At 42.1% G+C, this 288,358-nt stretch overlaps 3 protein-coding genes across 6 annotated transcripts; 1 reads left to right on the forward strand and 2 right to left on the reverse strand.

Annotated features, from left to right (window-relative positions):
* Positions 1-5,103: 5,103 nt before the first annotated feature.
* On the reverse strand, positions 5,104-47,048 carry EBAG9 (estrogen receptor binding site associated antigen 9). Of its 3 annotated transcripts, none has more exons than XM_048841502.2 (7): positions 46,878-47,048; positions 30,191-30,288; positions 20,937-21,015; positions 20,646-20,804; positions 15,630-15,737; positions 13,848-13,939; positions 5,104-5,659 (listed from the first exon to the last, which is right to left on the reverse strand). In XM_048841502.2, the coding sequence occupies exons 2-7, from the start codon at positions 30,271-30,273 to the stop codon at positions 5,539-5,541; spliced, it is 642 nt and encodes a 213-aa protein (XP_048697459.1). In that variant the 5' UTR covers positions 30,274-30,288; positions 46,878-47,048; the 3' UTR covers positions 5,104-5,538. The 3 variants fall into 3 exon arrangements, with proteins under 3 accessions (XP_048697459.1, XP_048697458.1, XP_048697461.1); XM_048841501.2 differs by lacking the exon at positions 46,878-47,048 and adding an exon at positions 46,549-46,757; XM_048841504.2 differs by lacking the exon at positions 46,878-47,048 and having other exon boundaries at positions 20,937-21,061.
* A 15,286-nt stretch (positions 47,049-62,334) lies between these two features.
* Positions 62,335-70,665, reverse strand: ENY2 (ENY2 transcription and export complex 2 subunit). Of its 2 annotated transcripts, none has more exons than XM_048841498.2 (5): positions 70,525-70,665; positions 67,894-67,989; positions 66,278-66,348; positions 63,659-63,733; positions 62,335-62,603 (listed from the first exon to the last, which is right to left on the reverse strand). In XM_048841498.2, the coding sequence occupies exons 2-5, from the start codon at positions 67,959-67,961 to the stop codon at positions 62,527-62,529; spliced, it is 291 nt and encodes a 96-aa protein (XP_048697455.1). In that variant the 5' UTR covers positions 67,962-67,989; positions 70,525-70,665; the 3' UTR covers positions 62,335-62,526. The 2 variants fall into 2 exon arrangements, with proteins under 2 accessions (XP_048697455.1, XP_048697456.1); XM_048841499.2 differs by lacking the exon at positions 70,525-70,665 and adding an exon at positions 69,477-69,767.
* Positions 70,666-70,856: 191 nt separating this feature from the next.
* NUDCD1 (NudC domain containing 1) lies at positions 70,857-220,198 on the forward strand. The gene is made up of 10 exons (XM_048841496.2): positions 70,857-71,094; positions 84,412-84,566; positions 124,706-124,891; positions 133,073-133,256; positions 150,752-150,937; positions 154,001-154,205; positions 181,633-181,777; positions 190,417-190,542; positions 212,811-212,970; positions 218,407-220,198. The coding sequence occupies exons 1-10, from the start codon at positions 70,977-70,979 to the stop codon at positions 218,697-218,699; spliced, it is 1,758 nt and encodes a 585-aa protein (XP_048697453.1). The 5' UTR covers positions 70,857-70,976; the 3' UTR covers positions 218,700-220,198.
* Positions 220,199-288,358: the final 68,160 nt, after the last annotated feature.

Raw genomic sequence — 288,358 nt, forward strand, 5'->3', positions numbered from 1 at the left:
TTCCCCATGCCACCTACTTCAGAGGGGTATTGTAAGGTGTGACTACTGATATTCATGAAGTGCTTTGACTGGAAGGGACTATCATTTGATAAATATTAAATACCCATGGGCAGTGGGCTAACTGGCCAACGTGTAGGAAACAGTCCACAGGCAGGTAGCTCATTTACAGATACTGATGAGAGTTTACCTGGACCCTAGCACTTCCCTGCATTAATAAGACATTCCCTGACTGCACCTTATGTTTTCCTAGTAATACTTTATTCTTAAACAAACCCTCCTCCTCCATCATTCCTGATGCATTAGTGCTCAGTGTGGTCTAAGGACTACAGGATAGGTGGTGTAAGTGAATGCAAGGGAGTCAAGTTGGTGTAATTTAAGCATCAAGAGGCTGTAAGAAGACAGACATTAAAGCTTTTCCTGTTTACTCACACCCCATCTTAAATGCTTTCTGTGCTACTCCCAGCTTGTGACACCTCTCCACCCCCAGCAGCCACCTAACTGGACTGCCTTATGTTTGTCACTTACACACCTCTACAAAGCCCACAGTTTTAGTTACACCTGTGCCAACTCCTGCATACCTACTGAAATCGAAACAGTAAGATTTGTGCTCAGCCAGGCAGAGAGGTAAAGCAGCATTTTATCAACCCAAAAATTTCACCTCAGGGCTGAGAAACAGCCTGGGAAATTTCACAGGCAATTAGTTAAAAGGCAGGCCAAAACTCCTAGACAGGTGTGCAAACAAAGTGATTTCTTAACCCTAAGATTCTAAACAAGCAGAACGATAACTTCTTAATCTTTAGCTGTAAGAATGTACTAAAATGAAAATCATGCTGTGTTCACAGGGTGATGTAAGGGTACTGTAAGCCCAACTTCCTGTTCCAAAGAATGTGGCATAACAGGCAAGAAAACCAGACCCAAGGCAACAGTTCTGATACAGGAGTTTGCGGTGAAGTCAGGACTTCCCAGGTAAAATCAAGGAGCTCAAATATCATGTGCAGAAATCCCAGGGAGGGATTCAGAGGAGGAAGAGCGTGGTTGGTTTGGCCGTAGGGGAGTGTGGCTTTAGCAGAGGCATTTTGACTAGACTGGTTGAGAGCAGCAGCAACATGTGGGGAAGTCAATATAGAAAAGTAGAACAGAAAGTAATCACATTGTAGACTGTAGTAAGATTGATGTATGGAGAAGGCCTTGGCCAAGACTAACAAAGAGAAGAGAGCGCAAAAAGGCCAGGACATAAGGAAAGGGTGCAGTGGAAGATGAGAAAAAGTAGAGTTGTCAGTGGGTATGCCTACACTGCAAAAAATACAGCAGAGCATCTCAGAGCCTGGGTCAACTGACTTGGGCTCATGAGGCTTGTGCTACAGGGCTAAATATAGCAGTGCAGATGTCCCTGCTCCAGGTGGAGCCTCAGCCCCACCCTCATGGGTCCCAGTGTTCAGGCAGGAACATCTACATGGCTATTTTTAGCTCTGGTCAGGTGACGGGGGCTCTGAAGCTCACTGCTACATGATTTTTTTTGCAGTGTAGATATACCCATTGGTGATAGAGAAGGTAGGTGGAGAAGCAAGATGAGAAGTTCAGTTTTAGAGACAGGATGGATTGGAATGGGTGGCTGGACAGAGATATGAAGGTTGGGGGTAGTGAGGTAGGTACGGTCTTTGGAAGGGTCAGCTGATGAGAACTACAGAAACCTGAGGAATACCAACAGTTCTGGGACTGCCCAGCTGACGTAATGAAGAATTACAGTAAGTTAGTGTTTTAGAATTCATAAACATTCCCACAAATATTCCTTCCATTTTCAGTTACCTGAATTTATCTTGTGTTCAGCATAGCCAGCCCCAGCAAGTGCTGGCTGCATAGCTGACATGAATATGATAGATGCAGCTGTAGGGTTTTGCACAGCTGCGGGAACGGGACTCTATTGGTTAGGATTAAAAGCAAAGATGAACCACTAGAAGAGGAGGGTTGTGCACCAATTTACCATGCAAGCTCACACCAGTGTACAGTACGGGACAGCATCTCTTGTCAGACTTATCCCTTTTATAGCAGCATACTAATACCAATTCCATCTCCAAGGTAAGAACACACATAGCTTTGTTTTATCTTCTGCACTATTAACAAAGCGTGTGCAGTCTGAGTATAACACCGTGCCCTTGGACACAGAAAAAACCCCAAGTAATTTAAGGGCTTAGCCATCTTCAGCTAAATGAGTGGTGACAGTTGGCTCAAAGATACTCGCACAACCCCGAGGAAGAGAGAGTCAGACATGGGGAGTCTTGGTAAAAATACGGAGAATGCACAAGGTCACAGCTGGTTAAGGACTATACAGGACTCTCCAGACTTAAAAATAAATAAATGCATTGTTAGGTCCATTGAACTGTAAGTCCCCATCTCAAAATGACCCTTTGTTAAGATGTACCCCACATCTTGGTTCCTTTATTTATATTTTATAAATTGTGGATATTTCAAGTGGATGCCAGGTATATTTGATCTTTGAATGATGAGAAAAACAGTAGTTAACTATTTTATAAAAAGCCAATACCTTAAGAATTAGGAGGTATTTAATATTTCGTAATCTTCACTGTAAATAGGATGTGCATGAATTTCTCTCTATTTTCAACATTTCCTCACACTAGTCAATTAGAAATTACAGCAATTTAAGGGATACCATGATTCAGAATACACAGAATATTTATTCTCTTTGTATAATCTCATTCGCAAAGCAAGACTTCCTATCATCCCCTCTTATTCTGTCAAACGCATAAATCAATTCATAGTAAACATTTTTGTTTCCCAGAAGGCATGTTCAGAGCCTGGAAATACTCCATTCTTTCTACCAGACATTTTTGGAGGGCACGCTGCTACATACACAGTTAAATAATTTTTAAAGATGTCAAGTGATTCTAACAAGTTTTCCTTTTGTTAAGCATGAATAGTGAAAAGTGTTCAACAGAGTTGTAATGACACTAAATACCAGACAAACATTTGTTTTCATCTTGAAAGTCAAAATGCATTTACAGCTTGAACCAGCCAAATTGAGTCCAAGCCAAAGCTATGTATGCTCTGCGTTAGTGAGCGCAAAAGCCAGACAATTGTCTTGGGAATAATTTTCATGAGGCCACAGCCTTATTATGCCATTCCTTAGTATCTCCATCACTGGGGCTACTAAGGAAGATGAAGCACTGATAAGGACCGATATTCCCTCCTGAGCTAAAATCAGTTCAGCACAAAGTTACACCAGATGGCTACTACTTCCCCATTCTCATGGCACACCTGCCCTGTCCCAGGAGGGGGTTAGAGTCACCTTTAAAGTTGCTCTAAACTTATGCTAGTTGACAACAGTCCTGATGAAACTGAAGACCCCCTAGAGTTGAGGCAATGCAGTGACACTCCTGTCCTACCGTCTTCCTGCCACTCCAACCTTATCGTCAGAAGGCAATTGTCATGGGTACAGAGTATGCGGATTTGACATCAGTTGAGAGCTTCCCTGCAGTGGCGGCGTTCTTAACCTGTCTTGGCATCTGAGACTTGTCTTCCTATTGTGTCTACAAGACACCTATCAGTTTTGGGCATTATATATAGAATAGAACCATTGTACACACACAGGGAGAGGGGAGGTTTACTCCAGTTTCAGGCTGGAAGATAATCCAGTGGGTTATCTGACCCTCAGATGAGAGGTGGCAGAGAGAATGGGTCCAAGAATTAGAAGTGATGTTCATTTGGAAGCTGATCATTTTTAAGAGCCTCCTGCCATCAGCAAAAATTGCTGTTGTCCAGTGGGGGTTTGCCTTTTTGTGTATATAGGAAAGGGTTGCAGCCAGCCATGCGCTGCTTTCTGTGGCTCAGGGGACCATCAGTAGGTTGTATAGGACTGGGCCTTAGCTTTGGCTGTATATATCACATTTTTTGTTTTATAATATGTTTGCCCTGTATACAAATCCTTTTCAGAAGAATCCTAGTATACAGTACAGAATGTATGCAACGTTTCAGAATAGCAGCAGTGTTAGTCTGTATCTGCAAAAAGAACAGGAGTACTTGTGGCACCTTAGAGACTAACAAATGTATTTGAGCATAAGCTTTTGTGGGCTACAGTTCACTTCATCAGATGCATGCAGTGGAAAATACAGTAGGATGATTTTATATACACAGAGAACATGAAACAATGGGTGTTACCATACACACTATAATGAGAGTGTAGTGGTAACACCCATTGTTTCATGTTCTCCGTGTATATAAAATCAACCTACTGTATTTTCCACTGCATGCATCCGATGAACTGGGCTGTAGCCCACAAAAGCTTATGCTCAAATACATTTGTTAGTATCCAAGGTGCCACAAGTACTCCTGTTCTTAATGTATGCAACGTTCACCTCCACCTACCACTGAAATGTAGCCACCTTTGGACTGGAAGACGGCAGCCATTTTGGTTGCAAAAATTAAAGTTTTCAGGAGGGGAAAACTTCTCCCATCCAACAGATTTATTGGGGGAATGTTTAGGAAGACTGAATACAATTGGAATCTGCTTAGGACAGCGTGGTTAATAGCCCATTGATCATATAAATAACCAGATATAGATATATTGTCTGAACAGCTCACCAATACAGAAAGGTCATTAAAGAACCAATCACGCTTTTTACCAATGACATTACATAAATAAATGTGCTCCCATAATAGCATGCAGGATCAACTCTAAAATGAAAAAAGTATGCAAGTCAGACTGATATTAAAATGTTATCGTGCCAATCTCTTCCACTTGAGACATCTCTGCCTACAATTACAGTGCATTCCTTTCTTGGATTGCAAGTATAACAGTACTGAAAACGGTGTCAGCAAAAAATAAAATCCACTTCATTTCCACCCCTGCTGGTCCTCAACCACAGCAAGCCTGTTTGCTGTTGTTATAAAAAAGGAAAAAAATGTATGGATGATAATCATCTCAACAGAAACAGAAGCATTATTTTCCTTTCGGTATAGGTCAATATCATCTTACATAGGAGAATGCAAGCATATTTTTATAGCATCTTTCCCAACATTTATAAATAAGACAATTAAGAGTGGAACAGCAAAGGTGCATTTTCTGAAATTAAGCACAGAAGCAAAGAATTCTTTAAAATTATTTAATTACACTTTTCAGGTAAGCATAATAGATAATACAGTAGATTTCCCACCACTGAATTATTTACACCCTTTTTTCTTTAAGCTTCCACCATCTGTTAGAGTTTATGTCCCCACCATCAGACTGTCACTGAAGCAATCACTGTTCTTGTATAAGGGGGTGGTGCTGGAATAGCGCTATTGCAGGAAACATTGTTCCATCAAGGTATGATTTGCAGGTTGGTGTTTTATTTTTAAGATCCATCTACTAATAGTTCAAGATACTTTATGGGAGAATTCGGGCTCCAAGATGGCCTGAAGAATGCATTAAAATCAAGCAGTGAGTGGAGTTCTAAAAATACTTAAATCAATACAAATGATGCTTTATGTTGTGAAACTGGGATTCTTCTTCCTGCTGGTACAGTCATCCTAGAAGTGCTTGTGTTAGGATAGTTTTACACCAATTTTGTTCTGCTCTTTCTTCATTAGCCTTTGTGCCTCTTTCTCCATTTTTTTCCTTTGTTGTTCTGCTGCTCTCCTTTCCCTTTCTGCTATCTTCTGCTGCCTGCAATTGGAAGAGAGAACATAAGATTCACACCTTTAGAAAACAGTGCAAGATCCCTTTTACACTGGCTGAAGCTATACAACTCTTATTTACATGTTTTCAATAAATACTGAACTTCTTACTTCAGGAAAAAAAGACTCTTGTAACTGTGAGCATTAAAGTATACTGAGCCTGCAAGCCCCTTTAGGAATGATGCCTGAAATTCTGCGTTATTCCTGTGCTCCTAATTACGCAGTTATCAGTTAACCTGCCTTTTCCTCATGCTCAGATTGTTTAAGCTTTAGTTGAAAGAGGGCATATTCTGCACTTTAAGTAAATTGCTGATGTCAAACTTCGCTTCTGTTAAATCTCTTACACTGCATTTTCCCCAGTGAAGACAAGGGCTATAGATCTTATCTGTTGGGATCTCTGTATCAGAATCCAGTAACTGTACTTTATTCTTGAGCTGTATGAGATTTTAATCAATCATTCTGGCTAAGCCCTTGTGTCTCACTTTTAAAAGACAGATACTTTTTTCACTGCAGAAATTGCTTCATGGATTTGATCCAAAAAGCCTACTGAACTCAATGAAAGGATTCCCATCGATTTCAAGGGCTTTGGATCAGGCCTAGTAGGAACCTCTGAACAAGCCGAAGAATTTCATGAGATATAAGAAGAATGTAACTGATATACAGATGTGCAAATGAAAGACCCATGAGATCACTAGGGAGATATATTTGGAATGAGTTGGGGAGGGGGGAGAATAAGTAAAATAATGTATCAATCCAAGACTTTTGTTAAAAGGTTGGTTGGTTGGTTTTTTGTTGTTACTTTTCCATTTTTTGTGTACAGTTTTGTATCATGCTTTTAAAGATAATCAAGACTTTGTATACAGATCTAGTGAAATTTCTTAGATCTCATGCAGTGACCTTTCTTCTAAATGCATTTCTGCATTTATCAGTCCTCCAAACATCCATAATACATAGGTACAACTGGAATTAACTAGGGTAAATACAAAAAGAAAATGAGTACTTGTGGCACCTTAGAGACTAACCAATTTATTTGAGCATGAGCTTTCGTGAGTAAATACAGTTATACAAACAAGCTACTTAAAAAAAAAAATCAGTCAGCCTTAGTCTAGAATCAGAATACTCAAAATAAGGGCCTGAGTTTTCTAGATTTTAGAGTTTGCTTGCTTTGAGTTTCTCTTCTCTTTTGTGCCCCAACAGGAGTTTCATTTGCCTGCCCACTCCCTCAATACAAATGCTGGAAAACCTTTTCCTCTCAACACCCTCCCTGAGACCCAGACAGACTGTCACTCCTGCCTCGCTTCCCACATCTTCTCTATTGTCAGTCAAGTTCTCATACGTTGTCTAGGCTGCTTTCAAACTCCAGCTGCTGATGCAACACCACTTGTTCCTCAATAGTGTCCAAATTTGCCCCAACTCCCAGTTGGGTTTATTCTCCACCTTAAACCTGGGCATTAACCATTTTGACCAACGAGCCAGAGTACTAAGGGCTAATCTACTTTTTGAGATTTGTTTTCAGAGTTAAAGAATTAGTTAGAAAGTTAACTGAACTCCAAACTCCACACAGTAGAGTAACTGAGGGTGTAATTTCCACACTACAATGCACAACTGGATGCTATCACATCTCCCTCACTCTGTATGGGGACAGTCTAAGGACAAGTACAGACTGACTGGGAAATACACATGGCAAATCCATAATGGTAGAAAACTATTTTTGCTCTGATGTCTCAAAGCTCCGTATCAGTGTGTAATTTTATTTTTATAGAAACTGTAAATTAAGAACACAGTTGGTAGTCTACTTTTTCTCAATTGTAACTGGCTAGATTAAACACTGGGATTAAGATGTTTACCATTACCTACATTTTTTTTTTTGAAAGTTAGCTATTAGGTCACATAGGAGAATATAATTCAATAGCCCAGATTTCTAAAATATTTTGGGCTTGATTATGCCAAATGCTGAATGCTTAGCTTCCACTGATATTAATGAGCAAGTCCTTATTCACTTAAAAATATTATCATGTCAAATTAAAACACAAGACATTGATCGAAACCACAAACACCAGACCTGAGAACCCTCAAACTCTGGATTAGAACATCACTGCTCAGCCCTTCTTTAATTTAAAGCAGTATGGCCTCTGAATCAGGTTGCCACTGGGATAGAAATTAAAAAGCAAAAGAAACATCAGCCTGTTCCACAGTGTCTATCCCTGAGGCAGCATCTTTCTGCTATTGCTCTCAGAGCTCAGGCCATCACTGTCTGAAGGATTTGTGCAAAGGGTCAGCTCTCTGGTTGCCATGAGCACACAAAAATTATGTTGCTAGAGAAACAAGATAGAATTTGTTCATTTTATTTCCCCCCCCCCCCCCGTTAAATTTTCCCAGGCGTGGGAGGTGAGTGGCACAATAACAGTGACTGAATCTATACTCCAGCAACTGAGGGATGAACGCCATCTTCTGTATTTGATAAGCAATAACAGATAGAGAGGTAAGGAGGATCCAGGATTCAGTATTATTCCATACTTTTGTTAATGATGGTGGCATGGAATATGCTATTTAAATATGTGCACAATAAATCTCCCAGCTCTCTTGCAGGTTTTCTGAAGGGTAGGATTAAAACATGAGCGTTTCGATGAACTGAAAGATCGGGTAATATCAAAAATGAGATTCAGTGATAGCAAAGCAGTTCATGTTGGAAAGAATAATTGAATGGGGGAAATAAGGGCAAGGCAGTGGGGAGGATGTAAGGTTTTTAGTGAATAGTAAATTAATCCATCTAAATAAAGAATGCATACCTCACAGAAGTCCAGTGTTATATTAGTTGTATAGGCAGAATCAGAGAGAAAGTTGAAAGAAGAAAAGGAGGACTTGTGGCACCTTACAGACTAACAAATTTATTTGAGCATAAGCTTTCATGAGCTACAGCTCACTACATCGGAAAGCTTATACTCAAATAAATGTGTTAGTCTCTAAGGTGCCACAAGTCCTCCTTTTCTTTTTGCGGATACAGACTAACACAGCTGCTACTCTGAGAGAAAGTTGAGAGAAGACTAGATCATCTAATCTGACTTCCTGTCTAACACAGACCATTACATTTTATCCAGTTACCCCTTTAGGGTCCAATAATGTGTGTTTGACTAAAGCATAACTTCCAGAAAGGCAGTCAGTCTTGATCTGAAAACATCAGGAGATGGAGAACGTACCCCTTCCCTTGGTTTGTTCTAATAGTTAAATCACTCTCACTGTTAAAAATCTGTACCTCATTTCTAATTTGAATTGGTCTGGCTCCAGCTTCCAGTCATTGGTTCTTGTGCCTTTCTCTGCCAGACTAAAGAGCCAGTTAGCACCTGGTATTTCTCCCTGGGAATGTTCTTGTCCCCGTGAAGTGTTCCTAACCTTTGTTTGCCAGAAGCTGGAAATGGGCGACAGGGGATGGATCACTTGATGATTACCTGTTCTGTTCATTCGCTCTGAAGCACCTGGCACTGACCATTGTCAGAAGACAGGATACTGGGCTACATGGACCATTGGTCTGACACAGTATGGCCGTTGAAGTTCTTATGTTCTTGTATACAGCAATAAAGTCACCTCTCAATCTTCTTTTCAATAAACTAAACAAATCAAGCTCTTTATGTCTCTCACTGCAAGGCATTTTCTCCAATCTTCAAATTATTTTTTGTCTCTCTGTTCTGCATCCTCTCCAATTTTTCAGCATCCTTTTTAAAATGGACACCAGACCTGTTTGCAGTATTCCAGCATCAGTCTCACCAATGTCTCATACGGAGGTAAAATCACCTCCTTACTCTTACTCCCATTTACACACCCAAGGAGCACATTAATCCTTTTAGGCACAGCATCACACTTATGTGCTGACTTGCTTGTCCATTATAACCCCTAAATCCTTTTCAGAGTCTCTGCTTTCCTTGCAGCAGTCCCCCATACTGTAGGTACGGCCTGCATTCCTTGTGCCTAGATGTAGGAATATCACAAACATGAAGGCAGCTATTCTGTCCTACATGGGCCAGCTTAGGAATCAAGAGAAGAGAGATGAAATGTGCTTCTTTGAGAAACGACTGAAGGAGGCATGAAAATTGTCTGCATATGTGTAAAAGATGGCTATAAAGGAGACAGGAATCCATTACTTCTAGTCACGGAGGCAGAACAACTAATGAGTTTAACAACTATTAGGAAAACTAACTTAGATCAGCTGAACAGATGTGATGTCAAGGGAACTGTGGAGCTATTCACCATCAGTCTTGTACACTAGTACTCTAAATCCCAAGGGAGTGCCATCAGCCTGCATCAAGGATGTTTATTTTGCAATCTGCACCTTTCCCTCATCCTAGCATCCTGAATAGCAGACATGCTGCTCTGTGTTTCACAGCAACAGCCTACTAACAACCCACCAAAAGGAAATTCTGGAGCAGTGATTTGGGTGGGAAAGAGAAGGAAAACAAAAGGCTGCATGTGAAGATACCAACTATGCAAATAGTTCATATATGTAAAAATAATGGTATTTCATCAAAGTCTCATGTGGAACTAAATATTTAGCACTAACAAGAGTTAATGGCAGCACTCAGAGGCTTAGTAATCACAACTACTGCCAACAGTTCATATGCTCTCTCTTCAAACTGCAAGCTACACAGAGAATTCCTGCCTGCACTAAGATTCCTAAGTGGTTTACTGCACCCTCTGCTGGCTAACCAAGCCATTTTTGTTTTGTAGACACCATACATGCAATAACATGCATGACGAAAAGGAGCTCTCGCAAAGATGCACACACCAATGGTGGATTAATGTCACCATTACATCTCCTGTGATATTATAGGTATATCAACTGGCTTTGCTGTAGTAAGATACAACTTTTTGCTGCTGTTTCAAGTTTGCAGGTCACTGTCTAGAATTTTAAATATTCTCTACCAAAAGAGCTTAAATGGTGGTGAAAGATCAAACTAGTATAAAACTATATATGGTACATAGGAAACAAATATTTAATAACGGGGTCTTCAATTTCCAGAGAAAAGTATAATACAATCCAATAGCTGGAAGTTGAAGCTAGACAAATTCAGATGGGAAATAAGAATTTGAATATAAGAATAATACATTTTTAATACTGAGAATAATTAATGGGCAAATTTAATGGGCAGGAGGTTTAAAACAAATAAAAGGAAGTTCTTCTTCACTCAGCAACCTGTGGAACTCCTTGCCTGAGGAGGTTGTGAAGGTTAGGACTATAACAGGGTTTGAAAGAGAACTGGAAAAATTCATGGAGGTTAAGCCCATTAATGGCTATTAGCCAGGATGGGTAAGGAACGGTGTCCCTAGCCTCTGTTTGTCAGAGGGTGGAGATGGATGGCAGGAGAGAGATCACTTGAATATTACCTGTTAGGTTCACTCCCTCTGGGGCACCTGGCATTGGCCACTGTCGGTAGATGGGATACTGGGCTGGATGGACCTTTGGTCTGACCCAGTATGGCGATTCTTATGTTCTAACCACTGGAGCAACTTACAAAGAGTCGTGGGGGATTCTCCTTCATTGACAATTTTTGAATCAAGATTGGATGTTTTTCTAAACGATATGTCTAGGAATTATTTTGGGGAAGTTCTATAGCCTGCGTTATATAGGAGGTCAGACTAGATGATCACAGTGGTCCCTTATAGTCTTGAAATCTCTGAAAAGGTTAAAGAAGAAACAGAATCTGTTCCAGGCTAAGTTTGTTCCTGTTCTCATTAATATAGTGCCCACAACCTGCCAGAACCAAATCTGGATGCCTATAGTTAGGCAGCTAAATCAAAATATAGGTAATAAAAGCAACCCAAGTGTCTGAGTACCCACTGCCACTGACTGCGATGGGAACTGGAGGGAGGACAGTAGAGAGGACTCATTTATTTAGTAGTAAGATTTGGAGCTAAGTGCCTAAGAACAGGCACCCACATTGGCCTAGGCACTTTACAAATAGAGATGAAGAAAAGGCCTCTGCCACAAAGAGCTTACAACCTAGATGGACAACACACAGATGAAGCCAGGCAAAAGCGACTCCACAAAAGCACAAAGAACGACCAGACAGCAAACCTCTGGTGAGTTCCAGCATTCCCTTTTTTTAATCCCTTGCAAATTAACCCAGTCCAGAGGGGAGGATTATAGTGTGCAGGATTTTGGAGAAAAGTGCGTATTCAGAAGTGACTTGACCGAGGTAGAGGACAGGTATGGGAGACAGGAAAGATTTCAACGTGCACGTTGAGACAAAGGGTGAAAATAAAATGTTAAAAATCTCTAATACAAGTCAACATTCAGCAGTATAATTGTTCTGTGCGTACTGTATATACATACAACACAAAGAAATCCACTTATTAGTGCATGAAAGTACTTTCAATCAAAAAGATTTTGGAAGGACATTTTGACCTTTTTGCCTGACTCAGGGAAGATGATTTTCTCCTTCCAGAAACAGCACCACAATGTAAATGAGACATTAGGACAAACATATGAAATGTATGCAAGAATTAAGGAGCTGCAGCTGGTTTCTTTGCAGCTCCCCCTCTCTACTGCACTCAGTGGAAACAGCACAGTGAATGACAATACGTTTGTTACAATGTAAACAGATGTGCTGCTGCCCTGTTATGACAGCATAGCAAAAACTGTCTCAATAGCTGCAGCAGCCAGAGAGGTGAATTCTCTGCCCTCCACCAGCAGAAAGCCTGACATTCGGCCTAACTGGGACAGTTAGCTTTTGCCTTCCTCCATTTTTCTTTTTTAAAACAAAGGCAAACACAACGTCAGTGCACTGAGAAGTTTTCCCAATTAAAAATTAAGTCAGGAAACATAAAAAAGTACCAACAGCAATGTTAACTCAGCCATTCCACATGTACAGACAATGTTCCCGTCAATCTTTTCCAGTTAAAATGTGTAGCTTAGTATTCTTGCTTATGGTATAAAATGCAGGAGGATAAAACAGAAAGAGACAGAAAATGGATCCAAGTTAACACTGCCAATGGAAACCTTTACATTCCTGACAATGATCTGAACTGTGCAGCCATAATAATGTATTCAAGCTGTATTTTTACATTTATTTATATTATACTGCACAACACTTAAATTGCCAGACTAGGGGAGTGCTGAAATTATTTTATCATAATCAATACGGACAAAATGTAATTTCCAAAATCTGAAATTGGTATTGAAATTGGTATTGTTCAAAAATAATGTGCTTAACCCATTCTCACAGTTGTTAAACAAATGAAAAAGGTTCCAAAAACAGATACTGTGGCGATGAACACAGTATAACAATCTAAACAGAAAAAAGTCTTCAAGCATGATTGTGCATGGACATCCTTCATCATGAGGCTGCAAAAGGACATAAATACCCTAAAATTTTGTAAAATTGTACTTCATGCCTTGACATTCTAGACCTATCAGTGTCCCTTCTCCCTTCTGATTTTAATAAGTGCGCAGAAATTTTAATAAAATATGCACACTGACACTATCTAATAAACTACTGATGTTTACAGAAAGTCCTATTTGTTATTTTAACTAAGTTAGTAAGAATACGGTTGAGTTTGTGTGGATTCAAGAATTTACTTACTTAGTATTTCTGCTCAATTTTCAACTGGAAAAAAAAACAAAACACCCCACCTCTGATTCCTCACATTCTGTCCTAAACTGTTGTACAACACTTTCCATCTTTGAATTTAACAGCACACTGCTATGTATGTATTCTATAAGTACTTCAGAAATCACCAAATTGAAAGATGCTATTGGTTCATCAAGGTTTTTTATTGTGATTTTACTATTTGTACATGCTAGTGACTCAATTTTTTCCTCTTATGTACATTGCTATTAAATTTAGTTTTAATGTAGCACTGTACAGAGTACACTTTATCTTTATTATTTCTAGAATGTAAAGTAATTAACACTGCTCCTTGCTACATAAAATCCCAGTATTCTTCTTATATAAAGAAGTGTTTAACATGCCAAATTCTTGGCACGTGTGAATAAGGTCTTAATGGAAAGAGAGCGTATGGTATAAAATTTGTATATATTGAAGATCTGGGAGGGAAGGAGAGTGAAATCCTAGGTAATGCATGTTGCACAAATTAAGTAGGGTTGTTAAATTGTAAAATTGGCTAAAATATGATTGTGCTAAAAATTACTCAAGCCTGGTCAGATACAGAATTGTTTAAATTACCTAAGTACTTCTTCTGCCTGCCAGGCAGCATCTTCCTCTTCTTCCCAGGCATTAGTATTTTCCTGCCAAGTATCCAAGTCTCCTAGTTCAGGCTGAAAACAAAAGACCAAGAATATAATAAACATATGCAAACTATCTCCTCACCTCATTTCCAGATAAAACTATGTGGAAACTCCGAAAGCAAGGCTATTTAGTGTTAAGGATTTTATATATCTGCTTCATGACAATATGGAAAGAGACTCTCCAAGTACCAGACAGGATTGTTTTGAGTTTCCCAACCATCCCCCCACTCAAAAAAAAAACCCCAAATAAACAAACAAAAAACCCCACCCCAAAATCAAAACCCACAACAAACCACAGTGAAGATGTTAAAAACAACTACTGATCGGAACGCAGTGAAGCCAAATACTGATGGAGCTAGCCTGCTTTCTTTAGAACCAGGTACTAAAACATCTGCCTAGCTTCCAGAATTTTCTAGATTCTAGCAAAGTCCCTACCCACTGCTACTCATCCACATGCTTTCCCCACTTTCCAATGTATAATATCAATCATTATCTATCTTAGATACTTATATGGCCTCAATTATGGTAATGTAAAGTGATGTGACCCCTGAAGAAACCCCTAGTGTAGATGCAGTTATATCAGCAAAACTGCACTTTTACTATTATAGCTTGTTTTACCCTTTTGGGGGAGGGGGTGGTTTTCCTCTACTGGTGCAAAGTGCAGCTTTGCTGGTACAGCTGTGTCCACACTAGGAGTACTTTAACATTATAGTAGTATTCCTCTACTGATAAAATTCTCCTAATGTTGATGTAGCCTAAGTGACCTGTTGAAGGTCAAACAGGAAGTCTATGGCAATGCAGGGAATTGAACTCAAGTCTCCCGAGTTCCAGGCTAGTGCCCTTCCACCAGACTCTCATTCCTTATTACTGATGACATCTTTTCCCCTTCCTAAGCTGAGAAAATTTCTATAACTTTCTTATTGTTCCTCAACAGACACAACAAGAACGTTGATGCTTTCGCCAGTTCTCTTTTATCTTTCCAAGTTAATAACAGTTTTCACACAGACTGAAATTAGAACTCAATGTTTCTAGGGTCAGAAACCCTACCAAGTGTATGTTATCCATATGTACTTTTACAATTCAGTGACAGGTTATTAGAAGCAGAAGTTATGCAAGAAATAAATTTAAATATTTATAAAAAAAACTATTCTACCATTCTAAAAAGGTATCACTCATTTACAGAGCACCTTATATCTTCAGAGTACTTTGCAAAAAAATTAATCCTACCTATACTCTGAGTAAGGCAAGTATCGCCTCATTTTACATATGGTGTCATACCCCACATTTCTTGTCCGAGTACATCACCTTTGTTGTCAAGGCAAACATGGTCAGCATAAGTGCACGAAGATCAATGCAAATTGTTCCTCTGCCCTTTCACTGTGGAATTAACATGTAATCTCCAAAAAGCCTAGAACTCTCTGGTTTAGGAGATATGGTAACACTCAGGATGTATCTCAGACTAATTTCCAGCAGGCTGACTTGTATTCCCTTCTGCGCATCTCCTCTTTTCAAGAGCAAGGCAGACACCATGTAGGGACAGTACTAATTCAACTAATTCACCAATTCAAATTCGGCATTGCCTGCTCAAATAGCTCTTATTCTTTATCAACAATTCAGGTACTTTATAGCTACTTAATATCCCTCCTCCCCGCCAGACCTTTCTACTGAGGAGCAGACACATTGCCATATAAATAAGAATCAAAACATATAGCATACTTACAGACTGGTGAATAAAAGGAATATCTTGTGTAGCTGCTAATCTACTAGAAAATCCTGCATTTCCATCTGGGATCCCAAAATGTAAAGGTTCTCTTTTTTTAATAACAATCTGAAAGACAACATTGAAAAAGGGGAAAGGAGAAGAAGAGGGGAGGAAGTCCGAGTTTTATACCTCCATTGAGAGCTAATAAGAGCATGATACTATTTCCTCAGTGCTATAATACACTACACCTACAAATGCCAAACCACATCCCTTTAAAAGAAGGACACTAAGTTAGATTTTTTTTTAAACACCTGGCAATTTCTTTATGTGCTCCCCTTCTATCAGTACAGACAGACACACAGTTTCTTGTATCAAAGGGGTAGCCGTATTAGGCTGTATCCACAAAAACAATGAGGAGTCCGGTGACACCTTAAAGACTAACAGCTTTGTCTGTGCATAAGCTTTTGTGCATCTGAAAAAGTGGAAAGAAGTTTCTTCTCTTATTGAAAGGCAGGTCAGTAAATGTAACATGGTGACTAAGAGCATCATGTTCCTTTTTAGTGGCTTACCCTCAAACAAGATAAGAGCCTACACACACATTCTGTCTCTAGCATCTGAAATCCACAGAAATGCAAATCCAAATACAGGCCACCACTTTGTAATAATCCACCATCATTCATCAGCAGGGCCTGAACCTGGGAAATTCAGTACCAAATTACAAGCCTCCACCAGCCAAGTGACTCCTTTAGCACAAGTGATGGAGGCCTGTGCTTTTGGGCTGAAGGTTCAAGGTTCATACCTGCTGATGATCCATGGTGGTTGTCATTCCACGAACAATGAGAATCTCAACTTTTGAGTATGCACTTCTGCCTCTCCAGCTGGAGGATTTCCACACTGAAACCAAAGTATGCATTTAACAACACTATGCAGCATGTGTAACTACAAATGTGGACCAACCAACCAATCACAAACTAATTTTCTGGTACTGGTAGACCCAGGGACAGAGAAGAGGCAGAATTACCAAATTATAAACTTGCTGTGCCCCAGCTGTCACCAGCACAAAGCAATGGGACCCAAATACCCCAGAGATGTTAAGGAAAAGGGAAAAAAAGGCAAGTTAAACAGATTTCAGCCAAGCTATTGATTACAGAAATAAACAGAGTGAGGCACAAAAAGCAAGTATTCCTCTTTTCACATTTCTCAAGGATGTGTCAGGAAAGGCCTACCAAGATATGGGGAGATCTCCAAGTACTGCCCAGAAGACACATCACCATTTGCAGAAGAAAGCAAACTGAAATAATAGTACTTTGGGTATGTCTACATTCAAACTGGTGTAATTTCCAGCTGGAGGAGACATACCTATGCTAACTCTGATCAAGCTAGCGTGCTAAAAATGGAAGAGTAGAAGCAGCACCATGAGTAGCGTGAGGGAACAGCAGCCATGAGTAGGTACTTAGTGTCTTGGAGGGATCATCCTTGGGGGAAACTAGCTCCTTACTTTGCTTGTGCTGCCACAGCTACACTTCTATTTTTATGCATGCTAGCTGGATCGGAGCTAGCACAGGTGTGTCTCTTCAAGATGGAAATTAGACCTTCCAGCTCGAATGTAGATATACCCTTAGAGAACGTATTGACAGTATTGTCAAGTGCAGTTCTTCAGCTGAAACACCTCAGTTTTTATCCCAGGAGACTGATGTGGATCTAGTCAAATGTTTTATGTTAAGGTAAGAAAGGCCCAGCCAGCTTGTATGCTTTTGATATGCAGTTTTATCATATTAGCTAACAAACCTAAACACTGGGGCAGAACAGAGTATTTACGAAGACGACTCATTACTCAAAATAGCAGCACAGCCTCTTTATAGTTTATAGTTAGGGCTGTCAAGTGATTAAAAAAATTAATCATGATTAATGGTGCTGTTAAACAGCAGAATACCATTTATATAAATATTTCTGGATGTTTTCCACAATTTCAAATATATTGATTTCAATTACCACACAGAATAGAAAGTGTACAGTGCTCACTTTACATTTATTTTTTATTATAAATATTTGCACTGTAAAAATAAGTCATATTTTTCAATTCACTTTTCACTACAGTACTGGTACTAGCTCTGTGTCATGAAATTGGAACTTAAAATGTAGAATTATGTACAAAAAATAACTGCATTCAAAAATAAAACAACGTAAAACTTTAGAGCCTAAGGGGATGTCTACACTACAGCCCGGATCCACACTCTGAGATCGATCCACCGGCGGTTGATTTAGTGGGTCTAGTGAAGACCTGCCAAATCGACAGCAGATCGCTCTCCAGTCGACCCCTGTACTCTACCCCCGAGGAGAGGAGTAAGGCAAGTTGAAGGGAGAGTTTCTCCCATTGACACCCCGCGGTGAGGACCCCACAGTAACTCGACCTAAGGCACGTCGACTCCAGCTATGTAATTCACGTAGCTGGAGTTGCGTAGTGCAGGTCAACTTACCACAGTAGTGTAGACCCAGCCTACAAGTCCTCTCTGTCCTACCTCTTGTTCAGCCAATTGCTCAGACAAACAAGTTTGTTTACATTTCCAGGAGATAATGCTGCCCCATTCTTGTTTAAAATGTCACCTGAAAGTTAGAACAGACATTCGCATGGCACTGTTGTAGCCAGTGTTGCAAGATATTTACGTGCCATATACATTAAAGATTCATATGCCCCTTCATGCTTTGGCCACCATTCCAGAGGTCATGCGTCCATGTTGATGATGGGTTCTGCTTGATAACAATCCAAAGCTGTGCAGACCAACGCATGTTCATTTTCATCATCATGAGTCAAAGGTCACCAGCAGAATTTCTTTTTTGGTGGTTCAGGTTCTGTAGTTTGCACATCAGAGCGTTGCTCTTTTAAGACTTCTGAAAGCATGCTCCACACCCCATCCCTCTCAGATTTTGGAAGGCACTTCATATTCTTAAACCTTGGGTCGAGTGTTGTAGCGATCTTTAGAAATCTCACATTTGACAAAACGCAAAGAAGGTACCAATCGGCTGTGAAAGTGTTCTTAAAACGAGCAACATGCTGGGTCATCATGAGAGACTGCTATAACATGAAATATATGGCAGAATTTGTGTAAAACACAGAGCAGGAGACATACAATTCTCCCCCAAGGATTTCAGTCACATTTAATAAACACATTTTTTTAACGAGCGTCATCAGCGTGAAAGCATGTCCTCTGGAATGGTGGCTGTAGCATGAAGGGGCATACAAATGTTTAGCATTTCTGGCACTTACATACCTTGCAATGCCAGCTACAAAAGTGCCATGCGAACACCTGTTCTCACTTTCAGGTGACACTACAAATAAGAAGAGGGCAGCAGTATTTCCTGTAAATGTAAACAAACTTTTTTCTCTTAGTGATTGGCTGCACAGGAAGTAGGATTGAGTAGACTTGTAGGCTGTAAAGTTTTACATTGCTTTGTTTTTGAGTAACAACAAAAAAATCTACATTTGTAAGTTGTGCTTTCACAATAAAAAAGTTGCACTACGGTACTTGTATGAGGTGAGTTGAAAAATACTATTTCTTTTATTGTTTTTATAGAGTGAATAATTGTAATAAAAAATAATATAAAGTGAGCACTGTGCACTTTGTATTCTGTGTTGTGACTGAAATCAATATTTGAAAATGTAGAATAAATTTCAATTTGCTATTCTATTGTTTAACAGTGCAATTAAAGCTGCGATTAATTTTTGAGTTAATCACAATCAACAACCCTATTTATAATACAACTTTTGTATTAGACAGGCACGTCTAAAACTGTATATTTTCATCACAGACACAAATCTCTCATTAACTAAAATATTTGTGCACAAGTCTCTCGATTCCCAGGACTGAAAAACGTATTTCAAAATTTGATTGCAGTATCACCCCACGCCACGCACGCTTCCCAGAATATACTCTGATTAAGGGACTTTCAAGTCATTGCTTGAATTTAAAAAACAGTAGAACATATTCCATCAAGGAAATCCAGCTGGTAAATTCTCCCTCCCACCCTACCTTCTTTGACAAAAGAAAGTTTAGCCTACATCTTTCTATCTCTTCTCTTTTCAGTTCCACATCAGAAAGCAGAATAAAACGGATGTAGAGAAGCACAATGCAAATAGATATCTAATACTCCTGGGGTAATTCTGTGCCACTGCACAATTCAGAATTTTACAGAAATTAACGTTGCAGAAATGGGCTGCAGAGAGGGCCCGCTGTACCTGGCAGAGCCCAGCCTGCAAATAGAAGACAAGGGTGCGGGGAGGGAACTGGAGGGTTCCTGGCAGCTGAAGTTCTCAGCACACCCTGAAGAAAGGAGGGCGGCGGTATGCAGGAAATGCCATATAGGCCCAGGACCCAGCATCAGACTGTTTCTGGATCACTGAGCTCTAGGAGTCTGAGTGGAGGCTGGAGGTGGAGGGAGGCCCTGCAGCTGATCTCTGGGGTCGGTATAGGGTGAGAGTGTCTGGGCTTTGGGGGGGTTGGGGCAGGAGGGTTGCATCTGGGCTCTAGGAGAAGAGGGGGTGAGAGTGTCTGGGATGGTGGGTGTAGCTGGCTCTTGGGGGAGGGGATGTGAGTGTCTGGGTTGGGGGGGGCCATGGCTGGGCTCTGGGAGGGAGGGGGTATGAGTGTCTGACCCCCAGTCTGGGCTCTGGGTGTCAGACAGTGAAACAGGAACTGGGTTTCTTAAACTCTCTACTCCCAGGGGAACTTTTGTGTATGTCTGTATTGTTACAGACATACTTGCTGACAGGTATTTTAAAATAAATTACTAAAATAACTGAAACTGGCATAATTATTTTGACAAATAAAATTTGCAGAATTTTAAAATATTGTGTACAGAATTCCCCCTGGAGTAATACAAGTCCCCAAAACACATCAGTTAGGGCATCCAAATTAGATACCAGAAATCGGGCTATTGAATTTTTGCCTGAAAGCCCTGCTATTTATAGTTTACCTACAAATTATTTCAAATTTCATAAATAGATTTAATAAACATATTTGCATGAATGAAACCTACTTTCTGTGTTTTCCTTATAGTTGGCGTCATGTCCTTAAAATAATCAGGCTCCAGTTGTTCTGAAGCATTCTGTTGTGTGGCCACATTCCCGTTACCTCCTTCAATCTTCACACTGGTTGGTGCTTCTTCATCCCATGAAGTCCAATCTTCTACTTCAGACTGAATACAATTGAACAACATCACCTTAGCATTTGACTTGTAAATGCAAGATAATAACACATTTCACTGGTTCAACAAGGTTAGCAGAATTGCTGTTTTACTCCACATCACCCAGCCCTTTAGAGACATTACCTGTTTAGGAACAGATGAATAATCCACTGTAGTTGGCAAAGTTATTTGGTCTCCACTTAACTTTCGTCCTCTTCCAGACCTGAAAGAGAAATGTAGGATTCCTCCAAGGTCTGAGAACATGAGCACTACATTAAAAAGAAAAGAGCTGCTGAAGGCTAAATGAGCTAGTGGAAGAAAGGAACTTGATGAAAATCATGGCTAAATCAATAACTAACAGAAATAACCCAAGAAGCGGTTCTAATACCATGTTGATAATAGGATTAAAAAGGGACTCACTAAACAAAGTTAATATGGAAAACAATTTTTTTTTCAGTTTAATAATTTTAAAAGGTGATGTTAGTAAGAAAGTAAAAGAAGTTCAGTTTACTTTCCACTATTTATATACTTGCTTTACACACTTTGCATTTCTCTCAGCTTGGACAATGGAATTTATAATCAATTTCACTTTCAAATTCTCAGTGCTTCAATGTTTGGGTTGTGAACACTGCAGGCTATGTTAGTTCAAAGACAACTTTTCCCTTAGAATTTTTTTTTAAATTCCTTGGAAACACTTTTGTAGCTTTTAGGTTTTATAAAAAGGTTTGAATTTTACAAATTTATATTTTGAGCTAACAGTTTCCCTGTAATGTGATAACTTAATAAAACAGAGAATACTACTAGATTTCTAATGTGAGGGACAGGTAGGACAAGATTATATAAGATTCACAGCTGCTATTCAACATGTAGGACCATTTTGAGTGTTCCAGTTTTATCCATCATACCAGGAAATTTCCTTAGAAGACAGAATGAAAAACTGTGACCATTTATGGTTCACACCAAACCACTGAGAGGTTGTGTCAGCACCTGCCCTGTAACCCTGGATGCCTTATGTGCTTCTGTTGCTGTGGCTCACTGCCCGGATACCAACAGCTAGCAGACAAGCATGCAGTTCCTTGAGGTCTGTGTGTTGTGCAGTCCTAGATCAGCAAACTGCCCCCAGCAGCCCACCTATAACACAAGAACCCTACCATGGTCTGCATCAGCCTGGGTTACTACTTGCAGGATGACCCCAACACGCCCCCAGTCCTGATTTTCCCCAAAACCATCAGCCCTGAAGTGTCCAGTCCTCTCCTGGAACACACAGAAGTAAAAAAGGTTTGTTGTCCCTTTATAGAGACAAAGCGCAGCTTATTTTAACTGGCATTAACAATCACAGCACTGGAATGGTTTAGATTAAAAGTAAAACAAGTTTATTTACGCAAAAGATATATGTGAGTTCAAGTACAAGTAAATAGAAGTAAAACACACTTTCTAGTGGCTAAGATCTAACTCAACAAGCTACAGCCTTCGTTCAAGGTAGATTTCTTACGAATGTTTCCTCCTTCCAGCCAGGGCTCTCTCTTAATCAGGAACTTCCACAAAAGTACAAGGTGCTGGTTTCCCTGGTCTTCCTAGGTGAAACATGCCAAAACGGCTTTCTGTCTCTGCTTATCTCTCTCAAAATTCATTGACCCTGTTCCACGAAGCATGAAGATCTCATCCTGTTCTTCCCATCCCCCTGCTGATTTCTATTTAAATGGTGTGCCCATTGTTTTCATTCCACCCTTCTTAATTTACATAGAAGACAGATAGCTGCCTTCTCTCCCATCTGGGGAAAAACAGTTTCTCTCCCTTTGTTTGGTCAGACTTTAAAGCATAATATTAGTGAGTATCCATAATTCCTCATATAGTGTTCACAATGATCTTTGTCACCAGTTCACATATGATACTTTACATGACCCATTTTAGATACAGATTATAACAGTGAGTTGGGGTACACTGGGCTGGTCAAGTCAGCTGAAACTCACTGCTGCATACCAGGAAATCCCTTGCCATCTGGATCTGAGGTTCTCATAGGGTCACACCTCCCCCCTTACAAAACTGCAGGAGGGTTAGCCACAGGCTGACCCACAGGAAGCAGGTCAGAACCCTCTTTCCTGGGCAGGGCATCTGCCACATTTTCTCTCCCGACCCCATATAGAAAAAAAACCTATTTTGTCTCCTTTGTCTGTTCACAGTCTCCAGGATGTAATATCAGAGAGTATCCATAATTTCACTTATAGTGCTGTTAGAAACATTTCACAGTGATATTAATGACCAGTGTGTTATTAGATTTCAAATGACATATTACATGTCACCTTAAATAAATATCACAACACCAAGTGTGAGACATAGTGAGTACGTCAGGTCTGACCAGAGTTGCTGACACAGAGTAGTGAACCACCAATGGGCCTCTATTTCACAGGAACTAGTGCCGTACAAGAACCAAGCAGGAAACTAACATTCCAAATGCATGCCTTGCGTAACTCTCTCTTTAAGAACGCCAATAAATCAAGTTAGAACAAATATATTGTGGCTGATACAATATTATTGGGAGGGTTTGTTGGTTTTGGGTTTTTTGTTTTTTTTTTTAAATAAAATGACGGAACTTGTCAGACGTGTATGAACCTCATATCTTCCAACAGCACAATCCTTCACAGTATAATCTAACGATAGGTCTTGCCTACACTAGGATATTACCACAGCTGTAGGTAGTTTCACCAGTGGAAGTTACAGTTTAGACAGAGTTCCAGTTTTTTCAACACTGTCATCTAACTCTGCTTAGATTGTCTATATGGCGATTTAGCACACAGCCAACTGGGATGTAAATCTACAGCACAGCAGCTGATGTGCACTAACTGGCCAGGTGGACCCTGCTGCCACACACTAGAAGTTCCATAGTGTGCTCTGATCTACTGCTGTTTGAAACTTCTAATGCAGTGGCTCTCAACCTTTCCAGACTACTGCACCCCTTTCAAGAATCTGATTTGTCTTGTGTACCCCCAAGTTTCACTCACTTAAATACTTACAAAATCAGACATAAAAATACAAAAAAGTGTCACAGCACACTGTTGCTGAAAAACTGCTTACTGTCTCATTTTACCATAATTATAAAATAAATCAATTGGAATATAAATATTGTACTTACAGTGTACAGTATACAGAGCAATATAAACAAATAATTGTCTATGAAATTTTAGTTTGTACTGACTTTGTTAGTGCTTTTCATGTAGCCTGTTGTAGAACTAGGCAAATATCTAGATGAGTTGATGTACCCCTTGGAAGACCCCTGAGTACCCCAGGGGTACACAGTCCCCTGGTTGAGAACCACTGTTCTAGTGCATGGCAGGAGCATCCAGATGGCCCCTTAGTGTGAAGCAGATTGGCATGCTGTAGATTCACATCCTAACTTATCATGCACTACATTGAAATACAAACAAGCCCTCATATTGGCACACCCGTGAAGAATTATAGGTCTGAATTTTCCTTACATTGACAGTACAACATGGGATGGCATGGAGAATATCTTTGAGCTATACAGTCTTTTCTTCCCTTTTCTGGTTGAGAGATCAGTTTCTGAAGTCACCCATATAGATAGCCTGAGCGCTTGAGGCCATTGCTCCTTTAGAAATTCTTTTCTAGTGCCGGATGGATAAATAGTTGGGGAAAGAGACCAAAGGACTAAATGAGCATTGCTCAGTGAATCCACATATCAGTTTAAGACCCTCATTAGAATACATGACAGGCGAACTGGACACAGACTGAGAATCCAATGTTTGTAGCAATGACCATAAACTGATTAAATTTAGCATTCTGCAGCCAATACAGAGGACATATTAGCGAACAGTCAGACAGACAACTAAAAGGCCAAGGAAACTATTTGTTGCTAGATTGAGTGCAACACGCTCAAAGTTTCTGTTTCTATCATTTATATGCAGAGAGTACACAGGCAAAATTTCAGAAGAAATGTGTGCTGTCAGTTCCCATTGTAGTGCATTAAAATGGGACACCACCAGCTTGAAAAGTTACATTTCAATACAAAAACATTGTGTCTATTATTGGTACACATGCTCCTGAAATTACTATAATAGGAAGACTACAAAATATATTTCTTATTTTTCTGCAAGGTGTTTACTTTATGAATGTGACAGCATTATGATTGTAATCAGTTCCACTATTTTGTTGATAGTCATTTGCATTACTGATGTCCTGATCTGAAGAGTTCACATGTGTACCTTTTTCTAGGCTCTGCAGGAGAGTATTTACTAATAACAGGAGCAGGCTTGAAACTGAAGAGACAGCATCTGATGTACGAACAGCGAGAAGAGAAAAGGGTGTCGGGGTGGGCCCAAATATGGTTAATACTGTTGTTCTTCGGTCTGCCCAAAAGACCCTTGTGGACACAGCAAGAAAGCAGAAAGATCCCTTATAATTTCCTCTTAAGCACTCTACTTGAAAAACCCTCTATGAGAAAAGTGAATTTGTTTAAGTTAGTCCAGTTCAAAAAAAAAAAAAAATTCAAGTTGGTAGTACCCTTTTAAATATAAGTATTAACACAGCATTGGAAGAAGTTTTGAGCTCTCAGACTTTACAGTTAAGGTCAAAGAGCAACTCCATAAGACATACAAGCTCCCCACATATTTGCAAAAGATCAATTTTTTTCTCCAGTTCCACAAGCTTTTTATTTTGGGGGAATAAGTCTGCATTTGAAAGAAAAATCTGAAGCCTTGCCTGGAGCTTCCCTGTTTAGTAGGCACCAAACATCACTACAATCTAATTTAAACGCCCTTCTAGACATACTTGTAAGTGATGGAAGTGCATCCCCATTTTCCTGCTTGTGTGCATTGAATTTCCACAAGGCCCGCAGGCTCAGCACAAATCCTGAGGGTTTTTCCTATTGAAATGTCACTCTTGGATTACAACACTCACTCCTGCTGAGAAAATAGGATGCAGCGAAGGAAGAGAACATTTAAAACGTGCTTCCACCTACACCTAATCTCAAGTAGCAACACAGTACTAAAGGGACTGACAAAAACCAGAGCACTGGACTCTTGACTTATCAGTATTACCAATCCATCCTTAATTGTGTTAGTACCTCTTCAACCATTCAAACTTTAAAGAAGCAGAGAGTTTCTTTAAATGCTTTGGCCCTCTCTATGATCATCAGTGTATGGAATAATAGTTTGGATGAATGGTGAGTGGTGAATCTAGCACTGTACATCAGGGGGAGTCAACAGGCAGACCAAATCTTTTATTTACTTATTATCATCATCATTTTTGTATTATTTTCTCTGGAGTCTGGACCTTGACAAAAATAATTGACTTCTCCTGATGTATATAATTAAGTTTGGCTTATAGAACACAAACAAAAATCCCACAAAATACACTGATTCTCAGTAAAACTAACTATGTTAGGCCTCAATACTGCAAAGACAACTGAATGGGATGGACTCCTGTCCCCATGCAGAGCCCCACCAACTTCAAAGGGACTCTGCATAGATGCAGGGGTCCAGGCACATGTTTCTCTTTGCGGAATCAAGGCCTTAGCATTTAAAATGTGTTTACTAGAACTTGTACATGTAGTTGCTCCCTACCATTCACAGCAGTTAGGTGTCTATGATCTGGGAAAACCCAGATTTATGGCTGTGGTAGCTTTCACAGTCTATTGGAAAAAATAATCCAACCCAATGGTGAAGAGCAATGCACAAGAACTGATGAAGAAAGCAACAGGGATTTCACCCACCATAATGATTAACAAACAAAAATAAAACAAAACCCCAACAACCCAATAGAGATAAGATTGTGAATAGATATTGATCAATTTCAATGTCACAGTTACAAACAATTTTTTTTTTTTTTTAAATCAAGCTTTTGAAAGTCAGGAAACTAGAATAAAGGCTGGAACTTGACTGAGCACTTCCAGACTTTCTGATATTTAGTTGTTTTTATTTAAAGAGTATCATCAGGCAGTGTTCCAACTCTATTTAAAAAAAATAAAAAAACTAATGCACATTATACTGTTTTAAAATAACTACATATCTATTTACATCCTTAAGTATCTTAAAAGGACACTGTCAATTTAGGCCTCAATCCTACAAACAAACAAACGCTTAACTTTAAACATATGAGTAGTCCAATCAATTTTACTACAACACGAGTGAAGTTAAGCATATGTTTTTAGGATCAGGGCCTTGAAAAAATCAAACTTCTCTCGAAAGTACTGCACCTACTATTGCTACAAGTAGCTCCTAATCTTACTATAAATAAAGAAATTAAAAGACGTTTTTCTCTATTTTTTCCTCTATGCTGACATGTGCATGTGAAAGCATTTTTGTTTAGTTAATTTCCCTTTTTATGTGACTCACACAGCAAAAGGAGTGAGAAAAATACTTAACATTAAACAAGCTCTTTTTTAAACTGACTAGATTTTGAGTTGAGGATTTCCCAAAAAGCTTTGGCCTGGACATTTTCGTACTAGAACTTGTATAGAGTTATTTGTTTTGTTTTAGGATTTTTTTTCCCCCAAACACCATTTTAAATTGACCTTGTACTGATTTTTTTTTAAAATCATATATATCATATCTTCACATACAAATTAAGGAATATATATATCAACCTCCTAATCTGGGTTAAATAATGTTTATTCCCCCCTGCCCCCCCCCCCCACTGTTCCTCAGATGATCTTGTCAACTGCTGGAAATGGTCCACTTTGATTATCACTACAAAAGGTGTCCCGCCTCCACCCCCGCCCCCACTCTCCTGCTGGTAATAGCTCACCTTACCTGATCACTCTCCTTACAGTGTGTATGGTAACACCCATTGTTTCATGTTCTCTATGTATATAAATCTCCCCACTGCATTTTCCACTGAATGCATCCGATGAAGTGAGCTGTAGCTCATGAAAGCTTATGCTCAAATAAATTTGTTAGTCTCCAAGGTGCCACAAGTACTCCTTTTCTTTTTGCGGATACTAACACGGCTGCTACTCTGAAACCTATGTATAGAGGAGTAAGCTTACATGAATTCATGCATAGCAGAAGCGAGTGGAGGGATTACAGAAGTCTTTCCCCAGAAGGTAACCACTTCGATCAGGGAGAAAATGGAAATTTCATCAGAAGCTCTATTCCTGCAGAATCCACAAAACATTTCTAGGCAAGTATTTAGCCATTTCAGGAGTTTTATAAACTTTGCAGGAACCCCAATCCTAGTGGCTCTCTGGTCTTGCTATAAACCCAGCATGTTGAGAGAAAGACACCAGAGATTATAAACTATAGAACCAGAGACTTTTGGCTTCATTGCCTCACTCTGCTCCTGCACAGCTAAAGGTCTGCATGAAACCTAGCCAGGAACCCTATGAGGTTTCTGAACATAGCGTGCTTGTAAAACATCATAAGTTTATTTCTTTAAAAAAAAAAAAAATAAAAGACTGATTTCTTTACTTTCCTTGAAGTTTAAATTTGCAAACTGCTCTAAACCTTTTCCAAACTCTAAAAGACTCTGCTCCAAAAGATATAGGAAAATAATCATTGCTCTAGCTGGACTACTATCCTGTCTCCAACAGTGACAAGCATCACCTATTTCAGAAATAGGTGCAAGAAACCCTTAGACAATGCTCAGAGACAGTTTCTTCCTTATCCTGTTGTCAGATGTTGGCTCATGCCTTGAAGCATGAGGGTTTCTCGCTTTTCTCCTGGTTTTCTTTATTTTTTATTTCCTTCCCAAAATAACTCTGGATGTTCTCATTAGTCATACACATGTCCAATCCTTTTTTGAACCCTGCTTAACCATTGGTCTCAATGAAGTAGGGTAGGAATGACTTCCAAAGGCTAATTTTGTGTGGTGTGAAAAAGTATTTCCTTTTATCAATTTTAAATTTGATCTCTATCAATTCAACTGAATGACTCTCATTCTTGTATTAGGAGAAAAGGTAAAAAGAAATGTCTGATCTACCTTCTCTATACCATTTGTTCTTTTGTATATGTTTATCCTGTCCCCTCTTATTTACTTCCTCTCTAAAGCACAGCCCCTGTCTTTTCAATCTCTTTTATATTAAAATTTTTTCCATACTTTGTCATTTTTGTCATCTATCTTTGATACCCCGCCCCACACACTTTTCACTATATTTCTTTTTAGCTGCAGTGACCAAATATGAAAACTATTCCAAGAGGGGACATACCTAGTGTCTTTAGAAAAGAGTAAGGGGGATTTGATAGCAGCCTTCAACTACCTAAAGGGGCATTCCAAAGAGGATGGAGCTCAGCTGTTCTCAATGGTGGCAGATGACAGAACAAGGAGCAATGGTCTCAAGTTGCAGTAGGGGAGGTCTAGGTTAGATATTAGGAAACACTATTTCACTAGGAGGGTGGTGAAGCACTGGACTGGGCTACCTAGGGAGGCGGTGGAATCTCCATCCTTTGAGGTTTTTAAGGTCAGGCTGGCTGGGATGATTTAGTTGGGGTTGGTCCTGCTTTGAGCAGGGGGTTGGACGAGATGACCTCCTGAGGTCTCTATCAACCCTAATATTCTATGATTCTACTGAGTTTTTCTCCCCCACACTTTCCATCCCAGTGCTGAGGCATCCTAACGTTTTCTTTACTTTCTTGACTGCAAATTCATATTAAGCAGAGGTTTTCCCTGAACTGTTAACAATGAGACAGCCAGAAAACCTAGGTGTCATGAGGACAGCAGAAGCCAAATTTTAAGTATCTAAACCAGTACTTTTTCAGATACGACATTTCACAAAGAAACAACATTTTACAATTTTCTTCAACTAAATTCTAACTGGTTTTTAGGCTCATCTCTTACAGACCTGTACAATTTACCGCCAAGTTTTAAAAAAGCCCTTAATGGGCAGAAGGCCATTTGAGGAGCTTCAGATAGACTGGTTTGGTTTTGGCAAACAAAAGTGGAAGGGTCACAATTAAGTCTATAATGGAAAGCTAGTGACAAACAATTGTGGACTTGATATTGCAATTTTAAAAAACCCTGAGAGCTGGTAAGTGTATGCTTTGCTCTAAGGAGGTTTTCAGCTAAAAAAAGTGGGATTTTTCTTCCAGAAATTCAGAACACAGATTTTTCAGATATGCTTTTAGGAAACAACTTTCAAAACATGCTTTAAAAAAAAAGTTAAAAATAGGCATAAGACACAGCCAGGATTGTTGTTTTATAAACCATATGGTATACACACAGCTGTAGAACTTAGTCCAATTACTCACATTACAGCACTACATAATTTTGAATGTCAAATGAACATCAAGATGAACGGTTTGAATACAGTTTAACTATCATTCAACTAGGCTTCGTTCTGCAGTTAAGAACTATGCAAATGAGTAAAGCAAGGAGGAAAGATTAGAAACAACTTGTAATTTAAACAAAAGAAGACTAGGCAGTTTAATACATGAAACCATGTTATTTACCTGCATATTAGCCTCTTAATGAAGGACAACACTGCTGCCAGGCAAGTACAAATTTTAAAAAGCCGGAACTGTGTGATGGCCATGGCAAGAAACTTTGCCTGTAAAATAAATAAATTAAATTAAAATAAAAATACCCCAAATGCATAATATCTTTACATAGCTTTTAGGCCTGATTAGCTTCTCAGTCACCCATGAGTAAATCAAGAGTAACTCCACTGAAGTGAACGGAGTTACACCAGTGAGGAGAGAGTCAATGCACAATACACATTATGTACATACTATTTGTCATCCATTATGACATTTTATTGACATTGTAGTAGTCATATAACAAGTTCTTCAAATATATTATCGGGGGAAAAAGGTGGGGCCCGGGGTACTCAAGCAAACAAAAAAAAAATATAAGAATACCATCACATAAATATGAGAGAACGTGTCTGTCAGTTTCCTGTCAGTATAAAAATAACTGTAATATAATTCTATATAACCAGTCTATTTTAGATATGATTATTATTCAAACAGGTAGCTGCAGCCAAAACATGTAATTGGTTGCTCACACAGTTCCTGTGAACTTCAATAGGAACTTTAATCACAGAAGTTGGCCCTTGGGGAGCATGATGCCACTTGGAGCAATTGACTCTACCATCATAAGAAAGAACGATCCTAACAGACCACCTATTTAAACTACAGACATGGATGTCCCTCTGGTAATTACACTGTCAAGTTATGTATTGTGGACAGGATTGTGCTGTAACAAGTCACTTAACTGGGCTAGAACCCTGGCATTGGCTAAACCAGTTTAAAACATCTCCGAAACCATCACATCTCAGAGAGGTGGATGAGGCTTTTTTTAAATAACTAAAAAAACATCAAAAGCACAGGACTTGGTAGTGATGGGGGACTTCAACTACCCAGACATCTGCTGGGAAAAACAACACAGCAGGGCACAGATTATCCAAAAAGTACTTGGAATGTATTGGAGACAATTTTTTATTTCAGAAGGTGGAGAAAGCTACTGGGGGCGGGGAGAAGGCTGTTCTAGATTTGATTTTAACGAATACGGAAGAACTGGTTGAGAATTTTAAAGTGGAAGGCAACTTGGGTGAAAGTGATCATGAAATGGTAGAGTTCATGATCCTAAGGAATGGTAGGAGGGAGAACAGCACAATAAAGATAATGGATTTCAAGAAGGCAGACTTTAGCCAACTCAGGGAATTGGCAGGTAAAATCCCATGGGAAGCAAATCTAAGGGTAAAAACAATTGAAGACAGTTGGCAGTTTTTCAAAGAGACATTATTAAGGGCACAAGAGAAAACCATCCCACCGCGTAGGAAAGACAGGAAGTATGACAAGAGACCACCCTAGCTTAAACAGGACATCTTCAATGATCCAAAACTCAAAAAAAGAGTCCTACAAAAAAGTGGAAACTCGGTCAAATTACAAAGGATGAACAACAAAAATATGTAGACACAAAATTAGAAAAGCCAAGGTACAAAATGAGATCAAACTAGCTAGGGACATAAAAGGAAACAAGAAAACATTCTACAAATACATTAGAAGCAAGAAGAGGAAGACCAAGGACAGAGTAGGCCCGTTACTCAATGAGGTGGGAAATGGCAGAGGTGCTTAATGACTTCTTTATTTCGGTTTTCACCAAGAAGGCTCGTGGCGATTGGACATCTAACATAGTGAATACCAGTGAAAGTGAGACAGGATCAAAGTCAAAAATTACTTAGACAAGTTAGATGTCTTCAAATCACCAGGGCTTGATGAAATGCATCCTAGAATACTCAAGGAGCTGACTGAGATATCTGAGCCTTTAGCAATTATCTTTGAAAAGTCATGGAAGATGGGAGACATTCCAGAAGACTGGAAAAAGGAAAATATAGTGCCCACCTATAAAAAGGGAAATAAAGACAACCCAGAGAATTACAGACCAGTCAGCTTAACTTCTGTACCCGGAAAGATAATGGAGTAAATAATTAAACAATCAATTTGCAAACACCTATAAGATAATAAGGTGATAAATAACAATCAGCATGGATTTGTCAAGAACAAATCCTGACAAACCAACCTGATAGCTTTCTTTGACAGGATAACAAGCCTTGTGGATGGGGGGGAAGTGGTAGATGTGATGTCTCTTGACTTTAGTAAGGCTTTTGATACTGTCTCGCATGATCTTCTCATAAACAAACTAGCGAAATACAACCTAGATGGAGCTATTATAAGGTGGATGCATAAGTGGTTGGAAAATCGTTCCCAGAGAGTAGTTATTAGTGGTTCACAGTCATGCTAGAAGGGCATAACGAGTGGGGTCCCGCAGAGATCGGTTCTAGGTCCGGTTCTGTTCAATATCTTCATCAATGATTTAGATAATGGCATAGAGAGTACACTTACAAAGTTTGCAGACTATACCAAGGTGGGAGGGGTTGCAAGTGCTTTGGGGGATAGGATTAAAATTCAAAATGATCTGGACAAAACAGGAGACATGGTCTGAAGTAAATAGGATGAAATTCAATAAGGACAAATGCAAAGTACTCCACTTAGGAAGGAACAATCAGTTGCACGCATTAAAAATGGGAAATGACTGCCTAGGAAGGAGTACTGCGGAAAGGGATCTGGGAGTCATAGTAGATCATAAACTAAATATGAGTCAATAGTGTAATGCTGTTGCCAAAAAAGCAAATATCATTCTGGGATGTATTAGCAGGACTACTGTAAGCAAGACACGGGAAGTAATTATTCCGCTCTACTCCATGCTTGATTAGGCCTCAACTGGAGTAGTGAGTCCAGTTCTGGATGCCACATTTCAGGAAAGATGTGGACAAATTGGAGAAAGTCCAGAGAAGAGCAACAAAAATGATTAAAAGTCTAGAAACCATGACCTAGGAGGGAAGACTGAAAAAAATGGGTTTGTTTAGTCTGGAGAAGAGAAGACTGAGATGGGATATGATAACAGTTTTCAAGTACATAAAAGGTTGTTACAGGGCGGAGGGAGAAAAACTGTTCTTCTTAACCTGTGAGGACAGGACAAAAAACAATGGGCTTAAATTGAAGTAACGGCGGTTTAGGTTGGATATTAGGAAAACTTCCTAACTGTCAGAGTGGTTAAGCATTGGAATAAATTGCCTAGGTAGGTGGTGGAATCTCCATTATTGGGGATTTTTAAGAGCAGGTTGGACAAACACCTGTTAGGGATGGTCTAGATAATACTTAGTCCTGCCTTAAGTGCAGGGGATTGGACTAGAGGACCTCTCGAAGTCCCTTCCAGTTTTATGATTCTATGATAGTACTAATGTAAGTCTCTCCAAAACCTCTAGACGGAGTACACCAAATTGATCCTGACAAATCTCTTTTCATGAGTTGCAGAATTTGGATTGGAAGGAGCCACTATAACCCTGGGTATATGAGTATTCCCCTCGATCCCCCCAAAATATATTTTTCTGAAGAAAAAGAAACAACTCAGATCACACTGAAAAATGCCATAAAGATCGTGTGAAATAAAGCACAAACACATACGATATCATTTGCTTTGGAAGCATAACAACTCCTCAAAACAGAAAACAGTACGCACATGGTCCACAATTAAACGCTTGCAATTCGTCTACTAACTAGTTATGTCCACCATTCTACTGTATTTGCCCTACTTACCAATACACCATTATAGAAAAACGGCCATACTGGGTAAGACCAAGGGTCCACCCAGCCAAGTATCCCGTCTTCCGACAGTGGCCAATGCCAGGTGCTTCAGAGAGAATGAACAGAACAGGTAATCATCAAGTGATCATCTCCTGTCACCCATTACCAGCTTCCGGCAAACAGAGCTTTCTTAGCATACAGCCTATTACGATTTTCTGGCCTACCCAATCCAATGTGTGTTAAAAATCACACGACTGAAGCTGAGCTGGGTGGGCAGATCTTTTAAAAATTAACACCACCCTCAATGCAAGTGTCCTGTCTTTTGTGATTTTCCCTGAACAATTTTCCATTTTTTTATGCAATCAACTGTGATCTCTTCCAAACACACACATTTGGGGTTGAAATTTAGATCTTCAACTGTAATAGCTAGTAAACAAGGAAGAAAAACTCAGGATTATAGTTCAGTTTCTTCTTCTGTTCAAGTTTCACTTTAATGGGCCTTTTATAATTAGGATCAGTCAACTTGCAGGTACTCAACATGGAAGAACCCTCAACAGAAGGAAAATGGCACATCATCTTCCTCTGCCTGTACAGGTGAGGGCCTGCCAGACAGAGGTATCCTGACTCAGGAAGCTTCTATCCAGGCCCTGGTCCTGACTTGCTGGGAAAGTCGCCTGCATGTCCCTGCCAAAGAAAGCCAGGTAGGGGAACCACTTGGCATAAGAGGTGTCCATTTGTGGAATTCCTCTTAATGTATATAAGAGATGGCTTGTCTGCATAGGTTAAAGGAGCATGAGGACTTCTCTGGCAGATGCACATGGAGATGTCTGGGATGGAGGATGCTAGCCAACTACATGTGAATACAGCAGAGCCAGAGGAGGAGAAACCCTGATCTGTGGGGAGGAGACTGTCTGCTTGCCACCTTGGGTCCCCTGTCCATCGAGATCAAGAACCAGTATGCCATACTGGTAACAGGAGTTGAGGAGCAGACCCCAATAGTTGAAGAAGAACCACCTGCCCCCCAAGGCAGGATGACTCACGAACAGTAGACATAGGGTGGTGGTGGTTGAGGAAAAGTTATGATTGAGAAAGAATAAAAGGCAAAGTAACAGGGATGACAGAAATAGCTTTATTGAGTGAGGTAAGGCAGAAAATAGAATATAGCGATAAACTTCATAATAAATCAGTGTTGAAAAAAACTGTAAAATGTAAGAAGTTGTTAGTTTCATGACAGAATAAGAAACCACCCTCTACCTGAAATCCCAACAGTGAAGAATTAATGCCCACTAATGCCCAAACAGAGACACTTTGTCTTCCATCTTACTGACAGGCTTCAACTGACATTTACCGTCTATTGGCCAGTTGGTAGGAAGTACTCAGCATCAGAAACATACTGAAGCAGCTCTGGTGGTCCAGCCTCCCCAAATTGTCATAACAGAGAATTTCAGGTATTTCCACCAATCCTTAGGACACATGATGCAGAAAGCAGAACCACTGAGTGCAGCCATTGCTTAAAAGGCTTAGCTTTAGTTAATGTCATCGGATTTTTATTACTAAAAATCAGATATTTCTGCAGATTAGAATTTTTTTTTGCTTTTAACTCCTCCTCAATATTACCACCATGTGTGGAGGGTAGAATTGGCATGCACATACAACACCGCACCATCACGACCTAAGGTACATTATAGTGCTCTATTTAGGTCCCCTCCAGCCTCCACAAAAAAAAAAAAAAAAGCACAGTTTAGAAGGGATTGGGAAATCTGACTAGTAAAACAACCTCTCTTCTTTTACTGAGCTGTTTTGGAGTCATAGAGTGTCATAAATATAAAGGGAAGGGTAAACCCCTTTGAAATCCCTCCTGGCCAGGGGAAAGCTCCTCTCACCTGTAAAGGGTTAAGAAGCTAAAGGTACCTCGCTGGCACCTGACCAAAATGACCAATGAGGAGACAAGATACTTTCAAAAGCTGGGAGGAGGGAGAGAAACAGGGTCTGTGTCTGTCTGTATGCTGGTTTCTGCCAGGGATAGACCAGGAATGGAGTCTTAGAACTTTTAGTAAGTAATCTAGCTAGGCATGTGTTAGATTATGATTTCTTTAAATGGCTGAGAAAAGAATTGTGCTGAATAGAATAACTATTTCTGTCTGTGTATCTTTTTTGTAACTTAAGGGTTTGCCTAGAGGGGTTCTCTATGTTTTTGAATCTAATTACCCTGTAAGATATCTACCATCCTGATTTTACAGGGGGGATTTCTTTATTTCTATTTACTTCTATTTTTTATTAAAAGTCTTCTTGTAAAAAACTGAATGCTTTTTCATTGTTCTCAGATCCAAGGGTTTGGGTCTGTGGTCACCTATGCAAATTGGTGAGGCTTTTTATCCAACATTTCCCAGGAAAGGGGGGGTGCAAGTGTTGGGAGGATTGTTCATTGTTCTTAAGATCCAAGGGTCTGGGTCTGTAGTCACCTAGGCAAATTGGTGAGGCTTTTTACCAAACCTTGTCCAGGAAGTGGGGTGCAAGGTTTTGGGAAGTATTTTGGGGGGAAAGACGCGTCCAAACAGCTCTTCCCCAGTAACCAGTATTAGTTTGGTGGTGGTAGCGGCCAGTCCAAGGATAACGGGTGTAATATTTTGTACCTTGGGGAAGTTTTGACCTAAGCTGGTAAAGATAAGCTTAGGAGGTTTTTCATGCAGGTCCCCACATCTGTACCCTAGAGTTCAGAGTGGGGGAGGAACCTTGACATAGAGATATTAAATCTGGGCTTTAAGGCCCCTTTAATATCCTTGCTCAACGATAGCCACTGAAAAGGCCACCCTGTGTAGTACATCCTCTAGTCATGTCATTGCCATGTTGAAATACCTCATTATAATTTTAACTGTTTGGAGGACATTACTAGCTATTCTCTCCCTTGACAACCCCCAATTTGTTTGTTCTACTTCCTTCCCAAAAAGTGTAATGTTCACATTCTAAAATTGTAGTGGGGGCTTTTTTATATACCATACGCAACCTTTACATAACTTCCTGCTTGAAAGGAGAGGCTGAGAGCACTGCCATGACACAAAGACAACAGTTATGTCAGAACTGATCATATTCAAAATGAGCCACTGAAAACAGAAGACCTTAATATTCTTCTGTTTTCCTCTTTTACCCATTCATTCCAATCACCATTCCTAGTTACAGTAACCCCCATTCCCTCAGCAGCTGTATGAGCCAAACCAGTGCAGAGTTCTCTAGCAACAGAAACTACTGATAGTTAACTATTATTACTGCAGGAAAGTGAGGGCTAACACGATAAGAAACATTAAAATGTTATTTCTGACAGTGACTTTACACTGCCAATTAGATTATTTCAAAAAAGTCCCTCAATATCACCATGGACTGGAACACATTTTTGTATAACAAAGCTGACTCCTGGGTTGTATTTGATTAGTAAGGGCTAGTACTTGAGTCAGGCATCCCATTCAGGTACAGTCAGTCTACAGGAGCACATAACAGGGAAATGCTTGCTCACTTGCTCTTCGTGGGGAGGCTACTTGCCAATCAGTTTGTGTAGATGGAAAAACAGCAGGTATTAAAAGCCATGGGTTATTTATAGAATTTCCTTTCAACGACTTGTTTGATGCATTCGCTTGCAGCGTAACAATGGAAATTCTTCCCTTCTGAAACTGTTCTATGGATTCATATGCACAAGCAACATTAACTTTGATAAAAAGAACGAGGAGTACTTGATACAGACTAACGCAGCTACCGCTCTGAAACCTATTAACTTTGATTTTTCCTGCCTTGAATGCAAACTTAGTTTTTATATAATATCAGGCATATTAGGGGAGTTAGAAAATGCTCATTCTCCTTTCCAGCAAGAGGGGGAGAGATTTTGAGTTTATCAGACACCTTCTAGACAGGCAATGGTACAGAAATAGAGCAATATGATGGGACAGCACCATGGTAGGAGGAATCCTCATATCTTAACATCGCCTAGTAGCAGTTGGAAGAGTGAAGAAAATTGATCTTGTGGTTAGAGAACTGGACTGGGACACAAGAGGTCTGGGTTTAGTTCCCATATTTGTCAATTTTCTTGTGTAACCTTGGGCAAGCCACTTAATCTGTGTGCCTTGGTTCCTCATCTGTAAAACCGGGATACTATTTCCCCACTCTTTTCTTGTCTATTTAGATTAGAAATTTTTTGGGAAAGTGACTGGTTTTTTACTATGTGTATGTTCGGCACTTAGCACCTTAAAGCCCCAATTTCAATTGGGGCCTTTAAGTATTGTTGTAATACAAATAATAGCTCTTATCTGGACATTGGCTCCCATATATTCTGGGCATTTTCACGGTGTGGTCCACATCTCAACAGATTATCTTATATATCACCTTTCTACCTTTATGATCACTAGGGATACCTCTCCACCATTGGTGATCAAATAGCAGACTGATGTAACTACATCAATTGCTTACATAGCAAAGTAGTATTAGGAAATATTTGATGTATTAGGCTTCTTTTACTGCAAGTTATTAGCTGGAAACAAGAGTCAGCAGTACATGATCAGCCAGCTCTCTACAGACAGACACTTTGGAAGCTGCTGGGCTAGTAGGTTTAGTCCTCTGGATGTTAAGTGGGTGTTTGGGGAGGAGTGTCCCTAGTATTTAAGTCCACAAAAAGGACTAATATAGTATTGAATGAATAAGTTGAAGGAAGAATGGAGAACACACTGTAGGTATATTACATAAATATAAGAGCAAAAGGCAAAATTAAAAAAAAGACAAAGACAGAACAGGAAAAGATACATTCTTATCTGTACAGGAAAGGAGAGAAATGGAGCCAGGAACAGAAAGATGGTATGATAGCAGTGGAAGAGCACATCTAATAAACAACCATTAAGTAGAAAGTTCACTGACAGAAGTAAATACAGTACAAAAATTGGTCAAATACAGTACAAAACAGTTTACTTGGCTTGGGAGTCATGACATTGCACTTACTTTTCATCCTGGCTAATAGATGCAAGTAAATTTTCCAAGCCGAATTTCTCTCAGTTTACTATATTTGTCAGCCCTATTGTAGGCATTTAGCGGCTGTAATACATAGCTAGTTAATTAAAGGAAGTCACCTGATCGGACAGGAATTACCACATATTGAATATGTGACTGCCCAAAACAAGCATTTATCACTCAGAGCTCTGTATTAATATGCCTAGTAAGGAATCTATTTGTCAAAAAACTTTTCCTGAATCCTTTTATTGTCTGTATTGTTACCGACATACTTTCTGACAGGGTATTTTAAAACAAATGACCAAAAATAATTTAAACTGGTGTGATTATATGTGTTATTTTGACAAATAAAATATGCAGAATTTTAAAACATTGTGCACATAAGTTTTATTTTTTTGGTGCAGAATTCCCCCAGGAATAATTATATGTAACTTACTTTGCAATACTCACAGGAAACTCTTTGGGCAGGGGTGGCCAACCTGAGCCTGAGAAGGAGCCAGAATTTACCAATGTACATTGCGAAAGAGCCACAGTAATACGTCAGCAGCTCCTCCATCAGCCTCCCTCCTTCCCCTCCCAGTGCTTCCCACCCACCAGCAGCCCCGCTGTTCAGTGCCTCCTGCTCCCTCCCCCTCCTCCCGATCAGCTGTTTTGGGGCGTGCAGCAGACTCTGCGGGGGAGGAGGGAGGAGCAAGGGCACTGCAGGCTCAGGGGAGGGGGCAGGAAGAGGTGGAGTGGGGGCAGGGCCTGTGGCACAGCCAGGGGTTGAGCAGTGAGCAGCCCCCCGCACATTAGAAAGTTGGCGCCTGTAGCTCCAGCCCCAGAGTTGGGGCCTATACAAGGAGTCGCTTATTAACTTCTGAAAAGCCGCAAGTTAGCAACCCCTGTCTTTGGGCATAGGACTTGGACTCAAGCAGGTATAGTCAATTATTTTTTTGTCAACGTCCAAATTTCTTGGTCAAGGTATAGTCAAGGTCCAGATTCAGACAAATTCAGACAGATTCAGAGAAAATAATTAAAAAAAAAAAAAAAAAGCAAATAAGATTTCAGGATCTGTTCAAAAGCATCTGTTGGCCCAGATTTGGCCCGCAATCCACTTTACTACCCTTGGACTCCACAGACCAAATTCTGTCAGAATCACCTTGGACTACTCACTCAAATTCTCAGTCTCAATTTCCCCATCTGGAAAATAAAGAAAAATACTTCTGCTACCCAGGAAGCCCCTCAATGCCAACTGGCAGAGGGCTCACTTTACCAGAATTCTCATAAGGTCTCACTCTCGTTTCCTCAACTTGCTGTTGCCATAATCTGTATCTAAGGCAACAGCAAGTTGAGGAAACCCGCCGCATTGGCGGGCAGCGATTGATCCAGTAGGGTCGATCTTTCGCATCTAGTTAGACACGATAAATCAATCCCTGAGCATTCTCCCATCAACTCCTGTATTCCAGCACCGTGAGAGGCGCAGGCAGAGTCGATGGGGGAGCGGCAGCAGTCGACTCATCACAGTGCAGACACTACGATAAGTCGATCTAAGTACATTGACTTCCGCTACGTTATTCATGTAGCTGAAGTTGCATAATTTAGATTGGTTACACTGGGGGGGGGGGGGGAATCAGAGCTAAAAGGTGTAGTATAAGGTGTCTTATGCAAACTGGTAACACACTAGTCATTATTACTGTGTGATGTATGTACAGGTGGTGTATAAAGAATCATAGATGTGTGCTGGAAATATGTTCCTAAAATGTGTTTGGCAGCCAGTGCCTATGCACAGCCTGTCCTAGACAAAGGAATGTTGTTTCACAGGCCTGACTGTGTCTCCAATGTAAGTTAAGGAAACTGTCACCAAAGACAATGAAAAGCATGTTTAAAGGCAATGTAATCAAAACCATCAGGTGAGCAAATGGGGAAAGATGACCCCTTAAACTCAGATAGGTGATGGAGACAGCACCCACAGGATGCCTTGTGAAACAGGGACAATGTACTTGGGGAGATATAACCCAAGGCAAAAGGCCATTTTGGTATCTATCACTGAGGGGACAGCAAGCACCCTTCAAGCCTATGAAAGTTGGGCCCCCTGGTCTGGAGGACTAAGGATGCTGATAACTTGATGTAAGTAAGGAAACTGCTTAGGCAAAGATCGTAACTTGCTAGAATTAAGTTTTAGTCACTAGAAAAAATGTGGTTTGTTTTATTTGTAACTTTTCCTATCTCACACTCTTACTTGAAATCACTTAAACCAGTGTTTTGTTATTTTTTTATTATTATTATTATTACAAAGCCATCTCACTGTGGTGTATTAAGCTGAAGTGTGGATCTCCAGCCAAACTAACAGGGTGGCGTATATTCTGTCTCTTTGGAGAATGAACTTGATAACTTCTGTGAGAGTACAGTGAGAAGGACTGGACACTGTAGGGAAGACTTGGGATTGGAACAGCTGCTGGTTTCACTCGGCAAGGAATAATCAGGCTGATGGAAAGCATGGTGAGCCCATTGTGCTGTGACCATGCTGCTGGCGCTAGGACTTTGAGCCAAAGCTACCCAGGACAGAACCACCCAGGATTACAGAGGAGGTAGTAACACAACCCCTTTCTGATCTGGATGAAAGTGTCTCAAAGTGTCACAACATCACTTCTGCCTGCTGTTTTTGATTGTTGAACATTGTAAACACTCTAGGACAGGAACTGCTATCTTGTACATTGCTACTTCTATTGACTATCTAGAAGACAAAAATCTTTTTAAAAATAAATAAGTGATAAGTCACTGAAACATCTAAAAATAGTAGTAGTTACCTTAGATCAGTGGTCTCCAACCTTTTTATGCCCAAGATAACTTTTTGAATTTAAGGGCAACCCAGGATCTACCCTGCCCCTTTCCCAAAGCCCCCCCCCACTCAATTCCCTCCTCCCCCCCGTTGCTCGCTGTCCCCCAACCTCACTCACTTTCACTGGGCTGGGGCAGAAGGTTGGGGTTCGGGAGGGGGTGCGGGCTCTGGGAAGAAGTTTGGTGTAGGAGGAGGTTCCAGGCTGGGGCAAAATTTTGGGGTGCAGGAGAGAGTGTGGGGTGTGGGCTCTGGAGGGGGCTCTGAGCTGGGACAGGGGATTGGGGTACAGGACAAGGTATGGGGTGCTGGCTCTGGAAGGAGGTTCAGGGCTGGGGTGCGGGCTCCCGCCAGGGGGCACTTACCTCTGCTAGTTCCTAGTCAGTGGCGCAGCAGGGCTAAGGCAGGCTCCCCCCGGCCTGCCACTCAGGCACCTCCTCCCCATCACGAGCTGAGCCACCCTCCCACCCTGCCAGCTAGTAGTGCAGCACATGGCCACGCCGCTCTCAGAAGGGGCCAACGTGCCCCTGCAGCCCTCTGGGGGGGTGGGGGGGGGCACGTGACTCCACATGCTGTCTCTCTCTGCAGGCACCACCTCCGCAGTGCCCATTGGCCTCAGCTCCCTGTTCCTGGCCAATGGAAGCTGCAGGGGTGGTGCTTGCAGGTGGGAGCAGCATGTGCAGACCCCGCCCTCCCTTTCTCCCTCCCATAGGAGCATGTTGGCTGCTTCCAGGAGCGATGTGGGGCTGGGGCAGGCAGCCCTGCTGCAGCCGGAGATTGTAATCGACTTGGAGAGTCTCCGGGATTGACCAATCAATCGTGATCGATGGTGACTAATACCTTAGATTCTTTTTTTAAGAGTCTGGCAGTATCAATGTATTACTATTTTTAAGCACATGGACATTTTTGGATAGAAAATAATAATAATACTTAGAAATTATATGGTAACAACATATCAGAGCCACATTAAATACCAGTCTACAACTGCAACAGCATCCTATATAGAAGTCTATCATTCTTCAGAACAATGGCACAGCTTCATGATGGGAATATTGATTTAGAGGGGTATAGCTTGTCAGGAAGGACAGACAGGGAAAAAACATGGAGGAGCTGCTGCATTATACATCAATAATCCATTCACTTATTCTGAGGCCCACAAGAAGGTGAAAAGCAGACCAGTCGAAAGTCTCTGGGTGAAGCCAGAAGGGGGAAAACCATCATGGTGGGAGTCCACTATAGAACTCCAAATCAGGAGGAGGAGGTGGATGAGGAATTTCTAAAACAAATATCAGAAATATCCACAACACAAGACCTGGTAGTAATGGGGGACTTCGGCTACCCAGACATCTGTTGGAAAAATAATATGGTAAAACAAAATCTTCAATAAATTCTTGGAATAGATTGGGGACAACTTTTTGTTTCAGACGGTGGAGGAAGTAACGAGACACTATTTTAGACTTAATTCTAACGAGAAGGAATTGATTGAAGATCTGAGGAGTGAAGGAAACTTGGGTGAAAATGATCATGAAATGAAAGACTTCATGATTCTAAGGAAAGAAAGGACTGAGAGCACCAGTGGACTTTAAAAAAAAATCTAAGTTTAACAACTTGTATGTAAGATCCCATTGGAAAAAGAAGTTCAGGAGAGCTAGCAGTTTCTCAGAGAGACAATATAAAAAGGCACAACAGCGCACTATCCCAATGCAAAGGAAAAATAGAATGAGACCAATATGGCTGCACCGAGGGCTCTTTAATGACCTGAAAATCAAAAAGGAGCCCTACAAAAATTGGAAACATGGACAAATTGCTAGGAGTGACTACAAATGAACAGCACAAAAATGTAAGCACAAAATCAGAAAGGCTAAGGCATAAAATGAATTACTTCTATCCAGGGACATGAAAGGCAACAAGAAGAGGTGATATGAATGCATTAGGATTAAGAGAAAAATGAAAGAAAGTGAAAGTCCATTACTTAGCAGGAAAGGAGATCTTATCACGGATGACACTAAAAAGGCAGGTGTTTAATTCCTATTTTGCTTCCTTCTTCACCAAAAAGATTAACGATGACCTGATACTGAACACAATTTTAACATTAATATTAACAACAAGGGTAAAGGAACACAAGTCATAATTGGGAAGAACATATTAAAGATTATTTAGATTAACAGATTCCATGGCAGGAAGGGACCATTGTGATCATCTAATCTGACCTCCTGTATAATGCAGGCCATAGAACTTCCCCAAAATAATTGCTAGAGCATATATTTTAGAAAAGCCTCCAATCTTGGTTTAAAAATTATCAGTGATGAATACTCCACCACAACCCTTGGTAAACTGTTCCAAGACAAGTTAGATGTATTCAGGATGACAGGGGCTGACAAAATTAAGCTTAGGGTACTTAAAGAACTAGCTGAGGCAATTGAGAACTCATGGATAACAGGTGAAGTCCCGGAGGACTGGAGAATGGCACCTATCAAAGGGGGAAACAAAGAGGACCTGCGGAATTATTGATCAGTCAGTGAAACTTTGATACCTGCATAATACTGGAACAAGTTATTAAATAGACATTTTGCAAGCACCTAGAGGATAATAGGGGAAGCAGTAGACATGATTTATCTTGATTTTCACACTATCCTACATGACATTGGCTAAACAAAACACAAGAACCTGGGGTCACCCAATGAAATTAATAGACAACAGGTTTAAAACAAAAAAGGAAGTACTTCTTCACACAACACACAGTCAACCTGTTGAACTTATTGCTAGGTGATGCTATGAAGGACAAAAATATAACTTGGTTCAAAAAAGAATTAGATATGTTGACTTATCTACGTCCATCAACAGTCAAGATGGTCACAGACAGAACCCCATGCTCTGGGTGTCCCTAAGCCAGATGTTGGGACTGGATGACCGTGGATAGATCACTCAATAATTGCCCTGTTCTGTTCATTCCCTCTGAAGTATCTGCCATTGTCCATTGTTGCAAGACAGGACACTGGGCTAGATGGACCATTCTTATGTTAGATGAAATTACTAAGGTAGGTGCACAACTAGTCAGAAGACCATACTCAAAAAGTAGTTATCAATATTTGCTGTCAAACTGGGAGGATGTATCTAGTGCGATATCGAAGGGGTTAGTCCTGGGTCTGGTACTATTCAATATTTTCAATGACTTGAATATGGAGTGGAGAGAATGCTTATAAAATTTGCAGATGACAGAAAACTGAGTTTCAAGCACTTTGGATCAGAATTCAAAATGGTCTGATTAAACTGGATAATTGGGCTGTAATCAACAAGATGAAATTCAACAAAGAAAAGTGCAAAGTACTATAATTAGGGATTTAAAAATCAGCTGCTGAAATACAAGAGGGGAAATAACTGACCAGGCAGAAAAGGTTCTGGTGGTTATAGTGGATCACAAGTCTAACACAAGTCAACAACATGATGCAGTTGCAAAAAAGGTTAATATTCTGGAGGTGTATTAACAGGAGTGCAGTATGTAAGACATGGGAGGTAATTATTCAACTCTGTTCAGTGTTGGTAAGGCCTCAGCTGGAGTACTGTGTCCAGCATTGGGCACCACACTTTAAGAAAGTTGTGGACAAACTGGAGAGAGTCCAGAGGAGAGCAGCACAAACAATAAGACAAGCTTAAAAAAACAGGTCATGTTTAGCGTTGAGGGGAAAAAAAGACTGAGGGGTGAAACAGATAGCCCTTAACATATTTGAAGACTCTTACAAAGAGGATGGTGATCAATTGTTTTCCATGTCCACTGAAGGTAGGACAAAAAGTAATTAGCTTAATCTGGAACAAGGGAGATTTGGGTTATATATTAGGAAAATCTTTCTAACTGTAAGCATAGTTAAGCACTGGAATAGGCTTCCAAGGGAAGTTCTGGAATTCAAAGCACTGAAGGTTTCTGTGCATTGTTTGGACAAACACCCATCAGGGATGGTCTACCTTTGGTCATGCCTCAGCATAGGGGATTTGGACTAAATGACCTCTCGAGATCCCTTCCAGCCCTACATTTCTGTTGTTCTACAGAAATATAGTATCAAACACCTGACCCAGAAGCCAGATTGTACCTCTTGGCCAGTATCCAGACCCTCCAGAATCAAAGCCTTCTTTAAACCAATACATGTATTAAGTTCTCCCATTGACATGGTTGTGAAGGAAACCTGTGAAACAGGAAATGATTGTGCACGAAAGAATGGCTGTCTTCCTAAATCAGCAAAGAGACAGCCTGAAACAAAAGCTGCAACAGGGGTGGTCCCTCCGATTCCCCTTTATTTAACTGGGGTGTAGTCTGCACCCTCGTCATCACTGCAGTTTACAAGTCAACATTCACTATACAACAACTGATGCCAGAGTTTGCGGGTGGCACAGGGAAGGAGACCGGAACAAAGCACAACAGGCAGAAATAAGGACACTCAATAATAACAAACGGTGGTGGCAACTAAACACCTCGAGATCAGATGCTCCCTTGTCCCTCAGAACAAGACCCCTAGCCACGCCAGCTGGAGCCCTGCAATGGGCCACGGACCGAAGCACACCCACTAGTCCACGGGCTGTGCTTGGCACAGGGGTCCAGCCTGCTCCCCAGGCTGTGCCAGGCTGGCACCAGCGATGCTGAGCAGGTGTTTCTGGGGGGAGGAGGGGAGCTCCAGCCCTGCTGCCCCCAGACCAACAGATGGCACGTTCACCGCTACATCGAGCTGCCTAAGGGCAGCAGCCGTTAAGGGGAGGGGCTAGTAAGGGACCAGCAACCCCCCTCCCCCCCAGAAGAGACAGGCCTAGGGGCTGAACGGGGCACGCGAACCTTGCGCCCCGGCCACCGGACCCGGAAGAAGAGCCCGAGACAGCGGGTGAGCGACGGCCACGGAACCGGGGGGCTGCGCGCGCAGCGCGCTCTCTAACTCACCTGCCCAGAAGGGGAGGGGTCTCCGGAGGGCGCCAGGCAGCTCGAGCCGAGAGCGTCGCGCGCCGCCGCACCCAGAGCCGCTTCCCTCGCCAAGCGCGAGAGCCCCTCATTCAAAGCTAGGCGCGCGATCTTCCGCCGCTGCCATGGCCCCCCGTGCCCGCCACCTCGGCCTCCTGTCACCTCAGCGACTGTCCCGCCCCTTCCGACCACGCCCCTTTCCCAGTCTCCCCTCCATCCCCCAGCGCCAGCGGAAGGCGGGGACACGGCGCGGCGAAGGGGCGGGGCAGGAGGAGGAATTGGAGGACCCCTGGCCTGAGGCCCTAACTCACCCTGGGAAGCTCGCGAGCTGCCTGCCGCGCACCGCCAGGGGACGGCAGGCGCGTGCCACCGCCATGGGCGCGTCACGTGGGGAGGCAGAGGGGCGGGTCGAGCTTGGACCCGCCCCTGCTGCGCCTCAGAGGCAGGCTGGGAGCGGAGCCAGCCGCCGCGGGCTGCAGGCGCGCCACGGAGCAGCCGCTTGATCGCGCGCTGGCCGCTCCATTGACGGGGCTGCTGGGGGCGTCGCGCGCGCGCGCGCGCTTGGCTGCTCTCCCAGGGCGTGTCCAGGGGAGGGACCCAGCGGCCTTAGCGTCGCGCAGGCCGGCGCCGTGACTGCGACAGGCCGCTCGGGCTCGGCCAGCCCAGTGCGCTCTTGTGCCCCTGGGCGGGGCCCCCCGGCTTCCCGCCGCCGCCCGCGCCGGGCTTGGCCGCCACCGGCCGCGCGGAGCCGAGTTGTCCCCTGTGAACTGTGCCAGTGCGGGCCGCGCAGCTCCCGCCTGTGAGCGCATCCGGAGCGTGCTGGGCCCGGAGCAGCTCGGTGCCCTCTGGTTGGAGGAAACTGCCCGGACCCGTATCAGGCAGTTATAGCGGGGTAGCGGCCCCCGCTCTGGGAATTGTACAGCTTGGGGTTGGGGTGTAATTCTGACTCTTCTTTACGTTTGGAAGCCAGAGAGAGCGCGAGGTGTGTAAACGTACATGAAAATCGAGGCATGTTCCCATGCTGTCCGCTAGCCCTTTCCTGTCAATAGTTAGGAATAAATATGAGGTCACTAAAAACTATGCTAATCAGAAAGCTACATTTCTGCGGTACATGCCTTTTAATAGGAGTTCACCTCATTCAGCATTAGAGCTTGCTGCTGTCACACTTACGGATCTCAGATCCATCCCGTATACTTGTGCAAGTCACATAAATATGTTTTCCCTGATCTAGGGTATTAAAACACAGTTCAACAAAACACATGTTCAGCAAACTGATTCTGTCTTGTGTTCAAAGACACTGTCATAGGGCACAATAGTCTAGTGCAGTGGTTCTCAAACTTTTTTTTCCGCGGACCACTTGAAATTGCTGAGGGTCTCGGTGAACCACTTAATGATCTTTCCAAAATGTTTGTACTGTTAGCTAACTATTGTAAAGCACTCTGGTCTATTGCACCCCACCAGACTTAGCAGTCTAGTAGAAGGGATGGACTATCTCCCAGTGCTCACCTTCACTGGAAGTCCCATCCTAGCACCCTAAATAAGCACAAGTGTCAACTTTCAACACTGTCAAGATCCCCTCAGCTTATTCTTGCTAATTTAGGTTAAAAACTTCCTCAAGGTATAAGCTTTGCCTTGTCCTTGAATCCTATGCTGCCACCACCAAGCATGTTTAAACAAAGAACAGGGAAAGAGCCCCCTTGGAGATGTCTTCCCCCAAAATATCCCCTCCAAGCCCTGGGGAAGGCTTGATAAAAATCCTCACCAATTCGCAGAGGTGAATGCAGACCCAAACCCTTGGATCTTAAGAACAATGAAAAAGCAATCAGAATCTTAAAAGAAGGGTTTCAGAGTAACAGCCGTGTTAGTCTGTATTCGCAAAAAGAAAAGGAGGACTTGTGGCACCTTAGAGACTAACCAATTTATTTGAGCATAAGCTTTCGTGAGCTACAGCTCGTTAGTCTCTAAGGTGCCACAAGTACTCCTTTTTAATCTTAAAAGAAGAAAATTAAAGAAAAAGTAAAAGAATCACCTCTGTAAAATCAGGATGGTAAATACCTTACAGGGTAATCAGATTTAAAACATAGAGAATCCCTCTAGGCAAAACCTTAAGTTACAAAAAGACACAAAAACAGGAGTATACATTGCATTCAGCACAGCTATTTTACCAGCCATTAAACAAAAGAAAATCTAATGCATTTCTAGCTAGATTGCTTACTAACTTTTTATAGGAGTTCTGAAGAGCATTCCTGATCTGTTCCCGGCAAAAGCATCACACAGACAGACAGACCCTTTGTCCCCCCCCCAGCTTTGAAAGTAACTTGTCTCCTTATTGGTCATTTTGGTCAGGTGCCAGCGAGGTTATCTTAGCTTCTTAACTCTTTACAGGTGAAAGGGTTTTGCCTCTGGCCAGGAGGGATTTTATAGTTCTGTATAGAGAAAGGTGGTTACCCTTCCATTTATATTTATGATAAACACCCATTTGCACTACCTATACAGGCTACTTCCATCTACAAATATCATGGCTCAAGGCTATTTCATTTGCTGTAAAGGGATTTTGTTCCTGGTGGCCTACTGTGGGTAGCTCCAGTCCAGCTGTATGGGGCTCCTTACCAATTCCATCACAGACACCTTTCATTTCCTTACAACTCCATCTCTCACCACAGCTAAATGGAATAGACTACTTTTTATAGAAAGCATTACTTCCCCCACCCACCTCAACCCTACCATCACGTGATGCCTGGTCACCTAACACTACCACTATCTCAAACCCTGAAGGTGAAAAACTAAGCACAAGAAGTGTCAGCAATTTTTCTTAAAGGGTTACCTCACCTTGTGACAGATAAATTTGATACCACAAATATCTGTAGAACCTAAAGTGAAATTTTGTTGAACTTTTTATTGTTCTGTGCTTTTCATTTCTCACCTGTATTTCCTTTCTTAAACACAGCTATCAGGTGTCTTTAACAGATGTTTCCACTAGCTATAATTAGTTATATATATTTATTATAAAATTGCTTTTTTGAGTAAGTTTTTCAGTAAGCAAGCTCCACATTTGGCTAATCCACTTGCTTGTAGGCATCCAAACTTACATTTATTATGCTGAAATTCTTAAATTTTAGTAAAAAGAAAAGGAGTACTTGTAGCACCTTAGAGACTAACCAATTTATTTGAGCATGAGCTTTCGTGAGCTACAGCTCATACAGTCCAGGAATGGAACTGTGTTCATTTTCCATTATTGCAGTCCTTTGAATTCCATGACATGCTTAAATGTTTTGATGAATAGGATGGACATACTTCAAATTAAGAAAATATTTACATGCTTGGGTAGGAATTTAGACACAACATTTTAGAAACAAAAGGTAACAGATACAAGGACAGAAACTGACTAAGAAACACAAAGTGGTTGTTGGCTTTTTGCTAATTCCTATGCCTTCAGTAAGAGTAGTCTCACTTAATTTATTTTATGTATTAATACTGTGCATGTCTACTCATTTCTCTCTTGAAAGGAAGTAACATAGCTCCTTCAAATTTTCCTCATTGCTCTTATAAGTTAGAGCAAGAGCTTTGAATGAGAGCATTACAAAAGCTCTGCAGAGTGCTTCTCTTCAGGCCTGATCTAACACCTATTGAAGTAAATGGAAAAAAATCCAGCTTCTCTGACTCTACAGCAACTGTGAAGTATAACTAGAGCAAAACTACATCAAGTGACATTTAGGGCTTTTCTAGTTGGAGAGTTAGTGCGCGGCAAGCTGTCATAAATCTACAGTGCACTGATCTATTCCTTTTTCAAATGGGAGGAGATTAAAGCACACTAGGGAACCTGAATGCACAGCAGCAGGGTCCACAAGGGCAGTTAGCCAGTGGCATGCTACTTACACTCCTGCTTTTAGCATACTAACTCTCTGTCTAGATAAGCCCTTAGAATAATCACCAACATCCATTGTTCCTGAGACAAGCTACCATGGCAAGTTTGTGAGAAATCTAAAGATCTCCTACTAGAACTTGAACTCGAACAAGGGTAGAGGCATACATGTAGAAGGTTGCTTTAAAAACTGTTAATATAGAAAAACTACATGACCTACAATCTAGCTTTCTGTCTTGGGAAACAGAAATAAGGGGTGGGGGGGATCATTTATATATACACATATGCTTTTATATTGATCTGTAAACTCTGAGAAATAAAGTGAGCATGCTAACTGAGTGGCAAAACGACAGGCATGGCACATTGGGAATTATTGGCGTTGTGGGCATAGCCAGTGACACTTGTTAGGAGTGTACAACCACTTTATGAACATTACAATCTGTGTATACACATATGGGAAATAGTTCACTTCAAGGATAAATCAACACTTTAAACATATGCAAACACATACATATTTTATAATTACATAGGCTCCCCTTCACACTTTAAAACACAGACCGCTCTGTGATTGTCATATTAATGATGAAAAATCCAGGAAGTTTTGACAAGTCTGTAATACTGAATAACTACCATCATGAATTTAAAAAAAAAATCATGCAACTTCAAATGTAACATCTATATTTCTAGAAGGAAAAAAATAGGTAAAAATGAGGAAAATCTATTAGGATCTACAAAGAAGCATCTGTTCAAAAACACAATTAACATGCTGTTTTTAAAAAGGAGAGTTCCTTTGGATCATTTGGTGAATAATAGTGGTGGAAGTCGTCCAAAAGAGAAGTCTTCTGATGTTGCCAAAGCCTTATGTCTTCCATTGCTATAGCAACTGTACTACAATTGCAATAAGCAACTCAAGTTCATCAGGGAATTAACTGGAAAATGCCAGTTAAAACATCTACACTGTCCCTTTGCAGGATTTCTAATGCGTTGTGCAGTGCCACTTTTACATGGTTAAAGCAAAATGACTTTATCACTTAATTCAGAAGATTGTCCCTCAGCCACTGGCAGAAAGTTATTGGGTATTTGTTTGTTTGTTTTGATGACATTCAGATTCAAATTTACTTTCAGTAACTTCATCCCATTTCTCATAGCTGTAAAGCCTATATCTCCCAGATCAGGATCCCCCTGATATCAGTGCCCATATCCCTCCTGGAGGAGGACCCTGAGGAGCTGCCAGGACTGCCATTGGATGAGTATCCTGAGGAGCTGCTAAGGTTGCTGAATACCCAAGTGAGATGGAGGACCCTTGGACTACAGAGCCTATCTGCAAACTGTGATAGGAAATAGCCCAGGAACACAAGACTTTAGTCTGGCTTTGCTGTCGGAGCGAGTCATCGTGTTTCGGTGAGATCCCTGCTGACCCAGTGGCAGAGCCCTCCGCCACTGTCAGGGCCCTGGGCTGGGACCCCTGGAGCAGGGTGGACCCAGGTCCCACTACTGCCTGCTGCCAGCCCTGCCCCTGAAGGTGGCAGCCTCCCCATCTTAGGCCACATGGCCTGCATTTGCTTATCGCTGTACCTGAGGGCCAGAGCCCGCTTAGACTGCTTATCACTCTGCTCTGCATGAGGACCAGAGCCCCCTAAACTGCTTACTGCGCTGCCCTACCTAGAGAGCCAGAGCCCCAGACTGCTTATTGCCCTGCCCTGCCCAGAGGATTAAGCCTGACTGTTGATTGCTGCTTACTCTGCCAGAAGGTTGGGCTAAAGGCAGCTCCTTGTTCTGCCCTCCCCAGAGGGCCAGAGCTCCAGACTGCACTTGCTGTCTGTTCTAGCCAGGAGGCTAGGATAAAGACTGATAGTAGCAAGGCCACCCAAAGGGCCAGGCTATAGACTGTTAACCTGCTAATTCCCCTGCTAATTAACTTTGTCCTCTGGTATGTAGCGAGGCAGAGGGGCCTCCCTCTGAGTCTGAGGAGGAGGGATGACCACCAACACACTACACTCCGTGAGTACGGAGGAGGTGAGAAAACACAGTTCTCAGGCTAAACAGGCATCTGTGAAGATCCTGGTATCTGATGGTGAAGCGGGAGCTGAGCTCTTGGATGAAGCTCTCAGTTTACAGGTCACTCTATGTCCCCGTCCTCTCCTATGCTCATGAACTTTGGGTAATGACCGAAAAGACGAGATTACGGGTACAAGTAATGGAAAAGAGGTTTCGGCACAAGGTGGCTGGGCTTACTCTCTGAGAGAGGGTGAGGAGCTTGGCTATTCAGAAAGGCCTCGGAGTAGAGTCACTACTCCTCTAGATCAAGAGGAGCCAGGTGAGGTGGTTTGGGCACCTGATAAGGATGGCCCCCGGGAGGCTTCTTTGGAACTTTACCTGGCACGTCCCACAGGGCGGAGGCCCTGAGGCCGACTCAGGACACGCTGGAGGGATTATATTTCCTGGCTGGCCTGGGAACACGGGAATCCCCCAGGAGGAGCTGAAACCTGTTGCAGAGGAAAAGGAGGTCTAGTCCTTCCTACTCTCCATGCTGCCATTGCAACCCTCTCCAGGAAAAGCGGCATAAAGGAAAAAAGAAAATGATGACTAATCCTCGTTCCTGAAGGTGCAGGAAAGATGCTTTTGGATCTCATCACTCCTAGTGGGAGCAACCCTGTATGCCACCCCCCAACCCTGTATGGGTCTTAATGGCCATATTAGGATTCCTAGGCAGCCTATCATCAGCAGTTTTCTAGTACCCCAACCCTATCCCATTGGGATGATAAGGAAACCAAAGTTCCCCGCACCCCTGGCAACAGGAGGAAACATTTGAGGAGAAAAAGACCCAGGCAGACAAAGAAGCTATGCCTCAAACCACCATCTTGTCCTCTTCACCAGATGAGGCCCTGTTACCTCCCCCTCCATCAATGGCCAATGATTTTTGGCAGTTCCAGGACCTCGTTAAGCAGGTGGCAGACTCTCTGCAGATATCCCTTGAGGAGGTTGGAGAACCCCAACAAAGCTGTTGGACATTCTACACTCTATGATACCATCTAGAGTTACCCTCCCCATTAATGAGGCTCTATTGGAATCCACTAGATTGGAATCCACTAGATTGGAATCCACTGGAATCCATCTGGGAAACCCCAACAACAGTGACACCCACTTGAAAGAGGGCCAATGAGAAATATTATGTCCCCACCAAGAACTCTGAATTCCTCTTATCCCACCAACCTCCAAATTCTCTGGTCGTAGACATGGGGAACAAGCAAACAATATTGTTATAGATCAACCCCATACTACAGAGACCAAAAATGCCTGGACCTCTTGGCAAGGACCTACTCATCGGCTACACTGCAATTCCACATTGCAAATTACCAAGCATTGCTGGCCAAGTACAACTTTATCAACTAACAAAATTTGGATCATTTATTGAACACCTTCCTCCAGATCAAAGGGAACAATTCCAGGCTACTATTGTTGAGGGACAGTTATTGGCAAGAACATTGTTGCAGGTAGCACTTGATGCTGCAGAGACCACAGCCTCTTCTGTTTCTAGAGCGGGGGTGATGTGTATGGCTTCGTGGCTAAAATTGTCTGGCTACTCCAGAGAAATCCAGAATACAGTCAAGGATCTCTCATTTGACGGATAGAAGTTGGTTGCAGAGAACACTGACGAGTCGTTAACATACCCTTAAAGATTCCAGGGCCATTTTATGCTAGTTAGGCATCTAAACTCCTGCAAACAAATGGAAGTTCAGCAGATTGCAGATGGCTCAAAGATTCCACCCCACACAATTCTCTAGATTCCAGAGACTCCCAGGAAGAGACACAGATTCCAGAGGAAGAAAGCCTCTAAGTAATCTGATGTGGCTTCACAACAGGTGTCATCATCAAAGCGCCAGTTTTGACGGAACAGTCAAGGATTCAGATTTCCCCCTCTCCGCCTGCCAGCTTTATCATTTTGCTCACCTTCCCCCATTTGGAAACCAGCTTTCCAACATGCAAGGGAATGTGTCACCTCAGACAAATGGGTGCTGGAAGTAACATAATTGGGCTACACCATATACTTTACCTCCCTCCCACCTCCTCATTCCCCTTCCCTCTTCAGAGATCCCTCTCACAAGTGCCTGCAATGCAATACAGGAAATAAACACCCTTCTTTGTTTGGGAGCCATAGAACCAGTACCTGCTCAATACAGGGGAACATTTACACAGAAATGTTTAGTTCCACAGCCGAAGCCCCATGAGCCTGAGTCAGCTGACCCAGGCCACCCATGGACATGCCACAGGGCTTTTATCTCTGTGTAGACATACCCAGAGTGTCAGAGCTAAACACAAGGTTACTTATATGGCCTTCGTCATTATAGCAGCCAGCAGTGAGATAATAGGCAGAGACAGGTGGAATTAATAAAAATAAATAGACAAAGGATATTGCGGGGCAGGAGAAGCCATCTTCTCGTCTAAAATTTAATTTTATCTAAAGAACTCTCTTTCCTAAGGAAGTGTCTGGAAAGGTCAGCTTATACTACTCAAGATAAATGGATGCTGAAGACTAGGTGGGTGCTTTCCCAAATTCTTCTTCTAAGGCTCTATTTATCCTAGATATTGCCATTTCAGGACACGGGAGGATATTTCAGGTTTCTGGTTAACACTTTGAAACGTAGTCCTTGGAGACATAAAAGGCTTTTCATTTACTACGGTAAGTGAGCCCAGTGAAGGAGACTTATGCAATGATTTAGGCTTTTGCTAACCTGTTACATGGTTTCTCTTGCCCTTTGAGAAGGCCATACTCACCTAAGCAGACTGTACAGATCTGGGTTTGTTTGTCTCTGAGCCCCAGTCCCTGGTATGTGAGGCTCTGAAGACTGGAGCTGAAGAAGGATGATTCCTCTTCTGCAGATTGCTGAAAGGTCCTTGACAAATTCATAGAATCATAGAATATCAGGGTTGGAAGGGACCTCAGGAGGTCATCTAGTCCAACCCCCTGCTCAAAGCAGGACCAATCCCCAATTAAATTGAGCACCTTTTATTCTTTGACCAATGTTATTAAGACTGCTCTGCCAGTTTAGATAGAGTAGTGGATGTAACTGGGAAAGAGTACTCTGGAGAACAGTCTCCAAGGAAAAATAGAATGTCATCTTTTAAAATTTTTTTTTAGCCCAAGTTGCCAGAGGCCAGGAGGGAATGAAAAGTTAGGCAGAAACCATCTCTGTCCAGCTGAAGTGCAAAGAAAAGGAGGAGGAAAAGGAAACCTTGAACCACTGTACCTGTGTTGGAGGCAGGACTTCTAGGAAGGTGCCAAATAGGTAGGACTTGTATCTGGTGATCCTAACTGCCTCTGGTCTCTGTATGAAGAGGCCTCATTGTCCAGCTGATGCCTTCAGGTTGCAACTATCATAACTATCAGGGTAGCCTAAATTCCTCCTTACCTGTAAGGGGTTAAGAAGCTCAAGTAACCTGTTGGCACCTGACCAAAGGAACCAATGGGGACAAAAGATACTTTCAAATCAGGGTCGGGGGGGGAGGGGGTTTGGGGTTCTTTGTTTCTGTGGCCATTCGCTCTTGGGACTAAGAGGGACTGGACATCAATCCATGTTCTCCAAATATTTCTAAACAAGTCTCTCATATTTCAAACTTGTAAGTAACAGTCAGGCATGGTGTATTAGTTCATCTTTGTTTTCTCAACTTGTGAATTTTCCCTTTGCTAGAGGGAGGTTTATCCCTGTTTTGTTGTAACTTTGAAACTAAGGCTAGAGGGGGTTCCTTTGTGCTCTTTGAATTTTCTGCTACTCTGTAAGGTTAACTACCAGCCTAAGTTTACAAAGGTGATTTTTACCTTCTTCTCTTTAAATAAAATCCTTCTTTTTAAGAACCTGACTGATTTTTCCATTGTTCTAAGACCCAAGGGTTTGGGTCTGTAGTCCCTTTGTAACCAATTGGTGAGGATATATCCTCAAGCCTTCCCCAGGAAAGGGGGTGTAGGCTTGGGGGAATATTTTGGGGGGATAGGACTCCAAGTGGTCCCTTCCCTGATTGTATGTTAAATCACTTGGTGGTGGCAGCGATCCCAAGGCAAGAAAGGAATCTCTGCCTTGGGGAAGTCTTAACCTAAGCTGGTAAGAATAAGCTTAAGGGGTCTTTCATGCGGGTCGCCACATCTGTATCTCAGAGTTCAGAGTGGGGAAGGAACCCTGACAGTGATAATCTATGTTACTTATCTTTTTTAAAAGGGACCTCAATGCTCATAGAAGTTGCTAGAACCACAACACCTAGGTGTCTTTGGGACTCGATCCTGCAAGTTCCTGAGTTGAGGACACTCAGCACTTTCAAGCAGGTGCTCATTACCTTGCAGTACCAGGCCCTTTACCCATGTAACAGGTACAGCTCAGGAACTGTTCTATCTGTATACGTCAGCTCTGTTCTGGAGGGAATCCAGCTAGAGGTAAACATGTTGTTCAGTTTCCGTGCCATCCAAAATATGTAATAAATAAAAACCTTACATAGCAGCTTTCCATCTCAAAGTATTTTACAAATTAACAGCTGACGCTATGGATATTGCTAAGGGAAAAATCTCCGACTGTGTACATGGGCACGCACACACCTAGAATGGACATGAGCAAGCACTTGAAGAAGCGTAAGTGCTTAATTCTGATTGCTGTCCAAAAAAACAAAACCATACTTTTGAGTCCGCACATATCTGTATATTATCAGATCATAAAAGTGCCAATTGTGATGGAAAGGACACTAGGAACTCTATTGAATCTACTACTTAATTTCACGTACCAGCTGCTAAATATCTCAAATGGTTGTTACTCTCTAGGGTCCAGATGTTTCCATAGCGCTTAATCATTCAGCCCCAAAGGCTTCCAAACCCCATGTTTTAGGATTTTTTAAAATATATGCAGAAATCTAAAAGGAGTGGCACATCAAGCATAGCAAAGTTATTTTGTGAGTAACTGAACCCAGTACTATCAAGTTGCATGACAAGGAGCAAATTATAATGTATCCTGTAGTACACTGTCAGATATTGGCTGGCTGGAGCAAAGATGAAGAAACTTCGAGATGGCAAAACAATTTCTATGGACAAAAAATGACCTTTAGCATTCTATTATATATCTACAATTTATACAATTGTAGAAAATAGCTACCATTTGTTTACATTCCCTCATTACACATTTGAAATGTGCCCATCACCACAAAGTTTAGTTTGACACACATTTCTTTTAAAACAAAACCTTATTGGTATTTCATATTTAAAAGCTAATCCTACTAGGACACCATTCTTGCTGGTTGCTTTATCATTTGATTTCCAGTGTAGTGTGTTAAGAGTCTTTCTGATATAATCCAACACACATTTAGCAGTGACTTGAATGACAAGAATTCCTTTTTCCAGTTCTCAGATTCATGTGGCTTCTCTTTATAAAAAAAATTTGCCTCATTCATCTCCTGCCTCATTCATCTCCTGATTGCTCCTCCTCCATTCATTCTTGCCTAGCTGATTATCTCCTGAGTGTACTGCTAACTCAAACTGAACATGGCGAAAGCCAAACACGTCTTCCCTCCTGCAAGCCCTTCACCCATCATCCTTGCTCCTGGTCATTTTAGGGTTTTATTACTGTAAGATTTCTCTGCACTGATTTCCATGCCATATTTTGCAGAGGTTTTATCCAGTCTTTTCACAAGATTGGCGAGCTGACGTGATGGGATCAGCTGACATATCACTGTCAGTGGACAACAGCTGGAAACAGTGAAACAGTTCAAGTATTTGGGGGCAGTCATCACTGATGAAGGATCCAAGGCAGAAATTCGGGCAGGAACTGCGCAAACAGCAGCAGCAGTGGCAAAGCTAAAGCCAATTTGGAGGAATAAGAACATCTCCCTGTAATCCAAACTGAAACTGCTACATGCATTGGTCATCTCCATTTTTCTGTATGTGTCTGAGACATGGATCCTTATGGCAGAATTTGAACGGAAAATACAGGTAGTAGAGATCAGATGCTTCCGTAAAATCCTAGGCATCTCCTACTTCGACCACGTCACTAATGAAGAGGTCCGTCACATCATCACCCACTGCTCTGGGTCATATGAAGACCTCCTGACGACGGTGAAGAAGCGCAAGCTGAAGTGGTATGGCCATGTAGCAAGATCCTCTGGCCTATCCAAGCTGATCCTCCAAGGGACAGTACAGGGGAAGAGAAGAAGAGATAGACAGAATAGAGATGGATTGACAGCAGGTTGGATAAAAATCAATGATTTAAAAGAAAAAAATTTAAAAAACGGATTTTTTTATTTAAATCAAATTTTTTTGATAAAATGCTTTTTGAGGAAAAAACCTATCTAAAGAAAGATATATTATAGCTCAAAGATATCTCATCACGGAATAGGGATTATACATTCTAATTCTATAGTATGAGACAATATATTCATGTAATGTTTAAGAAAAGTTTTGTAAAGGAGTTCCAATAGTTCATGGATTAGGGACCCAATTTTATGGGATTCCAGAGGCTTCTGTATGGATTATTTAGGTTAATCTTTTTATCTACCCAATGGGACTCAGTGCTCAGTCTAGAAGATACCATCAGAGATGCTTAGTTTTTCAGTTCTTAAACTATGGATATGTCTCTCCAGAGATAACATACTTGTTAACAGCAAAAATGTTTGTAAATAAATATATAGAGGTGAGAAATAACAGACCTCAACCCTATTGTCCCTCTGCAAATTTGTGTACACAGAGTAATCCCTTACCTTGCTCTAAAAGTAAAAAGTTTCAAAAAGTTCAATGAATAGAGAAGATTGTTGGGCGTGGAATAGATCTGGCTAAGGAGAAGTAGTCTGGAGATAAATGTGAGAAGGGAGGGACAGGCAGTAGAAACAAAAGTGAAACTGTTTGAGCAGCATATTCCAGAAGTCTTGAGTGTAGCCTTCATTGATTTGAGATCTACCATACCATTGTCTCACTAGAAGGGCAAACCTATAATGGCAGCAGGCCGTAAAAGAGACCCAGTTTAGGAATAAGAACCATTCAAGAAATATATGCTTGCTCCTGATGTTTTAAAAAAGTCACACCTGTGAACTGGTGGAAGTCACTTAAGCACTTGGATTCAGTGACTGTTGAAATGATAATCTCACTTTTAACAGCAGTAGCTTCTTCTGTCTGTGTAGAAGGAATATTTTCTTCCTTTGGACTAATTCATTCCAAATTGAGAAATTGTTTGGGACCTGCCTGAAAAAGCAGGAAAGCTTTTTTTTCCTTTTCCCTATTATGAACAAATAGGAAAATGAAGGTGAAGACAACTGAGTTAGCTGCAGAAACCAATATTTTAAGTTTCTCATGTTGACCTGGTTGACATTGAAATATTTTTTTTAAAAAAATTGACTTAACTATTTTAGTTAAAAACAACTTTAACAAAAACAACCTGATTTTAAAAAAATTTAATGTTTAACTAAATTCAAAAATTCATATGCTTGTTTTGTTAAAATATTGTATGTTTGCTGTTGAAGAAAAAATCCAGAATACATAATGTCGTTGTTTTGATTAAATAAAACAATTTAAAAGTCTGTCTGGTGATGTTCTCCTCCTAATACAGCATGGCAAAAAAATCCTCCAAATATTAATGATTAATCTATTGAATTGGAGATGGTTCCCCTCTCCATGACTTCCTAAATATCTGCTTCAATTACCTTTATGAAATAACCAAACAATCATTCATTTTCTGATATAGCTGTAAAACTAATCTGAGAAGTTTTCAAAATAAATCACTTTAAAAATATATAGTGTGTACCTTCTAAAAATGAAACATATCTATCTCTGAGTTATGAAGAATATGTATCAAGGTTGTAACAACCAACAAGAATGCACTTTTATTTAGAAATCCATGATTAAATCGAGTCTTCCTGACTAGTGATTTAAATCAAATCCACCTTGACTGATAACATAAAAGAGTTGACAGGAATGGACTTCGCGGAGACTCAAGTACTGAGATACAATTGTCAGGGATGGAGAAAATTGGTTGATTCCTCATCAATGATGGTGCCCCAATGACCAATACCGCTATGGGAGTGATGATGATGATTGTAAGTTATTTCAGTAAAATTATTTATTGTTTCAATTTGTGTCTGTTCTAGTCAGAATTTTAGATTCACCAGCTTGATGAAAAAGAAAAAAATTGCCAGTATGTAGTACCTTTATCCAGAACGGCCTCTCTATATGAAGTGTACTGAAACATAACTGGATCTCATACACCAGTGGAATGCTGTAAGGGTGGAACACTGCAGTTGTTAAGCAGCAGTAGCAGCATTTCTTTTTAACTAAAGAAAGAAGTTAAAGCAGCTTTTGGTGAAGCTGGAATGTGGATCCAGGTTCAACAATTATCCACAAGTCCTATAAATTATATACCTAAAAAAAACTTCAAAGAAAGCCCCTTTTGTAAATTTCTGTCACCATATGGGATATTGGTTAAGTACTTGGTGGGAAGAATGTCATCAACAGAATTTTGTACAGAGTCCTTATTTTGCTTGGTGCAATCCAACTATTGACCATACTAAACAAACAGAATACTGTTCTAATGTCCAGATAATTACTTTTTTCAGATCTGCATTTCTATTATATTTACACACATTTTTGAAAGAGTGAATATGTAGTAGTAGGATTTTATGTTCGTATTTTGTATAATTTAGAATGAAGGATATATTAATGTAGCATGTAATAAATGTATTAATGTATGATTTGACCATATCCTGCCAGCCACCCTTTTTGAATAGCAGAAAGGAATGGCCTAAGGGGCCATTGGTAGAAATGCATCAGACAGGCTGCCTGTGTCTGAACTGATGTTAAGGCAGGAACAGACCAGAACAGTCCTTATGGCTGATTATGGTCACCTTTTGTTTTAGGATAAGTTTACATCACAGTATTTGCTATAAGGTCTTGTTTCTTATCTGCATTGCAAACGAAGTTGTGTAAGGTTCTTTTGTAATCCCTTTAATAACTATATAACCACTGTTCCCTCTAAGCTGTGCGTGTGCGCACACACAGCTCCGAAACCCTGCGCACACAGCAAAACACTGTGCACACAAAAATTTGCACAGAAGCACAACAATTTGCACAGAAGAAATTTTTTGTGCACACGGCCTGTCAAAAATTAGAGGGAACATTGCATATAACCCTTTCTAAAATGTAAACTTGTCTGAAATTTTCTGTAAAATTGTTTGGTGTGAGTAAAGGATGTGTGCATGGTTAAGGGTGAGTGTGAAAGCCACCACAATGTCCAGATGGTCAAGAAGAAGTGAGAGACTTGGAGAGACAGCAGGAAACAATCAGAAAAAATCCATTGCATCTGATGCTAAACGAGTTAGCAGCATTGACGACCTCAAAGGTGAGGCAAACACCCCCGAAGGCGAGACAACAAATAAGAGATAACAGTGGAAAACCCCAAGATTAACACCACTTACAGACTCAAAATCCATAGACTAAAGTGGGAATTTACAAGGATTAATCTGGGGTGTTTTGCCATAGAAGTCTGGGTTCAGACCTGCAAAATCTCGGAGCATTGAATCGCGAGTGACAGAGCTCAGTTCCTCACTCGTGCTCAATCTAACTGGCCATTAGATTGACTCGAGCTATGACACATTGTTAACTATAAGACCATCTGCAGGACGTGTGTGAGAGATTGAATGCATATGCTAACTGTTGTATTTTCAAAAAAGGCGGCATGTTGCCTTTTTCCCTGAAAAAGATCATGTGTGCTTCTTATAAGCATAACAAATGTGTTTGTACTTACTAGGTTGATGTATTCAAAAATCATAAAAAATGTATTGATTTAATGTAATGACTTAGTGCAAAGTAGCAAAAGATGTCTGGAAATTAACATATCACCAGCTTAAAAACCACTCAATATAACAGAAGATAAGAACCTTCAAAACATACATAACCACAAAAGTTTTTTTTTTTTTTATTAAAACAGCAAGTTTAAGAAATTAATGCAGTATAATGATACACCTGTAACTAATCATACAAAAATGAACTTAAATTCTAAAACATGAAAAATGTATTCCAATTTCTGGCATGACTTACATAATACAGACACACAAAAATACTGTACTCAGAATTAATGTCAATCTTAAAGACTGGCATGCTGGGCAAGGAAGGTTCTTATTCTTTGTAGGAGTTCTTTCTTTACACTGTCTGGTACCAAAGCTGAAATACAAATAAAAAAAAGCAGGTAAGAAATAGGGGGAAAAGAAAAAGATATATGTAGCGCAGTATATCATAAGTTGACCCTGCAATTCTGATGCATGATAGACTTTCTTAGAACTCCACCAGCCAATTCAGCAATCTCCTGTTGGGGTTGGAGAGCAATCCAAAGAAGAAAGGAAGGATTTATATTCGGCAGTAGGTGGGATGCAATCAGCAGCAAAGGATCTGACTCACTTTCTGCCCCATAAGCTCTGTTCTCCCCCATAAACTCTGTTCTCTGAAGAGAAGAGCTAGGGCAGCGATTCTCAAATTTCATTGCACCGTGACTCTCTTCTGACAACAAAAATTACTACATGACCTCAGGAGCCTGCCCAGGGGAGCAGGAGACAAGCCCCACTGCCCCAGGTGGGTGAGCTGGCTAAAGCTGAAGCTCAAGGGCTTCAGCCCTGGGTGGGTGGGCCTTTTTTTTTTTTTTTAAAAACAGCTTTACCTTCTTTAACACTAGAGGTTTCCTAGATGGCCTGACTGGCTGTGGGGCAACTGAGTGGACTGCAAAAAGGAGACTAACACAAAGCACTTTTCTTCATGAGATGCACATTGTCTCTCTTGCTGCTGCTCCTGTTATTGCCCCCTCCCCCTGATATTCTTACTGCCCTGTTAACCCAGCCTCACAGAGGTCTCCAGCCAAAACAACAGAGATATGAAAACATCTCTCCCATACACCACATGCACTTAATTCTACTAGTGTCAGTGAGACCACTGGGGGCATTTAATTGTTAAGCAGATTTTTCTGTCTTTTTCAAAGAAAGTTATATATAAAAATATTTTTTTAAAATACATGAGTCAGCGCAGAAACAGTAAGGCTTTCATGGCAACAGGAATTTACACATGTAGCCCATTTGTGATTACTAGTTAGGCTATTATATAGTTTCCTCTACATGCAATGTGGGCAAGTTATTGGTGCTTAGACAAAGTTTCTAGAGTATTTAAATGTGTAAGCTTAGTGTGGAATTAATAGGTGTTTTTTTTGCATTAAGTGACATTACTTTTCTTACCTCTACCTTTGGGAGTGATTTCTGCCACCAAGTCATCAACAGTAACATGCTCTAACCCTTTTTCTTTGATTACATCTAGGGAAGACCAAGAAAACCACTTGAATAGTTGAATAGTTTAAATCCATTCATTAGAAAAACAGACCTATTCAAAGATTATAATACAAAACCTGCATATGTAGATTAATCATATATATGTAATCCTATAATTAATCATATGTATTTTATCCTACTGTGGATTTAGTCTATTACTGTATCAGTGGGCGTGGTATAAGAACCTGAAAAGGCAAGTGCACAGATCCGTAAAGGCACTTGACCACCATTTAGCAAATCTATCCTGTATATACCAATGACAGGCACTGTCTGGGCATGTAGCAATGCAGCAATTATTTACAAGTCTTTGAACTGCAGCCAGAACAAGGCTGTAATTCCAGTTAAATATTATATGTAACATTAACCAGAAGCACAACTGTAAAGATTTGAAGACAATTAAAGAGATAAAAAGAAAAGGAGTACTTGTGGCACCTTAGAGACTAACCAATTTATTTGAGCATGAGCTTTCGTGAGCTACAGCTCACTTCATCAGATGCATACCGTGGAAACTGCAGCAGACTTTATATATACACAGAGAATATGGAACAATACCTCCTCCCACCCCACTGTCCTGCTGGTAATAGCTTATCTAAAGTGATCAACAGGTGGGCCATTTCCAGCACAAATCCAGGTTCTCACCCTCCACCCCCCCACACAAATTCACTCTCCTGCTGGTGCAAGCCCATCCAAAGTGACAACTCTTTACATAATCAAGTCGGGCTATTTCCTGCATAAATCCAGGTTTTCTCACATCCCCCCCACCCCCATACACACACAAACTCACTCTCCTGCTGGTAATAGCTCATCTAAACTGACCACTCTCCAAGTTTAAATCCAAGTTAAACCAGAACATCGGGGGGGGGGGGGGGGTAGGAAAAAACAAGAGGAAACAGGCTACCTTGCATAATGACTTAGCCACTCCCAGTCTCTATTTAAGCCTAAATTAATAGTATCCAATTTGCAAATGAATTCCAATTCAGCAGTTTCTCGCTGGAGTCTGGATTTGAAGTTTTTTTGTTTTAAGATAGCGACCTTCATGTCTGTGATTGCGTGACCAGAGAGATTGAAGTGTTCTCCGACTGGTTTATGAATGTTATAATTCTTGACATCTGATTTGTGTCCATTTATTCTTTTACGTAGAGACTGTCCAGTTTGACCAATGTACATGGCAGAGGGGCATTGCTGGCACATGATGGCATATATCACATTGGTGGATGTGCAGGTGAACGAGCCTCTGATAGTGTGGCTGATGTTATTAGGCCCTGTGATGGTGTCCCCTGAATAGATATGTGGGCACAATTGGAGAGATAAACACACTAATACTACACTGTCAATTGCTCAAGAATATAACAGCAATTTTGAAAGTACTCCTTTAGAAAGATCAGATCTACAGCAAACATATACCCAGTATTTTTCCTGCTTTCCATGTTTTAGTGTTTTCAGTATGCATATTAGGATTATTTTTCAGAGAATCACTTTCCTTAAATATAGTAAATATTTTTGGGGAAAGGAATTTCAACTTTGATCAGCACAGTCCTGCACTGCTGGAATGTGCTCTGTATTTGTAAATAATGACTGCTGTAACCAATACTGTAAAATGTTTCAGTTGACAACAGAACTGAATAATCCTAGCACTATAAACTATTGAAAAATGTACTGTGACTGCCATCAAAAATGCCATTTGGGCAGAGTAAATCTGATCAGAAGAAAGGTTAAAAGTCAATATTCAAAGTTTTTTGTTTTGTTTTTTTGCTCTTAACAGGAAAACAATCATGTGCTGGTTTAGAAAGCTATCAGCCCTCCATGGAAGCTGAACATTATGGTAATAAGAATTTTATCTAAATTTAATACATTCACTATTTACCTTTACTATAGACACTTGAAAACAAAAGTTTGGTACTTAGCAGTTAATCTGATGATGTTTTCCTTCATCTAAAATCGGTGATTTTCATGAAAAATTTTCACAAAAAAAGAAAGCACAAGCACTCCTCCTATTATTTATGGCATACCTCTCTCTGCTTGCTGCTTTTGCTTTTATCCTCTTGTGAAATGAAAATCTCTTGTCAAAATGAAAAACTGTATCGGAATCAGTTATTTAGATGTTAGCAATCAAGCAGTCACACATTTTAGAACCTTAAATACAGCAGACCTTGGCAACTACAATGAGGTCCAAATCAGAGGAAATATCAAAAACTCAACATCAGCCAAAGATGTGAAAATGCATTTTGGGCTACCCAGGTTGCCTGAGAATTCGTGAACAGAGATACATCCAAGATGATTCCAAAACTACAAATCACCAATGTGAGTACAGGTGTTGTGAGAAAGTATCCCATAAGAAAGCATTCATACCCTGCCTCCCACATTTCTCCAAGATGCTCTCTTGCCCAATAGCATCATCTCCGTCTTATTCAAACTGACTTTCAGGTAGTCAAGCTTTCATCTGGAACTTTTATTTGGCTAGCAGTGATGCACCTATTCTCTTACCTTAGGCAATAACTAAGGGTATTGAATGTAGTTAACCTTAATTACCTTTACAGTGTGCCTTCAACTGATCCTTCCAGCCACATTCAATTAATTTGGCTCTTAGCAGCTCTTTAAGGCTGTAAAGATGACAAAATTAAACTTACTAGAAGAAAAAGTGGTTTTAACAGCAAAGAAAGAATATTTCACTTCAAAGCAGGTTATAAAAAATACATCACTGTAAGCCTTTGTATGCACAGCTGCACACTAATTCATGCTGCGAAATAAAATAAGCTACTGTATTCAAAGGGATCCAAGATGGCCAGGAGTAAGAGTAAGTGACTTTCAGTGTAAGTGACTTGATTTCAAAGAAACGCTTGCAACTCTAAATTTGAGGTATCCAAACTATGTTTTCATTGGAGATTTAAACTGGGCATTGAATATCCTGTGATATTTTTATCATCAGAGAAGTCTAGGAAAGGGGGACCTTGCCTGGTATATTACCTCCTCTCAGCACAATCAACAAGTGCTGAACAAAACTGAAAAGGATTCAAGACAGGTTCACTCTATTCTATTCCTTCAGCTATTTGTGAAGGAGCACGGGAGCAACCCTCCTTTACTGCCGGGGGTACACTGGATATGGGAAAGCAGTGGGATAATACTTAAAGAGGTGAAGGAGAAACAAATTAGAATAAGATGTCGTAAACTAGCATAGTGGCTTAGTAGCATAAATTTCAGTCCTTTACTCCATGGGCTGGGGGCGCATTTAACCTTCGACTATCCTGCTTTGCTCAAGCAATCCCCCATTTTTGACTGAAGGAGTTGGACCAACAATCTGAAGCGTGAAGTCTAGTCCTCTTTGACCAGTAAGTTGTTAAGAGGTAAGATGTTTGGATGAGGAAGGACAAGGTACGGGATTCTGGAAGACCAGTGGTTCTCAAACTTTTTTACTGGTTACTCCTTTCACATAGCAAGCCTCTGAGTGCGACCCCTCTTATAAATATATAAAAAAAGTGTTTTTAATTTAACACCATTATAAATGTTGGAGGCAAAGCGGGGTTTGGGGTAGAGGTTGACAGCTGGCGACCCCTCATGTAATCACCTTGCGACCCCCTGAGGGGTCCCGACCCCCAAGTTTGAGAACCCCTGTGGAAGACCAAATTAAAGCAATTGTGGTTGCTTTGTTGTTTTGGATAATTTGAATTCAAGAAAAAATTCTACTGCTCCACCATTGTATGTAACAGAACACAATCCTGATACCATGCTTAGATTTTATTTGTGCAATAAGGAGACTGCACCTCTCCCTCTTGGCCTGAAAAGAGAATAAATTGGAACCTCGTTGTTTAACAGTGTAATTTTAGATCTGTACAAAGATGTTTTCTCCATTAACAACATCATCAGTGTTCACTTGGGATTTATAAGCCAACTTTCCCAACTCTTATTATTTTACCAGCTTTTTTGTTTTAGTTAAAAACTGGCCGAGAGGGTTTATTTTTCCTTACTTTTGAATATTTTAATTAAGTCTTTACTGGTATAACACACAAGATTTTCTCAACTGTTTTGCAGCATTTAGAATTATAGGAGGGATTTAGCTTTTTTTACTTTTTAGGACATCCTTCATGCTACATCATTTTATGACATTTAATGAGCATAAAAACCATATAAGAAAAAAAAAATCTACTTACCGTTCTCGCTCTCCTGTTTCTATTAGTTTTTGGTTAATAGTTGCTCTCATCTGTGCATCTTTATTCATTTTGAAAACCTAGATTTCCACAGCAAATCTATAAAATTATAAAAAAAAGATTTTAATAGCATTGTTTACTAATCATTTGCAACGTAAGAAAACATGTATGTAATTAAACAATTAAATTTCCCTTACGCTCTCTACAGTTTGTTAGGCCTGGTCTAGAGTAGAAAATTAGGTCGGCTTAACCATGTCAGTCAAAGGTGTGGAAAATCCACTCCCGGAGTAGCATTGTTAAACCGACCTAGGTCCCCAGGTGGCCAGTGCTAGACTGACAGAAGAATTCTTCCGGCAACCTGGCAATCACATCAGGGAGGTGGATTACCAGTAGGAGAACCCCTCCTGTCAGCATAGGTAGCACCTGCACTGAAGTGCTACAGCGGCGCAGCTGCAGCATTTTGAGTATAGACCCCTCAGTTTTTGGCATTTGTTTAATTTACACAATTAGACAAGAGAAAGATGTTAACTCAACTTACTGAAGACAGTCACAATAAGTCATCAATCACACATTGTTTATATCAGAAATACTGATTAACAGAACTCAACAAAGTGATCACATGATTGAACCTTACTGTCCTCACATAAATTCAGAAACTACTGTTCACTGCTGATGACCCAGCCAAATTGTATATGATAATCTTTGCTTCCTGATAAACTAGTGTTTTCTGCACATTCACCCCACTTTAGAATGCTGGTAAAAAGAGAAAAAACTGTCACAGTTCTTAAAGTAGTGGTGCGATAACCATATTGTTCCCAGGATATTTAAGTCGCAAGGTGGGTGAGGTAATCTCTTTTGTTGGATCAACTTCTGTTGGTGAGAAAAGTTACGGAACTTACACAGAACTCTTCTTCAGTCCAGAAGAGCTCCACGTAAGCTCAAAAGCTTGTCTCCATCACCAACAGAAATGGGTCCAATACAACAGAATCTGAGAGTTATGAACACTTCAGGAATGGAGGTTGTTCGTAACTCTGAACAAAACGTTATGGTTGTTCTTTCAAACAAACATTAACTTAATACAGCTTTGAAACTTTACTATTCGGAAGAAAAATGATGCTTTTAACCGTCTTAATTTAAACAAGACAAGCACAGAAACAGTTTCTTTACCTGCTCAAATCTTTTTTTTTTTTAAACTTTCCCTTTTTCTTTTTTAGTAGTTTACCTTTAACACAGTACTATACTGTATTTGCTTTTTTTTTTTTTTTTTTGGTCTCTGCTGCTGCCTGATTGCATACTTGCAGTTCCAAATGAGGAATGTGGTTGACCAGTCAGTTCATAACTCTGAGGTTTTACTGTAAAAGATATTACCTTATCCACCTTGTCTCTCTACAGTTATTAAATCCATGGCTCTAATTAGAGATCGCCAGAAATTTTGATGAAGGTATGTAGAAAACTTTTGCTCCTAAATACCAGATCTGCCTGTGATAATCTGTTCACATGATAATTTCTCCACCACTAAAGGAAAGGGAGGACAGATAAAGAATTATAGTTTAATGTTCATAAAAGGACTAACAGAACTAACTCACCTGAGCCACTTCAGACCCACAGCTCTATCACCTTACTTCGAGCTCTGGTATTTCATCCCTGATTTGAGGAAAGGCTGCTATCTGCCCTGAACTATGGAGTGATTCTCTGACATGGTCAAATAAGAAACTGGAGACGATCAAATTCAGCTGTGCATGTGTCAGTCTTACTGAACTGATCGCTCTCTCCTCCCTGTGTAATGATGCAACAGCCAGCACAGAAGGCTGCAGCACAGATTTAGCAAAGTGGGGGTGAGATACTATAAAGTTAGAAGAGTTGAGCTCAGATAACATTCAACCAGAGGTCCTTTGTACTCTGTTGCCGAGCCTCTACAGGAGCAAGATAGAGACTCCATAGCACATCTGATAGAGAGGGACAACCATCACCACTCCCCAATAACCTGCCGTCTCTCCACCCCCAGCCAGTGACCAGACCCCCCTCCCTCCCAACTCCCATCATCAGCCAGTGACCGGACCCCATTCTCCCACACTTCCCCGCCCAGTGACCCACCTTCTCCCCACCCCCCACTGAGTGACCACCTCTCGGGGCAATGACCAGACCCCCGCCCCTCCCTCCAGCCAGTGACCAACCCCAGGCCCTGTGAGTCGGGGCTGAAGTACACCCACTGCGGGGGAGGGGTCGCCACAGCGCAGCCGCCGGGCCCCGCCAGGGAGTCATAGAGTATCAGGGTTGGAAGGGACCTCAGCAAGACATCTAGTCCAGCCCCCTGCTCAAAGCAGGGCCAATCCCCCACCCCCGAGATCCCTAAATGGCCCCCTCAAGGACTGAACTCACAACCCTGCGTTTAGCAGGCCAATGCTCAAACCACTGAGCGATCCCTCCCCCCAAAGCATGGGGCCAAGCCAAGGCTCGCAGCCCTTTGCGGCCCGCGGCGTGGGGAAGCTCGGGCCCGGCCCCAGAGCCGGGAAACCAACCGCGCGGCTGCGGGTGGGGATTTCAGGCCGAGCCCCGCGGCTCCCCACCCGCTCTGAGCGCGCCCCGGGCCCCTCCAGCGGAGCGTCGAACCCCGCTCGGGGCCCCAGGACTCACCCCCGCGGCGGCGCGCCCAGCTCTGTGGAAGGAGAAAGCGACGCCGTCTCCCCGGGAGAATCCAGCCCGGCCAAGCTTTTGCCCGCCCCTTCGCGCGGGGGACCCTGGGAAATGGAGTGCGGGACGATGTCGTCCCTCGCTCAGTTTAAAAACTACAACTCCCAGTGTGGCCTAAGGTCTGGGCGGCCGGACGTGCCGGTTCCCTCGGAGGCTGGAACTACAACTCCCAGCATGCCCCGCTTTCCGGACGCCCCGTGCGGCATACAACTCCCGACATGCCTGGCGACTGACAGCAGCAGTCCCTTGCGGCTAGAGCCCTAAAACTACCATTCCCAGGGTGCTCCACGCTCTGCATGCGCCTTACCTGAGCCCGTAAAGGCCCCCGCGCTTCTCAAAGTCTCCTTCCAAACTTTCCCCCTCGTCGCAGGCGGTAGCTACGGGCCTGGCCGGGGATGGAGGCGGTGGCCAACTGCTCCCTGCGGGTGAAGCGGCTGCTCTTGGACCCCAAGTTCGAGGGCTACAAGCTCTCCCTGGAGCCGCTGGCCTGCTACCAGCTGGGGCTGGACTCGGGTGAGGGGCGCGGCCGCGGCCGGTGTTGCTCGGGCTCCTGAGGGGGAGCTGCCTCTGGCAGGGGAGCCCTGGCGCGGCAGCGCTGCGTGTGCTGCTGGGGCCGGGCCTCGCCTTGCAGGAGCCTGCGTTTGTTTGCCCTTGTTGTTGAAGCCTTCTCCCCGCCGCGGGTTGCTTTGCTGCGCCCCAGCTGCTGGCCCCCGGGCAGAGGTGGCTGCCCGTCCGTGCGGGGTAAAGTCATTCCCGCCCCAGGTGGCTGGCAAGCTGCTGTTGTGCTCGCCTGCAGGGCAGGGGTTGGGGAAACAGTCTCCGGGGCCTTGGGGCAGCCCCTCGCCACGAAAAGCCCCAGGCCGGCGGGGAAACTTTTAAGATGGCTGTTCCAGATCTTGGGGCATTCGCCTCTAGGCAGAGGTCGCCGGTGAGGCCAGGGCCGCTGTCCTTGACTGATAGAGCTGCTGGCAGAAGCCTTCTCTACTCCTGGTGTAGGCCTGCGCTTTCTCTAAAGCCTAAATTTGTTAGTCTAGGGTGCCACAAATACTCCTTTTCTTTTTTCTTGAGCCTCTGTTGATCTTCAGGTCACTTCTGAGTTTTGTTGGCTTTGGGGGTTTTAGCATTTCATCGTTAATATTTCGTTAACACGTGGTTGTGCTTGTAATGCTCCCCTCTCCCCATTGGCCTTCATCAGTAGTATCCTGATGTCCTCTTGTAGTGGGGTCCTTGGAGCCTACACTTGGCTCCATCTTTTAGATCAGCCCCTTCCTAATAGGTGTCCTGATGAATTTGAAGCCCTCAGATCTTCTGGTTTCTGGAAGGGAAGGAGGAGCCCATTTTTTTCCTTCCCATTCTAAGACTTCTGACAGTGTGTTTGTCTCCCAGGCTCCTATGGGTTGAGGTTTTTCTGTATTCTTCCCTCATCCCGTATTTTTTGGGAGTCCTTGTTTCTGGTGAATAGCTAGTGTGTGTATTTATAGCCTGCCTAAGATGTGAACTGTCACATGTGAAATTTACATGTTCTTTGTTAGTTTCAAAGCTGCTCACAGAACAGGGGCTCTCAAACTGACCTTGAGGCCTTTTAACGTCACTCTTTTGCTGCTTGGGAAAATTATGAGCAGCAGCAGAGATACAGGAGCTGCCTGTATGCAGACGCTAGTATTGCCAACCTTAAGTGTTTAAAAATCATGAACTGGATCTCAAAATCATAAGATTTTAAAAACAAATTTGTTCTTTTTTTAATTTGCCTTTTGGTTTTTGAGCCTGTGGTTCATGTATCTGAAGAAGTGGGGTTTTTACCCCCGAAAGCTTATGCCAAAATAAATATGTGCCACTGGACTCCTCGTTCTTTGTGTGGTTCACAATTTAAGCTTTGTCTCTTCAGTCATAAGAGCTAGAGATGCACTTTTTTTCTAATGGAAGCTGAGATTTTTATATAAAATGGCTATAAGATGGAACTTTAAGAAAAACACTGAATGTTATTCAGAGTAGCATCTGTGTTGTGCTAGATGCTGTACAAACAAAAATAGCTCCTGCCCCAGAGAGCTTGGAGTCTAGGTTTATGATTGGACCCATCAGGTGAAGAAACAGAAGAAACTGGGGAATGGAATGGGAGGACAAGAGGATGGTAAATGAGCGTATTTTGCATTTTTTTTTTTTTTTTTGCTGTAAATGTAGCTGAGTTGCAAAGCTTGTCTGTGGAGGTTTCAGAAGATGGTCTTCAGAAAACCTTTGATTTATTTTATAGATGGTAGGTCAATTACTTTTCCACCTAAGTTACAATTTCTTAGTCCTGTATGTAGTAGGGTCTAATTTTTATCACTGAAGCTCAATATCTGAGCCCAACGTGTGATCAGAAAGGAAAATGGCTTATTCAGCTGATAGTTATAATTACAATCAATATGCATTGTTGGAATGCACTGTGTGTTTCATATTTCAGGGCATGTCTTGTAATAAAACATTAATCATGTTGTCATGGGCAAGACATCTTATTGATCAGTTTTGATTCCATACTTTGTAAATCTTTTATAAATAAGATGTCTTAGGACTAAAGTGCTTTAACTTGAAAAGCAAGACTTTAATGTTCAGCCCATGCAAAGAGCACATTAGACATAGCTGTAGTTTTAGTTGGTGGTTTTGGAGTAGCTGAAATCTAAGTCCTTGTATAGTTTATTATTTTTTAGTATGGTAATAACCAAAATATGCTAGGTTATGTACCGTAGAAAGACAGAGACCCTGTCCTGAAGAAGTTGTAGTCTGAGGACTTGATCTTGCACTAGGAACCATAAGGATAGATCCTGTGCACGTGTGGAGTCCTGTTGAAGTCATGAGGTATAGTCATGGAGTTCAGTGTGCTGTATTGGAGCAACCTAAGAGTATTGCAATAGTTAAGGGTTCTTGAAGATGCATGCAGAGATGTTTGCAGTATTCTATTCTGGCAGCACTTCTTAGATGATGGCAGTAATAAGATCAGTAAAAGAACCTCAAACACTGTTCTGTGGAACTTTATTCATGAGAGTACATTAGAACCTGTGTGTTGTCCAGAATCAGAGGCAGGAGTGTGGCCTAAATAGACCAGTTGTCTGATCTGGAATTCTTGCTCTTATGTATTATATATGTGTTGGTTGACTGTACAGACTGAACATTGGGGTAACTTATTTGGTAGAGTCTGTTCCATTGGAGTATTCTTGTCCACTTTTCATTAGACATAGTATCAGTTTACATTGCTGTGAAGTTATTGATAAACAGTTATGTTAGTACTGTTTGACTTCATCAGGGCTTTTCTTTTACAATTGAGTTTGATAAGAGAAATCTATTGTATAAGCACATGAATGTAAGACTTCAGGTGTACCATGAGCACACAAAAACTGTTAAGACTATTATTAAGGTTGTAAAACTAAGCACTCAAAGTTAGGAAAAGCCAGAATTAAGGTTGCCTGTGCAACTTTAATTTGGCCTCCTTTTGTGTATGCATTCTGATGGTCACATACAATCTTTTCCACAGGACTCCCTAATGTTCTTTTTATCATTTTTTGTGTGTAAATTGCAAGCTAGTTAAAGTAAACTGCAAGGACAAATTCCGTCACATTATGTTGACACTCACATGGCTCATCAGCAGGGTTGGATCCTTCAGATCCACTGCTTAGACCTCTGCTATTTGAGCTAATGGAGTAACTAATAGCATTAGTAGGTTGCCATTCTCTGTGTGGACCAGCACTAGAGGTGGGATGGGACACTTGGCCAGTTAGTTTCACATATATTTTCTGTCATGAGAGGAATGGTGAGACTCAAATCTTGGATTCCATTCCAGGTTCTAGTGAGCACAGTCTGTTCTATCCTAGTTCTGTCTCTCCCCCACCTCAGGCTCCTCATCTGAGTCCCATTCTCTTCACCTGACTAGTCCCAGTCTCTACTCCTGGGGCTTCTCATCCTACTCCCAATCCCTGCCCATGGCTCTTCATCTGATCTCAGTCTTCTCTCCTTCCACTTCACTTGTTCAGTCTCCCAACTCCTCATTCCAGTCCGATCCCCAGCTTCCAGTTCCAGTCTCCACATCTGGCTTCATGTCAGTGATCCGGTGCTGGTTTCCTTCTCCCACTCCCTGCCACACTCCAGTCCTATCCACAACTCAGGTTCCACTCTTGTTCCCTCTGCATTCGAATCGGGCAGCTCCCTTCTCCACTTTGATTGAGCTCAACAGGGGGGCATTAAGAATACAGAAGAGACAGGCTCCCTGCTCTCCTCCATTCAGGTGCTCAGTCCCAGACTGGAGCATGTTCAGTGTGGATGGGATCTTAGTGAACTGAATTGCTAAAATATAGGAAATCTTTACTGAGCATGTGTAAACTGATTTTTACAAAGGCTTTTAACTTAACCAAATGTAGGTGAATTTCCACAGGGACTTCAAAAGGCATTAACTTCTATGATGCCAAATTTTAAATCCCTGCTCCAAAGCGTAGGAGCACTAGAGCTGTTCAGAAAAGGTCTCTGGAATGTTTTAATGTGTACAACAATGTATTTTTACTAGTCTCCCTCTCAGACATGGCTGAATTTTTTTTTAAAAGGGCAGCCTGAGGCAGACTCCCAGCATTAAAATTTCATCCTAAACAAAAGTGTCCACACGCTGACTTAAATATGATGCTCCTGTGTCCAATATGGGTGCAAAAGAAAACCATTTCATTTTGGCTGTATAATTTGCACATTAAAAAAGTACCCGCTAATCTTTTTAGAAGTATAAATAAATGGAGGTAAACGTCATGAGACACTTTTTTTCTCCAGAAATTTCTGAACATGGATGAAAGTGTCACCTAATTAAAAACATGCATTTGACATTTTCTTGATGATTAAAATGGTGTCATCTCGGAAAAATTACTCCTGAGGGTATTCTGCACCAAAAAAAATGAAAAATTTTGTGCCAAAAAAAAATTATGCACACAATATTTTAAAATTCTGCAGATTTTATTTGTCAAATAAAAGTGGAGACTTCAGTATGGCACCGGGGAGCACAGGCCACTGGCTCTGCAGAGGTGGGAGATCACTCTGCAGCTCCGTCCGCAGGACACGGACTCAGCGCTGAGGCTGCACCCGACCGTGGCACAGCGCAAGGACTGGGCCTGCCGCAGAAATACCCCCTGTCCCTCTATGCCAGGTGCACCAGGTGTGGGCAGGGAGGCTCAGCCCAGCAGAATCCAAGTGTAGAGGGATACAGGTGTGAGTTGAGAGGGTTCTGAGTGGGGCAATCTGGATGTGGGCAGCTCAGTGGTGGGTGCAGGGGGGATCTGGATACACAGGGGCTTGTTGAGGGGTTCTGGGTGCAATGGTAATGGGATTCTGCAGGGAGGGTCCAGGTAAAAGTGGTTAGGGCTCAGCTGGGGGAGTCTGGGTGTGTGGGGGGGAATAGAGCTCGGCAGGGAGGTCTGGGTGTGGGGGGTTCGGTGCGGGGCCCAGATGCTGGGGGAGTGGGGATCTGGGTGCAGGGGGCTCATTGGGGTGTTCCAGGTGCAGGAGAAATGAGGCTTGGCAGAAGAGGTTCTGGGTGCGGGGGGGGGGTGAGGCTTGGCAAAAGGGTCTGGATGCACGTAGTTAGGTGGATGGGGAAGCAGCTCCCTGTACAGTGATCCCTCCCCCTGCAACTGAGGAGTGATGGGTGCAAGAAATGGGGTGGTGGTGGGTGGGAGTTTGCAGAACTTCCTGAAATCTGGGGGTGGGTCTGACCCGGCCCTGGATGCTGTCTGAGAAAGTCCCGTCCTCCCCAACTCAGCTGGGACTAGCAGCTGAGCCCAGCACAGGGTAGGAGCCACCAGCCAGGTTTTCCTCAGTCCTGCCCCACAGTGATTTACCTCTCTGTCAGCTGCTCTGGGCACCCAAAACATACTGCTGGGCAGAGTTGCATGACTGCTTTTTTGTGGCTTCTCTGTAAAGTCATTTTCCTGCGCGGAAGCAAAGAAGTCGGCGTATACTGCTTATACAACTGATATATTTGGACAACAAATGAGAGCTACGCGGATTGACACAAGCTGAGAATTGATATGAACTTTTTCCAGTGCAGTATTTCGATAAGCATACATGAAGTATTAGGTTTCATCCACAGGGTGGCATTGCAAAGCAAAGAATAACAATATGTGGGAGCATAGTAAGCACTTTGTGTCCAAAATGAACACAAGTTAATAAACCGTTATAAAAATGTTTACTAGTAGTTTTTCAACCTAGAATGTATTGAAGACAATAAAACATCTAGAAAAGCTTGTGAGACAGTTACTTTGCTGCTGCTGGTTCATTGGACAATGCTTATGGTGACAGACCTTTATCAGATTTCATTTTAAAAAAATCACTTGCGGGACAGTGCCCTATCACTACAGAAAAATAGTTAGTATCAATTAAAAAAACCCAAAAAACAAATACCAAAACTTTCAAAGGTGGGTAAGGAGGCCTCTTTCCTTCTGAAAGTTCTTGACACACTTCTTAAAAGGCAAACAAAAACACACTACAGTACTAGGGCTGATGATGATGCTGGTTTGAGTGTCCTGGAGGTGCTTCCTCACATTTAAGCCCCTTTGCTTTCAGTTTAAACCAATTTTTACTGAAAAAATCCCAGGTTTTACAAAAAGTATTATTTGGGGGGGGTTTTTTTCCTGGATGGATTTGAACCAGTGACTCAAACACTGTTTCCTGAAGCGTTCCTGTTCTTCAGAATTAGTTTTTTTTTGTAGAAACAACATTTCTTTTCTGACTGATCTGGCTTAAATTCTCAGTCATTTTCTTTTAGCCTAACCTCTGCTCCTGATTTACCTCCTTTAATCTCTTGGCTCCCTTTTTATTTTTTGCCCTCAGTTCTTTTGCTTTCCTCTTCATCTCTCTTAGGACTGCCAGGAAAACTTGAGCCTTCTGGACTGTAGAAGGAAAGGGCTAAACTTCCTTTAGGCCCTTCTCCCATAAACACTCCCTAAGCATTTGGTAAAATGACAGCAGATGGCACTTGTGCACAGGCTTCTTTTATTTGTAGAACCTGCTTCATTTTATTTACTTAGGGCTGAAGAGTTTCTTAAGCAAAACTTTTTGGTATAAGTATCCTTCAGATTATTGCTATGCCTGGGGGAATTCTGTGCCAAAAATTAAAAATTCTGCATATTTGTCAAAATAACACAATATAATCATGCCAGTTTCAATTATTTTAGTAATTTATTTCAAAATATCTCTCAGCAAGTACATCTAACAATACAGACAACCAAAAAGATAGAGCAAAGGTTTTTTGACAAATAGATTCTTTATTAGGCATATTAATATAGAACTATGAGTAACAATTCATTTAAACTACAATACAGAAATGGATTTCCTGCACCTCTCAGAAGCAGTGCAAAGGCTTGGGAGAGTCTGGGTTAATGGAGAAGCTGAGGGAGGGGGAAGTAATTGCTGGGAAGGATCCTGGGAGTGAACCAGGAATGTTGCTGGGTGTGGGTGGGAGAAGTATGGAACAGGGTTTTTTTGGGGGGATGTGTGTGTTGGGGGGTGTTAGGGAGTTGACCTCCCCCATGCAGACCCTGGCCTGACCCTTAGTCTCTCCCATTCAGTCAGGCACATCTGCCCTGTCCCCATGTGTCCCTGCACTCCCATTTATTCAGCCCCTGCCCCAGTCTGTCCCCCCACTAGCCCTTCTGAATCTCCATCTGTGACTCCCAGCAGCCTTATGTGCCATGCTCTGTCCATATCCTGTGCCTCGTCACTTGGTTCCGCAGGCAGGGTGCTGTGAAGAATGCATACTCTCCTCTCTATCCGTTGCTGGTCAGTGAGCCAGCTGCCCTCAGTTCTGGTGCCACAGCAGACCCTGGCGGGTGAAAGGCATAACTGCAGTGCCTCTTTGACAGAATGTATTTTCTATGGAGGAAAAAATAGCTGCAGGGGACATGAATTCTGCATGTGTGGAGTGGTGCAATATTCTCCCAGGAGTAGTTTACCAGCATCTTATTTCAGTTATTTAATATAACCATTAATTTGGACATTTTAAAAAAAGTACAACATGAGACCTTAAGTCCCACACTTGGGACTTGTTTAATAACATCTCAATTTCATACAATACCTGGATCCCATTAATAGATTTTATATAAAGTAGTTTCAAGTGTTCAGTGCTTTCTGAAATTATTTCAGGAGGGAAATTAAACAGATTAGTCCATTCACTGAAGCACATGTCCAAACCATCCAGTATCTTGAGTAATTGGTCATTCCAGATCTTTATATTATCTTTTTGTGTGCTGCAAGAGCTCTGTCCCCCATTCTCATGAGTCTCACCCTTGTTGATATAGCATAGCTTCATAGAAGTTGTAGTTGCATAAAGGGAGCATGGGGGTGGGGAGAGTTCCATGGAGTGCTTTGAATGTTGAGACTAAAATCTTGAATTTAATGACGTTATTCTAGAGGGAACCAGTGCAGAGAGCAGAATGTTCATAGCGCACACTGTTGATGAACAGGCAGATTACTGAATTTAGAGCCAAGTGGACCTTTTTCAGAATTGGTGGCTTTATTCCTAGGCATGATGCATTGCAATAGTCAAATTGTGAATGTGTGAACTGCTATGGCCAAATCAAAATCTTGTAGTATGAGGCACAGACTTCTGCCCAGTTGTGTTTTAGAGATTTTAGCAGCCATGACTATTTGTCTAATTTGACTATTAGTATGTAAAAGTAACAAGGAGTCCAAAAAAATGACTGAATGGCAAATTACTATGATGGAGGAGGGTAACATAGATATGGGGAATTCTTTGCAATTCTTCTTTTCCCCCATCATGCAGCCTCCATCCTGCAGCAGTTTAGTTTTAGTCAACTGTTGATAGGATTGGCAGAATTCAATTTTTTCATGTAGTTTTGGTGGATATCTGTTTTTAAGCATTTTTCTATTTTTATTGATTTTAATTTTTCAGTTGTGCAATATTATGGGTTTTAAGCATTTTTTTTTTCAATTCAAATTTTCCACAGATGTGGGAAAATATGGGGAGAGGTCAGACAATTTACTGACAGTAAATGCTGAGTTTCAAAAAGTTAAAGCTTTAAACCTGTTAAAGCACAAATTGTCAACATCATGTGAAAATTTACAAAGTATCCTTCAGTCTGTCAAGAATGATTTTTCTTTCTATAGCTGTAAATTTTAATTATCAATGGAAATATTTTTTGTTGGTTTGTGTGTGGTAAAATTGACATTTACCGATAAAAATCTAATCCTTCTAAGCCTCATATGGGTGCTCTTAAGCATCAAGATAGTAGGAGTTAATGCTGTTAGCATTTGATGTTAGCAAAATGTAGAGCTGGGTGTTGTCTATGTACTGCTGGCTTTTCTGCTTATGCTATTTCAAAATCTCCCCCTTCAGCTTCTTGTAGTTGTTGAATAGAGTAGGAGAGGGTTGAGCCTTGTAGGACTCCACAAGTGAAAGTTCTAGACGTAGAAGAATAGTTGCTCTTCAACCCTGTGGATTCAGTCTGAAAGGAACGGATGGAACCATCTGAGTGTTCTGTTCATCCCTGCTTTCTCTCTGAGACACAACAGGGGTATTGATGGCCAACATGATCAAATGCCAGAGACATCCAGCAGTATAAGTAGTAGTTTGATATTTGTATCACAGTAGTGCCCAAAGGGTCCAACAAGGATCAGGCCCTCACTGTGTTAAACATATGGTTCCCTCCCCCCAAGGAGCAACCCTATGCAGAGACTCCCTTTTCAAGATAGACTAACAGAAGCAAAATGTTAATGGTATTTATCTTGTTGTTCGTATTCCCCTATCTAGGTGCTAACGTGCTGAACGATTGCTAATCCAATGTGCCTTTCTTCCATCCTGCCCATCCCGCAGAAATAAAATTGGGCTGTGTGTGTGAGAGAAGCAGCCAACCACATGATGCTTGTTTTACAGAGGTGCTTCTGTTCAAAGGATGGTCTTTCCCTCATTTTTAATGTGAAAGTTCATACTTGCAATGGCTCCTCAGCAGGATAAGTGCAATTGATATCTTTGATGAAACTTGATTTAGAATAAGTTTTAAGTGCTGGGAAACTGTGCACAAGCAGAATGTGAATTACCACACATTTTAAGCAATGCACTGAAGTGAATTAATAATTACGTCTCTATGGGTTACTGCAGCTTTCCTAGTAGTCCTTTGTGTTCTGGCAGTAAGTCTGAAGAGAAAAGCTTTATGTTCTATCTTGCTTTATTCTTCAATTATACTTACAAAAATGGTATTGGTATTTAATCTATGGAAAATAAATGTAATTTGTGGGGGAGAAAGCCTGTTTATGCTAATTTGATAGGCTGCTATGTTATAGAAGTTGATTAGGACATTTTTATTGTAAATTGTGATTTATAATCCATTCCCCGGTAAACTTACGCAATAGGACTGAAATATATTGTTTAATTTCTTGTATAATTTCTTTCATAGCTGAGTGAATGTGCAATAAAAGGGACCCAAAAATGGTTTACTACTAACCTGTTAGTCTATACAAATTAAAATGAATCACTGTTAAGCTCTACCTCCCCATTCTGTTCACACCTACTCTTCTTCATACTTCCCTTGCCACTTCCATTAGTGTCCATTCTAAACCTCTTTGTAAACAATACTTCCCAAAAATGTAAAAGTTGGCCATTTAAATAGCTGGACCTTTTCTGCCATGGTTTTTTTGTTTCATTTTAATACCTAAACTATTCTTTATAAATTGATTTATATGTTTCTGGAATTTAAAGTGTTGTGGAAATGCTAATATTTTAATCAAGAGAATAATACACTTTTTTCAAGGATGAAATTTCTTTTCTATTACAGTAAAAGCTGTGTTATCCAGTACTTTACCAACCGGAAAGCTCTATAAACCAGCATTTCTGATCTTCATTAAAAGTCTGGGTTATAGTCCGGTTGGTGTGGAGCAGGCAGGCTCCCTACCTGGCTCTGCGTGGCTCCCTGGAAGCGGCAACATGTCCCTGCTGCTCCTGGGTGGAGGCATGGCTAGGTGGCTTTGCGTGCTGCACTGGCTCCGCAGCTCCCATTGTTGTGTTTGAAAAGCTTGTTATCAAGTGAGACAATATCTATTGCTTTCTAGGTGAAAATGCTTCAGTATAGGAATTGTACTATGCCAAAAAGATTAGTTTTGTTAATATATCAGTACATGGAGCAGATGTTCCAATTCTTTGGTTCCACTGAAAGAATTGTCTTGGACGATCTTTCCTGTTAGTTTTTAAATAATTACAATATACTCACCCTGTTCTCTGGTCTTTCATTTTGGGGATCATAGCCATATAGGGCTGGAAGGAGCCTTGAGAGGTCATCCAGACCATCCCCACACTTAGGTAGGACCAAATATACCTAGACCATCTCTGACAGGTGTTTGTCTACCCTATTCATGAAAATCTCCAGTGACTGGGATTCCACAACCTCCCTTGAAAGCTTATTCAGGTGCTTAACTACCCTTGTAGTTAGAAAGTTTTTCCTAAACTACATCTCCCTTGCTGCAGGTTACCTCTTGTGCTATCTTCAGTGCACATGGAGAACTATTAATCACTGTTCTCTTTATAACCAACCTTAACATGTCTGAAGACTTATCATGTCCTCCTTCAGTCTTTTTTTTCCCCCTCACTAAACATATCCAGTTTTTAAAAACTCATTAGGTCAGGATAACATCTCTTTGATAAAGCTTCATTTCACAAACACTTCTAGAGTGCCATTTGGAACTAGCTCTCTTTAATTTATCTTTGAATATTTTACAATAGTTAGCACTTAATTAATATGAACAAAAAATAAAGGCTTACTGATTCCAATCATCGCTGGTATGTTTTTTTTTTTCTCTCTCCATTTTTGATACTTTAAGAAAATCCTCTGAAAGCTTGTGGAATGGGACAGTAACTTCTTATTCACTGCAGAGAAGCTGAAATCTATTGTACAGTTCTGCAAAGCCACATGATTTGGGCTGCCGTGGGGTTGCTATTGTTAAGTTGCAAGTATCAACAGCTATGAAAAGGCATGCTTACATAGTCATTTTATAAAGGTTTTATATAAGAACATGACAGGATTTTTTTCCATTAACTTTCTCGGTATAGACTGTGCCCTGGTCTGAAACCTAATGTCATATGGTGATGTGTGATTCTTTGTTGCTACTTTATCAATGACTTTTGTAGGAGTGGGCAGATTAAAACACCTCATCCAGAGAAGTGGCCCTGCTAAACTACCCAGGGAAAAAAATGCTGAGAGATCTTAAGGACTGAGGAGTTCTGGTAGGTTTTTTTTGTTTGTTTGTTTTGAGGATTGGATGGATGATAGTATTTTTCAAGGTGAGTGGTAGATTTGCTTCTCTGAAGGAGGTGTTGGTAACTTCCATTAGCCGTGAATAGTTTGATATTTATTAGCCAAGAGGGAGGTTCAGTAGACTCCTTCAGCTTCAGTGAGTGTGTTGAGGCCATATACCATCAAATAGTGGCATGGTGGCTAATGCGGTCAACTCTGGTTCAGAGTTTTCTGCCTTTTAGTGGCTGGTGATTTGACCCAGTGGCTGGATTATGAAGTCCAGATTGCCAGGCGGAATAACCCTGCTGGCTGTGGTTTTGCAATTGTGATGGAGGTAGAGTAGACACTTTTTTCTTTCCTTATTATGGTGGTGTACTTCTTTCAGAAACCTGTATGCTCTTGAATGGATTTGGAGTGAGTTTATCACAACTGATGTTCTCACCGGCTGCCTATGTGCTTCATCTGCTGAAGTTTCATGGTGATTTCCTCACCATGTGTGGGGGAGGGACAGTGTAGAGCCAAGTCACAAATGGTAGTGGTGATATGCTGGAGGGTAGGATACAGAGGGACCTAGACAAATTAGAGGATTGGGCCAAAAGAAATCTGATGAAGTTCAACAAGGACATGTGCAGAGTCCTGCACTTAGGACGGAAGAATCCCATGCAACGCTACAGACTAGGGGCCGAATGGCAAGGCAGCAGTTCTGCAGAAAAGGACCTAGGAGTTACAGTGGACGAGAAGCTGGATATGAGTCAACAGTGTGCCGTTGTTGCCAAGAAGGCCAATGGCATTTTGGGCTGTATAAGTAGGGGCATTGCCAGCAGATCGAGGGACGTGATTGTTCCCCTCTATTCGACATTGGTGAGGCCTTATCTGGAGTGCTGTGTCCAGTTTTGGGCCCCACGCTACAAGAAGGATGTGGAAAGAAGGATGTGGAAAAACTGGAAAGCGTCCAGCAGAGAGCAACAAAAATGATTAGGGGACTGGAACACATGACTTATGAGGAGAGACTGAGGGAACTGGGATTGTTTAGTCTGCAGAAGAGAAGAATGAGGGGGGATTCGATAGCTGCTTTCAACTACCTGAAAGGGGGTTCCAAAGAGGATCTAGACTGTTCTCAGTGGTAGTAGATGACAGAACAAGGAGTAATGGTCTCAAGTTGCAGTGGGGGAGGTTTAGATTGGATATTAGGAAAAACTTTTTCCCTAGGAGGGTGGTGAAGCACTGGAATGCATTACCTAAGGAGGTGGTGGAATCTCCTTCCTTAGAAGTTTTTAAGGTCAGGCTTGACAAAGCCCTGGCTGGGATGATTTAGTTGGGGATTGGTCCTGCTTTGAGCAGGGGGTTGGACTAGATGACCTCCTGAGGTCCCTTCCAACCCTGATATTCTATGATATTACACTATTAGCCTTTTGACCTTGTAGTTGGGTGGTTTGCCTTTCAAATTTGTGCTGAAAGCTTAAGGGTTTTAAAGTTTTTTGCATGCAGACTGGCTTAAGGAGACTGAGGATGGGAGGAATTATGTTTAACTGTATTTTCTAGTTGTTAAAATAGAAGTAAAATAAGTCTTTCTGGCTTTATTTTTCAGCTGTAGCAGAAGTGAAACTTCGAGATGATCAGTATACCCTGGACCACATGCGTGCCTTTGGCATGTATAATTACCTACACCTTGATTCTTGGTACCAGGATAATGTCTACTATGTTGATCAACTTGGAAGGGTTATGAATTTATCAGTGACTCTGGTAAGAATATATTTTCTTTTTTAAAAAAAATGAGGTGTGGTGGGACAAGAGAAAAGAAAATGAAATATGCAAGCACAAAAAACTGAAGAGGGGAAAATCTAGGGGGAGGAGAGTATAGAAGGGGAGTGGGGGGAATGTTGAGGGGGAGTTCTATGGCTTTTGTTATACGAGAGGTCAGACTAGATACCAAGATCAGAAGGGACCATGGGTGGTTTTCTATGACTTGGAGAAAGAGAAGGGTGCAAGGTAGGGTGTGGGGTTTGAAACAAAAACCAAGGAAGTGATGGGTTTCAGTGCTGTTTTATCCCAGCTCTTCCTTTTCTGAAAAGGGTCCTCCTTTATTTTCATTCTGAAAGGGGAAGAGGAGGGTGCCTAGTGACTGGATGAAGGGAAGAAAAGAGTGGGCACCCTTTTCTAGTTGGCAAAATGGTCCTCCTTAATTCTCCTTCATGTTCTTTGTTCAATTTGAAAAATCTCTTCACTGTATAAGCATAAAAAGAGAGAGGTTGTGATGGGTGGGAGTTAGTGATGAGGGCACCTCTGGCATGTACAGACCAAAAACTTAATTTGGGCCAAGTAGATGGGTGAAGGACCTTTGGGTTTACTCAGTGGAATCTGAGTAAATTAGACCAGTGGTTTTCAAACTCTTTTTCTGGGGACCAGTTGAAGAAAATTCTTGATGCCCGTGACCCAACGGAGCTGGGAATGAGAGGTTTGGGTGTGGGAGGGGCTCAGGACTGGGGCAGAAGGTTGGGGTGCAGGAGTGAGGGCTGCAGGGTGGGGCTGGGAATGAGGGGGTCAGGGCTCTGGGCTCGGGGTGCAGGCTCTGGGGTGAGGCTGGGGATGAGGGGCTTGGGGTGCAGGAAGGAGTTCCAGGTTTGGGGGGGGTCTCAGGGCTGGGGCAAGGGATTGGGGCGTGGGGTTGTGGCACGGACTTATCTCCGGCGGCTCCCAGTCAGCGGCACAGTGGGGGTGCAGAGGCAGCCTTCCCACCTGTCCTGGCACCACGGACCACGCTGCGCCCCGGAAGCGGCCAGCAGCAGGTCCAGCTCCTAGGCGGAGGCGCACGACCCTCACTCGCAGGCGCCGCCGCGCCCCCCCCCCCCCCCCAGTTCCCATTGGCTGGTTCCTGGCTATTGGGAGTGCAGAGCCAGTGCTCGGGGTGGGGGCAGCGTGCAGAGCCCTGTGGGCCCCCCTGCTGGACCCGCTGCTGGCCACTTGCGGGCGCAGCATGGTGTCGAAACAGGTAAGGATTAGTGCTGACCACAGCGACCCAGTGCCTGACATGTCATGACCTAGTACTGTGTCGCGACCCGACCTTTGAAAAACACTGAATTAGACTAAACCAGAAAAGATGGTGGTTCTGTGGTTTTATATCAGCATTCTCCAGTAGTAGAATCTATGCTATATTTTGAGGCTGTTTTATCTGGATTTAGCAATTTCCATTATAAGGTAATTCTGCAAGAGGAAATACTACCTGGACACAGTGTTTCTGATAAATGCCTGGTGTTGTACTTAACAATAATTGTAATAAGCCGACCTTGGGATTCATGGGGAATAGGAGAACATGTTACTGGTGATATTAACTTTTGTAAATGCCATTTTAGTATTTTTAGCTTTGGACATGTCCATCCCCTGTGAAGTAAGTCTATATTTCTCACAATTGAGGCTTATATTTAATTGGACAACCTTTACAGGTAGTGTGATGTAGGAACATGGCTGAAAATTTGTGATTTGGTGTTAAGTTTATGTTTTGATTGACTCAACACTTTTCACTTATCAATATGGATTTAAACATTTTCTTTTGTTTAGATAAACACTTTGTTCATAATTGGATCTAGTTAATTTAAACAGTAGTGCCTCATGCATTTTCTTGATTAACATTTTACGGTAAGAGGCAAAATGAAATACTGATAGATCATTCACATGATAAGATTTTCTCTGGTAGTGAATGACTCGGCAGCTAATTCTGTTTTCAAAACAGTGATAAAGTTATATAATGTGTCAGTGGAATTGTGGAACATCGTTACAGTTTGAGGATTATAGAGACTATTAAGCCTATAAAATACAAATTTGTCATTCACTATTCGTTTCCTGTTCCTTTCTCATATCCCATTCCTTACTGAAATGTGGGGGTTTTCCTAGGCTATGTCTGGGTTTGAAATGAAGGCTGTTAAAGATTTTAGGAGGTGGGAGGGAATATCTAATCACTTAATTATAATCTTGTAGATGTTTAAAATCAGTGGTGATTACATATACTTTCCAATTTACCTTGATTGAAAGCAAGTTGGCTGCAATGATGAGGTTGAAGAGTGGCATTGTTAGAGACGAAAATGGAGGGGAATCCTTAGGTGACTCAAAAAAGGGGATGAGGAAGGAGATCGTCTGTCTCACCAAAAGATTATCCAGATACCCTATTTCGCCTGTCTTCCTTCAAATGGCCTAGACAACTTCCATATTGCTTTGTCACCTTAACTTTTAGATACACAATCTTCTGCATAGTTGCTTTCAGCACCATGCAGTCTTTTCATACTCTTATCTCTGAACTCTACAGAACTTGGTTTAACCCTGCTGTCATGGATTTAAGCCACAATTACACTTAGTGGCAGTAATGAGATATCTGACCCTTTAAGACTGAGCATGCGAGTCTCCATGGCTATGCTAATCCATTTCAGTGATTGGACTGCAAAACAAATCTATGGGCTGAAAGAAACCACCACTGAGAGATTAAGTGGGTCCACAGTGGCAGTTCATAGTTAGGAGGGAACCCAGGTTGCTCATTCTGTTTAGGACTTGAAACTGGAGCATTCAAGTATGTGGATGGGTTGGTGCTCCCCTCTTTCTTGAGCTAAAAGTGTTTACCCAAAGCTACTAGGCATGAAATACCCCCATAGTAGGGCTTTGAGTGACACTCTATAAGCTGCTTTCCCCTCATAAATTGAGGCTGTAGAAGGAGTTGACAGTCTCTCCTAGAGATACAGAAACTTTACCTGTGTGTTTTGGACTTTGCCAAATCTCAGGGGACAGTCAGTATACCCAGCAGAAATGCCTGGGAGAAAGAAACCTATCCAAGGGAAGCCTTTGTGAAGAGTGGGCTTGCAACAAGGCCAATTATTTGTAGTTTTACTGTATTGCTGGGCTGAGAAAGGAAGGGTTTTATGGATCCCATCATACTGAAGTCTAACTTTTTCCTTTGTTAAAAATAGTGAAATACTCTCTCTAACTATAATTTTTTGAGCATTTAATCAAGAACATAATTGCCCTACTTCACAAGAGACAGTAGTTGTCATCTGTCATATGCAGTTAATTGAAATCATATGGATATTCTTTCATACTACAACTCACTCTACAGAAATCCCTTGGCAACAATTAGGGAAATATCACAAAGACTCATTAATATCCTCCCATGAGTTTTTTTTTTATTCTATTAAAGTCTGATTACTTGTCACATCCTCATATTCTAAGCAGAGAAATCACTTGTTTCATGACTATTTTGTTTGAGATGGAGAGAGAACTTTTTAAAGGTATGAAAATGAATTTGTATACAGAAACTTCAATAAGATCACTCACTATGAGCATGCTTCACCACTCATATCTATCAAATGTATATCTGTACATGATACTCATTGATATCATGTAGTTAAGGAGTGTTGCCATTGACTTAAGTGGCAATATCTATCAAAATAAAAAATGAAATGAATAAATATATTCTAAGTCCTGATTCATTTTCCAAGGGGATAGATCTTGTGTCCTTCCTTCATTACTTATCAGATTTAAAAAAAAGCAGGTAAATACTTTCTCTTCTGCTAGAGTCTACAAGATATCTACTTCTGTAGCAACTTTCCTCTGAGGATCAAAGTGCTTTACATACATGAACAGATGTGATGGAAGTAACTGTTATAACTAGCTTACTGAAGATGCCATCCACAAATGCAGAGATGAGGACAAGGAAGTCTTTGCCACTTTATCAGATGACAAACATAAAATGAAAAAGATGAGTGCTAATCATGATCATGTGCAATTGTTCTAAACTGCAGTGTGGTGTTCAGAACACTCTTTAAACCTAGTTGAGAGAAAAGTAACATCATCTTGGCCAAAAGCACAGTGTGGAAATGTAAAAATTCTTCCACTATCACATTCAGCTTCATGGTGGTTTAGGAGGACTGATGCCTCAGTTTCTCAGTGATATTCAGTGGAACTCTTGAGAGTATTGTACTTCTCCATTTGCATCCAAGTATCATATGTTGAGATTTGCGTTGAGGTTGAGAAGGACTTTATGTAAAATGTATATTTTATCTTGATCAACTTAACTGTGTGGGGTATTGTAGGCTGCTGTGAGCCCTGTGCGGGACTTGCAGCTGGAGGCCCTCCCTGCTGCTGGGGGCTGACAGCCTGAGCTGTGAGTCATGCGCAGGGCTCATAGCTGGAGGCTCCCCCCGCTGCCAGGGGCTGACAGCCAACAGGCAATGGAGGTAATGCAATGTCTACAAAGATACTGTATCACCCTAACTACATTGATCTAAGAGCTATGCCTCTTGCGGAGGTGGAGTTATTAGATTGGCTTAGGGGGCGACTTACGTCGGTAGGATCAATGTTGTAGTGTATGGAGTTAGGTCGACCTAACCTGTCGTGTAGACCTTATTATTCAGGTCTTATTCAGAAGTAAATTTATTTTAGTAGTTCTTTGAGTGGTTGCAGATGTGTATTCCACTCAAGTGTATGATTGCCTAGTGCACCGAGAGCTGGAGACATTTTTCTTGTAACAGGATCTGTTGGGGTGGCATGCATGCCCTATAGTCCTTGTGGCTCCTCTCAAAGCTATATAAGGTTGGCACTGCCCTGACCCCTCTCCCTACAGCTCCTTCTTACCACCTGCAGCCTGAATCAGAATTCCCTGTGTTGGTTTTCTCCTCATGGCTTTTCTTCTGCATCATAGTTTGTGGCTCAGACCTTAGTAGTATAAATTAGCAGCAGATAGGCGTTGTAGTGTAGTGTTAGTTTATTACATTCGGTTTAGAGTTCATAGTTAGTTTTGCGCTGCCCACCACTGTAGGTTAAGCAGCACTCCATGGGCTTCAAATATTGCCCATCACGTGGGCTGTGACTTGCTGCTTTTTTCTCCTGTGGAACATCTCTAAAGTTGATTTGTTTGTTACAGAAGAAAACAAGAAATGTCACCACTTTTGTTCTTGGTGAGTGAGCCTGGATTGTGACCCTCCCAGTGCCTTTATGTTGGACTGAATCCAGGTTCTAATGTACGTTATCCCCAATCCATCAGATCCCACAGGTTGTTCACAAGTTGAGGCAAGACCATATCAGATTCATCCTGATTGGTCTGGCCAAGACAGTACTGTTTTTTCAGACCTCCTCAGTCTCTCTGTTCAGCTTCCTCTCCCTCTGCTCCACTTCCCAGAGCTACTATCGCAGTAACACAGTCGAATGCTACATCCAGATTTGTGCAGAATCCACCTCACAGCATGGCTTATGAATGGTTAGATTAGGAGGAGTGGGCTTGTTTCTTTGTAGTTCAAAAGATTGTACTCAACACCAGAAGGCAATTAACAATGGTATACTTACCTGGCCAAGTGAGAGAGGTTCTCCGTTTGGCCCACTTCTCATGGGATACAACCAGCAGAAGCAAGAGCATCTTTAACACTTGAAATGCTCTGGCATTTTATTGAGTTCTCTGAGGGTGCACCTTGCTGCAATCTCTGCTCTCCATTCCTCAGCACAAGAGGGCTTGGTATTCTCCAGTCCTACGGTGGCTAGGTTTCTCAAGGGAGTCACACACTTCTATCCATTTATTAAACACACTCCTCTTGGGACCTCACTGTATTGGTGGCGCTTATGGATCTGCTGTTTGAGCTCTTGGCTTCACCAAAGCTATGTGGTCCTCAGTGCATAGTGTTACTTGACATTCTGCAGTTACTGCCACTTCCAGATATGATGTGAACTCTGATATAGCAATATTGCAGTTCTTGTTTAGACTCTGAATCCACCTTCAAGTGGTAATGCTTTGGAGCCACTTGAAAATACACATCTGCAACTGTTTGAAGAAGAAAAAATGGTTACTTATTTGTTCAGTAACTGTTGTTGTTTTAAGATGGGAATGTAGATGTGTATTCCATGACACACGCTCTGTCCCTTCCTTGGAGTATTGAACATCCTCTTTGGTGTGAAAGAAATGAGAGGTGCTGGGGAAGCACTGCCCTTATATAGCCTTGGGAGGTGTTACAAGGAGGTGTAGGGCATCAATGCCACCCTACTGGGTATTGCTCTGTGTGTGTGTGTGGGGGGGGGGGGGAGAGGAAGTGTTTCTGACTGTTGGTACACTAGGTGTCCTCACACCTGAGTGGAAAACAAATCTGCATTGCATCTCCAAGAACACTTACTGAAGAACAGGTGTTTTTCATTGGAGCTTTATCCTCCTTCAGCTACAGTGAACTAAGGTCACACTACTTCTGAATGAGTGTGCCCACAGAGGTTTAGTGTACTTTAACTAATGTGCTTTCATGTCACACCTCTGGTTAATTTGTCTTAATTTTCCTGGCTGTCCCCATGTAGACAAGCCCTTACAGAAGCAATTGAAGGAGGCTTGGGAGGCACTTGACAGAATAGAAGCAGACACTACTGTTCCAGTCTCAGTGGAAATCTGGTTTAATCTAATTAATAGCAAGGATATAGAACTGCGTGAGGACAAAATCTAAAAATCTGAGAAGCTGTGGAATCTTTTTTTAATCATTTAGGGCTTGTCTACACAGTGCATTAGTATGCACAAGCTAAGGTGTAAATTGTAGTGCACGCCAGTGTGTAGTGTACTAACTATTTATGTGAGACTATATCAGCACTCACTAAAGAACTTCTAGTGTTCACAGGGTTTAACAGGGTTCACACAGACAGTTAGCGTGCAAAAAGATGGTGCACACTGGAATTTACACCCCAGTTGTCGCTTACTAATGCACTGTAAATAAGCCTTTATCCAACAAGACTGATCCCCAATACACAGGTCATAGGTGGACCAGAACAGGAAGAAGAGCAGTATTGTCAAGTCTCATGATTTTACTGAGAATCTTGCAATATTTACTGTATTTTTCTTGAGGCCCAGCTCCTGAAGATGGCATTACATGAGAATCTTGACTCTCATAAACAAACTAGGGAAATACAATCTAGCTGGAGCTACTATAAGGTTGATGCATAACTGGTTGGAAAAATGTTCCTAGAGAGTAGTTATCAGTGGTTCACAGTCAAGCTGGAAGTGACTGTGGTTCACAGTCAAGCTGATCAAATGAGATCCCGCAGGGATCAGTTCTGGGTCTGGTTCTGTTCAATATCATATCTTCACCAATGATTTAGATAATGGCATAGAGAGTACACTTATAAAGTTTGCAGATGATACCAAGATGGGAGGAGTTGCAAGTGCTTTGGAGGATAGGATTATAATTCAAAAAGATCTGGACAAGCTGGAGAAAGGGTCTGAAATAAATAGGATGAAATTCGATAAGGACAAATGCAAAGTACTCCACTTAGGAAGGAACAATCCGTTGCACACATACAAAATGGGAAATGACTGCCTAGGAAGGAGTTTTGTGGAAAGGGATCTGGGGGTCATAGTGGATCACAAGCTAAATGAGTCAACAGTGTAACACTTCCAAAAAAAAGTGAACATCATACATCTCAGAATTAGCAGGAGTGTAGTAAGCAAGACACAAGAAGTAATTCTTCCACTCTACTCTGTGCTGATTAGGCCTCACCTGGAGTATCGTGTCCAGTTCTGGGCACCACGTTTCAAGAAATGTGGACAAATTGGAGAGAGTCCAGAGAAAAGCAACAAAAATTATTAAAAGTCTAGAGAATGAAAACATTGGGTTTGTTTAGTCTGGAGAAGATTGAGGGGGGACATGATAAAACCAGTTTTCAGGTACATAAAAGGTTGCTACAAGGAGGAGGGAGAAATTTTTTTTCTTTAACCTCTGAGGATAAGATAAGAAGCAATAGCTTAAATTGCAGCAAGGGCAGTTTAGGTTGGACAAAAACTTCTTGACTGCCAGTCTAGTAATCTCTGGAATAATTGCCTAGGGAGGTTGTGGAATCTCTCATTGGATATATTTAAGAGCAGGTTAGACAAGGATGGTCATGGATGGTCTAGATAATACTTAGTCTTGCCATGAGTGCAGGGGACTGGACTAGAAGACCTCTTAAGGTCCCTTCCAGTGCTTCAATTCTATGATTTTTTTTTTTTTAAAAGTAAGTTTCTAGTCCCCATAGATGTGAAGAAAAGCTGGAAGATGTGACCAAGTTTAGCTTAAAGGCTCAAAAATCAGAAGACAAATCCCAAATTTATTATTTTTCAGAAAGCTCATGATTAAGTCTTGTGATTTTTTTTTTTTTTTTTTTGCTGGGGGGAAGGTCCTAACTCATGTTGTTCGAACACTTGAGATTGGCAGTACTGGAAGTGGCTGAAATGTGATTGATGGAACATAACCCTGAATTTCATTTTTCTTTTCTCTCTCTTTCCAACAGTTACATTTGGGGTTGAAATCTGGGCCTCCAACTTTGTTTGCAAAGGAGGTTTTGTGGAAATTCATTTTGGTTAAATGCTCCTTTTAAGATAGGTACTTCCGAGTGTGAAGATTATTTTCCAGATTTTTTTATTCTCTTACGTTAGATCTGTCAGGTACCGATTTCCCTGTTCTGGTTGGAGGAGTGAATTGTGATCTTTGAAGGACCAGATAGGTGGTGATGTACAGTTCTGAAACCTGAATTTGAGACTATTTGGACACTTAGAGTTAAGACTCCCTATTTCCTCTCTTCTCAATTAGAGGTTGAAAGGTGTGTGGTCTCCTGTGACACAACCCTGAGCATAGCCCTGTGTCATTGCTCTATTGTTGACACTTGTATTTGAGTTGTAGGGTGTTACAGGGGTCAGGAAAGACTTGTTTCTCTCACATATTCGTCAGTGCGCAACTTGCTAGATATTATAGCCTACTTCACCCTATAGAAAATCCGATGTTTCAATGGAAGCTTAAAAATCAAGTCAAAATAAGGGAGCTGAAATGACTGACTTCTGCTCTTGCTTGCTCTTTCATTCTGCCCTCCAACAAGCTTTTTAAATGAGTGGTGTAGTTCAATCAGTGTAGTGATGCAAATACAGCAACTCAGTATATCACCGTTGGGGAATTAATTTGCAACTTCTCAGTTACTAGCTTTCTAATTGCTCTGACAGCTTTGTGTAATACACTGTCATTTCTAATCTGAATTCAAGTAGGCCCAAAAGGCAGTTGAGCAATATGTTCTTACATCGGCTCATCAGCTGGTCCATCTTGCTACTGCTTATTAAAATGGTACTTACCTTAAATCCAATTTGTTTTGTATACACGTGTACATATTGTGAATTCAGGCCTAATTTTTAATTACATCTGGAAGATATGAGGAGTTTCAAGTCCCTTCAGAAATACAGTGGGTCAAAGGCAGACAAAGCCTAGGTTTTCACAAAAATACATAATGGGCACAGATGATGAGGATCACTAAGTACATAGACATTGTTTAAATAGTATGATTGTGACTTCAGGATATGTAACAAGACATTTCTCATTTATCAACAGTGCACTGTTTCCTTGATCTCCTGCTGACCCTTTTTATACAAAAAGGGTGTATTTGGCCTCGAACACAAGTAAATTACTGGAGAAGTTGTTCATGTTTTTTATATGTACCATATTTCCCCAGGATTTTATAAAAGCGGATGTAGTTTCCATTGTTGCACCAGAAAATATTTTGGTGGTATTAGGGTTTCTCATTTTGAAATGTAGTGCCCTCCCACCACTTTCATTATAAAAATATGCAGGTACTCAACTGGCAGTACTCCTTTTTAAATACATTGAAATATAAAATGTGTCTCAACCAGCAGTCTACATCAGGTTCTGTCCCTGTCCTGTTTCTCCTTCAGGTATTATTTTTCCAGCTCTTTTTTCCTCAGTTTTTTACTTTCAGTTGTCTCCTTATTACGCTTGTCAGTTCTTCCTTAATTCCTGATTCATTTCTTTGATTCTATGTTGCTTTACTTAGCACTAGTCTACACTAGAAGTGCTATATTAGCGCAGGTGCAGCGCGTCTGGTGAAGATGCTCTATGCCGAAAGGAGAGATTTCTCCCGTCGGCATAATTACTCAACCTCCATAGGAGATGGAAGCTATGTCTGCAGGCAAGCACCGACATAGTGCTTGTGTGGACTGTGCTTAGGTTGCTGTAATTTGCATTGCTCACGGGGTGGCTTCTTCAAATCCCTGAGCAACATAAGTTATATCAACATAAGTGGTACTGTAGACCTGTCCTTAGTTTGATCTTCGTAGTCTTTGTTTTTCTCATGTTCCTCTTTATTTAGTCTGTATTGTACTTCCTCCTTTTCTTTGTCTTTTTTCCTTTTCTATCTGCAGTATAGGAAGTATCCAGAATAATGCCTCATTTGAAGTGAAGCTGCTGTGATAAAACACCAATAATTGTTTAACAGTTTAGATGGTTATATTTTTAATAAAAAGAAAAGGAGTACTTGTGGCACCTTAGAGATTAACCAATTTATTTGAACATAAGCTTTCGTGAGCTACAGCTCACTTCATCGGATGCATACTGTGGAAAGTGTAGAAGATCTTTTTATACACACAAAGCATGAAAAAATACCTCGCCCCACCTCGCTCTCCTGCTGCTAATAGCTTATCTAAAGTGACCACTCTCCTTACAATTTGTATGATAATCAAGGTGGGCCATTTCCAGCACAAATCCAGGGTTTAACAAGAACGTCTGAGGGGGAGTAGGAAAAAACAAGGGGAAATAGGTTACCTTGCATAATGACTTAGCCACTCCCAGTCTCTATTCAAGCCTAAGTTAATTGTATCCAATTTGCAAATGAATTCCAATTCAACAGTTTCTCGCTGGAGTCTGGATTTGAAGTTTTTTTGTTGTAATATCGCAACTTTCATGTCTGTAATCACGTGACCAGAGAGATTGAAGTGTTCTCCGACTGGTTTATGAATGTTATAATTCTTGACATCTGATTTGTGTCCATTTATTCTTTTACGTAGAGACTGTCCAGTTTGACCAATGTACATGGCAGAGGGGCATTGCTGGCACATGATGGCATATATCACATTGGTGGATGTGCAGGTGAACGAGCCTCTGATAGTGTGGCTGATGTTATTAGGCCCTGTGATGGTGTCCCCTGAATAGATATGTGGGCACAGTTGGCAACGGGCTTTGTTGCAAGGATAGGTTCCTGGGTTAGTGGTTCTGTTGTGCGGTATGTGGTTGCTGGTGAGTATTTGCTTCAGGTTGGGGGGCTGTCTGTAGGCAAGGACTGGCCTGTCTCCCAAGATTTGTGAGTGTGTTGGGTCATCCTTCAGGATAGGTTGTAGATCCTTAATAATGCGTTGGAGGAGTTTTAGTTGGGGGCTGAAGGCGACGGCTAATGGCGTTCTGTTATTTTCTTTGTTAGGCCTGTCCTGTAGTAGGTGACTTCTGGGAACTCTTCTGGCTCTATCAACCTGTTTCTTCACTTCCGCAGATGGGTATTGTAGTTGTAAGAATGCTTGATAGAGTTCTTGTAGGTGTTCGTCTCTCTCTGAGGGGTTGGAGCAAATGCGGTTGTATCACAGAGCTTGGCTGTAGATGATGGATCGTGTGGTGTGGTCAGGGTGAAAGCTGGAGGCATGTAGGTAGGAATAGCGATCAGTAGGTTTCCGATATAGGGTGGTGTTTATGTGACCATTGTTTATTAGCACTGTAGTGTCCAGGAAGTGGATCTCTTGTGTGGACTGGACCAGGCTGAGGTTGATGGTGGGATGGAAATTGTTGAAATCATGGTGGAATTCCTCAAGGGCTTCTTTTCCATGGGTCCAGATGATGCAGATGTCATCAATATAGCGCAAGTAGAGTAGGGGCGTTAGGGGACGAGAGCTGAGGAAGCGTTGTTCTAAGTGAGCCATAAAAATGTTGGCATACTGTGGGGCCATGCGGGTACCCATAGCAGTGCCGCTGATCTGAAGGTATACATTGTCCCCAAATGTAAAATAGTTATGGGTAAGGACAAAGTCACAAAGTTCAGCCATCAGGTTAGCCGTGACATTATCGGGGATAGTGTTCTTGACAGCTTGTAGTCTATCTTTGTGTGGAATGTTGGTGTAGAGAGCTTCCACATCCATAGTGGCCAGGATGGTGTTATCAGGAAGATCATCGATGGATTGTAGTTTCCTCAGGAAGTCAGTGGTGTCTCGAAGATAGCTGGGAGTGCTGGTAGCGTAGGGCCTGAGGAGGGAGTCTACATAGCCAGACAATCCTGCTGTCAGGGTGCCAATGCCTGAGATGATAGGGCGCCCAGGATTTCCAGGTTTATGGATCTTGGGTGGTAGATAGAATATCGCAGGTCGGGGTTCCAGGGGTGTGTCTGTGCGGATTTGATCTTATGCTTTTTCAGGGAGTTTCTTGAGCAAATGCTGTAGTTTCTTTTGGTAACTCTCAGTGGGATCAGAGGGTAATGACTTGTAGAAAGTGGTGTTGGAGAGCTGCTGAGCAGCCTGTTGTTCATATTCCGACCTATTCATGATGATGACAGCACCTCCTTTGTCAGCCTTTTTGATTATGATGTCAGAGTTGTTTCTGAGGCTGTGGATGGCATTGTGTTCTGCACGGCTGAGGTTATGGGGCAAGTGATGCTGCTTTTCCACAATTTCAGCCCGTGCATGTTGGCGGAAGCACTCTATGTAGAAGTCCAGTCTGCTGTTTTGACCTTCAGGAGGAGTCCACCTAGAATCCTTCTTTTTGTAGTGTTGGTAGGGAGGTTTCTGTGGATTAGTATGTTGTTCAGAGGTATGTTGGAAATATTCCTTGAGTCGGAGACGTCAAAAATAGGATTCTAGGTCACCACAGAACTGTTTCACGTTTGTGGGGGTGGAGGGGCAGAAGGAGAGGCCCCGAGATAGGACAGCTGCTTCTGCTGGGCTGAGAGTGTAGTTGGATAGGTTAACAATATTGCTGGGTGGGTTGAGGGAACCATTGCTGTGGCCCCTTGTGGCATGTAGTAGTTTAGAAAGTTTAGTGTCCTTTTTCTTTTGTAGAGAAGCAAAGTGTGTGTTGTAAATGGCTATACAGACTAACACGGCTGTTACTCTGAAACCTATATTTTTAATGACTACTGAATCAGGCTGTCATATCATTAGGTGTTTTGGAGGAGTTCATTAGTCTCACATTTCCTTTTTTATCATAATCAAATCAAAATCAAAATCATAATCAAAAAAGCATGGAAGGCAAGGAGATAATACAGGAAAAAGAGGGAATTGTGTATAAATTATAACCTTAATGTCAGTTAGAGATGCTGAATATTCAGCACTCTTGAAAATCAGATCACTCATTTTGGTGTCTAATTATGGATTTATGAGCTTAACTTCAGGGTCCTATTTTTGAAAATCTGAGCATCTTCATCTTGCATTTTGCATTGGCAGGATTCAACAGCAAGATACCAGACTGGATAAATGATTTCTTTGTCCTGGTATATATTTTTCTTACGTTTTAAACATGGTCCATTCATGATTGTATTGGGTAGGGAAGTTGAATTTGGAAAGGGAAAAAAGTGATCCTGTCAGTCTCAAATAATATACATGGACAGAAGACCAACAGGTTGTATTTAAAACACAAACAATAGGTGGTTACATAAATGTGGGTCAAAGCTGATCTGCAAAAGGTTTTTTAAAGGATCTTCTGGGTGTTTTTATGATGTCTAAAAGTGAATGAGGGAGGAAGAGTTTAAGGTTTTACTTGATTTTTATCTTAGAACAGTGGTTCTCAAACTGGGTCGGGACCCCAAAGTGGGTCACAACCCTGTTTTTGTTGGGTCACCAGGGCTGGCTTAGACTCGCTTGGGCTGAAGCCGAAGCCCGAGCCCCACTGCCCAGGGCCGTAGTCCAAGGGCTTCAGTGCTGGGTGGTGGGACTCAGATTACAGGCCCCCTATCTGAGACTGAAGACCTTGGGCTTCTGCTATGACTCCCCCACCTGTGGCGGCAGGGCTCAGGTGGGTTCAGGCTTCAGTCCCACCGTCTTGGGGTCATGCAGTAATTTTTGTTATCAGAAGGGAGTCTCAGGGTATGTCTACACTATGAAATTGGGTCGAATTTATAGAAGTCGGTTTTTAGAAATCGTTTTTATATAGTCGATTGTGTGTGTCCCCACACAAAATGCTCTAAGTGCATTATCTCAGTGGACTGCTTCCATAGTACTGTGGCTAGCGTCGACTTCTGGAGCGTTGCACTGTGGGTAGCTATCCCACAGTTCCCACAGTCTCCGCCGCCCATTGGAATTCTGGGTCGTTCTGGGTACATGTCGTCAGGCCCTCCCTCCCGTGAAAGCATCAGCAGACAATCGTTTCGTGCTTTTTTTCCTGAGTTACCTGTGCAGACGCCATACCACAGCAAGCATGGAGCCCACTCAGCTCACTGTCACCGTATGTCTCCTGGGTGCTGGCAGACGCGGTACTGCATTGCTACACAGCAACAGCCCATTGTCTTATGGTAGCAGACGGTGCAATAGGCCTGATAACTATCGTCATCATGTCCAAGGTGCTCTTGGCAACCTCGGTAAGGTTGGTCAGGAGCGCCTGGGCAGACATGGGCGCAGGGACTAAAATAGGAGTGACTCGACCAGGTCATTCTCTTTAGTCCTGCCAGCAGTCCTATTGCACCGTCTTCTGGCGAGCAGCCAGGAGATGAGGATGGCTAGCAGTCCTACTGCACCATCTGCTGCCAGCCAAAGATCTAAAAGATAGATGGAGCAGATCAAAACAAGAAATACACTGGATTTGTTTTGTATTCATTTCCTCCCCCCCTCCCTCCATGAAATAAATGGCTGACAATGGTTTCGGTTAGGTCTGTTAGGGGCACCTTGAAAAGTTTAATGGAGATTCAGTCTGCCTAAAATAGTAGGGGGAGGGATAGCTCGGCGGGTTGAGCGTTGGCCTGCTAAACCCAGGATTTTGAGTTCAGTCCTTGAGGGGGCCATTCTGTGTGACAGTTATTTTTGTTTCTCCTTAATGTAAAGCCACCCCCTTTGTTGATTTTAATTCCCTGTAAGCCAACCCTGTAAGCCATGTCGTTAGTCGCCCCTCCCTCCATCAAAGCAATGGCAGACAATCGTTCCGCGCCTTTTTTCTGTGCAGACGCCATACCACGGCAAGCATGGAGCCCGCTCAGATCACTTGGGCAATTAGGAGCACATTAAACAGCACACTCATTATCCAGCAGTATAATGCAGCACCAGAACCTGGCAAAGTGAAACTGGGCGAGTAGGCGACGTCAGCGCGGTGATGAGGACATGAACACAGACTTCTCTCAAAGCACGGGCCCTGGCAATGTGAGCATCATGGTGCAGGTTCATGCAGTGGAACGCTGATTTTGGGCCCAGGAAACAAGCACAGACTGGTGGGGCCGCATAGTGTTGCAGGTCTGGGACGATTCCCAGTGGCTGCGAAACTTTTGCATGCGTAAGGGCACTTACATGGAACTCTGACGTGCTTTCCGCTGCCCTGAGGTGCAAGAATACCGTGATGAGAGCAGCCCTCACAGTTGAGAAGCAAGTGGCAATAGCCCTGTGGAATCTTGCAACACCAGAAAGCTACTGGTCAGTCGGGAATCCATTTGGAGTGGGCAAATCTACTGTTGGGGCTGCTGTGATGCAAGTAGCCAATGCAATCAAAGATCTGCTGATATCAAGGGTAGCGACCCTGGGAAATGTACAGGTCATAGTGGATGGCTTTGTTGCAATGGGATACCCTAACTGTGGTGGGCCATAGACTGAACCCATATCCCTATCTTGGCACCAGAGCACCAAGCCGGTGAGTACAAGCAAGGGGTACTTTTCAATAGTGCTGCAAGCACTGGTGGATCACAAGGGACGTTTCACCAACATGAACGTGGGATGGTCGGGAAAGGTGCATGACGCTCACATTCAGGAACTCTGGTCTGTTTCAAAAGCTGCAGGAAGGGACTTTATTCCCAGACCAGAAAATAACCGTTGGGGATGTTGAAATGCCCATAGTTATCCTTGGGAACCCAGCCTACCCCTTAATGCCATGGCTCATGAAGCCATACACAGGCAGCCTGGACAGTAGTCAGGAGCTGTTCAACTACAGGCTGAGCAAGTGCAGAATGGTGGTAGAATGTGCATTTGAACATTTAAAAGCACGCTGGCGCAGTTTACTGACTTGCTTAGACCTCAGCAAAACCAGTATTCCCATTGTTATTACTGCTTGCTGTGCGCTTCACAATATCTGTGAGAGTAAAGGGGAGACATTTATGGCGGGGTGGGAGGTTGAGGCAAATCGCCTAGCTGCTGGTTACCCACAGCCAGACACCAGGGTGGTTAGAAGAGCACAGGAGGGCACAGTGCGCATCAGAGAAGCTTTGAAAACCAGTTTCATGACTGACCTGGCTACAGTGTGAAAGTTCTGTTTTTCTCCTTGATGAACCCCACCCATTTCCCTCCTTGGTTCACTCTACTTCCCTGTAAGCTAACCACCCTCCCCTCCTCCCTTCGATCCCCGCTTGCAGAGGCAATAAAGTCATTGTTGCTTCACATTCATGCATTCTTTATTTATTCATCACACAAATAAGAGGATAAAGGCCAAGGTAGCACTGGGAGGGGTGGTGGAGGAGGGAAGGACAAGGCCACACAGCCCTTTAAAACTTATTGAATGCCAGCCTTCTGTTGCTTGGGCAATCCTCTGGGTGGAGTGGCCGGAGGGCCCCCTCCCCCCTAACCACCTTTTGGGCATCTGGGTGAGGCTATGGAATTTGGGGAGGAGGGTGGTTGGTTACACAGGGGCTGTAGCAGTGGTCTGTGCTCCTGCTGCCTTTCCTGCAGTTCAACCATATGCTGGAACATATTAGTTTGATCCTCCAGGAGCCTCAGCATTGAATCCAGCCTCCTCTCATCACACTGCTGCCACCTATCAGCTTTAGCCCTCTCTTCAGCCCGCCACCTCTCCTCCCGGTCATTTTGTGCTTTCCTGCACTGTGACATTATCTGTCTCCACGCATTCGTCTGTGCTCTGTCAGTGTGGGAGGACAGCATGAGGTCAGAGAACATTTCATTGCAGTGCTTTCTTTTTTCGCCTTCTAATCTTCGCTAGCCTCTGAGAAGGAGAAATCCTGTGATCCTTGAAACACATGCAGCTGGTGGAGGAAAAAAAGGGACAGTGGTATTTAAAAAGGCACACATTTTACAGATCAATGGGTACACTCTTTCACGGTAAACCTTGTTGTTAACATTACATACATAGCACATGTGCTTTCTTTACAAGGTCGCATTTTGCCTCCCCCCACCGTGTGGCTAACCCCTCCTCCGTCTCCCCTTCCCGTGGCTAACAGCGGGGAACATTTCTGTTCAGCCACAGGCAAACAGCCCAGCAGGAACAGCCACCTCTGAATGTCCCCTTAAGAAAAGCACCCTATTTCAACCAGGTGACCATGAATGATATCCCTCTCCTGAGGATAACACAGAGCAATAAAGAACGGATGTTGTTTGAATGCCAGCAAAGATACACTGCAATGCTTTGTTCTGCAATGATTCCTGACTAAGTGCTACTGGCCTGGCATGGCAAAGTGTGCTACCATGGTGGACGGAATAAGGCTGCCCTCCCCAGAAACCTTTTGCAAATGCTTTGCAAGTACATACAGGAGAGCTTTATGGAGATGTCCTTGGAGGATTTCCGTTCCGTCCCCAGACACGTTAACAGACTTTTCCAGTAGCTGTACTGGCTGCGAATGCTAGGACAAATTAATCATTAAACACGCTTGCTTTTAAACCATGTATACTATTTAAAAAGATACACTCACCAGAGGTCCCTTCTCTGCCTGGCGGGTCTGAGAGGCAGCCTTGGGTGGGTTCAGGGGGTACTGGCTCCAGGTCCAGGGTGAGAAACAGTTCCTGGCTGTCGGGAAAACCGGTTTCTCTGCTTGCTTGCTGTGAGCTATCTTCCTCGTCCCCAAAACCTGCTTCTGTGTTGCCTCCATCTCCATTGAAGGAGTCAAACAACATGGTTGGGGTAGTGGTTGCTGAACCCCCTAAAATGGCATGCAGCTCATCATAGAAGCAGCATGTTTGGGGCTCTGACCCGCAGTGGCTGTTCGCTTCTCTGGTTTTCTGGTAGGCTTGCCTTAGCTCCTTAAGTTTCACGTGGCATTGCTTCGGGTCCCTGTAATGGCCTCTGTCCTTCATGCCCTGGGAGATTTTTGACAAATGTTTTGGCATTTCAAAAACTGGAAATGAGTTCTGATAGCACGGATTCCTCTCCCCATACAGCGATCAGATCCCATACCTCCTGTTCGCTCCATGCTGGAGCTGTTTTGCGATTCTGGGACTTCATCATGGTCACCTCTGCTGATGAGCTCTGCACTCACCTGCAGCTTGCCACGCTGGCCAAACAGGAAATTGAAATTCAAAGTTCGCTGTTCTTTTCTTGTCTACCTGGCCAGTGCATCTGAGTTGAGAGTGCTGTCCAGAGTGGTCACATTGGAGCACTCTGGGATAGCTTCCGGAGGCCAATACCGTCTAATTGCATCCACAGTACTCCAAATTCTACCCGGCAAGGCCGATTTCAGCGCTAATCCCCTTGTCAGGGGTGGAGTAAAGAAATCAATTTTAAGAGCCCTTTAAGTTGAGAAAAAGGGCTTCGTCGTGTGGATGGGTGCAGGGTTAAATTGATTTAACGCTGCTAAATTCGACCAACTCCTAGTGTGGACCAGAGCTCAGTGCAGTGAAGTTTGAGAACCCCTGTCTTAAAAGTATCAAGAATGTGAAGTCTGGTCTTCCTTGGTTTTGCTGGAGGATCTCATGTGGGGATCAGTTCATGCCTATTGTAAACTCTCACACATTAATGGAAGGGGTGAGGAGGTGTTCCATGAAGAAGTCATTTATATAATGTTAATCGCTGGAGTTTTAGCTATTAAACTAAACAACGCAAAAATACTCCAAAGCAGAATTTTAAATATAAAAATATTTTGTCTTGATTGTTTGATGTCTCAATTTTTTTGATGTCATAGCTTCATTAGTTCTACCTTCACTAGTCTTTCAAAATGTAAAAGACTTGAATTCCTAGGCTGTGTTTTTATTAGGAGAACAAAAGCGTGCTTTTACCTTGGCCTAATTTTTAATTTAACCTGTTTAACTCGTGAAAACTACAAACTACCTGGTCTTCATTAGGATTTTACCTCCAGTTAGTTAAAAATACAGCTATTTTTCATAATCAGCACAAAGCCCTACTAGATTTAAAAAAAAAACAAACAAAAAAAACACTTAAGAGATTCTGTAATCCCATAAAGACACAAAGGGCACAAGCCAAATATACTTTCTCCTACCCTCCTTGTACATTCTTCTTTGTATTGGGCTAAAAACCTCTCAACATTGTGTTTGCCATGTATTATGTCTTGCGTAGAAGATAGATTTGAAAGAGCTGTTACTCTTATGTGTTTGTTTACACTTACTGTGAGCAGTGGTGATTGCCAACTATGTTGGCTTTAATTACGGCTGTCAATTAATCACCGTTAACTCACGAGATTAACTCCAAAATTAATTGCAAGTAAAAAAAATTAATTGCGATTAATTGCACTTATAACAATAGAATACCAATTGCTATTTATTAAATATTTTTGGATGTTTTTCTACATTTTAAATATTGATTTCAATTACAACACAATACAAAGTGTACAGTGCTCACTTTATACTATTTATTACAAATATATGCACTGTAAAGAAAATAGTATTTTTCAGTTCACCTCATACAAGTACTGAAGTGCAATCATGCAAGTGTAACTTACAAATGTAAATTTTGTTTTGTTACATAACTGCACTCAAAAACAACAGTGTAAAACTTTAGAGCCTATAAGTCCACTCAGTCCTCTTTATTCTGCCAATCGCTAAGACAAACAAGTTTGTTTACATTGACAGGAGATATTGCTGCTTGCTTCTTATTTACAGTCACCTGAAAGTGAGAACAGGCGTTCACATAGCACTTTTGTAACCGGCGTCGCAAGATATTTACGTGCCAGAATCGCTGAAGAGTCATATGTCCCTTCATGCTGCAGCCACCATTCCAGAGGACGTACTTCCATGCTGATGATGCTCCATTAAAAATAATGCATCAATTCAATTTGTGACTGTACTTCTTCGGGGGAGAATTGTATGTCTCCTGCTCTATTTTACCTGCATTCTGCATATATTTCATGTTATAGCAGCCTCACATGATGACCGATCACATGTTCATTTTAAGAACACTTTCACTGCAAATTTGACAAAATGCAAAGGTACTGATGTGAGATTTCTGAAAATAGCTCCAGCACTCTACCCAAGGTTTAAGAATCTGAAGTACCGTCCAAAATCTGAGAGGGATGAGGTGTGCCGCATGCTTTTAGAAGTCTTAAAAGAGCAACACTCTGATGCGGAAACTACACAACTCAAACCACCAAAAAAGAAAATCCACCTTCTGCTGGTGGCAGCTGACTCAGATGATGAAAATGAACATGCATCACTCTGCACTGCTTTGGATTGTTATCAAGCAAAACCCATCAGCATGGAAGCATGTCCTCTGGAATGGTGGTTGAAGCACAAAGGGACATATGACTCTTGAGCGATTCTGGCACGTAAATATCTTGTAATGCCAGATACAACAGTGCCATGCGAATGCCTGTTCTCACTTTCAGGTGACATTGTAAACAAGAAGCAGGCAGCATTCTCTCCTGCAAATTGTAACCAACCTTGTTTGTCTGAGTGACCAACATGGCTGACCAAGAAGTAGGACTGAGTGGACTTGTAGGAGCTAAAGTTTTACATTTGTTTCATTTTTGAATGCAGGATTTTTTTGTACATAATTCTACATTTGTAAGTTCAACTTTCATGATAAAGAGGTTGCACTACAGTACTTGAATTAGGTGACAATTTTTGTTTTTTATAGTGCAAATATTTGTAATCAAAATAAATATAAAGTGAACATGTACACTTTGTATTCTGTTGTAACTGAAATTAATATATTTGAAAACTTAGTAAACATCCAAAAATATTTAAAATAAATGGTATTTTATTGTTTAACAGCGCAATTAATTGCGATTAATTTTTTTAATCACTTGACAGCCCTAGTTTTAATATGCATTTTTATGGGATTATAATAGAGGCTGCACTGCAATTTCAACATTTGCATGTGACGTTTTTCCAGCTAGCAGTTTATAATTGAATTAAAATGAATGAGACCGCATTAAACAGAGTTTCAAATTACCTTACTAATCTCCTGTTTGTGATAAGTAGATATATGCAGTGTCATGCAGTAGCTGACAGCTATTTATTTGGAGAGCTTTCCTCGTTGCTGGGTGGAAAAAAACCCCCTGTGTTTAATATGTAGTTTAATATGAAGACTATAATGCTCATGAGGGTGAGGTAGACACAGTGCAAGCTTTTTCTCTTGCCCAGGTATTGCAGCTCATTCATATCTATGCTACAGATAATCCATGCCTTAAGCATCACTGCTAATTGAGTGAAAAAAAATCTTCCTTCGAAGATGCATGGCAGATCCAGACTCTGTGTTCTTAAAGTCACAGATCTCCGGATTTGGATATGAAAACTTTTTGGAGGCAACATCTGAGGTATGGATCTGAGAAGTTTGTGCTTGAAGCTTGTTGAACTGTATGTGAGCTAATGAAAGGTTCCTTCTCGCTCTCTCCTACTGGCTCTCTTTTCTTTACAGCCTTTTTCTTCCAAATCAACCTCTCCAATCACTTCCCAGAGATCCACCTGCCCTTTTTGTGAAGTGATCATCTGTTCTCCTTGAAAATCTGTCCCAACTTCTTTGTACCCTGTTAACGTTTTCCATCCTGTTCTGGTGTAGGAATGCCAGATGAAAATTTTAAAATGAGATGTGGGCTTCCACTCCACAGTGGGATGAGTCTGACTTGAAGACTTTTCATCTGATGGCTCACCCCACTGCATTTGTCCCACAATTTTTTCTCCCCCTTTCCAGAGGGACTTGCTGCCCTCTCTACCTGCACCATACTGATATGGTTTGTTTATTTCTATTATGGTAGCCCCTATTTAATAAGTTTATACAAAATTAAAGATCAGGGTCCTGTTATGATAGGCACTGTACAAACAAGAAATAAAGAAGACTGCCTGCCTGAGAGGATTTACCATCCAGTCATCTGATATGAAATGGTCATTGGGCTCAGACGGAAGTTGGAGGGTGGAGTTGAGAGGATAAGGTAACAATTAAAAAATGGAAGTCTTGGCTCACATGTTGCCTAATCAGAATTGGTGTCTTAATAGTACTGTTCATCTCCATGATTCTCTTCTCCCACAGCCTCCCAACACATACACCTTACTTTCTTTTCCTTCCATACGTAAGCATGATGCTCCTTAAAAGAATATACTCTACCTTCATTGTCTGTTTCTGGGCAGATTACTGCCTCCTGGACCTGAAGATGGCATATCCGTATGGCTTCGTCAGCTCTATAGTATTGATCTTATATATTGCAAGGATTCCCAATCATCTGGACATCTTTAAGACTGTAGGCTTGTGGGGGGCAGGTACTGTCTGTCTGTGTGTGTATCTTTCACTGGCAAACAATATTGTCACAGTATTTCTTATTTGTTTATTAACAGTCTACTATGTCCCTTTTGCATGGCCGCATTTTTTTTGTGCCACTGTACTCTAGCAGTTCAAACATTTATTCACAAAAGACCACTGCAAAATTAGACCTGCTTAGATAGTTTTAACTGACATTAGGACGTTTTCAATGCAATTGTGTGACTATTGACAGTGTTTCTGAGTTACAGTCACTGCAATCTGCATCTTGTCTTATATCCTCAACATGCAAAAGCTGATGTGGATAGGAAAAACATAGCTGAGGACATGAAATCCAAGGCTGGGGCTGAAGAGTATGGGTGAATTGCCAATCTAAACACAGGCCTATTGTTGCAAACCCTACTATAGCTCCCTTCAGCACCGAGCAGGCATCAGCTGTTGCTACTGGAGCAACAAAATTGTTCTTCCCCTGAAATAGGGCATGACCGAGTGGGATATATCAGAGTTCCGCATTTCACACAATTCTGTTTTGTGTGGAAATATTGGACACTGACTGACTGCACAAGCCTGGACATACTCACAGACAATCTGTTTTACTGTATTCCAAACAGATGCCTTCCCCAAGAAAGATGTTTGATACCTCATTGAAGGGCTATCATTAAGAGAAACCAAAGACCACAATCTGGGGCCAGTGATTTTGAGTGTCTTTTGACTAGTGTCCTACCCCCATGAAACAATGGGTTTTCTACCAGAAGCCCTTAAGGGGGGAAGGGGCAGGTGGGTGGATCTATAACTTTCTAGGACTGGGGTGGCCAACCTGAGCCTGAAGAGGAGCCAGAATTTACCAATGTACATTGCCAAAGAGCCACAGTAATATGTAATGATTATATATGTCTAATGGCCAGGGTCAGTTACAGCGGCCCTTGCATTCAGGTCAGCATGTCAATATAGTCAATATAACAGCCTCCAGACATGGGGCAGTGCGGCCTAGCGACCGGAGTCAATATCATGACCCCCAGACACAGGGCAGTGTAGCCTAGTGGCTAGTACTTATGCCACCAGGTGGGGGCGATGGCCTGGGTAGGAGCGCTCAGGCCCACCTGACTCCACCAGACCCCGACCCAGGGCCCTAACAGTGGCTGAGTGGTCCGCCTCTGGATCAGTGAGGAATCCCACCGAAACACACTGACCTCACTCAGGTGAGAAATACCACTTGTTCACCCGCCCTGGGTCATTTCCTGCTGTGTTTCCCGAAGCCACAGTCCATGGGGTATCGGGGTCTTGGGCTCCTCAGTGTGGATGATTCCCTGGGACTCATCTTGTCACAGACCTCCAGTCTGACTCTCAGGATCTCTGGCTCCTGCAGGCAAGGACTAGGACAGCTCTTCAAGGTCCTTCCCCTCCAGCAGCCAGTCCTGAATGAGCTGCTCCCTTTTATACCTTGTCTCCAGCTGGAGCATGCCCAGCAGGGCTGTGGGGGCATGGCCTGCTCAGCCCAGAGAGTGGCGTTAACCCTCACAGTATCAGTGCGGGGCAAGTGTGCCCCGTCACATGAACAGATTTCAATCTGTCATCTTACAAAATTCTGTTATTTCCATCTGGGATATGTGACAAAGCTCCGACCTTGTCTCAGTGGGTTCTGCGCTTCCAGGCGGATTACGCTAGCCTCAGAGGCTCACTGTGACCCTTCACGTAGCCCTTCTCTCTCGAGAGGCAAGGATCACAGCCTACTGAGCCACTTTCATCATAAGCCAGGAAGGGAGGTGGGAAGAAGCAACCCTCCCTCGCACAGTCTCTGTTGTCTCACAGTCTCTGTGATTAATCAGGAAAAGTGGGGGCAGAAGAGGGGGGTTGGGAAGCCCAGGCCTGCCTTCTACCCTAATATAACAGCTATTGGTAGCTGACTTCTTGAAACAGGACGAGTACAATTCTCTGGGCCACTTCCCCACAGCAGCTCCCTCCCCCGACCCAACATCTACTTCACCCTTACCTCAGGACCTTCTTCCTTGTGCCTGATAGGGTTTGTACTGCCCAGCTTCCCCAGCAGCACAGCTTCTTCCTAAAGCTCCTGACATGCGTCTCTAACTGGGAGGCTTTTAACTAGTTCCAGCCAGCCCTTGATTGGCTTTAGGTGTCCCAATCAACCTAGCTGTCTCCACTGCTTTCGAGAAGGATCTTAATTGGCCCCAGGTGTCTTGATTAACCCGGAGTAACTGCCATTTGGTTACCATGGTAACAGGGATTTGTTTAGCTTGGGGCTAACATACCTGTTTCTCACTACTTTCCTGTTCATCTGGCCTTGCCCCGTCACTGATGTTGCTTCGTCAGTGACTAAAGGGGACTTCAGACAATCGGCTTCAGCACTAAAAGGATCAATCAGAAATCTGATTTGAGGTCTTTTCCGCTGCAAATCTTGGAATCTTTCCTTAACTTTCCCAAACTATCCTTAAGGTCTTTAATCACACTCACTTATCTAGTTGTGCTCCGTTTTAGGGGTTCTTCTGCACCTTCTTTTGATCGCTTGAAGTTGTGGCATTTAGGGAAAGTGTCAGCTCTCCCTCAAGCATTTGTCTGTGAAACAACTGCAGTTTGTTCATTAATGCAAATATGCTTTGCACTAGATCAGACAGCAACTGGAATTTTCCTTGTAAGTCTGTATTCAGTTTATCCAAATGCAGCAGCATTTCTTCAAGAAATGTTAAATCTAGAACCCACCCAGGATCTGTAAGCTCGGGGTGTATTCTGTGCTTCTTCTCCGTAAACAATTTTACTGGTTCCAGGAGCTTGAAAAAACAGGAAATAACTTTACCTCTTGAGACCCATTGAATTGTGCAGTGAAATGGCAAATTGGCAGGGGAGTTGTCTTCATCCTGTTCTTCAATTAGAATTTGAAATTGTCTGTGCTTTGAGTGCATTTGAGTGAATGAAATTCACAATGTACAAGTGAGGTTTCATGACGTGATCAAATCTGAGATTTGTAGATACCAGTTGCTCCTGGTGAATAATACAGTGAAATGTCCAAAATTCAGGAAAGCTCTCATCAGACTTACAAATCCCTACTAATCCATTCACAGATCCCCACATGGCCTGAGCCCCATCCGTTGCAATGGCACTGAGCTTCTGTAAAGGCAAGTTGTTGTTTTTTTTTTTTTTCAGCTACCAACATTAACACCTCCTTTAGATCTTGTCCACGAGTTCTGTCCTTTAGTGACATGATATCGAGGAGTTCTTCCCTTACAACATAGTCGTCAGACATAGTGTGAACAAATACCGATTGTGATGGATTGGATCACAGAAACCCCCTTTAGGACTGCCACCTGATGTGCTGAGACTACTCCTGAACCTGTTTCCCCTGGCAGCTTGGGACTTCAGTGCCCTGCCTGGTTTAAGCCAGACACACTAGCCTGCTGCAAACCCAGACCTAGCTCTGAACCACGTTCCTCAACAGCTGCAGGCTTAACTGAAAACAGCTTAAGTTCCTGTCTTTAACAATCAGATGCCCAGCTCCCAATGGGGTCCAAACCCCAAATAAATCCGTTTTACCTCATATAAAGCTTATGCAGGATAAACTCATAAATTGTTCACCCTCTATAACACTGATAGAGAGAGATGCACAGCTGTTTGCCCCCCCTCCCCCAGGTATTAATACATACTCTTGGTTAATTAATAAGTAAAAAGTGATTTTTTAGTAAATACAAAAAGTAGAATTTAAGTGGTTCCAAGTAGTAACAGACAGAACAAAGTAAATTACCAAACTAAAATAAAACATGCAAGTCTATGCCTAATACAGTAAAAAAGTGATTACAGATGAAACTTCACCCTCAGAGATGTTCCCATGAGTGTCTTTTACAGACTAGCTCCTTCTAGTCTGGGTCCAGCAATCACTCCCACCCCTGTGGTTACTGTCCTTTTGTTCCAGTCTCTTTCAGGTATCCTTTGGGCGGTGGAGAGGCTATCTCTTTAACCAGCTGAAGACAAAATGGAGGGGTTTACAGGGACTTAAATAGACTTTCTCTTGTGGGTGGTCCCCCTTCTCTCTCCTATCCAGAATTCATCTCCAAGATGGAGTTTTGGAGTCACATGGGCGAGTCACATGTCTATGCGTGACTGAGTTCTTTACCAGCCAGGCCACATTCCTGGGAAAGTGCAGATGTGGAGTGGCATCTCCCAAGTTCATTGTTGGCTTAAGTGTTTCTTGATTGGGCACTTACTGAGAATAGTCTTTTTTTAGGAAGCTTACCAACTGCTTCACTGAGGCTACTTAAAATTAAACAAGTACATAGCCAATATTCATAACTTTGAATATAAAAATGATGCATGCATACAAATAGGATGAATATATTCAGTAGATCATAACATTTAGAGATATGTTACAAGGCATATGTAGCATAAAACATATTTCAGCTATGTCATTATATACATTCATAGGCATGTTCCCATAAAGCATTATGGGGTGCAACGTTAACCGATAATTGAGGTTTATCCTATACATCACACGACTCATCCAAAGCGATCTCAAATATTCACACTGCTGAAGTTGAGTGCAGTTGTGATTTGATGTCACTTTCCAGGTCACAGATTTGGCGTTCTATTGTGTGGTGTGAAAGCTGCAGGCCAGAAATTTTCTTTTGTAGATTCTCGTTCTCTGGTGACAGCATTGAAATCGCATCAGTGAGGCACGTTTTTATAAACTCGCCTTCAGAATATGGCTTTTTCGCACGGACTATGTGCCAGGCCACTTAATAGGAGGCTAACATTACAGCCTGCAATCTGTTTGCACATCTGGTGAAGAACTGGGCTTCTACATATGTATGTTTGTTTTTTTCAAAGTTTTCAGTTTTAAAGTATGGCGTTCAGAACCTTGTGGGAATTCTTGATCCATATGTACATGGCTCGAAGCGAAATGGTGCTGCAAGGTTAAAGATTTGAATTGAGAGATACATGTCTGGCAAAGAAGACACATGGCCTTACCGTTATGTTCAACGAAAAAGTACTTATTCTCCCAGTCCTGTTGGAAGCCTCGATTTTCATCTGCATATTTTTTTTTCCATTTTCACCTGCCTTCCATTGTTAGATGGTGTAAGAAAAATTTTGATAAAAATTTCCATAGCAGCACAAACGGTGTTTACACTCCCATTTCTGAGTCCAAACTGAGTAATGTGCTCACTGTGAGCAGTTGTGTAATGTCACAGGAGTGATGTGACATAACGACTATGGAAGCTACTCACCATCTGCTTGTGCAAAGATTCAAGGAGACAGGCGCCCACTTTCCAAAGTGCCGGGGGGTGCTCGACCCCCAGCTCTGCCCCGGCTTTGCCCCCACGCCACCTCTTCCCACAAATCTCCAGCCCCACCCTGCCTCTTCCTTCCCCCGTCCTACCCTCGCCCCAGCTCATTCTGCCCTTTCCCCCGAGCACCACATCCTTGCTGCTCCCCCCAGAGTCTCCTCTATGCTGCAAAACAGCTGATTGCGGTGGGTGGGAGGCATGGGGAGGGGGAGGCGCTGATTGGCGGGGCTGCTAGAGGGCAGGAGGTGTTGGAGGAGGGGGCTGTTAGGGCTGCTGGTGGGTACTGAGCATGTAGATGGGTGGGAGACTGGGGGAGGAGCGAGGAAGTGGCACGCTCGGGGGAGGGGACAGGAAGGGGCAGGAGCCTTGGAGGAAGGGGTGGAGTGGGGGCAGGACCTGGGGCAGAACTGGGGGTTGAGCACCCCCTGGCACATTGGAAAGTTGGCGCCTGTGGCTCTAGTCCTGGAGTCGGCGCCTATGCAAGGAGATGTATATTAATTTCTGAAGAGCCTCATGCAGCTCTGGAGCTGCTGGTTGGCCACCTTTGTCCTAAGAGCACAGGGGGAAGACATAGGTCTGTTTAAGAGCGGGATTCTGCTATGTGTAGGGGGATTGACCATGTGTGAGCAGGACTTGCACGAGAGAGGACAGGTGGATTCTGCCCACCCTGACACAGAATCCCAGAAAGGGTGAGCTGAGACTGGGTTTGTGTGTCTCAGGATTTATGTTTCAAAGGTCGGTGACTTTAACAAAGTCACTGTGATTAAGAAATTCCTTTGCTTAGGGCTTGGCTTCAGTTGCGAGTTACAGTGCAATAAAGTAGCTCCAGGCGCCCTAGCTCACTCCCCGTTCACACTGGCAAGGCACTTAGAGCGCTCTAACTCCGCGGCTACGGTGCTGCTGGTACTCCACCTTGGCGAGAAGATTAATGCTTGTTGCATAGTGGCTGAAACGCCCGGGCGTCAACGTGAACGAGGTGTTGCATTACTGCACCCTACATCCCAAGGAAGGGTGTCAGACCACAGATCTGACCCCGAGAGTGTGCCCTCCCAAAGAGAGTTAGGAACTAGGAGCAATGACCAAAAAATGCTACCCAGACCCAGTTGGCCTTGGAAGCATGTGGCACCCAGAAATTGGCTCTATGCACGACAGACTGGTGAAGGGGTCTTGGGCCAGGTTATCTCTCAGAGCGTTCCCTAGGAATAAAAGATGCTTCCACTGAAGCCCCTTTCCTACTTGCCCCCATGTGATAGCACATGTCACTACTGATGCCTTATTGAGCCTTTTCTAAACTGTTAATATTGAAACGTTGGTGGGTGAAAAATATTTAAAATAAACACTTACCATGTTTGTAGCTTTACAAAAGAACATCTTAAAATTGTTACATGGCCTGCCCACCGATTTGTTAAAATAATACACCAGTAGGCAAATCCAAAGAAAAAAATAACTGCTGATTTAATATTTGGGGTGGATGGGAGGAATGTGGGACAGTTCTGTAATTTAGCAAGGCTAGAGATTGTTGAAAAGATGTACATCTGTGTAAACAAGTTATTGCATCATACATTGAGAGATAAGAGAAAAATTCAGTACTTCTGCTGTGGAGATTTCACGATTGGCTTATAAAATAATACTTCTACTTTAGTGAAACTGGCAGTACCCTAAGGAATATGTTTCTGTTTCTAATAATTGTGCTTGGGTGTGCTGCTTTAGTGTATCTGTGCCTCCCTTGTTTATTAATAGCACTCATAGCTGAAAAGTTAGAGTGACATACTGATCTAACTGCAAATTGATTCAGCAAGCAAGTCAGGAATGTATTCAGTGTGTTTGTTGCTTTACCCATAGTAAATGCTAACCATTCAGGCATGGTTACCTTGGAGATCTTGGTTATGAAACAGACCTTTAGATTTTAGGTAAATAGAAGCTGATATGATGATGGAATTGATTTTTAAGGGAAGAACATCTTCTGACCTTTGGCACCGTCTAAGAGAGCTTCTTTGATATTTTATATTGGTGCGACGATACACAGATTGAACTGTATGTGACAGAAAGCCTAGCCATACAATTGAATAATGTAGTATGCCGTTATCAATCCTATCTATTTTGTCTAATAGCTATATAGCACTCATCACCATGGTGTCTTGGTGCTAGGGTATAGGCATAATATAATTTAAAAACAATAAAGGCAACATATATTTCATCTTTCAAATTGGTAATGAGCAATTTTTCTATACCACTGCAGTTGCAAGGCTTTATATGTAATTTTAAGATATTGGTATTCAGTTTTCTGTGCATAAAATGGACACCTGTTTGTGAAGATCGATGTTTGTTTTCCTGTTAGTAATTATGTGTATTTGATGCTTACAATTGGTAAGAAAAGAAGATGCATCAGATAAAATGTAGAGTATTACATATCAAGATATAAAATCCCATTGTATCTTTTTATTATAACAACACAAAACTTTTGTTTGAGTGGTTGAAATGTCCATTACTGCATGCGTGTGCGCGCGTGCATGCGTACCTTATGCACTGGTATGGGAGAATTTTCCATACCAGTAGGGGCAGCCATGCCTGTGACCTTATGTCCCATGTACTCCAAGCCGAGGGTATAAATGGCGGTGCTGCCCTGTCCATCCTTCAGTTCCTTCTTACAGGTATGGATGATATTCAGAGAGTGATGTCAGCTTGATTCCTCCTGTGAAAGTGCCTTCGTAGTTAGTTGTCTGTCCGGTTATAGTTAACCGCACTTGTTTTGGGGTCCCTTTGGATCCTCTTTCATTTTTTCCCCTTTTGTCCCACTCCCCTCCCTTCCTCTTTTTTTGTCAATAGTTTGTGGGGTCCGGGCTGTGCCCTGTACTTGGCAAGCCTGTAACAAGGCCTTCCAACTTCAAGCCCTGCTCCAGGTGTGTCACATTGATGTCTATGAGTGATCCTCAGTCTTGCTGTTTTGAAGTGCTTGGGTGAGGATCACATCAGGATGGGTGTCCAATTTTCCAGGGCTTCCAGACAAGAACTAAGCAGCAAAGAGAACAGTTTCTCAGATACATTCTCATGGAGGTCGCCCTTTTGCTTGGCATCAGACTCACTTGTGTTGGATCAAGGGAGTTCCTCAATTACTCCTTTCAGGAGTGGTCCTATGACCTTATATCTATGGACATACAGGAGGAGATCCCCCTCACTGGAACAGTCTTCAAAGACACACAAGCATTTTGAACACCCTTGACCTTCAAAGCTTACAAAGAGATCATCAGAATCCTTGGTATGGGACTCCTCTGCTACAGAAGTTAGCCATTCCGATACCGAAGATAGCACCCTTCAGCCTGCCGCTTCCCAGTACCACAACCTGGTGACTCTTTTAGAGCTGAGTCGTTGTCTCTGGTACCTGTTCCAAGACTGTTAGGCCAGCTACTTCCTTGACACAAACAGTGGAGCTATCGACCCTTTTCACAGTGGGGCAGAGACCCCTTGCAGTACAGATCACTCTGGAGGCTTATTCAGCTGGAAAAGATCTTCTGAGCTTTTTGGTACTGCCCTTGCTGATCATCCAGACCAACAGTGTCCTGCTGGGGCAGTTGCACATGGTGCCAATATCTGTATGTGTTATGGCACTTGTGACTTCAAGCTCAATATTGCTTCCCTCGATCCCCTAATGCCAGCTCCAAGATCACCATGGTACTGATGGCCACTGATACTGATAGCCAGGAAGGCCCTGATGTTGCCACCAGTATGTCCCATCATAAATCACAGTCTTGATCTCGGCATTGCACCACCCTTACTTACAGAGTCCTGAGAATGTGAAATGGATTCCTACCTTTCCCACTTCAGAGAATCCAGGGCATCCTCCAGGAACCATTTCCCCTCTCATCGAAGTTGTGCCAACAAGAACAGGTTGAAAGACTGGAGTCCTGGTGTAGACGCAACTGGTGTCTGCTGCTATACCAGCCATACATTCACGTATTCCCAATGCCTGAGTTCAACTGTGCCTGACTTGCCTCATCTATCCAGGTGGCCATCAGTGCCCACATATCCACTTCAGATCAGCTGGCAGCACAGTCATAAGAATGCTACTGAGAAGACATGCTATCCAAAGAAATTGATTTCTGGGGAAACAGCACACAGTGTGCGCAGTGGTATGTGCTCAGTTAAGTAGCTTCTAGAAACCATGACCGTTGTGCAATGGAGTTCAGAAAATGGGCCAGACAGACCAGCTAATCAGTGACCTGTGCACTATGGGCTAGTACTTGGGGAATTTATTTGCACCAGAGGGACTATTATTCCAGCGTTACCCATCCATAATGACACTGCATTATTGGAATTTGGCACAGCAGAGAACCATGTGGTGGTTAGAAGCCAATCTAATCCGAATAGCACTATGAACAGCTGTGCATTGTTGGGAGTAACTCTATATGTGGACATGAGGTGTATTTCAGATGTGTCAGGGAACCGAGCGGCAGTTAGCATGACACATTTCTGCAGTATTGATAAGGCCTTCATTAGGAAAAATAAATGTTTGCTAGTTCTCCCCAGGAATGGGTCCATATGCTTGACTAGGGATCAGTTTGGCTAAGGACTGACATATGGTTGGGACTAACATTCTGAGTCATGGGTAAATTCACTTCATTATTTCTTTTGTGGTCCTTTTAGTGGCTCAACTCTGCTTGCTGTTGCCAGACTTCTCTCCTCCCTGCATGCAGGTCCCTTTCTCCCCCTTCACCTGACACTATCTTTCTACTTCTATGGAAAATCCTTCCCCAGGTGGTTAGCAAGCCAATGACTGTATGTGGAAGTTTTATTAAAATAGCTGACAAATTTATGACCTATAGGAGTGTAAGCTAAGCCACTAATAACTGTTATGTTTCAGGGTGTAAACTAATTCCTTGCAAGGGTAAGGAAGGAAATCGCTCTTAACACCCCACCATAAATAGTACAGTGCAGCCTGATGGTACATTGTGCATTATTTCATGCACTGGCAGAAGCAGGATATTAGGCTAGAGGGCCAGTGGTTGCATGTGGTATAGCACCTCGTACCACATGGTCAATTGTTGTAAAACGATGGCTGCACTGTGAGGCAACAAGAGCCAATTTTATAATTTCTCAAGATTTTTAGAAATTTACTCATTGCGATTTCCTATTATGCTAAGAGTCTTCTCAAATTCTGTATACTCATGGAGTATACAGTCCTCCCCTCCCCCACCCCCATTTGTCAATAAACTAGTTTTCACCAATTTTTAAAACCAGGCACAGTATAATGTGCAACCATAATAACTTGCTAATTTGTCATAAACAACATAGATGCTTCCTGTTATTATTATTTTAAATGTGCAAAATGCTGGAAAACTGTACTGGTTAGAGTCAGAGGCTGTGACAAACTTCTTCACATAAAACTGCCAAAGTACTTTGTTTTAGTCAGCTATCCCAGCCCTTGGTTCTGTTTCAAATCAAAGTTGCTGGTTGTGCCGAGCTGTGTGGTGATTTTGTCATGTAGTCATTTAGCAAGATCTAAGGTGTGAAGAAGCCCAGTCAATTGCTCGTGCATTTTCTAATCTTGCCATTGCATTTCCATGCATGTGGTATTACAGAATTAGACTTCCAAAGTTCTACTGTTTCATTATAATTAATATTCAGGTCAAGGTTGGGTAGAATTACCTTCTCATCTCTGAGCCATTGATCATTCCAAATCAATTCAGACTTCCTCCTGCTAACTCTGGAGCTGAGAAAATACAACAAGGGAAGGCCAGAGACACAGATGCTTGAAAATCTTTGGACAGGATGGCCTAGTCCCTTTACTGCCTGTTCAGACAGTCACTCACACAGCTAATGAAATACCAGCCTCACCATTGGCCTTTCTGGAGATGCCATCAATGTCCAGGTCCTTGTCTCTGCTGCACTTCTGAAAGACATCCCCAAGAAGGGAAGTTTCCCCATCTGATACCAATGGACTGTTCAAAGTCAGTACTGAGCAACCAGTGCATTACAGAAACATGCCCGTCAAAGAGGGAGATTTCACCAGATGATAATGACAGACCACTTGGTGTTGGTAACGAGCTTCTGCTGGGCACCAAAGACCAGGTCTGCCCACTGCCTGTATTAGCTATGTCTTCTACATTGACAGTTCAAGACCATCTTCAAGATGGTCCTAGCCTGCTGCCTCTGAATGCTTCATCCTTGTCACCATTCGAGGCTCTGGTACCGAACACACCTAATGATTTTAAGTCCTTTAAAAACTCCTGAAAAGGATGGCTATGTCCCTTGGTATACAAATGGAGCTTGTGGAGGAGAAAAACCTCACAAACTCAGACATTTTACCCCCTGCCTCAAGAGGGAAAGTTGTCCTCCCTATAAATAAGTCAATTATGTAACCTATTAAAGCCTTATGGGAAATTCCATCATCTATCATGCCTGTGGTGAAGTGTACAGAATACAAGTACTAGGTTCCATTACATGGGTTCAAACAGTTCTGTCAGAACCCCACCAGGCTCCTTGGATTGTTAGCAGTAAATGAAAGACTTTGCCAAGATAGAGCAAAAGCTACACCCGAAAGAAAAGATGCAAACAAATTAAATATTTTTGGTAGAAAGGTTTATTAAGCTGAAGGTTTATAGCTCTGCATAACTCACCATCAGGCCCTTTGACCCGTTATAACTAGGATGCTATGTCCAGGTTCATCAGTAAACTGCCTGAAGACTTCAGAGGCGAGTTCCTGGTGAAGCGTTGATGGGTTGTAAAGTATGCTCTGGAGACTTACCTGGATGTTGTTATAGACTCAACTACCAAAGTCAGTGATGGCAGTAACCATAAGCTGCTTGTTGTGGCACCAATTGGGGATTCCTGTGGAAGTACAAAAGATATTGAAGATCTCCCCTTCGAAGGCTGTGCTTTAGTGTCCTGAAGACTGATGAAACATTACATAGGTTAAAAGGTTCCAAGGCAGTGTTGAAATTGCTGTATAAACCATCCACCAAAAGAGCAAAGTTTTGACCTCAGTTTCAGCTGAGGCAGTGGTATTCTATGTCTAGACAAGTAGACCAGTGTAGGCAAAAACAGGCAATGAAGGAGGAGTAGTTTTTGAAAACCAATTTAATCACATATAGGATCCTTCTAATCTGAAGAGATCAGTCATGTAGCCAGGTAATATATGACTTGAGATCTTAACCAATAATCACACTGCTACCAATCTGAGGAGGCTGCAGGAAGAGACATCTGGGCGAAGTGAGTCTCTTCTATGGCCCATTGTGAGAGCTAAGGGTATGTCTACACTACAAAATTAGGTCGATCTTATAGCAGTCTGTTTTTAGAAATCAATTTTATACAGTCGATTGCATATGTCCACACTAAGTGCATTAAGTCAGTGGAGTGCGTCCACAGTACTGTGGCGAGCATTGCACTGTGGGTAGCTATCACACAGTTCCCACAGTCTCCGCTCCCCATTGGAATTCTGGGTTGAGCTCCCAGTGCCTGATGGGACAAAGACATTGTCGTGCGTGGTTTTGGGTACATATCATCAGTCGCCCCTCCCTCCATGAAAGCAACAGCAGATCATTGTTTTGCGCCTTTTTTTCCCATGCAGACACCCATACTACTGTCAGCAGACGGTGCAGTAGGACTGCTAACTGTCATCCTCCACCGCTTCTGCAGCAATTCTGCTCTGCTGCTCTTGTCTCAATAGCTAATTTCTCCATGTTGTCTGTCATGTGCTTGTGTTCTTCCTTGGGAAACATGCGCGGTGCTAACCGTTGTCCTCCACCGCTTCCGCTGCAACTCTGCTCTCCTGGTGCCATGAATCCACCTCCCAAGTCCTCTCGTCGTTCGGTATAAATATCTATTCTCGTGGCATCAGTTGTCATCCTGTGCTTCTGCTGCAACTCTGCTCTCCTACGGATGCCATACCACAGCAAGCATGGAGCCCGCTCAGTTCACTGCTGCTATTGTGAGCATTGCAAACACCTCATGCATTATCCTGCAGTATTTGGAGTGGGTAAATCTACTGTGGGGGCTGCTGTGATCCAAGTAGCCAACACAATCAGTGAGCTGCTGCTGTCAAGGGTAGTGACTCTGGGAAATGTGCAGGTCATAGTGGATGGCTGTGCTGCAATGGGGTTCCCTAACTGTGGTGGGGCGATAGACGGAACACATATCCCTATCTTGGGAACAGACCACCTTGGCAGCCAGTATGTAAACATCAAGGGGTACTTTTCAATGGTGCTGCAAGCACTGGTGGATCACAAGAGACGTTTCACCGACATCAACGTGGGATGGCCGGGAAAGGTGCATGATGCTCGCATCTTCGGGAACTCTGCTCTGTTTGAACAGCTGCAGGAAGGAACTTACTTCCCAAACCAGAAGATTGCCGTTGGGGATGTTGAAATGCCTATAGTTACCCTTGGTGACCCAGCCTACCCCTTAATGCCATGGCTTATGAAGCCATACACAGGCACCCTGGACAGTAGTCAGGAGTAGCTCAGTCTATAGTCGAACAAGTGCAGAATGGTGGTAGAATGTGCATTTGGGTGTTTAAAAGCTCGCTGGCACAGTTTACTGACTAGGTTAGACCCCAGCGAAACCAATATTCCCATTGTTATTGCTGCTTGCTGTGTGCTCCACAATATCTGTGCGAGTAAGGGGTAGATGTTTATGGCGGGGTGGGAGGTTGAGGCAAATCGCCTGGCCGCTGGTTACCCACAGCCAGACACCAGGGCGGTTAGAAAAGCACAGGAGGCAGTGCGCATCAGAGAAGCTTTGAAAACCAGTTTCATGGCTGGCCAGGCTATGGTGTGACACAGTTCTGTTTGTTTCTCCTTGATGAAAACCTGCCTCCTTGGTTGACTCTACTTCCCTGTAAGCCAACCGACCTCCCCCCCCCCCCCCCCGCCTTGATCACCGCTTTCAGAGGCAATAAAGTCATTATTGTTTCAAAATCATGCATTCTTTATTAATTCATCACACAAATGGGGGAAAAGTCGCAAGGTAGCCTGGGAGGGGTAGGTGAGGAGGGACGCACCGGGTGGGGTGGTGGATGAGGGGAGGAGGGAAGGTCAGGCTTGACAAAGCCCTGGCTGGGATGATTTAATTGGGGATCGGTCCTGCTTTGAACAGTGGGTTGGACTAAATGACCATCTGAGGTCCCTTCCAACCCTGATATTCTATAATGACAAGGCCACACTATAGTTCAAAACTTATTGAATGCCAGCCTTCTGTTGCTTGTGCAATCTTCTGGGGTGGAGCGGCTGGGTGCCCATAGCCGCTCCCTGTCCCAGTACCCCCCCCCCCCGCGTTCTTGGGCATCTGGGTGAGGAGGATATGGAACTTGGGGAGGAGGGCAGGCAGTTATACAGGAGCTGCAGTGGCGGTCTGTGCTTCTGCTGCCTTTCCTGCAGCTCCACCAGATGCCTGAGCATGTCAGTTTGCTCCCCCATTAGACTCAGCATTGCATCTTCCCTCCTCTCATCGCACTCCTCCCTCCTCTCATGGCATTCATTTAACACTTTCCTGGTCTCTGCCATTGTTTGCCTCCATGCATTCTGCTGAGCTCTTTCAGTGCGGGAGGACTGCATGAGCTCTGAGAACATTTCATTGCGAGTGCATTTTTTTTCACCTTCTGATCTGCGCTAGACTCTAGGACGGAGATGATAGGGGGAGTGTAGAAACATTTTCAGCTGCAGGAGGAAAAAAAGAGAGAGTAGTGTGATACATTTTACAAAAAGATGATACAAAAAGATACATTTTAGAGAACAAAGGGAAGACTATTTCAAACTGAATCAAGCGATTCACATTACATAGCACGTGTGCTTTTGGGACAAGGTCTCATTTTACATCTTACATTGGGTGCCTCCCAGTTTGGTTGCTCGGCTGGGCAACAGAATTCTGCTTACAGGCAGCCATGGTAAGGCAAAGGGTTTCAGCTTCTTCAACCTTCATAACATGTGGGAACTGTTTCAAACAGCAGCACCCTCCTTTCCCATACTAATCAAAGCCTGTTGGGTTGGCCATTTAAAAGGAGGGGCTGCGGTTTTAGAGTGAATGTGCAGCACAACCCCCGCCCACCCCCCCACGTGGCTGGTATCAGGGAAGATCCCTGTCAGACAAACACAAACAGCTCAGCATGAACGGGCCTCCCCCCTTAGCGTGGCTAACAGCGGGGATGATTTCTTTTCAGCCAAAGGCAAACAGCCTAGCAGGAATGGGCACCTCTAAATGTCACCTTAAACAGATTTCCCGTATTTGAACCAGGTGACCATGAATGATATCTCTCTCCTGAGGTGAACACAAAGAGATAAATAATGGATGTTGCTTGAATGCCACCAAAGCCCAGGCCCATTCGCTGCAATGCTTTGTTCTACAATGATTTTAGACTACTTGCTACTGGTTTGGCGTGGTAAAAGTGTCGTACCATGGAGGACGGAATAAGGCTGACCTCCCCAGAAACCTTCTGCAAAGGCTTATAAAGTACCTGCAGGAGAGCTTCATGGAGATGTCCCTGGAGGATTTCCGCTCCACCCCCAGACACGTTAACAGACTTTTCCAGTAGTTATATTGGCCGCAAATGAATCCCGAGTCTTGAGGGCAAATTAATCATTAAACACGCTTGCTTTTAAACCCTATATTATATTTACAAAGGTACACTCACCAGAGGTGCCTTCTCTGGCTTCATGGTCTGGGAGCCTGCCTTGGGAGGGTTGGGAGGGTATTGGCTCCAGGGTGATGAACAGTTCCTGGCTGCCGGGGAGAAGGGATTCTCCACTTGCCTGCTGTGCGCTCTTCTCATCTTCCTCATCCACAAAATCCTCATCCCTGTTGCATGAGACTCTCCCCTTGCAGGTGTCCACTGACAGTGGTGGGGTAGTGGTAGGAGCGCTCCCTAGAATTCCATGCAGCTTATCATAGAAGCGGCATGTATGTGGCTCTGACCCCGAGCGACCGTTTGCATCCTTTGTTTTTTGGTAGGCTTGCCTCAGCTCCTTAACTTTCATGCGGCACTGATATATGTCCCTGTTGTAGCCTCTGTCCATCATGCCCTTGGAGATTTTGGCAAATATATTGGCATTTCATCTTTTGGAAGGGAGTTCTGCCTGCACGGATTCTTTTCCCCATACAGCGATCAGATCCAGTGTGTCCCATTCGGTCCATGCTGGAGCTCTTTTGCGATTCTGGTACTCCATGGCCACCTGTGCTGATGAGCTCTGCATGGTCATCTGTGCTGATCAGCTCGTCATGCGGGCCAAACAGGAAATGAAATTCAAAAGTTCCCGGGGCTTTTCCTGTCTACCTGGCCAGTGCATCTTATTTGAGAGTGCCGTCCAGAATGTTCACAATGGAGCACTCTGGAATAGCTCCCGGAGGCCAATACCATCGAATTGCATCCGCACTACCCCAAATTTGACCCAGCGAGGTCAATTTTAGCGCTACTCCCCTCTCCAGAGAGGAGTACAGAAATTGATTTTAAGAGCCCTTTAAGTCGATAAAACAGTCTTGGTCACGTGGACAGGTGCATGCTTAAATCGACCTAACGCTGCTAAATTCAACCTAAACTCGTAGTGTAGACTAAAGACCTAGTGTCTGGATGAAGTAGAGTACCCACAATTCACTGTTGCTTTGAGCAGGCAGGCTTGATAGTACTGTATAATATTTGGAACAGCTGTGTCCACTCTGTTTGTTAGGTCTGCACATAAAGGAGATTTTTGGGACTCATTTGAAGTCTGATCCCTTCTTGATCATTAAGTATCAGCACAGAGGACTAGACTTGATAACTTCTATATTTCTGTGATTCTATCCCCTAGCACTTCTTATGAGAATAGAGATGTTAACTTTCACACTTCTGGTTAAATTCCAACTTGGGCTTTTATATTCTAACTAAAATGTTTCTGCAGCTTTAGGTAAATGTGGTCAGTTCAGTCCTAAACAGTCTAATGTTACTGAGAACTGAAACATGGAAATGGCTTCATCTTAGATGAAGTGTTCCTGTGTTTGTACTATATGTCTATTTCAGTTTGTAAAGTGCTTTAAGATGAAAGATAATGTTTAATATAAAATATTTAGCATTTTCGTGGTGACAGATGTAAGAGCTAGCTATAAAATAGAATTAGCTTGTTCTGTACCATGCAGTTAAATTTGAAATGTGGATATATTTTGATTTATCAGTGATTTTTAGTAGAGAAGCTGGTCAACAGGTGTAATAAAATTGAGTGTAATAAAACAGCTATTCATGAAGTGCTTTATTCATATCTAATTCTGCCAACATCTCATTGCTTTTTGCTTATAGGACACTGCCCTTCGAAAGCCAAGAGAAGTATTCAGGCTACCTACAGACTTGACAGCTTGTGATAATCGCCTTTGTGCATCAATACACTTTTCGTCTTCTACCTGGGTTACCATTTCAGATGGAACAGGAAGATTGTATCTTATTAAAACGGGCAAACGTGGAGATGCTGCATCTGAAAAGTGGGAGGTAAATTTTGCTAAAATATTAGTTTTATGAGTGTCGTTCTCATAGTATTCCTGTTTTAGGATTCAATCTTGCAAAGGGCTGCACACTTTTCAGAGTAGTTCATACATTTATAAGCTCAGAAGGGACCACTGTCATCTAGTCTGACTACCTGCATAATACAGCCCACAGAAGTTGCCTGAGTTAGTTCCTGTTTGAACTAGAGCATGTATTTTAGAAAAACATCCAATTTTGTTTTAAAAATTGCCAGTTTTGGAGAATCCACCACAACCCGCAGTAAGTTATTTCAGTAGTAAATTACTCACTGTTAAAAATTTGTGCATTACTTCCATTCTGAATTTGTCTAGCTTCAATATCTAGCCATTGGATCGTGTTACACTTTTTATCTGTGCAATTAAAAAGTCCATTATCAATTTTTTTTTGTTCCCCATGTAGGTACTTATAAATTATGAACTATGATAAAGTTATATCTTAACCTTCTTTCAAGGGCAGCATGTGGACACCCATTTGGGGAGGTTAGACCCTGAGCAGATCTGTAGTTGGTTGGCATCCTGTGTCCAGTTGATAAAGTCCTTGCATTCCCTGATGCTACACAGACGATCCAGCTCCTCCTGCAGCTTTCTTACCTGTTTCCTGAAGACTCCACCAAAAGATGTGTGTCACACTGGCAGGGCCCCCCTCCCCCCCCCCCCCGCCTGGCTTTCGTTGGCAAGGACATGCAGGCTGAATTCCCAGTAAGTCAAGACCAAGGCCTGGGAGGAAGCCTCTAGGGTCAGGATGCCTGTGTGGCGGGGGGCCCCACGGGCAGGGAGAGAAGAGCTAGCAGTGTTTTGTCAGCATGCTGTTTTTATCCCATAGCAGGTTCTTCCTTTTAGAGCACCAGCTGGAGTACCAGTATCAAGAACTGTTGCAGAGGGTGATGGTAAAACTTCAGATTCTATTAGAAGAAGTTCAAGATACTCTTGGATGTCCTGCAGCGCACTGAACAATTTTGGGTACCTCTTCCAGTGAATGAGGCCATTATGGTACTAGCTAAAATGGTATGGGATACATTGGCAACATGTACCCCTACCTCTAAAAGGGCTGAGAAGTGCAACTTTGTGCCTGCAAAAGGGGCAGAATTCTTGTTCACCCACCCTGCTCTCCCCAACTCACGAGTAGTACAAGCAGCCACAGAGGGATCCAGGCAGCAACGTCCTAAGACCACCCACACAGACAAGGGAGCTAAATACCTTGATCTTCTGGGGAAGAAGATATTCACATTCACCAGCTTCCAGTTCAGAGTCTTTAACTACCAGGCTATGTAAGCAAAATACAATTTTATGAACTATTTGAAGTTCAATAATGGGTCCTGTCCTGCTGGGGGAATTTAATTCCCAGCCCTTGTTGAGGAAGGTAGACTTGCAGATAAACTTCACTGCATGCTGATCTATAGTGACCGCAGCAGTAATGCATCAAGAGTCACTGCTTCCCTCTTCAGTTTCCCAGGAAGGTCCAGAACACTACTGAGGATTTGCACTTCGGTGAAACCAATCTCTTTAACAAGAAAACAAGCTAACTTTTGCACTTAAGTTTCCAGGACATTCCTCCACACCTTGGGCATTTATACTCCAGCCCCAAAGAGGAAGCACCATGAACAGATATATAAGCCACAGCTTCTTCCATAGCCTTTCTACCACCAACAATCATTTGAACTGCCCCATAAGCACCAAACAGTGCAGAGACCAAGGTATGCAGCTGTGATGTTCCCCTCTGGTGTTATCTGGACCGGTGATCTGCTAGGTCACTCCAATCCTTGACTCTGGGAGCCAGCCTTACCCTGCTCTCCTGTGAGGTCCCTCAATCCTGAGCTGTTAACGCACAGCCTCTGGCATGTAAGCTGCTCCTTGGATTGTGCAACTGAATGACACTAGCCAATATCTCTGGTCCCAGACACAACCCTAGCAATGTCCAGTTATGCCTGCAGGACGCTGCAAGCTTATATGAGTTTGTCAGTTCAACAAATTGATATGTACCAGGCTTGTTATCCCAAGGGGTGTGTCTGACACACTTCAAACCAAACGCACTGTTTCAGGTAGAATAAACAAACAGATTTATTAACGAAAAAGATAGATTGTAAGTGATTACAAGTCAAAACATAACAAGTCAAATTTAGTCACAATGAAATAAATGCAAAACGCATTCTGAGCTGATCTTAACACTTTCGGTACTCGTACAAACTTAGATGCTTCTCACTACAGGCTGACTGGTTGCTCTTCAGCCAGGCTCTCCCATTTGATCAGCACTTCAGTCGCTTGGTGGTGATGTCTGTAGATGGAGGTGGAAGAGAGGAAGAGCACGGCAAACGTCTCTCACTTTTATCATGTTCTTTCTTCCCTCTTGACTTTGTCCCCTCACCCTTTCAGAGTCAGGTGAGCATTACCTCATCACAGTCCCAAACTGACCAAAGGAATGTGGGGGTGACTCACTCAAGAGTCACACAGATCCTTTATTGTTGCTAGGCCAGTGTCCTTTGCTCCTGTGATGCTGGGCTGGGTTTGTCCCATCCCTGCCCTAATGAGGTGTGAACTGCCACTCTGCTCTTAGAGAGTTTTTGCCTGGGCTTGCTTTAAGCCATGAGGACACATTTTCAGCCTCATAACTATATATATGAAATTACAACCTATAACATTACTATAACGTTACCATAACAACAATGCTCAGTACATCATGGGCCTTCCGAAGACACCCGACATGACAAACTTTGCATTAGATATCACACAATCATATTATAAGGATGAACATGGGTGTGTAGGGTGTTCCCATGAGATAGAGAACATCTTAGAAGCTCCATCCTTTGAAGATAGCTATCCTTCTTGCAACCTCATCTACTGGCTAAAAGTTACTTGTGACAGGACGCTTGGGAGTTGCACACCATTGCAAGGATATAATCCCCACCAGTTTCCAAAGTCAGCTTTGGTGGCCAACAAGTGTACTTTGCCTACAACTGGGGAGCTACAACAATGGACAAGTGTGTACTAGATATCTTCCACTTTGGCTATGCTGTCAAGTTTTTGTCCACATCCTCCAAAACCCCATTTCTGAGCTCTCTTCAGAGACCACTCACAAGGAGATCCTCTAACCAGAAGTGGAATCTCTTCTCAAGTGAGGAACTGTGGAGTTAGTGCCACCTCAACAACAAGAGAAAGAGTTCTATTCCAACTATTTCGTAGTTCCCAAGAAAAAGGGAGGCTGGAGGCCCATTCTTTACCTATACCAGCTAAATATTTTTATTTGCAGATTAAAATTTTGCATGGTTACATTTGACATCAATAATTTCCTCCTTGGAAAAAGAGAGTCTTCAGCTCTCAACACAAAAGAGGCTTACTTTTGTGCAGACATTCACCCATCCCACAGAAGGTTTCTCAGGTTTCTGGTAGAATAGGAACTTTACCAGTTTAGGATACTCCCATTTGGTCTGGCAGTTGCATCCACGGTCTTTACAAAGGTCTTCACAGTGGTGGCTGTACAGATTAGTTGAATGGGCTATGCCACCTTCCCATACTTGGACAACTTGTTTTTAACAGGCGGATCCTGTCTGGAGGTTTAGTCAGCAACCTTATCTTTCTCTGCCTCCTAGCATTCTTGGGTATCTGCATAAACATGGAAAAGTCTACTCTGAATGCTCCGCAAATCATAGACTTTATAGGGGCATTGGAGTCCTTTTCCTACCTCCCACACCCAATGCGGTGGTGATCACAGATGCATCGCTCGTAGGCTGGGGAACCCATATGGGCGTTCACACAGCACAACGCATATGGAAACCTTGAGAAGCCAGGATGCATATCAATCTCCTGGAATGAATGGTGGTCAGCCTGCAGTATACTCTTGCCACTCGTAAAATCCCGACATGTCCAGATAATTTCAGACATTACAGCAGTCTTCAATATAACCATATGGGGACAAAATCCCTTCTGCTGTGCATAGAGGCGGTCAGCTGGAACTAGAGTATTTGGAACTACGTCACGGTCTCTGCACATTCCTTTCCAGGTGCTTAGCATGCGCTTGTAGACAGTCTCAGCAAGTATTTCACCTCTGATCAATTACTCCTGAGAGTATTTTGTGCCACTGTGCAGGCACAGAATTCATATCTTCCTCATATTTCTTTGCTTCCCCACAGAAAAATGACTTCTGAGGGAAAAGAAAGGGAAGCCGCAATAGTGGTCACTCGCTCCTCCCCGGCAGCCCTGAGCTTTGTAATGGGAGCCAGATGGTAGAACAACTTTTGTGCACCTCTGGAGTAAGGACACATAATCTGAGAAGCAGCTTGGAATTTGGAAAGGAGGAGTCAGAACAACCTCTGTGAAAGTTTGCAAGTTAAATTACCTTGCATGGATAGTTAATGACACAAGATCACTCCCTTCTGAACTACTTCTCAGACTTCTTGCCACTACTTTGCTAAAACACAACCATACTTGATTAGATACTGGAAATATGCAACTGGGCTGCACTATTGCCATTCGTTTATTTAAAAAAATATTATATAGTTTATTACAACAACTGAGAATTAATCATGTAAAAGGGGCACTAAAATGTGGACAAAAATGGAAATGCTTCAGTCAGAAGTAAAAAATGTGATTTGAATCAATATCAGACCTGTCTAACATTGAAAGATCTGAGGATGAATTGGAACTTCTTAAAGCTTGTGAAATATCCAAAAAGGAAGATATCTGGATGAAGAAAAGGATTGGGCCAGTTGATTCATTTGTGGATGAGCCGTGTCTCAAGTAAGAAAGAAAACATATTAGGCTGTTGAACATTTCTTGGCAACATAGATTTTTCCATTGCAACAAAATCTTATGAGTGTGGCTTATGCTGAACGCCGTTGATGCTAACAATGTGCAAACCCAGCAGAACCAGATAGTGAGGATTGAGTGAATTGAGAAATTGCTGTAACCTTCTCTTGTGATTACCTCAAAAAAGTGTGTGAGGATCCATTTTCCCTAAGCCTTTTTAGAGCTCTGTACCAGGGCTAGAGAGCACAGTTCCAGTGAAAAGCCACCACTTGAATGTGAGCTCTGATGCACAGATTGGTTATAAAGCCAGAAAGAATCAGAAATCTACCCACTCAGTGACGATAGGCAGCAGGTTTAAAACAAATAAAAGGAAGTATTTCTTCACACAACGCACAGTCAACCTGTGGAACTCTTTGCCAGAGGATGTTGTGAAGGCCAAGACTATAACAGGGTTCAAAAAAGAACTAGATTAAATTCATGGAGGATCGGTCCATCAATGGCTATTAGCCAGGATGGGCAGGGATGGTATCCCTAATCTCTGTTGAAGCTGAATTGACTCCGGGGGATGGATCACTTGATGATTACCTGTTCTGTTCATTCCTCTGACGCATCTGGCATTGGCCACTATTGGAAGACAGGATACTGGGCTAGATGGACCTTTAGTCTGACCCAGTATGTCTGTTCTTATGGTTCCCCATTTACAATTACATTGTGAGACATATCAGGCAATTTTTAATTTTTTAATGTGTGCCATGTTGGATTTGTATTGCTCTGGACATTTCTTAATCAAAATGTCATTGTGCAGTACCAAGGCAAATGATTTACAGAAGCATATTATAATGACGTTATTCCCTTTTCAGAGTAGCAGCTGTGTTAGTCTGTATTCGCAAAAAGAAAAGGAGTACTTGTGACACCTTAGAGACTAAATAAATTGGTTAGTCTCTAAGGTGCCACAAGTACTCCTTTTCTTTTTGTTGTTCCCTTTATCAACCAAATTTGTAATCGCATTTTAAAATATCAAGTTAGTTTGGCAAGATCTATTTTCTATAAAATGTGTTAATTAGCATTAATTATATTAACTTTATTTAATTGTTTGTTAAGAATCCTTTCTCAGCTGTTCCATTATTTTGCCTAGGATCAGTGTCAGGCTGAAAGGCCTATAACTGCCTGGGTCATCGTGTCAACTCCTTTTAAATGTTGGCACAAAATTATTTTTCTTTCACTCTTCTGGAACTTTCCGAGCATTTTGAGAGTTATTGAAAATCAATATTAATGATACAGAGAGCGTCTTGGCCTGCTCTTTTAAAACTTTTGGATGCAAGTTATCAGGACCTGCTGATTTTAAAACGTCTTGTGTTAGTAGCTGTTGTTCAGTATTCTCCGTAGTTACTGTTGAAATGGGAAGTATTTCATCATGATATGAATATATCTTCTGTTTTTACAGAATAGAAGTATTACAGAACAGAAATATTTATTGAACAAGTCTTCCTTTTCTGTATTGACAGCTGTATCGTTTCCATCTAGTAACATATCAGTGCCATTGTTAGAATCACTTTTGTTCCTAATATACTTGAAAAAACTCCTTTATTGTCCTTAACTTTGCTGGCCATCCATTTCTGCTTGTTCTTTTGCTACAATTTCTACAATTACTAACTTGATTTGTAGTCATTGCTATCAACTTTTGCTTTTTTTCCATTTGCCTTTTCATTTATTATACACTGTGTTTTTAATTTTTATAACAGCTTTCACTCCCCCTCTAAGCCATATTTTTTTAATTTTTTTTTTCTCTTAAACCAGTGTGGCCTTCTTTATCAATTGTGACTTTTGGGGCATCTATTAAAATGTTCATAAACAGTTGCCCATTATCATTCACATTTTTCCATTCAAATTCTTTATTTCGGCTGCCTTGGCTTATCATTGTTTTCAGCTTTGCGAAACTGGTCCTTTTAAAGCACCAGCTATTACTGGTTTGGACTTGATTCTGTTTGCACATGTGACAATTTGGGGGAAGTCTGTAAAACGTACGAATTCTGGTTGATATTGTGAAGTTGTTGCTCTGAAAAATTGCAGTGTCATAAATTACCCTGTGTGTGTGTGTGTGTATGTGTGACCATTGCGGATAGATTAGGGACAATTGTTGCTTGTTAAAATTCAATGACTGCTTATTCAATGTGAAGCATCATGGAACAATGGGTTTTCTCCATCTTGTGGGTAGGTGCTTAAGGAGGTAGTCATCCTGTTTTCTATTGTGATTTGGTGGTCTGTCGCAGACACATAATAGTACCCTGTCTTTATTTGTTACGACATTGATCGGTCAGCATGCAAGATCATTTTCTTCTGAGTTGTCAGTGACTTTGAAATCGGTAATCTCATTTTTGACAGTTTGCCATTCTCCGTCCGCTTCTGTGCGCTCCATTCTTCCTAAACAGGTTATAACCATTGATTTTAACATTACTGTCATGCCAATCTTCTCACCAGACTTCAGCAGTACCAACTAAGTTTAATTTTTGTTCAGAAATGAGCAATTTCTAATTCCTCTTGTTTTATTACACAGGCTCCTGGTATAGATGTATAGGCAATTAAAAAATTCCTATCTTCTTGTCGTTTTTTGTCTTGATCAATTTTCTCAACATTTTGATACTGTGCTTGTTTTACCTGAGACAGAATAAAAAGATATATGGTCTCCAGAACCAAAGTTTCTATTACTGTAGCTCCCATCTCTGGATCAGTTTAAATGACTGAAACTCTTGGACTTTTCTTCTGCAACAATCCCACATTCTAATACATTCATCTGGTAACCACTGTATCATTCAAGATTTAAGATCAGGCAGTTCTGATCTGCTTTCATCAAAATGTGGGAGCAGAATCGGCTGCTCCAAACTCCACTCACCGATTTTAATAAGGAACTCACCCATCTCAGCAATTTCAAAATCATTAATTTCCTCCTCTTCCTCCGTTTAATAATAGGCATTTATCATACACAGTTTTCTACAGCTGTCTAGTAAAGGAACCCTTCAAAGTTTAATGATAAACAACTCGTTAACCAAAGAAGGTTGTTTTAAAAAATCTGATTTTGTTTTCCACAATTGATTTATTGTCAAAATCATCATGTATCCACTATCTTACTGTGTTTGCATAGTACGGAGCATAATAGGCCTTTTAGCTGCTACTTTATTATTAATTTGTATATTAAAGAGAATGTCAAAACTATGTGGGAAAAGCAGGCAGGACAAACAACCCAGAGGTGGAAGCCACTGAGTGATCTGTGTTGGCAGTGAAATCCTTGGGGTAGCTTCAGTAAACTTTCTCATTCCTTTTCTAGTGGATAGCAAAGTAGCTACTATGGACTCTTCCCTTTCCCCTCCAACCTCTCTTTCTTTCTTTTTTTTTTCTTCTTTCTGATTTACAGATTATGTTTAATGAAGAATTTGGGAGTCCCTTTGTTATAGCCCACAGTGTTTCCTTTGTAAAGTCAGATGTGCATTCAGTAGCTGGGCTTCTGCTTCGAGTAGAAAAAGATGAACTGGATGCAAAAGGAAGTGGCTTCCATGTGTCCTTGGAGTGGGTTACAATCACAGAAGTAGACAAAGAGGGTGAGTATTTTGTTTATATTCTTGGCAGATATTTTGAAAAGCTGCAACCTCACTATTTAAAAAAATTATTGTATATGATTTGTCATTTCACAATGCGAGTTATTTTAATTACGTTTTTCAAAACTTTAACTCAGTTTTCTATCTTGATTATTTTTTTTTTTCCAATTTGAGTTGGGGGTGGGGAATGTAAACCTTTAATTTGCTAAATATTTCTGAGGCCAATTAACGGATAAACAATACAGACACTTATTTGATGTGGGTGACTAGAAGAAAAGGTCAGTGCAGTAGCACTTCACATATGGAGATGTAAATGCAAATTCCCAGAGTGGTCCCAAATAAAAATGTTAGGTCCTCTCACCGTAGTCTTAGCAAACCTTTGTTCCAATCTCCAAACCACTGGACAATTAGGTACTGTTTTCAGCCTCTGGTCTTGGAACTTGAATGGTAAGGGGATTTACAAATTAGGATTAGAAGATGAATATAAGGAGACATAGTATAGGTATACAAATCAGTAGTATATAGAGAGAACATTGAATGCTCTTTAACCTTTTCTATAGTAAAAAGAGCAAGGAGACATTGAATTAAGTTGAAAGGCAACATATTTAAATCTGGCAGTGATTTTTGTATACAGTGATTAAACTGTGGAACTCATTGCACTTAGATATCATTGATGCCAAGAGTTTAGTAAAATCCAGCAAAGTATATATGTATAGATATATATGGCGAGATAGCTAGATGAATGAGTTAATAATATAAACATCCATAGTTGCATTAAATAGGCTAACTTTTTTATAAGGAATCTAAGACCACATGTCTGGGAATATAAGCCAACGAGTAACTGATTGCAGGGGTGGGGAAGCTCATTTTTGAAGTTTTAGGAATTAAATTATTCCTGGCTTGTAAGGATCATAGAAAATCAGGATAAGTAAAGTACAGAGCAGCTAATTTACTTTTTTCTGTCATCTTGGTTCGCTCTCTCCCCGCCCCTGCCTGTTCCCCTCTTTCTCTGTCTTAACATGTTTTTTGTTTTTTTTTTCTCCAGCCTTTTCTCCCAGATCAAATTTCTAAGGGTCTGTTGCAGCCTAAATAGCATATCTGTGCCTTCTGGACCATAAGCATTCTTTTAGACTCTTGGATGCAGAAGATACTGAGTTAACAAGACTGGACTAGTTTCAGAGTGGTAGCCTTGTTAGTCTGTATCAGCAGAAAGAAAAGGAGTACTTTTGGCACCTTAGAGACTAACAAATTTATTTGAGCATAAGCTTTCGTGCACTTCATCAGATGCTTATAGTGGAAAATATAGTAGGAAGATAGATAGATACACACAGAGAACATGAAAAAATGGGCCATACCAGCTCTGACGAGACCAATCGATTAAGGTGGGCTGTTATCAGCAGGAGAAAAAAAACTTTTATAGTGATAATTAGGATAGACACAAATCAGACATCAAGAATTAGAACATTCAAAAACCAGTTGGAGAATACTTCAGTCTCCCTGGACACTTAATTACAGACCTAAAAGTTGTAATTATTCAACAAAAAAAGTCAAAAACAGACTCCAACGAGAAACAGCAGAACTGGAATTAATCTGAAAACTGGACACCATTAAATTAGGCTTGAATAAAGACTGGGAATGGATGAGTGATTACACTAACTAAAAACTATTTCCCCATGCTAATTTCCCCCCTAATGTTACTCACACCTTCTTGTCAACTGTTTGAAATGGGCCATCCTGATTATCACTACAAACATTTTTTTCTCCTTCTAATAATAGCCCACGTGAATCGATTGGTCTCATTAGAGCTGGTGTGGCAACCCCCATTTTTTCATGTTGTCTGTGTGTATCTATCTATCTACTGTATTTTCCACTGCATGCATCTGATGAAGTGGGCTTTAGCCCGCAAAAGCTTATGCTCAAATAAATGTGTTAGTCTCTAAGGTGCCACAAGTACTCCTCATTCTTAAGACTGGACTATTTGATTCTGCTCAGCTCTGTTACCATATATAGTATCCTAGCTCTCAGGGAATTAGACTCCATTGAACATGCTTATGAGGTCTCTAAATGTTTTAATATTAGAGGAGGCTCTTTTCTAGGTGACTTGTCAGTTAAGAGTGAAATAAATGGCCTGAAGATGTAGTAATAAAAAAAGGTTTGGGTATTGCTGAGGAGGATTCTCCATCTCCTCCTTCCTTAGCACTATGCTGAAGCACTCTAAAGATCAGGATGAAGGTCCCATGCTGCAATTCAGTGGTTGCAGGAGAGGAGCTCTGTACCCAAAGGTCCCACATTCTTTTTCAATTTATAAAGAAGCATCTAATATTAGCCCCCCCTCCAGTAAGGCTCAGCTGGGCACTGTGGGAGAACTATTCCAGCCTAGATCTACGTTAATTCCTCTTTGCATCATAGCAGTGGGAGGTGGGGATTTTAAAGGGAGTTGAGAATCTGCAGTTTGGAGCATGAGATTAAGGAAATGACTTTTATGACCTCCCCTCCTCCTGAATGAGTATAACCTTCATCTGGGGTGTTGACACTTTTTGTGTTGCTTTTTATGCTGAATTTTTTTTGGCTAGATAGGCCTACCTCAGAGCTAGTATTTAGGACTTGTAAAGAAAGCCTGCTAGTATTTTCAGCTGAATTTAGCTCTAATGTTGTATTGTTTATCTGTTTCAGTTGATTATACTTTTGTTTAGTCTTCCTTGTACTATCTTTATTTCTAGTTTAACTTCAATTTTTGTTTCGAATTTTTACAAAAATTCTTGGAGATCCCCTAATCAGTTGATACAGAAGAGTAAAGATTTATTCATTCCGTATGTTCTAGTTAAATGACCTTTAAATTTCTTTGTATTGACTACTGTTTTTCTTGTTACTTTTTGTGAGTAAAGATCTTCTTTGCTCCTTATCTTTCCTGCTTATTCTAAAGTACAGCTTTAAGGAATAAAGAGAGTAATGCATACTTGTATATATCCCCTGTATTCCAATCTATGTGAGCATAACTGAGCATAACTGTGTGCTCATCCTGGTTTAAGTTTAGTGAGAGTATAAGAAATCATCTACTCGTAAAGAGGAATTTTTTCACTATGCTGAAAACTCCACCAGTGTTAGCAGGGAAGTGCAGTGTTACCGTACCATGCTAGCTACCAGCATTGACATTTAAGATGGCATGTCTGCTTTAAGGCAATCTGTGTGTGCAGAAGGAGCCAATTCTATTGTACTGAGCTTTAGAAGGTTTTATACTATATTCCTTACTAAAGGTTGAGGATCTTCAGCTTTCTCCATAGTCATTTTAAAGAACTAATGTGAACATTAAATGTTTAAAAGGTCTCAACAATGTTTAAAGAATATTCCCAGTCAATGGGAGCTGCAGAACCAGCACTTGGGGCGAGAGCAGCTGGCAGAGTCCCCTGGCTGCCCTTAGGCATAGGATTCCGGGAGCCACGTGAAGTCACAGCATGCACAGAGCAGGGCAAGTCCCCGACCCCACTTCCCAGCTGGAGCGTCAGAGCAGGACAAGCTCCCAACCCCGCTCCCCAACGGGAGATCAAGGGCCAGATTAAAATGTCTGACGGGCTGGATGCAGCCCACAGGCTGTAGTTTGCCCATCTCTGGTCACGTGGGAACACTGATATTCATACCAGTATTCTATGCTGCCTTCATATGTGGATTTTCTTTTTCCGTTAATAAATTTGCTTTTGTAAAAAGAGCAAAATATTAGAGCTGAAGTCAGCTATGGAAATCCAAAATTATTATCTTACTCTAACTTTATGTACACCACTAGAAATATATGGAAAAATATTTTTGTTTAGATAACACTTCAGAGAATAGGAATAATTCATTTTACCTGGAAATAACATGGCTGTTCTAATAAAATCATTTGTGCCTCTCTTCTTATCCTCAGTTAAAGTGTACAGAGTAGATAACCTTGAAGAAAAGGTTTTGCAAGAGGGCTGTAGATTAAAGGCAGGTGAAAATACCAATTTTTTGCTGAAAATGTTGGAGTTTCTTTAATTTTCTTCAGACTTCACCATAATGTTTTCATACTTTTTTGTGAGTAACTTGGGAAAAAATCAATTTCCAAAAACTAAACCTTTTTGGTTTGGTTTTGTCGGAAAACCAGAACATTGTCAAATACAATTTTTCTGTATTAAAATACACACACACACACACACACACACACACACACATTTTTACAAAAAGCCATTTTTCAAAATTTTGACCAGCTCTACTGTAGATGATACATGGACTATATACCTCAGAATAAGTTTTTTGCTTCTCTTTCAAAGAGCCATTTATATTGTTTACTTTAATCTAGCAGGTAACACAAGGTATTCTTGTTAATTTTCTGTGTAACAAGGTTTTTATCAATGAAAAGACTCAAACCAGCAAGAAGTAGTGATCAGTCCTTTCGACTGTGAAGTTAGGCAACGTAAACTTCTTCAATAACTTGGTACTGGTATAATGCCTTTTGTCTTCAAAGTGTTCTACACACATTAATTTTAAGAACCTAATACAAGATATTTTAATGTTAGTCATAACATTATTTAAATGAAAATTGTTCAATGTTACTAGCTGGTTGTATAATTGAAAGTGTACATTGAATAATTGAATATTTACACACTTATGGCTGTAGCCTTTACTCAGTTCATTCCATCAATAGGCATTCTGCATGGGTTGGGCTCTTACTGTTTGTACTGTACACCCCTATGAATCCAATACCTGTCAAAAAGCTCAGTACCATTGTGTGCGTCTGAGCTGTGGGAATCCATGCCCCAGTTGTTCCCTCTCTTCTCTATAAAATGAAAAGCCCAGCAACAGCTTGGACTCTGAACTCCTGGGATGTTAAATGAATGTCTCATTGATTTGGTGAATATTTCTGCATGGCTTTATGCCTTTACAAGAATGACAGGTTGCCCTGCCACCTTAATGCACAGAGAGATTGCATTTATGTGAAATTTTAGGGTTTTGATAAAAGCTTGCGCTGGAAAAGGAAATCTTGATGAGTTTCCTTTGGTGAATAAATTCAAGTGATAAAACAGCTGAAATTGAGACTGATTATAGATAATTTGCAACTCACTGAAGAATATAGCTTGGGATATTTGTTTCATTGCTGTATAATTTGATGATGTTGATTGAAGACCCTGGTTACAGGAAACTCTTCCTATCCTTGAATATTAATGATAAACAGGCACATTTTCTAACTACAATCAATACAAAAATAACTATGAAGTTTCAAAAAGCAAACTTAAATTGTAAAGAACTATATTTCTCATTTTAAAAATATAATTCACAGTGATGGATGAGCCTGACTTGTAGATTAAATTAAATAAATACATCCATGTGAAGTTGAATTGAGGCAATACAAAAGTCTTAAGTAAATTTTTTATAAGTGTGGGATCATGATGCTTCATTTTTGTTGCCACCTTTCAAGAAAATTGTGTATCACAGAAATATATGGATGAAAATATGAAAACTTTCAAAAGTGAAAGCTGGGAAGTCCTCCTTCAGAGAAGATTTTGGATGAACAATGTCATGCTCACTTGAAACTGTGTGCGGACCATCTGCGGTAGAAAACTTCACTTAGTTTTGAGGTATGCCCTTCAGGACAGACACGCTACTCTTGTGCACAGTGCTCAGATGATGCATATTCTTTGTCCAACCCTTATCTTTTGATTTGGATGTTCCCAATTTCTGGTCATCCCTCTTGGCCCCTTTTTCATTCTACCTGAATTCCACTAATTGGGATGTCTTGTTTTCAGATGTGTGATCTAATGTTTTAAGATTCTGGGAAAACTAGACATTTTTGGTCAGTGTGCTATATCCTCAAGCTACTCCCTGGCTAGCCTGTAGTACCTCTAGTTCCCCTGACATCCTGGGCAAGAACGATTGAGACTAATAACTAATCCCCCTTTTCCTGGTTGGAAACAGGTTGCCAACTGCTCCTGGCAGAGGTGGTATAATCTTTTGTAGGGCTCTGGGCCAGAGCAAGTGGGGGCCCCTCTGCATCCCTTCCACATGCAGTCTCCCCCAACCCCACCTATGCATCTGCCGGGGAGTGGGGTCAGGGCGCAGGGGCTTCCCCCGCTCCCCAGCAGGAGTGCTGGGCAGGTGGAGCAGGTTTGGGCATGGGGGAGCCCCTTTTTCCAAGGTTCCCCCTCAATTGGCCAGGGCACCTGGACATGGGCCCAGTGACTAATCCGCCACTGGCTCCTGGCGGAGTTCAGATGCACCTGTACAGAGCTTATAAATTCTGTACTGCTCTACTGGCTCTTTTAACTATGCACTTCTTTAAGAGTGCTGTTGTTTCACGCAAAAACTGTGCATGCTTCATAGCGGTTAGGAAATACAAGTAGATGTTAGTTAACTTGGCCATATTACATACACTTTCCTTGTGCAATGTTGTCACACTTATGTTCTTCTTATGTTTTTGCATTTCCTGAGTGTGTGTTGCACTAGCCTAGTATTGTTCCACCTTTAACGTTGCATTAAAAGTAATTTTGATTTATTGTAATTATAAAGTTCAATGAAGGAAAAGGTGTGATTAATCATTTAAAAACTAAATTACAATTGTCAACATGCAGCAAAATTTAATAAGAATTATAATCTTTCAACTACATTTTTTTATAGTAAGCAAATAAATTCTCTAAACCTAGAACAAATATTATAGTGCTGTACTTTTTAGAGGGAAGTATAAAACTTGATCAGCAGCAAAACTTTATTTAAGGTTTTATATAAGGAGCAACTGCTATTTAATCACATTTTTGTCAGTATACATATTTCTTTTTCCCTTAAATATAGTAGGAAACTTTTCTTTTTCTTATTAATTATACTGCTCATATCTGGGGTTGTCCACATCTGAAAATGTATTCATATCACTACTTTGATAGACTGGATGAAATTAAGATATACATCTAGATCTCACACACATTGAAGTGTCTAGACAGTTACTGTTTGGTGTGCAAATTTTTTCTTGTTTGAAAATAACTTCTATATTTGTTACCTGTTAGAGGAAAAAGTGTGTTTCTATCCTTTCATCAGGAATGTTGATTCATAATCACTAAATCTATATAAAACAGAGGATGTGAAGCCTAATAGAAACCAAAACAAAAAGTGAGGAAATGCCAAGTTTAGGCTGTGAACCCTCTGTGCTTTAACTAGTTTCCAGGTATTTTATATCGGGGGTAGCCGTTTTAGTCTGTAGCCAGAAAAACAACAAGGAGTCCGGTGGCACCTTAAAGACTAACAGATGTATTTGGGCATAAGCTTTTCTAGCCCACTAAAGCTTATACCCAAATACATCTGTTAGTCTTCAAGGTGCCACCGGACTCTTTGTTGTTTTTCAGGTACCTAATGCATCTCATATCTGAGTCAAAATATATCTCTAGTGCTTCTCTGTGTATCAGATGTGTCCCAGTAGAGGGAGACAATTTGTCAGAGCTCTGACTGTCTTAAGTGCAAATGAACTGTGTGTGCACATGCATGCGTGAGGTTTTTTTGTTTTTAACACTACCAGATATCTCTTGTTCATGGTCCAATTGCTTGATAGGTTTTTTTTAAATTTTGTTAGACCTCTGAAACATCTTTTGCTAACCAGATGACAGCATGTTTAACTAGTAAACCACAATACATGCTTCATGATCTATATAATAAAACTACAGGATTGTCAGTCTGAGGCCTAGAACGTACTTGGAGTCAGTGTGTTGCAATGGAAGCATGGTTGAGAGCTTTTTTGTTTTGTTTTGTTCAGAGTATCACCAGGTTGAATCATCACTGCATTTTAGTCTATTACTATACAGTTTTTAATTTCTCAGCCATTTTGACTTTATGAATTACACCAAGAGTTTTAACCATTGTGATGTCAAAGTTAACTCAATCAATCTCCACTCTTACTCTACAGCAGTGGTTCTCAAACTGTGGGTTGGGACTCCAAAGTGGATTGCGACCCCATTTTAATGGGGTTGCCAGGGCTGGCGTTAGACTTGCTGGGACCCAAGGCCAAAGCCCAAGCCCCCACTTCCCCACTGAGCGTCAGGGCTCAGGTTACAGGTCCCCTGCCTGGGGCTGAAGCCCTTGGGCTTTTGTCCACCTCCGCAGGCTTTGGCTTCTCCCCTTCCCCGACCCTGGCCAGGGGGGCAGGGCTCAGTCAGGCTCAGGTTTCAGTCTCCCCCCTCCTGGGGTCATGTAGTAATTTTTGCTGTCAGAAGGGTGTCGCAATGCAATGAATTTTGAGAACCCCTGTTCTACTGATAACTTTATTGCAACAGTTTCATGGGCTGTGTGAGTGAGACTGCACAGATGGTAGATTACTTGCCTTAACTGCCATACTCAGCACCCAACTATCACTCACACCAATCAACACAAATCTCCTGGCACAATCTACTCCAGACACAAATCAACACACCCAGCATACACAATAACCCCAAACAGCACTCCGAAGCCTAGAATATCTGAGGCTTTGTCTACCCTTGGAAAGCTAGAGCCGGACAGCTGTAGCGCTTCAGCATAGACACTACCTACGCCAATAGGAGAGGTTCTCTTGTCAGCGAAGGTAATTCACCTCCCCGAGAGGTACTAGTTAGATCAATGGAAGAATTCTTCCATCAACCTGGTGCTGTCTGCACCTGGGGTTAGGTCAGCGTAGTTACATCACTCAGGGGTATGGATTTTTCACACCCCTTAGTAATATAGTTCGGTTGTCTAGCTTTTTAGTGTAGACCCAGCCTGTGTCAGTGTGACATGACGAAAACAGCTGTAAGCATGGTTGAGAGCTCTTTATGTTTAGAATATCACCAGGTTCAATCATGACTGGGATTCGTAGTCTGTTACAGTCCAGTTAAGTTCTCAGTCATTTTTGGTGTTGGTCACATATGGCTTTACAAATTAAACCTGTGTGATCGTATAGGCTTTCAGCTACTAGTTTAAAGTTAACTAACTACAGTAACTCCTTGCTTAACATTGTAGTTATGTTCCTGAAAAAATGCGACTTTAAGCAAAACAATGTTAAGCGAATCCAATTTCCCCATAAGAATTGATGTAAACAGGGGGCTTAGGTTCCAGGGAATTTTTTTTTTGCCAGCCAAAAGAATATATATACACACACACAGTATAAATTTTAAACAATTTAATACTTGTACACAGTGATGATGATTGTGAAGCTTGGTTGAGGTGGTGGAGTCAGAGAATGGGATATTTTCCAGGGAATGCCTTACTGCTAAATGATGAACTAGAGCAACTGAGCCCTCAAGGATTAACACGTTGTTAATGTAGCCTCACATTCTAAAAGGCAGCACAAATGGAGGGAGGGGAGACAACATGGCAGACAGAGACACACACACCCTGTGTTTGTGTGTGAGAGAGAGAGATGCGCATTGCCCCTTTAAATATGCTGATACCACTCTAAGTACATTGCCTTTTTAAGTAGATCAGCAAGTTGAGACAGCAGCTGCTGCCAGCATGCTCCCTCCGTCCTGAGCCCTATGGTGTCCTGTCCCGTCCCCACCAGCTCTATGGAGATGGGGTAAGCAGGGGTAAGGGGACACCCCTTCTTCCCCCCCCTCACCCTTTGCAACAAGCAGGAGGCTCCTGGGAGCAGCTCCAAGGCAGAGGGCTGGAGCAGCACGTGGCAGTGGCGGGAGGGACAGCTGAACTGCTGGCAACTGATACTGATACAGCTGGGCAGCTGCCCCTCTTCCTGCAAAAGAAGTGGACAAAGCAGGCGGCTGCCAAACAATGTTCGAAGGGAGCATTGTGCAACTTTAAACGAGCATATTCCCTAAATGATCAGCAACGTAACAGCGAAACAACATTAACTGGGATGACTTTAAGTGAGGCATTACTATGCAGTAGAACATCTTGGGAATGGAGGTTGTTCGTAATGTCTGAAATGTTCGTAACTCTGAACAAAACATTATGGTGGTTCTTTCAAAAGTTTACAACTGAACATGAGACTTAACATAGTTTTGAAACTTTTCTCTTAATTTAAATGAAACAAGCGTAGAAACAGTTTCCTTACCTTGTCAAATGTTTTTAATCTTTTCCTTTTTTTAGTAGTTTATATTTAACTCATTACTGTACTATATTTGCATTTTTTTCCCCTCTTTCCCCCGTCTCTGCTGTTGCCTGATTGTGTACTTCTGGTTCCAAATGAGTTTGTAACTCTGGTGTTTGTAACTATGAGGTTATACTGCATTTTGAAAAGTGGGGTGGGGGAGGGAGCATCATTGCTAAGATCTTGTATGATATACTTCTATCCTGGGGCAAAACATTATGATCATCTTCAAAAAATAAATTATTAATAATAATAATAATGACATAGCTCTTCAATAGTGCTCTTTTATCATAGACTTCAATATGGTTTTTTTATGCAAGTGTTAGTACAACTTTAATGCTTGGCATTTACAAGTACTGCTTTACATTTTTTCAAAGTATATTAATAATACTAGTTATTGCCTCTATGTCCTGTTGAAGTAGATAATTAGGGATAATATTACCTACCTTGTAGATTGGGAGTCTGAGCCAAACAGGTTTCAGAGTAACAGCCGTGTTAGTCTGTCTTTGCAAAAAGAAAAGGAGTACTTGTGGCACCTTAGAGACTAACCAATTTATTTGAGCATGAGCTTTCGTGAGCTACAGCTCACTTCATTGGATGCATACCGTGGAAACTGCAGTAGACATTATATACACACAGAGACCATGAAACAATACCCCCTCCCACCCCACTGTCCTGCTGATAATAGCTTATCTACAGTGATCATCAGGTTGGGCCATTTCCAGCACAAATCCAGGTTTTCTCACCCTCCGCCCCCCCCCCCCCCACACACAAACTCACTCTCCTGCTGGTAATAGCCCATCCAAAGTGACCACTCTCTTCACAATGTGTATGATAATCAAGGTGGGTCATTTCCAGCACAAATCCAGGTTCTCTCACTCCCTCATCCCCCTCCAAAAACCACACACACAAACTCACTCTCCTGCTGGTAATAGCTTATCAAAAGTGACCATGCGGAGGGTGAGAACCTGGATTTGTGCTGGAAATGGCCCAACCTGATGAACACTTTAGATAAGCTATTACCAGCAGGACAGTGGGGTGGGAGGGGGTATTGTTTCATGGTCTCTGTGTGTATATAATGTCTACTGCAGTTTCCACGGTATGCATCCGATGAAGTGAGCTGTAGCTCACGAAAGCTCATGCTCAAATAAATTGGTTAGTCTCTAAGGTGCCACAAGTACTCCTTTTCTTTGAGCCAAACAGGTGACTTGCCTGAGTGGGCATAGTTGGGATTACAACTTGAGAATTTTTTGGCTCCTGGCACCACTATTACACCAGTAGGTCACACTGCCTCATAGTTATAGTGATTGTGAATTTTTTTTAATAACTTGATTCGAGGATCCTAAATCATTGTATAAATGTAATGTTGGCAGGCATCACTTTGCTTATTGCTGAGATGCAGCTACCTGTGTGAAGAAATGTGTTGGCTGTCTATTAGTGCTCAAAAACAATACTATGTCCAAATTGATCAGACCCCTTTTGGTGGGGATTTAGGTAGGCTGAATATAATTTGATTTCTTTTTTTAAGAGATCACTTCCACTGTGCAGCTTTTCCCTAACATTATGCTGAACGATGAGTATAATAGGGTATGTGCTCTCAGAGCCAAACAGATTCCTAGATCATTAATGCTGTCCACATTGTTGTTGTCTGCTGTTCTCTGGACAATGTCTCCAAGGACAAAAGTGAAACATTTTGCCAGGAATGGACTCTATACAACTGAACTTCTAGATGGGTAGACATAGCCAAAAAGTGCACGTGGCATTATTGGGGCAGAATCCACACATGCAATAGAAATCAGAGATGCTTTGTGCATTCATATAATGGGTTTGCATGGTCCAGTGAGTTGGGGCAATTAAATAAATTATGTATATATGTGTACAGTAATATGAGTGAATAGGGAATGAAATAGTATTTGTAACTGTGCCACGGTCATTCCCTGGGTGTAGGCCAGATCTAGAAGGTGGGTTTTTTTTTCTGAATTTGTATTATGTGTTTTGTATACTCAAGTCACATACCTCATTGTTAGGGGGCTTATTCCTTCACCCACTTACTTCCCTGGTCCTTCTCGCATGAACAGAGAGCAACAATACCCGAAGTCCAAAGGTGCAAACAATTCGATGTTTATTGGGGTGAACTTCCAGCAAGCATGATTCCAGTTTCCTTCCTTAGTATCCTCCTTCCCAGCTCTGACACCACAGAGCCTTACACCTGTGTCCCTGTTCCCATTCCTACCCTTAGCCAAACATGATTCCAACTTCCTTACTCCCATTCCCTGTTCCCATTTCCCCCTTTAGCAAAACATGATTCCAATTTTCTTACCCCCATTCCCTGCTCCCATTTCCCACATGCCCATGCCCATGCCCACCCCCACCCAGTCACTTCCTCATTGACTACAGATTATATAGTAAAACTTGAGTTGTGCTTAGCTATACCTTAACCAATCATTTTCCTGAAATTTAACTAACCAATCCTAACATATTGTAACATGATTATGTAACCAATTACATCCCACCACCTTAATTAGTTTACACCCAGCAAAATTAATTATACAGCAGACAGGAACAATCACAGAACCGGACAGAGATTATACAGACAAACAATAGGAAAGTGGGAACTACAATGACAAGACAACACAGAAGTGAGGATTTCACATCCCAGCTATTGATAAGTGAGTTCTTGCCAGACAGGATGCGATCAAACTAAGTTTCCTTTTACATTTTCTAGGCACTTCCCTTTCTCTGGAGGTGATAGGAATACAATCCTGTCCTGATAGTGCCTAACAGCCCAATAGCACTTTATTTCAATGTGACTAGTTTGGAATGGGAGGATGTGACCGTTCGCTTCCCAGCTTATGGCTGCCTCTGCTGCTTAGCCAAAGGCCTGAGCCTAAGCACAGGGCCACAAACTGTCACAGTAAGAGAAGGCCCTTACACTGGCAGACAGTGGTTTTGATTCTTTCTTTTATACCTCTGGAACTAGCCAAGTGATAAGAATACACCTAAATTCTTAAAGCACAGGCCTTTGTAGACAGGCCTGAATATCTATATCCTAACACTCATCACACGGTTTGACTGTCATAGTATGTGTGAAAATTTTCATGCTGGTCTATAAAAACTGGCCATATACTTAAACACACAGCTTAATTGAGGGATTGATACTTTGAAATTTATGAGGGCTTTTTATGCGTGCTGTTTAAACTCAAAGCACAGTTTATGGATTACTGTGATGAAGTTCCTCCAAAGTAAATGTAATAAACCACGGTAATGACACCTTGTGTGCATGTTGAACTCTTTATTTGTAAACAAGCGTGTAACAGAAACTCACAATGTTAAAAACCTGGTAGGCAGACTAGCTGCCAGAAAAACGTACAACGCAACTAACAGTGCAAAACCCACCGAATAGTGGATTAGTGGAAATACAGTGCACAATGGTGCAAAACACTTAGACACTGGCACTGAACAGAGTTTCTGTTCTTTTTGGCCCTTCTAGTGCATTTCATGTGCACAGGCTGCTACTGGACTAGAGTGAAGTGGAAGACTGTAGAGGATATATTTGACAATTCCAACTACAGGTCATTCCTTGTGATATAAACCACCCAAGCCCGGTGTTATCCAAAGGGTGCATGGCCTGCAGGACAAGGTAGCATGGGGCTACCATAGGAAGAGATCCAGCTGGAGCCTGCAGTCTTATTGCCATGAGCATCATCTCACACAGTTCTTTCTGTGTGCTCTATCTTCCTCAACTTGCATTCCTGCTCCAAAATTTGCACTGCCAATCTCTTTATGCTGTTCAGCCTTTCTCTTTTCCCACCCCTGCCACCCATGACTTGCATCTTTGTCTCTTTGGTATTCCAGCTGCTGGTTGGCCTTCTGCAGGATTTCACCCATTATTTTGACTTTTGCTTGCTTCCTCTGTGCCCACGCAGCACAGTTCACACCCCAAGGCTCCTTGTTGCCCATGCAGGTCTTGCCCACATGCTCAGTGTCTAATTGCCGTATTTGGGGTCGGGAAATAATTCTTCCCTGGGTCAGACTGGCAGACTCTGGGGGGTTTTCACCTTCCTCTGCAGCATGGGGCACAGGCCACTTGCATGTTTAAATTAGTGTAAATGGTGGATTTTCTGTAACTTGAAGTCTTTAAATCATGATTTGAGGATTTCAGTAACTCAGCCAGAGGTTATCGGTCTATTTCAGGAGTTGGGTGAGGTTCTATGGCTTGCAATGTGCAGGAGGTCAGACTAGATCAGCAGTTCTCAAACAGTGAGTTGGGACCCCAAAGTGGGTCATGATCCCTTTTTAATGGGGTTGCCAAGGCTATCTTAGACTTGCTGGGGTCAGGGGCTGAAGCCAAAGCCTGAGCCCCACTGTCTGGGGCTGAAGCCTGAGGCCTTCAACCTTGGGCAGTGGGGCTGACATTACAGGCCCCCTGCCAGAGGCTGAAGCCCTTGGACTTCAGCTTCGCCCTCCCCTCCCTCGCAAGGCAGCGGGGCTTTGGTCCCCCCACCCGGAGTGGCAGGGATCAGTCAGGCTAAAGCTTCGGTCCCCCCTCCTGGGGTTGGGTAGTAATTTTTGTTGTCAGAAGGGGCTCGTGATGCAAAGAAGTTTGAGAACCCCTGGGTTAGATGATCATGATGTTCCCTTCTGGCCTTAAAGTCTGTGAGGTGGAATGGCGTGCTGAGGCAAATGAAAACACGTTACAAGGAAAAAAAAAATACTTTGCATTTGCTGCATCTGGAGGGGTGTTGGCAACCCCAGGTGAAAAGATGCTACTTTTTATCATTGGGTTTTGTTTTTCACATGCAAAAATTTATTGGCTCACACAGTCCTGTGAGCTCTACCCAGCTCAGCATCAAGACTTCAAACATCATGATAAGATGCACTTAACAAATTCAATGTAAATCATTTACAAATCCCCACCATTTTCCCCTGGAGTTGTGTGGGGTGGGTGCCACTCTCTGTGCTTTACTGCCTGTGGTTTTACTGTCTTTTTAGGCAGGGCAAGCACTGGAGAATGTGTTAGTTCTGGTGATCCCTGACTGGCAGTGTAATTTTTCATCTGATGGCTGCTGGTCTTCTCTGGTGGTTCTTCTGACTTCGGGGATTAAAAAGGTGCATTGCCATACCCCATTATGGGCTCAGTGCTTGCTGAAGCCCTAGAAGCTACTCAAATGCTCCTAGAAGAAGCAGTTAAAAAGCAAGTTCTCAGAGATGCTGTTACTATCCCTAACTTTGCAGTAGTTGGTTTTAAGCCACATAACTCGATCTCTGTACTGATATGTGGTCCAGATAATATCCCATGATCATTTCTTGCACTCTTACTGAAGAAAATGTCTTGCTCGCCTTCCACTAAAGATTGATCAGAATTCATCTGTGTTCCTGTGACTGGCTAGCAGTGCACTTGTAGGACTTCTTCCTCTTGGTGGTCATAGCTAACATAGGAGACTGTTTGTTTTTAAATGTGTTTCCAGGTGAGCGGTGAGAGTGGAAAGGCAGAGTTAAATGCCAAGCAGCTGCATATGAACTGTATTTGAACCAAGAGGGGATGCTTCCACTTCTTAGTAAGGGCTGAGAAACATAGGCCCAGGGGATTGTGGGATAGCATTGGCCAACTCTCCGGTCATGAATTTGGGGACCCAGCCTTGAGCTGCATCCATACTGCACAATGTCAGTGCTTGGACCCAAGTCCCAGCAGGACTAAGGCCTAGACTGCACCCACTTTCCCTTGTGAGGGTTTGCTAACCTGAGTCAGAAAGATTTGAGTGTAGACAATAGGGGCGATTGGGTTCAAACCTAAATCCAGGTTTACAACACAATATAGACATATCTATACTGACTCTTAGTGAATTGTGCCACCTACTGTACAGTGTTATTTCCTATAATAGTATCTTAATTTTCCTTGGACATAAGAACGGCCATAGTGAGTCAGACCAATAGTCAAATAGTGACCACGCCTGAACTTACTTAACTTTTCTGTCATTATGTATTCTAATACAGTTTTCATATGTATAAAAATATGTCTAGCCTTTATATTGAAACATTGCCTTGGCATACAACATTTGGCAGATCTAAAATATTTGCCCATACTGGTGTTTTTGCTGGTTTTAAAAACGGATAACACCGCTATATTTTGAGGAATAATAATGTGTCCTTGTATAACACATCTCTACTTCCAGTAATTTCTAAGTTAGTCAGGTAATAACCTATTTGCAAGTACGATAGTTTCATATTAAAGGAAATAGAATTTAAATATGGAGTACTGAACACAACTAGAAATAAATGATCAAGAATAAATTTATGATCTGTAGAGAGCTTGAACAAGATCTAAAATATCTAGCTAGCTTCTCTGATATCAATAGTTATTCAAAAGTGATTAGTTACTATAGAGCTGAGTGGATTTAGATGCTGAGGCAGAGGGGGAAATGCTCATACCAATGTCAGCATGTTATGCTTCTGTTTGTCTCAATGTATTTTGTTGGAAGCACAGCATGGGATGGATTGGTAGCTGTACATTTTGTACAAATGCTGGACAAGATGAGCATTTTGCACTAAGAAGAGCTAGTTAGCATTAACCAGGATTTGTGTGGAAGACCTGTAAAAGGCATTATCAGTTAAATACGGGCCATACATATATAATGTTCTGCAAATGATTATTGAAAATCATATATTCTGCTCTGTATTTCTCAAGGAAGACAACTGAATTGATGACTCCAAACGCCATTAAAAATTAAGATTTCCTTAAGTTTGACGAAAACAAGAAAGCAGAAGCCGATTTCTAAAAGCTGAAAAACAGAACTTTACAATAGCAAGGCCGAATTCCATGTAGTAGTGGAGAAAACAAGAATTATGCTGCATTTTTAAGAATGAGGAGGCAGTGGGGATGCTGTGATTGCTGCTCACTATAACAAATTAGATTCACTGTTACTTGTTCTCCCTCATTCCATTGTTCATCCCCACCCTTTGCTTCATAATATGTTAAGATTGTAAATTGCATGGGGCAGGGACTGTCTTTGTTGTAATAGTTGTAGCACAGTGCCTAGCATACTTGGGCTCTAATACCTGCTTGGAACGCTGGATGATACAGAAGTAAAAATGATAAATAATTACCATACTGGAAGAACCTAATGGTCCATCTAGTCATTTATTTATCATGTCTCCAATAATGGGTAAAGTGGGAGGCTAGAAAAATAGGTGGGAAAACCTACAGTGTACCTGATTACAGAGCTTTAATTTCAATCTTAATTAATTTCAGTCTGCTATGGCTGCTGGATATAGGTTTGTGTAGCAGATGTCTTGTTTCGAGGACAGAGATGAACTGCTGTTTCAGGGCTGCAATATTATGAATTGACTGATGTGGCTGTATATTATTTTTAGGTACGATCCATTTGTCACATTTATAATTGAATTTTTTCCTCCTGGAAAATATTACTTTTCTGGTTTTGTATTCCTTTTACAGAAAATCAAAGATATGAAATCTTCAGGCGCAGAGTTCTCCGAGGAAAGTCAGTCCCTCATTATGCAGCTATAGAGCCAGGTGGGGATGGTCTAATGATTGTCTCCTACAAACCCTTCACATTTATGCAGGATGAGGAGAATCAGCTTGAAGAAAATGAAGATGGGAAAATAGCAGATAAAAAGAAAGGTAATATTTGTTCTGGTCACGTTTTCCTAGACTTCTGTAACGAAACCATCCTTCATTGTAACAAAATAATGCTAGATGATTTAATGAATTTCCATATATTAGGACAATATTTTTTTTCACTGTCTTAAATTTCATTGTAAATGTTTACTTCCTGGACAAAGAGATTTAAATATTTATATTATTTTATTTATATAATTTCTCTTTGTATATGGTGTTTGCCTTTCTTAATTATAAAAGATGCCTTGTGTGTAGAGATGTGCAAAGAGTTTTGCTCTGAAGAAGACACACAAAGTTTACACTTTCATTGCCTTTGCATGAAAAATGAGTATTATGCATGTAGAAATAGAGATTGTAATTGAGCTGTAAGTATCTGTGGAAAGAGGACATTCATTGAATTCTAACTTCTTCACGCGCAGATCCGTGGTGTGAAGGGCAACCACTAGCTCAGCAGGGAGACAAAATCCTCCAAATGTTTTCATCATCAACATGCTGAGTGATTGTACCAGTTAGCACAGAGGACCTGATCCAGTGAAGTCTGTCACTGTCTTCTCATTGACTTCTTTTGGGGTTTGAATCAGGCCCATGCTCATTAGATTGGCTTTTGCTTTTCTAAACTGTTTGCCAGTTAATGCCTCCATCCTCAATAACCTCTAAATCATTTTCAGATCCTCTCTTTAAAAAAAAAAAAGTTCTCTCTACAGGTAGTCATATTGGTTTGCCTATTGGGTGTATCCTAATCAGGATCATTGGTGGGCTATTTTATGGAAAACACCATTTATGGATTATTTTCACATGAAAACATTTTCTGTGGTTCACTGATGTGTATTTCAAACCTTCCACAAAGCTGTAGCTAAAGGAAGCCAGAAACGTGCACAGGCTAGGTCTGTTAGAAAGGTGTGTGGGTTTTTTGTTTTTGTAGGATCGTAGGCCTGGAAGGGACCTCGAGAGGTCATCTAGTTGAGTCCCCTGCACTCATGGCAGGACTAAGTATTATCTATCCTAAGTGTTTGTCTAACCTTTTCTTAAAAATATCCGATGATGGAGATTCCACAACCTCCCTAGGTAATTTATTCCAATGGTTAACCACCCTGACAGATGGAAGTTTTTCCTAATGTTCAACCTAAACTGCCCTTCCTGGAATTTAAGCCCATTGCTTCTTGGCCTATCCTCTGAGGTTAAGCAGAACAATTTTTCTCCCTCCTCCTTATAACAACCTTTTATGTACTTGAAAACGTTTATCAGATCCCCCCCATCCCCCGTTAGTCTTCTCTTCTCCAGACTAAACAAACTCAGTTTTTTCAATATTCCCTTGTAGGTCTTGTTTTCTAGACCTTTAATAATTTTTGTTGCTCTTCTCTGGACTTTCTCCAATTTGTCCACAGCTTCCTAAAATGTGGCGTCCAGAACTAGACACCGTACTCCAGTTGAGGCCTAATCAGCATGGAGTAGAACGGAAGAATTACTTCTCGTGTCTTGCTTACAGCGTTCCTGCTAATACATCCCAGAATGATGTTTGCTTTTTTTTTTTGCTGCAGTGTTACACTGTTGACTCATATTTAGCTTGTGATCCACTATGATCCCCAGATCCCTTTCTGCAGTACTCCATCTTAGACCATCATTTCCCATTTCAAGGTATACCACATCTACTGCTTCCCCTCATGCACAAAGCTTGTTACCCTGTCTAAGAAATCTATCAGTTTGGTTTGACAACGATTTGTTCTTGACAAATCCATGCTGACTGAAAGGTCAGAAAATAACCACCCAAAGGTGATCTAAACGGGTGTTGGACTATATTAGCCTTTGCTGTACAATAGCTTGCCTGGACCCTCTGTGCAGATTAGAGTCCATTCCACCAGAGTTCAAGCAGCCTCTGCTGCTTCCCTAATGGACATTCCAATTTTGGAGATTTGTAAAGCAGCTACCTGGACTTCAGTTCACATGTTCACTCAGCACTACTCTTTGGTAGAGGGTTCCAGATCTGATGCCCACTTTGGCAGAGCTGTCTTAGTCATGGGCCACTAAACTGAGCACCCACTTGGAGGACATGAGATCTCTTCTTATGAGTCGTCATCTAAAATGGAATCCATATGGACAATTACTCCAAAAACAAACTGTTGTTTACAATACAGTAACTGGTTTTTGTAATTTGTTGTCGTAGAAATGTAGGGATATAAGGGACCTCAAGAAGTCAAGTCCAACCCCTGGTGCTGAGGCAGATCACATAAAAAGCCCATCCCTGACAGGTGTTTGTTAAATCTCTTCTTAAAAACTACCAATATTGGGGATTCCACAATCTCCTTTGGAAGACTATTTCTGGACCTTAACTACTCCTATAGTTAGGTTTTTCCTAATACAGTATCTAAATGGACACATGTATTTCCACAACCCACCCTCCTTCCCAGCTGGATTCTGTAGTTAGGAGACTGAAGGCTAGTTACGTCTGTCCTGCCCTTTATTCCCTTGGCTACAGTGTGCAAGAAGATATCCTGGGTGCAGGCATGGCCCCAATGAACACTAGTATTTAAAAAGATTCAGACCTCACACACATGGGGCACATGTATCGGAAGTGGAATATATGTGGACAACACATCTCAAAGAACCACTGTTACTGTGGAGTCATGAAGATAACTCAAAGGGTGCTGAATCTAGATAATGGGATTAATGCTCACTGAGACGTAGTGCCTTTGCTTATTTGAATGAATTTGTGTATTGATTTCATAAAGTTGTGACTATTTAAAAATGCCATTTGAAACGTGAAAAAACTACAAGTGCATATTTATATTGTTCAGCTGAGTGTACACCTGCATATTTAAATATACACATGAGTGTAAGCAACTCTCCATAACTGAGACACAAGTGGACTTTGGTCAAACACCTACTGGTAGCCAGAAAACGATGTTCCTCTCTATTTTTTAATAAGTGATCAGAATAGCTTTCATATGAAGTTTTCAGAGTAGAAAGTGAATAAACACACTTTACCAGATTTCTTTTTCCCACCCCATCAGCCATATACTTTGTATTTTGTAACTGACTTTGCCTTTATATGTATGTTTCCATTTGTAGACCCTGTCTATTACTGGCAACAGACTGAAGATGATTTGACCGTAACAATTCATCTTCCCCAAGACATCACTAAAGATGACATACAAGTACAGTTTTCTCCTGATCATATCATTGTAGCATTGAAAAGTCAGCCTCCTTTGGTGGAAGGAAAACTCTGTTCATCTATTGACCATGAAAGCTGCACATGGATAATTAGAGATAATAGGTATTAATAATCTACATGTTGATTTTACTTTTCGTATTAATATATATTAAGTCAAAGTACAGTTTTATTTTTTTTAAAAATCCTATTTGTTTCTCTCCAATCCAGTCCTTGCAACAGGCACCATATAAAATCCATTGAAGTTGATGTCAACTAGTGAAGGATCAGGCCTTTATTCAAAAAGGGCCTGCTCCTGCAAACACTTCTGTAAGTTACTCATGCATGAGTAGTTCAACATGCACAATTGTCTCATGATTTTCCAGTCATTCTTTCTCTCCGAAATGAAAATGTTTTAAAAATTTCAAATTGACACACATGTAGAACTTTATAAGCAGTAAGGTGGTTTGGAAGAAGAAAGGTTTTGAAATAAAAAGCTTATTCAGTCTTTCATCCCTATTCACTATATTACCATCAGGGTCTGCAGAATTTGCACATACAAAGATCAGCTGTGGGTTCAAATTAGAAAGTTAGAGGCATAAGTACTCAGACTGCCATCCACAATTCATTCCTCCAGATACAAATAGTGTGAGCTCCATATGCATATGCTAAAAGGGAGGCTGGAGCTCCAGCCCTCTTAAAAATGTACCCCTTTAAAAATTTTTGGTTATACAGTTTCAAAGAGTGAAGCCTTAACTGGCTCAGCTTGTAAGCCAATTTCTTTGTTACAGTTAAAAGGTACAGTGAAACTGCCATGTATACACATTAATGTCAAGGTTTTAAGAGCGCCTTTAAGAATTTTTGTTGAACTAAATTACTATGCTTTCACAGCAACCACTATTCAGAATGGTTTGATTTGATGTATTTAGATTGGTGTAAAATGGAGGGCTACTTATGGGATGGAAAATTCTTTAACGTTTTCTTTCTGGAGCAAAGGTTTGTGACATCTTAGCGGGAGATGCTCTCTGGTAGCCTCTTGGTTTGGAAAGAGGCTGTTCAATCAGACAGCTAAAGAAAGACAAATCTGGGAGCCAAATGGTTATTCCACCTGCAGCAAACTTGGCAAAAATATTCAAACATTTTTTCAACCTTCTTAATATTCATATCTTCACAGACATTAAGGACAAAAGGGACCATTATGATTATCTAGTCTGACCTTAAATGAGGAGTTGAATGAATGTATATCTTCAAGATCATTTGTTTGTACAATTGACAGTAGTGCAGCTGCTGCTCTTCTAAAATAATTGACGTTTGGTGATTGAATTTTCCACCTTGTTCTGCCTTGTTGACTGACCCTTCAAGTATTTTGTGTCTCAGTGTTCTTTCCTTGTTTTTAACATATGATTAAGAGCATAATATACATGGAAATTAATTTTGTTTAAATATAAAATTATACTACATTAAGTATCAGACTGCAGTGTATGTCAAGGAATTGTTGACACAAATTTTAATTTTAACACTTTTTCAAGAAGAAAGAGAAAGCAAATCAATGGGGTGCCAAATAACTAGCATCATTAGCTTTAGGTGGTGTTCCATGAGCAAAAGTGGGCAGCCAAGAACATGTGTAGTGTTCTTCTGAAAGCCACTGAGTCAAGTGCAGCTCCTGCTGATTCAATGCCAAACATCCGTTGAGTTCAGAATCTGGTCTTCTGTATTCACAGTCTAATATTCTGACACCAGAGCTTCATTTCTTTTCCAATAAAAGACATTTATTGTTGGGTAGATAGGTTTTTGACTGCACTGAGTATGTTTGGCAGCCTGAGAAGCAGATACAGTTCTCAGCAGCCAGTTAACTGAAAAAAAGGTTTCCGATCTGAATGTGTTTTTGTATTGAGGCGTGGATTCTGTTCCAACTGGGTATGAAATTATTTCCCTTATTGTTCAAAACATGGTCCTTTTCCTTCCAAGAGCAATTTTGAAAATGAAGAGTTCTCATAGACATGAAGGTCAGAAGGGACCATTATGATCGTCTAGTGTGACCTCCTGCACAATGCAGGCCACAGAATCTCACCCACCCACTCCTGCAATAAACCTCTCACCTATATCTGAGCAACTGAAGTCCTCAAATCGTGGTTTAAAGACTTCAAGGTGCAGAGAATCCTCCAGCAAGTGACCCGTGCCCCATGCTGCAGAGGAAAGCGAAAAACCCACAGGGCCTCTGACAATCTGCCTGGAGGAAAATTCCTTCCTGACCCCAAATATGGTGATCAGCTGAACCCTGAGCATATGGGCAAGATTCACCAGCCAGACACCCAGGAAAGAATTCTCTGTAGTAACTCCGATCCCACCCCATCTAACATCCCATCACAGGCCATTGGGCATACTTACCGCTAATAGTCAAAGATCAACTAATTGCCAAAATTAGGCTATCCCGTCATACCATCCTCTCCATAAACTTATCAAGCTTAGTCTTGAAGCCAGATATGTCTTTTGCCCCCACTGCTCCCCTTGGAAGGCTGTTCCAGAACTTCACTCCTCTGATGATTAGAAACCTTCATCTAATTTCAAGTCTAAACTTGAGTCTCCTTTCATAAGACAGCTTTTCCATTCCTCGGATCATCCTAGTAGCCCTTCTCTGTACCTGTTTCAGTTTGAATTAATCCTTCTTAAACATGGGAGACCAGAACTGCACACAATATTCCAGATGAGGTCTCACCAGTGCCTTGTATAATGGTATTAACTCCTCCTTATCTCTACTGGAAATACCTCGCCTGATGCATCCCAAGACTGCATTAGCGTTTTTTATGGCCATATCACATTGGTGGCTCATAGTCATCCTGTGGTAAACCAATACTCCATTACTTCCAATTGATGCATCCCCAGCTTATAACTAACATTCTTGTTATTAATCCCTAAATGCATGATCTTACACTTCTCAATATTAAATTTCATCCCATTACTATTACTCCAGTTTACAAGGTCATCCAGATCTTCTTGTAGGATATCCCGGTCCTTCTCTGAATTGGCAATACCTCCCAGCTTTGTATCATCTGCAAACTTTATTAGCACATTCCCACTTTTTGTGCTGAGGTCAGTAATAAAAAGATTAAATAAGATTGGTCCCAAAACCGATCCCTGAGAAACTCCACTGGTAACCTCCCTCCAGCCTGACAGTTCACCTTTCAATATGACTCGCTGTAGTCTCCCCTTTAACCAATTCCTTATCCATTTTTCAATTTTCATACTGAGCTCCTTCTTTTCCAATTTAACTAATAATTCCCCATGTGGCACCGTATCAAATGCTTGACTGAAATCTAGATAAATTAGATCCACTGCATTTCCTTTGTCTTCAAAAATCTGTTACTTTCTCAAAGAAGGAGATCAGGTTGGTTTGGCATGATCTACCTTTTGTAAAACCATGTTGTATTTTGTCCCATTTACCATTGACCTCAATCTCCTTAACTACTTTTTCCTTCAAAATTTTTTCCAAGACCTTGCATACTACAGATGTCAGACTAACAGGCCTGTAGTTACCCGGATCACCTTTTTTTCCTTTCTTAAAAATAGGAACTATGTTAGCAATTCTCCAATCATACGGTACAACCCCTGAGTTTACAGATTCATTAAAAATTCTTGCTAATGGGCTTGCAATTTCATGTGCTAATTCCTTTAATATTTTTGGATGAAGATTATCTGGGCCCCCCGATTTAGTCCCGTTAAGCTTTTCGAGTTTCGCTTCTACCTCAGATATGGTAATATCTACCTCCATAGCCTCATTCCCATTTGTCATGCTACCATTATCCCTAAGATCCTCATTAAAGACTGAGGCAAAGTATTTGTTTAGATATTGGGCCATGCTTAGATTATCCTTAACCTCTACTCCATCCTCAGTGTTTAGCGGTCCCACTTCTTCTTTCTGAGTTTTCTTCTTATTTATATGGCTATAGAACCTTTTACTATTGGTTTTAATTCCCTTTGCAAGGTCCAATTCTACATGGCTTTTGGCCTTTCTCACTTTATCGCAACATGTTCTGATCTCCATAAGGTAGCTTTCCTTGCTGATCCCTTCCATCTTCCACTCCCTGTATGCTTTCTGCTTTTTCTTAATCATCTCTCTGAGATGCTTGCTCATCTAGCTTGGTCTACAACTCCTGCCTATGAATTTTTTCCCCTTTCTTGGGATGCAGGCTTCCGATAGCTTCTGCAGCTTTGACTTGAAGTAATCCCAGGCCTCCTCTGCCTTTAGATCCATAAGTTCTTCAGTCCAATCCACTTCCCTAACTAATTTCCTAAATTTTTGAAAGTCAGTCCTTTTGAAATCAAAAGCCCTAGTCGCAGATTTATTTTTGTTTATCCTTCCATGCAGTTTGAACTGAGTTAGCTCATGATCACTTGAACCAAGGTTGTCCCCTGCAACCATTTCTTCTATGAGATCCTCACTACTCACCAAAACCAAATCTAAAATGGCATCCCCTCTAGTCGGTTCAGCAACTACTTGATGAAGGAATCCATCAGTTATCACATCCAGGAAAATCTGAGCCCTATTATTATTACTAGCACTTGTCCCCCAGTCTATATCTGGGAAGTTAGTCTCCCCTGGTCATGCAGTTTCTATTATTCTTTACTTCATTAAAAACATTAAAGAGGGCTCTATTCATATCCAAATTAGATCCCAGCGGTCTATAGCACACCCCAAGCACTATCCCAGAGGAGGCTCTAGTAGTTTTCTTCCCCAGTGTGATTTTTGCCCAGATGGACTCTGTCTTATCCATTCCATTGCTTCTTATTCCTTTACAGTCTACCTCATCATTGATATACAATGCTACTCCCCCACCTTTACCTTTATTTCGATCTTTCCTAAACAGCACATACCCTTCAATACCTGTAGTTCAGTCATGACTACTATTCCACCATGTTTCTGTTATTGCTATAATATCTGGTTTCACTTCCTGCACCAGTAACTCTCGTTCCTTCATTTTGTTACCTATGCTCCTCGCATTAGTGTACAAACGTCTTAATTTTTGCTGTTTGGCCTTGCTCACGTTCTTTACCTGATTAGGCACAGACATTCTACCTATACAGTGCAATACATTCCACTTGTATCACCTATTAGACTGGTATCTACACTACACTTCCTCCTTATATACATTCTCCTACCCACGCCTGTATCCTTTCTTACTTCGTTTTCTTCCCTCTCAATGTTAAAATCCGGCATGGAGATTACCTGGATATCTCCCCCAAATTCCTAGTTTAAAGCTCTCTTAATAAGTTGTGCCAGCCTCCATCCTAGAAGTCTATTTCCTTCCCTACTCAGATGAAGTCCATCCTGAGAGAACTGTCCTCTGTCCATGAATGCCTCCCAGTGTCCATACATCGCAAATTCCTCCTTATAGCACCACTGCCTGCGCCACCTGTTGATAGTCATAATCTTGTCACACTTTTGTTGCCCTTCTCTAGGAACAGGCAGAATCCCACTGAAGATCACCTGAGCCTCGATTTCTGTAAGCGTCTTCCCCAGTCTGGCATAGTCTCCCTTGATACATTCCAGCGAGAATCTAGACATGTCATTTGTTCCCACTTGAAGGACAATCAGTGGATTCTTTCCCGCTCCCTTTAGGATCCTCTTCAACTTCAGGTCCACATCCTGTATCTTAGCACCCAGTAGACAGCACACCCTTCTGTTCTCTGGATCAGCTCTGGTTACAGGCCTGTCCATCCTTCTGAGTAAGGAGTCCCCAGTCACTTTTTTCCTGATGATGGTGCGATTCTCTAGTCTATCCCCTGTTCCCTCTGGCTGCAAGTTCTTTCCATTCCTATTCTCCCTTGTAATCCTCTTCAACCCAACCTGTATCCTCCTGGGGCTCATATTTGGTGTTGTCTCCATTGACTCTTCCCCTTTTCCTGTAGGACTAGCTGCTCTTCTCTTCTTCCTTGCCCTTCCACCTTCAGTGACCTTCTGCTGTGCCCCTTCTTCATTTTCCAACTCTGCATACCTGTTCTTGAGCTCTATTTCTCCTTCACTAACCCGTCTTTTCCTCTGCCTGGTTCTTTTAGTCACCTGCTTCCACTGTCCATTTTCTTCACCCAGCAGTCTCCCCTCAGACTTCTTCGGTCCTGCTTCCATCTGCAAGTCTGAGCTTTTTCCTTTAGCCGCCTCGTGTCTTTGCTCCATAATCTGCTCGAGCCCCCTTCTAAAGTCAGCCGGACTTTCCACCTGCATCTCCACTCCTCGGACCTTTTCTTCCATCAGCTCTATCAGGCGGCACTTCTTGCAGATGAAACTCTCTTTTCAGGTACCGCTTCCAGGATCATGTACATGCAGCAGCTTCCACATCCAGTCATCTTCATTGTGTCTTCCACTGCTTGGGTCTCTACCACTGCTGCCTCTGTATCTGTCATAGCCTTCTCACCTAAGTCCTGTTAGTTTGGGAAACACAAACCAAACCAAACCACCACCACCCACAGCAAAACAAACCCCCAGCGAGCACCAAAACACTGCCAGAACACCTCACGCTCCCTTCACTAGCCTGTCTACTCCTCTGCCTGCCTCTTTTAGTCTTCCCCCCCAAACTCCCCTTGCAAACTCCCACTCAAACTCCCCTGTTTACAGCTCTGTTTGCTAGCTCCTGTGCCGCTGCAGCTGTCGAGTAGGTACAGCCATGTATTCCACTTAGGTGTGTGCACATACCCAGTGCACTGGAGCCTAAGAATTTTGTCTAGCAGTACCGAAAGATGGCCAGCACTCATACCTAGTGGCTACATCCCCTCCCTTGGTTATGTGAGAAACCCCCCAACCCTCCATTCCTTCTTACTGCCTGTGGTTGGAGTGGGACCTCTGTGTGTTTTCTAACCTCACAACCTCTCTGCTTCTTAGGGACTTTTCTAGTTCTACACAGCTAATTAGTACTAGGGTTGTCAAACAAATTAAAAAAATTAATTGCAATTAATCATGAGATTTAAAAAAAAATAATCACAATCAATTGCAATTTTAGTTGCACTGTTAATAATAGAATACCAATTTATATTATAAATGTTTTTGGATGTTCTTCTACATTTTCAAGTCTATTGATTTCCATTATAACACAGAATACAAAGTGTACACTGCTCACTTTATATTATTTTTATTACAAATATTTGCACTGTAAAAAAGATAAAAGAAATAGTATTTTTCAATTAATCTCATACAAGTACTGTAATGCAATCTCTTTATCGTAAAAGTGTAACTTAGAAATGTAGAATTATTTTTTTGCATAACTGCACTCAAAAATAAAACAATGTAAAACTTTAGAGCCTACAAGTCCATTCAGTCCTACTTCTTGTTCAGCCAATCGTGAGACAAACAAGTTTGTTTACATTTATGGGAGATAATCCTGCCTGTTTCTTATTTACAGTGTCACCTGAAAGTAAGAACAGGTGCTTGCGTGCACTGTTGTAGCTGGCATTGCAAAGTATTTACGTGCCAGATATGCTGAACATTATTATGCCCCTTCATGCTTCGTCTTGTAGGCTTTAAAGTAATAATAATAATTCTACATTTGTAAGTTGCACTTTCATGATAAAGAGGTTGCACTACAGTACTTGTATGAGGTGAATTGCAAAATACTATTTCTTTCATTTTTTACAGTGCAAATATTTGTAATAAAAATAATATAAAGTGAGCACTGTACACTGTGTTCTATGTTGTCATTGAAATCTACGTATTAGAAAATGTAGAAAAAATCCAAAAATATTTATAATAAATTTAAAATGGTATTTTATTAACAGTGCAATTAAAACTGCGATAAATAATGACTTTTTAAAATCTAGTTAGTTTTGAATTCATCTTTTGCATTAATTGCGATTAACAGCCCTAATTAGTACCTTAGTGTAGTGTTAGTTAGATTTAGTATTCCTTAGATTTAGTTGAAGTATTTCTCTGGTTATGCCCTCACCAATGTTAAAACATGTCCTTCGGTGGAGGAGTAATCCCCACACACGTGCTTGCTGTGCTTAGGTGAAGCCCATGGCAAGGAATGGTGTTTGATTTGGAAATCATTAACAAAGTGAACTCCGATGACGATGCATCTTTGTCTAAAGCAGCACCTACTCGAACAGGCCTTGCAGTCTGCTTCAGCTCTGAGTCCCATGTTAGATCAGAGGTCACCTTTGGGTTTTGAGGGAGCATCCACGTCACATCCTGGAGCTTGTGTTTCTCCGAAGGGACTGAGGAGTTGCTTCCCATCAAGTGCACCGAGGAAAAGGTTGCATAAGACGAATAGTGGCCATTCCTTGTCGCGTGGAGACTCGTCTGCCTCCTCCCAAAGGAGTGTGGACCAGCACAGTGTGAATGCCAATGCATGGGATGGGGCAGGTCCCATCTATTGCTCCGCAGTACGATGCAGGGAGGAAAGAGACCCTTTACCTTTGACTCCGGTTCCAGCCCCAGGGTGTCTGAATCCTATACAGTGCCAGTACTGGCTGATTTTGTGCCAGCGGCATATCAGGAGGCAATGGACCTTTTCTCTCTTTCTGACCTGACCTTTCCATTGGTCCAGGACCTTCCCAGGGCTACATCCTCTAGGTCAGGGGTTCTCAAACTGGGGGTCGCAAGGTTATTACAGCTGGGGTCGCGAGCTGTCAGCCTTCACCCCGAACTCTGCTTTGCCTCCAGCATTTATAATGGTGTTAAATATATAAAAAAGTGTTTTTAATTTATAAGTGGAGGTTGCACTCAGAGACTTGCTGTGTGAAAGGGGTCACCAGTACAAAAGTCTGAGAAACACTGCTCTAGGTCATCTTTGCAGCTTGGGGCATTCTGATGATTGAGCTATTTGCCATGAGACACAGCAGGAAATATCATATGATCTCAAGGGGGCCTCATCCCTGGCTCCCTGTCCGACGCCTTCCATCTCAGCTGGCAGTTGGCTCTTCTTTGGTTCTCCAATGTTCTTGCACTGTCAGTTCAGGCTCTCCCTTCCTCGCAATTCTGACCTACTCACACAAAACTTACACCCCATGCTTAGCTCCCTGCATCTCACGGCATTGCTGCTTCATGACTAAATGAGGAGGAAGAATGGTGGTCAGCAGCTGTTCAACAGGTCCTACTCACCAGTAGAAAGCCCTCTACCAGTATGGCTTAAAAGCTTTTCTACTAAATGGAAGCTGTTTTTGGTGTGGTTGGCCTGTGGATTTCAGCCAATGGTGACTTTTCTATTCAGGGCATCTTGGAGAATACTTGCTGTACCTTCAGTCCTTCGGATTTGCACTTAGCTCATTGAGAGTGCATCTGGCAGTGAAAGTGGAGCTTCATCCCCTTTCAGGGAATATCAGTCTTCTCCAATACCATGATAGCAAGATTCTTAAAAGCTGTTCTTCATCTTCATTGTCCAGTCTGAGAGCTGGTTCCTCTGTGGGACCGTAACTTGTTCCTAACAGCTGTAATGTGTCCTCCGTTCAAGCCCCTGCATCTTGTTTGTCCCTTTCCACTTTTGTGTCTGAAGACTGTGTTCATGATAGCGATAACATCCACAAAAAGTGAGTGCGAGTTGCAGGCTCTACTGCTTGAGCCTCCTTTAGGACCACACACGTGATTTTTGTGTAAGGTGATATCTCAGTTTTATTTGAAGCAAGCAGTATATTTACCTGTGTTCTTTCCTAAGCCACATTCATCTCTGGAGGAGCAGTGTCTCTATGTGTTAGATGTCAGGCAATGTCCGGCATTCTATTTGGACAGGGCTAAATCATTCCATGCTTCACCTTGCCTTTTTGTGTCATATGCGGATTGTACGAAGGGGCAAGTGGTCTCTTCACAGATTATCTCTAAATGGTCTCCTTGGGAGCCTAAACAGTTCATCGAATCATAGAAGATTAGTATTGGAAGAGACGTTAGGAGGTCAGCTAGTCCAACCCCCTGCTCAAAGCAGGACCAACCCCAATTAAATCATCCCAACCAGGGCTTTGTCAAGCCAGGCCTTAAAAACCTCTAAAGATGGAGATTCCACCACCTCCCTAGGTAACCCATACCAGTGCTTCACCACACTCCTAGTGAAATAGTTTTTCCTAATATCCAACCTAGACTCCCCCACTACAGCTTGAGACTATTGCTCCTTCTTCTGTCATCTGCCACCACTGAGAACAGCCTAGCTCCATCCTCTTTGGAACCCCCCTTCAGGTAATTGAAGGCTGCTATCAAATCCCCTCCTCTCTTCTCCTCTGCAGACTAAACAAACTCAGTTCCCTCAACCTCTCTTCATAAGTCATGTGCCCCAGCCCCCTAATTAATTTCGTTGCCCTCCTCTGGACTCTCTCCAATTTGTCCACATCCTTTCTGTAGTGGGGGCCCCAAAACTGGACACAGTAGTCCAGATGTGGCTTCACCAATGCCGAATAGAGAGGAATAATCCCTTCCCTCGATCTGCTGGCAGTGCTGCTACTAATGCAGCCCAATATGTCATTAGCCTTCTTGGCAACAAGGGCACACTGACTCATATCCAGCTTCTCATCCACTGTAATCCCCCAGGTCCTTTTCTGCATAATTGTTGCTAAGCCAGTCAGTCCCCACCTGTAGCAGTGCATGGGATTCTTTCGTCCTAAGTGCAGGACTCTGCTCTTGTCCTTGTCCTTGAACCGCCTCAGATTTCTTTTGGCCCAGTTGTTCAATTTGTTTAAGTCACTCTGGACCCTATCCCTACCCTCCAGCATTTTTACCTCTCCCCTCAGCTTAGTGTCATCCGCGAACTTGCTGAGGGTGAAATCCATCCCATCATCCAGATCCTTAATGAAGATGCTGAACAAAACCAGCCCCAGGATTGATCCTTGGATCCACTTGATACCAGCTGCCAACTAGATATCAAGCTATTGATCACTACCGTTGAGCCCAACGATCTAGCCAGCTTCCTATCCACCTTATAGTCCATTCATCCAATCCATACTTCTTCTTTAACTTGCTGGCAAGAATACTGTGGGAGACCGTATCAAAAGCTTTGCTAAAGTTGAGGCTAACTAGTGTGTATTTGGGTCTTTGTCTTTTTCTTTTCTTTTTTTTTCTTTTTTGAAAAAACGCCCTCATCAAAAACCAAGCCCAATATCTAAAACCTCCTCACGCTTCCAGAACTTTGGGTAAGTTCAGATATGGATTTGAACTTTGTGACTTTTGGGCCTTTTACTCACAAGAACACGCAACTTTATTTGAATATTTTAAGTTTTTTTCATCATGTTAGGATTCAAAATTTTATTAATGAGGCAGGTATTGTAAAACACTATCTTACAGTGAACTGGAATTGTCCAGTTTATCTCATTAGAAAACTTTTTAGAAACTGGTATTCTCAGAATATCTGTGACTTCTAGCAAACCAATCTTTTTTCATGAGCCAAGTACAGCAGATACAATATCTTAGCTCAGGGTAGTTTTTATTGCCACTTTCATTGTGTGAGAGCTATTGTGGTTACATGTTCAGGGTGGCAGCTGGTCCCTAATGCAAATTGCGTAAGCGTTTAATAGGAATGAACTTAGACCAATGTTTTTAATTATGTTTGTCATAGTATTGAATTTCTATTTTAATACAGAGGCAGAGTTAGTAGTAGTGAATTACAGAGTGAAAAATAAACAATTAGGTATCAACAGCATCCTGTTTTGAGAAAAATAATATATGGTTTATTGGTTTGCACCTCCATTGTGAAGTGTAAATGTTGAGCAATACCTATTTAAGAAAAACAAAACAAGACACCTTCTCCTACATACACATTTGCCCAACATCCTGAAATTCTCTTAAGGGTTATTCTTGGCTTCCTAGATCAAACTGAGAAGTTAAACAATTGGTGATATAAATTAGATGTAGAGCTGTCAAACGATTAAAAAAAAATCCTGATTAATCACAGTTTTAATCGCACTGTTACACAATAATAGAATACTATTTATTTAAATATTTTGGATGTTTTTCTACATTTTCAAATATATTTATTTCAGATACAACACAGAATACAAAGTGTACAGTGCTTGCTTTATTTTTTTATTACCAATATTTGCACTGTAAAAAGATAAAAGAAATAGTATTCTTCAATTCAATTTTTCAGTGGGATAAGGACGTGTAGCTTATAATGTGAATTCATATCACCAGTTATGTTCTCTGAATCTGTGCCAATTACATTCTCTGAATCCATGAATTTTTTTTATAAATGGCATATTCTTGTCATCAGTAATATACTACAGTCTGAAGTCTCTCTGAAGTAGAGACATTAGTGTTAATCCAAAATCCATATTAAAAATCATGATTTAATGGAAAAGGAGTATTTGTCTTGTTTTGAAAATTAACTTCATCCATTACACTTTTTTTTTAATGAATTTTTGGCATTCTGTACAACAGGTAAATGCATTACAGAACTGCAATATTTATTATTTGAATGGAAGCTTCACTGGAAACAGATTTTTCCTCTTTTTCTCTTCACACTTGTTAAAAATTGTAAAATCAAAATTAAAGTATAATTATTAGAGAGATTTGAATCCAGTCTAGTGGACTTTAAGATTACTATAATATATATCGAAGATGGAGCCCTGAGCTAGTTTTATGACTCATAGAAACGGGGTAAAGTGCTCTTAGGTTCCTCCAGTTCATCAAAGTACTTAACTATGTGAATTGTGTTAATTCTCTGGGTTGTGCAGGGCAAGAGTGAAAATTACTTTGGGCTGACCCCTTTGACTGGGACAAGAAACTGCCTCTACCACTGTACCATATGAAAGGTCGCTTTCATGAGCGGCATTTGAGAGTTGGTGAAAGAGGAGTGTAAAATAATGAGCCTCACGGCCTGTAGGGTGATCCAGTTGTGGGAGAAGGGGGAGAAAATTGGTACACAATGATAAAACAAAGGGTTGATCACAGTGATTTTATACGATTGTTTAAACTTTTATTTGGTGATAGAATTGGGTCAGTAATATAGCACAGCTGAAGTGTCTGCAGATATTGAACCAGAAAATATGTCAATTTAGAAGTAAAAATACTTATGTGGTGAATATATGTTCAAAAAGAGATTCATTCCCCTAAAATAACCTACTCTGTGAGGGTCCTGCAGTGGCAGGGACCTAATGGCTATTTCACTGAAAGACAGAGAATAGAAGAGAATGATACCAAACAAGACACTGAAGGAGAGGTTGGAGGAGAGCACAATGAGAGGACTAAGGCAATGGAGTGCAGGGCTTTAAGGAGGAGAATGTCTCTTAAATAAGCATTAGGAAAATTTTATGTAATATTTGGTACATTAAACTTCTGTAGCACTTCCTCAGACACCAAATACCCCTGTGAGACAAGTATGTATAATTGTCCTCATTTTGTAAATAGGGAAAGGGAGGAACATAAAGACTGAGCAGTTTGCCATGCAGCAAGACTTTGACAGAGCTATGAATAAACCCCAGATTTCTTCATTTTGGGTTTTAATTATGTTTTTAGCTGTAAGACCAGTATGGCAAGGCTGTACCTAGAATGAGTTATATAGTTGTGCTGCAAGTCTTGTTTTTCAGGTGTGGTTCACAATGGAGTTAATCTTGTATGTTATGTTGTCTTTGATATACAGTATAAGAATAGTTTTCCTCAGCTAAGCATCTCAGTATACAATAACCAACATGCCAAAACATTAGCCACTCTTGCTTTCTTCTAGGGTAAAGTAACTGGCCACTAACTACTGGCACAAAGTGGTTCTCTTAGAAATTAATGTTTAATTGACCACCTTTGTGTGATTTTATCATGTGGTGTAATTAAGAAGAATTTTTTTTTCTGTACAATAAAGGTATTTCATTTCAACTAGATAAGATGTAGTCTTCTATGAGAAAGTACAGTAATTACTTCCATGATTAAGCCAAGCACCAGTGTAACAAAACATACTTAAGATTATAGGTGTAATTGTTACCTCTTTATTGTGTGGAACAAATATATTGTACATTTACCAGATTCAATGTTCTAGAGCTTTTTCTGCTAAGAAAAGAAAAACATAACTGCAATGTCATTTATCTGTTAATGTCAAAAGTCCATCCTTTATAACTAGAAAAAGTGGAAGATGCATTGGATATATATTTAGTTTTCAAGACCATGCTAAAATATGTAGTTATCTAAGGCATTTAAAATGATGTCTTCTGTGTTACCAACAGCTCAGCCCCTTCATAAAGATGCTCTTCAAAGTTAAGAACATGACAGTGGCCGTACTGGGTCAGACCAAAGGTCCATCTAGCCCAGTATCCTGTCTTCTGACAATGGCCAATGCCAGGTGCCCCACAGGGAATGAACAGAACAGGTAATCATCAAGTGATCCATCCTCTGTTGCCCATTCCCAGCTTCTGGCAAACAGAGGCTAGGGACACCATCCCTGCCCCCATCCTGGCTAATAGCCATTGTTGGACCTATCCTCCATGAACTTACCTAGTTCTTTTTTGAACCCTGTTATAGTCTTGGCCTTCACAACATCCTCTAGCAAGAAGTTCCACAGGTTGACTGTGTGTTGTGTGGAAAAAATACTTCCTTTTGTTTGTTTTAAACCAGCTGTCTGTTAATTACATTAAGGTGGCTTCACTTCTGCAGCACTGAAGGTTGTGAAGAACATGATGGTGAATGAGATGTAATTGAATGACAGGCATGAATCCTTTTTTCTTGCCCCATAGTATGTAATCCCTTTACTCTTTGGTAAACAGATTTGTCAATGAAAATTGCCTAAAGCCAATAAAACAATATTAGTGCGGAAAACCTTTAGTTATTGGCTGTAAACAATATAAAACACAGAGGTAAAATCATTATTAAATGTTAATAGAAATGTACATTTAAAAATCTGTCATGTACTGCTTTTTTGCAGGAAGGTAATTGTCAAGAACACTGGGTTCCATAGAGCAATCCGGTGATTCTTTTAGTGATATTTTATGTTGTTAATCTGGTTCAGCTATAAGTTGTTGGCCAACTTCTCTTAAAAGAGCAATGTATTAACCAAATCATCTTGAGTGGGCCTATTTCTGGGAAACCTTTCTTGTGATTACTGTATCTAATGGGTTGGTGTTCAGTAAGATATATAGTTTTGCAAAACCATTCTTCAAGCAATCTGTCATTGTAGAACTAGCACTCTTTGTTTCATAGAGGATACTCACATTTTATTTTGTCTTTGCTGCAGCTTGAATACTGTTTTTCTTTTTTTCCCTTTTTTTAATTTTAGTGATCATGAATAAAATATATAGTAGCAGTGATCATAGAATCATAGGACTGGAAGGGACCTGAAGAGGTCATCTAGTCCAGTCCCCTGCACTCATGGCAGGACTAAGTATTATCTAGACCATCCCTGACAGGTGTTTGTATAATCTGCTCTTAAAAATCTCCAGTGATGGAGATTCCAGTGCTTAATCACGGGACCGTTAGGAAGTTTTTCCTAATGTCCAACCTAAACCGCCCTTGCTGCAATTTAAGCCCATTGCTTCTTGTCCTATCCTCAGAGGTTAAGAAACACAATTTTTCTCCCTCCTCCTTGTAACAACCTTTTTTACATACATGAAAACTGTTATAATGTCCCCTCTTAGTCGTCTCTTTTTTCCAGACTAAACTAACCCAATTTTTTTCAATCTTACCTCATAGATCATGTTTTCTAGACCTTAAATCATTTTTGTTGCTCTTCTCTGGACTCTCTCAAATTTGTCCACATCTTTCCTGAAATGCGGCACCCAGAACTGGACGCAATACTCAAGTTGAAGCCTAATCATCGCGGAGTAGAGTAAAAGAAGTACAGTACTCCTGCTAATACATTCCAGAATGATGTTTGCTTTTTTTGCTGCAGTGTTACACTGTTGACTCATATTTAGCATATGGTCTACTATGACCCCCCTCCTCCCCAGATCCCTTTCTGCAGTACTCCTTTCTAGGCAGTCATTTCCCATTTTGTATGTGTGCAACTGATTGTTCCTTCCAAAGTGGAGTACTTTGCATTTGTCCTTATTGAACTTCATCCTATTTACTTCAGTCCATTTCTCCAGTTTGTCCAGATCATTTTGAATTTTAATCCTATCTTCCAAAGCACTTGCAACCCCTCCCAGCTTGGTATAATCCATAAACTTTATAAGTGTATTCTCTATGCCAGGGATTGGCAACCTTTGGCATGAGGCCCATCAGGGAAATCTGCTGGCAGGCCGGGACGGTTCATTTATCTGCGGGACCCTATGATGTGCAGTCAGCCAGGAGGTGCTTTGATTTTTTACTTTCCATTCACCAGACAGTGTCTTAGAGCAAAATAGGCATTTTTCCAACTCAAAAACCCCTGTACAGCTTTTAGGAAATATACTAACCCATATACTATTTCATGCCCAAAGCTGCTGCTTTAGGCCCCAACTCAGCCAAGCACATACATAGTTTCATTGATGTCAGTAGGACTAGTCACATGTTTTTAATTAACCATGTATTTAAGTGATTGCAGGATTGAGGCCTTAAAGATTCATAGATATTTAGGTCAGAAGGGACCATTATGATCATCTAGTCCGACTTCCTGCACAACGCAGGCCACAGAATTTCACCCACCACTCCTGCAAAAAACCTCACACCTATATCTGTGCTATTGAAGTCCTCAAATCATAGTTTAAAGACTTCAAGGAGCAGAGAATCCTCCAGCAAGTGACCCGTGCCCTATGCTACAAAGGAAGGCGAAAAACCTGCAGGGCCTCTTCCAGTCTGCCCTGGAGGAAAATTCCTTCCCGACGCCAAATATGGCGATCAGCTAAACCCTGAGCATATGGGCAAGATTAATCAGCCAGATACTACAGAAAATTCTTTCCTAGGTAACTCTGATCCCACCCCATCTAATATCCTATCACAGGCCATTGGGCCTATTTACCATGAATATTTAATTACCAAAACCATGTTATTCCATCATACCATCTCCTCCATAAACTTATTGAGTTTAATCTTAAAGTCAGATAGAGCTTTTGCCCCCACTGCTTCCCTTGGAAGGCTATTCCAAAACTTCACTCCTCTGATGGTTAGAAACCTTCATCTAATTTCTAGTCTAAATTTCCTGGTGGCCAGTTTATATCCATTTGTTCTTGTGTCCACATTGGTACTGAGCTTAAATAATTCCTCTCCCTCTCCAGTATTTATCCCTCTGATATATTTATAGAGAGCAATCATATCTCCCCTCAACCTTCTTTTGGTTAGGCTAAACAAGCCAAGCTCCTTGAGTCTCCTTTCATAAGACAGGTTTTCCATTCTTCGGATCATCATAGTAGCCCTTCTCTGTACCTGTTCCAGTTTGAATTCATCCTTCTTAAACATGGGAGACAAGAACTGCACACACAGTATTCCAGGTGAAGTCTCACCAGTGCCTTGTATAACGGTACTAAAACCACCTTATCCCTACTGGAAATACCTCTCCTGATGCATCCCAAGACCGCATTAGCTTTTTTCACGGCCATATCACATTGGCAGCTCATAGTCATCCTATGATCGACCAATACTTTTCCTCCTCCGTTACTTCTAATTGATGTGTCCCTAGTTTATAACTACAATTCTTGTTATTAATCCCTAAATGCATAACCTTACACTTCTCACTATTAAATTTCATCCTATTACTATTACTCCAGTTTACAAGGTCATCCAGATCCTCCTGTAGGATATCCCGGTCCTTCTCTAAATTGGCAATACCTCCCAGCTTTGTATCATCCGCAAACTTTATTAGCACACTCCCACTTTTTGTGCTGAGGTCAGTAATAAAAAGATTAAATAAGATTGGTCCCAAAACTGATCCTTGAGGAACTCCACTGGTAACCTCCCTCCAGCCTGACAGTTCACCTTTCAGTAGGACCCATTGTAGTCTCCCCTTTAACCAATTCCTTATCCACCTTTCAATTTTCCTGTTGATTCCCATCTTTTCCAATTTAACTAATAATTCCCCATGTGGCACGGTATCAAATGCCTTACTAAAATCTAGGTAAATTAGATCCACTGCGTTTCCTTTGTCTAAAAAATCTGTTACTTTCTCAAAGAAGGAGATCAGGTTGGTTTGGCATGATCTACCTTTTGTAAAACCATGTTGTATTTTGTCCCATTGACCATTGACTTCAATGTCCTTAACTACCTTCTCCTTCAAAATTTTTTCGAAGACTTTGCATACTACAGATGTCAAACTAACAGGCCTATAATTACCCGGATCACTTTTTTTCCCTTTCTTAAAAATAGGAACTATGTTAGCAATTCTCCAATCATGCAGTACAACCCCTGAGTTTACAGATTCATTAAAAATTCTTGCTAATGGGCTTGCAATTTCATGTGCCAATTCCTTTAATATTCTTGGATGAAGATTATCTGGGCCCCCCGATTTAGTCCCATTAAGCTGTTTGAGTTTCGCTTCTACCTCAAATATGGTAATGTCTACCTCCATATCCTCATTCCCATTTGTCATGCTACCATTATCCCTAAGATCCTCTTTAGTCTTATTAAAGACTGAGGCAAAGTATTTGTTTAGATATTGGGCCATGCCTAGATTATCCTTGACCTCCACTCCATCCTCAGTGTTTAGCGATCCCACTTCTTCTTTCTTTGTTTTCTTCTTATTTATAGGACTATAGAACCTTTTACTATTGGTTTTAATTCCCTTTGCAAGGTCCAACTCTATTTGACTTTTAGCCTGTCTCACTTTATCCCTACGTGTTCTGACCTCAATAAGGTAGCTTTCCTTGATGATCCCTCCCTTCTTCCACTCCCTATATGCTTTCTGCTTTTTCTTAATCACCTCTCTGAGATGCTTGCTCATCCAGCTTGGTCTACAACTCCTGCCTTTGAATTTTTTCCTCTTTCTTGGGATGCAGGCTTCCGATAGCTTCTGCAGCTTTGATTTAAAATAATTTCAGGCCTCCTCTACCTTTTAGATTCATAAATTCTTCAGTCCAATCCACTTCCCTAACTAATTTCCTTAATTTTTGAAAGTCAGCCCTTTTGAAATCAAAAGCCCTAGTTGCAGATTTATTTTTGTTAATCCTTCCATGCAGTTTGAACTGAATTAGCTCATGATCACTTGAACCAAGGTTGTCCCCTGCAACCATTTCTTCTATGAGGTCCTCACTACTCACCAAAAACCAAATCTAAAATGGCATCCCCTCTAGTCGGTTCAGCAACTACTTGATGAAGGAATCCATCAGCAATCACATCTAGGAAAATCTGAGCCCTATTATTATTACTAGCACTCGTCCTCCAGTCTATATCTGGGAAGTTAAAGTCTCCCATTGATCACACAGTTTCCATTAGTATTTACTTTATTAAAAACATTAAAAAGGGCTCTATCCGTATCCAAATTAGATCCTGGCGGTCTATAGCACACCCCAAGCACTATCCCAGGGGAGGCTCTAATAGTTTTCTTCTCCAATGTGATTTTTGCCCAGACAGACTCTGGCTTATCCATTCCATCGCTTCTTATTTCTTTACAGTCTACCTCATCATTGATATACAATGCTACTCCCCCACCTTTACCTTTATTTCGGTCTTTCCTAAACAGCACATACCCTTCAATACCTGTAGTCCAGTCATGACTACTATTCCACTATGTTTCTGTTATCGCTATAATATCTGGTTTCACTTCCTGCACCAGTAGCTCTAGTTCCTCCATTTTGTTACCTAGGCTCCTCGCATTAGTGTACAAACATCTTAATTTTTGTGTTTGGTCTCACTCATATCCTGTACCCTATTAGGCATGGTCATTCTACAGCCAGTATAACCTATTAGACTGGTATCTACACTGCCCTTCCTCCTACCCATGGCTGTATCCTTTCTTACTTGGTTTTCTTTCCTCTGAATGCTAAAATCCAGTGTGGAGATTACCTGGACATCTCCCAACCATCTCCCCCAAATTCCTAGTTTAAAGCTTTCTTAATTAGTTGTGCCAGCCTCCATCCTAGAAGTCTATTTCCCTCCCTACTCAGGTGAAGTCCATCTCGAGAGAACAGTCCTCTGTCCATGAATGCCTCCCAGTTGCCAGTGGGACTTTCAGAACTGAGTATTAATTCTATTTGAATGTTTGTGTGAATGTTTGTTTTGAAATAATTGCCTGTATCTATACGTTTCTAAGGCATGTACCTTAGAAAGAGGTTTCTATTAACAGTTGCCGTAAAAAAAAACAAAAATGGTATCGCGTTATAACACTGCTTCTGATACTACTTTCAACAGAAGTATTTTTGTTGTTTCTTAATGGTTCCTTTCACTCCAAATACTTTTATACTTAATATTGATTGACAAAAATATTCCCCTTTCCTGAAGATGCAAGTCCTATGCAAATGATAGTTTTGGGGAGGGAAGAATAATGGAATGGCTAGGCGTTAAACTTTGAACTCACTTATATTAATGTAACATTTCAGTGATTAATTTGCTATTAAACGCTCTAGTGAAAAATTACACAGTGACACTGAACTGACTCTCATGTGGGTTATATTTCATGAATCTGTTTCTCAGTCTTTCAGTGAATGGGAAAAGGTATAAGTCATAAATAGTAAATTGTACATTTCAATATATTAAACTGTACTTACTGTTCTTCATTTTACTAGAACCACACTAATAGTTTTGCACTATGGTGTAGCAATCGGTCAATTATAAAATCATTTTCTGTTGTTGGATACTAGATGCACATCAGACGTTATCTTATAAAGTTATACAAAAAGGGCCTGATTCACAGTTTCTTCATTCCAGTTTTAGAAACCAACTCGAGTCACACAATGGTGAATCAGGCCCAGTATCTCCAGTTTCTTTATCTGATTATTTTTGTGGAAAAGCGGTTATTCATAGGTTTTAGAATTCTTATTAGTATAGACTAATATACATCCTAATTATGCAAAATATACTTTTTGTATTGGAATGAACATTTCATGTCTTACCATATTTATCTTTACACAGTTAACACATCCTTTCTGAAAACTAATTTTATACAAAGGACAGTAGACAGTTGTTGAACGTTTTGTAGCTGTATGAGCTCTATCGGAAACGCAAAAAATAGATGTATTAACCCCAGATGACACATTGTGAAAGTGTACTTTCAAATAGTCATCCTAGTAAACTCTAAATAAACATTTCATCACGATTAATCACACTGTTAAATAATAAAAGCATACAATTTATTTAAATATTTTTGATGTTTTCTACATTTTCAAATATATTAATTTCAGTTACAACACAGAATACAAAATGTACAGTGCTCACTTTGTAGTTATTTTTATTACAAATATTTGCACTGTAAAAAAAAGAAATTGTATTTTTCAAGTCATCTAAGTACTGTAGTTCAGTCTCTTTATCATGAAAGATGAACTTACAAATGTAGAATTAAAAAAAAAAACTGCATTAAGAAATAGAACTGCAAAACTCTAGAGTCCACTCAGTCCTACTTCAGCCAATCGCTCAGACAAACAAGCTTGGTTACAATTTGCAGGAGATAATGCTGTCTGTTTCTTATTTAAAATGTCACCTGAAAGTGAGAACAGGCATTCGCATGGCACTGTTGTAGCTGGCGTGACAAGATATTTTCATGTCAGATATGCTAAAGATTCATATGTCCCTTCATGCTTCAATCATCATTCCAGAGGTATGCTTCCATGCTGATGACAGGTTCGGCTCGATAACGGTCCAAAGCAGAGTGGACCGACACATGTTCATTTTCATCATCTGAGTCAGCTGCCACCAGCAGAAGGTTGATTTTCTTTTCTGGTGGTTCAGGTTCTGTAGTTTCTGCATCAGAGTTTTGCTCTTTTAAGCCTTCTGAAAGCGTGCTCCACACCTCGTCCCTCTCAGATTTTGGACGGCACTTCAGATTCTTAAATCTTGTGTCGAGTGCTGTAGCTATTTTTAGAAATCTCACATTGGTGCCTTCTTTGCGTTTTGTCAAATCTGCTGTGAAAGTGTTCTTAAAATGAACGTTCTGGGTCATCATGTGAGACTGCTATAACATGAAATATATGGCAGAATGCGGGTAAAACAGGAGACATACAATTCTCCCCCAAGGAGTTCATTCACAAATTTAATTAACGCATTTTTTTTAATGAGCATCATCAACATGGAAGCATGTCCTCTGGAATGGTGGCCAAAGAATGAAGGGGCATCTGAATGTTTAGCATATCTGGCACATAAATATCTTGCAACGCTGACTACAAAAGTGCCACGTGAACGTCTGTTCTCACTTTTAGATGATGTAAATAAGAAGGAGGCAGCAGTATCTCCTGTAAATGTAAGCAAACTTGTTTGTCTTAGCGATTGGCTGAACAATAAGTAGGACTGAGTGGTCTTGTAGATGCTGAAGTTTTACATTGTTTTGTTTTAGTCCACTTATGTAACAGAAAAAATCTACCTTTGTAAGTTACACTTTCCTGATAAAGATATTGCACTGCAGTACTTATGAGGTTACTTGAAAGTTCTATTTCTTTTATTTATCACTTTTACAGTGCAAATATGTAATAAAAAATAATATCAAGTGAGCACTGTACACTTTGTATTCTGTGTTGTAACAGAAATCAATATATTTGAAAAAGTAGAAAACATCCAAAAATATTTAATAAATTTCAATTGGTATTCTATTGTTTAACAATGCAATTAATTGTGATTAGTTTTTTTAATTGTGTGAGTTATCTGCGATTGATGGCCCTAATATATATATTTTAAATAGGTATTTTATTTATTTTTATTTATGTGTGTGTGTGTTAATCACTGAGACTGGGAGACAACAGAGACTGTGCAAGGGAGGATAGCTTCTCCTCACCTCCCTTGCTGGCTTATGATGAAAATGGCTCAGTAGACTGGGACCCTTGTCTCTAGAGAGAGAAGGGTTACGTGGAGGGTCACAGTGAGCCTCTGAGGCTAGCAAAATCTGCCAGGAAACGCAGGACCCACGGAGACATGGACAAAGCTTTGTGTGTGTGTGTGTGTCTCTCTCTCTCTCTCTCTCTCTCATATATATATATATATATATATTTGAGAGAGATAATAAATGCGCATGCGCGCACACATACTTTTAATATCTACTTTTAATGACACTAAATTTAAAGTGAAAACTCAGGAACAATGAGGAGATTCTGTATTTAGACTCTTAAAGTTGATTAAGATGTTGACGTAAAATACTTAGAGTTCTGTAAGGCATTTGACTTGGTAGCACATGCCAATTTGATTACAAGACTCGAAAGATATAAAATTAACGTGGCACACATGAAGTGCGTTAAAAGCTGGCTAACTGATAGGTCTCAATGTAATTTTAAAAGGGGAATCATCATTGAGTGGGTGTGTTTCTAGTGAAATCCTGCAGGCATCAGTTTTTGGTCCTAGCTATTTAACATTTTTATCAGTGACCTGGAAGAAAACTAAAAATCATAGCTTATTAATTTTGCCAATGAAAAAAATTTGGGGGAAGCGATAAGTAATGAAGAGGACAGGTCGCTGACATAGAGGAATGTGGGTTGCTTAAGTTGGGTGAAAATTAACTATGCATTTTAATATGACTAAATATAAATGTATACATCTAGGAATAAAGAACACAGGCCCTACTTACAGGATGGAGGACTCTCTGTTAGGAAGAAGTGACTATCTAAAAGAATTGGGGGAAGTGGTGGAGAATCAGCTGATCATGAGCTCCGAGTGCAACACTGGCTAAAGGGGCTAATCATAGAATAGAATATCAGGGTTGGAAGGGACCTCAGGAGGTCGTCTAGTCCAACCCCCTGCTCAAAGCAGGACCAATCCCCAACTCAGTCGTCCCAGCCAGGGCTTTGTCAAGCCTGACCTTAAAAACCTCTAAGGAAGGAAATTCCACCACCTCCCTAGGTAACTCATTCCAGTGTTTCACCACCCTCCTAGTGAAAAAGTTTTTCCTAATATCCAACCTAAACCTCCCCCACTGCAACTTGAGACCATTACTCCTTGTTCTGTCATCTGCTACCACTAAGAACAGTCTAGATCCATCCTCTTTGGAACCCCCTTTCAGGTAGTTGAACACAGCTATCAAATCCCCCCTCATTCTTCTCTTCTGCAGACTAAATAATCCCTCCGTCTTTCCTCATAAATCATGTGCTCCAGCCCCCTAATCATTTTTTTTGCCCTCCGCTGGACTCTTTCCAATTTTTCCACATCCTTCTTGTGGTATGGGGCCCAAAACTGGACACAGTACTCCAGATGAGGCCTCACCAAGCCAAAAGAGGGGAATGATCACGTCCCTTGATCTGCTGGCAATGCTCTTATTTATACAACCCAAAATGCCATTAGCCTTCTTGACAACCAAGCCACACTGTTGAATCATATCTATAATGGAATGCTGGGATCCATAAAGAGGGATTTCTCAAGCAGGAGCAGAGAGGTAATTTTACATGTGTGTTTGGCACTGGTGTTGACCACTCTAAAATACTGTGTCTAGTTCTGGTGTCCACAGATATTGTTAAATTGGAGAGGGTTCAGAGAAGAGCCACAAGAAATATTACAGGATTAGAAAACGTGCCTTATAGTGGTAGACTCCAGGTGCTCAATCTATTTAACTGAACAAGAGAAAGGTAAGGGGTGACTTGATTGCAGTTTATAAGAATAATTACAATATATTCACCCTGTTCTCTGCTCTTTTCATTTTGGAGATGATAGCCGTATAGGGCTGGAAGGATCCTTGAGAGGTCATCCAGACCATCCCCACACTTAGGTAGGACCAAGTATACCTAGACTATCTCTGACAGGTTTTTGTCTAACCTATTCTTGAAAATCTCCAATGACTGGAATTCCACAACCTCCCTTGAGAGCTTATTCAGGTGCTTAACTACCCTTGTAGTTAGAAAGTTTTTCCTAAACTACATCTCCCTTGCTGCAGGTGCACATGGAAAACTATTAATCACTGTTCTCTTTATAACCAAATGTCAAGGTTCCTCCCCCACTCTGAACTCTAGGGTACAGATGTGGGGACCTGCATGAAAAACCTCCTAAGCTTATCTTTACCAGCTTAGGTCAAAACTTCCCCAAGGTACAAAATATTCCATCCTTTGTCCTTGGATTGGCTGCTACCACCACCAAACTAATACTGGTTACTGGGGAAGAGCTGTTTGGACGCGTCTTTCCCCCCAAAATACTTCCCAAAACCTTGCACCCCACTTCCTGGACAAGGTTTGGTAAAAAGCCTCACCAATTTGCCTAGGTGACTACAGACCCAGACCCTTGGATCTTAAGAACAATGAACAATCCTCCCAACACTTGCACCCCCCCTTTCCTGGGAAATGTTGGATAAAAAGCCTCACCAATTTGCATAGGTGACCACAGACCCAAACCCTTGGATCTGAGAGCAATGAAAAAGCATTCAGTTTTCTTACAAGAAGACTTCTAATAAAAATAGAAGTAAATAGAAATAAAGAAACCCCCCCTGTAAAATCAGGATGGTAGATATCTTACAGGGTAATTAGATTCAAAACATAGAGAACCCCTCTAGGCAAACCCTTAAGTTACAAAAAAGATACACAGACAGAAATAGTTATTCTATTCAGCACAGTTCTTTTCTCAGCCATTTAAAGAAATCATAATCTAACACGTACCTAGCTACATTACTTACTAAAAGTTCTAAGACTCCATTCCTGGTCTATCCCCAGCAAAGACAGAATATAGACAGACACACAGACCCTTTGTTTCTCTCCCTCCTCCCAGCTTTTGAAAGTATCTTGTCTCCTCATTGGTCATTTTGGTCAGGTGCCAGCAAGGTTACCTTTAGCTTCTTAACCCTTTACAGGTGAGAGGAGCTTTCCCCTGGCCAGGAGGGATTTCAAAGGAGTTTACCCTTCCCTTTATATTTATGACACTAACTTTAACGTGTCTGAAGACTTATCAGGTCCTCCTTCAGTCTTTTTTTTCCCCTCACTAAACATATCCAGTTTTTAAAAACTCATTAGGTCAGGATAACATCTCTTTGATAAAGCTTCATTTCACAAACACTTCTAGAGTGCCAATTGGCACTAGCTGTCTTTAATTTATCTTTAAGTGCTAACTATTGTAAAATATTCAATTAATATGAACTAAAAATAAGAAAAAGGCTTACTGATTCCAATCATCACTGGTATGTTTTTTTTTCTCTCTCCATTTTTGATACTTTAAGAAAATCCTCTGAAAGCTTGTGGAATGGGACAGTAACTTCTTATTCACTGCAGAGAAACTGAAATCCATTGTACAATTCTGCAAAGCCACATGATTTGGGCTGTCGTGGGGTTGCTATTGTTAAGTTGCAAGTATCAACAGCTATGAAAAGGCATGCTTACATAGTCATTTTATAAAGGTTTTATATAAGAATATGACAGGATTTTTTCCATTAACTTTCTCGGTATAGACTGTGCCCTGGTTTGAAACCTAATGTCATATGGTGATGTGTGATTCTTTGTTGCTACTTTATCAATGACTTTTGTAGGAGTGGGCAGATTAAAACACCTCATCCAGAGAAGTGGCCCTGCTAAACTACCCAGGGAAAAAAATGCTGAGAGATCTTAAGGACTGAGGAGTTCTGGTAGGTTTTTTTTTGTTTGTTTGTTTTGAGGATTGGATGGATGATAGTATTTTTCAAGGTGAGTGGTAGATTTGCTCCTCTGAAGGAGGTGTTGGTAACTTCCATTAGCCGTGAATAGTTTGATATTTATTAGCCAAGAGGGACGTTCAGTAGACTCCTTCAGCTTCAGTGAGTGTGTTGAGGCCATATACCATCAAATAGTGGCATGGTGGCTAATGCGGTCAACTCTGGTTCAGAGTTTTCTGCCTTTTAGTGGCTGGTGATTTGACCCAGTGGCTGGATTATGAAGTCCAGATTGCCAGGCGGAATAACCCTGCTGGCTGTGGTTTTGCAACTGTGATGGAGGTAGAGTAGACACTTTTTTCTTTCCTTATTATGGTGGTGTACTTCTGTCAGAAACCTTTATGCTCTTGAATGGATTTGGAGTGAGTTTCTCACAACTGATGTTCACACCTGCTGCCTATGTGCTTCATCTGCTGAAGTTTCATGGTGATTTCCTCAGCATGTGTGGGGGAGGGACAGTGTAGAGCCAAGGCACATAGGAAACAAATATTTAATAATTAGTTCATCAATCTAGCAGAGAAAGGTATAACACAATCCAATGCCTGCAAGTTGAAGCTAGACAAATTTTGATTGGAAATAAGGCATACGTTTTTAACAGTGAAAGTAATTAACCACTGGAACAACTTACCAAGGGTCTTGGTCTATTCTCCTTCATTGACAATTTTTAAATCAAACTTGGCTCTTTTTCTAAAATATATGATCTAGGAATTATTTTGGGGTGGTTATTCAGGAGATCAGACAAGATGATCACAATGGTCCCTTCTGGCCTTGTAATTTATGAAAAGCCTCTAGATGTCACCTGCATCTATTTTTGTTTTGACTTTCTGATGGATATCATTACTTTGGAGTAACTACAAAAGGAAACTTTTTATTGCAGATTATGTGAATTGCAAAAATTAGGATATAATTTTTGGATTGTTAATCCTTCCCCTCCTCTAAAATCCACATTTAGAGGTGGTGATTGTCAGCTTCCGAATATAATATTATCTTTAATGTTAAATATATTCTTACCTTCCAACCCCATATTTGTCCTTTAGTTTGGAGATTTCTCTAATTAAGAAAGATGAAGGACCCATGTGGCCAGAGCTGATAGTGGGTGACTCACGAGGAGAATTAATCATGGACTCTTCCCAGTGTTCTGCGGTAGCTGAACGTCTGATGCATCTTACCTCTGAAGAAATGGTAAGAAATTAAAATTAAAAATAACAGTTGAAAATCCTCATAGAGATGCTCAAGTTGTACCTTCTTGGGGAGCCAGGCTCTCCTTTCCCTGACATTATGTAGTCAGTCAGGTCATTTAGGATTCTAACTACTAACATTTCTCTTCTGGTCAGTTATAAGTATCAAACCATAGTGGCACCAAGTATCTTTTTAATAATTTTTCATAATCTCTACATACAATATGAGGTTTAAATTATAATGTAATCCACACACAGACTGAATTCAACTGACATACTGTTTGCTCAACAAAGCACACAAAGATGATTGAGTGTGGTGTGTTGTGTGTTTGTTTTCCTACTATAGTTAGTTGTTGGGTGCGTGTGTTCTTTCAGTATGCTGTCCCAGCTCTGCGCAGATAGCTGACACAACAGACCTCGATCGAACTGCCCAATAAAACCACTGACTCATTTCATTTTATTATCGATGAAGCACTGTCCTAGTGTTCCGGAAACTTTACAGGACCACTAACACATGTATGCCTGTAACAATGGACCAGCTCAATGAATGGTGGGACTTTCCATCCCCCGCCTCGTCTGGATGGAGACACAACCTCTGTGACTCTTCTTTTATACACTGATACCATCAAGTTATGTATTGTCCCTCCGAGGTGGTTAATTACCACTGTTTACCTTGTACATTTTGGGTTGATTAAAACATCTCTATTCATCACCCCATCAACCGACTCTTATCTTTAACGGGGTCAGTGTGTCCTTGTGTTATCTTTCAGGGAGTGTGTTTACACGATAACTCTGTATCAGGGTGTTCTGGTACCACCCTTCTGGAATGTGTTTGCATGAGTGTCCTGTGCCTAGTACTACTTAGGAATGTGTGTGTTTTTGCAATGCCAGCCCTGTTCTTGCCAGGTTCTGTGAACTTGCAAGCAAGTATGTGTGTCAGCTGTGAATGGTGAGAGGTCCTGATCTTTTACCAGAACTGGTTTTGGGGAAGGATAGTATTATCTGGAATGGAGTATAGTAATCCTTACAAAGTCCATGAGCTTTAAGGGTGGCGCTGTGTTATTCTTCCAGCTTGTAGAATCAAAGGCGTTAGGGAGAACGTCTTTAAGGAAGTGATGATCAGGCAAGGACATGGACTCATATGATTTTTACGTTTTTGGTGTGTCTTCTGCACTGGAGATCTAGCCATGTCTGAGTGGGTGAGACAATTGCCTGCCTGAATGAGTCTCAGTGTAGCTACCATGGAGATGAGATTGTTATCTTACAACACTATATTGCAGGTCTGACTGTTTACAATGATGACTATTTAATACAATTTCTGCCCTGGGTGAATATTTTCTTGAAAGGCACTTTTGCCTCACTCCCACTGAGAGCGAATGGAGCCTTTTTTGGAAAGAGCAAAGTTGTCAGTCATAGAACACTGTCCATCATCCCTGCTGAAGACTTAAGTTTCAGTTTGAAAATTAATGGCAAAAAGTTCAGTAATCATAATTTTTAAAAAAATGTAGCCCTGGTATGAAATGTCAATGAGTTTTAACTATATGAGAAATTTGAAAGGTCTTAATTATTCTATTATGAAGATTGTTCATGACCAAAATTTGTCTGACAGAGTGGTAAATTTCTTAAAGAGCTCATTTTAAAATTAATTGTAACTCCTAAATTGATTTATACATTTACTTGCAAATTCTCAGAAAATTCATTCAGTACTGAAAGTGCTGTAACTTTGGGGATTGTAAGGTGAATTTTTCATATATAACTAAGTAACTGAATCCCTGCTTTAAGTGCAAATCTCAACGCTCTCAATTATGGAACAGCAAGTGGCATTTTCATAATTAATTATTCCACTGTTTAAAATATAACACAAAATATATTAAAAGAACAAGGCTGCAAATTCAAGCACTCAAAAGGTAGAAAATGCTATGCGTATACAACCTAAATTTGACCCCCTCATGAAAATGCATATTGATACAGACTTTTCAATTACATGATCACATACTATTTTTTTCACAGGCCCCCTGCTTCACTTAGTACACAGGATAGACAGTGTTTATTTGAATGGTCAGAAGGTGAAGCATGAAGTAGAACCGATCTATTAGGTGTAACCTTAGACTGCACACTGAGTTACCATGCCCACCTGAAGAAGGCAGCAGCTAAAATTAAGACAGGTAACAATCTTCTTAGCAAACTGGCAGGTTCGTCATGGGGGTGCTCGTGCTCCAACTTTGCAGACGTCAGCTCTTGCCACCTTGTATTCGGTGGTAGAGTACTGCGTACCAGTTTGGAGTTGATTGTCACACACCGAACTGGCGGATACGCAGTTACATGTTGCCAAGCGTATCATCTCTGGCACCCTGCGTCTCCGGCACTCCACTCCCGTGGCTTCCAGTTCTGAGCAATATTGCTCCTCCTCATATCAGACGAGAGGTTGCCACTGGCAAGTTATTGGAGAAAGTACGTGCCAACTCAAGCCAGCCACTGCACAATGACCTTTTTAAACCACCAACTACATGTTGGCTCTCACGTCACCCATTATTGTCTCATCCACCCCGCCAGGACATTAGGGCGGAAACACTTTGGCAAGAGGAATGGATAAGTGTTATAATCCCCAACCAGTCCCTTGTCGCCGACTCCACAATTTGCCCACCTGGTTTTGACCTGCCCCATCGCCAGTGGTCCCGGTTGAACAGGTTCTGGACCAGGCAAGGTTTCTGTGCAGCCAACCAGTATCGCTGGGGCCTTTGTGACAGCCCGTTGTGTAGCTGCAGCGCAACACAGACGATGACGCACATTGTCGATGAATGCCTGCTGACTAGATTCAGCAGTGGCTTAGAAGAACTGCATCACGCCACTGAAGATGCCATCGCTTGGCTAGACGACTATGCACATGCTAAATAAAAATAGTTACACAGCAGCTATTCAGTATTGTGTGGCCCTATGCTTTATTTAGTGCACACTATTCAAACCCAGATCTGAAGACAGAATTATTGCTTTCCTTATGGTTTATCTGTGGTGCTCATCACTATAGAATCCAAATGCTTCACAAACATTAATGACTTTATTTTCATCACTCTCCTGTGAGGTGAGGACGGTGGTATTATCTCCAGTTGACAAAGGAAAACTCAGGCACAAAGATTAAGGTCAAAAATTTCCACTAGCTTTGTATATCCAAATTGAAATGCGTAGGACATGATTTTTCAGAGAATTTAGCGTTGTATAGCGCTTTGTGTTCAAAGCACAGCTCCCATTGACTTCAGTTGGAATACTAGGACTTGAGAGGCTCGAGCATGCTCAGTGAGGATGGAACCTTTGGAGATTTTAGCTGTTAAGCTCTAGCAAGTCTCTACTGAGCATGTGCACACTGATTTTTTTTTCCAAAGGTTTATAACTTGGCCAAATTTTTCATAGAGAGGGGAAAAAGCTCATCCCTGACAGGTTACCCTCCTACCAAATTTTGAGTCCCTGCTATAAAGCATGGGAGAGCTAGATCTTTTCAGAGGTCACCAGAATTTTGTAACATGGGTAAAAGAACATATTTTTCCCCCTCGCCTCATTGTTGGAAACAGCTGGACCCTTTTTGCTGAGAAGTTCCAGAAGAATCAGTCTGAGGCAGACAACAGCATGGATAATTTCAACCTAAGTGGTTAAAGTTTGGGAAAGCTATAAACCACTAAAAACAGGGTTTTTTAGTGAGAAGTGTTGGGCAACTTTAATAGTCAGTGCAACCATCCCCACCTTTAATAATCTGCAGTATATACTGCAATACTGTGGAGAATTACTGGGTTGAGAATTATGTAGGTTTTAAAATATATTATGGTCATGTAAATATAACCGGTAGAGTATATAGAAACTCCAGGCCAAATTAAACTTTGGCGTAACTTGACCTTATGAATGTTGCATCAAGGATTAGTTTGGCCCATGAATACATCAAAATAATAAGTGAAATTCCAACCAGTATTATTTAAATTCTTGTTTTTAATAAATTAGAGTATCCCCTACATTTTCCTTTCTGGGGAAATTGTACATAGTTTAATATTGATTGAGTGTAAATGACATTTAAAAAGAAAACTGAAAAGATAAGCTTAACTCACATTTATATGAAGCTTTCTCTTTTTTTTTTACTGTCCTGAAAGTCCTATTTAAAACAAAAACAAAAAACCTGTCATTTTAACTGCTGCTTGGACTTAATTAGAAAGTGATATCTGATATAAAATCTGAGAAATATGACTCCCTGTGGATCCTGATGTATGAAGTTTTGTATTAATCTTTTTTTCCACCCCTGCAGATGGGGTTAAAGAGAAAAGAATTGGTCTTTTGGTCATTAAGTCACAGTTAGTAACTTGTGATGTAATTTTTTAGTTAGTTTTTTTTTTTTCCCAAAAAGTCTATCTCTGGGATAGGTTTTTTTTGGGGGGGAGGGAGAGGGTCTTCCAGTGTTTAAGCTGTAGCTTGAATTAGCTAAGTAATTCACCTTATTTAACAAATCTCTTAAGCACGTGGTAAAATATTTTTTTGAGCTTGGATTTTTATAGCTATAAATGCATTATATAAGGCTTGATCCTGCTCAGTGCCCTCAACTCCTATTCATGTCAGTGCTGATAACCTAGTAGGTGATGTAAAGTAACCAGAGGACATTTTATTAAAATCATTATTTAATTTTGCAGGTCAAATACTGTGGTTTGTAGGTGATATGATTCAATATTTGGGTGTGTTTACAGGTAATCTTAAATTATACACCTGTTTTATTAGTGAATCAGGAGTGTTAAAATTTTTATATTTACAAACAATGGATTTGGCTACTGAGATAAACAAAAATGCTAATTAATTTTAAGATTTAAAAGGCATAAACTGCCTTTTTTAAGCTAAAACCTGAATGAAGTTTAGTATTTTATTTTAAAACTAGTTTGTGTTGAAATGATGCTGAACTACAAAGTAACAATTTATCAAAAATGCCATTGCAATTGTCAGATTTTTAAAATATTTTAGAAAATCCAATAAAATATATTTTTCTAACCTGCACAATACTTTGATTCTAATCCTTCAATCTCAAATGAAGGCTCATTGTCACTCATTTGCATCTGTTTGCTAACGAATAAATTTTGTGGTAGAATAAATTGAAGTGCTCCAGGAGAGAGTGTTTTCTAATAAAAATTTTAGAATACAGGGTTGTGTTTTATTATGAACTTTGAAAATGGACCTATAGCAATATTGTGCTTGGTAGACATGGCATGTTCTTAATCCGGTCTTTTAAAAAATTGTTTTAAGATTAATGGGATGCGGACCTGATTTTAAGAAAGACTGTCAAGAATTAATGTCCTGGAGCAGATGCTGAGAACTAGATGTAACTGTTTTTCAGACTAAAACAACAGCTAGTCTAAGGGCTTGTCTATACTATCCGCTAGATCAGCAGGGAGCATTCGATCCAGCAGGGGTCAATACGATACGCAATAAATCAACCGCTGAGTGTTCTCCCGTCGACTCCGGTACTCCACCAGAACGAGAAGCGCAAGCGGAGTCCACGGGAGAGCGTCAGCTGTCAACTTACCGCAGTAAAGACACCGTGGTAAGTAGATCTAAGTGTGTTGACTTCAGCTACACTATTCATGAAGCTGAAGTTGTGTATCTTCGATCGACCCCGTGCAGTAATGTAGACAAGCCCTAATTCTGCACCTCACTTTGGCTGTGAGCTCTTCATCTTCTAAGCAAAGCAGGTACCAATTATGAAGAGAGAAAAGGGAGAAAGGTGCTGTTTACTTGCAATGTACCCTTTACCAACTCATCCTAAAAGGAAGTAGCTTTAATTGAGGTATCCAAAAACTTAACATAAATCATCCAAAAACTTGAATGGAAAAGTTATAGAATATCATAGAATATCAGGGTTGGAAGGGACCTCAGGAGGTCATCTAGTCCAACCCCCTGCTCAAAGCAGGACCAATCCCCAATTAAATCATCCCAGCCAGGGCTTTGTCAAGCCTGACCTTAAAAACTTCTAAGGAAGGAGATTCTACCACCTCCCTACGTAACACATTCCAGTGCTTCACCACCCTCCTAGTGAAAAAGTTTTTCCTAATATCCAACCTAAACCTCCCCCACTGCAACTTGAGACCATTTCTCCTTGTCCTGTCATCTTCTACCACTGAGAATAGTCTAGAACCATCCTCTTTGGAACCACTTCTCAGGTAGTTGAAAGCAGCTATCAAATCCCCCCTCATTCTTCTGTTCTGCAGACTAAACAATCCCAGTTCCCTCAGCCTCTCCTCATAAGTCATGTGTTCCAGACCCCTAATCATTTTTGTTGCCCTTCGCTGGACTCTCTCCAATTTTTCCACATCCTTCTTGTAGCGTGGGGCCCAAAACTGGACACACTACTCCAGATGAGGCCTCACCAATGTCGAATAGAGGGGAACGATCATGTCCCTCGATCTGCTGGCTATGCCCCTACTTATACATCCCAAAATGCTATTGGCCTTTTTGGCAACAAGGGCACACTGTTGACTCATATCGAGCTTCTCGTCCACTGTCACCCCTAGGTCCTTTTCCGCAGAACTGCTGCCTAGCCATTCGGTCCCTAGTCTGTAGCGGTGCATTGGATTCTTCCGTCCTAAGTGCAGGACCCTGCACTTATCCTTGTTCTAACAGGCATCTGTGAAATTGAAGAACTCTAAAGCAGCTCAACCAGTTAACTTGTGCTTTGGGTTGTTTCCTTCTTTAGTGAGGGCGGCTAAACATGGTAAGATTGAAATTTCTAGCATAAACTGCTTTTCTGTTGTTCAGGTTCAAAAATTCCAATCTATAGGCAAAATGCAAGAAGGAGGCAATAAATACAAAGCGCAAACAAATTCACTTTGGTCAAACTTCAAAAAACACACACACTCACACATGATCACACCTTATAATTTTGAAGGCTTCTGTTAGAAAGTGAATTTGAACTAAGTTTCTTCTCCACTAAGAAACTCAACTTCCCTTAGAAGAAACCTTTCCTCATAACAATCATCTCCTTCTCCCCCACCCCCGCCCCCCAAAAAGTCAGGCTGCCCTCTGTTTCCTCCATCCAGATGTTTGTAAAAATTGTCTGTACTATGACTAGCTGTGATTTTAGACTAATACCTTTGACCAAAGTTCCACTCTTCTGATTCCTAGAAATTAGAGATGGAAAATACTGTAGCTTAACAGTAATAAATTCCCTTTCAGTGTACGACTGTTCTACAGTTGTAGATTGAGTAATTTATAAATGCCTAGCTGAAAGCAAGAGAGAAATTCTTGTGCTTTGTGAAGTCCAGTTTATTAAAGTGATTTTAAAAAAAGGGCTTGGTTATCTGCTTCCCTGAGTGCATCTCCCTTAGCACATATCCACTACATACTGTGCTCTCAATTTTTGTTCGCTTTCTGCCTTGAGAAATATCAGCCAGAGGCCAGGTGTTTATCCTTTTCCATTATCAGAAAGATAAGAGAGCTATAAATCTTATGTCAATTTTAAGTGATTACTAGAAATGCTGAGAGGAGGTTTGTGTTTGGAAGATAAACAGGAGCTACTACACAGTGAGTCAGCCCATCACTTTCTGGCATTTGTGCTAGGTTTAAAACTGAAGGTAAAAAATACCTGTCTTGCTGAGATGACACTTTACTATGCAGTCAATCTAATAAGTGTGGGGGAAGCATGGCAACTGGTAAAAGGTATAGACAATCGAAAGGGCCTAAAAATTATTCATTACACCCACAAGTGAACAAAGTCAAAATAGGTTTCAGAGTAACAGCCGTGTTATTCTGTATTCGCAAAAAGAAAAGGAGTACTTGTGGCACCTTAGAGACTAACCAATTTATTTGAGCATGAGCTTTCGTGAGCTACAGCGGAGGCTGTAGCTCACGAAAGCTCATGCTCAAATAAATTGGTTAGTCTCTAAGGTGCCACAAGTACTCCTTTTCTTTTTGCGAAAGTCAAAATAGAAACACTCCTTTTGTGAGTATTCTCAGTATCTTAAGCAAATGAAAAGGCTCTACAACTTCAACCCCGATGAATGCAAAATTAACATACACACATGAATCTAGGAGTACAGCTGAGCTATGGCAAGTAACATAACCATTAGCTGAAGGGATGACTTTAGTTTGAAATACCTAGTTTGGAACCATATTCATCCCTGATTTAAATCCATTGACTTAAATTTGGCCCTGGATAAACTGAAACCCTGATTCTCATTCCAGCATGGTTCCCAGCCCTTTATTCCAGAGCAGGTACCAGGTACAGTAGCTAAATTGATTACCATGAAGTTTACTTTGAGTTTTTTGGAAGAGACCTTTTAAATGGAAGTTTTATTTGATATACATGGACATTAAAGATTGCATGGCACTTTCCTTAAGAGAAGGGAATTGTCAAGGTATTCTCAACAAAAAGTTCCCTTTCCAACACTGTTTCACGTTGTGTTGCATACCAGTTATCTACTGCCTTCCACCCCAGAAGTGGCTGCTTTTCTGGTAGATAAGTAAACACATGAAATTCTTTTGGATCATTGAGTATGAAAGAAGCTGCAGAACTGTAAATTGTTATATAAATCATTGCTGTTGATCTGTAAAGCTTCATTATAGTTTAGTATAATATTGTGTACCAGGTACTCCAGATTTTCAGTGCATTTCATTGTTTTCTGGTTTCAGCATCCAAACCCTGACAAAGAAAATCCTCCTTGTAACGCACAGGAATTGGAGGAATGTGATATTTTTCTTGAAGACAGCACAAGCTTATGCAGATTTGATGGTAACACCTTGAAAATCACTCATGTGGTAAGTGAAATATGAAATCCAGTTATACTTACCCAAGTAGCTCCCGTTCAAGATTTTTAAGTAAAGAAGTATGATTTCTGTTTTCTGTGGTGAGAAGTCTAAAAAACCATGCCAGACACTCAGCTGGTCATAAATTGGTGTAGCTTCACTGAAATCTTGTAAATACTTTCTATAATGAAAAACCTCAGTAGTAGTTAGCTGCATATTTGCACAAATATATATGCTGTAGCAGTACACTTTTGCAAAAATTGAAAATCTCTCCCCATCACAGGTTTTAATTGATGATCCTTATACAAGCATGCTATCTTGGAATTCTAAGTTTTTCCAAGTATATATTCCTGTCGGTGCTCCACCATAGGATGTGTGCATGCCTGTGCAATTGCAGCCAGAGAGTGCAGTGTAGTGATCATAGGCCTGCGGAGAGCAATGCCTCATTCTCTGAATGAGAGGTTATGGGGAGGCATGAGCCTGCCATCATGCTGTTCTTTCTCAACTGCCTGTGGCTTGAGACAGAGTGTTCTATTGTATGCAGCTTCCTGCCTTCACTTTGTGAATTCTCTACGTTATTATTTATTTTAATAGTGTTTTCTGCATTCATTTGATACCTATTTATTTTATTTAACACTGGTGTGTTAGTAGAAGAGGGGAGGGGGGCTCCTTCCCCTCCACTTCTTGGATCTTTCAGCTCTAGCTCTGGAGAAGTCCTTATTCTCCCGAACACTGGTCTCTACATCATAGGCCACCTTGGTCCTGGTTGCTGCTTCATTTGCAGCTCTGGACATTAAAACTCTAAAGAAGAGGAAACCTATCACTTCAAACAAGGAAATGAAGAAAAGAGGTAGATTGCCCCATAAGACCCATTCTCAGGAGACCTCTCGTCCCCCTAGGGGTATTGTAGAAGCTCTGAGTGTGGTACTGAAGCCTTGGGACAGAGGCAAAACCTCATTTGGACATAGCTATCACCAGAGCAACTACTGAGGCAGCACCGTCTGACATCTTGCAGCACTGCAAGAGACACAGGTCTATCATCAGTGTCATGGTACCAGCATCTAAGCATACCTCTGAAAGAGGAGATGAGACTACAATTATCTCGATACCTCAACAACCTACATCTCGCCAATCGGAACCATCCCAAACTTCAAGTAAGGCTATCAGAGCCCTCCACCTCCTTCCCAGTTCCTTTTTTCAGAGAATCTCATTATCTCTCATGAACCCAGAGTCACCAATATGGAGAAGATCTACTCGTGTCATGTCCCCAGTACCTCTGAGAAAGTAGCAAGTTGAGACTTGCTTAAGTCTCCAATCTTTGGTACCAGTTAGGACATTGGAAGCCACCCTGATCCTTAGCTCGGGAAAGATGTGCTGTACTCAGAGATTTCGGTATTGGGATCCATCCTGATACTATATTACCCTACCACCATAAGTCCCTTTCATGATGAGGATCTTAGGAAACCTACCAAACATCACAGGCCCAGACAGAGATTATCATTGGGTCCCTTCCCTTATCCCCCACTGTAGTGGGGTTACTAGGACACATGGGGCCACTATGGCGACCAACTCCATTGGCTGCCTAAGAGAAAGCACTGGCACTCACTGGTATCATACCGTCCACCAACACCTACAAACCGTTCTCCAGTACTGTGCACTTCTCCAGTACGGGGCGATATACAGGAGGAGCAAGAGTCTCTGGCTTAGGCGCTCTCATCTCCATCTGTAAAGTTCTCTTCATCTCGAGACAAGACAGTAATACCACCACCACTCTCCTATGCTGATGATTTTAAGACCTTCCAGAATGGCATGGAAAGGCTAGTGAACACTCTTCAAATTCCAGTAAAAGAAGTCCAAGAGTCAAAACATTCTTAGTCAACATCTGTCCCCAGGGAAAGGTCCCATTTATGTGCTTGCAATGAAAAGGCACTATATTAGATTCCAACCCACTCAAATATCAAGATCATTTTGGTACCATCCGCACACTTTCACTAAGCTTCAGGAGCCCTTTAGGAGGAAGTCCAGTCCATAGAAATGGGGGCCTCCCACCCCTACTTCTACTCAATCAGCCACTCCCTCTAAAAGGCACTTTCGACACTTCAGTCGAGGGCATCAGGCAATCCGATCAGCTGTTGTGAAACTACCCCTCCTTTGGAGATAATCTATCATGCTACTTACTTGCCTAGGAGTGCCTTCTGTTACCTGGGGTTCTTTCAACCCAAAGCTCTTGGTAACTTTTGCTCTGTACGAGGTGGTGTCAGGAAATAATAAATCAGGGGAGACACGGCCGTCCGACCAATAGATGGCTGGCACAAACAGGACAACACAAGAGTGCTTTCACTTAAAGCTAAACTTTACTTAGTCTCAAGCACTTATACACACGTCCGCAACAGGTTAGTAAAACACCCCCAACCCTTGATAATTACCAAAGCTGAGTGTGGCTCTCGCATGGCACAGCAGCAGCCCGTCTGCTAGTGGGGAACACAAGATGCATCCAGAGGGAGAGTCCAGTCCTGAAGAGTCCCACTACCTCAAACTTTTCCCCCTTATTTATACGTTTGTAATAGAATGACGTGTCCCTTAAAGAAAACTTGTTAAGTAAGCAGTTTCAGTGGTCAAGCGAGAGGTTCCTTCTGATTATCGATTAACCAGGTGTGGGTTTTTCCAGAGTTTGCAGCCTTGAGGCCCCAATAGACATTCCTGGGGCACATCCTGCTCTTGTAAAATGTATCAGCAACATCAACACAATTCTTATCAGGAAGGACTCAGGGTCAAGCTGCCCTCTCTGGCACCCAAAAACCCCCCTCCCCTCCTTTCTTGGTTAAGCTGAGCCTGCTGACTTGGCTGCTTTTAGCAATAAGCCATAGTGGTTTCAGGCACTTTCCTGGTTTGCCAAAGTCTCACTATACACTTACCTCAGATAAATGGATACTGGAGCTCATCAAAGTGGGTTACTCTATGTACTTTCATTTCATTCCTCCTCCTCACACCCCTCCCTGACTCTTTTCAGGGACACTCTGTTACAAGGAGCTACCAAAAAAAGTTCCTTCTCTCCTCCTGTTAGGAGCAATAGAATCAGTCCCACCAGAGTTCCTCAAAAGAGGGTTCTATTCCAGTTCCTTCCTTGTTCCCAAGAAAGGTGGAGGGTGGACACCAATCCTTGACCTCAAGAATTTGAACTGTGTCCTAGCACAACACTTCAGAATGATGACACTAGCTAACATAATTCCATCATTCAATCCAGGAGATTGATTTGTTGCCCTCCACCTACAGGAAAACTACTTTCATGTAGTCATCCACCTCTCCCATAAGTATTTCCTATGCTTCGTAATAGGGATTGATCACTATCAACATCAAATTCTCCCCTTTGGACTCTTCATGATCCCAAGGGTGTTCACAAAGGTACTCTCAGTGGTAGTGGCTCAGTCAGGAATATCTGTGTTCCCATATTTGGATGACTGACTTCTCAGTGGTCAGTCTCCTCAAGAGGTCCAGTTGGCAGCTCTGACCCATTGTGCCTGGGGCAGCCCTCACTGGAAATGCCAAGGTCAGGGCAGGCTGCAAAAGGGAGAGCAGATACTCCCAAGACTGGTGGGTAACACTGAAGTTAATCTCCTCAACCAGTCATAAATTGTGCTTCTGATCCCCCCACACTGGTTATCAAGAAACAAATATATGTATCATAGAGCCCCATTTATTGTATTTCAGTCTCTGGCTCTGAGTCAGCACCTAGGTCCAGTACAGTGAGAAGTTATTTTAAACTCTGCTCACATATACAAAATGTTCTTCTGACCCCAAAGGGTCAGCCCCATTACCGCGTCAGTATGGGTTTGGATCTTACCCAAAATACCACACTGCCAGCCAATCCTTTAGTGTCTAAAACTAAAGATTTATTATAAAGGAAAAAAAAAAAAAACAAGAAGAGATACATTAAATGGTAAAGCAGTCACATACATACAAATACTTCAAAGTCCATATATCAAGTTCCTAGCAGTATTGGTGAGTTTGCTGAAAGTCCCTCTGGAATACATCCATAGCTTGGATGGATCATTCAGTCCTTTGTTCAGAGTTTCAATTTGTAGTAAAGTTCCTCCAGAGGTAAGAAGCAGGACTGAAGACAAAATGGAGAAGATGCAGCTGCCTTTTATATTCTTTTGCCATGCGGCTTGTGCTTTGTTTGTTTCAAACAAAAAACTGCCCAGGACATGGCTTGGAGGCCTTAGAGTTCTGTCCATATGTATGCCCCTTCATGCCTTGCTGAGTCATAAGGTGTATCTGCCTTCTCTCAATGGGTCACTTGTATAGCTGATGGTCCTTAATGGGCCATCAAGCAGACTAGGCAGAGCTGACACCTAAACTGTCTGGGGGTGACAGCCAGAAGCATAGCACAAGTTTGAACTACAGACATACATATTTATAACTCATAATACAAAGGTGATACAAATACATAAATGAGATTATCATATCTGGCAAGTTATAACATTTTTGCAAATATCTTACATGGCAAATCTGGCACAACTCATTGCAGTTTTATAATATTCATAATATCCTCAAGTGTCCCCCAGAATCCACAGGGTCACAGAAACATCCAGAGCATTAACACTATTCCAATCTCTGGATCTCCATAAAAATCCATACTACCTTCAGTACAGAGAATAGGAGCTTTATAAAGAGCTGCTCTAGACACCACAACAGCAAGAGCCTACCTGTTCAAGGTGAGATTCTCCACTCCATCCAATCTAATTTCAGCGTTACAGTTCATCCCACAAACAGTGAGGGCTTTACTACGGATCTTGGGCACATGTCAGCTTTCATGTATCTGACTCCCCACATGCAGATGCACCTCAGATGCTAAAAATATGGCTAAGAGCAGAGTACACCTCAAACAGACACAAACGTGTCACAGTGCCTTGGAATGTAATGGACTCTCTTACATGGTGGAAGAACCCATGGAGGATCTATATTGGAACCCCATTCTTGCATTCAGCACCTTCGAAGATCCTCACAGCAGATGCATCTCTGTTAGGATGGGGAGCTCACCTACAGAGAGATACAGCACAGGGCAAATGGTCGACACAGAAATCAATACTTCATTCAAGATTCTAGAATTTAGAGCAGTATGTATATGCTGGCCAACACTTTTTTGTATGAGGTCACTCAAAGTGCTGCCCTGTTGTCCAGCATTAATGTATTACATTAACTGCCGGGGTAAAGGAAGATCCCAGTCCTTACCCCAGTTCCACAGGTTTCGTGACTCTGAGCATATCTCCCATCAGATAAAAATGTCAGCAGTCTATCTACCAGGTGTCCAGAATACAATTGCAGACTCCCAGTGAAGATGCTTTGGATAAGATCACAAATGGAAGTTCTGGGTTTGCAGCAGGCCAGCGGGTCTGGCTCAAATCAGGCAGGGCACTGTAGTCCCAAGCTGCCAGGGCAAGAAAGCAGGGGCAGAAGTAGTCTTGGCACATCAGTTGGCAGCCCCAAGGGGGTTTCTGTGATCCAGCCCATCACAGCATGTAACAGCCATTCAGGAACACTTGCTGCCCCACCCTCTTTGCCCTATAATAGAGAGGTAGTTTGAACAGTGTTTCCAAGATGATGTGGTCTGACTGACAGGTTTTAGGGTCAGGAAGGGATTTTTCCCTCATGGCAAGACCAGCAAAATATCCATGCCTTCGTCGCAGCAAATATGTTAAGGGCAGTTAAAAAGAGGATGGTGATCAATTGTTCTCCATGTTCACTGAATGTAGGACAAGTAGTAATGGTCCTAATCTGCAGAAAGGGAGATTTAGATTAGATGTTAGGGAAAACTTTCTAACTATCAGAGAAGGTAAGCCCTGGAATAGGTTAGCAAGGGAGGTTATGTAATTCCTGTCATTGGAGATTTTTAAGAACAGGTTAGACAAACAACTGTTGGGGATAGTGTAGGTTTACTTGGTCCTGCCTTAGCACAGGGGTCTGTCATAGATGACCGCTCAAGCTCCCTTCCAGCCCTACGTTTCTATGAATCTGCATAAGAGACCCAAAAGTTGGCTTGTTTACCTTGCTCGTCTGGAGGTAGGAGGAGAGTCTTTAGTTCTTCACAGACTGAGGTATCTTTTGAGTGTACCGTCATTTTGTCTTGTGAGGAGTGCAAGAGAATTCAGAGGCTGGCTGAATCCTAGCGGGTAGGCTGAAGGGGACCAACCCTGAATGCTAGATATTTGGTATGGAAGCCCTGTAACATCACATTGTACACAAGTAAATGCCTGGAATTTTTTTGGACAAATGGAGAGTTGGTGTCTCCCTGATTAAAGTTAAAAATATAAGAAGTTGTAGCGGCTTCCTGCTTTAAAATCTATCTTTTTTGTTTCATTCTCATGTGTGTCATGGTCAGTTGTGGATGAGCATCTGTGATCCTTTTCAGAAAAGTTAAATGTCTTATCACTTCAGCAACTTATATTTTGTTTGCTGAAATTTGGACAGGACACTCATATAGTGATGATGTTTAAGTTTCTAATCCTATTATTTTTGAAAAATTGTCCTTGGGAATTGAGGGAAAGTTGTGTAGGTTATTAAGTTAGCCAGAAGAGAAGGTCTGACATTTGGTTTACACAGTTTTTATGTTAGGGAACTCATCAAGACAATAAAATGGACCAAAAATACTTGTAGAATTGGCTCATTATCAGCTTCAGATATCTACTGAGACAAGTAACCTGGTAAAAGGAATTCCTGTCTGGGTGAAATGGACATCCTCAGATCCACCTTGCTGTAGGCCTCTGGATTCCACTAGAAGATCCAGAAAAAGCATGAGGACCTGCATGATCATTGCGTGGGGGGGCTATGAGGTTTCATTTTCAAAAAGCCCTCTGAATTTGTCGTCCAGATAGCCTCTTCCCAGGAGGGGATGCTGTAGGCAATCCAAAAGACCTTTTGGTAAAGAAGGCCATAGTCATTTCACCAGATGAAAGGGATTTTTATTTCAGGTGATAGTAGTACTTATTGCCTTGTAATAGGGGAGTGTGTGTGTGTGGCCAGCTCTTAGAGACACACACGTCCCTACCCTTTTAATCTAAATGAAGTTGACTTTCAGATTTGTGGCTAAAGAAAGGCTCAGGGCAAGAACAGTTAGTAAGCAGCCTCTAAACTTCTAGAAAGATTCTAAAACAAATTCTGTTCATGAACTGTGTATCTTCACTTATATTCTTTGTAGCTTAAAGTTACACATCTACTTTTAAAAAGTTGATGCTTTTTGTTGGTGATAAAGCTAGTATAAATTAGTTAAAATGTTATGGAATGAGCAGCCATGCAAATTATTTTAGCCTACAGAGTATATATGCAAGATTGTGTCCAATGTGCAACTTTGAGTTGGCTTTTGATATCAGAAACACTGAACATTACATATATGTTTCATTCACTTTCTCCCTTCCCCTACTTGCAAGTTAAATTTATCCATAACAGTTCTTGTATCATGATTTTAAGATATAGCTGTTTTCCAAGTAAGGACTAGTTATGAGAATGATTATATCTGGGGCAGGAAAACTTAACCATTGATTAAGCAGGCAAACATTTATGAAAGAAAATGACTGCAATTAAAGAATACTGTAGGTTTATATATATACGTACGTGTGTGCGCGCGTGTGTGTTCTCCTTAAAAGTCTGCAACAATTTATGTCCAGGCATTATCAAAATTGTTCTTCCTTTTCCTTTGAGAGAAAAAGTGCATCCCTGGAATGAGGAAGCTAATAGCAGTTATTGACATGTTTTGTTTGGCTGTCTCTCTTTTTCAGAGTAAAGAAAGGACAGCTGATCTTTTATCTCGTATAAGTGGATACTATCATGTAAATCAAAAGGGATAACATGATTCTACTTAATTAATGTAATTATAAACAGAACTCTCATAATTTTAATAACTGACATGGTGGCTTTATTTTAATTAGCTGTAAAATTTGATTAAATTAACTTAGACATTTGTTTTTTTCTGCTTGCTTTGTGAGAACCACGTGAATAATGGTTACAGCAGTGTTATTAAATTGACCTGAAATATGAGTTTTCATGATAATGTTCAGATTCTAGAATTACCTAAACTAACTCCTAATCCAAGTTCTTCTTTTTTAATAAATCAGTTCCACAGTCAAAGTTTTCACTTGGTTGCTGGGACATCTGCCTTGCTCTTTATTAGGTGCTGACAATAATATTTTAATGAATAGCTTTTGGTCAGTGTTAAAATTTTAATCTTAAAATTAGTCAAGAAGATCATTAAAACTTCATTAAGAACCAGCCTTCATGGAAAGTAACATTGTGATCTGAAGATAGCTATTTCAAGTGAGTTTTAGCAATGGCACAGTATGCGACAGCCCATTTGTTAACCTGCGCATCTCAGTGGTGGCATATGTTACCGGTGCTCCACGTTCTTCACTGGCTGGCCATCGGCTTCTAGGTGGAGTTAAAGATGTTGGTTATGACCTAAAATTTATAAATTCCTTGGACCTGCCTACTTGAATGAACAACTTTTTCTCTGTGCCACACTGCCATAGTTTAGATCCTATAAAGGTAGCCAGCCAGTCAGGCAGCAGCGCGGACTGCTGCAGCGGCACAGGAGCCAGCGAACAGAGCTGTAAACAGGGGAGTTTGAGTGGGAGTTTGCAAGGGGAGTTTGGGGGGAAGACTAAGAGGAACAGACAAGCTAGTGAAGGGAGTGTGGCATGTTCTGGCAGTGTTTTGGTGCTCGCTGGGGGTTTGTTTTGCTGTGGGTGGTGGTGGTTTGGTTTGGTTTGGTTTGGGTTTCTCAGACTAACAGATGAGAAGGCTATGACCGATACAGAGGCAGCAGTACTGTGACCCAAGCAGTGGAAGACACAATGAAGATGACTGGATGTGGAAGCTGCGGTATGTACATGATCCTGGAAGGGGTACCTGAAAAGAATTTCGTCTGCATGAAGTGCCGCCTGATAGAGCTGATGGAAGAAAAGATCCGAGGATTGGAGATGCAGGTGGAAACTCTGGCTGATTTTAGAAGGGGGTTTGAGCAGATGATGGAGCAAAGACATGAGGAGGCTGAAGGGAAAAGCTCAGATTTGCAGATGGAAGCAGGACCAAAGAACTCTGAGGAAAGTGGACAGTGGAAGCATGTGACTAAGAGAACCAGGCAGAGGAAAAGACGGGCTAGTGAAGGAGAAATAGAGCTCAGGAACAGGGTTGCAGAGTTAGAAAATGAAGGGGCACAGCAGGTGATCACTGAAGGTGGAAGGGCAAGGAAGAAGAGAAGAGCAGCTTGTCCTATAGGAAGAGGGGAAGAGTCAATGGAGACAACACCAAATATGAGCCCAAGGAGGATACAGGATGGGTTGCAGAGGATTGCAAGGGACAATAGGAATCAAGAGGACTTACAGCCAGAGGGAACAGAGGATAGACTGGAGAATCACACCATCATCAGGAAAAGGCAGGTCTACGTGATTGGAGACTCTTTACTGAGAAGAATAGACAGGCCTGTAACCAGAGCTGATCCAGAGAACAGAAGGGTGTGCTATCTGCCGGGCGCTAAGATACAGGATGTAGATCTGAGGCTGAAGAGGATCCTAACGGGAGCGGGAAAGAATCCACTGATTGTCCTTCATGTGGGAACAAATGATATGTCTAGATTCTCGCTGGAACATATCAAGGGAGATTATGCCAGGCTGGGGAAGATGCTTAAGGAAATCGAGGCTCAGGTGATCTTCAGTGGGATACTGCCTATTCCTAGAGAAGGGCAACAAAGGTGTGACAAGATTATGATCAACAGATGGCTCAGGCAGTGGTGCTATAAGGAGGACTTTGGGATGTATGGCCACTGGGAAGCATTCATGGACAGAGGGCTGTTCTGTTGGGATGGACTTCACCTGCGTAGGGAGGGAAATAGACTTCTAGGATGGAGGCTGGCACTACTGATTAAGAGAGCTTTAAACTAGGAATTTGGGGGGATGGTTGGGAGATGTCCAGGAAATCTCCATGCCTGATTTTAACATTGAGAGGGAAGAAAACGAAGTAAGAAAGGATACAGGCATGGGTAGGAGAATGGACAGAAGGAGGAAGGGTAGTGTAGATACCAGTCTAATAGGTGATACTGGCAGAAGAATGTCTGTGCCTAATCGGGTAAAGAACGTGTGTGAAGCCAAACAGCAAAAATTAAGATGTTTGTACACTAAGGCGAGGAGCCTAGGTAACTAAATGGAGGAACTAGAGCTACTGGTGCAGGAAGTGAAACCAGATATTATAGGGATAACAGAAACATGGTGGAATAGTAGTCATGACTGGCCTACAGGTATTGAAGGGTATATGCTGTTTGGGAAAGACAGAAATAAAGGCAAAGGTGGTGGAGTAGCATTGCATATCAATGGTGAGGTAGACTGTAAAGAAATAAGAAGTGATGGAATGGATAAGACAGAGTCTGTCTGGGCAAAAATCACATTGGGGAAGACAGCTACTAGAGCCTCCCTGGGATAGTGCTTGGGGTGTGCTATAGACTACCGGGATCCGATTTGGATATGAATAGAGCCCTCTTTAATGTTTTTAATGGAGTAAATACTAATGGGAGTTGTGTGATCATGGGAGACTTTAACTTCCCAGATATAGACTGGAGGACAAGTGCTAGTAATAATAATAGGGCTCAGATTTTCCTGGATGTGATCATTGATGGATTCCTTCACCAAGTAGTCGCTGAACCAACAAGAGGGAATGCCATTTTAGATTTGGTTTTGGTGAGTAGTGAGGACCTCATAGAAGAAATGGTTGTAGGGGACAACCTTGTTCGAGCGATCGTGAGCTAATTCAGTTCAAACTAAATGGAAGGATAAACAAAAATAGTTCTGTGACTAGGATTTTTTATTTCAAAGGGGCTAACTTTAAAAAATTAAGGAAATTAGTTAGTGGATTGGACTGAAGAACTTGTGGATTGAAAGGCAGAGGAGGCATGGAATTACGTCAAGTCAAAGTTTCAGAAATTATCAGAAGTCTGCATCCCAAGAAAGGGGGAAGAAACTCATAGGCAGATGTTGTAGACCAAGCATCTCAGAGAGATGGTTAAGAAAAAGCAGAAAGCCTACAAGCAGTGGAAGATGGGAGGGATCAGCAAGGAAAGCTACCTTATGGAGGTCAGAACATGGAGGGATAAAGTGAGAAAGGCCAAAAGCCATGTAGAATTGGACCTTGCAAAGGGAAAATTGAAAGGTGGATAAGGAACTGGTTAAAGGGGAGACTACAATGGGTTAAACTGAAAGGTGAACTGTCAGGGTGGAAGGAGGTTACTAGTGGAGTTCCTCAGGGATTGATTTTGGAACCAATCTTTTATTTAATCTTTTTATTACTAACCTCGGCACAAAAAGTGGGAATGTGCTAATAAAGTTTGCGGATGACACAAAGCTGGGAGGTATTGCCAATACAGAGAAGGACCGGGAAATCATACAGGAAGATCTGGATGACCTTGTAAACTGGAGTAATAGTAATAGGATGAAATTTAATAGTGAAAAGTGCACGGTCATGAATTTAGGCATTAATAACAAGAATTTTTGTTATAAGCTGGGGATGCATCCATTGGAAGTAACAGAGGAGGAGAAGGACCTCCGAGTATTGGTTGATCACAGGATAACTATGAGCTGCCAATGTGATATGGCCGTGAAAAAAAGCTAATGCAGTCTTGGGATGCATTGGGCAAGGCATTTCCAGTAGAGATAAGGAGGTGTTAGTACCGTTATTCAAGGCACTGGTGAGACCTCATCTGGAATATTGTGTGCAGTTCTGGTCTCCCATGTTTAAGAAGGATGAATTCAAACTGGAACAGGTACAGAGAAGAGCTACTAGGATAATCTGAGGAATGGAAAACCTGTCTTATGAAAGGAGACTCAAGCAGCTTGGCTTGTTTAGCCTAACCAAAAGAAGGCTGAGGGAAGATATGATTGCTCTCTCTAAATATATCAGAGGGATAAATAATAGGGAGGCAGAGGAATTATTTAAGCTCAGTACCAATGTGAACACAAGAACAAATGAATATAAACTGGCCATCAGGAAGTTTAGACTCGAAATTAAATGAAGGTTACTAAACATCAGAGGAGTAAAGTTCTGGAAAGGCCTTCCGAGGAAAGTAGTGGGGGCAAAAGACATATCTGGCTTCAAGGCTAAGCTTGATAAGTTTATGGAGGGGATGGTATGATGGGATAGCCTAATTTTGGCAATTAGTTCATCTTTGACTATTAGCGGTAAATATGCCCAATGGCCTGTGATGGGATGTTAGATGGGGTGGGATCTGAGTTACTACAAAGAATTCTTTCTTGGGTGTCTGGCTGGTGAGTCTTGCCCACAAGCTCAGGGTTTAGCTAATTTCTATATTTTGGGTCAGGAAGGAATTTTCCTCCAGAATAGATTGTCAGAGGCCCTGAGGGCTTTTCGCCTTCCTCTGCAGCATGGGACATGGGTCACTTGCTGGGGGATTCTCTTCACCTTGAAGTCTTTAAACCATGATTTGAAGACTTCAGTAGCTCAGACATAGGTTAGGGGTTTGTTACAGGAGTGGGTGGGTGAGATTCTGTGGCCTGTGTTGTGCAGGAGGTTACACTAGATGATCATAATGGTCCCTTCTGACCATGAGTCTATGATTCAGGTGGGTGAGGGAATATCTTTTAATGGATCAACTTCTGCTGGGGAGAGAGACAAGCTTTCGAGCTACACAGAGCTCTTCTTCAGGTCTGGAAAAGGTAGAGTGTCACAGCTAAATACAAGATTGAACACATAGTTTATCATAAGTAGCTAACAGATATTCTAAGAGGCCCTTCAAGGTGAAGTGGCCTGTTAACACCCCTGTAGTCATAGAACAAAAAGGGGGGTTAGTGGATTAGAGATGGTTGTAGTAAGCCATAAATCCAGTGTCTTTAAGACCATGATTTTTAAGACCATGTCTAGCAAAATTATGAATTTAAGCTCCCAAGCTAGTCTTTTGAAAGTGTTGTGCAGGTTTCCTTTGAGGGTGAGGACCAATAATTCAGATATAGAGAGTCACTTTGTAACATATCAAAAAATTTAAATATATGATTTATTAATAGTATTACTATAGTACCTAGGAGTAACCTAGGACTGGGACCCCATTGTGGTAGGCACTGTACAAATATAAAACAAAAGTCCCCCCCCTACCACAGCAGGCAGGGCCACCCAGAATGCAGGGGCTTTAGGGGCTTCAGGGCCCTGGGCTAAGAGGGCCCCGGGGCCCTGGCCTAAAGCTCTAAAGCCCCTATCGGAATGCGGCCCTGAGAGCATGGTCCGGAGGACTCAGAAGGAGCAGGGGCAGCCGTGCAGCCAGCGGCCGGAGAGAAGCAGCGCTTCTCTCCGGCTGGCGTTTAAGGGGAAAGTGCCGCTTTTTCCTGGCTGCACCATGGGCCGGAGGACTCAGGGCCGCCGCGTCCCCCCGCCCCGTTTTTTGTTTTTGTTTTTTCCCCCCTCTGGCTGTGCTCCTCCTGCCACGCCACTCTTTTGCTTCAGCAGTGCTCCTCCTGCTGCGCTCCCCAATCAATGGTCTTGCGCACCCCACTTTGGAGCCCACTGGTGTAATCAACTGGAATGCTAATGAACTGCACCATTTCCAAACCCTTTCAATGGGAAAGAGAATAAATACATGTCTATTTTTAATTCATGTTCATTTTTATCTATTATAAAAGCAATAATCTTTAGTCATAGTTTTCAGCATTTTTGAAAGATGTCCTAAATGTTTTGCCTTTGCGTCTAATCCATCCTACTCAAATGTAATTGCTTTATATATCACAAAGCTTACAGATCACTTGAACCATCTTTTTTAAATTTTAAAACACCAAACACTTTAAAAAATATTTTCCTTTTAATAGTTAAGTTTATAATTCCTTAATGTTAGAGTATTCCAGTTTGGTAGTCCGGAAGCAGATGTCTTCATGTTTTATAATACATTTCAGTGATATGAAGAAAAATAAGGTAAGGCTACTATGGGTCAGGGGAGAAATACATGACATTTCGTGACTAGACTGTATGATTTTTCTTTGTTAGGGGAAACAGTGTATTTGTGTATTTTCATTCTAACTTTCCACCATGTACTTCGTTGTGTTAATTCATTTCTGCACACTTTGCTCAAGTTATATGGCTGAAATCACTTGGCACCTCTGATTCTGAAGTCTGAAAATCCTCCTTGCATAAATGATTCAGGGGAATATCAGAATTCCTTTACAGAGATATGAATGATAGTTATTGTTCACCTGTAATTAGATGATGGTATAAAATATTAAGCTTTGTATATCTTTGTGCTCATTAGAGAGGTAGAACTTTTGTGAAACATTAGCTTAGGTTATGTCTACACTACTGATTTCTGTAAGTACAGCTATGCTGGTCAGGACAATGATGAGCTCTGATTCCTAATTGACATAGTTTTGCCTTCAGAAGCCTCAACTGTAGACACAGTTATACCAGCAAAATTGCGCTTTTACTGGTATAGCTTGTTTTAATTGTGGGGGGTGATTTTATTATAACTCTGCAAAGCACAGCTTTGTTGGTGAAGTTGCTTCTTCACTAGTAGCACTTTGCTGATATACTATACAGGTATTCCTGATGCAGACATAGCCTCAGAATGTTATTCAACTTGTTGCTGTTGGGTAAAATTAAGAAAACAAAATATTTAAGGACATTCCCCACTTTGCATTATATTTAAGTGTACATACCATAAATTAAATCTGTTCAGTAAGAAAATTTTTATTGTAACTTCAGTTGTTTTCTGAGATTTTTCTCTTAAAACATCATACAAGATGTCATCATTTAGAGTGCTAGCCCTTAGCCTCCACTGAATGTACTCTAATTTAGTCCTGTAACTTGTAGGTTTAAAAATAACATTTGTCATATATAACTCAAATAGAATTCAGAGGAACAGCCGTGTTAGTCTGTATTCGCAAAAAGAAAAGGAGTACTTGTGGCACCTTAGAGACTAACCAATTTATTTGAGCATGAGCTTTCGTGAGCCACAGCTCACTTCATCAGCTGTGGCTCACGAAAGCTCATGCTCAAATAAATTGGTTAGTCTCTAAGGTGCCACAAGTACTCCTTTTCTTTTTGCAAATAGAATTATTCAACTTCCCGATAAGGAATTATACTGGCTGCTTGCTTTAAAAGTTAGTAGGTAAAAGTTACTGATTCTTCCATGCTCCTTTAGCTTTATCAACAGCAATAGCCAGGGGTAGGTCAGTGACAACCCAGTATGTTATCACAGTGCAGGACCGGAAACTTCAGTTTGTCTCATTCTCAAGTCAACAGGGACTAGTTTTGCTATGAAAGGCAGGGCTACTTGCTGTGGAGGGAGTAGCTGTGTCAGAACAGGACTGGCATTGATAGGCTTTGGGCATGCTATGTGATCTGATACTCTGAAGATAGTTAATTTTGTGTGGAGTGACGGAAGAAAAAGGAAACTTTTTGGATTGATGATGATACAAAAAGATTTCCCAGCAGGGGCTCCTTACATCTAGAATCATTGTGTGGTTCCTGCCACTGCCTCTCTTCCCCCACCAAATTTTGTGCAAATTATTTGCAAATATTTTGTATAATAAATATAAAATTAAAGTTAGCGTAAAAGAATGTGTTGTAAAGAAAGGCCCTAACCAGCAAGTAAAAGAAAGTCCTCGAATGTAACGAGTTGTAACGCCAGATGGAATAAAGTAGGGAGGCTGTCTGGTTCACAAGCATAACTCATGAAATAAAGGGAAGTTTCTAAAAAGAATGCCTCTGACCAATAGGGGTGACTGCAGATGGTTTTAAGTAAGACAAAAAAATTGTCTTAGGTTGAGCCTTTATGGATCTTCCCACCTCACATACCAGGGCTGTCTGAAAAATTAGGGCCTATGTGAACCCAGCTGCAATGGAAAAGCTGTTGGTCAGCAAGAAGGAGGGGATGATATAAGGAGGAAAGGCCTTGGAAAAATAAGAGGTTGAAAATCTTATCTGGATTAAGACTGGAAATAAGAATGAACGGTCTCAAATTGTTTTTTAGCTGACATCAGTAATTGGCAATGCCATCAATTGTGTGTTAAAGGGTATATAAAAAAGTAATCTCTTATAGGGTTCATTGCTAATACCTGCCTGGTCAACTTGGAGCCAACCAATATGGGTTTAAACACCTCTGGGTTTAGTCCATTTGTAAGTATGCTTATAAATGTTTTGTTTCTATTTGGATGTAGAAAATCACTTATTTATTAGGTTTGTTTAGCACGTTTAGGGCAATTGTACAAATACCATTCAGCCTTTGAATTTAATAAAGGAATTTATGGTTAAATTAGTGTTGTGGTAAAACCCTGCATGAATAATAATTTCAACATATGTAAATTAGCTCGCTGAATAATTTGTGTATTTGCAAATGTTATAGGGATATGGGGATGATCGGGCAATATTCTGCATAACTGTTACATTCCCTTTCTTCCTGTATCTCAACTTAACTTCCTGCTGAAGCACAGTTCTGACTTTTCAGGACTTTTTGAAAACTATTATGCACAGTTAATCCTCAGGGCTATTGTAAGTAAATCCTTGATAAATAAGTGTTAATACCTCCCAGTCAATTTCAAATAGTACTATACACTTTTGTAGTTACACATTTAATGTACACAGAACACATTTTAATAATAATACTTTGAATAACTTTGAGGGAAAGCTATTGGACAATAAATCTACTGGTGTTCCTAATACAGAATCTCCACCTTTGTTTCTGTTACATATATTCAAATATGAAGTTTCAACATAACATTTTCTATACTTTAGCACACACATCAAAACACATTTGCCCTCTGATCTTGTCTTTCTCAGTCTTCACAGTGTGACCATAGTATGTAGTGTGTGACCTGGACTCATCAGACCTTGAGAAATGGCAGTATCTCAATCCTTTCAAACACTTCAGAACCCTGTCAGCGAAGAAGCAGTCTGCGGATTTCCACAGCATTCCAGCTCTCACAGCAACACAATTGTCCTGCATCAATCAGCAGGTCAATTCTAAAGAGCTATTTTTAACATCTCCATTTCTAACCTTTGCCTCTTTGCTGTCTGGGTGATTAAGCTTTCAGAGGATGATTAAGTATGACCTGACAGGTAGGTTTCCCAGAATGAAAATTTGCCATTCGGCCTCAGAAGAGCTACTGAGCATGTCTAGTAAACTACTGTTACTACTGGTAACTTCCTGTACTGACAGTTTCTGGTCTTTCTGAGTTGCTCTACCCTGCTCTTTGTACGTGTGCAAAGACACAATGTCCAACTAATATTCATGACTCTTCCCCCACTGCTTCACTTCCCCTTCCCTGGAGAAACAAAGTCAAATGTTGCAAGATAAAGCATGTGGGTTACCCAAGTAATTTGTATAAAACCATACACTTCAGTTTACGGTCAACACATCCTGCCCCAAGTAGTGGTGGGAATAGGACAAGGAGCTGCAGAAAACGTGGCAAGTGAATAGATGCTGAAGGGTGTCTGGGACATAGATGGGTACTGGATAGGGGCTCTCTGGAGTTGGAAAGCCAGGGCAGCTGGGTTTGTGGTAGTGTCAAACTAGAAATTTGGGATGACTAGGATTGTCCAGTGGGAAAGATTAGAACAGGCTCAGCAACTGGGAGAGCAGGGTGGTCAGAGGTCTGGGGATAAGGAAGATGAAAGTTTAAGACAGCTGGGTTTGTGGAGGTGCCCAGGAGGACCTGGGGAGAGATGAGTGTGGTTGGGGGTAGAGTTCATGGAGCTGGAAGGTGTCTGGGGAAAGCTGAAGGTAGCTGGGTAGAGTGGCTGAGAGCTGGGTGGAAGCTGGAGAGAGTATCGAGGGGTGCTGGCTGATTTGCAGAATGGGTAAGCCCTAGCAGCACTCAACCCTACCCCTCTTCACTTTATGTCCGTGCTCCTACCTGATGGCTCCTCCCAGCTTTCAAACCCCCACCCCCCCATATCCAGTACTGGGCCCATAGTGGCCTCTGATGTCCATGAGCCACAAATGCAGGCTACTTGTGCCTAACTGAACACCTAATATTCAATCTGGACTGCAGGACTATGTTAGGTGTGGCCTGCATGATTGAATGTCACGTGAGATGTCTTGCATAGATTTTTGGGAGGAAAGCCAGTCTAACAGGGTTGTGTGAGGGAAGAGGCAGGGGCCTCCCTCCTAGATTCATCTGGTTCCTGCTGCTGCAAACCCATGACTGCTTCAAACTTGCATAATTCTTTTCTCTGTTTGGTTGTTTCTGCTTCTTTTGGATAATAGTGTGAGATAATCCTTTTGCGAAGTAGCTGGTTGCAGTATACGCCATGCATCCAAATGATCTAGTCATAGAAATGTCAATTCCATGCAAATTATATACTTATGTCGTGCCATTTGCCATGCTGAAATACAATAATATGTCTCAACCATCTTAAACATCACTGATCACGTCTTTCAAAATACTACAATTACTTCTGGAAAAAGAGTAATTGTTTGAATTCCACAAGCCATCAGACTGCATAGAAAAAACATTTTAAGCTTAAAACATAGTGAGGGTTCACTATTTGTCTTTTATTATTATAAGATCCTTATAATGTTCAGTGAGCTTCTTTAAATTCTGGGAAAAGGGAAGAAATTGATGGTATTTACATATATTTAAAACTGCTTGTTTTTTGGAAGGAAAGCCAGTCTAACAGGGTTAGAGTCATAGAATATCAGGGCTGGAAGGGACCTCAGGAGGTCATCTAGTCCAACCCCCTGCTCAAAGCAGGACCAATCCCCAATTTTTGTCCCAGATCCCTAAATGGCCCCCTCAAGGATTGAACTCACAACCCTGGGTTTAGCAGGCCAATGCTCAAACCACTGAGCTATCCCTCCCCCTCCTCTGTGAGGGAAGAGGTAGGGGACTCCCTCCTAGAATAGACATTCATAGTGATAGCCCAGATGTGACATTTAAAACTATTCTGCATAATTGCATACCACCATTTCAGACAAAATTAGTGTTTTGAGCTGGATTTCATTTCAGTGATTTGTTACTGGTTACTGGATATCAAATAAAGTGTAGGTTCTTGTTAAGTGATTATGTAGTCCCTGACATCATAGTATCTGTTTTTAGGTATCTGTACTTAGAGGTGCAAGGCTAACAAATAAAACTCTGAACTCATTTGGAAAGCCAGCACCCTATCCCCTTCAAATCCCTCCTCAAAACGCACTTCTACCAAGATGCTAATGTTGAGGGGCCAACTGACAATGGCAAGGCAGATTGCCAGAAGGGTGGATTATCTGCTTTCTTTGTACCTTTCTGATTTTGTTAAAAACAAGCACTTGGGCCCTCAATTTGTATACATGTATAATCTATGTGAGACATTCCTATCACTGTTATCCTGGTTCTCTCTCTTATCCCCTTATTTGTTTTTTTTATACCCACCTGACTGACTGTATAGGTCCACCCCCGCACCTGCATGGAGGCCCTCTGAAGTCAATTTATGTGCAGATTCTGGGGCTAAATATGTATTTAGGAACTTAACTTTAGGCATCAGGTTTGAGGTTTGGCTGTGCTATCAAACATGGGCTATCTTTCATGCATGCTGCTGATTAGCGGAGAGATGCAGGGATATTCCTTATACATGGAAAAACTGATTTAAAGGTCACATTTGCTAGGTGAAAAATCTAATGTACTTAACTTTCTGTTGAAAAGATCCACCAAATTGCACCGTGACACCAGCTGAACAGGTAAGGACTGTCACAAACTATATATTTACCTGCTTATAGGTAACATTGGTTCCTGCAGCAGCCTCTGTGCACGAGTGAACTGTTTTTATTTGTGTTGGTTTCTTTCTTTTCTTACAATGTCTTGTGTATTGCGAATTAGAATTGAGGTTGGTCTGTTGATTATTTTTGGAGTAGGTGGAGGGAGATGATTGCTAGTCTGTTGGAATGATGGAGGCTTTAGCCTTAGAGGACAGAGTGCTAACGATTGGAGTCCACAGACCGAGCAGTACTTGGGTCACAGAATAGATGCTTACTGTAGATGTCACAGTGGTTGTTGCATTATCAGTACCTCAGGAAGATAAATAGGGGCTAGTAGGGGCTACAAGAAACCCTAAGAGTTGTCATAGAGAGCCAGGTAGGTGTGGAGTGCATGTGTATTATCACACAAATTCTCTGATCTTAGGGCTGTGGGCCACTTCCTGAGAGACTATTTAATAGATCTTGATCCCATTTGTGATCCCACACTATCTCTAGCACTTGTAGCTCTAAGATACCATGGGGATAGGGACCCTAGAAATTTCAAAGATACAGTTACAGTGCTTGGTTAATCTGTACATGTATAGGTAATGTTAAAATCAAAGCACATCTCTAATTATGTGAATTGAAGTTTACAGTTAGTAAAACCTGAAAAATCTAATTAATTTCTTTTCCCAAAAACTTCTCCCTGCCATTTTCTTCTTTTCATTTCAGTCCCCACTTCCTACACACATCTCTCTGTGACGCTCTGTTGTGCTGCTCGGTATCCACTGCGACTGGTCTGCTTGTTTCTGCTTTGCTACTTGACACCCTTCCGTCTGCTAGATTGTCAACTTTTTTGGAGCATAGACTACTTGGACTTCCCATCTTGCCCAGTGTTGAGCACATTTTCAGCCCTTAGTAAAAATATAATTTCTTACATCTCACTGCCCAGTCTCCATAAAGTACCGGATTGATGCTCTTGACTCCAGCCATACTGGCAGCTCTTTGCCTGTTGATGGCTAGGAAATCTGTCCTTGCTGTTCTCCTTGTTGCAGTAAGCCCCTGTTGACTGCTAGGGTTACTTCACATCTTTTACAGCTGCTAATACATCTGAAGAGCCTGGATGCTTATGGAAGCAGCTGTTGAGGAGGAGGAGCTGCTGTCCAAGGAAAAATGCTTTGTAGCTGAGGCTTGACTTACAAGATTTGGGTTCAGTTCCCACCTCTATTGCAATCTTCCTGCATAACCTTGGGCAAATAATTTAATCTCTCTGTGTCTCAGTTCTCCATCTGCTATATGTATGTGCTATGTTTCATATTATCCTTAGAATGTAAGTTTTTTTTGCGGAATGGACCATTTCTGTTATATTTTTGTACAGTGCCCACACAATGGCGCTGTGGCTTCTAGGTACTACCACAATACAAATAATTAACAATCAATGTAAAAATCCAGGTACTGGGGGCACTGCCCTTACCAAACTACTAATCTATGAGATTCAACATCATTCAGAACCTGCTTAGAGGAGTAATAATACTAATAAACTTGTAGCAAGATCTGAAACCAGGTGTAGCAATCTCACATCTCCATCACCTGCTTCAAATTACAATAATTCAGAGTATCTTAATTTAGCAACAACTGCTATACTCTTGCAGTGTGAGAATATTTTCAGGTGTAAAGGAGATCTCAAGTACTTTTATTCCTCTAGAAAATATAGGTGTGATCTGAGCATCACACTGGGAACAAGGAACTCCTGCCTGCTAATCCTTCAGTGGCCTTGGCCATGTCACTTAATTACTTTCCCTTTTTCATATAATACTAACCTCCTTCTTGAGGATTTGGTAGCTAGTGCTACATAAGCATCTTGTTGTTAATTATCCGAGAAGACTGTTTCATAGTAAATTAAAGTGATATGCGACATTTAATTGTGTGGTGTTGTGTTTAGATAGGATACTAGGATGAATCCTACGAGCTTTTCTTATACAAGCCATCGTACAGCAGTCACTGGGAATCACTCACGTGGAAAGTGAATAGGATTTGTCCTGATAATTAGGGCTGTGGTCTGAAACCTAATAATTATGATCAAACTGAGTCAATAAAATTAAATGGCTTGAATTTCATATTTTCAGTGTACTAAACAAACGATATCAGTGCTTACAAATCTGTTCCATACTGGGGCAACAGCCCTGTCCCAGTTAACTATATAGAAATTATTCCTTGAAACCTTTTTGTGACCCCATCCTGAGTGCCTCAACACCCAGCTGGAGAACCCATACCCTAGAGACCGTCAAGCTGTAGAGCTCTGCAAAGCTTGTAAGCTTCTCTTCCACCAACAGCAGTCGATCTATTAAATTATATTACTTCATCCACCCTCTCTCTCTCTCTCTCTCTCTCTCTCTCATATATATCTTCTGGGCCCAACATGGCTACAACAACATTCCAAACAAATATGTTTCAGTAATACAGTACTGCAAGAAAACATTCCCGGGGCCTAAAATTATAGCCAGTGTCTTAACTGTACAGAAAATCTGCTGCTATTTATATTGTGAGTATTTTGCAATTTTTGAATTCATCTTCAAGATTTATTTAATTTCTTTTTTAGGTGAATCTTGGAAGCAACCAGTATCTCTTCTCAGCAGTGGTGAATCCCAAAGAAATGCCTTGCTTCTGTTTGCGGCATGATATTGATGCTCTTCTCTGGCAGCCACGCTCTGACCAACCGGACAGTATGTGGGAGCACATTGCAACTTTCAACGCTTTAGGTATGGAATGAACTGCTCAGTGGCCTGTCTCTTTCTAACAAATGATACTCAAGGTTTTGCCATCTCATTTCCATTAGATCTATGTTTTGTTCGTGAGATACTCTAACTAAATTTTGATTGATTAGTGCATTAATTCTATTGATAAGAGAATGTTGGATTAATTTTAGAAATACTAGAACAGAAGTTATAGGTAATGTGTGTGCCTTGACAGAAGATCAGCTTAGAAGTTAAAAAGGTTATCTAATCACAAGAACATTGAGGTCGATGCATCATTCTTCATAACTAAATGTTTATTAATATGTGAACAAGAGGTTTAAGAATACTTGACAGAATATTAGGGAGAAGAGATGGGCCTTAAATGTCAACAGACTTGGGCTATTCAGATCATGGAAGGAGCTCAACAGTCAAAGACGCTCCCTTTTATAATGAGATTTTTCAGCTTGAGTACCGTTGCTGACCTCAGCTGTGGCCATATGGCCCAGGAAAAGAGGTAGTCTCTTGGGTAAGTAGGCCCCAAGCAATTTCAAGCTTTTTAGCTCACAACCAGCACCTTTAAGGCTACCAGAAACCAGCAGGCATCTAGTGCAGGGCATAGAGTACAGATGTAATGTGTTCATGGCAAGATACATTTTTAACAAGTGGTCTTCAGAGTCTGGTGACTCTTTAAGTACCTCGTGACAGGCCAAGTAGCCTCACATTCACATTTCATATTATTTTTCAACTTTTCACATTTAAAATAAAGGCTCGTCTTAGTAACCATTGTGTAATTTTCTTTTAAATAATTAACCTTAGCAGCAAGGAGACTGATATTGTTCATCTTTTACACATTGGCTATTTTTATCTAGCTGCTGGTCTGTAGACATCATGGTCATAGAGTTCAAGGCCAAAAGGTACCACCAGGTCATCTAGTTTGACCTGTGTTTCACGGGCCATCAACACCATCCAGAAGCTGAAATTAGACCAAAGTATTACAGCTCACAGGAGACTAGACCTATTATGTGCCACAGGCAGAAAATAGGAAGGAACAAGGTGCACAAGACCCCACAATGGCAGGAAACAGATTAAGTGTAATATACTCAGATAATCCTGGCAAGTGACCTGCACTCCAGGCTGCAGAGGAAAGCAGAGCCCCTCCCTAAAGTGACTGCCAATCTGACCTGGGGGAGAATTGCTTCCCAAACCTGTACATGGCAATCAATTAGGTCTTGATCATGTGAGCAAGAATCCCAGCAAACCAAGAACCTGCTTGGTGCCACCTTAGAGCTTTGGCCTTCTCCAGCCTATGTCCCATCTCCATCCATAGCCATTCCTAATGCATCACAGAGAGACCTTTTAAAAAGAAAAATCTCAGAATACACTGCGGGGAGAGAAACATCCCTTCTTTACCCTTGCAGATAGCCAGCTGAAACATGAGCTTTTAGGAACATAAGACATAAACCAGAAGTAAGCCCCAGGGCTGCTGAATGCTACCCCCCTACCATCACAAGCAATCCCGTCATACAGTTGCACTCATAAATTTGTCTAGCTCTCTCAAAAGCAATTACGTTGTTTGCCCCCACAACTCCTATTAGAAGACTATTCCAGAACCTCACTCCTCTGATGATTAGCAACCTTCTTCTATTTCTAGCTTGAATGTGTTCATGACCAGTTTATATCCGTTTGCTCTTATGCCAATGTTGTCCTTTAGTTTATTAACCAGTTATTAATAAAATACCTCTTCTTGTATTTCAGCCTTTTGAATCTGGTTTCTATTTCTGAATCTAAGGGTTGTAGCTCTGAGATCTGTATATCTTATTGCCATCAAAATTGGTCAAGCACAAGATTTCACATAGACTGTGATAACTATAAGATCTCTCCCAGTGGTCTCTGGATCTTATTTTCTGCCTCAGTGAGTGTGCTGGAACCACAGGAAAAACACCTAAACTATTGTCCCAGCGCCTCCAGTTAGAGGCAGACATAACTGTTGTTGCATGCTTGCAAGTTTATGAATCCCATAGATTTCCAGGACTTGCTGCTGGGAAACAATGAATAACTGCCTGACTAGGGTATTGATAAGCTAGTAGAATGCAACAGGCCTCAGAACACTGCTCCCGTGGTTGCCTCTTGCCTTCACATCGTTTGTTCTAGTAATCGTGACTCATGAATGACTTCCAACAGATGAAATAGGAGGGCAGAAGAGACTAGATCTCAGTACAGTAAACATGGGGCATTGATGCAAGCCCACATTATATCAGTGAGAGAAGCTAAGAAATCCTTCACTTTCATTATAGCTTCAGCAAAGTCTGAGAACACACGTGTTCTGGATAGTGGCCTACCTAATCAGACCAGACTGCTTTTGTTGTCTGCTTTGGGACTTCAACTCCCATACCTGATTTTCTTTTCTTTTTGTATTTGTTGTTTTGTTTTGTACTTGAACTATCTTTTTATCAGCCTCTTACCTTGATTTAATGTCACATTAGGCTTCAAGTACCTTTAAAATCTACTGTCATCACTCAGTCTGTATATTTGTCATTATTTTTGTATGCAAAGTGGTTTTATAATGCTTAAAAAAAAGACAAGGCAAATCTTTTTCCAAACTAGTAGTGATTAATTTTAAGCATCTTACAATTAATCATTAATACTGTTTTAAGACTTTAGGTGCACCAATATTTCTATAATTTTGGAAATAAATGGAAGAAAATTAAAATTCCTCTTCAAGCTTTCTGTGCTTGTGGGGGTAAAAACATCATTGTTCCTCCACATTTTCCTCCTTACTGTACTATCATTTACAGTACCATGTTGAAATTTACACTTCTGTGCTAATCTAGTTTACCTTTTATTTGCCAGAAAAGACTTACGTCACCACCTTGTTTATCTATAACCAAACATTAGAAATATCATGCTAGAGCCAGTGGTAGTAAGTGAGCATCTTGTGGGATAAAGAAGGTAGTTTTAAAGGATCCACGGTGCTCATCTTATTCACTAACACAATGCCTGTAGTTTTGTTCTCTTCTTTTCCCTATTTTCATTGCTGGTCTAAAATTAGTCCCACAGTACATAGAGAGTGATTGGAGAATTGTGATCCTTTGCGGGCCAAATCTTCCTCTTTGTGCAAAGTAGAGCCAAAAGAACAATGCCTTCACTCCCTCTCCTTGCAGTAGTCACCGTTGTATGTGTGTGAGGTGTGGTAAAGATTGTCCATGTCCCTGCATCCCTAATAAAGCACAATTTTTTTAGTGAGGGTGATTAAACATTGTAGCAAACTACCAAGGGAAGTGGTGGATTCTCTATCTCTGGATGCCTTTCTGGAAGTTATGTTTTAGCCAAACACAAATTACTGGTCTGAATACAGGGGTAATAGGGTGAAATGTAATGGCTTGTGATATGCAGAAGGTCAAACTAGTTGATCTAATGGTTTCTTCTGGCTTTGAGCTCTCTGAATCTGTGAAGAAAAAGTTGTTTTTTGAGGGTGTCCCCCCACACACACTTACAAGTAACTCTTGTTTTATTCCCCTCTCATTACTGCAGCTGGATGGAAGGATGGGAGTGTTTGGTCTTGCCCTTCTAAATCCGTGGCTGACTTGAAGGCCTCTCTTCCTTCTCTCCCGGCTGCTCAGCAGTCTGTATTCTGCTACCAGCCCCATGTAGCTGCCATGGCTATGTCTAGATCAGTGGACTCCAAGCTTTTTGGATCGCGCACCCCCAGGGCCAGGTCTAGGGAAGTAAAAAAAAAAAAGAAGAAGAAGAGCTGCCGCCGGCGTGCCGCCAAAGACGGAGCGGTGAGAGCCGAGCTGCCGCCGGCGTGCCGCCAAAGACGGAGCGGTGAGAGCCGAGCTGCCGCCGGCGTGCCGCCAAAGACGGAGCGGTGAGAGCCGAGCTGCCGCCGGCGTGCCGCCAAAGACGGAGCGGTGAGAGCCGAGCTGCCGCCGGCGTGCCGCCAAAGACGGAGCGGTGAGAGCCGAGCTGCCGCCGGCGTGCCAGTGGTGCTTCTTTGGCGGCGCTCCTCCTGCCGCACACCCCCAGGGATGGTCTTGCACACCCCCTGGGGTGCGCGCACCCCACTTTGGAGACCACTGGTCTAGACTGAAAAATAAGGCATTTAAAAATTGTTAATTAAAACACGTTCATTTACTTTTAAGCCCCAATGTAAACAGGCCAAGACATATTTCAACATATGATATGGTAGCAATTGGCTCTAGACTCCCTCGCCCTCTGGATTGTTTTTAAACCCGACTTGCCTTGTCTACACTAGGATTTAAAAATACGTGAATTAAATGTATTAGCTAACACTCTTTATTAAAACTTTTCCTGGGCTGGGCTGGGCTGGGCTGGGCTAGGCTACCCCTTGGAGCAGCCTTGGCTCCTTATCTGTGCCATTGGCTGTCTAGCTTAGTGGTAACAAGTTATTTCCAGATAAAAACTGTGTTAAACTAGAGTTAAGATTGAGCAAATATCAGTAACTTAAGAATACAGACATTGTAGGAATGTTGTATTTATTCCAAAAAACAAGCATTTATAAACCCAGGAAGTTTTGAGTTAGGGTTAAACATAAAATAAATCTAAATATGTTAAGGTATGGAAATACATAGCTAAGGTACCCAAACAACCTAAACTATGCACCTTAGGGGAACAGGAAGAAATAGAATGTGTCCCTGCTACTAACAGAACTGTCTTTTTCAAAATGGCCACTGCCTCACATTGTTTCTAATGAGAGTGAAGCCAAGCTGTCCTTGGAAGATGGTAGCCCATTTTGCTGAGACCGGCCCTATAACCTCACTCCCATTCGAAACAATATAGGGTGGCAATCAGTTTGAAAGAGGGCAGTTATCCATGTTATTCAGTGATGGAATATATTTCTTCTTCAGCCCCTGATATAGCCAGTGCATAATAATTCAGTGAGTTGTAACTCTATGGGGAATTTGGTGGATCTGTGTTTTACTGTTAGGATGAGTTGGGGCAAAAACAATGTGACACAGGGTGCTACATTTCTTTAAGAACCAACTCAATTTAACTCATGGTTTTGAAGAATAAATTTTTTTCAGATGTAGCCTATAGATGATATTTCAGTATTTGGTATTCCAAGAGTAAGTGCTGTACGTTTTTGAAGAATACGGTGTGTGGTGTTTAGAGTTTTGCAAATAGCTGTTTTGTTCTCACTTCTTTGGGAAGTGGTACCAGGCTTTTTAGTTCTCACTGAAGAAGTATGTTCTGAGGAGGAGACAGTGGAAGAATGACTCTGTCAAGAACAGGTCTTCAGGCATAGAGAGGGGCATGCATAGAGGTGTCAAAGGGAGCCATTAGTACTAAATTGTCCTTTATGTATATTTTTATCTTTTTGTGACCTTTTGTGTATTAGTTTTAAAATACAAGCACAGGATTCTGAAATGACAGAATAAAACACAGTTGAAATGTATACTGACTTTCTTTCTTGCCTCTGTATATCTGTATGCTTTGCAGGTTATGTCCAAGCATCAAAGCAAGACAAAAAATTCACTGCTTGTCCTCCAAATTACTCCTATGCTGCTATTTGTGAGTGCCTGCGTCGAGTGTTCATCTATCGACAGCCCACTCCTCTGTCTACAGTTCTCTACAACAGGAAGGAGGGAAGACAAGTAGGGCAGGTTGCTAAGCAGCTGGTAGCAACCCTGGAAGCCAGTGATCCTATCTTGGGCTTTCAGGCTACAAATGAGAGATTATTTGTTCTCACAACAAAATCCTTGTTTTTAATAAAGGTAAACACTGAAAATTAATTATCCAATATGTCATGTTGACTTGGATGTATTCACAATTGGTCTGAGAAATGATGAGATATTACCTAAAAAGTTAAATCACATACTGTTGAAGTAAAATATCATAGTACCCTGTTTAATTTTTAAAAGGACAACCAAAATATGTTCACTGGAACTTGTGCCCAGTTGGATAAAGCTTTTCAACTCCATTGTCAATTAATTTTTTGGGGACTTCCAATTCTATGGAAAAGTGCAAGAAAACTCTCTGTTGTGCTAGCAGTATTTTAATCAGTTACCGGAGGCATGTGTGAAATGATCCATCCATGCATTGTTTTTTTCATATAGTTTTTCTACCACAGTTCTGCCATTCAAGAAGATCTTGAGTATTCACTTATTTCTATTTTGTATAATTGCTATAGTTTCTCTCTGTGGGTGTTATTCAGATAAATAAAGCAAGTCTTTGTTTTATTACAAGCTTACATGAACACAAGGCAAAGATCACACTTTACCCAAATAATAGATATTTTACAGAGCCATTTAAATTATTTTTGAAAATTTTAGTCTGTTTATATTTAAATGTCTTCACTTAGTATTAGCAAATCATGGTTCATTGGCTAAATGATGGTGTGTTGGGGCATCTGCTTTTTTCCAGCATATTTTTTAATTCAGGTCAAATAACCTCATTATATATGTGCAGTTGTAGTAATCTGATTGAAACACATTTGTTCCTCCCATTAAATCTTCAAACATTTTAAAAACTTAAAAACTAAAATGGTTTTGGTAGCTTTCTCTTGGGAGCAGAACATTCTAAGCTTCAAACAAGGTCACATTTACTCAGAAGCAAAACTGACTAAAGTGAAAAAAGTGTTCGTCCTTTTTCTGAATACTCTGCTCACTAGTTAACAATGGGAATGGACCCTGAAATGTATTCCACTCAGAATACTTGCATAGAATCATATGTTTCCATGTCCTTTTGAAGAATTAATGGTATTGTTTATTATTTAAAAGATCAATTGCCTTGATGAGCTGATATAAATCAACCTACTTTTCTGCTCAAAAAATCCATAATTAAATGGTTTCCAGTTGCAGAGCCATATTTGTCACTTTCGAATTCCCATTTTACATTCATTTTATTCTGAGGCTTATATCTGTCGTATGCTACCACAGACTCCGACATAGCAGAGTGTGATTATTCAAAATGTATGGGGTGTGGTCACCTGATTTTGTACCAGGATTTTGTTTTGACTGAGACTCGGCACCTACCATAGAGCGCTCTCATTTTGTAAGGTACAGCTCTTTATGAATGCCCCAGCCTGCAGAAAATGTGGTGGATGCTATTTACAAAATGTCGGGGAACCCATTTGGCTGTTATAGGTGCAAATAATCTATTTCAAATGCTCTTTTTGTAATGTTCCCTCGCCTGGCTGTGTATGACTGCAACATGTATTATTCTGCAAGTTAAAAATAATTAAAACATTACATTCATAAATAAAACTTTTAAAAAAAACTGTTTAAAATGACTTTTTATCCCGTCCGTTTATCATTTCAAATGTGTGCTCTTCCTTTTGCTGAAACCATAATAAACCATTCTAATTTTTTTCGGAAGGTTATAATACATAAATACCAAAGATATTCCATACCTGGGCCAAATTCTGGCTGATGTTTGCACTGCACCATAATGACTTCTGCCAAAAGCAGTCTGCTGTGCTCCCAGATCCTTGCTATGATAATCCTTACATTCACTTCCCCAGGGATAGCCTCTTTCTGGAAGCAGTAGGAATAATTTGCAAGGGGCCATAGCTCAATTTGCGTAGTGGTCATTGCATAGACAGGGAGTCAAATATGCATATGCCCCTAAACATGCACATTCCATCCATTCACCCTTTGGCTGTGTCTTATTGCATCTCTGTTCACTGTAAGTCACAGAGGACCTGCAGAGCAGTTCCTCACTTTTTCCAGGAGGAAGAACTGGAGTGATCAGCATTGTCACACTGGACAGTGCTGCTGCCTGTTTTTTTATTTTCTGGCCTGCATTTATGCACTGTGCAAGCCAGAGTCTGGATCTAGGTTTGTGAAATGACAAATGCAACGAGATTAGTAGTTGAGGCTGAAACTCTTTTTGACTCCTACTTCTGTGGCTGGTTTGAATAATGGACATTATTGCAGCTATAACTTTGAATTTTTCTGGCTTTTGTCAGTTTGTGTTTTGCTCTTCACATTATGCAGATCTAATGTTTGTATTGGGTGGAAATAAAGGCTGCAGTTGATTGTGCATTAGTATATATTAACATTTTATATACAAATGGTTGTTTTTCTGGTTCCATCATATAAGTAAGGATTTTGAATAGCTTTTTGAGTAAAACTATGAATCTTTATTATCCCAAAGTCTAAGATGTAGTGAACCAGGTGCAGATTTCCTCACGAGCCATATTAATGTAATTACAATGGCAGTAGTCCAACTCCTACTTAGCTCTAGACTCGGTTCTCTTATCTTACTTCTGTGGGAGATCTAATTGCTATGATAAATGTAGGTATGAACACTTACCTATAGACTATCTAGCATTTTTATTTTTTTTATTTTTTTTGTTATACTGGGGCCAAATTACAGTTTGCCGTTCATTTTTTCAGGAACCGTAATGGCACTTCAACCTGTTAAATAGAGCAGACATGTACAGTTAAATTCAAGTGAGCATTTCGGGGTCTGATTTTTTTCAATGCAGCCTTATTTTGGAATTATGTATATTGGGGAGTACAAATACCTGCATCTGTGCTTCTCAAACTCTAACGACTGCACTGTGGACAAATGGGATTTGTGTGTGTGCAAACTGTTTAGTTTCTGCGGGCTTAGTGTTTTAGAAGTGTGTGCAGGTGTTTGCCTTTGCAACTGGAAAGTGCTTTTCTGAATCCTGTTTGTATGTATTTATTTGTATATAAAACTATACCTTGTATGTGTAAGCAGTAGAAAAGGTCAAATTCTGAATGTATATTTAACACATGAGAAATCTTAGGTATAAAGAACTGGGTATAAACAAAGATTTTTCCAGTTAAGTCATGTTTTGTTTAATATTTCAAAATCAAAGCTGAGTAGTACTCTGATTAATAATTGATTGGATGGAGAGTCTTTTAATTGATTTAAACAATTTCAAAACAGTCTGAATCTATTTGCAAATATTGAATATCTTGTGATGTCTTTCATAATGAGGTGAGAAATGTGATCAGTGAGAGTTACCATTGAAACCTGTAAAAGACATTTTTTAATCTTTAGTGGTATCATGTTCTAGGTAAAATAAAATGTATAATACGTTTAAACTGATGGTAAAAGAATGTTGAAATGAACACTTCTGGGGAATGATCAGGAACAATGCAAAATACACTCTTAATGTAGTGAAATAAGTAATTGTACAGTGTGTAATCTTTGCTACACAAAGTATACATTACCAGGCATAGTTCAGCATCATATAAAAGAAGCTCTCCATATTGTCCTTACACTGTCCACTCCCGTTGGTGCTCTTACATGCATTCTGGACGTGTCTCCAATTGGAGGTGTATTCATAAGCAGTAAGACACACAATTTATTACATATAGAAAGTTCATCTTGATGTTAATTGTGCTTGTTATGGACTGTGAAGGACGTCACAATGGATTTATACAAAGAGGTCTCTTCATTTAACATTACTGATGGCAAAATAACTGGAAACCTCTCCAAGCATTCAGGGACTGCTGATGTATCTAAAGGACATTAAACGACTGGAGAACATGTGTTTACAGAGCCAACAGTCTGCCCAACTTTGAGTGAAAATCTTTCATCAAGTGGACCTAGAAATAAGTACCTGGATGTCAAAAAGATTTGAGATTGTGAGCTCAATGGCCACTACAAATGTACATTTTTTTTATTTTTATTTTTTTTACTGCATTGGTTTCCAGTTCTCTTTTTCCTTTTACCTGTTTGTACCAATATTCCTGCCCTCATGGTTGTAATTTCTAGTTCTTCATCAAAATGAAAAAAAACTTTGTAAACTTTAAAGTTTTTTTGTTTTCACAAAATTGTTAATGTGCTTATGTAATTTTAGTGACATGGGAGGAGGTGCATTGTAATTCCAGTCATGACACCCAACTGGATAGAAAACATCACCTATGGAGGTTTTCAGCTATACAAAACTGCCCGCACTTTTTAAGTACAGTATCTTCAGGCCCTATGCTGATTACAAGTAATGTGACCTTTGGGGTTCATAGGCCCAAAAGGCCATGTATGATATGTAGACTCTGGCTCAACCAGTGAGTAGACATGCTGGTGTAAAACAAAGGCTAAGAAAGTAGTAAACATTTATTTTTGGCAGAAAACTAACCAGTTTTGATTGGGAAGGGGATAAGAGCTGTTGAAGTACCAGTTGACTGGAGAAGAGCACAACAGAATCATAGTGTTTAAAGGGGACCGCAAGGGTCATCTAGTCTAACCCTCTGCCAAGAAGCAGGATTTGTTACATCTAAACCATCCAAGACAGATGACTGTGCAGCCTCCTTTTGAAAACCTCCAGTGACGGAGCATCCACAACCTCTTTAGGCAGTCTGTTTCACTGTCGTGCTGTTCTTACAGTTACATTTTTCCCTGAAATTTAATCTAAATCTGCTATGCTGTAATTTGAACCATTGCCTCTTGTCCTGTCCTCTGTGGCAAAAGAGAACAACTTTTCTCCCATCTTTTTTATGGCAACCTTTCAAGTATTTGAAGACTATTGTCATGCCCCCCTCCCTCAGTCGCCTCTTTTCCAAACCCAGTTCCTTCAGACTTTGCTCATATGGCTTGCATTCCATCCCTTTGACCATCTTTGTAGAATGCAGAAAAGTGAACAAAACGATTAATTTTAAAATATCTATTTATGTAGACCAATGATCAATCCTTTGTGACAAGTCATGTGATGCAGTGTATATGGATACAATAGAAGAGATTTTACCAGACTTACATTAGTACCATTGGTTTCAGCATGACTGTAAAGGTAAGAAGCAACTCAGAGGAAGTGACGGACTCCAGCCTGAAATATTTATTCTTGTCTACAGATAAACACCACCTAAAAGAAAATGCAACAAAAAGTTTTGCAGAGGATAAGATTTAACAAAGTATTAGAGAAGGGTTGCAAAAGTACCAAAGGACTGTAGTTTTTAAAAAAAACTGCTGCCCTTTTTAATGGTGAAAAGTCTAGACCAGGGGTTCTCAACCTGGTAGTGGCAACTCCTCATGGGGGTTGTGAGATTATTACATGCAGGTTGTGAGTGCATGCACAAAACAGAGCAAGTGCTATAAAATATATAATTTAAAACTAGCATTTTGGAAAATTACACACACCTTTCTGTTGCAATGTAGTGTATTTACTTCAAAAAGTATTGTAAATGTATAATGCAGCGATGGTTGTTCCTAAACAAAACATATATTTGTATTATCACCATTTTAAGGAAATTGGACTCTGGGGATTGTAGTATTGTGTGTGCAGGTTTGTTTTTAGATTAAAAAGGTGGAACTGAGACAACGTTAGAGGGCTTGATTGTTCAGCAGCTGAAGGAGCATTAAATCTTAGACCAATCAGAACATAGGTCACAATTTTTTTTATTTTTTTTTTTTTTTATAATTTAACAGTCCGACATACAGGCAGGGGCAGTGCTAGCGGAGGACTTGTGGGGGCTATAGCCAACCCAAAATTTCCCATAGCCACCCTTCCCTGTGGAAAGGTCAAATCTTACATAGAAGTAAGGGTGGCATGGTATGGCATTGCTTCTGCAGTTCTGCACTGCTGCGGGTGGCGGTGTTGTCTTCAGAACTGGACGCCCGGCCAGCTGCTGCCACTCTCTGAACACCAAGCTCAGCAGCAGTGCGGACATAAGGGTGGCAATGGGGAGCTAAGTCTGCTGTGAAAATGGGTGTTGACAAAGTTTCTTCCCCCCACCCCGCAGTATTAAACAGTAACTATTGGGGGAAAAAAACACCTCTTCCACTGATAACAATTATTTAATAAAAATATGTTTTAGTCTTAATTTAAAAGTGGTGAGAAGATAAATTCATTGTAAACAATAGGGTTATAAATGTAGTATTTAAAATAGTGTAAAATATAAAAAAAGTGTTTTTAATTTATAAAGGGGGAGGGAGGCACTCAGAGGCTTGCTGTCTGAAAGGGCTTGTCAATACAAACAGTTTGAGAACCACTGGTTTAGACATTCATTTTTAGGTCTAAAAAAAAAAATCACAGATGACAAGATAGGTTAAAACTAAAACTTTTGATCTGCTGCTTGGAGCTGTAAATTGTGCTGTATCTTTTCGGATTTCTGAAGTACATGAAAGCCATGTTTGTTTTTTTGTTTTTTTTTGTGTTTTGTTTTTGCCTTCATACAAAAAAAAAAAGAGAAAATTTATGTGAAAGGTCCCAAAAGCCTGTTTCCTTAACAATCCATATAGTTCTTCTTTGTGTAGTGTCTCTATAGGTGCTCCACTTTCGGTGCACATGTGCCTCTTGAGCCCTCAGTCGGAGATTTCTAGCTAGCAATGTCCGACCTGCGCATGCGCCCTCTGCCTCCTCATGGGATACACTGAGGCTACAGAGGGGTGTGCAGATCGTTTTTTTCACTCCAGGAGACGTGTCTTCTCCTGGCAGAGTATGACTGGTTTGCCAGGCTTCCAGTGCTGCCTCACATGCCAGGAGGCTATACCAGTAAGTGACAGGCACTCCAAGTATGTCCATTGCCTCCAGGAGTCCCACATCTCCCAGGAATGTTCCTTCTGTTTGGCCCTTAAGCCCAAGGCTAGGAAGAAGAGGCAGATAAAGCTCAGACTGTTGGCTATGGAATGCTTCCTGGACAATTTGGAAGACTGAGCCACAGTCTTCCTCCCCAAATAGGGACACTCAGAGAAAAAAGATTTCCCCAATGAGGTCACTCCTCAGTGCCGAGCTCGAGTAGGGTGAGCACCTTTGACGTTCTGGGCATCTCCGGCACCATCCCTCTGTGGACCTCTGCCAAGCTCCACCACTCCGGAACGGAGTTGAGACGCTCCTTCTCCATGGCACCTACCACCCCAGTGCAGGAGTCGGCACCGAGATTGTTACAACCAACAATACCACCCCCACTGGCACCAACCCAGTCATCAGCACTGACACACAGACCATCTCAGCAAAGGCACCAACTGCATCTACACCAGCAGCACCATTGCCACAGAAACAAGCGGTGCCACAGCATTTTCTACAGTACAAGGAATAGCAATCACCTTGGTGCCGCAATCACCCTTGCTCAGTACTGAGCGATCTCCGGGCCAAATAACTGAGCAGTTATCCACTTCTTGTGCTCCCCAGCCCATCTCCAGTGATGAAGAGGGGAAAGTACATGGGAGCAGTTTCTCCTCCCACCATGCTTCACGCACAGGATGAAGACCACCATGGGAAGCTGTTAGGACCAAATCTCACCAGCTTTGCAAGATGCAGCAATGGTACAGACAACCCTGCCTGTGTCCACCGATGCCCTTCCCCGTGTGCAGTGATCCCTCCCACACTCCAGGGCAGCGTATAGGGCTCAATACCCTAGGCCCTCAACCCAAGTCCAAAGGATAAATCCATTCTCCACCTTTCCCAAACAGGGAGATGTCAGAAGCATCAGGGGACATGAGAGATGAGAAGGAAGAAGGTACAGACCATGCAGACACTTCTCTGGCCCACAACTCATCGTCCTCCCCGACAAGGCAGTCATAAAGTAATTCCTCACTTAATGTCATCCTGGTTAACTTTGTTTCATTATTACATCACTGATCTATTAGAGAACATGCTCGTTTAAAGTTGCGCAATGCTCCCTTATAACATTGTTTGGCAGCTGCCTGCTTTGTCTACTGCTTGCAGGAAGGGCAGCCCGTTGGAGCTAGCTGGTGGGGGCTTGGATCCAGGGTGAACCGGCAGCCCCCTCTCAGCTCTCCTAAGTTCTCTGTGCTGTAGCCACCCAGTAGGCTATCAATTGCTGAACAGTTCAGCTGCCCCTCCCCCCACTGCCATGTGCTGCTCCTGTCCTCTGCCTTGGAGCTTCTGCCGGGAGCCTTCTGCTTGCTGGGGGGGGGGAGGAGAAGGGTGCTGCTATCAGGGTGTCCCCCTCTCCCCGCTGATGCCCCCCATTCCTGTACTCCATCTCCACAGAGCAGGGGAGGACATGACAGGGCTCAGGACGGAGGGAGCTTGCTGGCAGCATCTGTTGTCTCAACTTGCTGATCTACTTAAAAAGGCAATATACTTAAAGTGAGGTCAGCATACTTAAAGGGGCAATGCTCCTGTCTGTCTGTCTCTCTCACACACACACGCATGCACACACACACAGATGGTGTGTGTCTCTGTCTCACACACACATGCATCACACGACACTTTGGAAACTGGAGGGAGTGTTGTGCTCCAGTGGGATAGCATGGATTCATCATCACGTTCAATTTCTGCAGGGAATGTTTGCAGCCACTGCTATGTGTCTATTGTATCTCTTCCCTCCATTTCTGCTGCCTTGTAGAGTGTGAGGCTACCTTAACAACGTGTTAACCCTTGAGGGCTCAGCCGAGTGCTAGTTCATCATTTAGCAGTAAGGCATTCCTTGGGACATATCCCACCCTCTGACTCCTCCACCTCAACCAAGCTTCACAGTCATCATTGCTGTGTACAGTATTAAATTGTTTGTTTAAAACTTATACTATGTATGTGTATATAGTATAATATGTTTTGTTTGGTGAAAAAAATTTCCATGGAATCTAACCCCTCTATTTACATTAATTTCTATGGGGAAATTGGATTCAACTTAACATCATTTTGCTTAAAGTAGCATTTTTCAGAAACATAACTACAACGTTAAGCAAGGAGTTACTGTACCACTGCCTCCAAGCACAGTAGATAACCTGAAACAATTTCAGGAACTCTTTTTTTAAAAGAGTAGCTTCCAGCCAAGACATCCCCCTAGAAGAGGTGCAAGAAAACGAGCACAATCAACTGCAAATCTTAGACATGCACTACCTCCAAAATCGCTCTACCAATCACTGATGCCATAATGGAACTGGCAGAGGATATCTGGCAGACCTCCGCACTCCTGTGCACACATCCTTTGGAGTGTAAATGAAAAATAATTACATTGTCTTGAGATGTATAGAGATTTATACAGTGTAATCTCATGAAATTCACCTCCTCCCTCAATGTGGAGGAAGATATGCACAGCTTTCCCCCCCCTCCCCAGTTATGAATTGCACAAACTGGGTTTTAGAATAAACAAACAAGTTTATTAACTACAAAAGGTAAATTTTAAGTAATTATAAGGGATAGCAAACAGAATAAAGCAGATTACTGAACAAATAAAACAAAACATACAAACTAAGCTTAATACATAAAAGTAATTGGTTACAAATAGTAATTTCTCACCCTACATGTTGTTTTATGCTGGTTGCAGAGTTTCTTGAATGTAAACTGCACTGCTTGCTGCTTAAATCTCCAGGTATACCCTTCACTGGCTGACCTTTCTCACCTGGGCTTAGCCCTAACCTCCCCCAGCTTAGTTCCTTTGTTTCTTCAGGTATTTTCAGCAGTTTTCCTTCTTGGGAGGGGAGGCAGTGGAGAAGAGCCAAGATTAACTCACTCCCTAGCCTTAAATAGGATTTGCTTATGGTGGGAATCCTTTGTTTCCCAGTTTGAACCCCCACCCCCTTCCCATGGAAAAATACCAGCATTGCAAAATGGTATCCTGTACCAGGTGACATAATCACATGACCCTGTAGTGTCAAAGCAGCATCCCAGGAAACTTCTCAAGAAAGAGAGAATTTAGTATCTTCAAAGTTCTATTGTCCTTCCTAATGGCCCATCCGGGGTGTTTGCATACTGTCTGGTGGGTGTTCCCCAGGTGAAAACATAGTTGTAACTATTACATAGTCAATATTTCTAACTTCAGATATAGAAATGATACATGTATACAAATCAGATAATCATATTCAGTAAATCATAACCTTTCTAATGATATCTCACATGACTCATCTTGCATAAAATATATCTTAGTTATGACATATTCATATCATGAGCATATGGGGCATAATGTCACAACTCGAACTCAAAGAATCGGGCTTATCCATAAACTCAATCAAGGTACACCTAGCATCTATTACAGCCTTTCACCACAAGGTGGAGGGAATGTCAGTCTTTGCTCACCCAATCACTAGATGCTTCCTTATTGGTATACCCAGAACCTGGGTGTGCCTGGAAGTCTGACAACCTACACCCCCATTAGACTTGAATGTAGTACTCAAATGCCTCACCAGAGCACCTTTTGAACCACTGGTGACTTGTTCACTCCTTCACATGTCAATGAAAGTCGCGTTTTTGGTAGCGATCACCTCAGCTAGACAAGTCAATTAAATGGGGGTGCTTAAGGCCAAGCCTTCTTACACCATGTTCACTAAAGACAAGATTATGGATTGCTTTCAATAGTCACCAGGAGATCGATGCTGATTTAGGGACATCAGGCCAATCCTGGAGGGTTGGCAACCCTATATGCAGGCTGCCACGTGGGTATCATAGCACACCTTTGCAAAACACTATGCCATCACTCAGTGCTCTATGTCAGATGCTATACTAGGCTTTACTGTGCTCTGAGCCACAACACATACAACTCCAAAGTCCCTACCATCCACAGTAGGGCACTGCTCTACAGACACCTAAAGCGGAGCACCCTCTTTGCTACTTGGGGCACTACTCGAAGAAGAAGCTACTCATCTTGCAGAAATGATGGTTCTTCGAGATGTGTGCCACTAGTCAACCTCCTCCCCTCTACTTCGAAGTTCGTTCATCGAGCTCTGCGGTAGAGAAGGAACTGAAAGGTTGGGTCATATGCACACTACATGAGGTGCCAACGGCACCGTAAGATGACTACTGCACATGTGCACCCTGACTTAGCACGGCTACCAAAAATCTCTTGATCTGCACTGCCAAGATACCCCGACACCTAAAGTGGAGCAGCCACAGGGAGACACATCTTGAAGAACTATCATTACCGTGCAAAGTGAATAACTTCTTCTCACCACTAATCTACCCTCATCCACCATCGTGAGAAATTCATCTCATGTCATCTGGCAGTCTGTCTGTTAAATTTTAATATACTCTGACAGAGGCTAAAGTCAGTGCCCAGCAATGCCTGCTGGTTAGCAATCCTGAGCTGTAGGCCAGAGTCAGAAAAAGCTTTCTGCCAAATGTATACAGGTTTTAAACGTCCTTTGATTTCAGGTTAAATGCCTGTTACTCCTGATGTTTTCTCTAATTGGCAACTGAGACTACAGTGACCCTGTAGGGCAATGGGTGTAAAAGTGCTCAAACCCCACAATACCTATGCTCAACCTGCTTTGATGTGGGGGGAAGGGAAGATAGAGCACACCACTTTACTTTGGTGGGCTCCAGGATAGCTTCATTCATTGCTGCACTACCCAAGAAGGTCCTACAGCAGCTGAAATTTCAGTCAGCCTGTCAGATGACTTCTGAACCTCTTCCACCTGGATATTCAAGGCAGAAGCCACCCTCTTTAAAAGGTCCTGATGGGCCCTGTATTCATCGGCTGGAGTAAGGCATCTTCTGATACTAGTGCCTTGCCAGGTGAAGAAGAGGATGAAGCCAAAATGGCTACAGTGGAGCTGTTTCCTGGGATTTTCAGAACCCAAAGCAGTGGTAACTAAACTGTTTCTCTCCAGGTGGTGTCAGGAATAAATCAATGGGACCACACTGCTTCCATCTCATAAATGATTGATACAAGCAAGCATGCTCTTATCTAAAACTACAATTTATGAGATATTAATCTCTCACACACACGCACGCAATAGGTTTAGGACATCCCAGATATAGTTACTGTCTGAGATGATTTCGAGTGATCACCAGCCAGGCTTCCAGGGCCCTCTTTCCATCCAGCTGATGGGGAGTTTAGATGCCAGCTCCTTTGGACTGCTCCGAGGTATTTACTTTTACCTAATCTTGTATAGCTAACTCAAACAAAGCACATAACCTATAGTGACTCCGAGTGAGTCAGCGTAATAACCTCTACTGGTTCACCAATTCTTCTCATTTCAACAAACTGCTTATCATCTCAAAACATTTCTAGTATTTTAGCCAAAACAACAATATATCAGGGGCACTGAAAACCAAGATTACTATTTACTCACTTTCTTCCATAACTCTCTATCCCATCCTCCATTCTGATTAGCAAACTGCAAGCATGCAGCTGTCTGACCTTACCTCACAAAGACCTAAGATTATTCCTAGCTATGTGGTATTTGGATTTCAGCTGACCGTGACTGAACATACAACATGGCTGACTGCAGTACCGTCAAATTCTAGGGAACATGCAGGAATGTCAAATTCCGGGGTAACAGAGTCACTTCCAAGGGGAGATTTACTTGAGCAACATCCTTTTCTTCGGTACCAATCCACCTAGGGATGGAAGTTCTGAGTCCCAGATGTCGAAAAGTGTGGGAAACGAAAGTATCTGAAAGAAATTTTCCAATCACTGACCCAGAGGATCAATGGAACTGTCTCTTTTGAGGTACATTTACATTTGGACTCAATAGACTTAACCAGTGCAAGTTATTCCTTCATTATCTGTGGAGAATTATTTCATAGTTAGATTATTGACATAATGGCTTCACAGGCTTGTCACATTTAATATGGGTGCCAGGATTTTTGAGTCAAAACGTTTATTGTTCATGCTCAGTTTTTCCTAACCAAAGAAGCTTTATCATTCTCAATTTTTCCAAAATAGTAAAAGTAACAAACCTAAATTGTAAATTAATGCCTGCAATATTTCATTTGGCAAATTTTCCTTTAGGATACAGATGCACACGTATCATAGAATCATAGAATATCAGAGTTGGAAGGGACCTTAGGAGGTCATCTAGTCCAACCCCCTGCTCAAAGCAGAACCAATCCCCAACTAAATCATCCCAGCCAGGGCTTTGTCAAGCCTGACATTAAAAACTTCTAAGGAAGGAGATTCCACCAGCCCCCTAAGTAACACATTCCAATGTTTCACCACCCTCATAGTGAAAAAGTTTTTCCTAATATCCAACCTAAACCTCCCCCACAGCAACTTGAGACCATTACTTCTCGTTCTGTCATCTGCTACTACTGAGAACAGTCTAGAGCCATCCTCTTTGGAACCCCCTTTCAGGTAGTTGAAAGCAGCTATCAAATCCCCCCTCATTCTTCTCTTCTGCAGACTAAACAATCCCAGTTCCCTCAGCCTCTCCTCATAAGTCATGTGTTCCAGTCCCCTAATCATTTTTGTTGCCCTCCGCTGGACGTTTTCCAATTTTTGCACATCTTTCTTGTAGTGTAGGGCCCAAAACTGGACACACTACTCCAGATGAGGCCTCACCAATGTCGAATAGAGGGGAACGATCACGTCCCTCCATCTGCTGGCAATGCCCCTACTTCTACATCCCAAAATGCCATTGGCCTTCTTGGCAACAACGGCACACTGTTGACTCAGACCCAGGTTCTCATCCACTGTAACCCCTAGGTCCTTTTCTGCAGAACTGCTGCCTAGCCATTCGGTCCCTAGTCTGTAGTGGTGCATGGGATTCTTCCGTCCTAAGTGCAGGACTCTGCACTTGTCCTTGTTGAACCTCATCAGATTTCTTTTGGTCCAATCCTCTAATTTGTCTAGGGCCCTCTGTATCCTATCCCTACCCTCCAGTGTATCTACCTCTCCTCCCAGTTTAGTGTCATCCGCAAATTTTCTGAGAGTGCAATCCACACCGTCCTCCAGATCCTTAATGAAGATATTGAACAAAACCGGCACCAGGACCGACCCTTTGACCGGCTGCCAACTAGGCATGGAGCCATTGATCACTACCTGTTGAGCCCGACAGTCTAGCCAGCTTTCTATCCACCTTATAGTCCATTCATCCAGCCCATACTTCTTTAACTTGCTGGCAAGAATACTGTGGGAGACTGTGTCAGAAGCTTCACTAAAGTCAAGGTACAACACGTCCACTGCTTTCCCCTCATCCACAGAGCCAGTTTTCTTGTCATAGAAGGCAATTAGATTAGTCAGGCATGACTTGCCGTTGGTGAATCCATGCTGACTGTTCCTGATCACTTTCCTCTCCTCTAAGTGCTTCAGAATTGATTCCTTGAGGACTTGCTCCATGATTTTTCCAGGGACTGAGGTGAGATTGACTGGCCTGCAGTTCCCAGGTTCCTCCTTCTTCCCTTTTTTAAATATGGGCACTACATTAGCCTTTTTCCAGTCGTCCGGGACTTCCCCCAATTGCCATGAGTTTTCAAAGATAATGGCCAATGGCTCTGCAATCACATCCACCAACTCCGTTAATAGTCTCGGTTGCAGCGCATCCAACCCCATGGACTTGTGCTCGTCCAGCTTTTCTAAATAGTCCCGAACCACTTCTTTCTCCACAGAGGGCTGGTCACCTCCTCCCCATGCTGTGCTGCCCCGTGCAGTAGTCTGGGAGCTGACCTTGTTCATGAAGACAGAGGCAAAAAAAGCATTGAGTACATTAGCTTTTTCCACATCCTCTGTCACTAGGTTGCCTCCTTCATTCAGTAAGGGGCCCACACCTTCCTTGACTTCCTTCTTGTTGCTAACATACCTGAAGAAACCCTTCTTGTTACTCTTAACATCTCTTGCTAGCTGCAACTCCAGGTGTGATTTGGCCTTCCTGATTTCACTCCTGCATCCCCGAGCAATATTTTTATACTCATCCCTAGTCATTTGTCCAATCTTCCACTTCTTGTAAGCTTCTTTTTTGTGTTCAAGATCAGCAAGGATTTCCCTGTTAAGCCAAGCTGGTCGCCTGCCATATTTACTATTCTTTCTACACATTGGGATGGTTTGTCCCTGTAACCTCAATAAGGATTCTTTAAAATACAGCCAGCTCTCTTGGACTCCTTTCCCCCTCATGTTATTCTCCCAGGGGATCCTACCCATCCGTTCCCTGAGGGGGTCAAAGTCTGCTTTTCTGAAGTCCAGGGTCTGTATTCTGCTGCTCTCCTTTCTTCCCTGTGTCAGGATCCTGAACTCGACCATCTCGTGGTCACTGCTGCCCTGGTTCCCGTCCACTTTTGCTTCCCCTACTAATTCTTCCCGGTTTGTGAGCAGCAGGTCAAGAAGAGCTTTGCCCCTAGTTGGTTCCTCCAGCACTTGCACCAGGAAATTGTCCCCTACACTTTCCAAAAACATAAATATACAAGAGTTTGTGGATTCTTAAACAGGCCAAGTATAGTTAAACCAAATCTGATGGACAGATGTTGCCTGTGAATAAAACATTGTACATTGGATTTCAACCCTGAGCAGATTTGTTTATAAATTACAAATCCCTGGAAATAAGGATGTCTAATGGAATTTCTTACAGACCCTTAACCAATGGCTTTTTGCTGAAAACTTTCATCTAGGAGGGTGGTGAAACACTGGAATGCGTTACCTAGGGAGGTGGTAGAATCTTCTTCCTTAGAAGTTTTTAAGGTCAGGCTTGACAAAGCCCTGGCTGGGATGATTTAATTGGGGATTGGTCCTGCTTTGAGCAGGGGGTTGGACTAGATGACCTCCTAAGGTCCCTTCCAACCCTGATATTCTATGATTCTATGATTCTAAATCAGGTGCTATTGGGCTGTTAGGAATACAGTCCTGTCCTGATAGTGCCTATCACCTCCAGAGAAAGGGAAGTGCCCAGAAGATGTAAAAGGAAACTTAGTTTGATAGCATCCTGTCTGGCAAGAACTCACTTATCAATACTGGGATGTGAAATCCTCACTTCTGTATTGTTTTGTCATTATAGTTCCCACTTTGCTATTGTTTATTGGCATGGTCTCTGTCTGGTTCTGTGATTGTTTCTGTCTGCTGTATAATTAATTTTGCTGAGTGTAAACTAATTAAGGTGGTGGGATATAATTGGTTAGCTAATCATGTTACAATATGTTAGGATTGGTTAGTTAAATTTCAGTAGAATGATTGGTTAAGGTATAGCTAAGAATATTACTATATAAATTAGGGGCAAACAGGAAGTAAGTTTGGATTCGAAAATAAGGAAAAAGGAACTTCTATTTAAGCTTTTGGAAGTTCACCCCAAAAAACATCGAATTGTTTGCACCTTCGGACTTCGGGTATTGTTGCTCTCTGTTCATGCAAGAAGGACCAGGGAAGTGGGAGAGTGAGGGAATAAGCTCTCTAACAGAAAATATAAAACAACTCATATTTAAGATTATATTGCATATGTATATATTTAAGGACTTTGTAAGATATCTTCAACGATTGCATTCTTGGACTGTTGTGTAGTCTGAAGTTAGAGATTGTAGAATATAGATAGTGTCATGTAGAATGCTATAGGATATTTGTAGAACGCTGTATATACCATAATCTTTGAATGCCATATAGACATGCTCTCCCTAACACCACCCAAATATTCTGAGGCTTCTCCAATTTAATGGAACCCACTTTTAGCAAATTTTGTTCGTGAAATTTTGCTTACGCTAATGTGGACTGAAAGTTTGTTTCAATATATTTCAGTGGACTACACTTAAAAGGCCTCTCTACACTAGCATTTTGGGGAAATCACCCACCATTACATTACCACCAGTGCTGTTTCACCAGTGGTAGCAGCAGTTAGAGTGCAAGTGAAGAGAGGGTAGAGGTGCTTTTACTGCCAGATTGTCTAGACCTGCTCCAGTGAGGGTTAGATGACATGGTGGTGGAAAGACCCGGGGACATGTCTCCATTTGTGTTGCCGTCACCAGTGATATAGCAGTGGGAGATTTTCCAAAACATGGTAGTGCAGACAGCAATAGAGCTTGTCCGCCCCAGGCAAAAGGCAGTTTTTCAAATTCCTATTATAGAGCCTAGAACTTACTATGTCTACCAATGTGATATATGCCATCATGTGCAAGCAATGCCCCTCTGCCATGTACATTGGTCAAACTGGACAGTCTCTACGTAAAAGAATAAATGGACACAAATCAGATGTCAAGAATTATAACATTCATAAACCAGTCGGAGAACACTTCAATCTCTCTGGTCACGCGATTACAGACATGAAAGTTGCGAATTACAACAGGAAAAACTTCAAATCCAGACTCTAGCGAGAGACAGCTGAATTGGAATTCATTTGCAAATTGGATACAATTAACTTAGGCAATGTAGCTAGGCCAAGTCAACTGGAGAGGGCCGGGATAGTATACTGTTGACCTCCTATAGCTTTATTGTGGTAAAAACTACCTGTGCCTTGTCTCCTCTGGGATTTTACACCAGGATAGCTAATATGCATTAGTCATCTAGCTGTAAAAAAAAAATTGCATTTTTCTGACAGTGAAGACATATTTCAGAGTAGCAGCTGTGTTAGTCTGTATTTGCAAAAAGAAAAGGAGTACTTTTGGCACCTTAGAGACTAACCAATTTATTTGAGCATAAGCTTTGAGCAACAGCTCACTTCATCGGATGCATAAAAGTGGAAAATGCAGTGAGGATATTTTTATACACACAGACCATGAAAAAATGGGTGTTTATCACTTTGAAAGGTTTTCTCTCCCCCCACCCCACTCTCCTGCTGGTAATAGTACGCCTTGTCCTGTCCTCTTCTACCACTGAGAATAGTCTAGAACCATCCTCTCTGGAACCACCTCTCAGGTAGATGAAAGCAGCTATCAAATCCCCCCTCATTCTTCTCTTCTGCAGACTAAACAATCCCAGTTCCCTCAGCCTCTCCTCATAAGTCATGTGTTCCAGACCCCTAATCATTTTTGTTGCCCTTCGCTGGACTCTCTCCAATTTATCCACATCCTTCTTGTATTGTGGGGCCAAAAACTGGACACAGTACTCCAGATGAGGCCTCACCAATGTCGAATAGAGGGGGATGATCACGTCCCTCCATCTGCTCGCTATGCCCCTACTTATACATCCCAAAATGCCATTGGCCTTCTTGGCAACAAGGGCACACTGCTGACTCATATCCAGCTTCTCGTCCACTGTCACCCCTAGGTCCTTTTCCGCAGAACTGCTGCCTAGCCATTCGGTCCCTAGTCTGTAGCTGTGCATTGGGTTCTTCCGTCCTAAGTGCAGGACCCTGCACTTATCCTTATTGAACCTCATCAGATTTCTTTTGGCTCAATCCTCCAATTTGTCTAGGTCCCTCTGTATCCTATCCCTGCCCTCCAGCGTATCTACCTCTCCTCCCAGTTTAGTATCATCCGCAAATTTTCTGAGAGTGCAATCCACACCATCCTCCAGATCATTTATGAAGATATTGAACAAAACCGGCCCCAGGACCGACCCCTGGGGCACTCCACTTGACACCGTCTGCCAACTAGACATGGAGCCATTGATCACTACCCATTGAGCCCGACAATCTAGCCAACTTTCTACCCACCTTATAGTGCATTCATCCAGCCCATACTTCTTTAACTTGCTGACAAGAATACTGTGGGAGACCGTGTCAAAAGCTTTGCTAAAGTCAAGAAACAATACATCCACTGCTTTCCCTTCATCCACAGAACCAGTAATCTCATCATAGAAGGCGATTAGATTAGTCAGGCATGACCTTCCCTTGGTGAAACCATGCTGACTGTTCCTGATCACTTTCCTCTCATGTAAGTGCTTCAGGATTGATTCTTTGAGGACCTGCTCCATGATTTTTCCAGGGACTGAGGTGAGGCTGACTGGCCTGTAGTTCCCAGGTTCCTCCTTCTTCCCTTTTTTAAAGATTGGCACTACATTAGCCTTTTTCCAGTCATCTGGGACTTCCCCCGTTCGCCACGAGTTTTCAAAGATAATGGCCAATGGCTCTGCAATCACAGCCGCCAATTCCTTCAGCACTCTCGGATGCAACTCGTCCGGCCCCATGGACTTGTGCACATCCAGCTTTTCTAAATAGTCCCTAACTACTTCTTTCTCCACAGAGGGCTGGCCATCTACTTCCCATGTTGTGATGCCCAGTGCAGCAGTCTGGGAGCTGTCCTTGTTAGTGAAGACAGAGGCAAAAAAAGCATTGAGCACATTAGCTTTTTCCACATCCTCTGTCACTAGGTTGCCTCCTTCATTCATTAAGGGGCCCACACTTTCCTTGGCTTTCTTCTTGTTGCCAACATACCTGAAGAAACCCTTCCTGTTACTCTTGACATCTCTTGCTAGCTGCAGCTCCAGGTGCGATTTGGCCCTCCTGATTTCATTCCTACATGCCCGAGCAATATTTTTATACTCTTCCCTGGTCATATGTCCAACCTTCCACTTCTTGTAAGTTTCTTTTTTATGTTTAAGATCCACTAGGATTTCACCGTTAAGCCAAGCTGGTCGCCTGCCATATTTACTATTCTGTCGCCTCATCGGGGTGGTTTGTCCCTGTAACCTCAACAGGGATTCCTTGAAATACAGCCAGCTCTCCTGGACTCCTTTCCCCTTCAAGTTAGTCCCCCAGGGGATCCTGGCCATCCGTTCCCTGAGGGAATCGAAGTCTGCTTTCCTGAAGTCCAGGGTCCGTATCCTGCTGCTTACCTTTCTTCCCTGTATCAGGATCCTGAACTCAACCAACTCATGGTCACTGCCTCCCAGATTCCCGTCCACTTTTGCTTCCCCCACTAATTCTTCCCTGTTTGTGAGCAGCAGGTCAAGAAAAGCTCCCCCCCCAGTTGGCTCGTCTAGCACTTGCACCAGGAAATTGTCCCCTACGCTTTCCAAAAACTTCCTGGATTGTCTATGCACCGCTGTATTGCTTTCCCAGCAGATATCAGGAAAATTAAAGTCACCCATGAGAACCAGGGCGTGCGATCAAGTAGCTTCTGCGAGTTGCTGGAAGAAAGCCTCATCCACCTCATCCCCCTGGTCCGGTGGTCTATAGCAGACTCCCACCACTACATCACTCTTGTTGCTCGCACTTCTAAACTTAATCCAGAGACACTCAGGTTTTTCTGCAGTTTCGTACCGGAGCTCTGAGCAGTCATACTGCTCCCTTACATACAGTGCTACTCCCCCACCTTTTCTGCCCTCCCTGTCCTTCCTGAACAGTTTATAACCATCCATGACAGTACTCCAGTCATGTGAATTATCCCACCAAGTCTCTGTTACTCCAATCACATCATAATTCCTTGACATCACCAGGACCTCCAGTTCTCCCTGCTTGTTTCCAAGGCTTTGTGCATTCGTATATAATCACTTGAGATAACCTACTGATCGCCCCTCATTCTCAGTATGAGGCAGGAGCCCGCCCCTCACAGACGTTCCTGCCTGTGCTTCCTCCCGGTATCCCGCTTTTCCACTTACCTCAGGGCTTTGGTCTCCTTCCCCCAGTGAACCTAGTTTAAAGCCCTCCTCACTAGGTTAGCTAGCCTGCTCGCAAAGATGCTCTTCCCTCTCTTTGTACGATGGAGCCCGTCTCTGCCCAGCACTCCTCCTTCATGGAACACCATCCCATGGTCAAAGAATCCAAAGCCTTCTCTCCGACACCACCTGCGTAGCCATTCGTTGACTTCCACGATTCGACGGTCCCTGCCCCAGCGCTTTCCTTCCATGGGGAGGATGGACGAGAACACCACTTGCGCCTCCAACTCCTTTATCCTTCTTCCCAGAGCCACATAGTCCACAGTGATCCGCTCAAGGTCATTCTTGGCAGTATAATTGGTACCCACGTGGAGAAGCAGGAAGGGGTAGCGATCCGAGGGCTTGATGAGTCTCGGCAGTCTCTCCGTCACATCGCGAATCTTAGCCCCTGGCAAGCAGCAGACTAGTTTCAATGTGACTAGTTTGGAATGTGAGGATGTGACCGTTCACTTCCCAGCTTATGACTGCCTCTGTCGCTTAGCCAAAGGCCTTAGCCTAAGAACAGGGCCTCAGACTGTCACAGTAAGAGAAGAACCTTACACTGGCAGACAGTGATTTTGATTCTTTCTTTTATACCTCTAACTAGCCAAGTGATAAGAATACACCTAAATTCTTAAAGTACAGGCCTTTACAGACAGGCCTGAATATCTATATCCTAACATTTTCCAAGAAAACATATGGGAGAAATGTGGGAGAAATATTATTACAACTTTTCACCAAAAGCAAAGAATGTGGTAGCAAGTTGGTTTATTTTTAATTAATCAAGTATCATGTTTGTCTGATATAAATGTGTACAGAGCAAGAACAGAAAAAGCAAGCCATGTCTGAGTAGCTACAAATGTTCAATTTAAAGAAAATCATAGCACAGAGCACTAATATATGTGATTCTGCTGGAGTTTGGATGTGCATTTACTCAATGTGCCTCAAGCAACTAGAGATATCAAGAAATAAGCAGATAAAAAACAAAATTGCATTCGCTGTCCAACATAGAGACTTGGAAAATAAGTCCTTTACAACAAGCTTGAAAGAGATTCTATCACAAAAAAAAAAAAAAGTCTCCATATAAGAACTCCTACTGGGAAGTACAAACAGGAATCCATGCAGCTTGTTTATTTTTGAATTTCTGTTTTTCCCTGTTCGGTAATCAATGTTCATTGTCCAATAGTTACAGTCTTTCTCAAACGCTCTAAATGCAATGTTAACTAAGACATATTTTTTTTTAAATTGCCTTTCTTAGTATTTTATTCTTTTAATTTTCAAGGCAGTGCCATCAAAAGTCCTTTTGGAGCTAGCACCTCCGTCACGTGGATTTCAAAAGGAATATTTTCCTTTCATAAAAGCACAAAGCACCTTAAGACAAGATTCCTCCCTTCCCTCTGTTACTTGTCATCGTGAGAGAGAACAGCAGACTACGTCTAAGTGATCTGTGAAACATTGTTGTTACCATAGAACAAGTGGTTTTCAGTCTGTGGTCTGCAGATCGCTGGGGGTCCACAGACTATGTCTAAGATTTCCAAAGCGGTCTGCACCTTCAGTTGAAATTTTTTAGGAGTTCACAAATGAAAAAAGGGTTTAAAACCACTGCTTTAGGGTATGTCTACACTACGGAATAAGGTCGAATTTATAGAAGTCGGTTTTTTAGAAATCGGTTTTATATATTCGAGTGTGTGTGTCCCCACAGAAAATGCTCTAAGTGCATTAAGTGCATTAACTCGGCGGAGCGCTTCCACAGTACCGAGGCTAGAGTCGACTTCCGGAGCGTTGCACTGTGGGTAGCTATCCCACAGTTCCCGCAGTCTCCGCTGCCCATTGAAATTCTGGGTTGAGATCCCAATGCCTGATGGGGCTAAAATATTGTCGCGGGTGGTTCTGGGTACGTATCGTCAGGCCCCCGTTCCCTCCCTCCCTCCGTGAAAGCAAGGGCAGACAATCGTTTCGCGCCTTTTTTCCTGAGTTACCTGTGCAGACGCCATACCACGGCAAGCATGGAGCCCGCTCAGGTAACCGTCACCCTATGTCTCCTGGGTGCTGGCAGACGCGGTACAGCATTGCTACACAGTAGCAGCAACCCCTTGCCTTGTGGCAGCAGACGGTGCAGTTCGACTGGTAGCCGTCATCGTCATGTCCGAGGTGCTCCTGGCCACGTCGGCTGGGAGAGCCTGGACAGACATGGGCACAGGGACTAAATTTGGAGTGACTTGACCAGGTCATTCTCTTTAGTCCTGCAGTCAGTCCTATTGAACCGTCTTATGGTGAGCGGGCAGGAGATACGGACTGCTAGCAGTCGTATTGTACCATCTTCTGCCAGGCAGGCAAGAGATGAGGATGGCTAGCAGTCGTACTGTACCATCTTCTGCCGAGCAACCATGAGATGTGGATGGCATGCAGTCCTTCTGCACCGTCTGCTGCCAGCCAAAGATGTAAAAGATAGATGGAGTGGGTCAAAACAAGAAATAGACCAGATTTGTTTTGTACTCATTTGCCTCCTCCCCTGTCTAGGGGACTCATTCCTCTAGGTCACACTGCAGTCACTCACAGAGAAGGTGCAGCGAGATAAATCTAGCCATGTATCAATCAGAGGCCAGGCTAACCTTCCTGTTCCAATAAGAACGATAACTTAGGTGCACCATTTCCTATTGGAACCCTCCGTGAAGTCCTGCCTGAAATATTCCTTGATGTAAAGACACCCCCTTTGTTGATTTTAGCTCCCTGAAGCCAACCCTGTAAGCCGTGTCCTCAGTCGCCCCTCCCTGCATCAGAGCAACGGCAAACAATCGGGCATCTGAGAGTGCTGTCCAGAGCAGTCATAATGGAGCACTCTGATGGGGCTAAAACATTATCGCGGGTGGTTCTGGGTACGTATCGTCAGGCCCCTGTTCCCTCCCTCCCTCCGTGAAAGCAAGGGCAGACAATCGTTTCGCGCCTTTTTTCCTGAGTTACCTGTGCAGACGCCATACCACGGCAAGCATGGAGCCCGCTCAGGTAACCGTCACCCTATGTCTCCTGGGTGCTGGCAGACGCGGTACGGCTTTGCTACACAGTAGCAGCAACCCATTGCCTTGTGGCAGAAGACGGTGCAATACGACTGGTAGTCGTCCTCGTCATGTCCGAGGTGCTCCTGGCCACGTCGGCTGGGAGCGCCTGGGCAGACATGGGCGCAGGGACTAAATTTGGAGTGACTTGACCAGGTCATTCTCTTTAGTCCTGCAGTCAGTCCTATTGAACCGTCTTATGGTGAGCGGGCAGGCGATACGGACTGCTGGCAGTCGTACTGTACCATCGTCTGCCAGGCAGGCAAGAGATGAGGATTGCTAGTAGTCGTATTTTACCATCTTCTGCCAGGCAGGCAAGAGATGAGGATGGCTAGCAGTCGTACTGTACCATCTGCCGAGCAGCCATGAGATATGGATGGCATGCAGTCCTTCTGCACCGTCTGCTTCCCGCCAAAGATGTAAAAGATAGATGGAGTGGGTCAAAACAAGAAATAGACCAGATTTGTTTTGTACTCATTTGCCTCCTCCCCTGTCTAGGGGACTCATTCCTCTAGGTCACACTGCAGTCACTCACAGAGAAGGTGCAGCGAGGTAAATCTAGCCATGTATCAATCAGAGGCCAGGCTAACCTCCTTGTTCCAATAAGAACGATAACTTAGGTGCACCATTTCTTATTGGAACCCTCCGTGAAGTCCTGCCTGAAATACTCCTTGATGTAAAGACACCCCCTTTGTTGATTTTAGCTTCCTGAAGCCAACCCTGTAAGCCGTGTCATCAGTCGCCCCTCCCTCCGTCAGAGCAACGGCAGACAATCGTTCCGCGCCTTTTTTCTGTGCGGACGCCATACCAAGGCAAGCATGGAGGCCGCTCAGCTCACTTTGGCAATTAGGAGCACATTAAACACCGCATGCATTATCCAGCAGTATATGCAGCACCGGAACCTGGCAAAGCGATACCGGGCGAGGAGGCGACGTCAGCGCGGTCACGTGAGTGATTAGGACATGGACACAGATTTCTCTGAAAGCATGGGCCCTGCCAATGCATGCATCATGGTGCTAATGGGGGAGGTTCATGCTGTGGAACGCCGATTCTGGGCTCGGGAAACAAGCACAGATTGGTGGGACCGCATAGTGTTGCAGGTCTGGGACGATTCCCAGTGGCTGCGAAACTTTCGCATGCGTAAGGGCACTTTCATGGAACTTTGTGACTTGCTTTCCCCTGCCCTGAGGCGCATGGATACCAAGATGAGAGCAGCCCTCACAGTTGAGAAGCGAGTGGCGATAGCCCTGTGGAAGCTTGCAATGCCGGACAGCTACCGGTCAGTTGGGAATCAATTTGGAGTGGGCAAATCTACTGTGGGGGCTGCTGTGATGCAAGTAGCCCACGCAATCAAAGATCTGCTGATATCAAGGGTAGTGACCCTGGGAAATGTGCAGGTCATAGTGGATGGCTTTGCTGCAATGGGATTCCCTAACTGTGGTGGGGCCATAGACGGAACACATATCCCTATCTTGGCACCGGAGCACCAAGCCGCCGAGTACATAAACCGCAAGGGGTACTTTTCGATAGTGCTGCAAGCTCTGGTGGATCACAAGGGACGTTTCACCAACATCAACGTGGGATGGCCGGGAAAGGTGCATGATGCTCGCATCTTCAGGAACTCTGGTCTGTTTCAAAACCTGCAGGAAGGGACTTTATTCCCAGACCAGAAAATAACTGTTGGGGATGTTGAAATGCCTATATGTATCCTTGGGGACCCAGCCTACCCCTTAATGCCATGGCTCATGAAGCCGTACACAGGCACCCTGGACAGTAGTCAGGAGCTGTTCAACTACAGGCTGAGCAAGTGCAGAATGGTGGTAGAATGTGCATTTGGACGTTTAAAGGCACGCTGGCGCAGTTTACTGACTCGCTTAGACCTCAGCGAAACCAATATTCCCACTGTTATTACTGCTTGCTGTGTGCTCCACAATATCTGTGAGAGTAAGGGGGAGACGTTTATGGTGGGGTGGGAGGTTGAGGCAAATCGCCTGGCTGCTGGTTACGCGCAGCCAGACACCAGGGCGGTTAGAAGAGCACAGGAGGGCGCGGTACGCATCAGAGAAGCTTTGAAAACCAGTTTCATGACTGGCCAGGCTACGGTGTGAAAGTTCTGTTTGTTTCTCCTTGATGAACCCCCCCGGTTCACTCTACTTCCCTGTAAGCTAACCACCCGCCCCTCCTCCCTTCAATCACCGCTTGCAGAGGCAATAAAGTCATTGTTGCTTCACATTCATGCATTCTTTATTCATTCATCACACAAATAGGGGGATGACTACCAAGGTAGCCCAGGAGGGTGGTGGAGGAGGGAAGGAAAATGCCACACAGCACTTTAAGCACAGCACTTTAAAAGTTTACAACTTTAACATTTATTGAATGACAGCCTTCTTTTTTTTGGGGCAATCCTCTGTGGTGGAGTGGCTGGTTGGCCGGAGGCCCCCCCACCGCATTCTTGGGCGTCTGGGAGTGGAGGCTATGGAACTTGGGGAGGAGGGCGGTTGGTTACAGAGGGGCTGCAGTGGCAGTCTGTGCTCCAGCTGCCTTTGCTGCAGCTCAACCATACACTGGAGCATACTGGTTTGGTCCTGCAGCAGCCTCAGCATTGAATCCTGCCTCCTCTCATCACGCTGCCGCCACATTTGAGCTTCAGCCCTGTCTTCAGCCCGCCACTTACTCTCTTCAGCCCGCCACCTCTCCTCCCGGTCATTTTGTGCTCTCCTGCACTCTGACATTATTTGCCTCCACGCATTCGTCTGTGCTCTGTCAGTGTGGGAGGACAGCATGAGCTCGGAGAACATTTCATTGCGAGTGCGTTTTTCTTTCTTTCTAAGCTTCACTAGCCTCTGGGAAGGAGAAACACATGCAGCTGGTGGAGAAAAAAAAAGGGACAGCGGTATTTAAAAAGACACATTTTATAAAACAGTGGCTACACTCTTTCAGGGTAAACCTTGCTGTTAACATTACATACATAGCACATGTGCTTTCGTTACAAGGTCGCATTTTGCCTCCCCCCACCGCGTGACTACCCCCTCAACCTTCCCCCCTCCCTGTGGCTAACAGCGGGGAACATTTCTGTTTAGCCACAGGCAAACAGCCCAGCAGGAATGGGCTCCTCTGAGTGTCCCCTGAAGAAAAGCACTCTATTTCAACCAGGTGACCATGAATTATATCTCACTCTCCTGAGGATAACACAGAGAGATAAAGAACAGATGTTGTTTGAATGCCAGCAAACATACACTGCAATGCTTTGTTCTACAATGATTCCCGAGTACGTGTTACTGGCCTGGAGTGGTAAAGTGTCCTACCATGAAGGACACAATAAGGCTGCCCTCCCCAGAAACCTTTTGCAAAGGCTTTAGGACTACATCTAGGAGAACCGCGAATGCCAAGGCAAAGTAATCCTTTCACATGCTTGCTTTTAAACCATGTATACTATTTAAAAAGGTACACTCACCGGAGGTCCCTTCTCTGCCTGCTGGGTCCAGGAGGCAGCCTTGGGTGGGTTCGGGGGGTACTGGCTCCAGGTCCAGGGTGAGAAACAGTTCCTGGCTGTCAGGAAAACCGGTTTCTCCGCTTGCTTGCTGTGAGCTATCTACAACCTCATAATCATCATCATCTTCTTCGTCCCCAAAACCTGCTTCCGTATTGCCTCCATCTCCATTGAAGGAGTCAAACAACACGGCTGGGGTAGTGGTGGCTGAACCCCCTAAAATGGCATGCAGCTCATCATAGAAGCGGCATGTTTGGGGCTCTGACCCAGAGCGGCCGTTTGCCTCTCTGGTTTTCTGGTAGGCTTGCCTCAGCTCCTTCAATTTCACGCGGCACTGCTTCGGGTCCCTGATATGGCCTCTGTTCTTCATGCCCTGGGAGATTTTGACAAAGGTTTTGGCATTTCGAAAACTGGAACGGAGTTCTGATAGCACGGATTCCTCTCCCCAAACAGCAATCAGATCCCGTACCTCCCGTTCGGTCCATGCTGGAGCTCTTTTGCGATTCTGGGACTCCATCATGGTCACCTGTGCTGATGAGCTCTGCATGGTCACCTGCAGCTTGCCACGCTGGCCAAACAGGAAATGAGATTCAAAAGTTCGCGGTTCTTTTCCTGTCTACCTGGCCAGTGCACCTGAGTTGAGAGTGCTGTCCAGAGCGGTCACAATGGAGCACTCTGGGATAGCTCCCGGAGGCCAATACCATTGAATTGTGTCCACAGTACCCCAAATTCGAGCCGGCAACGTCTAATCCACTTGTCAGGGGTGGAGTAAGGAAATCGATTTTAAGAGCCCTTTAAGTCGAAATAAAGGGCTTCATTGTGTGGACGGGTGCAGGTTTACATCGATTTAACGCTGCTAAATTCAACCTAAAGTCCTAGTGTAGACCAGGGCTTAGTGAGATAAAATAACTGCACTGGGACCAGCAGGCATCAAGCCGTGCCCAAGCAAGTATTGTTAGCAGGTGCCTGTATAGTGCTTCCCACCTACCATCCTAAAGGCAAAGTTCTTTCCCATGTGCGATCAGTGAGAATGGATATATGCCGAGCCAAAACACAGGCTCTGGTACGGAGTTGATTTCAGCTGGCCCTAAGCCATGTTACTAGACTGATACTGCCTCAACAGTGAGGCTACTTAATGTGTTGGGCTGCAGAGTTAAAAAGCAAACACACGCAGCTGTACTGGGAGAAGCCACAAAAAGTGGGGAAGTGCTGCTGCCGGTTGGCTGGAAAGGTTCAAAGACTGCAACTGGTGCTGTAGATCTGAAAGTGGAGCTACCCCTGGGAATTGTAAGCTGTACTTTTCCTTTTTGACATCCACATCCCTGATTAGGAATGTAAATACCTGTGAGTAACACAAACTAAGAATATGGTGTTCTGTCTACTCATTTCTTCTCCATGGAAGGAATAGCCCATGCCAGGGGCCCTTCCTTCCCAGGCTGCTCAGAATCCATGACAATATGTTTATTTGTAGGGTAGTCCTATTGCATTCGAGCGCAAATTACATGGATGGTCAGAGGATCTTGCACTTAATGACTCTCTTTTTTTGAAGTTTTATTCTCCATGTTATAGAAATTTTTGTAAAAGGTCCAGCTTTTTGGCCACAAACCTTGTGCCCTGGTTATTAATTTTCTTTCTGTTTCCCACCGTCTGTGCAGTGTGACTTTTTTAGGGTCTGATCCAAGTCTCATTGAAATCAATGGGAGTCTTTACGTTGGCTTCAATGGAAAAAGTCCAGCAAAACCCCTCAGAAATTTGCTACTCTGAGGGTTTATGGTTGTCTAGTGCTGGATTTCACTCAGAGTACCCTCCCAATTATGATCCACATCTCTCTCTTCATTCCAATTCTCCTTAAAGCTCACTTATTTAATTCTGATGAGTCAATTAAAATAATAGTTTTTATAAAAAATTACTTGTAATTGAATCATCAAGATGCATATTATAGAGGGGCAGTAGCACTTTCTGGTTAACATTGATGTGCCATAAATTAGTAACTGTGATTTTGGTGCTCTAACTCTTGTTTTATCTCACCCCATCCCTTCCTCCTATGTTTTAATTTTGTTCATTTCATGGCATGTAAATTTATAAGCTCTGTGGGATAGGGATCTCTATTTGCACTGTAAGACATCCAACTCACGTATGGATGCTGTGAAAATAAGAAAGAAAAACTGCCTCAAATAGTGAAGGCTCCCTGGAGTCTGACTCCAAAGCATGAGGATGAGGTCACTCTAGAACATTGACACTGAGCGCCATTAAGAATTGGGTATTTGCATGTTGTGCTTTTATTGCTACTGAGATACTTATGATAAACCCTGCTCTGAGAATGGGAAACACCACAAATACTGCTAAGAATGGAACTTCTGTGGGAGGTGGACATCCAGTTTTTCATGGTGCCCAGTAAATAAACTGAAAGTATGCTTTTGTGCAAGGTGTCCAGCATTAATCCTGAACTGGTATGAATTAAGGTATGTCTGCTCTGCATGCTTTTTTTGCAAGCATGCAGAATCCATACATGGGTAACCCCCCTTGCATAGATATAAATTGCTGTGTAGACTGTGAGGAATGGCTTAGGTGAGTAGAGTACAGATGTGCCTGAAGGGTGTGGGTATGTACCTGAGTACATGCCAGACAGCTTTTTACTTGCCCAAACCGTGCCTCCCTGTCTACACTGTTTTCACATGTTTAGTGTCCCTCTGCAGGAAAAGGCTTTAGCAAGGGGGAGGCAGCGGGGAAAAGATCTGAACACCAGTATCCATGATGAAAAATAATGTAGAGCTAAAACGTGTATCTTTTGGAAGGCACTGGGCATTTTTAAACATCTGAGTGGAATAATATTCACATATTTCTTCCCCCCCAGTCCTGTTTTTTTTCAAGCTCCTATGCAAAAATCTGTATACCCTTTTTCCTCCCTTTGTACTGTATCAAAAGATGTTGCACCAAGGAGCGCTCCTTCACTAACCTGTTCCTACTCGGTTGAACTCGGCAGCTACGCAATTATAAAATAATTATTTTCTTTTTCTGTGATTATATAGAATTGTGAGTCAGAGTGTATTACCTTCCATTTGAGAAACCTAGTTAAGTGAAACAGGACACCTACCAATAAGGTAAATAAATGGGCTTATGTCAAAGTGTGTAGGCTGAAAAATTAAAATCAAGTGAACTATGTCCAGACTAGAAATTAAAGCAAAAAACACTGTAGGCAATTATTTTACATAACTAGCTAGCAGCTGCCACTTCAGGATTTGGAAAGACGGTGTATATCACAGTACAACTGGATAGGGAAAAAGGCACAAAGGAGAAGAATAGAAAAATTTCAATTTATGAGAAGACAGTAGAAAAAATCTATAATTATATTTACCATTCTTCAGAGATTGTGACAGGGATCGAGGCAAACAATTGCTCTCTCTGTTAATGGATGCTTTAGTGACTTGAATTACTTGTTGCTAGGCAAAGGGAAATCAGTTAAATCACAATGGAAAATAAACTGAGGCAACGACAGATTTAGCGTAATCCCCAATTTAAATGGATGAAAATTGTTCCCTTTATGTGCTTGCTAGGTCCACCTGGTGCATAGATTGTAAACTCTTTGGGGTAGAAACTGTCTCACTTTGCACACAGCATGTAGCACAATGGGACTTGGATCCTGACGGAGGCCTCTGGGCACCAGGCTGGGGAAAAATAGCTGATTGCTTGTCCACAAGCAGCTATGACTTCAAATCTGGTTGTCTGACAAGCAAATGTGTTTTGTCCCACTTTTAGGGCTGTGGTCAGTTCTCTCGAGTAAATAAAAATAAAATATTGCTGCTGTGATTGTCTACAGAAATTTCTCAGCTTTCTGTTTATTCTCTTCCGGACTGATTGTGAGTCACAACTGAGATTTCCATTTAAAAATAAAACCTCCGTTGTCTCAGTGATATTGTGGGTAATCGCCACCTGGTTTGAAATCCAGTTCAGCTCATGCAGATCCGTACTGGCCTCTGCTAGTGCTGCTGGCTACTGCTGTTGAGCACAGACTATGAGTGCATTCATTACTATGTATTGTTCCTGGTCCCCCTTTCAAGCCAGGGTGGAATAGCCTGATGGGTTGGAGAACACTTGAACTTGGGATGTTCATTCACTGTGCTGTACTGCACATGTGCATGCATGGGATTCTTTTGATTGTTTTTATTATAGAAAACCCGTACCACTGCAGTGCTAGAGGACAATAAGAGCAATATTTCCACCATGAGCAATATGTCCTAAAAAGCAGATGGCCTGTTGGTTAAAAGCTTTGTCCATATGACTGCAAACCTCTCCACATAGCACTAAAAAGAATACATTCAAATGGAGGCTCAGCCTCGGGCACACTCCACCGTACTTTTTTTTTTCCTGATCACACACCATTTTCCCAAGTCATCACTTGTGAGTCTGACAACAGATTGGCTTATTCCCCTCCCCTTGACTGGCTGTACTATTCTATTGTTCAATCTCCCCACTACGTGGCCCCTCCTCCAACTGGCAGAGCAACTCAGGCCTCATCTCACCGGCTGCTCAGCCTCAGCTTGCCCCTATGAGCTAACTCTGATCTTTTTGCTCTATTTGTGTTCAGCCCTTCTGATCACCCTCCTTTCTGACTGGTAGCTCAGTGTTCCTGTGCCTGCTGGCACTCAACTTGCTCAGCGCCTCCCCTTGTGTCCTTGTCTGGCAGCAGGAGACATGGCCCTCTTGCTCAAAGAGCACTAGTATTTCATCTTAGCTTCTGAGCAAAAGGATTCTTTCATCAGCCTGTCCAGTGCTTCTGTAATATAAATAACACAAAATGTTCTATATGGCTCTTTCGGTAGAGCATACATTCCACTGAACTTTAGTTACTTGAAAGATCATGGAAAGTGACTGAAGAACCCAGCTCTGTACTTGCCCTATGTGCAACACTTCCATCTCAGTGCTGGCTTGTACAAGAAGGCACACAGGGGCAGCAGGGGAAAGAGAGAAAGTTATACTAGACTTTAACACAATAGTAACCCTTCTCTCCCCTTTCCTAATATCATCTCTCCCTGCATCACATAAAGTCATATCTAGGAGTGACCAGAAAATAAGAATCCCCTGGAATGAAAAACGTTGCACTTTTGAAATTTGGCTTCATTCCATACCAGAATGAAACTGAGATGTTACAATTGTTTTGTGAAAAAAACTAGAGAGATTGACTGAGACAGGAAGACAGGGACTTGAACCTGGGTCTCCACATCCCATGTGAGTGCACTAATGGTGGGCCTTAGAAACAGTTAGATACACCCTCTCTTGCACTTTCACCAGAAATTTCATCCTGGATCTGAGCAAACCTGCCCAACAAAAGTTTGGTTGAAACTGATACGTTTCCATTATAATGTTTGTTTTCAATGAACTGGAATTTTCCAATGAAAACAAGTTTGATAGAAATGACCAGCTCTAGTCATATCTGAGTGCCTGATCCTGCAATCACCTATTATTTATATGTATTTATATGTTGTACCTTGGAGTGCCAGTTATGAACCAGGACTCCATTGTGCAAGATGCTATTCAAAGAGAACAAAAAGTCAGTCCTTGCCGCAAAGAGCTACTACTAACTGCAATGCTTAATTTTAATGGCATTGCTCATGGTATGAAACTCCACACCCAGAAGCAAGTGTTTGTAGGATCAAGCCCCAAATCCTAAGATTCTTGGAGCAGGGCTTATATCTTCATTTTCTTTGTAAACTGCTATGTTGGGCAATGATGCTAAATGTAAGTATAGAATAATAGCAAATTGATATATGAGAAATAAAATAGGAGTGTAACTCTTACACACTAGTTTCACCAACTTAGCAATTATAGCCATTGAGTTTTAACTAGTTTATTATTTCTTATTTATGCAATGTCATCCACGAGTTTATGGTGTTTTACAGCTAGATAAGACATGTAGCAGGTGTTTACATTTTGGTTAGGTTCTGAACACTGGTGAATTTGATACGGTGTATTTTGTGTAGCAATTTGAACACATACTTCATGCTAACTCATATTGGGCCATATTTTCTCCTATGCCAAAAATACCTTTGGTGTAAGATGGGGAGTGACCCTCAGAAAGCAAGTCATGGTTTACAGGTTGTCAAACCGCTCCCCCCCACCTCCCTTGCCAATGATTAATCAGAATCTGAATGTGTGGAGGGGATTCGGTCCCCCTCCAGGGACTGGCACACAGTAGGACATTTCCCTGTCCCCAGGGTCTAGGACTCAGGAGGGCATTCCGCGGGAGGCACCGTCAGTTTGTTTTGTGGTAGGGAGGGGATGGAGTGTTACAGTGCTTCCCGGCAAAGCACTGGTGAATGGCGGGCACTATGGGGTGCCACTCCCTCCCCACTTAGGCCAAATTATGTACGTAAATTATGGGGTCCCAGAAAGGGACAGCAGAGCAAAAAGAGCTTTCCCCACCCCCAGCACAGGGGCAGTATTTGGGAGCATTACTCCCTTCCTCCTAGCTGTTGCTGCTGCCACCGTCAAGATGGGTCCCCCTGAGGAATGCAGCCCTGGGCTCCCCTAACCTACTCTATCCCTGACACCCCAATCAGGTCTGGCTCCCCCACAGCCTGAGAGTTGCCCCTCCCAGTCAGCTGTATCCCCAAGCTCCCCTCTTCTGGTCCCCCCAACTCTTGAGTGGCTCCCATGGGCCCCCCTGTTCTCCTAGGGATATTCTCCCTGCACCTAGTGCACATCCCCCTAGACTTCCCCTGCCCTCCCCTCTCCCCCACCCCCGCAGGGATCCCTCTGTGCTCTCCTTGCCCTCAGGTCTAGAAGTTTGGTATCAGACTCATTTCCCCTACCCCCACCAGGTTCCCCCTGAGACAGCAGCCAAGACCCCCTAGAGAGCCAGGTACATTGTGTGGGGGGTCCATTTCCCACCCCACACCTCCCAACCCGCTGGCTTCAGCAGCACCAAGCTGACATGCCCAACAAATTGACCCCCCCCCAACCCTTCCCCTTCCCCTTCTCAGTACAAAGCAATAGACCTCTGAGAAAAGCACTGGAGTGGCAGGGGCCAACATGGAGAGGGATTATTGCTGTTGTGGGAGATAACATTAAGTTGGGAGATTTTTCTTGTAAACAGGAATCTCCCTGACATAGTGGGAAACTGAGTCAGAGCATTGCTTTCTAATCACACAAAACCGAACACCCCTGCCCCACCCCTTTCCCTGCCCCTTCCCAAGGCCATGCCCCCACTCACTCCATCCCCCCTCCCTCCATCACTCACTCTCCCCCACCCTCACTCACTTTCACTAGTTTGGGGCAGAGGGTTGAGGTGCAGGATGGGGATGAGAACTCTGGCTGGGGTGAGAGCTCTGGAGTAGGGCTGGGGATGAGGGGTTTGGGGTGCAGGAATGGGCTTAGGGATAGGGCAGTGGGCTGGGGTGTTGGGGGGGGGGTGTGGGCTCCAGGAGGGAGTTTGGGTATGGGAGGGGACTCCAAGCTGGGGCAGGAGGTTGGGATGTGGGAGGTGGTTCAGGGTGCGGGGTCTCAGCAATGCTTACTGCAGCTCCCAGGAAGCGGCCGCCAGGTCACTGCAGCCCCTACGCACATGGGCAGCCAGATTGGCTCCATGCGCTGCCCTCGTGGCCCCAGGCTGCACCCCCACAGCTCCCATTGGTTGCGGCTCCTGGCCAATGGGATCTGCGAAGCTTCTGGGAGCCTCACAGAGACAGGGCAGACAGGGAGCTGCGCCACTGACCAGACTTCTAATGGCCCGGTCAGCAGTGCTGACCAGAGCCGCCAGGGTCCCTATTCACAAAGGAGGTTGCTATCATTATCGAAGGGAGACCACCTGGACTCTGCCGTGGGAGCCACGTGGAAGCAGAGAATTCTGGGCAGTCCTAAACCCAGGCTTACAGAAAAGATGTGTGTGCCTCCAGTTGCCACGGAGAAGGGAAATGCCCCACTGTGAAGACAGTCAGACATGGAGGAGACAGAGAAATGCTTGGAATTCTAAATACCCTTTTCTTTTTAAATCGATCACTCAGAAGGCAATCCAGTAACTACTTTCTGTGGGGTCTGCCAAGTAATGCTTTATGCTCTTTCACATACAGAGACAATGATTAATTCTAGAGTTGAAATACATTAATGCTGCTGGCGTAGAAGTTAATTAGCCAGATTCTTAGCCCCAGTTCTGTCCCCTTCATTTCTCCTGTGCAGTGCAAAGAGGACAGAGTCTGAATGCAACTTAATAGTTCAGAATTCTCCCACAAAAGGGCATTCTCAGCAGGTGCAAAGTAACATAACTGGATTCTAGTTCAAGTGTTCCCCCTCCTTTACTAGCACAGAGGACATGGCAGGGAGGAAAGGAGCATAGCAGAACTTCACAACACTACACCAATTTTCAGCCAGCATATGATCCCATAGTGACCGGAGCTAGCTGTCATAAATTAGAGGACATGGCAGTGTGTGCGGGGGAGGGGCGGTTCTTCAGACTATTAAGGAGGTTCCTAGCTAGTCTCTCCCCTCCCGCAAAGGGAGCTCAGGATGCAGCTGGGACTTTCCTTCCTTTTTGGATTATTAACAATTTAAGTACCACCACAAGTCTCCTTCAGATTAATTGGAAAATGTTGGTCAGTGTGGCTGGAATGCAGCTAGCTGTGGAGGTCCCCAGACTGTTTGAGAGGGTTCCCAAGTGTTTGCAAGGACTGAGATGCTACCATTCTTCTCAAGCTCTGAAGAGTCCACGTGATTCAGGCTACATATTATGACCACGGCACAAAGACCAAGGGCTTCTCTACACAAGCTAAAAAAGCATTTAGTTTGCAGCAAGCTGGAGTGTGAATCTACCCTGCATTAGCCTGCTGCAAAGTGTCTGGGTAGAGCCTGCTGAGGTGCACTAAAAGTTCATTAATGCGCTTTGATCTAACTTTCAAAAAACTGTTAATGCACATCAGCAGGGTCCACGTGGACAGTTAGCTTGCAGCAGGCTAGTGTGGGGTAGTTTCATGCTCCAGCTTGTCGTGGACTAAAGTGTTTGGTGTATACAAGTCCTGAGAAATCATCTCTCAAAGGAGATAAGAAAGGAGTATGTCTGTGTGCGCGCTAAAATAGAAAAGTATAGAATGTTACATTGAACTCTTATATTTGAATATATTTAATAGCAACAAAACGGGAAAGTCTGAGGAACACTAGTAGATTTACTGTCTAATAGCTCTTGTTTAAAAGTGATTCATAGTATTCTAAATGCTGTTTACAATATTTTACATAACAAAATATTTTCTGTGTGCATTGAATGTTTGTTTTACTAAGAAAGTGTATGGATCTCTCTCTCTCTTTGAAGCTAATTTGGAACTATTAATATCTATTTACCAGGCTTTTACATATAATAGCTTGCAGTTTTAACTCTGTGTAATACTTCTGAAAAGATAGAACTTTGGCGTGTGCTTCAGCAAACGATTAAGCTGGGGTGTAGGAAGAAGAGGAGTGTAACACTTATGTGTAACTGTAAGGAGGCAGTGTGGTTCCCCGGTGCCCCAGAGAGGGAGGAGCTCCACCGGACACCAGAGTGGGTGGAGCCAGAGCACTCCAAGCCCACACCTCAGAGTTGTCAGAAGCTGGACAGGAAGTATAAGAGTCCAACCCCAGAGCTCACTCAGGAGGCAGCTGGTGGAGAGGCCAGACGCCTCTGGCCCAGCTCCTGCCGGGGAGACTCCAGCAACCAGAGGCGGACCTGGAGACTGGCCTGACTGGCTGACACTTGACACGGATCAGCATGTGGGAGTCACTGAGCTTACCCCTCGCCAGCTACCCCAAGAACCCAGTGGTGATTGACCTCCCTGAAGACACCGCCTTGACCTAGGTACCTCCAGAGGGGGAGTTGGAAAGTAGCCCGGGGGCAGCCGACCCAAGTCTGGCTGCAACATTGCCAGAACCCATGTCAGTGTGTTGTGGCCAGGATCCCCACTGACACAGCAGCGGGCCTTTGGCGGCTGCTAGGGCCCTGGGCGAGGACGCAGTGGAGTGCGTGTCTCCCCCTCTCCCAGGCCGCTTGAAGCCTGGGCTTTTTAACTGTTATCTGTGTTTGCTCAGCCCCTGCCCAAGGGCCTGAGCTGTGACTCTTTACTGCCCCGCCCTGACCTAGGGCCCGGGCTTGTTAACTGTTACCTGTGTTGGTTCAGCCCCCGCCTGAGGGCCTGAGCCTTGAACTCATTGCTTCCCCACGCTGACCTGGGGCCTGGGCTTGTTATCTGCTAACTGTTACCTGTGTTTGCTCAGCCCTGCCGGACAGCTTGAGCCCGGACTCCTGGGGCCCAACTGATTCCCCAGGGGCCAGTGCAAGGACTAAAGGAGGAAGTGTGGTTCCCTGCCGCCCCGGAGAGGGACGAACCTCGACAAACCCTCTCTACAGTAATATTGTCTCAGCATTCCCCTACCTCATTATACACCCAACCCAGAAGCTCCTTTCACTGAGAGCAGCACAGAATCAGTAGCCAGGAGCAGGGGTTTGTAAGTTTGTAACCTCCCACTCCCATCTATCTGCTAGGCATTGGACCCTTGTTCCCAGAGCTTGCAGAGCAAGCAGGAAAGTTTCAATGGAGCCTTCTGAATCTCCGGGCAATGCAATGTCTCCAAAGCATTGGGGAGGAAGAAATTTGACATTCCTGCTCTCAGCCACCATTCAGGCAAGGTCTGTGCTGAGGTGTTTGAAGAAGGCCCCAAACCATCCTCTTACCTCAGGCTCTTTTACCTGCAAGGCTTCAGTGGACATGAAAGGTGTCAGGTCCTGTGACATCTCTGATATCAATGAGTCACTTGTGTCCGATGACTCCAGCTTACTCATTCTGTGCGGTTGTTTCCTACTCAGCCTGGACCCAGCAGGAGGGAGCGTAGAATGACAAAATCATAAAGACGTAGGGCTGGAAGGAACCTTGTTAGGTGTAACTCATGTTGTGCCTTAACCTTTCTGATGTGTCTATATGCTTGTGCTATTCTTTTGTAGTTATCCTTAGCCATTTGTCCATGTTTCCACTTTCTGTAGGATTTCTTTTTGATTTTTAGGTTATTAAAGAGCTCCGGATGGAATCATATTGGCCTCTTACTATTTGTTCTATTTCTCCTTCACATTGGGATGGTGCACTGTTGTGCCTTTAATATTGTCTCTTGGAGAAACTGTCAGCTCTCCTGAACTCCTTTTTCCCTTGGATTTTCTTCCTATAGTAGGTTTGAGTTGAATAGCACTTCGAATTTTTTATATAATTAGTGTTTTTCAGCTTTGGAAACTGTTATTCTGGAGAGCTCTTCCTGAGGGGCAGCCCTAAGTCCAGGTGCATAGAAAAAGAACTGGCCTGTCCCCCATTGCCACAGAGATGAGGAAGAGCCCATTGTGAAGCCTGTCTGAGATGGAGGGTCCTAGAATGAAAACTCACAGGTATGACCACATTTTGCCTTTCTCCTATTAGATCATCACCATTTTAAGGAAGGTAAAATTTGGAGCATAAAAGTTTTGTGTCCTTTTACTTGTAGCAAACCAAACTATGGAAAGTTTTTGGGGTTTTTTTGTAAGACTGAAGGCATCTTTTGTTATTGAAGATAATTTATTGGCCTAGGAAGACTTTTTGTTCCTGGAACGGAGTGCGAAAAAACCCTAAGGGCATAGGCAGAAGGAGATCAATCTAGACCTGAAAGGAAGCACAAAGGAGAGAGCTTTGTGAGCAAAGATCTTTCATCTCCTAGAAACATCAAATTTGTAGGAATAGAATACACTAGTCATCCTTTTGTGGCTCTAGTAAAGGTCCTTGTTGGCTGTTTTCCTTTTGTTAAAAAGGAAAAGGGGAAACTGAGTCTTAGCTTTTGTGTTTTGTAGCCATGAAAGGAAAACAAAATTGATTTCTATTGCATATGTTGTGATCCAAAGGATATAGCTAGAGTGTTATACCCTAGCCCTTCATTTGTGTGAAAGAAACCTTTTATTTTTAGGTACTAGATGGCTTTACAGCAGAATTGATATTACTGTTCATTCAATTCTTAGCAGATGTTTTTCAAAATGCGTAGCAGTAACATGATGACCCCCTAAGCTAAAGTGAACACAGATAGATTGTGACTGAATGAATACATTTTTTTTTAGGAGGGATTGAATGGTTGTTGGGATCTGAAAAGGGAAGGTATATGGTATTTGTTTCCAGCATCTCAAGCACGGGTAAATGGCAGAAGAAGTTTGAAGATATAAGAAAGTAGAAAGGACACTGAGCTACTCAATGAGGACCATCAGTATTTGAGAAGAGATTTTCAAATGAGGAGGATAGGAACACATAAGTATAATCCAGCTGTAAATGGGATTCAGTGTCTGTGTAATGTGACACATTTTAAAATTAACAATTACTTAAAAAATTATAAAATTTAATATGAGATCTGTTGAACACTCCACAGTTGTAACAATGTTGGTTAGTAGTAGATTTTTTTTAAACTGATATAGTTACAAGCCCTCATGTGGATGCAGTTATATTGATAGAAAGTTGCTTATACAAGTATAGCTTATTTCCCTTCCAGTAAACCCTGGTCTATATAATAGAGTTAGGTCAACATAAGCTGCCTTGTGTCAACCTTGGGGGGAGGGATAGCTCAGTGGTTTGAGCTTTGGCCTGCTAAACCCAGGGTTGTGAGTTCAATCCTTGAGGGGGCCATTTAGGGATATGGGGCAAAAATTGGGGATTGGTCCTGCTTTGAGCAGGGGGTTGGACTAGATGACCTACTGAGGTCCCTCCCAACCCTGATATTCTGATTCTATGACCTAACTATGTAAGTGCCTACACTAAAATTTAACTCCATTGACATAACTCACCCGCTCCACCGACTTAATAATTCCACCTCCACAACAGGTGTAGAATCAATGTTGATGTAATTAGGTTGATGCAGTGTCAGTGTAGACACTGCGGGCAAGTTTACATTGCAAGTTGACCTATGTTACATCGACTTACAGCCACCACAGTAATTAAATTGCTTTTGCACGTCCCCACTATGCTTCTTGTGTCTGTGATGTGCGTCCTCACCAGGAGTGCTTGCACTGACTTAAATGTCAGTGTGGGGCATTGTGGGACAGCTTCTGAAAGGCAGCAACAATCGATGTAGGCAATGCAGTGTCTACATTGACGCAGCATCAACCTAACTATATTGACCTAAGCGCTACATCTCTTGTGGAGGTGAAGTTATTAAGTCAATGTAGTGGGTGAGTAACATCAGCTACATTTTAGTGTAGACACTTACAGAGTTAGGTTAAAGTAAGCTGCCTTACATCGACCTAACTCTGTAGACTAGACCAGGCCTGCATGGCTTACATCAACTTTTGCTGGCTCCGTAACCTTTCCAATGGCCATTTCGGAACCGTTGGGGCTTACTGCCTGCCTCCAGTTTGTCTCTGCACCTTCCTCCTTTAAATCACTGAATAGGCATCAAGACCCACTTGACCAAGTACAACAGGAAACCAGGTACTGGGATCAAAAGGATGTTGCTCAGAAATCTTCTCTTCGAAGTGCCAGAGGAGATGCCACCACAGCTGATTTTGGCTTCATACTCTTCTTCACCTGGCAAGACACTGGTGTCTGAAGTTTCCTCACTCCAGCCTGATGAATACAGGGCCCATCAGGACCTTTTAAAGAGGGTGGCTTCTACGATGGATATCCAGATGGAATAGGTTCGGGAGTCATCCCACAGACTGATTGACATTTCAGCTGCTGTAAGATCTTCTTGGGTAGTGCAGCAATTAATGAAGCTATCCTGGAGCCCACCAAAGTACTGTGGCAGGCTCTGTCCTCCCTTTCCCTCACATGAAAGCAGGCTGAGCATAGGTATTAGGTACCGCCTCAGTGGTTCAAGCGTTTTTACAACCACTCCCCTCCGGGGTTACTGATGGTCTGAGCTGCCAAAGAAAGAGAACACCAGAGGTAGCAGGCATTTAACCTGAAATCAAAGGATGCTAAAAAACTCTCTCTCTTTGGCAGAAAGGTTTTTCTGATGCTGACCTACAGCTCAGGATTGCTAACCAGCAGGCATTGCTGGGTACTGTAACTTTAGCCTTTGGGACAGTATATTAAAATTTAAAGACGCTGCCAGAGGATATGAGACGTGAATTTCTCCTGATAGTGGATGAAGTTAAATTAGTGATAAGAGCCTCTCTTCAAGTGGGTTTGGATGCTGCTAACTCTGCAGCTAGAGCCATGGCATTAGCCATTACGATATGCCAATGGTTCTCAAACTTCTGTACTGGTGACCCCTTTCACATAGCAAGCCTCTGAGTACGTCCCCCATATAAATTAAAAACACTTTTAAATATATTTAACACCATTATAAATGCTGGAGGCAAAGCAGGGTTTGGGGTGGAGGCTGACTGCTCGCGATCCCCCATGTCATATCCTTGTGACCCCCTGAGGGGTCCCAACCCCTAGTTTGAGAACCCCTGCGATATGCATTGCTCATGCCTCCACTCATTAGGTCTCCCTCCAGACATCCAACAGACCATATGGGACCTGCCCTTTGAGAGGTCTCTGAGCAGACTGATGACAAACTGCACAACCTGAAGGAATCCAGAGTGACCCGTAACTCTTTGGGCATTTATACACTTGCCCCAAAGAAAAAGCCATTTTGTTCTATGCAGCCACACTGCTATCCTGCTTTTGTGCCTTCCCACCTAGTGAGAAAAAAGGACCTAGTGAGAAAAAAAGCAGAGGTTATAGAAGAAGTCCAACTCCTCCTTTTTCTGCTCCTAGGTAACTCCTAGTTCATCTAAACAATCTGGGAGTGCTAAGTAAACCTTTTGATGTGTTTGTCAATGACAACATGCCAGCTTCTGCAATGCCAACCTCTCCAGCCCCTCTGTTTGTCAACCAGCTATCCCATTACCTAAATGCTTGGTCCCGCATCATGTCAGACCAGTGGGTCCTAAGAACAGTGGTATTGGAATACATCCTTCAATTTATTTCTATCCCCCCTTCCCACCTCCCTTTCCCATCCCTCCTTAGGGACCACTCTCACGAAGAGTTGCAATCTTTCCTTCTGTTGGGAGGGTGTTCCTCAGTTATACAGAGAGAAGAGGGGTTACTCTCTAATCCTCAAAACAGGGGGAGGTCTCATACATATGTAGACCTGCAACGGCGCTACAAACATCTGAAGAAAATAAAATTTCAGTTGGTCATGCTGTCTTCCTCTGTTCCTTCTCTGGATCATGGAAACTGGTGTGCTGCCCTGGACTTGAAAGTTGTGTATTTCCATGTGCCAGTTCATCAGAACTACAGCTCCATGGGTTTTCACAAAGTGCATGGCAGTGGTAGCAGCTTTTCTGAGGCAGTCAGGAGTACAAGTGTTTCCCTACCTGGACGACTGGCTGATAAAAAGCTGATCCCAGACCCAAGTGCTGTCCAGCATCTCTCTCCTATAGTCCACATTCCATGCTCTAGGACTGCTTATCACCACAATGAAGTCTATCCTGTGCCAAAGATGGAATTTATAGGAGTGGTCCTGGATGCTATGGAAGCCAAGGCATCCTCCATCAAGGATGGATGATGCTTGGCATTGCTTTAGACCTCAAGGGTTATCCTACCATGATAGTGTGAAATTGCCTCCAGCTTCTGTGGTATATGGTCTCATGCACTCGTACAGTCTGCTACACCAGGCTCCATCTCAGGAAGCTGTGATGATGGCTAGCTTCAGGGTACTTTCAGATCTTAGCCTCTCTAGCCTGGTGGCCAAACTCTTCAAGTGTGTGTGTGTGGTGGTGGTGGTGGGGGAGTTCATTTGCTCCTCCTCAGCCATATTTAAACCTAGGTACAGATGCTTCTCCTCTAAATTGGAGAACTCACCTGGGTTCTCTGCAGATGCAAGGTTTATGGTATACACAGGAGTTTGACAGTGTGCACTCTACGTGTGCTGTCCCAGCCCTGTACAGAGAGTTCAGCAGACCTTGATAGCACTACCCAGAAAGAAGGACCACCAGAACGGTTTGGTGACAAAGGCACTTGGCCAGGTTTATTGCCCTCAAGACACAATCCTAGCACCCCATAAGAGTTACGGGTAGGCTAACACCTGAGTGCCCTGTGGCAAGGAATGGCTCAGTCGGCTGTGGGAATTTCTGCTATCCCCAAGGCCGCACAAAGAGTTAAAGTGAGGCACCCCAATATTTATGGACGGAGACAAATAATTCAGATGTCAAATAAGACATCTGCTTGTTACCTCCCCTTTTGTCATGCTCCAGGTGTCTCGGGCACAACATCCCTATTCATTACTTCTAGTAGACTCTCTTGTCTGGTGTTAGGCCAGGATGTCCCCCACCTAAATTTTTGGAGTGTATTCCCAGTATCTGTTGCTTCTTAGGAGTGCCTGTGCTTTAGCCACACTAGCAATACTTTTGCCAAGGTATTAGAGTGAACTTGTAAATATCAACTTTAATACATAACCTAACTTTGATTCACCACCTGTGGCTCAGGCCTCAGCTCTCAGGCCCAGTGCTCCAGGATCTCTCTTTTTCCTAGAGACTTAACTGTGCATAGAAATAGCAGTGATATGCAGGTCATTTGACTGGTTTGTCAAGCCTTCCTTTCCCATGTCAAGGGAAGAAATCTGCTTGTGCTTACAGATAATACAGCAGCCACATTCTATGTGAACAGGCAAGGACAGGCTTGGTTGACTCCGTCAAGAAGCAGTCAGGCAGTGGGACTCTTGCCTTGCCAATTCAATCAACCTCAAAGTCTCTTGCCTTCCGTGCATGCAGAACAATCTGGAAGACTACTTAAGCAGATCTTTAACTGGTTATCCAAGTGGTCTCTTTGCCAGATTCATTTTCCAATTAGGATGACTCCCATATAGATCTGTTGGCAATAAAAGACAACAGGATGTGTCATCAGTTTTGTTCTCAGGCAGGTCACAGCCCAGCGACTCTCTCAGACCCCATTCCTTCTTCCCAGGTCAGACAAGCTCCTGTACTCAATTCCTCCAATTCTGCTCCTATCCAGAGTGTTGTTGAAAATCAGGCGGGACCATGTTTGAGTCATACTCATAGCCTCAGCATAGCATCAACAACATTGGTTTTCCACTGTGCTATCCCTCTTGAACAGAGCTTCACTGCCACCAGACCCAGAGCTAATCTCTCAGGACCATGGTTGTCTCCTCCACGGCAGCCTGCAGGTCCTATGCCTGACAGCCTGGATGTTCCGAGGCTAACACTCAGGGAGAGTTTTGTTCAAGGGGAGTTCAAAATGTACTTTTAAACAGTAGAAAGCCATCTAATAGGTCTACTTACCTGGAGAAGTGGAAGAGATTATCCACCTCGTCCCAGGAGAAAGGCGTTGCCCCAGTCCAGTCTCCAATAGAACATATTCTGTACTATCTGGTATTCATAAAATAACAAGATCTGGCCATTAGTTCCATGCAGGTCCATTTGGCAGCTCTCTCTGCTTTCCACCCTGCAACTGATAATCATTCTATTTTTTCCCAATTCTGTATCAATCAGGTTTTTGAAGGATCTGGAAGAGTTGTGTCATCACATAGAGTATCCTATTCCCCCGTGGGACTTAAACCTGACTTAGTCAAAACTAATGGCTCCTCCCTTTGAACCTCTAACTACTAGTTCCTTGCTACATCTTACAATGTAGCTTTTTGGTGGCAATTACTTCAGCCAGGAGAGCAGATGAACTATGTGCTCTAATGTCTAGACCTCCGTATATGGTCTTCTTTAAGGACAAGGTTTACTTGTATCCCCATCTGAAGTTTCTCACAAAAGTGGTGTCTCACTGCCATGTCTATTAGGCAATACACCTACCTTCTTTCTTCTCAAAGCCTCATGCTCATAAGGAAGGGGAAAAACTCCACACATTGGAGGTCTGGAGAGCATCAACATTCTACATTTCACTCCTACTCATTTTACTCCTACTGATTTTGACCTCCAGGAGAAATCCAGTAATGAAATCAGCACAGATACTGTACTTCAAAATTCAGGCTCAGTGCATTTAATAACACAAATCTTTTAAATTTTATTTAACTGGTGTATTCATCATAGGTACTGTATTGTCTTAAGTCACAGTAGTAGAAGTACGTGGCTCTGAATGTGAAGATAGTGTGTTATGATTTCACAAGTATTTCCCTAAGGGACATTTTTATTAGCAGCACTAGATGCATGGCTTTTCAGAGGAAATCTAAGATTGGTATCAGACACTGGATACAGTTACAGCAACATTATTACCAGAAGGAATAACAAACTCACCATCCTCATAATTGATGGCCTGAATGATTTCATTAGGTAGAGACACAGCCATGCTACTGCAAGCTTTGATCTCCCCTGTGGGTGCTGTAGGAAGAAGTCAAAGTAGATTGCCTTCTTCCTTCTGAATCAATGAACTAACATCCCAGAATTGTGCTAGGAAACCTTTATCACTAGATGGGCTGTTTTTTGTAGGTAATGTAAAACCTTAGTCATGATGACTTGTGGTCATTATAAACATCTCACAGCACTTTTGGCAAGATTAAAGATATTAATCTAATTCTTCTGGACAGATTCCAGTTTGGCTAATTGATGTACAATTCCCCCATGCCCTATTTCCTCTTTAGTTTCATTTGGAAACAGTAGTCTTCACTTGCCCTACACTGTTGAATAGAATTGCTGTACACTGTTGAACGTTTTCTATTGTCCTCACCAAGGGTGGCTACATTTCACTGGTGGGTGATGTGATTCATATATCCTGTAACAAGTGCATTACCTCACTTTGGGATCTGTCAAAGTGAAAGTACAATGTAAGTTTAAGATCAAAGAGCCATGGTGTGATGTCAGTTTTTAAACAGAGCTTCCCATTTGTATGGCATAAGGCCATTAACACCGAGAACTCTCAAAGTAGTTTTATTTTCCTGGCTTATGTTTCTACTTTTCCATTTTTTGTAATAGCAGGAGGAAAAAATAAAACAACAAAAATGTAAGGTCTTCAAGGAGAAAACAGAGATTAGACAATTCTTGATAACAGAAATATGATCATAAAAAGGAAAGCTACAATGGAAGCAATTTCCTAAATACTATTCATAATAACAAAATAAATAATAATAATAAAATAAATGCTTCTCTCTTCTAACATCATGGCATGATATTGCCCATCTCAGAGAAAATAAAATGGTTGGATGGCAAATGCAAGTTCTGTAAAGAGGGATTTATCAGGCAAAGTAACCATGTGAAAGCAGTGCTAATACATTAGAGAGGCTGAGAGAGAGAGAGAGAGAGAGATGGAAGTGTGCTAGTTGCCTGGTTACATAAAAATTTAACAGTAGAGCAAGCAGATAGCAAAGTATATATTTTCCAAGATGCATATGAAAATTGTTTATAACTATAGGTGTCTGAAATTTGAAAAGTTAGCCCATCTCTATTAAAACAAAAGAAGCAGATTCACTTTAAAGTTCAACTATTTTAAGAAAATAAATGCTCTAGTTCTCTGAATACCTCAACTAGTTTAAACCTATTTATTTTCAAATACAAAACATTAGATAGGAGCTAAAACTCCAGAAAGATGTTTATTTTTTTTCTATGTACCTACATTCTTGCAAAGGATTTAGTGATACTGATTCAAATTCACCCCTACTTTTGAAGTATAGCAACTTTTGGTATCTTCCATGAAAGCTGCTTCCTCTTATGCCTGCAATGAATTTGTGTCCACTATGTCTAGTTGCTGTCCTCTGGTGTCTGTGCCTTGTCAAGGTGGGACAGCTTGCATACTCTAATAATCCCCAGAGTCTTTTTGCTCCTGGTAGGTTCAACCATGCTGGATTGGTTTGTGGGGGATGGGCCAGACAAAACAGACACCCTGGTCCTCCAGGTTGGGGGTTAGGCAAAGGGCTAGCAATCCTGTCCCTTAAAAAACAAAATATGTTACAGAAACAGCAATGGAGAAATCGACCGTTACTGTGTGTGATGGCCTTCAGGAGTCAGTGACCCATATGCCTGCCAGTGGTGAAAGCCAAAAGGAAGCCACTGGCATGAAGATGGAAGTGCTCAACACCAAACTTGGGTTTTGGAATATACAGACAATGTACAAAGCAGAGAAGCTAGCTCAGGTCACAGCAGAAATGAGATGCTACAGCTTACACAACCTGGGTGTCAGGGAGAGCAGATGGATGGGATCAGGAAAATTAACAACAGCCTTGGGAGAAACTTTGCTGTTTTCTGGACAGGGTGATGGATAACACTATGAGGGTGTTGCCATCCTTTTGAAGAAGGGAGTGGAGCATTCCCTGCCTGAATGGAAATTCATCAGCAGCAGGCTTATGAGAGCCAGACTGAAAGGGAAACATAATAATATTACCCTGATTCAGTGTTATGCTCTGACAAATGACAATGATGAAGAAGTAAAGGACAAATTCTATCTTACACTACAGGTGGAGTTAGAGAGAGTACCACACCACGACCTAACTATTGTCATGGGGGACCTGAACGCCAAGGTCAGTAAGGACAATACAAACAATGACAGAGCAATGGGAATACATGGGTGTGGCACTGTGAATGAAAATGGAGAAAGGCTTGTTGATTTCTGTAATATGACTGACCTAGTCATTGGCGGAGCCCTATTTGAACATTGTGAAATTCACAAGCTGACATGGTGTTCTCCAAATGGCAGAGATAAGAACCAGATTGACAATATCATGATCAATGGCAAATGGCGACGCTCACTAGCAGATGTGAAAGTGAGAAGGGGTGCAGATGTTGGCAGTGACCACCACCGTGTGACAGATGAGTGGACCAATTGAATTATATTGAAGATACCAAAGAAAGGAACTCTCAGTGATTGTCACAACTGGCATATCACACCACACTTTATCTGTGCTAAGCAAAGTATTGTGTAAGATAATAGTCCAGCATATATCAGAGGCAGTTGATAGCATTCTCAGAAAAGAGCAAGCTGGTTTTTGGAAAGGGCGTGGATGCACTGACCAGATCTTCACTCTACGAAACATAAAAGAACAGGGCTTAGAATGGCAATGGCAACTCTACATAAATTTCATGGACTTTGAGAGGCTTTTGATAGCATTCACAGGACCAGACAATGGCACATTCTGCTGGCATATGGAATTCCTTTCCGTATAATCAACTTCATCTAAAGCGTCTATTTCAACTTTACATGCAGTGTTGATCACGGTGAGCTCAGTTTTTAAGTCAAAACAGGAGTACATCAGGGGTGTGTCATGTCTGCAATCCTCTTCAACATTGCCATCAACTGGAAAATGCAGCGTACAACAGAAGACATGCCAGGAGGCATTAAATGGACACTCTTCTCATCCCTTGAAGACCTGGACTTCGCAGATGATGTCACTCTCTATCACAGACCCAACACCATATACAAGAAAAAACAACTGGACTCAATGCATTCAGCCAGAAAATTGGACTGAAAATCACCTGCAATAAGACAGATATCATGACCTTTAATATTGCCTCACCATCACCAGTATGGATAGAGGATTATGTTCTCACCAATGTAGAAACATTCACATACTTGGGCAGCACCATCAGCCAGGACAGTGGAACAAGCCAGGACATCCGGAACAAAATCAATAAAGCCAGGAACACCTTCAGGAGCTTAAATACAGTCTGGAAATAATCAAAATACAACATCAAAACCAAACTCAAGATTTATCAGAGCTGCGTACTTTCAATACTACTTTATAGTGCAGAATGCTGGGGAATGAGAAATTATGACATGTCCAAACTATCTTCATTCCATACAACCTACCTCCGAAAAATCCTCCGTATCTTTTGGCCCAGAACAATCTCAAACTAAGATCTATTGACACAGTGCAGCCAAGAGGATCTGAGCACCATCATTGCCAGGAGGCGGTGGAGATGGATTGGTCGTGTGCTTTGGATGGAAACTGATTCCACCATCAGAGTAGCAATAAGATGGACACCTGAAGGCAAGCGAAAATGAGGCCGCCCGAAAACAACATGGAGAAGAGCTGTGGAAGCCGAGCTGAAAAACCTGGGGCACAGCTGGGGAACCATTGAAAGACTTGTCAGAAACAGAGAGGAATGGAGGAGCTTCGTCACTGCCCTAAACGCCAGAGGTGTAATAGGAACATGATGATGATGATGATGTCTAGTTGACTAGCACAATGGCCCAGCTTTCAAAAGGATGTCTTAAAGGACCTCTGGATCTCACATTCAGACACTCCCATTGGCACATGGGTATGTAAATGAATAGTTACAAGCTAGTCTAAGTGCCAAAAAGGGTGTCCAAATGGACATACCCAAGCTGAAAAACGATCTCTCTCTCCCTCTCTCTCGCTCTGTGCACACATTCACAAATACGTGTTCATATATATGTACACACAGGTAATTGTTTTTATTTTGAAACATGTTAGAAGAGTAACAAAAGTGATAATGTGAAAAGAGTAAATTCTTTGAAGCCCACCTGATTTGAAATGTCCTTGTCTATCGGAGAGTAGGTTTAATAGTTGTCAAAGGTCATCTATTTCCTTTTAAGTGCAACTATAATGAGTAGTTTATCTGATGACATGTCAGTTCTTGTGCTCATTAAACTCAAGGGAGCTTTGGTCTTGTGTGTTGCAGAATGGATGAACAAAGGAAACCCAGGCCACACCCCAAGCAACATGGCCAAAGCGTGCTCTTGGGAGTGAGAAGTTTTGCATAGCAGTTGGGGTCAGATTAAGTGTGAAAGCAGAATTTGCTGAAGTAAGCAAGCAAACAGGCAGTAGGATCAAGCTAGATTCTTTATTCCAGTTAACTCAGAATAGGTACTGTCAAGGTTCTTTCCCCACTCTGAACTCAAGGGTATAGATGTGGGGACCTGCATGAAAGATCCCCTAAGCTTATTCTTGCCAATTTAGGTTAAAAACTTCCTCAAGGTATAAACTTTGCCTTGTCCTTGAATCCTATGCTGCCACCACCAAGCGTGTTTAAACAAAGAACAGGGAAAGAGCCCACTTGGAGACGTCTTCCTCCAAAATATAACCCCAAACCCTACACCCCATTTCCTGGGGAAGACTTGATAAAAATCCTCACTAATTTGCAGAGGTGAACACAGACCCAAACCCTTGGATCTTAAGAACAATGAAAAAGCAATCAGAATCTTAAAAGAAGAATATTAATTAAAGAAAAAGTAAAAGAATCACCTCTGTAAAATCAGGATGGTAAATACCTTACAGGGTAATCAGATTCAAAACATAGAGAATCCCTCTAGGCAAAACCTTAAGTTACAAAAAGACACAAAAATAGGAATATACATTCCATTCAGCACAGCTTATTTACCAGCCATTTAAACAAAAGGAAATCGAACGCATTTCTAGTTAGATTGCTTACTAACTTTTTATAGGAGTTCTGAAGAGCATTCCTGCTCTGTTCCCGGCAAAAGCATCACACAGACAGACCGACCCTTTGTTTCCCCCCTTCCAGCTTTAAAAGTATCTTGTCTCCTCATTGGTTATTTTGGTCAGGTGCCAGTGAGGTTGTCTTAGCTTCTTAACCCTTTACAGGTGAGAGGGTTTTGCCTGTGGCCAGGAGTTCTGTATACAGAAAGGTGATTACCCTTCCCTTTATATTTATGACAGGTACTAACTTTCCACCATCTTGTCCTTCTCTTTTCTCTTCCTAGGGATCTTTCCCAGGCTCCGTCTTGTATTCCTAAATTTGTATTGCATTTATTGATTCTTCTATTCAATTTACAATAGATACAACAACCAGTCTGACTGACTGGAATTGGAAGAGGTGTTTCTTTCTGGAGTGCTGAAAGTGTTACTTCTTGCTCAAAACATTAATTGGAGCTATGGGCCTAAATTATAGAGAGCTGAGCACCTACAGCTTCCACTGAGGTTGCTAGGTGTATGTTAGAAAAAAAACTAGGTCATACACTTTGTTGCTTCTGTAGGCCAAACAAACCAGGGTCTCCTTGCTTTCCTCCATCTTCCCACAAACTCACTAAACACTGCTTTTCCATCCCCCTCTATTTCAGGGACTCCTGCAGCCTAGTCTGTCCTCTTCAACCCGATGCCAGGGACTCTATGTGGCTCCACATTTCCCTCCACCCATGCCAGCCTCTCCCATTCTCCCTACCCATACAAGGGACTCTGTGTGCATCCCTTCTCTCATGCCAGGGACCCCATTTCGCCCTTCTCCACCATGTCAGGGGATGTATCTCCCCATGTCCTCACCCACCCCATACCATTATCCCCCATTCCCCCCACCAGGCCAGGGGCTCTGAAAAAAACACTCCCCTGATGGTCATATCTATGCTGATCTAAACCCCAATGTAGACGCAGCTATGTTGACAGAAGAATGCTTCCATCGATGCAGATAACTTTGTTTGGGAAGGTAGTGTTTCTGCACCAATGAAAAACCCACTTCCACTGGGGTAGGATGCATCAGTACTATGGGGTTATGCTGGCACAGTCTCTATAGTAGACACAGCCTATCATTATTCAGTTATTTCTCTGCCAAGGAGAAATTAATCCACTGCTGAAGTTTACTTGTACACTCTGAAGCCAGGACAGATGCAGGAATGTGATTCTCATGTATTCTATTAAAGTACAACCCATTTTACAGGCCAAATCTGAATAAAACTGGGGTAGTTTGCGTGGAATAAAGCTACCTGCTCAATGGATAATATTTTTGCTGTAATAGGACCACAACTCAGTGATACTGCCATAGCACAAACTTTATAAAGCAAAGCATCATGACCCACAGCTGCAGGGTTCATGGATGCAGCCATGCTCCCGCCTGCCACCTGGCAACTTGCTGACAATTGCTTACCTGGGACCATGAAGCCTAGTCCCACTGCAGCGATTGGCCCACAGGCCCTATTGTAGCCAGCAGCAGAAACAGGAAGCTATCTGAACAACTGGGTTCCATTCTGCTCTGGACTGTGTGCTTCCTGCTCCTGTGGCTTGCTATCCTAACGTGGTGTGACTCCTAGCATCTGACTTATGGTTCTGATCTCCAGTTTGTCTCCTGTCTCTGACTCCCTGGTATCCTGACCAGGCCTGGCCCTGACATGTAGTTTTGATCTTCAGTTTATCTCCTGCTTCTGACATCTGGGTATCCTGGCCCAGCTGACTGTGACTCCTGTCCCATGACTGCAGACTCTGGGTCTGACTGCTCACAACCCAGCCATCACACAAAGGAAGAAGCAATTATTTTGTGTGTGTACACAGTATTGATGTTCTTTTTTTCTGAAGATATTGTGTGTGTGCACGTGCACATGCAATGCCTCACGAAAGCTTATGCTCAAATAAATTGGTTAGTCTCGAAGGTGCCACAAGTACTCCTTTTCTTTTTGCGTGATCTCTGGTTGTATCTAACTAAAGTGGCAGTTACGTCTATAGCAGGGAAGATCACTTAAAGGGGATGAACCCAGAAAACAAGTATTCATGGGTAAAGTGACTCACATGCCAGCTTTGACATGACAGAAATTAGTTTTAATAGGGAAACTCTTATTTGGTATTTTTGCAAAGCAGAGTGGAAGGACATTAGCTTCTGTTTGGTGTCTATATAGAACAATGGAGAATGGAAGCAGCCACAGGCTTGTTCTGGGCAAACAGCTAATATTGCTTCGCTTGCCCACCTTGAATGATTCCCTAAGGCAAGAAACCAATTGCTACAAAATGATGGCATTATTACATTCCCAAAGCTCAGCGCCATAGTATATTGCAATAATATTGCATTTTGTGATAGTACAATATGGCACTGCATATTGGCTGATCTGACATCCAATATCATGCAGTATTATTCCAACCTTTTGCCCCTGCAATATACTGAAATTTTAGTGAAACAGCAGGTAGTTGAAAACTCCTACTGTTTTAAATGCAGTTTAACATCTCCTATTCAAAATCACTTGCTGTGCTTCATACAGGTTTGAGCTGTTCGTCAGATGCTGAAGTAACAGATAACCAGATGTACATTTTGCTTAGAGCATCAGACATCAGCAATTAATTGTACTGAGCATCCCAACACAGGAAATAATAAAATCAAATGGGATTTACCATGCAGGTGTTTGTTAGTCATAGCATGAAGTTGAGATGTTCTCTGTAGACTCTAGCCAAAATTTGAAAACTTTAGGCAACTAAGTCTATAGTTAGGCATCTAAATTAGTAGCCTGATTAGTAGGTGCTGAGTAACCCAACTTTCACCGAGAACTGAGGATACTGTCAGCACTTCTGAAAATCAAGCCATTAGGTTAGACACTTAGCTGTGGATTAAGGTATCTAATTTGGCACCTACATTTAAAGACTTGGCATTTTGCTTTTTTTCACCTCTCACCAGTGTAAGTAATGGGTAGAAATTGTTTGCTTCAAAACCATATATATTCACAATAAAAGCTTTCACACTAGACTCTGTCCGAGGAGCTCAAATATTTTCTTACCACTGGCATTTTGATACTGAAGAAATAAGGGAATAAAGTTCCCTCAAGGGATTGTTTGCTTACGTACAGATAGTTCAGATTCCCGTTGATAGTTCAGCTATCGTTATGATTTTTCTTCTTTGAAATTACAGTAGTCATGTCATTAACTAAGGAGGGGAAAGAAAGCAGAGAGGATCATTCCTTGGAAAAACACAACAAAAAGGAGTTACAAGTACTAGCCTTGCACCCTTAGAGACCCTTGGTCAAAATTTGATTTACAGTAGCGTAAATGACTTTGTTTTTAAATTAATCTAGAGCAAATGTTTTTCCATAACACAAATACACCGCACTAATTGGAATATGTGATAGTTTCCAATCATATGAGGCGCAGGATTGGAATAGGAGGGGATGCTACAAGTTAAAACTGAAATGCAGTGGTAAATATGTCTTTTCCCCCCCTTTATTTTAAAGATTGAACTTCTTTAATGTGACTATACCACCATTGGCTATTCAGGAATCCCAGAAATTGTGTGCAGTGATAAACAAATTTGCATCCATCATCATAAATTCCATTACTTCCACGTTCATTTTAGAGCCCTTGAGTCAAATTCTGCACTCTGTTACCCTGCAGTGACTCTGAGAGCAGTATTAAACACCATGGGTGAAATCCCAGCCCCACTGATGTCAATGGTTGTATTGCCATTTATTTTAGTGCAGCTAGGATTTCACGCCTTCTGTTTTTATAAAGACACATTCAGTATCTAAATATATCCCTGTGTTTTAAACTCCACACTTGGATATGATGGGACTTAGGTCCCAAATCAGCTTCGTCTGGCTTTCAAAAGCACTCATTGATTGTGCAATCCTGCTTAGGGACGTGAATTCCAAAGGGGAAGGGTATAGTCTTGGCTTCAACTGCCTCCAGAACATTACTTGCAAACTCTCAGAATCTCAGCATGCTAGAGTTGCAACATGGGTGTAACAATGGCAAAAGTATGCAATTCCATATGCTAACATTCTAATGCAGTTTCTGTTCTGTGTTTTGTTAGTCTCTGCAACCTGCAAAGTTTGTATTATTTAATTGAAAGCCTAGATGGCAGAGTGATGGAAACCCTATAGCTACATAAGGTTGGTTGGTGGATAGATTGGATTACAGAAAAATTTACCTCCTGCAGAGAGCAATGATCCATCAAAGAAGCTACCCCCCCAACCCCATCCCTAACACGAGAGAGGTGGCCTGCCCAGGTCCAGTAGTCCGGTTTGTCTGTGTTCTAATCATGGCTCTCAAATGGATTCCTTCTTGGCCTTGAACAGGTCATACAAATGCTACTTGCTTTAGAGAAACTGAGGCAGTGGTTTAAATGACATACATGCTGAAGCCCTAAAAGGGAGCTATTTTTAGAGCTCCATCAAGAACGTGGTGATATTCCCTTCCTCATCAGAGTGTAGTGCGAACAAATTAGTTAATACTTGCCAAGTGCTTTGAAAATGAAATGCCATACACAAGTCCTACGTATTCATGCTAAAGCTGTCTTTCTTTGAGCTGCTGAAGTTTTCCTTACTCTATCTGTTATGACCGAGGCAGGTGCACCTGTGTTTACAGATTTGTTTTTAATCCTTGTGGCTGAAACAGATGGACTCTCTGTGGAGCACAGCCAGCATTTAAGAGACATCTCCTCACAACTTTGATTAATTTAAAAGGTTAAACTTCAGCAATGGGGGGTGGGGGAAATTCAGAACTGGGGTACTGATGGGGCTCTTTAGTTCTACTTCCTCCAGAGATTGACAGTGTCTTCAAGCTTCCAATCTTTAAATGTTTTGTAAATCAGGCCCCGAGTATCTCGTGTTTCACAGGAAAACATTCAATTCTAATTATTCAGACAAACATGAAAGCGTGCCTAGCTCTAAGCAACCAGACAGTTTGCAGCACTGATTAGCCACCCAAGCATAAGCATCCTGCAGCTTTGATTGTTCATCCAGTTGGGAAAAGAGCTTCTAGTGCTAATAAAAACAAAAGCAATTAAACGCAAAACCCCCTATATATTGCTGCAAAGTTAGGAGACCATTCTGATTTGAGAATTACAGCAATTGGGAACTGCATCTCATGAGTAGGGGAGCTGATGTGCTATGGTCCATCAGTCACTAACAGAGAGAATTAAGTACATTAAAACTTTGGTGAACAAAGTTACAACAGTTTTGCTGAAAGTAGGAAATTCACTTGATAAGGGCCGCTTTGCCATAGATAACCTGTGAATTGCTGATATGATGCTGGTATCTAGACCAGCATTTCACCAAGTTTTAAAAGCCAAGTCCCCTTTCAGGAAAAATGAAATAAATTCTATCCCCCTTCAACCTCACCATGTATTATTAATAGCCTACGCAAAATGAGTTGTCACATATGGCATATTGTACAATTTTCCATAATATGATATCTTGTTTCTTTTCTTACATACTTTGATGGGCAATGGAATAGTTAACATTTACATTTCAGGTATTGTCAACGGCATCTGAGTTAGCACCAGTTGAAAGGAATGAGGTCATTTCACCTCAGAGCTGTTGTGTCGGGATCTCTGCAAACTCAGGCCATCATTGCTGCATCGGTAATTATACTCAGGTGACCATTTGAATGTTTTCTTCACAACCACAACAGCTACTGCCATTTTTTAAAAACTGAAAGTTGACATGCCGGAGAACAAATGAGGCCTATCTATGCCTCCTTGCTAGCCCTTCCCAACAGCATTCAGGCACCCCTATACCTACAGCTTGGGAAATGCGGGGGTAGGTGATAACCTCCTTTATAGCTAATACCAAGTTAATAGAACTGCAGCAATTCTTTACAGCCATTAATAGCCAGAGGCTTGGGAGGCACTTTGTTTGCCATTGCATTGTATCCTCAGGCCTTTGAGACACAATTATACAATGAGGTTTTCTTGGAATGAATAATAAACTCAGTAATCCAAGATCCATAGTTTGATTTCACCTTCTTTCTTTTTCTGTTTACTTACAAATCATAATTCATAGATTCTAAGGCCAGAAGGGATCATTGTGATTGTCTGGTCTGATCTCCTGTATAGGTCAAGCCACAGAACTTCCCAAAATAACTCCAAGAGCATATATTTTAGAAAAACATCCAATCTTGATTTTAAAATTTTCACTGATGGAGAATCCATCACAACCCTTTGGTAAATTGTTCAAATGGTTAATTATTCTCACCATTAAAAATGTATGCCTTATTTCCTGTCTGAATTTGACTAGCTTCAACTTCCAGTCATAGAATCACAGAATATCAGGGTTGGAAGGGACCTCAGGAGGTCATCTAGTCCAACCCCCTGCTCAAAGCAGGACCAATCCCCAACTAAATCATCCCAGTCAGGGCTTTGTCAAGCCTGACCTTAAAAATCTCTAAGGAAGGAAATTCCATCACCTCCCTAGGTAACCCGTTCCAGTGCTTCACCACCCTCCCAGTGAAAAAGTTTTTCCTAATATCCAACCTAAACCTCCCCCACTGCAACTTGAGACCATTACTCTTCATTCTGTCATCTGCTACCACTGAGAACAGTCTAGATCCATCCTCTTTGGAACTACCCTTCAGGTAGTTGAAAGCAGCTATCAAATCCCCCCTAGTTCTTCTGTTCTGAAGACTAAATAGTCCCAGTTCCTTCAGCCTCTCCTCATAAGTCATGTGCTCCAGCCCCCTAATCATTTTTGTTGCCCTCCGCTGGATGTTTTCAAATTTTTCCACATCCTTCTTGTAGTGTGGGGCCCAAAACTGGACACAGTACTCCAGATGAGGCCTCACCAATGTCAAATAGAGGGGCATGATCACGTCCCTCGATCTGCTGGCAGTGCCCCTAGTTATACATCCCAAAATGCCATTGGCCTTCTTGGCAACAAGGGCACACTGTTGACTCATATCCAGCTTCTTGTCCACTGTAACGCCTACGTCCCTTTCTGCAGAACTGCTGCCTAGGCACTCGGTCCCTAGTCTGTAGCAGTGCATGGGATTCTTCCGTCCTAAGTGCAGAACTCTGCACTTGTCCTTGTTGAACCTCATCAGATTTCTTTGGCCCAATCCTCTAATTTGTCGAGGTACCTCCGGATCCCATCCCTACCCTCCAGCGTATCTACCACTCCTCCCAGTTTAGTGTTATCTTCAGACTTGCTGAGGGTGCAATCCACGCCATCCTCCAGATCCTTAATGAAGATATTGAACAAAACCGGCCTCAGGACCGACCCTTGGAGCACTCCACTTGATACTGGCTGCCAGCTAGACATGGAGCCACTGATCACTACCCGTTGAGCCCGACAATCTAGCCAACCTTCTATCCACCTTATAGTGCATTCGTCCAGCCCATACTTCTTTAACTTGCTGGCAAGAATGCTGTGGGAGACTGTGTCAAAAGCTTTGCTAAAGTCAAGGAACAACATTTCCACTTCCCTTGGGCATGCAGCAGGGAAATCAGGAAGGCCAAATCACACTTGCAGTTAGCAAGAAATGTTAAGAGTAACAAGAAGGGTTTCTTCAGATATGTTAGCAACAAGAAGAAGGTCAAAGAAAGTGTGGGCCCCTTACTGAATGGGGGAGGCATCCTAGTGACAGAGGATGTGGAAAAAGCTAATGTACTCAATGCTTTTTTTGCCTCTGTCTTCACGAACAAGGTCAGCTCCCAGACTACTGCACTGGACAGCACAGCATGGGGAGGAGATGACCAGCCCTCTGTGGAGAAAGAAGTGGTTTGGAACTATTTAGAAAAGCTGGACGAGGACAGGTCCATGGGGCTGGATGCGCTGCATCCAAGAGTGCTAAAGGCGTTGGTGGATGTGATTGCAGAGCCATTGGCCGTTATCTTTGAAAACTCATGGCTATGGGGGAAGGTCCCGGACGACTGGAAAAAGGCTAATGTAGTGTCCATCTTTAAAAAAGGGAAGGAGGAGGATCCTGGGAACTACAGGCCAGTCAGCCTCACCTCAGTCCCTGGAAAAATCATGGAGCAGGTCCTCAAGGAATCAATTCTGAAGCACTGAGAGGAGAGGAAAGTGATCAGGAACAATCAGCATGGATTCACGAAGGGCAAGTCATGCCTGACTAATCTAATTGCCTTCTATGATGAGATAACTGGCTCTGTGGATGAGGGGAAAGCAGTGGACGTGTTGTTCCTTGACTTTAGCAAAGCTTTTGACACCGTCTCCCACCGTATTCTTGCCAGCATGTTAAAGAAGCATGGGCTGGATGAATAGATTATAAGGTGGATAGAAAGCTGGCTAGATTGTCGGGCTCAACGGGTAGTGATCAATGGCTCCATGTCTAGCTGGCAGCCAGTATCAAGTGGAGTGCTCCAATGGTCGGTCCTGGGGCCAGTTTTGTTCAATATCTTCATTAAGGATCTGGAGGATGGTGTGGATTGCACCTTCAGCAAGTTTGCAGATGACACTAAACTGGGAGGAGTGGTAGATACGCTGGAGGGTAGGGATAGGATCCGGAGGTACCTAGACAAATTAGAGGATTGGGCCAAAAGAAATCTGATGAGGTTCAACAAGGACAAGTGCAGAGTTCTGCACTTAGGACGGAAGAATCCCATGCACTGCTACAGACTAGGGACCGAATGGCTAGGCAGCACTTCTGCAGAAAAGGACCTAGGGGTTGCAGTGGACGAGAAGCTGGGTATGAGTCAACAGTGTGCCAAGAAGGCCAATGGCATTTTGGGATGTATAAGTAGGGGCATTGCCAGCAGATTGAGGGACGTGACCATTCCCCTCTATTCGACATTGGTGAGGCCTCATCTGGAGTACTGTGTCCAGTTTTGGGCCCCACAATACAAGAAGGATGTGGATAAATTGGAGAGAATCCAGCGGAGGGCAACAAAAATGATTAGGGGACTGGAACACATGACTTATGAGGAGAGGCTGAGGGAACTGGGATTGTTTAGTCTGCAGAAGAGAAGAATGAGAGGGGGGGGTTGATAGCTGCTTTCAACTACCTGAAGGGGGGTTCCAAAGAGGATGGATCTAGACTGGTCTCAGTGGTAGCAGATGACAGAACAAGGAGTAATGGTCTCAAGTTGCAGTGGGGGAGTGTAGGTTGGATGTTAGGAAAAACTTTTTCACTAGGAGGGTAGTGAAGCACTAGAATGCATTACCTAGGGAGGTGGTAGAATCTCCTTCCTTAGAAGTTTTTAATGTCAGGCTTGACAAAGCCATGGCTGGGATGATTTAGTTGGGGATTCGTCCTGGTTTGAGCAGGGGGCTGGACTAGATGACCTCCTGAGGTCCCTTCCAACCCTGAGCTTCTATGATTCTCAACCATACTGGAAGGTTTTATGAGGTACAATAATTTGTATGTAAGGAAAAATGTATGGAGCATCTAACATTCAGTGGACTTCAGTATTACACAGTATAAAGTATTATCACAAAACACACTATTATTGCAAGTACATCATGGCTTCAGCTGCTGATGTAATATTATCTTTATTCTATGGCAATTGTTTCCTAACCTTGGATGGTGTTTTTAGGGCCAGATCTTGAAAACAAATACTACTGAACCTAATGCTTGCTTCTTGAGTATACTCATTGGTTTCTATGGGTGTGCTCACTTCAGTTACAACTCCACTTGGTGGTAAGTTGTATGATCTGGCTTTCCAGACAGTAATTATTACTGCAAAATTCCAATTTATAGTGATTTCACTGAAAGTTATTGAGATAAATGAAAAATTTATGTGAAGAAAGTCCATAGCTGCACAGACATTTTGCATTCAGTACATTTCTCCTAAATGGCAGGTACTATACTTGCATTACTATCCTTGCTGCTGTTGTGTCTCAGCTATTTTCTTAGGACCAGTGTGAACCACTCACAATGGTGAGAACTTACTCACATGCATAGTCCCATTTACTTCATTGGGACTGTGCATGTGAGTTTGAGAATCATGACATTAATATATGGCCCTAAATTAGTTTTTGTAATGCCTTAAAACCTTGAGCCAATTTTTTTTTCCTCTGGCTATATCCATGGAAACCTGATGACAGAATTTGGCCTCATCTAAGTAGTATGTTTTGCTTTATTTTATGTTTTTTTCCCTCTGCTTAAGACATTTCTCTAATTTTTAGCTAAGGGCTCTGACATAGCCTGAAGAGAGGGACTATGCAGAATTACATAGGTGGATTGTAATAATGCTGGATTAGGTTTGCACAGTTACCAGTCATCATGGCAGGGAATGATTCATGTGACATTTTCTCTTCTTATTACAATCTTTGTCACAAAAATTAGGTTTTAAATTTCTTAGTCATTCTGCAGAAGAGAGCACTTTGATCTTTACAATGTTTTACAATTTAATTAGAGAAAATTCTCCCCACTTCCCTCACTCCTTGTTCCTCTTTTACAGACTCACTAACTGATGAGAAGAAAGTGGAAGGGAAAACTGCACTTACATAGCTCCGTGCTCAAAGGCTTCTATAAACTTTAATTCTGAAGCCTCATAAGGGCATAATAATATAGTCCCTGCTCAGGCAAAACTCCTGTTGATTACAGTGACCTCAAAGGGAGTTTTGCAGGAGTCAGAACAGCATGACCTAGCCCTCATCATCCTATTTTACAGATGGCCAAAATAGAACCCAGAGAGGTGAGAAGACAGATTTTCTAAAGGGATGATGCGGGTGCACAGCCAGGAGTCTGAAGAGTCAGCTTTAGACACCGTAGAAATCATAGGAATTTCATAGGTGAAGGTGGACTGTACTGCAATATTGAAAATGTTAGTGCTAATTTGATCCTGGGATGCATAAACAGGGGAATCTTGGTAGGAGTGGAGGGGTTATTTTGCCTCTGTATTTGGCACTGGTGTGACTGATGCTGGAATGCCATGTCCAGGTTTGGTTCCCACAATTCAAGAAGGATGGTGATAAGTTGAAGAAAGTTCAGAGAAGAGCCATGAGAATAATTAAAAGATTAAAAAGCATGACTTATACTGATAGACTCAAGGAGCTCAATCTATGAAGCTTAACAAAGAAAAGGTTAAGGGGTGACGATTACAGTCTATAAGTATTTACATGGGGAACAAATGCTTAATAATGGGCTCTTCAGTTTAGCAGAGAGAGGTATAACATGATCCAATGACTGAAAGTTGAAGCTAGTCAAATTTAGACTGGAAATAAGGCATACATTTTTAATGGTGAGACTAATTAACCACTGGAACAATTTACCAAGGGTCATGGTGGATTCTCCATCACTGACAATTTTAAGATCAAGTTAGGATGTTTTTTTCTAAAAGATCTGCTCTAGGAATTATTTTGGGGAAGTTCTATGGCCTGTGTTATGCAGGAGGTCAGACCAGATAATCATAATGGTTCCTTCTATGAATTTCATAGAATCTATGAATCTAGGAAAAATTCAGTTCCTGCTCTGGGTCTGAAAGCTGCATGCACAGCCATCAACATTTTCCAAAACCAGCTGTCATCCTTTCTTTCTTCCTTCCTTCCTGCTTTACACTGCTGCCCATCACTGCATGTTGGAGACGGGATAGATACCAGATATGCTATAGCAGCTGGGTATTTTGACCTCAAAATGATACATTGCTATAAACATGGAAAGCCACCTTAGGCAATATCCTTTGCCCACTGCACCCCAGAAGACAGAACTCCACGCTGGCCCAGGGAGCACAATGACCCACTGTATAGTTGTGACAAAGCAGGACTGTTCTTAATATTTCCTCTGAATAGTATGGGGGTACCTCAGTTCCCCCTATGCAGTTCTTAAGTATCTAGGTGGTGGGATAAGGGTGTATGATCGTTGCAGAGCCCTAGAGGGCAGGTGTGTGCAGGGGTCTGGATACAGAGAATGGCCGACACCCTGTTTCCTGGCAACTGATGGCCTGGCCCTCCCCCCCCCCCCCCTGCAAGGTGAGAGCTAAAGGGTTGGAGAACAAAGGAATCAGGTGTCCTCCTAGCTGGGAAAGGGACAAAGCCCAGAGAAGGAGGGGCTGGAGGGGAAGGCAGTTTGGGGCTGGCTGGAAACATGGAGTGAAGGGCAGACATGGTTGTCTGGCTCACTGCCCCCCAAAATGGACCCAGCTGAGGGGTCCGGTTCTCTGCACCTACAAGCTCTGTTTTAGACCATGTTCCTGTCATCTAATAAACTTCTGTTTTACTGGCTGGCTGAGAGTCACGTCTGACTGTGGAGTTGGGGTGTAGGACCCTCTGGCTTCCCCAGGAGCCCGCCTGGGCGGACTCGCTGTAGGAAGCGCACAGAGGGGCAGGGGATGCTGAATGCTCCGAGGTCAGACCCAGGAAGGTGGAAGCTGTGTGAGCTGTGTGTCCTGCAGACAGTCTGCTCACAGAAAGGAGACTTCCCCAGAGTCCTGACTGGCTTCGTAGGGAGCAGTTCCAGAGCATCGCCCAGGGACTCCATGACAGTAGTAGGTTCTGCCCTGTGAGCTGCAAATGGCACTGATCGAATTGGCCCTGTCAACACTGGTTCTCCACTTGTGAAGTAACTCCCTTCTCTTCATGGATCAGTATAATAATGCCTGCATCTGTAATTTTCACTCCATGCATTCAGTGAAGTGGGTTCTAGCCCACAAAAGCTTATGCCCAAATAAATCTGTTAGTCTTTAAGGTGCCAACGGACTAAGTGAGTTAGGAGCACAAGTCCTATTGCCTTTTAAGAGGACTTGTGTTCCTAAGCTTCTTCAGCACTTTTGAAAACCCTACCCTTTATATTCTTTTTTCAAAGGCACTCAGCTCCCATTTAGGCCCTAAAACTGGCCCAAAGTGTCCCAGTGTAAGCTGCAGTGTGCTGAGCCCTCGAAAAATCCAACCCTGTGCTCTTTTGAAAAAGTCTTGTCTTGAGTCACATTTTCAGTCCAGCTTCAATGGGGTACTATTTTTGAAAATGCAGAGTTGCAAGTACCAGTAATTATGCTCACAGTTTTGTTCCTGTGATTATTTGCTCCTTGACTGTACTCACAAATCAGGGACTTTAGATAGTTAGATATAATAAATGCCTGGAAATCTGCTCCCTAGTCCTCTTACTTATAAAGCCCAAGGGAAGGAAAATCTTGACATTACATGAACAATAAAAGCAGGCAAAACTCCCCTCATAAACAAGGTAACTATTAACAAAAAGAAAAATGAAAACTAAGATAGACTCTCGCAAAATCATGATGGAATCCCAAACCCTGAAGGGGATAGGAGCAGAGATGAATTATACCTCCAGAGTCCACTGCCATCTGTTCAGAATAAGCATCTCTGGAAAAGGGATAAAATATCAGTTACCAGGATAGGCTGTGTAAGCACTCAAGGCTTTATTGGAAAATGCAAACAAACAATAAAAGTACGAACCAGGAAAAATCCTTTGTGAAAAGAAACCAAGAACAGAAATAAGTCAGAAAACTTGTATAAAGAACACAAAAATAAATCTTCTAAATCCAAAGAAATCCTTTGGGAAATCAAAACTTTCTTCAATATTTGAGGGATGTACGGGTCACACTGAGTAATAATGGCACTGCCGCTCTTTCCCAAAGTCAAACTTTCCCAAAGTCTTGTGGGGAGCTGTAGTTTTTTGTTTCCAGTTTCTCATGGAGACATGGGCCTTTGAGTTCAGATCTGAAATCCTGATCCAGATTTCTCGAAAGTTTACAGGTGTTGGAACTGGGGTTTTGGTTCAGGCATATCTCTAGAAAATGTAGCTTGCATCAGCTCCACTAGAAAAATGCATCCTGAATGTTTATTTTTCTATCAATCATGTGTTCTGCATGAGGGAAGACTTGTATAAAGTCCAGTCAAATTCTTAAAATTGCAACTTTACTAGTCGCTAGAAAAACTGGAACGGTTAGATAACTCTCAGATATACTAGTTTATACATATTCTAAGCTGAACATAATTTTGTTACCAGTCAACCTATTCAATTGGGAAAGCCAACTGAATAAAAAAAAATCCAACTTGAAATTCTTGATTTGTATTATCTGCAGGTCAATGGGGAGAGGAAAATGAATTGACCATAGACAAAGAGTAACAAATCACTGAGAGAATATAATTTCCAGGTGAACACTGAAAATCACTCAACTAACACACTGGAGAAAGAAGCAAGTTTTACCTGGAAACAGTTTGAATCCACTGCAAAACTCCACTGTAAAAGTTACTTGACCTGCTTGAAAAAAAATGTTGTAAAAACTGTAAGATGCAAAAGGGTAATGAGGGTGAAAAGGGTGTATTGTACTCCTTGTACATGGTATGTTGCATGGCTGCTATTAGCAGGTCAGACTTCTGTATCTGATATGTACTGGCTGCAGAGCCTCCATCATGGAGAGAGATATGGCAGATGTATTTAAAATACTTTAATGTTTGCCAGAAGCTGGGAATGAGTGACAGGGGATGGATCACTTGATTACTTGATTACTGTTCATTCCCTCTGGGGCACCTGGCACTGGCCACTGTCAGAAGACTGGATACTGGGCTGGATGGACCTTTGGTCTGACCCAGTAGGGCCGTTCTTATGTAATGCTGTGCTAAATATGGCTGTTACCAGCTCAGGCAAAGTATGTCATACTTTGCTCCACCTAGTAGCTGAACATTATAATACAATTTTAGCATTCTATCACCTCTCTCACCCTTTTAGTTTTACATTCCTACCATTTACGAAATTTACACTATCATGCTGTTGTGAAAGTGTGGTATGCATCAGTCAGTTAAGCATCTCTAAACCAAACCAGTGCGTAACAATGTGGTCATGTAGCTGTCCTTAGTTGCAACAACTGGTTGTGGTTGGGTTGGAAACTTTGTATCTTCTTTTTGTTCTGCGTCTGCCAGCTGTAGAGTTTGCTCTGTTGATTGTTCCTTCTGAGAAACAAACTGAAGATATCAATAGTTTCTGCTGAACTCTTAATTGTCGGTCTTCTGTTCCCAGAGAGTAGTTATCAGTTGCTCACAGTCAAGCTGGAAGTGCATATTTAGTGGGGTCCCACAGGGATCAATTCTGGGTCCAGTTCTGTTCAATATCTTCATCAATGATTTAGATAATGGCATAGAGGGTCAGTGGCGGATTAGCCACTGGGCCAATGGGGCCCGTGCCCAGGGGCCCTGGCTTATTGGGGGGCCCTGGAAAAATGGGCACCCCCACACCTCATTCTGCTCTGTAGGGCAGCAGGGTCAGGGCACGGGGGCTTACCCTGCTCCCCGGCAGGAGTGCCAGGTGAGGGGAGTGGGGCAAGCCCCTGTGCCCTGAACCTGGTCCCCAGAAGGAGCATGGGAGGGGGGCAGGGGAGGGACTGCAGGTGGAAGGGATGGGGAGGGGCCCCCACTTGCTCTGGCCTAGGAGCGCCCAAAATGCTAATCTGCCTCTGTAGAGGATACACTTATAAAGTTTGCGGACAATACCAAGCTGGGAGGGGTTGCAAGTGCTTCAGAGGATAGGAATAAAATTCCAAATGATCTAGACAAACTGGAGAAAGGGTCTGAAATAAATAGGATGAAATTCAATAAGGACACATGCAAAGTACTCCACTTGGGAAGGAACAATCTGTTGCGCGCATACAAGGAATACTGCGGAAAGGGATCTGGGGGTAATAGTGAATCTCAAGCTAAATATGAGTCAATAGTGTGACACTGTTGCGAAAAAACCAACATAATTCTGGGATGTATTAGCAGGACTGTTATAAGAAAGACACAAGAAGTAATTCTGCTCTACTCTGTGCTGATTAGGCCTCAACTGGAATATTGTGTCCAATTCCGGGCGCCACAGTTGAGTTTATCGGCTGCCCACACTCCCTCTGGTCCTGGCAGCTCAGGGAGAACCTGCACAACGCACACACGCTCACCTGGAGAAGAATAGATCAGAGGCACATTAGCACTAGACTTTTGAGATGGTATTTGCAATGAAGTTGACTCACGCAAATTTAAATGACACCCCAATTTTCGTAACATATCAATTCCCATTATTGTACTTTCGGCTTGTTTTGGCGCATAATAAAATCGCCCCATCCAAAAACGTTCTTCTGTCTCGATTAAAAGGGGCTTTGTCAGATATGCTTTCATACTTGCTCCCCACAACCCTGTTCAAGTAGTAAATTTAGAAGTCAAAGGTAATCCTGGAATATCAGTGATAGATACTGAAGCTCCCGTATCTATAAGGACTTTACACAACATGCCCCCAACCCTAGCATTTAGAACGGACATGCAGATGAGCCATACTGGCTTGCTGCAATGGGGGCTGAAAATCCCTAATCAGAGGATTTGTATTAATTGGTCCCAGGACATAGTCTCAAGAGGTTCTTTACCCTTGTTACTAAGGCAATTCTTGGACCAATGCCCTGTCTGGTCACATTTCATACACCGATCAGCTCTTCCACCTCCTTTCTTATAACACTCCTTTTTGTTATGGCCCAACATTCCACAGTTACTACAGTTATCACCTCCTACATTTGCTGCTTTAACTGCAGCAACAAAGCTATCTTCCAAACTCATGTTCAGTTTTCCTTTTCCTTTCTGTCCTCGGGTTTGCATTCTGTGCACCTTTTCTCCTGTACCCTGTTCCTCATTGTGTTTGCTAATGTTTGAAGCCCATGTTAATAATTCAGCATAACCCGGAGGCTGAAAGCCAGTTTTCAGGGCTGCCTTATACAGGCCACATACCCCATCAAGTACCCCCTCTATGAATACAGCATCTTCACAAATAGCATTCTGTTGCCCCCCATACTGTTGATATAACTCAAACTTGTCTTCCACATATTTTTCAAATGGGTCATTTGGATGCTGTTTTTGGTTAGCATATAATGAGTACAAATTAGTACCCGGCCCCAAAGCCACCATTACAGCCTGTCGGAAATCCCGCACTACCAGCTGAGGAGGCAAAAATAGCAGTTGCCCATGCAGAGTTATTAAAACCACCAGCAATTCTACTCCAGGCTGTGCCAGAACATTTTGCTTTTACCATGGTGAAAACATCAAAAGCGTGTAAGCCTCCCACAACCATCCACTCCTGTGCCTTTTCCCAGAAGGGTAGGTTTGGGTTATTAAGCTGCAAAGATGGCAATTCTTTTAACATGCTCTGCAAGTCAGATGGACTCATAGGCGTGTGCTCTAAGCGACTAAGAGTAGTAGGGTCCCTTTCCCCTTGATTAGGATTAGGGACAGTGTGCACTCTCACCGGAGCCATGAAACTAGACTGATATCCCCATGTTCCACATGTAGGGTCCAAAGGTGCTGAGGGACAAGATCTCTTTCCCTGCGAGTCTGCTTCTTTACACTTTTTTTCTTCAGCTTGCAGTTTTTCTACCTCTGCTTCTAACTCTCCCACCCTTCCTTTTAGCAATCACACTTTCTAACCAGCCATTCATAATCAACAATTAAACACATACCAGCCATTTTGTCCTTCTCTTTGCTGTTTTTTTAACCCCATATACCAACAGGCAACATAATATGGATGTTTAGTCGGGTAATCATCATGTGTTGGATATCCTTGTTTCAATGCCTTGTCATACTGAGACAGGACAGATTTTACAGCCAGCAACCTTACATCTACATGGAGGACATTATCTTCCTCTGATAAATATTGTGGTTTATGCACAATATCAGTGTTGCCAACCTGTAATGGTGGGTGGTCATCATTCTTTATTTCAGTCATACAGCCAAAATATCTCAACAAGAAAACTAATAAACTTACTGCTACAATAGTTATAAAAGCACTAATTATACACTCTTCATATTATGGATTACTATATCCCTTCATCTTTCCCTTTTTTTCTTTTTTAACCAAAATATCCTCCAATCTCCAAATTTTTAAATACAATTCTATTTACAGACTAATATCAATTTATTCAAATCAAACACCCCAGACTGAAATGCCCAGGGGGCAGATTGATCCATTTTTCAATTTATTTTGATCTGCACAATTACAATTTCCAATTAGGAGATCTGGGCCAGCCAACACATTAACTAGAGGTACTTAGGGCTATACCTGCCCCTACACTAACTGCTGGTCCGTATGGCCTCTTTGATTTCCCACTTCAACAACACTCAGTCAGAGGAACTTACAGCTTAACCAGCCCCCACACTAAGTACAATGTCTTAAGACTGTGACCTAAATGTTTCAGAACTGCAACAAACCCCTTGAATTCCCCAACACCAAGACTTGCTTACTACAAAAGGTATGAGAGTCACCAGTCAGGTCAGAGACACACAACCAAATAAAAAATGAACAAACTCACCCTCTAATTGGATTGTAGGTCATGACCCTGAAGGATATTTCTCACCCTGCTCTCTGCGCCAAGAAACGGTTGGGATTTTGTGGTTCCCAATAATAACCAAATGAGTCAGATGCCAGGCAGAATCAAGGATCTTCAATACTTTATTCAATTCAATTCAACAAGACTTTATTCAATGTGCACAAAGGGAGAGCCCTGGTACAAAAATCAGCCAGAGTCCCTCCAGCTAGGAGCCCCTCCCATTGCTATTTTATAGCACATGGCAGTTACATAACAAGTTACATACCACAAACCTCTAGCCAATCATATTTAACCTTTCCATATATGGATTTGTTCATCACATGCTTATACTTCTCCACTCCACATGTTGAGCTCATCCCCCTCCCCTTGGCCTTTTCTAGAATGTTCTTAGGGTCGTGAGCCACAGCATGCTTCTTTATGCATACGTACCTTCTAAATCACATTTTGTTTAAAAATGAACACAAGCATACCCTTCACAGGGTAGTTAAGCACTGGAATAAATTGCCCAGGGAGGTTGTGGAATCTCCATTGTTGGAGATTTTTAAGAGTAGGTTAGACAAACACTTGTCAAGGATGGTCTAGATAATACTTAGTCCTGTCTTGAGTGCAGGGGACCGGACTAGGTGATCTCTTGAGGTCCCTTCCAGTCCTATGATTCTATGATCACATATAAAGAAAAACAATCTGGATGATGAATTCTGACAGCTGGAGTTCTTCATCCTTTTTCTCCATCCAGTTTGACACAAACTTGGTCACCAGGCTCTAGATCTGGCAGTTCTCTAACTGATTGATGTCAGTTATAAAAGTGTTTGTAAGTTCCTTTTGCCCTTTTATCTGATTTAGCTAATCTCTTCATGTCTGTCCACTTTGGAAATAGATTCTTTTCCAAAGTCAGAACAATAGTTCTGAGTTATCTTCCCATGAACAGTTTGCTGGGCTATATCCAGTAACCGCTATTGGTGTTGATCTGTAGCTCAGAAGAGCAAGGACTGGATTGTCCTGCTGTAGGATTTTCTTGGCTGTCTATACAGCTCTATCTGCCTTTCCATTCACCGGTTGGTAATGTGTGCTGCTGGTAATATGATAAAATGTTTGTTTGAAATGACTTAAATCCGCTGTGATGAATAGTGGTCAGTTGTCTGTCACTAGTTGATATGGAATGCCGAAATGAGCAAAATTTTCAATTTTCAATTTTCAAATTATCAATTTCTTGATAACACTGTGACATGTATGTAGAAAAATAGTCCACTATGACCAGGTGATGATGTCCTCTGAATGTGCATAAAAAGTTCTGTCTGTT

The sequence above is a fragment of the Caretta caretta genome, chromosome 2 (genome assembly GCF_965140235.1).
Source record: "Caretta caretta isolate rCarCar2 chromosome 2, rCarCar1.hap1, whole genome shotgun sequence".
NCBI classification, from domain to species: domain Eukaryota; kingdom Metazoa; phylum Chordata; order Testudines; family Cheloniidae; genus Caretta; species Caretta caretta.

Excerpts from the sequence above, each read along its gene's own strand:
- EBAG9 (XM_048841502.2), bottom strand. The coding sequence starts at position 30,273 with ATGGCCATCACACAGTTCCGGCTTTTTAAAATTTGTACTTGCCTGGCA. Across the intron at positions 15,738-20,645 it reads CTATAAGGAAAACACAGAAA|ATTGTTATTAAAAAAAGAGA; the intron begins GTAGGTTTCATT and ends GTTGTCTTTCAG. Across the intron at positions 13,940-15,629 it reads TTCCTTTTATTCACCAGTCT|CCTGAACTAGGAGACTTGGA; the intron begins GTAAGTATGCTA and ends TTTTGTTTTCAG.
- ENY2 (XM_048841498.2), bottom strand. The coding sequence starts at position 67,961 with ATGAATAAAGATGCACAGATGAGAGCAACTATTAACCAAAAACTAATA. Across the intron at positions 66,349-67,893 it reads GAAACAGGAGAGCGAGAACG|CCTTAAAGAGCTGCTAAGAG; the intron begins GTAAGTAGATTT and ends TCATCTTTACAG. Across the intron at positions 62,604-63,658 it reads AATCACTCCCAAAGGTAGAG|CTTTGGTACCAGACAGTGTA; the intron begins GTAAGAAAAGTA and ends TTTGTATTTCAG.
- NUDCD1 (XM_048841496.2), top strand. The coding sequence starts at position 70,977 with ATGGAGGCGGTGGCCAACTGCTCCCTGCGGGTGAAGCGGCTGCTCTTG. Across the intron at positions 150,938-154,000 it reads AATAGCAGATAAAAAGAAAG|ACCCTGTCTATTACTGGCAA; the intron begins GTAATATTTGTT and ends TTCCATTTGTAG. Across the intron at positions 181,778-190,416 it reads ATCTTACCTCTGAAGAAATG|CATCCAAACCCTGACAAAGA; the intron begins GTAAGAAATTAA and ends TTCTGGTTTCAG.